At 53.8% G+C, this 243,793-nt stretch overlaps 7 protein-coding genes, 3 long non-coding RNA genes and 1 other non-coding gene across 21 annotated transcripts; 7 read left to right on the top strand and 4 right to left on the bottom strand.

The window, feature by feature from the left end:
* The first annotated feature begins 412 nt into the window (after positions 1 to 412).
* Positions 413 to 12,948, top strand: LOC112678099 (TAR DNA binding protein). Of its 5 annotated transcripts, none has more exons than XR_004813719.2 (7): positions 413 to 650; positions 2,990 to 3,153; positions 4,525 to 4,665; positions 5,393 to 5,563; positions 5,956 to 6,082; positions 7,025 to 7,164; positions 8,954 to 12,948. XR_004813719.2 is itself a non-coding variant. In XM_035713347.2 (6 exons), the coding sequence occupies exons 1-6, from the start codon at positions 413 to 415 to the stop codon at positions 7,078 to 7,080; spliced, it is 897 nt and encodes a 298-aa protein (XP_035569240.1). In that variant the 3' UTR covers positions 7,081 to 7,875. The 5 variants fall into 5 exon arrangements, 2 of the variants coding, with proteins under 2 accessions (XP_035569240.1, XP_048963281.1); XR_004813718.2 differs by having other exon boundaries at positions 7,896 to 12,948; XR_007409320.1 differs by having other exon boundaries at positions 5,956 to 7,164; positions 7,896 to 12,948.
* On the bottom strand, positions 9,264 to 21,856 carry MASP2 (MBL associated serine protease 2). 2 transcript variants are annotated; one of them, XM_025477149.3, is made up of 11 exons: positions 21,447 to 21,856; positions 21,145 to 21,373; positions 20,854 to 21,031; positions 20,409 to 20,540; positions 18,663 to 18,859; positions 18,442 to 18,589; positions 15,712 to 15,830; positions 14,546 to 14,624; positions 13,162 to 13,296; positions 12,595 to 12,669; positions 9,264 to 11,358 (listed from the first exon to the last, which is right to left on the bottom strand). In XM_025477149.3, exons 1-11 carry the CDS (start codon positions 21,449 to 21,451, stop codon positions 10,595 to 10,597), a joined length of 2,061 nt encoding a protein of 686 aa, XP_025332934.1. In that variant the 5' UTR covers positions 21,452 to 21,856; the 3' UTR covers positions 9,264 to 10,594. The 2 variants fall into 2 exon arrangements, with proteins under 2 accessions (XP_025332934.1, XP_035569239.1); XM_035713346.2 differs by lacking the exons at positions 9,264 to 11,358; positions 12,595 to 12,669; positions 13,162 to 13,296; ... (2 more) ...; positions 18,442 to 18,589; positions 18,663 to 18,859 and adding an exon at positions 19,742 to 19,858 and having other exon boundaries at positions 21,447 to 21,835.
* Positions 21,857 to 24,798: 2,942 nt separating this feature from the next.
* On the bottom strand, positions 24,799 to 28,204 carry SRM (spermidine synthase). The gene is made up of 8 exons (XM_025477151.3): positions 27,952 to 28,204; positions 27,496 to 27,616; positions 27,304 to 27,396; positions 26,498 to 26,651; positions 25,912 to 25,995; positions 25,392 to 25,537; positions 25,185 to 25,307; positions 24,799 to 25,080 (listed from the first exon to the last, which is right to left on the bottom strand). Exons 1-8 carry the CDS (start codon positions 28,122 to 28,124, stop codon positions 25,060 to 25,062), a joined length of 915 nt encoding a protein of 304 aa, XP_025332936.1. The 5' UTR covers positions 28,125 to 28,204; the 3' UTR covers positions 24,799 to 25,059.
* Positions 28,205 to 28,443: 239 nt separating this feature from the next.
* LOC118353991 (uncharacterized) lies at positions 28,444 to 30,806 on the top strand. Of its 2 annotated transcripts, XR_004813781.2 has the most exons (3): positions 28,444 to 28,772; positions 29,161 to 29,437; positions 29,739 to 30,806. It is a non-coding gene; the product is annotated as an uncharacterized LOC118353991 (long non-coding RNA). The 2 variants fall into 2 exon arrangements; XR_007409343.1 differs by lacking the exon at positions 28,444 to 28,772 and having other exon boundaries at positions 29,025 to 29,437.
* Positions 30,807 to 33,080: 2,274 nt separating this feature from the next.
* Positions 33,081 to 54,759, bottom strand: EXOSC10 (exosome component 10). Of its 2 annotated transcripts, XM_025477152.3 has the most exons (25): positions 54,600 to 54,759; positions 52,983 to 53,119; positions 50,766 to 50,889; positions 49,250 to 49,354; positions 48,816 to 48,981; positions 48,545 to 48,659; positions 47,390 to 47,465; positions 47,075 to 47,185; positions 46,733 to 46,876; positions 46,028 to 46,218; positions 44,935 to 45,091; positions 44,633 to 44,781; positions 44,404 to 44,454; positions 43,697 to 43,808; positions 41,532 to 41,582; positions 41,296 to 41,374; positions 41,100 to 41,209; positions 39,329 to 39,424; positions 38,943 to 39,017; positions 37,317 to 37,404; positions 36,276 to 36,349; positions 35,528 to 35,699; positions 34,777 to 34,838; positions 33,822 to 33,895; positions 33,081 to 33,221 (listed from the first exon to the last, which is right to left on the bottom strand). In XM_025477152.3, exons 1-25 carry the CDS (start codon positions 54,708 to 54,710, stop codon positions 33,191 to 33,193), a joined length of 2,661 nt encoding a protein of 886 aa, XP_025332937.1. In that variant the 5' UTR covers positions 54,711 to 54,759; the 3' UTR covers positions 33,081 to 33,190. The 2 variants fall into 2 exon arrangements, with proteins under 2 accessions (XP_025332937.1, XP_025332938.1); XM_025477153.3 differs by lacking the exon at positions 52,983 to 53,119 and having other exon boundaries at positions 54,600 to 54,740.
* LOC125754623 (uncharacterized) lies at positions 54,191 to 56,457 on the top strand. Its single transcript, XR_007409344.1, has 2 exons — positions 54,191 to 54,354; positions 55,140 to 56,457. It is a non-coding gene; the product is annotated as an uncharacterized LOC125754623 (long non-coding RNA).
* A 1,811-nt stretch (positions 56,458 to 58,268) lies between these two features.
* On the bottom strand, positions 58,269 to 178,355 carry MTOR (mechanistic target of rapamycin kinase). 2 transcript variants are annotated; one of them, XM_025477154.3, is made up of 58 exons: positions 178,213 to 178,355; positions 176,038 to 176,213; positions 175,299 to 175,407; positions 174,360 to 174,592; positions 172,462 to 172,662; positions 171,482 to 171,616; positions 163,838 to 164,113; positions 163,633 to 163,741; positions 160,542 to 160,728; positions 159,534 to 159,662; positions 158,373 to 158,617; positions 157,092 to 157,307; positions 156,546 to 156,751; positions 154,144 to 154,266; positions 153,451 to 153,540; positions 153,234 to 153,326; positions 152,397 to 152,531; positions 152,028 to 152,157; positions 150,450 to 150,700; positions 139,360 to 139,446; positions 136,712 to 136,879; positions 136,111 to 136,223; positions 135,417 to 135,579; positions 134,233 to 134,325; positions 133,223 to 133,369; positions 129,315 to 129,457; positions 126,618 to 126,780; positions 126,344 to 126,489; positions 98,570 to 98,645; positions 95,136 to 95,275; positions 89,382 to 89,482; positions 87,502 to 87,617; positions 86,224 to 86,301; positions 85,924 to 86,031; positions 82,457 to 82,582; positions 82,233 to 82,364; positions 78,790 to 78,905; positions 77,750 to 77,867; positions 75,327 to 75,578; positions 74,597 to 74,697; positions 73,600 to 73,696; positions 73,239 to 73,337; positions 72,814 to 72,936; positions 72,479 to 72,661; positions 71,966 to 72,100; positions 71,580 to 71,754; positions 70,021 to 70,156; positions 69,360 to 69,507; positions 68,603 to 68,725; positions 67,005 to 67,087; positions 65,838 to 65,910; positions 65,182 to 65,256; positions 64,664 to 64,799; positions 63,961 to 64,026; positions 61,970 to 62,050; positions 61,672 to 61,752; positions 59,738 to 59,843; positions 58,269 to 59,179 (listed from the first exon to the last, which is right to left on the bottom strand). In XM_025477154.3, exons 2-58 carry the CDS (start codon positions 176,197 to 176,199, stop codon positions 59,164 to 59,166), a joined length of 7,653 nt encoding a protein of 2,550 aa, XP_025332939.1. In that variant the 5' UTR covers positions 176,200 to 176,213; positions 178,213 to 178,355; the 3' UTR covers positions 58,269 to 59,163. The 2 variants fall into 2 exon arrangements, with proteins under 2 accessions (XP_025332939.1, XP_048963243.1); XM_049107286.1 differs by lacking the exon at positions 178,213 to 178,355 and adding an exon at positions 177,007 to 177,209.
* Positions 113,948 to 120,657, top strand: ANGPTL7 (angiopoietin like 7). The gene is made up of 5 exons (XM_025477157.3): positions 113,948 to 114,774; positions 117,193 to 117,293; positions 117,875 to 118,069; positions 118,710 to 118,908; positions 119,510 to 120,657. The coding sequence occupies exons 1-5, from the start codon at positions 114,405 to 114,407 to the stop codon at positions 119,677 to 119,679; spliced, it is 1,035 nt and encodes a 344-aa protein (XP_025332942.1). The 5' UTR covers positions 113,948 to 114,404; the 3' UTR covers positions 119,680 to 120,657.
* On the top strand, positions 128,976 to 129,082 carry LOC112678132 (U6 spliceosomal RNA). The gene has a single exon (XR_003147397.1). It is a non-coding gene; the product is annotated as a U6 spliceosomal RNA (small nuclear RNA).
* LOC118353921 (uncharacterized) lies at positions 130,199 to 140,013 on the top strand. Its single transcript, XR_007409345.1, has 2 exons — positions 130,199 to 131,777; positions 132,340 to 140,013. It is a non-coding gene; the product is annotated as an uncharacterized LOC118353921 (long non-coding RNA).
* Positions 178,356 to 184,155: 5,800 nt separating the features above from the next.
* On the top strand, positions 184,156 to 193,939 carry UBIAD1 (UbiA prenyltransferase domain containing 1). 3 transcript variants are annotated; one of them, XR_003147387.3, is made up of 3 exons: positions 184,156 to 184,751; positions 189,274 to 189,524; positions 190,767 to 190,906. XR_003147387.3 is itself a non-coding variant. In XM_025477160.3 (2 exons), exons 1-2 carry the CDS (start codon positions 184,226 to 184,228, stop codon positions 193,548 to 193,550), a joined length of 540 nt encoding a protein of 179 aa, XP_025332945.2. In that variant the 5' UTR covers positions 184,157 to 184,225; the 3' UTR covers positions 193,551 to 193,939. The 3 variants fall into 3 exon arrangements, 2 of the variants coding, with proteins under 2 accessions (XP_025332945.2, XP_025332944.2); XM_025477160.3 differs by lacking the exons at positions 189,274 to 189,524; positions 190,767 to 190,906 and adding an exon at positions 193,537 to 193,939 and having other exon boundaries at positions 184,157 to 184,751; XM_025477159.3 differs by lacking the exon at positions 189,274 to 189,524 and having other exon boundaries at positions 184,178 to 184,751; positions 190,767 to 193,273.
* Positions 193,940 to 243,793: the final 49,854 nt, after the last annotated feature.

The raw sequence follows: 243,793 nt of genomic DNA, 5'->3' as shown, positions 1-243,793 counted from the left end.
ACGCGGGGCCGGTGGGACAGGACGACGGCGGCGGGGGGAGGCGGCGGCCCTGGCGCCATTTTGTGGGAGCGAAGCGGTCGCGGGGCTGCTCGCGGGTCGGTCGCTGCTCCGGTTTCCGTGTCGGGCCTCCCAGCCGCGGGCTCGCGGGTGAGTCGCGGACGCCTGTCGCGGCGCCCGCCCGGGGAGGGAGCGGCGGGGCCGGGCCTGGGGGGGGGGCGGGGCGCCGGGGGGCGCCGGGCCGCGCGGGGGCTGCCGGGAGGAGGGCCCCGGCACGACCTGGAGCGCCGGGCGCGTTCCCCGGAGGCCCTGGAGCCCCGACGCGCGCGGTGAGCCGGGGGCGGGAAACGGTTGCTCGGACACGGGCGTGCGTCACGGGTGTTGATCTCCCCCGTTTCAGAGCCATAAAGAGAAGATGTCCGAGTACATTCGGGTGACGGAGGACGAGAACGACGAGCCCATCGAGATCCCGTCGGAGGATGACGGCACCGTGCTGCTGTCCACCGTCACCGCCCAGTTCCCCGGGGCGTGCGGGCTGCGCTACCGGAACCCGGTGTCCCAGTGCATGCGGGGCGTGCGGCTGGTGGAGGGGATCCTGCACGCCCCCGACGCCGGCTGGGGCAACCTGGTGTACGTGGTCAACTACCCCAAAGGTTCGCAGCCCTGGGCCCTGCGGCGCTGGGGGCACGGGGTCGGGCCCGGACGCGCAAGCGGCCCGGGTTCTTCTTCGTTCGTTATTATTTGTTTTTTCCTTCGGAGATCTTACTTATTCATTTATTCATGAGACGCAGAGAGAGAGGGGGGCAGAGACACAGGCGGAGGGAGGAGCAGGCTCCATGCGGGGAGCCCGACGCGGGACTCGATCCCGGGACCCCCCCCCCCCCCGGGGTCACGCCCTGAGCTGAAGGCGGCACGAAACCGCTGAGCGCCCCCCCCCCCACCCCGGGCTGCCTTCAAGTACTTCTTTAAACGCTGCTGTCAGACTGGTTTGGAATGCCGCTAAATTAATTGATGGAAATTGGAAATACAGAACAGTTTCTTATTTTTAAGACTTACTTATGATAAACACACAGAGAGAGAAGAGAGAGAGGGAGGCAGGCTCCATGCAGGGAGCCCGATGCGGGACTCGATCCCGGGTCTCCAGGATCACACCCTGGGCCTAAAGCAGGCGCTAAACCGCTGAGCTGCCCAGGAATCCCCACTTTCTTTTTTTTTTTTTTTTTTAATTTTTATTTATTTATGATAGTCACAGAGAGAGAGAGAGAGAGGCAGAGACACAGGCAGAGGGAGAAGCAGGCTCCATGCACCGGAGGCCCGACGTGGGATTTGATCCCGGGTCTCCAGGATCGTGCCCTGGGCCAAAGGCAGGCGCCAAATCACTGCGCCACCCAGGGATCCCTCTTTTTTTTTTTTTTTTTTTAGAGAAAAAACTGTGTCTTTGATTATCTGAGCAAGTGTCGCCCGGTAATGCCAAATTTAAGGAGCTACTAAGAATACTTTTGCCACGATCAGTCTGTAGTAGTGAGTAGGTTCTTTTGAAGTGCCCCGACATTTCTGGGTTTTGTCCCTGTAGGCTTCTACCATTCATTCGGTTAATCTGACTTTTCCCTCCTTAAGTGAATATCAGTTGCAATCACCCAGATCCTGAACTAGTGCAATTAAAATTTGGGGATTTGGTCTTATTTTCTCACTGCCTGTTGTCGCTGATGTTGTAAACCTTAAAAAAAAAAAAAGGAAACGTGAAGGTTGCCAAGGAAGTAAGCACATTTTAGCAGTAACAAGTTGCTTTAGTTGATCTATGTGTTACTTTTATTATAACTTGATGTTGCAACAAAGTGTATTACTTGCTTAGCGTTCAAGACCTTGACTTACACTTTGAGACTGACTTTCTTTTAACAGCATCAGCTTGGGTTTTTTTAGTATGCTCTTTCTTGAGCCATTGGCTGTAGATTAATACTTATCCAAATTTAAGACGTTTTTTAGATGATGTGTTAGTGTAGGTTCATCAGTTGTAACAAACTGTACTGTCCTGGATGGGGCGGATATGGATAATGGGGGAAGCTATGCACCTGCGGAGGTAAAGGGGCGTGTTGGGAAATCTCTCCTTTCCTTTCCATTTTGCTGTGGACCTAAAACTGCTTTAAAAAATAAAGTCCAGGGCAGCCCTGGTGGCTCAGCGGTTTAGGGCCACGTTCAGCCCAGGGCATGATCCTGGAGACCCAGGATTGAGTCCCACGTCAGGCTCACTGCGTGGAGCCTGCTTCTCCCTCTGCCTGTGTCTGTGCGTCTCTCTCTCAGGAATAAATAAATAAAATACTTAAAAAAATAAGTAAGCCCATTTTTAATTAATATACTTTAGAGATTTTATTTGCTTAGTTGAGAGTGCAGGGGAAAGCGCACAAATACGGTGAAGGGGGGCAGAGGGAGAGAGAGCAATGGACTCTGCTGAGCAGGGAACCCGGTACAAGGCTCTGTCCCAGGACCCTCGGATCATGACCTGAGCCAAAGGCAGATGTTTAATCAACTGAGCCACCCAGGCACCCTAAAGTCTATTTTTTTTTTAATGTCTATTTAGTGCTTCCTTTTCCTTTACAAATACAGGTTTTTTAAAATAACCCAAGATTTTTTTAACTACAAAATCAACATGAATTAAAAGGAAGAAAATTGAAATCACTCTTAAATCCACAGCAGGGGATAAAAGTTTGATCATTTTTGGTATGTGACTTTTATAAAGTCAAATGAAGTAGAATCATTTTTGTTGTGATGTACCTTTTGAGAGAGGAGAACAGATCATCATAACCTGGAGATATCACAAAACCCGAAGTGGGAGTCCCTTTCTTTGCACCAGCAAAGCCCCTCAGCCACTTCCTTAGTCCCTCTGTCGGTCTTTGAGAGCTCATCATCTTTTTGCTTATCGTTGTTAGGTGTAGGGGTTAATGTGTTCTTAGACCTGTTACATGAGGAGTTCTGAAAGGTTTCTCATTTTGTTTAGATAACAAAAGAAAAATGGATGAGACAGATGCTTCTTCAGCAGTGAAAGTGAAAAGAGCTGTCCAGAAAACTTCTGATTTAATAGTGTTGGGTCTTCCGTGGAAAACGACTGAACAGGATCTAAAAGAATATTTTAGTACCTTTGGAGAAGTTCTTATGGTTCAGGTAAACTTTGATTTTATATAATAATTTCTTCTGGTGAATGAACATCCAGAATTCTTATAGTTTGGTAACACTGCCCTTCATGCTCAGCAGACAGTAATTTGTTTTTAAAGACTTTATTTATTCATGAGAGCCACACAGAGAGGCAGACACACAGGCAGAGGGAGAAGCAGGCTCCCTGCAGGGAGCTCGATGCGGGGCTCCATCCTGAGACGTCCTGAGTTCAACCAGTGAGCCACCCAGGCTTTCCCAGCAGACAGTATTTTTAATATTTATTACATGCACATAGGGGATCCTGAAAAGAAATATGGGTTGGGGCCCCTAGCAGGCTCAGTGGGTAGAGCACATGACTCTTTTTTTTTTTTTTTTTTTAAGATTTATTTATTTATTCATTCAGAGAAAGCGAGAGAGAGGCAGAGACACAGGCAGAGGGAGAAGCAGGCTCCATGCAGGGAACCCGATGTGGAACTCAATCCGGGGACTCCAGGATCACACCCCGGGCTGCAGGCGGTGCTAAACTGCTGCGCCACCAGAGCTACCCAGCACATGACTCTTGATCTCAGAGTTATAGGAGTTCAAGCCCTGTATTGGTCCTAGAGCCTACCTAAACAAAAAAACAGACAAAATTTGGGTTATATTCTTTCTCTTTACACATATATCCTGTATTTTTGCCTTTATTGTTAATAAAACCGTACTGCATAAGGGCTTAAGGGAAGAAGGTGACATTAGCCTGTTTCTTTTTAACTTAAATTGCTGGGAGATTAAAAAACACTTACTATTAAAGTGGGGTGGGGAGGGTGCCTGGCTGGCTCAGTCCAGGAAGCATGTGACTCTTGATCTCAGGGTCAGGAGTTGGAGCCCCACACTGGGTGTAGGGATTACTAAAATAAATAACTTTAAGGGTGCCTGGATGGCTTAGTCAATTGGAACATTTGCCTTGGGCTTAGGTTGTGATCCTGGGGTCCTGGGATTGAGCCCCAAGTGGGGCTCTGCTCAGCAGGAAGCCTGCTTCTTCCTCCCCCTCTGCTCCTCCCCCCTACTCATGCTTTCTCTTTCAAATAAATAAAATCTTCTGATAAAAAAATAACTTTTTTAAAAATCCACTTATTTTCTGCCTTTCCCACTTAAGATTTGTAGACATTAGATCTAATTTATTTTAGGATTCTAAAACATTGTTAAAATTCTGTAACATGATTATTACATGATCTGGATTTGACGTTTATTACCCTCCTGTTGCTTTTACCTCAAGAATAATTTGGTTTAAGTTTTAATTAAGCAGCTCCATCAAAGTGAAGCCATTGAAATTCTCAAGAAACTGATTTGGTTGTGTGTGTGGTTCTAGTAAATTTCAGTGATTTTTTTTTCCCCCCCTAGGTCAAGAAAGATATTAAAACTGGTCATTCAAAGGGGTTTGGCTTTGTTCGTTTTACGGAGTATGAAACCCAGGTTAAAGTAATGTCACAGCGACATATGATAGATGGACGGTGGTGTGATTGTAAACTTCCTAATTCTAAGGTATTTTTGCTCTTTTCCCCATACTTTGGGAATTTTTGCTGACAAACTCCCTTAGAAGGAAGACACTGTAAAATGTTGCACAAAATGCCCTTGGAAAAGGTGGTGGCAGGATGTAGTCCTGAAGCCTTTTGCCTTGTTAATAAAACCGTATGATTGTGATGCATGCCGAATATCTTATGTTTGAAAGGTTTAGTTTATTCCCCCTTGAAACTAAAAGTTTGTTCATTTTATTGTTATTTCTAGTGAGCAAACAGATTCTTGGGTAGTTACGTGTTAAAATTCAAGGACAGCTAGAATCCGGTAATCTTGTCGGGATGGCCTGACTTGTTCCAGGCAGGCAAGCCTGATTTGGAGAGTGAGCATCTTTACCAGGGCATTTCTGTCATTGACTTTGCTTAATCCAAACACACGGTCTTGAACTTTAAACTTTAAAGCGTTGGGGGCACCTGACGGGCTCAGTCAGTAGAGCGAGTGACTCTTGATCTCGAGATTGTGGGTTCAAACCCCACACTGGGTGTAGAGATTACTTAAAAATAAGGTCTCTTGAAAAGTAAATATTATTCTTCCCTGAAGTCTTAAAGAGAAGTGCTAACGCAGAAAACTAAGAATGTACCTACTTTTTAATGATAGAAAAGGCAGGTAGCTTTTGTTATATCCTCTATCATATAATGCTCTTCATCACTCATAAAATACTTTTCATGTTCTTCTTTTCTTTCGATTTGACCAGCAAAGCCCAGATGAGCCTCTGAGAAGTAGGAAGGTGTTTGTTGGGCGCTGTACGGAGGACATGACCGCCGACGAGCTGCGGCAGTTCTTCTGCCAGTACGGAGAAGTGGTAGACGTCTTCATTCCCAAACCGTTCAGGGCCTTTGCCTTTGTTACATTTGCAGATGATCAGGTATTTTTCTCTTTAATAATTTTGTCCCAGCTATTTAGGTAATTTGTCTTGAATTTCTCCCACCCCGCTAATTGCCATCCTTAGCTGAGCTCTCTGGCCTTGTGAGCTGTGGGATATGTAGGTTTACATAGTTGTGATAGACACTTGAGATATTTCTTCAGTACCTGGCATTTAACTGGGAGTGTTGTTTTACATCTTTTGAAAATAAGGTGAAAAATCCCTGTTGTCTTACTAGAGCTAAAGGCGATTTTATGCATTTAAATTAAGTGAGCGTTTGTTGCTAATTTTTTCTCCAGCTTAGTCAATGGCTTGAAATCTTAAGTGTTATTGCTACTTTTGCTGTGTGAGTCAGTGGTTTAATCTCCTTTATTTACACCCCTTATTTCTTATAGGTTGCCCAGTCTCTTTGTGGAGAGGACTTGATCATTAAAGGAATCAGCGTACATATATCCAATGCTGAACCTAAGCACAATAGCAATAGACAGTTAGAAAGAAGTGGAAGATTTGGTGGTAATCCAGGTGGCTTTGGGAATCAGGGTGGATTTGGTAACAGTAGAGGGGGTGGAGCTGGTTTGGGAAACAATCAAGGTAGTAATATGGGTGGAGGGATGAACTTTGGTGCTTTTAGCATTAATCCAGCTATGATGGCTGCGGCCCAGGCAGCGCTGCAGAGCAGCTGGGGCATGATGGGCATGTTAGCCAGTCAGCAGAACCAGTCAGGCCCATCCGGTAACAACCAAAGCCAAGGCAACATGCAGAGGGAGCCAAATCAGGCCTTTGGTTCTGGAAATAATTCCTATAGCGGTTCTAATTCAGGTGCAGCGATTGGTTGGGGATCCGCATCAAATGCAGGGTCAGGCAGCGGTTTTAATGGAGGCTTTGGCTCAAGCATGGATTCTAAATCCTCTGGCTGGGGGATGTAGACAGTGGGGTTGGTAGAGACTGGTGGGAATTCAAATTTTTCTAAACACATGGTAAGTATATTGTAAAATACATATGTACTAAGAATTTTCAAAATTGGTTTGTTCAGTGTGGAGTATATTCAGCAGTATTTTTGACATTTTTCTTTAGAAAAAGAGGAAAAGCTAAAGGAATTTTATAAGTTTTGTTACATAAAGGGTTGAAATATTGAGTGTTTGAAAGTGAACTGCTGTTTGCCTGATGGGTAAAAACCAACACACTACAATTGATATCAAAAGGTTTCTCCTGTAATCTTTTATCCCTGGACTTGTCAAGTGAATTCTTTGCATGTTCAAATGGAAACCATTGATTAGAACTACATTCTTTTCTCCTTGTTTTAATTTGAACCCCACCATATGGATTTCTCCCTTAGGAAAATCTCCTTTTTGGAGATCATGGTGTCACAGTGTTTGGTTCTTTTGTTTTTGTTTTTGTTTTTTTAACACTTGTCTCCCTTCACATGCAAAAGTACAATATGAAGCCTTCATTTAATCTCTGCAGTTCATCTCATTTCAAATGTTTATGGAAGAAGCACTTCATTGAAAGTAGTGCTGTAAATGTTCTGCCATAGGAATACTTCTGTCTGCACGCTTTCTCATTCAAGAACTCGTCAGCACGCTGCACAGGCCGCGTCTTTGACGGTGGGTGTCCCATTTTTATCCGCTACTCTTTATTTCATGGAGTCGTATCAACGCTATGAACGCAAGGCTGTGATATGGAACCAGAAGGCTGTTTGAACTTTTGAAACCTTGTGTGGGATTGATGGTGGTGCCGAGGCATGAAAGGCGAGTATGAGCGAGAAAAGGCGAGAGCGCGTGCAGAGACTTGGTGGTGCATAATGGATATTTTTTAACTTGGCGAGATGTGTCTCTCAATCCTGTGGCTTTGGTGAGAGAGTGTGCAGAGAGCAATGATAGCAAATAATGTACGAATGTTTTTGCATTCAAAGGACATCCACATCTGTTGGAAGACTTTCAGTGAGTTTTGTTCCTAGGTAACCCACGTTAGTTGAATGTGTTAAGTGAAACGATACTTGTACTTCCCCACCCCTTTGTCAACGGCTGTGAATGCTGTATGGTGTGTGTTCTCCTCTGTTACTGATCTGTAAGTGTGCTCATGTGACCTGAAGCTGGTGGGTTGAGAACATGGACTGAGCTTGTGGTGTGCTTTGCAGGAGTACTTGGAAGCAGAGTTCACCAGTGAGCTCGGGGTGTCGCACAGAAGGGTGGAAGTCCTAATGTCTGTTAGCTCCCCTAAGAATGCTGTCTGAGGCAGTTCTGTGTCCTGTGCTTGGATGCTTTTTATAAGAGTTGTCAATGTTGGAAATTCTTAAATAAAACTGATTTAAATAATATGTGTCTTTGTTTTGCAGCCCTGAATGCAAAGAATTCATAGCAGTTAATTCCCCTTTTTTGACCCTTTTGAGATGGAACTTTCATAAAGTTTCTTGGCAATAGTTTATTTTGCTTCAAATAAACTTATTTGAAAAGTTGTCTCAAGTCAAATGGATTCATCACCTGTCATGCATTGACACCTGATACCCAGACTTAATTGCTATTTGTTCTTGCATTGTCCAAAGCGAAAAGTTTTTTTTTTTTTCTTTTTAAATCTAGTTTTTAATAAGTCTGGGTGACCACACCTAAAATGGTAAGCAGTACCCTCCAGCTTTTTATTAGTGCCTCTGTGCATTTGGGTGATGTTCTATCTACATGGCCTGTATAAACCTCCATTGGGAATCCTGCCTTCTAAAAATATTCTTATTTGGGGGAGTGAGAAAAAAACAATGTTAATTATTTTGAAATGCTTTGTAGCAAAGCATAGCAGTCGAAAAGAAGGGAATACCAGCACCTTTCGAGTTTGGGATTTGAAAAGTGGAATTAATTGCAGTAGGGATAAAGTAGAAGAAACCACAAATTATCTTGTGCCTGAAATCCATTACAAAGCCTGATAGCTTTAAGAACTAGCAGGGTGGGTCGTCTGTCTGGAAGTGTTAAGTGGAGTGGGCTCTGTCCTCCACAGGTGGGGGAATAGAGGAAGGAATGTTGGACAAAATCGTTTACAAACTCAGATTAGACTCTCACGACGCATTGTGAAGAATGTGAAAGCAATAATCTATTGATCCTCTGTTGTACTTTTTATGTAACTACTGTGAGAGTTGAGCTTGTTTTCTGATGGAAGAATGTTAACAGTTTTTGTGTTGGTAGTTTTACCTGATGCCCTTATCTGATTAGAGTATGATAAATAGGTTTGTCATTTTGCAAGTTACGTGTTTTAAACTTTTAGAAATGAAGTCGTCCTTTAGACTTGTGATCGCCACGTTGTTTCGTTATTCAGTTTCTTCTGTAAAAGGATCTTGCGTTGTTTTAATTTTTTTCTGCATCTAAGTTGCATGATTTCCAAACCCTGTACCATCTGAATTTTGCATTTTAGCACTTGCACTATTACTCAGCAGCAGTAACATGGTAACACTTAAAATGGTATTCGGGGACCTCCAAAGACTAAACTGACAAGCCTCCAAGGAGCCCAGGGGTAAGTTCACTTGTCAATGGCATGGTTTTAATCCCTTATTTACACTTGTTGTAAATCTAGTTACCAGTCTTAGAAGGCTTTCAATGTGGAGCAGCCTTCTGTTAACATGTTTGTGGTACCAGTAGCTGTGGGTATTTAATTCTACCCTAAAAACTTAAAAAAAAAAAAAAGAAAAGAAAAAGAAGTCTAAAAGTAAACTATTTGGCAAAGATTTGTTTTTAAAAGTCTATTTGGTCATCTCAATGCATTCATTCTCAAGATTTTTTTGAACCCGTTGAATAAAAAATTTGTTGCCACCACAGTTTAGTGTCTGGAGTCTTACTGGAAAAAAAAAAAAAAAAATTTCTTTTTTATATGTGACAAAGGTGATGGAAAGTTACCTTTAACGTGCACAACAGAAATTGGGCCAAAACTCACGATGAATTTTTACATGAGTGGTAATTATTTGGCTAGAATGAAACCCTTTGTTGAAGGTCACCTATTAAAACTTGTCCAGGGAACATCCACTGAAAGTGACATGAGATCTTAAAGGTTAAACCAGAACCTAAATTGTGTCCTTAGGAAAAAGGATGATGTATGTGATAATTAGAGTCCTTTGTTGTTGAGTACTAGGTGAGTAGCTCTTCGCTGTGTGAGTTCTCTACTCAGCTGTTGTATGATTTGTGCTGTTGTTGTTAAGCGTGCCCAAGTATTTCCATGTTTATCGTAAGAGGGGAGAAAAACCCACTAGATCTACCTATAATAATATCACCATTTAATTCTGATGTGTTTCTTCTTAAGGAAATGCCACATTTGATTCCGCTGTCTTCTGTATGTGAACATTATTTAGGTTATTTCCAAGCACCACGAACATCCTCCCAGCTAAATTAAATTATTAACATTGGAATTACTAGGTCAGAGACCATGCATGCTGTCAAGGCTTTTCAGATCTATTGCCAGATTGTCCTTTAGAAGATGTTCTTTAACAATGCGAAATAGTGCTGTTCCATGTTCTCTTCGTCTGCCAATTTGAGGAGTGAAAAATTGTATCTCACCAATTTGTGATACTGGTTTTTAAACCTGGGAGTCGATCAATACCTAAGCTTAAAGTATAGATGTTTCCAATTTAAAAAAAAAAAAAAATCACCATCCAAGGTTATTCCTGCGCCAATACTGCTATAATACACAAAGCCATGTTAGAGATCAGTGAGAAGCAGCCCCAAATGGTGGAGAAGTAGAGAACACAAACAGGCGGTTTATAGAAATGTAGATATCCGGTACAAAAGACTGGACTTTGTAAGTAAGTAAATGCAGATTTAACCAGTGAGTTTCTGTTGGATTGGGGAAGGTGATGCCACTTAATCGTTTGTATCCCCTTGGATCAAAGAGTGGGGGTGGGGTGGGAAAACTGGCAGGTGAGGAGCACCTGTGATGACCGTCTGGCCCGTAGGGTGGTCGGGGGTGTTCACGTCTCTCCGGTCACAGTGCTGCCAAGATCGTTTACGGGGATGTTTTAACTAAAGAATTGGTTGATTAAATCAATTGATTATGCAGACATACAAATTAAAAATTATTAATTATGTTCTCGATCCAGGGAATATAGTTAATGACTTTGGTATACACCCCATACTGATTGGCTTCCCCGCAATTAGTGGAACCCCAGGACACTATTCCTCCCACAAACCATCTCTGTGTCTCATTGTCTAGAAACACTAATGCCCCCCCACTGTCCCCTCTGCAGCTGTCCTTGCCCCCACCTTCTAAGCCAGCGCAAAGCATGTTCTCCGTGACCCTCCCCCCCGGGTAGGACAGCTTTTCATACGCAGCGGTACATTTCTGATGGTCGACAATTGGTATGTCAACAAACATTAGGTGTCTGGCAAGAAAACCCCTCTGGGTCAATCCCCATCCAGATGCGGTTCCAATGTCCTCTGACCTCATGAAGGATTCCGCTTCCTTTCTTGGCAGACAGATAGGCAGGACGTTGCTATTGATTACAACTCTGTTCTTCAACTTAATCAGTGCTATGTCGTTGTCAAAGCCAGCATCAGGAGTGTAGCCTTCGTGTATAAAGATGGCCTCGGCCCGGGCCTGGGTGTACTGAGCCGACAGTCTCTTCAGGGCACCCATCCTGATGTCCAAGGAGGAGGCAGCTGCCTTCTGTGTATACACCGCGTGGGCCGCGGTTAGGATCCAGTTGTCCCGCAGGAGGGCGCCCGCTGCCGTAGTCCGGCCCAGCAACAGGACTTGCCAGGGAAAGTCCCCCAGCTTGGCCTTCTGCCCTCCGTATATACGACCTTCTGTGGTGCGAGTGGATACTCCACAGACTGGGGAAAGAAGCAGATACACAGCCTTTGTAGCAACCCAGGGGCGTTACCTCCCCGCGATTAGTGCCATGTTGGATTTGGGTCTGACGTCACCCGGAGGTTGCAGGGGGTTATTAGGGCGTCCACCTAGACAGGCAAGTGAGGAGGCTCTAAGACCGTTCAAAGACCCGATAAAACCTCTTGGTATTAGCGCCTCATAAAATGAGGTGAGTGGAAATTAACTTTTAGAAACTAATTTGTTTTGCTAAAATAATTTGGTCTACACGATTGGGAAAATTACTTAATAGGGCAAACAGGAATTGTCTGAGCTGATGTACTGGGTGATGTGATTAGAGAGTAAAAGGAAGTGACCTTTTTCATTGCTTCTGTTTTCCTACTTGTAAAATTAAGTATTTACCTTGTAGTTCTGGGAAAGAGGAACTAAAGTCGCTATCCCAGGATTTGAAAATTCCTTGCACCTTTGAACATCTAAATGTTTTAAAAATCAGAATGTTGCACTTGTAGCCAGGAACGTCCAGGTCCAGGAATTCCTATTTTTGGTCTAGTTGATTCTTCCAGACTAAATTTTACTGTGTATCTGCTCATTAACGTAGCAACTGTGTTTCTCCTTGTGGCAGAGAACTTGGATAGGACCCGCGGATGTTGTGTCAGCTACGATGTAGGGTCTTTCTTTGAACTGAGCCAGATAACACAGGAGTAATGACTACGTTACTACCTTTCTGATTTTTTTAATCACTGAACTCAACTATATCTCCAGAGCCAATTCTAGTAAAAAAAAAAAAAAAAAAAAAAATTTAAGTACTATTAAAAGGCAAATTGCATTAATGTTTAAAGACTAGATGTCGTTGAAAACAATTGCTTAGGGAAATAATGAAGTTATTAGCTTTGGGTTTTAATAGCAGTTTTACAGAGAAGAAAAGCAGCTCCGCAGCAGAACTCGTGTTTATAAATGTATAAATGGTTCAAGATAATTTTTAAAATCATTTAATTTTTTATGCTTGCCTAGTTGTAAGGTCAGAAATAATCAAATGAATGACGCAGTCAGCACCTAGCAACCTCTCCGCCCAGAAGGGGGATAATGAGAACGTATTATTTGGAAATAACAACTTGGTCTAAGAGCCAAGTGCTGAAGTTCATTTCTGCCTACCGCAGCGAAAGCCCAGAAAGCTCCGCTATCGTCTCCCACCCGCTTCTACTTTCCATCAATTACGAATCTCGTACAAACGTGTCCATTACCGGGCTCACAGACTGGGGGCGATTTTTCTCCTTTGGAGCTCGTCCAGAATCCATCAGCCTCACACACATATTTACCTGCAAATCATTGGAAAAGCAGAAATGTTTAACTGCATGCGTAAGGTGGTTGTCATTTGCTTGAATACCCCCTTGAAAAATGTTGATTCTTGAGCATCAGTGGGAAATAGAGGTGTCTGAATAACCATTTTACATGATTTCATAAATAGGAGGTCTCTGCATTAACCATGTTTGCTTGCAAAGTGGAAACCTTTTAGACGTGTAACTTGAATATGTATCAAGATCTCAAGTGCTTAATGATAAGGTTTTGACTTGTTAAATTAAACCATTTGGAATATATTGTGTGTTTGTAGTAGTCATTTACTAGATAAGATCTGTTTTCAGATTCCTGCAAATTGACATTAAAGTCACTTCAGCTGTGATACTTCACTTAGCGGGTGGGAGAAGTGCCTTTTAATCTTTTGTGTGGCCTTGGCCGAAAATGCTCCCGTTTATCTTCAGATCGTGCGGGCCTGGGCCCGCGAGCGACCGCCGCCCACCAGGTGTGCTCACCGTCGCCCGCGGTCATGGCGTAGAAGCTTCCGTCACAGTGGTAGCGGATCCCCGCTCCGTACGTGGTCACCCCGGGGCCTGTGAGGAAGTCCACGCGGCCGGCGGGCAGGTCGTCAGGAGGGCCGCAGTCTACGGCTGGCACGGGAGGGCCGGTGAGCGGCGCGGCCCCCGCCGTCGGGCGTCTCCCCAAAGCGGGGAGTCGTTGCCCTGGCACGACTTTAAGGCCTGCCCCACCCCCCCACCCCCACCCCGTCGGGAAGCGCCTGGCTGCAGCGAGGCGGGGCCCCGGGGGTGCCCTTCAGAGCGGGAGGGGCTTGAGCCACTCGGGCTCCGTGTCGCCCTGGTCGGAGCCTCGAGGTGGCCGCGGAGCAGCCCTGCAGGGCCCTGGAAAGCGGTCCCGGCCTCAGTTGGGGCGGCCTGGGCGCGGCAGCACCAGCGAGGGCTTGGCCGCTGCTCGGGCTCCCCCCGGAGATACTTAGGACACCTCGCACCGCGTGGGAATGGGCGCTCGTGGGACGGAGCCACTGTGGGCACTGCCGGCGGGAGCACGGCAGCGGCCCAGACGCCCCGGCCGTCCCCGCGCACCGCTCTACAGACCCATGTGTTTCTCGGGGCGTTTTTAAGGGTCACGCTTAGTTTTCCGCAACTTCGGGGCTGTGCGGCTGGTCCGGTAGGTGAGCTGCTGCAGCCGCCCCGCTCCGGAGGCCGAGCCGGGGCGCGGACCTGGCCCTCGGCTCCCAGCTCTGCCGCCTTCGCACTAAGAACCGACTGTCTCCTGGTGAGTGTGAATTCACGATAGGAAGATACTCAGCTTCCCTAGCAGTGTGTAGAAGCCTTTGCACGAAGTGTGCGCAAACCAATAGTGAAATGGGTTCGTGTACACAGCCTCGGAATGGAGGGATGGGCCCCGAGTCCTCAGTGGTAGTTTGGGGATTTGGGCAAGAGGCTCTCACCATGTTTTTGTGAATTTGTTCCAACTTACATGTATTTTCTAAGAAAAAAAGATTGAAAAGATGTGATTCTTACAGAATGGGAATGTCCGCGCTCACCCCAGCTTGGTGAGCCCCGTCCCTGCAGCTGGTGCCTGTACGTGTTTACACGCGTGTGCGAGGCGTGTGTGAGGAGGGACGCGGTAACGGTGGCATTCTGGGCATTAGGGGGTCTGGCGTTCGGTTTCCCATCCTCAACGAATGTTTTACACTTGGAAAAATGTTTTTTAAAGGTCACACTTTTCCAAAGGCAACACTCTGCCTGGTTACGTGGTCCCATCCGAACCCGTAAGAGCACGAGAGGCCCGGAGCTGGGATTCGAGCCCTGGCGGCCCGTGGGAGAGAAGGCGGCGGCAGCGGGGGGAAGCGGGACGCGGGGGCGGCCGAGGCCTTACCGCTGCAGCGCGGCGGCGGCTGGTCCCAGGACCCGTCCCTCTGGCACACGGCGGTGAAGGATTCCAGGGCCGAGGAACCCTGGACAAGCGTTCAGAGGACATTACTTCCCTGGTTTCCACCACGACGCCCCCCTGTGCCCGGCGGCAGCTCCCTGGGCACCCGGCGCACCCCCGCTGCCTGGTGTCTGTGCTCGCTTGTCCCACGCCCCGAGGGTCTGTCCCCTGTGGCTAGAGCCGCCCTTTCAAGGTGCCGCTGGCCCCATGGGAACCGGATGTCGGCCTCTGCAGCGATTTAGGACCGTCCCCCGCTTTCCACCGAATCCAAGGACAATCAGGCCTCACGAGACCCTGCTGCATTTGCCACCATTTCTTCACAGAAGGTGCCGACGGTGGTGGCCGAGGTTTGGGGAAGGCCAACGCCCTCCAACAGGGAGCAGAAGTGCCAGGGTTTCTCTAGGCCCTGGCCGTTACCTGGAGGACAGTCACTAAAAATACGTTGGTGGCCTTCACAGGTGCGCCGTGTTTATTGCTGGCATCGCTCACGGGCACGGGCACGGGGACGCTTTGCTCTAAAGGCCGTGAAACATCGCCTTGGCGGAGGGGCCTTTCTGCCTCACAGGACAGGACAGCGGGCTGCGGGGCTTTCCCAGATCAGACACCGACGAGGTTTGCGGTCCCAGGGGCTACGGGAAGGAGCCTGCGCGAGACACTCTGCAAGGCCGGGAAAGTGCCTTTTTCTTTTTTTTTTTTTTTGTGGCTTGGCCCCTCCGCGGGCGGGCTGAGCGGCCGCTATCCAGCGCTTCCGTGTTATTACTTTTTGCCGCTGGGACTCGGTGACAATTTTGAAGAACATAAAGAGGACGCGTTAATCTCTCACCTGCGCCCCTAAAGCAACATGCTAAGCATTTTTCAAAATTGTCCTCCCCCTGCCGGAACAGAGGTCACTATTTATAACTTCACAGCCTGCAGTTGCCCGCGGCCCGCAGCAGGTGCACCCCGGCCTCGCCTCCCACGAGCTGCCGCGCGGCGTCCACAGGGAAGCGTCCGTGGTGATCAGCAGCTTCCACTTGGGCCTTTGGAAAGCTTTCGGATCAGGGCCCGAGCCCGGGAATGAAGGCCCTCGGCCGCCCGCGCTGCTCGGCGCCGGCCCAGAAGCCGCCACTTACCCGGAGCAGCTCGTACCCGGGGTCGCAGGACACGGCCACGCGGTCCTCCAGCACGTACTCGGCTTGCACGGGGGCGATGCGGCCGTTAGGCGGCGCCACGGGACTGGGGCAGGGCCGAGCTGCGGGGGACGCGGGCTCAGGGCCACCGGCACCGGCACCGTGTCCCCCGGAGGGGAGCGCCCGGCCCCCCAGCGCCCTGGGCCTCGGTGGCCGCCCCCCCGTAAGCTGGGGAGCCGAGACCAGCCCCTCCCGGGGTCGAGCCGACGGCCGAGGCCGCGCAGCAGAGCTGCTGTCTCGAGCGCCGGGCGGGAGCGGCCGCGGGCGGCCCCCACACAGCCCTTGGGCCGGGTCCACACGGCCGCCCGCAGAGGCCCGCGCTCCCCCTGACCCTGCGGCCTCCAGCCTTCTCCCTCCAGCAGCTGGTCCCCTGCAGGCACAGCCCCGGGCCGCCCGCGCCTCCCTCCTGCACCCCCCTGCCCCCACCGGCCTCAGGCCCGTCCTGGCCCTTCCCCCCGGCGAACCTGATGCCCCTGCGAGGGGCGCCGAAACCACACCTGAGCCGTGGAAGTCCTACTGCTCTGACCACGGGGAAAGCGAAAGACTTGCCAGAATGACCAGGAGACAGTGTTCTCCCTGCTGGACTCCCTCCTCCCGGCCAGTCCCGCCCCTTCCCACATTTCCAACAGGGGTGGCCCCACGGTTAATCTTTTTAAATCCAATTTTCTCACTTAAAAAAACTACTCCAATCCCTATAATCCAATTATCACTTCCCTGTGCCACACCCCGCACCCAGGGCTTTCCCCGCGGTAGCCCGTGCAAAACAGGTGTCCGCCTTTTGAAGGAGACATTTCCTCACTTAGAATAGTTGGGACATTAGGGCTCAGAGAAGTTATGTGAGAGGTTCGGTATCACACAGCTGGGACACAGGTGTGTGGCCGGACACCCAAACCTGAGCTCTGACCTTCCTGGGTGGATGGCTGGTTAGAGAGAAAGATGGAGGGAGGGAGGGAGGGATGGAAGGATGGATGGATGGAGGGATGGATGGATACAAGAAGGGAGGGAGCCAAAGAAAAAGAAAAAAGGAGAGGTGCTCTTTCCCTTAAGAGAAGGTGATCTTGCCCAGAACAATCCTTTCTTTTTAAAAAAATATTTTAGGGCAGCCCAGGTGGCTCAGCGGTTTATCGCTGCCTTCAGCCCAGGGCATGATTCTGGAGTCCTGGGATCGAGTCCCACGTCGGGCTCCCTCTGCCTGTGTCTCTCTCTCTGTCTCTGTCTCTCATGAATGAATAAATGAGAGACACAGAGAGAGAGAGGCAGAGAGAGAGACACAGGCAGAGGGAGAAGCAGGCTCCCTGTGGGGAGCCCGAATGCAGAACTTGATTCCGGGACCCCAGGATCATGCCCTGAGCTGAAGGCAGACATTCAGCAGCTGAGCCCCCCAGGAGTCCCCAGTCCTTTTTTTTTTTTTTTGCTTATAATTCCCTGCCCCACCTCCCTTCCTATGAAAACCCTCCATTGTGTACAACTCCCTTTGGAGCTCCTGGATGTACTCCCTTTGGAGTACATGGGATGCTGCCCAATTCACAGATTTTTGTTTTTTTTTTAAGATTTTATTTGTTCATGAGAGACACAGAGAGAGGGAGAGAGGCAGAGACACAGGCAGAAGGAGAAGCAGGCTCCATGCAGGGAGCCCGATGGGGGACTCGATCCCGGGTCCCCGGGGTCACGCCCTGGGCCGAAGGCAGGCGCTAAACTGCTGAGCCGCCCAGGGATCCCCACAGATCATTTAATAAAGCCCATCGGATCTTCAGATTTACTCAGTGGAATTTTGTTTCTTGTTTTTGATGAATGGACGTGAAGGGCAGCGGAACACACACTCCAAAATCCGCCTCTTCAGGGGCGCCCGGGGGCGTCGGTCAGCTAAGCATCTGCCTTCAGCTCGGGTCAGGATCTGGGGGGCCTGGGATCGAGCCCTGCATCTGGCTCCACACCTGGGGGGCCGTGGGGGGCCGTGGGGGGCGCCTGCTTCTCCCTCTCCCTCTGCCTGTCGACCCCCTCCCCCCCCCGCCTGGGCTTGCTCTCTCTATCAAATAAACAAAAATCTTTTAAAAAATAAACAGAAAGTGCCTCTTTGGCGCAAGGGTTATTTTGAGCTGATATTTTCAGAAATAGCAGATGCAGGAGAAGCTCTGAACACAGAGAAGTTCTCCTCTTGTAAAGGGACTTTCTATTCACAAAGGAAACGTCCGTGTCGCGAGATCGGCTCCGTCCCTGTAGCAGGGGGACCACTAGGCACAGCCACGACCCCCCGCGGGCGGCCGGGCGACCTTCCCTCCGTTCACCGCCCCCCCAGCCCTCCCCCAGGCCCTCCTCTCTGTTGTCTTTAGCTGAAGCCGGTCCTGACGCCCGAGTCCTGGGTCCCCGTGTCCCTGGGGGATCTCCCCCGTCTGCACGACACACGCACCTTAACAAACTGGTTCCCCGTTTACACCTGCCGTAACTTTCCTTTTTCCCGCAACTGTGTCCTCTGCAAACCCCACACACGAGTCCGCAGGCCTCACTCTCCCTTTGGGCCTTTAGCTCCCCGTGAGGCCCCCCGGGCCCTGCCACCCGGAGCGTCGTCGCTCTCCCGGCCTCCCGGTGACCCGCCCTCTCCGTGTACCTTTGAGACCGGCCCAGGACCCCAAGAGGCGGGAGAAGCCCTCCGTGCCCCGCGCCCCCGGCCCTCACCCGAGCTGCTGTAGCGGATCCTCCAGCCCGCGTGCTCCCCCGACTGATCGGTCACAAAGCTGATGGCCACGGCGCTGCTCTGGGTCTCAATCCTCCGGGGCAACGTCGTCCCGCAAAACGGCCCATATTCCTCTTTGTCTGTTCGGACCTGAAAGCGCAAAGGGCCGTGTCACCCGAGGACCCTCCAGGGCCGGATGAGGCCCGAGGTCCCGGAGGCCGACCTGGAGGGAGTCGTAGGGGCACAGGGCGTCGGGGTGCGACTCCACGTCGAAGGGCGCCACGAAGTCCAGGACGATGCTGAAGCCCTCCTCCAGGCGGATGCTGTAGGTGCAGCTGGAGAGTTTGGGGTACGGCTGCGGGTATTCAGGGCTGCTGAGCACCCCCGACCGGCCGGTGAAGACCTGACCTGCGCACAGGGCTGAGGGGACGGGCCGCCATGAGCGGGTTGGCTCGCGGCACCACATCACACCGGACCCCCCACCCCAGGGCCAAGGAACCATCTAGAGTGTCTGGGGCTTCCTGGCTTTGGCTGAAACGGGCGGCACTCCGAGGCACGCGCTCCGGGCCCGCTCACACCCCCGGGGGCTCTGGGGGTGAAGAAGTGAGCGACGTCGACTCCCCAAGGGGGCAGGACAGAGGGGCGCCCTCATCCCCCCCCCAGCAACTCCCAAATTCACCCTCCGCGGGGCTCCCCGCGCACCCGCACCCAGCTCGGGCCGGTCCACCTTTCCGGGGTGCCCGTGGGGAGCAGAGGGGCCCCCCTGGGTCCTTCCCCTCCCACCCTGCGCCCGGCCCGGGCCCTGGGGGTTCGTCGAGGGAATTTCAAGTTCATGCGGAGCAAAGCACATCCGACGCCCCTTCCCGGGCCACGGCTCGCACCACTGCCCGCCCCGCCCCAGGCTGCCGGCGTTTGAACTGAGCGGGGAAGCTTCCAGAAGGGAGGCGTGGCTGTCCTCCCCCTGGCTGCTGGGACGTGGGGACCCAGGCCGCGCCCCCGTGGCTGCCCCCGGGCTCTGTGCCGTGGGCCGGGCTCCAGAGTCCTCCCCTGCGTAGGAGCCCGTCCGAGGGTGCTCCCGGCTCCGGCCCCGGGACCGGGGAGCACTCGGGCCTCCCTGCGAGCTCGGCCCGTCTCCATAATGGACTGGGGGTGCTGGGCAAGCCTTTCTGGCAAATCGGCCTGTGGCCCCACGGAGGGGTCCCACCAACTAAGCCTCACGCCACGTGACGGGGGGAGGGGAGGGGCCAGGGCGCACCCCACTGCCCTCGCCCCACCGCGGCACCCGAGACACGAAGCAGCTGCTGGAGGCCGAGGCAGGTTTATTGTTAGGTCCGTGGAGGGGGCGGGGGGGGGGGCTGCAGGCGGCATCGATCTCGGCCCGACCCAGGCGGGAGCCGGCGTGAGGCTAGGGGCTCTGCTCTGGAAGAGAGAACAGAGACAGGGAGAGACACTGGGGGAGACGCGGAGGGGGCAGGCGGGGCTGCTCCGAGGCTGGGGGCCGCCGCCTCCCCAGGGCCCCCGGGCTGCCCATCGGGGCACCTGGCACCTGGCAGGAGCTTGCAGGGAACGGGGGGGGGGACGGGGGGGGGCGGGCGGGAGGGGCCGAGGGGGGCCCTTGGAGCACGGCCTGCGCCCCGGGGGTTTGTGCGGGAAGCTTGAGCCCAGCGCGTTCCCCAGTCCTCCACCTGGGAGCGCGAGGGGGCAGGGGGAGTACAGGGCCCAGAGCCGGACACAGGTACGGGGCAGCACGGGGACTCCACGAGCGCGCTGAGGGGCAAGGAGGGGGAGCCCAGGAGGGAAGGGGGGCGGGGGACTAGGGGCTGTGGAGATGGGCGGGCAGGAGGGGACAGAGGGGCGGGAGTGGTCCCTCCAGGCGCCCGGGCAGAGCGGTGGCCTTGAGGAGCTGCCTGGGGCCAAGGTGGGGGCTGGGCACCTTCCCAGCCGGGCTCCCCGAGCAGGTGCAGCTCACCTGAGCAGGTGCGCTTGTTCCTGTGGAGAACGTAGCCCTGGCGGCAGGAGCAGTAGAAGCCACCCAGGTGGTTGTGGCAGTGGTGGTCGCAGGGCGGGGCCTCTCCCGGGGACACCTGGCACTCGTCGATGTCTGGGCGGGGACAGGTCAGCCAGGCGGTCAGAGGCGGCGGGTGAGGCCGCCCTGGGGCCCGGGGGCAGGTGTCCGCTCGTGCCCGAAGGTGGCTGCCGTGCGGCCAAGCCTTTTACGGGCCCAGGTCGGCACATGGCCCCGAGGACACCCCCCGGGCGGTGGATGCAGGAGCCCAAGTGTCCCGCTCGTGGTCACCGCGCCAGTGGGCGGCAGGAGCCGCGGTCAGACGGCCGAGCGGGGCTGTGACCCGGTGCCAGCGGGTCCCGCGCGGCCTCCCGAGGTCTCACCCCTCCCGCCCCCTCCCCCGCCTCACCCTCTGCCGCATAGAAGGCCTCAAAGCCCGTGAAGGGCTGCTCGTTGGAGTAGTCGGAGCGGAAGGTGACGTCCAGGCTGGAGCCCGGCGAGCGGAAGGTGTCGTTGCCCGGGGCCCGCTCGGTGTCCGTGCTCTCCTGGCCGCACAGCGTGGCCAGCACCTCGGTCCCTGAGCTCAGCTGCGGGGGGTCGCGGGGGGCGGTGCTGGTGGTCTCCCCCTGACCTCCCCCCCCCGCCCCCCCGCTCCCAGGCCCCCGTCCCCGCCCACAGGGTCGCGGTCACCCGGCGGCACCTTGACAAAGTCGTACTCGCACAGGTAGGAGAGCTCCAGGTGGAAGTGGGTGAAGTAGAGGCGCAGGCGGTAGCCGGGGGGCGCCGTCAGGGCCCAGCGCCGCTCCTGGTGGTTGGCGTAGGCCCCGGGGAAGCCGGGGGACGCCAGGCGGCCGAACAGGGGCTGCGACCACGCAGGGCCCGGGGCGGCGGCCGCCCAGCCGCACAGCAAGCCCAGGAAGAGCAGCAGCCTGCGGGCGGGGCGCGTGAGGGCCGCGGGGGGCGCGGGGAGCCCCCACCCGCGGGGGACCCCGGGCCGCTCACCTCATGGTCCCGCGGCGCTCGGTGCCTCACCTTTGCCCTGTTTGCCCAGCGCCGGGCTGCCTGGGATTCCAGGAACTGGCCCCGTGACCCCGCAGGCCCGTGTCAGGCGTGGGGACAGGGGGCGCTGGGAGGCGGGGGCTGGACCCGGGCCACGAGCCCCCGGTGGGCCTCCCGAGGCCGCGGGGTGGGGGCCACGGTCAAGGCGGGCCGAGCTTCTGGGTGCAGGTGGGCACAGGCGCCTCTGCTCCCCCTCCTGCGTCGACTTCCCCCCCGGGACACGGACGGGGACACGGGGTGGGAGGCGGCGTCACCACTCGGAAACTGGGAAACGATGGACACGGAGGGGGGGGGGGACCGGCCTCGGGAAGCGACTCCAGGTCGGCAGGGGAATCGGGAACTGGCTCGGGAATCGCCAAGGCCCCAAGTCCTCCCCGGAGCGCCGGAAGCTGCCGCCCCCCGGTCCCGCCCCGACCCCCGCGGGAGCCCGGGCAGCTGGGACGAGGCCCCACCAAGGCGCAGGGACGCGTGATGAGCACAGGGCCGAGCGCGAAGGAACGAATGTCGAGGCCCAGCCTCCCCCCGATTCCAGTCCGAGAAGCCGGCAGCCCCTGTCCCTGGGCCGGCGTCCCCTGGCCTGGACCCCCCTGACCCTGGACCCCCCCTGGCCTGAAACCCCTGGCTCGGACCCTCAGCCTGGACCAGGGGGAAGGACGCCCCCTGGGAACCTTCTGGCAGCGAAGGGCTGGGCGGCCCCCGCGGTGAGGGCAGCGCCGGGCTCCCCCGCACGAGCAGAGCGTGAAGGGAGACCTCGGGGTGAGCGAGCCCGGAGCGGGGAGGAGGAAGCACCCCAAACCGAAGTGAGGCAAACATTACTATCTTCAGAGGGAAAAGGGAAACAAAAAGAGCAAACTATTTAAAAACAGCCTTCAGGGCGGTCCGGGGGGGCTCAGGGGCTTGGCGTCGCCTTCGGCCCAGGGCGTGATCCTGGGGTCCTGGGATCGAGTCCCGCGTCGGGCTCCCTGCGTGGAGCCTGCTTCTCCCTCTGCCTGTCTCTGCCTCTCTCTCTCTCTGTGTCTATCATAAATAAATAAATCTTTTTAAAAAAATCATGACAGAGAAACACACATTATGTATATTAATACTTCCTGTTAGTGAATATTCCATTAAGTGGGATAAAAATTAACTGTAAACTATAATGGGGTGAATACTAGGATCTCGTAACAAAAAAATTGATTAGCATTATGTGCAGATCCTCATGACGTGTATTGAGTCAAAAGATCTTTTTTTTTTTTAAGATTTTTATTTATTCATGAGAGACACAGAGAGAGAGAGAGAGAGAGAGGCAGAGACACAGGCAGAGGGAGAAGCAGGCTCCATGCAGGGAGCCCGACGCGGGACTCGATCCCAGGACTCCAGGATCACACCCCGAGTGGAAGGCAGATGTTCAACCGCTGAGCCCCCCACACGTCCCTGAGTCCAAAGATCTTAAAAAGAGTTTTTGAGATTTGGTAAAAAGTTCAGGGCTGAGCTGGTGATGAGTTTATTAAAAATGACGCAAATGTGAAGCTGCGCCTCCGGGGGAACAAGAAGCGGAGCAGGACGTGGGGTGTCTGGGTCCCCGGCCAGAGCCGAGGTGGGGTAGCCGCAGGCAGGGTGGGCTCAAGGATGGAGAGGACCGACCCCAGCCCCCTGCAGAGGGTCACCAGACTGGGGGGAAGAGGAGACCAACGTGGGGGAGGCCAGAGGCGTCAGCGGGCCGAGGGGCGCGGGCACCTTCCTTCCGACGACCCCCCCACTGCCGGGGCCCTGGAAGCGCGGGGCTCAGGAGCGCTCGGATCGGAGCTCGGGCTCCACGTGGGGCGCAGACCTTAGGGCAACAAACCCCGAGAAGCTGTAGGTGGGGCCGGTCTCGGCCTCGGGGTCCGGGATCCCTGGGACCTCGGGCCAGGGCCCTGCCTCGCTTCAGCCCGTGTCTACACCACGTCCGCGGGCTGTGGGGCGTCAGCCCCTGCTCGCTCCCTTCAGGGAGGCTGGCCTGAAAGCCGGGGCCGCAGGGAGACCTGCTGTGGGCACCTCTGGTGCCCGGCTTGGGCCCGACCCCCTGGGGGCCGCCGCTCCCCTCCCTCCACCGATGGGCGGTCCTGGCCCGGCCGCGTGACCTCCGCTGGGCTCCCGGAGCCCCTGGTGGCCCTGCTGGGCCCAGGGCGGCCGCTACTCCGCAGGGGCAGCTGTGGGCTCAAGGGAGGGCGGCTGCGTGGGGTCACGGCCCCACAGCGGCCGCCACGTCTTCCTTCCACGGACACCCGGGCGTGCGGCCCACGCAGGCCGAGCCTCTGCCTCACGCCCCTGGGCGGGGAGACCCGGGAGCAGCGTCTGGGGCGCGGAACGACTGAAGCTCGCCTGCCATGTGCCACGGGCCAGACGGGGCTCAGGTCGTGAGGGGGGCGTGGAGCCCAGGGAGGGCAGCGGCTCAGGACGTGGGCCGTGCAGCCTCGGCGCCGCCCACCCCCACGACGGCCACGGGCCCAGGCCCTGGATGCCGCCAGGTGTGCAGTGGTTCCCGGGGCAGGTGCGGGTGGATGGTGTCCCGGGCCCTGCCCCCTGCTGGGGCCACCCCCCCTTCCTGCCAAGTCTTCGGGGTCAAGCCGTCCAGGTGAAGGGCTGGGGAGGCCAGCTTTCCCCGAGAGTAGGGCCCCCTCCTGCAGACCCCAAGACACGTGTGGGCTGGGCCCTGTCACCCGCACCCCGAGGCGGCGGCGCCTGAACCAGGGCAGGTCTCGGGGTCAGGAGGGCGCGGGCGGGGCCCGGGGCGAGGCGCAGGTTCAGGACCTTGGAGAGGGCTCACCCCGCGGCGGCCGCACCCGCCCCATCCCTGGGGGCCACTGGATCTCGGGGAGCGCACAGGGGCAGGATCAGAGCCAAGTCAGGGCCGGCTGATGGGACCCCAGCCACGCAGCAGCGGCGGCCCCCCGTCACCTCCAGCGTCACCGCCACCCCCAGGATGGGCCCTGACAACCTTGCGAGTGACCCCAATTCCTCGGAGACAACACAGTCCCCGAGGGGCCCCACCGTGATCTCAAGCCCGCAGCCCGGGCCAGGCGGTCCCTCCATCCTCCGTGGGGCTGGGTAAAGGAACGGCCAGGGTCCGTCTGGTGACCGCTGTGGCCCCTGGCGCCACGAGAGGCCAGCCCAGGGATCCCCAAGGACCCCCAGGGAGGGCCGGGTCTGCCTGGGGACGCGGGGAGGACACCGAGAGGCCAGGCGGTGGCCGGCTCGGAGCCCCACACGCCGCGCCCGACAGAGGCCGATGTGCCACCTGCCCCGGCCCCACTCAAGGTCTGGGGACACACGATTCGAATTTGTTATAAATACACGTGTTTGGTGAGTGAGGGCGACAGAAGGTGGAGAAGGTGCTGTACACAGCTGGTCGAGGCTCGGAGGTGGACGCCACAGACAGACGGACAGTCCGCCCAGCAGGGCAGCCGGGGCAGCATCTGGGGCCTGTAACACTTGCTTGGTGGGCACGGCGGCGGGCGGGGGTCGCGTCCAGGGCTCGAGGCGCCCAGCACCCCGGAGGCTCCCGCGCAGCGCGGGCAGCGGCCGGCACCCGGGCTCAGCTCACGTCGTTCAGGGCCTGGGGGGACACAGGGCCTCATCAGAAGGACGCCGGGCCGCGTGAGGGCTCAGGTGGGCCCTCGGGGGGCCCCGGGTCCCCTGCCCCACACCCCCGCAGCCCACCTTGCGGGCGAACTCGGGCAGGACGAAGGCCGCCTGGTGCACGTCGGAGTTGTAGTACTTCAGCTGCATCTGTTCCACCTGCTTCTGTGTCAGCTGCTGCACAGGCTTCTGGAAGTCGGTGCTCTGGGGCGGGGCACGCGGGCATCAGGGGGGCGCTCCCGGCGCCCACCCAGTCCCCTCCCGGCCCCAGGAGGGCGCCCAGCTCACCGGGTTTTTGCTGCACAGCATGAAGCCTATCTGGCCGCTGGGGTAGGTGGGGATGGTGCAGTAGGCGTAGGCCACCACGGGGAAGAGCGACTTGCAGAACTGCCGCATCTGCTTGATGAGGTCCAGGTGCAGCCACTGACACTCGCCTGCGGGGAGCAGGGGCCTGAGCGCCAGCCACCCGTCCCTCCTCTCCCAGGCTGCAGGACCGCGCCCTCCAGCCCGCTCACCCCCAGCCTGTCCCCCCACCCTGCATCCCCCCCAGCTTGTCCCCCCGTCCCCCCAGCCTGTCCCTCCCACCCTGTGTCCCCCTAGCTCATCCCCAGCCCGTCCCATCCCCCCATCCTGCTCACCCCCAGTCGGCGCCCCCAGTCCCCCCGCCTGTGTCCCGCCAGCTCATCCCCCAGCCCGTCCCCACCCCTCACGCCCCCCAGCCCACTCATCCCCAGGCTGTCCCCTCAGCGCGTCCCCCATCTCATCTCCCTGGCCCGTCCCCCCCCTCACGGCCCCCCAGCCCACTCACCCTGGCAGCAGAGGACGCCGTTGTCCTTGAGGGCTGTCTTCATGAGCTGGTAATAGGACTCCTTGAAGAGACTTTCTGCAGGGCCTGTGGCGGCGGGGACAAGGGACAGTGAACATGCTGTTGCCCCACAACAGACCCACGCGGCTGCCACGGGGGCAGGGCCGGGATTTGCGTCCTGGTCTGTGGATTCAGAAACCGACCACCAAGGGGGTGCTTGGGAGGAGCGCAGGGGGGTCCACTGGCCACTGCCTGGGGGGCTCCACACTTCCATCCCATTCCCGGGATTTTCTCAGGTGTCAGGGACTGTCCACCCTGGGCCCTGGGTGGGGACTAGCTCCCACCCGCGCCCTGATGCTGCCTGTTAAGAGCAGAAAGGAAATCGGAGAGGAAGCTGGGGTCTCGGTGGGCCATGGCCAGAGCCCCCCTGTCCCCCATCAGCGTGTGACCTCGGGGCGGTGGTGTGCGCTCCCCCCTCGGCTGGGACACGTCTGGGGCTGGCCACACAGCAGGGGTGGGAAGGCACAGCCCTAGCTCTGGGCCGTCTGTCGTCCACTACGGGCGTGGAGGGAAGGCCGGCCCCGCTCACCCATGGGGTCTGACGAGTCCGTGATGATGACGTCAAAGGCGTCCTGGTTCTGCTTCATGAACTCAAAACCGTCACCCACGTGTAGGGTCAGCTTGGAGCTGGAGTAGCCCACGGCCATGCCCGGCAGGAACTTCTTAGAGACCTGGATGACGTCCTGGGGACGGAGGAGGGACCCGGCTGGGCCTGGGGGAACCCGCAGCTGCCCCCATGGCCCGCCCACTCGGGCAAGCCAACGGTTTGTGGCAACCGGCTCAGGAACAGGGGGCCGGCCCCTGCCTGCGCCTCGGCCCACATCCCACCGCCCACCTGTCCCTTCCCAGTGACTTTCTGGCTGTGTCAGAGGGAGGAGGACCTTCCGGCCGCCCATGGTCACCTGCTTCTCATCCAGGCCTCGCTGAGACCACCGGCCACCCCCTGAGCTGTGCACTGCCCCGCCTTCACCCCTGAGCCCGGGGTTGCCGTGCCTTCGCCCGGGCTCGCCCTCATGGGCCATCACCTCCGGGGACCGGCGCAGCGACTGGACCTGGCCGTCCACACCGTACCCCGCGCCCTGAGCACCGGCCGCCACGGAACAGACGCTCATTAAAAGCCCATGCGCGGCGCAGAGCGTGGGGGCACGGGCAGGCCTGGGGCCTCCCCGACCACCCCGTGGGGTCGCACCAGGGCCGGCCGGGCCACGCCGACTGCGCACCCCAGGCCCCTGCGAATCCTCCCAACGTGCTTCCCAGACGAACAAAGAGGCTGAGGGCTGGACCGGCGAGCGGCGGCCACCTCGGGGCAGGACGGCTTTGCCCGGCGGCGCTCACCTCGTCGATCTCGCACTGCACCACGGACTCCACGGACGAGTGCTTCAGCACCTCCCGCAGGACGCCCCCGTCGCCGCCCCCGATGATCAGCACCTAGGACGGGCTCGGTCAGTCGGGGGCTCCGGCGGCTCGGCGGCCGCAGCGGGCCCGGCTCGGGCGGCTCAGGCGGTTCAGGCGCGGGCCTCGGCGTACCTTGCGGGGGTCGGGGTGGCTGCACAGCGGCAGGTTCGCGATCATCTCCTGGTAGGAGAACTCGTCCCGCTCGGTGCACTGGATCACGCCGTCCAGCACCAGCACGTTGCCGTAGCTCTTGCTGGGGGCGAGTGACAGTCGGGCCGGGCCTGCCCCCCCCCCCCCCGCGGCCCGCGCCCAGGTCCCGGCGGACACGTGGCGGCGGGCGGGGCGGGTCCGACTGACGTGTCCGGGGCTGACACGTGGAGCGCGGCGCGTGGGGCCGGGGCTGTGCTGCCGCCCGGGGCCGCCCGAGCTCGGGGCCGCGGGGGGGGAGGGGGGGGGAGGGGAGGGGAGGGGAGGGGGGGAGGGGGCCCGGGCCCGACGGTGCTGCGGGGGGCGGGGCGGGGCGGGGGCCGCGGGGCTCGGGGCTCGGGCCGGGGCCGGGGCCGGGGCCGGGGCCGGGGCGGGCGGTACCTGCGGAAGACGAGGATGTCCTGGTACCGCGAGCGCTGGTGGTGCAGCAGCTGCTCCACCTGCAGCGACAGGGCCTGGCCGGGCCACAGGCTGCACGTCTCGCGGAACCAGCCCTCGTGGATGTCGGCGGGGCCGAGGCCGAGGCCGGCGGGGCCGTCGGGGCGGGGCTCCATGGCGGCGGCGGCGGCGGGCCCGGGTGCAGGCCGCGCGGAGCCGCAGCACAACGGGAGCAGCTCCGCCCGCCGCCGAGCCGCAACCTAACCCGGGCGCGCGGGGCGGGGCCTCGGCGGGGGCGGGGCCGGGCGCGCTCCGCCAATGGGCGCGCGGTGGCGGGCGCGCGGCGCCGCCGAGGCCCCGCCCCCCGGCGTCCGGCGCGCGCCCATTGGCCGGCGGGGCTCGGCGCGGTGCCCGGAGGCTGCGCGGGCGGCAGAGGCGGCAGCAGGCTAGTGCGGCTCCGGGGCCACGTGGGGCCGGGCCGGGCCGGGCCGGGCCGCGCCGCGCCGCCGCCGCCGCCAACGCCGCCAACGCCGCCGCCGCGCCCCGAGCGCCCCCCCCGTTTCTATATTTACCAGCGGCGCCCGGAAGGGGCCGGCGCAGGCACGTCCAGCCCCGGGGAAGCCGGGCACGCGGGCTTTTTTTTTGATTTTTTATTTTTTTACTCTAGAAACGGCGTTGCCCTTTGGAGGGTGGGCGGGAACGTGCTGCTTTCAGGAAAATGTCCAGCCGCTTCTCGGAACCCACGGAGCCCGCCGACGACCACTATCCGGCGCTCACGGCTCTGCACGCAGTTGCCCGCGCGCCGGGGGAGGGAGACGCCGGGCGTGAGCTGCGGGGCGGCGGGGACGCGACGGGGACGGGGACGGGACGGGGACGGGGATGGGGACGGGGACGGGGGACGGGATGAGGACGGGGACGGGACGGGGACGGGACGGGGATGGGGACGGGACGGGGACGGGGACGGGGGACGGGATGAGGACGGGGATGGGGACGGGACGGGGATGGGGACGGGACGGGGACGGGACGGGGATGGGGACGGGATGGGACGGGGACGGGTCGGGGATGGGGACGGGACGGGGACGGGACGGGGACGGGGGACGGGACGGGGACGGGTCGGGGGGTACAGACTCCACCTGGAGGCGGGAAGCCGTCCCCCGTGAGCCCCCACTACGCGCCGCCGGTGTGGGTGAGTGCGAACCCCCGGGCCCACAGCTACAGTGTATCCTGCTGGAGCTAAGCTACTGTTACGGGGAAGGGGAGCGAGTCCAATAAAAGAGCCACTAGTACAGGCCTCACGCAAGGCTGTTTTCGGAGCCGGGTCATTCAGGTAAGACACAGCCCCTCTGCCCAGTTCCCGCAGGCCTGTCTGGCTTCAGTCCTACACTTACTTGGCTCGGGGTGTTTGCATCACAGCCTGTACTTCCACCATCAAGACACTGACCCCTCTGAGCTGTGACGGCCTGTTCGCCGCTGCGTCCCCAGCCACACTGTAAGCTCCAGGAGGCTGGGATGGTGTCCGGGGCCGAGCGCCGGTGGACAGGCTGAGCTGGTGCTGGAGGCCCGGGTGCTGGTCCCGGCACCTTGTAGTCAGCTGTCTTGGCTTTCCTCCAGGGACTGCACAGCTGAGCCCAGACGGGCCCTGGCATTCCAGGGTGGCCCCACAGCAGGGTGGGGGTGGGGGACAGTGGGAGATCAAGTCCATCCCACTCCTCTTGCAAGCTGAACAAAGCTGCTCCAGCCTGTCTATGCTCAGGAGAGGACCATAAATGACACCTTACCCCCTCCTGCAGGAGGTGAAACCGCGGTTTGGGCCTCCACACCAACAGGGAATGGAGTCTCTAGGATGGTGTCAGCAGTAGCTCAGACCTTCCGAGTCCAAAGAAAACAAAGACCCTGAAGAAAAATACTGGCAGAAAGTCCCTAGATGTACGGGGCCACGATCCCGTAGATGTCACTCAGCTTCTGATCACAAGGAGCAGAAGCCTATGGTTGTGCCAGAAGTAACTGAGCCATCCCATCACAGCCCAGTCACATTCACGACGGATACGGAGGAAACCAAGGCAGAAGGTGAACGTTTCCCCGAATTCAGACCGATGCACAGCGAAGACTCAGTTGTGAGGCCGGGGGTCAGCACCCCAACCTGTCAGTGTGTGGGGACTTATCGTCGGGAAGGGGGGGGCGGGCAAATGGCCGAGGTCGGGGGCAGAGGCTGCGGTGGCTCCGCCACAGGGCAGGTGTGGGTGTCGGTCACGGGGAGACGTCAGCAGCTCACGCCCGAGCACCCTGTTCGGCCGGGCAGGCGGCCGGGGCTGCGAGAGCGCGTCAGCCGGGCCACTGCGCGGCGGGACTTGCTGAAAACGCTTGTGGCAGAGCCGAGGCACCCGACAGCGGCGCGCCCCGGTGGGCAGAGGCCCTTGCGGTCTCCGTCCGCCTCCAGCCCGCGGGCCCTGCCACATCCCTCCCCCAGGGCCTCGGGATCCAGGCGCTCTCCCGGGGCTTGGAACTCCCGTGAAGGCCCTACAGCTTGTCTCCAAACATCCCCAAGGCTCTTGTCTCCATCCCGTGGCTCAGCCGTCCTGGACTTCGGGTTTCAGGGGCCAGTAACATTTCAAAGACCCATCTGGGGACCGACATCAGTTTGCCAACTCTTCCTTTTATGGGGATCCCTGGGTGGCGCAGCGGTTTGGCGCCTGCCTTTGGCCCAGGGCACGATCCTGGAGTCCTGGGATCCAGTCCCCACGTCGGGCTCCCTGCATGGAGCCTGCTTCTCCCTCCTCCTGTGTCTCTGCCCTCTCTCTCCCTGTCTGTCTGTCATGGATAAATAAATAAATAAATCTTTAAAAAAAAAAAAAACAAAATTCTCCTTTAGAAAGGCCTCAACTAGCACTGTCTATGGCTCCCATCTTTTTATAAAACAAAAACACAAAACACTGCCACGGAGACAAAACGAGTAAGGGCAAATTCCAAACAAAGGACAAAGAATGGGGTGCCTGGTGGCTCAGCAGTTGAGCATCTGCCTTTGGCCCAGGGCGTGATCCTGGGGTCCCGGGATCGAGTCCCGCATCGGGCTCCCCGCAGGGAGCCTGCTCCTCTCTCTGCCTGGGTCTCTGCCTCTCTCTCTCTCTGTCTGCCGTGAATAAATAAAATCTTCAGGGAGAAGAAACCAACAACCAAGGACAGAGAATCCCCTTACCTCTGTAAGAAACTGAACACGCTGTGTCCTTGCGGTTGTGTCACCTCCGGCCAGGGCTAAGCCCACCTGGGCTGCTCAGCAGGGCCCGGGGCACATGGCCGGCCCCACTCCGGAGGCTCTCCGAGTTCTGCCAACGGCACAGCGTGCGCAGCCCGGTCCCGGGGCCCCGTGCCGCCATCCGCCTGGCAGGTGTGGGGTGGAGCCCGGGCTTCCGCCTTTTGAAGCAGCTCCTGCCAGGTCTCTGGCAGAGTCCACACTCTTGAGTGGCAGTAATGACAAGGTCCTCGGGATTTTCTCCCCTGCTCATCAAGGTCCAACCCAGACGGACCTTTCATGAAGCCTCCTCAGGCCATCCGCAGGAGAAAACCATTTTTCACCCTTAAAAATTCTCATCTGTCCTTTTTTTTTTAAATCTAGCAGAGACTCTGCCATTTTGGGGGCAGACGGCTTATTGTGCCTCCATGTCTCTTCTCTCCAAATTCTGTACCAGAACCCTGGACCCAGAGGGGCTCATGGACACTGAAATGACTTTCCCAGCAGCCTCTGCCTGGTATGTGACTATGCGCCGGCCCACGGAAGTGCAAATGGGCTGCATCCCTTTTTTTTTTTTTTTTTAATTTTCTTTATTTATTCATGAGCGACACAGAGAGAGAGGCAGAGACACAGGCAGAGGGAGAAGCAGGCTCCACGCAGGGAAGCCCGACGTGAGACTCGATCCCGGGACCCCAGGATCATGCCCTGGGCTGAAGGCGGCGCTAAACCGCTGAGCCACCCGGGCTGCCCGGGCTGCATCCTTTTAAAGGGACACCAGGTATGCATCTCCTCCTTCCTTCCTTCCAGCTGAATGGAATGTGGATGTGATGGACGGAGCTAGGCCAGCTACCTAGCCCATGAGGTGGGTGCCCCGGGTTCCAGGTGAGGACAGAAATGGAACAAGAGCCAGAGTGGAACTGCCAGCGGCCACACTAGCTCTGGACTGAGACTGAAGAGAGAAGAAAAACATCTGCTTTGCTAAGTCACCGAGAGTCTGGCTTTTCTGTCCGTTGCAACCATTCTAGTCCTAACTAGTCCAAACTTCAGCCCGTGTTGGGCCTGGGCTGCTGGCTGGCAGCAGGGCGACGTCGGGATCCATGCCCCCCAGGGTACTGCCCGCACAGCCTGCCCCTCTCACTCATCTGTGAGAAAAGCTTCTAAGAAAATACGTTAAGTGTCTGAAAACAAAACTAATGGCATCATTTTATGCTTTCTGGCTTCAATAGCCCATCCCAGGGTTAAAATCAAATGGAATTCTGAACAAGCTCCATGCCACGTTACTACGAAGGATACCAAAATGGAAACCTACGTGCTCAAAAATGGTGGTGGGGCTGGAGTGAATTTTGGGATGAGAAAAGACAGAACCTTGGAAAAGTGAAAACCTGTAGAAACATACACCCAAGTTCAGAAACGAAAATACACAGTGGTACAAAGCGCTGACACCTGGAGTGTGAACGCTGCCCTCGGTGTGGTGGGATTACAGAGGACGCGGTTCCTCTCTTTTCCTCATTTCCTACCGCGAATGTGCTATTACTTTTTTAATTGGGAGAAACAATGTTAAAAGCAAAAGGGAGCGAGACAGGAACGGGGAGGAGAGCCGGCCCTCTGGAGGCCACAGCCGGCTCTAGAGCTCCACCAGGAAATCCTCTGGGGCGTTTGTACCTTGTGGCTTCACTGGCAGGACCTGAAGGCACGTGACAGGCCGCCCTGACGTCCTGACAACGGAGAGTCCGTGCTCCCGCCTCGTGGACGCGCCCTTCTGAGACCCTGGATTTCTCCAGAGATCGCAGCGTCCTCAAGGGCACACTTACCCACAGGCAACTGAAGACGGTGACCTGAACAGGGTGGGGTCTGTCCTCTCCTGCCGGGACTGTGGTGGCAGCAAAGGAAAAGTCAGGAATCCCCCTTCTTCCAGTAAGAATTATTTTTAATGGCTTGAAAATGAGTCTGTACAAAACCAGCACCACCATTTGGTGCATCCGGTCCACTGGGGAATTCCAAGGGTCTCCTCCAACACTATCTCTTTGGCCAACTGTGCCTGAAACCCCTGCAGAGACGGTGGGAAAACAAGAGTTACGTCTTCCAGTTTGGCTGGAGGCTTATTCTCAGCTCGTTTGCAAAGTGCCGCAAACCCTACTAACCCACAACCGGCGGAGGCACGGTGTGTTCGGGGCTCCTGCAGAACGGGACTGCGCGGCCGCGTGACCCCCACGCCCGGGGACGGGACGGAGTGCACTGGGGAAGTGCCCTGGGGCCCCTGGAGCAGGGCTGCGCCAACAGATCTAAGGGCAGTTTCCCTCCTCCGCAGGCCACACCCTAGGGGTGAGTCGACTCTAGGCTTTGCCCCGAGGATGTGGGTTTCATGTTTTTAATGGAAATATTCTTAAATGACAACCCGCATTTACTTATGGGGTTTTCCCCTCATTCCCCAGAAACGGGCAGGGCTGGGAAAGCTCTGAGCCTACCTGCTTGGAGGCGACCCGGGAAGCCGTATGGGTATAGGCAGTGAGTGACGGGGTCTGCGTCCTGGGACGCGGCGACGGTCGGGGGTGGCACCCGGCAAGGCCCTCCCCTCCGCCTGCCTCAGCTTCCAGAGTGACAGAGGGGCATCTGGGATCGCGGGGCCGCGCTGGCCTCGACCACGTACCTGTCTGACTTTCCGGTTGGAAAGGACATGCTTTTGTTTCCCGACTGTTTAAGTTTTTTGGGTGCGGCGCATTTCTGAAAAAGATAAAAACCCATTTGGGCCCAGTGACAACCTGACCACAGGACACACAGGAAACACTCATGCGCCCAGCTGGCCCATCCAAGACTCCGGCGCCACCGGTGTGACTGGTTTTCTCGCAAACGGACGTTTCTGGGCGCTTCTGAAGGCTGGGCCGGCAGGAGGAGCTACTACTGGGAACAGGGCTCCACGCACGCCTCAGCCTCCGCAAGCCAAACCTGTGGCCACACTTGGCTCCGACCGGCACCAACGCCCACGGGGGCAGATGCAGGCTTGTGCGGGCGCCCGGACAAGGGTGTGTGGCCTGCAGCTGTAATTCCCATGGTAGCAAACAGAAAACAGCCCTGCAAACCCCACACCCGCCTTCGCAGCCTCTTCAGCTTTCTTTTTATTGCTGGGGTAGCTGATGGGTATTGCGTGTACTGGGGAGAGGTGGGGGGAGGGAAAGGACGTGCAGAGGGAGAGGGCTGCTGGCCGGGCCGCCGTCTTCGCGGCAGAGGAAGAGGGGAAAAGCACCGTGGGCACGCGAGCAGGTGGCAGTTCTCATGGACGGGTTTCTTTTCTCTCTCTTTTTTTTTTTAATTTTTAATTTTATTTTATTTATGATAGTCACAGAGAGAGAAGAAAGAGAGAGAGAGGCAGAGACACAGGCAGAGGGAGAAGCAGGCTCCATGCACCGGGAGCCCGACGTGGGATTCGATCCCGGGTCTCCAGGATCGCGCCCTGGGCCAAAGGCAGGCGCCAGACCGCTGCGCCACCCAGGGATCCCGTTTCTTTTCTCTTTAGTGGCAACTTGTATTTTGTTTCTGAATTTTTAGGCAACTCACAGCTGACATATATGACGTCCTTAATTGTACGTGTCGGGCGTATTTCTTACCTTGCCGGGCTGGGTCTGCTTATTTGGATCAAACTGGGAAGAAGGTTTGGATTTGCTGTTTCCTGGAAGGTAAGAGAGGCGATACCAGTGAGCGCAGCGAGGCCGACTGCTGGGCAGGCACACGCGCCCCCGCGAGGGACTTAGGCTGACACGGATCACGTGTCGTGTGCTCCGTCCCGAAGGCAGTCCCTACAGCAGGCTCGTCTGTCACGGGTCTATCTCCGCACAGGCAGGTGCTAAAGCGCCAGCTCCTCTCACTCCAAGGACATCCGTGCTGGTCCCTGCACGCCGGCCATTCCGTGCCACTGGCAGTCACGGGGCCCCGAGACACAGTCCTGCCCTGCCCTGTCTTCCAGACTGGGGCTCCTCCAAGGTGGGTGGACTCAGGGCTAAGGGGCCACGGAGCACCTCCCGGGCATCAGGTTTCTTCAGGTAACTCTGCCGTGTTTGTCTGAGAAAACGCGTTTCTGGGCACAAGCTACCGTGAAGACACATGGAGTCACTACTGGAAAGGACGGCACCTTGCTCGACTACCAGGGTGGCTACGGCGACTGAGCTCCAGCGCAGGGCGCCATGGGCGGTGCCTTCTGTCTGGCCCCGGCCCCGCTTTCCCTGGAGGGTGCGAGCCCTGCCTGCCCCAGGCTGCACGGGTGCCTATTCCTGCCTAATCCTGCCGTCTTCACTCCCAGCTCCCCCCCCCGCCGCCCCCCACGGCCCGACACTCCTTAAAGGGCACCAGTCCCGGCCTCACCAGCAAAAGCCTTGAAGTCCGACTTGCTGTAGTCGTAAGGGGTGAAATCTTTTTCTGGCGGATCTGGGTCTTTGGGCTTCTTAGCAGTTTTGAGTCGTTTCTTCTCTTGTTTCTGTTCTGTGGTCCTCGGGTCACTTGTGGTTCGCTCCCTCTTCTTGGCGGCACTTTCTAGCTGTAGGTGGGAACACACCGTGGGAAGGAAGCACGCGCGTGGAGGGGACAGGCCTAGCGAGCCCCCAGGCCTGCGCACCACTAGGGGGTCACCTGCCCACCGTGCCGGCACCTGTGGGCTTGCGGACAGGGAGAGGGTGCTGGCGGCCGAGAGCTGGGTGGGGCTGGTGCCAGGTGGGACAAGCTCCTCGCGGGAGGAGGACACCAGGTCAGTTGACAGGCAGGGGCTACGCAATCCGGGGGCTCGAGGGTGGTGGAGAACAGGAACACATGCGGGCAGAGCAGGACGCACAATGGGCTTGGCCACTAACGAGCTTCGGTCCCTTGTCTCCTACCAGAGTCGGGGGGACGGTCTGTTTACTATAAATCCAGCAAAACAAATCACCTAAGAGGAGTTCGGATGTAATCTTTTTTGAGGGGAATGAGGAGGCACCGACTGATAACCAAGAGAGCTAGAAAGACGAGTAAGCGTTATTTTGAAGTGCAGGGCAAGCCCTCCTGATGCGTGGGGAAAATCCTGACCGGGACCAGGGGCAACTCCTTTCTCAAAAGAAAAAGCAGAGGAGCCAGCACGTACGGCAGCCTGCTGTCGGACAGACACGGCCTGCTCCACGGTCGCTCTGTACTCTTCCTTGGCCTGGTCCCGGGCGGCTGCAAGAGAGCAGGGTCCATGGAGCTGCGGCCCCCAGCAGCCAAGCCTCCCCCCTCACCTGGCCGGGGCACCCCCCCCCCCGCCCCCACCCCGGGAACCCAAACCGGACACGGCCAGCCCGGTGGTGCCTCTCCGAGGACCTTCCAGAGGGACGGCAACCAAAACACACCAAGGACCAGAACAAAACCATTTCCCCAGCGGGCTCTTGTGCGCGCTCACTCTGCGGCCGGCCACCCCGTCTAGTGGCTCAGGACCAGCCCTCTGGCCCCCACGGCTGCCCCTTCCTCCCCTGGGCCACAGGCCAATCGGTCCTCACGCGCTGTCAGCGTCACCATGGGGCCCATCGGCTTCGGGCCACCGCTGACCACCTCTGCTACCACGCTGCCCAACAGAGGCCCTCACCTGGCCTCCCGCCCTCGCCCTCTTTGCTGGACCCTCCACGGTCCCCAAGGGGGCTTTCTGAAGCTCAGTGCCTGTCACTGCTCCGCTCAAACCCTCCACAGCTTCCCAACCCGCTCAGAGTACAGGCCTGCGTCCCGGCACCGGGTCCTGTGCCCCCCGCAGCCACACTGTGCCCCGGGGCACCCTCTGCGCACGCCCAGCGAGGAACCACCACAGGCCTTACACCCGGTGGGCCAACAGGACGGAGCACTCTTCCCCTGGAAGCTGCGGTCCTTGCGACTGTCACATTATCAGACCCGCTTCTGTAAACACCATGTGGAAGCAGCCACCGGGCCTCATGCCCACCCCGAGCACTTCCTACCCCGCTCCCTGCGGAAGCACCATCTGGGGGAACGTACATCACGGGTCCCTGACCCTATCCCCCAGGAAGAGGCCAGCGCACGGGGCGGGGGCTGTGCTTTGCCCCTGTCCCGCCGGCACTTTGTGGAACAAACAGAAGGATGTACGAGGCCCGTCCTCCAACAGACACTCCGATGGGCTCAGTCACAAGAAATCGAGTGCTACCTGTTTGCTCCGCTGCCTTCTCCTTGGCAGTTTCTTTAGGTTCTTTGTGTACCTGTACCTGGCTTGCCAGCTTCCAACGGTTGCTGATCTACAATGAAAACAAACAAAACAGGGATCCCTGGGTGGCGCAGCGGTTTGGCGCCTGCCTTTGGCCCAGGGCGCGATCCTGGAGACCTGGGATCGAATCCCACATTGGGCTCCCGGTGCATGGAGCCTGCTTCTCCCTCTGCCTGTGTCTCTGTGCCTCTCTCTCTCTCTGTGACTATCATAAATAAATAAAAATTAAAAAAAAAAATTAAAAAAAAAAAAAAAAAGAAAACAAACAAAACAAAAACACTCCAAAACTCAGCCACCCAGGAATGCTTTATTTTTTTAATGAGGCGATGCCGGGCGTGCTAACCTAGCAGCCACGCACACTCCAAGTCACAGATTCCAAGTCTGAGGACACAAAAAATAAAATCTCATGCTGGCTTTTATAAAATACTGATCAAGAGGACAAAGCACCACAGTATTCCCAGCACAGGGCCGGACACCTTCCTGCTCATCCTCTCATCCAATCCCTTCTATGATCCCGGGAACAAGGCATTATCGTCACCCCCACTTTGAGACGGAAACAGGCTCTGAGAAGCTACGTCTGACGGGACACGGTTAGCAGACGGTAGAGCTGGGCTCCAAGGCAGGACTTCTCAGGGCGAGAGTGCTGCCGGGATACCTCACTTGGCTGCGGTGTTAGAACGCATCTCAGATACGACAGCTGGCGTGGGAAGGTGTGCCTGGGAGCGGGCCACAGCCAGCGGGGGAGAAAGGAGGCAAAAAATCCACTGGACTCCCCACCGCTAAAGACAACAGGCAACAGGCTAACACTAGCGACAGGAGGCCCGTGCGGTTCCGCCTGCGCTTGCTGCCTAAGGAGAGAGCGCCGGGCAGCGGGGGCCAGGCCCACCCGACCCGAGCAGGCACTTCCCGCAGGAAGGCTAACGATTAACACGCGGGCTCCCAGGAACATCTCATGGGGCTCCAGGGAAGGGGTTTCCTTATTCTTGTTCATAATGCTGTTAAAAACAAACCAACAACGGAAGACAGAGTGTTTTAAAACGTAAGCTGTCACCTGTGAGAGCCCTACAGTAACACTCGAACGTCCAGCGGTACGCCCAACACAGAACGCCTACCGCACGTAGGCTAAACTTCAATTAAAAGCCAAACGCAAAAACCAAAGGCCCGTTCAGGTTCCCAAATGCTTCTGAAAATCAGAATAAGGTTCTGGCCCCCCTCTCTCAAAACATTATCGGGACACCCGGGTGGCTCAGCGGTTGAGCAACCACCTTTGGCCCAGGCCATGATCCTGGGGTCCCGGGATCGAGTCCCGCGTCGGGCTCCCTGCAGGGAGCCTGCTTCTCCCTCGACCTGTGTCTGTGCGTCTCCCTGTGTCTCTCATGAACGAATAAAATCTTTAAAGTAAAAAAAGAAACATTGCTTATATATGTCTCTCTATATTTATACATGAAGTGTCCTTTGTATTCCTTTTCAGGAGGTTCAGGATGGGCTTAACAGAGACCTGGTTCAGATAATTAAGGAGTCCCCCCGTCTTAGAAAGTCCCTCTCGGAAAGGGTGACAAATCCACTTACTTCATAGATTTTTGACGAAGGATCAAACTTTGCTGCCTGAGAAACGTGAGCACGGTGTTCGAGGGAAGGCAGGAACTGGAGGAATGGAAGGAAACAGTCACTGAAACGCGCGCAGGCCCCGGACGGGGTTTCCTGTGGGCTGCACGTGGGAGGCCTGGTCCGTGCGTCGGCCCGGCCACGGCTCCCGGGCACCCGAGAGGCGTCCTTGCAGCTTTCGTCTTAGAGGACCCCGACTCTGTCCCAACCCGGACACCAGGCGCAACCGACACGCCGGGCTCAGAAGCTCCCTCTCCAGGACCGCTGGCTTCCTTTCCGGGCAGGAGGCCCTACGAGCCGCAGAAGGCTGGGCCTACCGTCAGCCCCGGGCGTACACAGCGCTCCCTTACCATCTTAAACGGATTTTCGAAGGACTCCATTATGTTCTGGGCTTTCTTCTGTGCAACTGTTAATGGGCTCTTCCCGCTCTCTTCAGCACTGGGTTCCTGCAGGGACGGGCAGAAAAGGACCAACTTATCACCGCGACCGCTGTGTGGCTTCACGACGCAAGCCGCAGAATCCTCGTGGCGGCAGCAGAACAACCGCTACTCTTCGGGCCTCTCACACGTAGGGGGCCCTCTAGCAGCGTGGGCCAGCACGCAGGAGGGCGTCTTAACACATTTATTGAACCAGCGAATTCTCAGGGTGCCCTTATAACATATGAGGTATGTGGTATTATTCTCCCCACCTTACAGATGAGGAAACTGAGGCACAGTGTGGTTATGTCTTGCAGAGCCTGAGAGCTAACGGGGCAGGATGAAGACTGAAACCGGGTCTGGGTGGCTCTAGAACTTGAGGTTGTAAGCAGACACTTGCAAATTAAAAATCAGAAACCATTATGGGGAATCAGTAAAATCAGGCAACCGGGTGTTGCTTCCAACTGGGTTCAGAACGTGCTTTCCTTCTGCTTTCTCCGTGGCGACAGTCCTGCCACACAGCACAGGACACCCAAGCACAGCGCGCCCATGCTCACGCAGCCCAAAGCTCATGCTCGTATCTTTAGGGGCCGAGTCACCTCGTTGGCCCAGTTAAAGCTCGCGGACTGCTCTGCTCAGGAATAACCGAAGCAAGACCCAATCTAAATGTATGTGATTAAGTGGGGAAAAAAAGTTAACTCTCGGGTAGTACATTTTGCAGGTGGCATTTTGCCTTTCTGGCTTTGGCCCCGCGCTCTGGCACGATGGACCAGCTGTGACCTGTGATCCTGGAACCTACTGAACCACCAGCTGTTTCTCCCGTGAACACGTGCTAAGCTGGATACTCGTCTTTATCCATACAGATCGTATGCTTGCTTCTCTTTCTTTCCAGAAATTGTGATTTTTCCTTTAGCACATCTGTTGTTTGCACTATTCAGAGTTTTATCTGTGCATTTTCCTTTCAAGCTGGTCATTTTAGTATCCACCCATCTTGACCAACAACTGCACCCTGGTCCTCCTCTTGTAAGGAGCCCGTAGTTCAAGCCCTGGCAGAAACAAGACAGACACCCGCTGGGTAGGACAGACTGGGACGGCTCCGTCACCACCCGCTGCCGAGTGCAGGAGCACGGCTGGGCCCAGGTTGGCCACACGCGCTCCCGGACCAGACGGGGCCACTGTCTACCATGACGCAGCCCCTCTTTGGGATGGGAAACACATTTCTACCCACGTGCTGGCGCCTTCGTATCTTGCTCTTCACTGTCCCTACTCAGCCGCGCTGTACAGAAATGCTTTTCAAAGCCTCCTCTTTTTCAGCCTGAGCACGTGTAGGAGGCGCTGACTTGTGTCGTTAAGGGACGCGCAGCCCCGTTGAGCAGGGGCTGAGGATGGGCTGTGCCTTCCCTGCAGCTGGAAGGGAAGGTCCTGCCTCTATGTCACCGCAGCCCACGCCCTCCTCCCGACTAGGCATTAGCCGGCGTCCAGATGTCAACCCTTCTTCGGGGGTTTCTTCTCCTGAGAGAACCCTCCACCCGCCTCTCATGGACCACTGGCAGATCTGTCCCCATGGCTGTTCCCACTGCTGCTGGCTTTTACTTCTGGCGTTAATCTCAAATGCAGATGCAGCAGGCCGGGCAGACACCTGTTTGATAAACCCAGTAACTGCCTACGGGTCTGCGTCACCTCCCCACCATCTCCTAGCACTCACGTTAAATAGTGTGATGACGGCAGTGGCGATGAGGCATCCGGTATCTGGCAGGGCCTCCTCTTCTCTTCGCTCAGGGAAGAGGCTTGCCTGTTTCTGCGCTGGCACAGGCCCTAGAGGGATGGAAGTCAGTACAGTCAAAGCCTCGTGAAGAGTGCATGAGGCGGTTTCTGGGCCATTCCAGAGACCTCTACGTTACCGTTGCTTGGCATCATAGGGTAGCCGTCCGAAGAGGCGTGGGAGCAGTCGTGGGGTCCAAAGAGAACATTCTCCAATCTCTGCAGCAAAAAGAAACCCAAAGGCCTTGTGAAAGACTTGCAAGCATGCGGCAGCTCTGCTGCACGGCCGGGGGCTGGCTCTGACAGGGGGCTCATCCCGCCCTGGTGCCGACCAGTGTCCTCCCCCAGAACAGAGACGACAGACACAGCGCTCTACCTCGGGACCGGGCAGTGGGCCGCTCTTCTTCACGCCACTTGCGACTTCGGACTGGGGAAAAACAAAAGAGCATCTGAGGAAAGGTGCCTAGACGTGGCGACCACATTTCCCCAGCACAGACTGCGTCCCTCCACCGGACGCGCCTTACAAGAGCCCGCAGACGTTATGCTGCCCTTCATCCCTGACAGCAGTGCCTGGCACTATAACCACGTAGTGCTCAGCAATTATTTGTTGAATCGAAGAATGAATGAAAGAATGTCTCTATCACAAGACCCAATGCAGATTTCTGACAGCTTGAAAGAGAGTCTCCTCTAGAAACCAGGGCTTCTCTCTTTACTTGCCCAAACTGTAGACTGAATAAAAGAAATCTTTTTTTTTAAAGCAACGTTAACACAAAGACTGAAATGTGTATATCCTGACTTTCTTCTTTATCGCCCTAAAGGAACTGATTTAAGTCTTTCTGGATTCATAATCTCTCAAAAAATTGCTAATACAATTTATCATATACCAATATCACCACCGGGGCAACACAATAAAAAACTGTCCCCCCAAATTCAAATTGAAGCATGCAAATCTATCCAAGCACGTAGTCCCATCCCCAGAGGTGCGCGTGTGCACCCAGGCTGCTGTTCGCACCTGTGCACCGCGCGTGCGTGGAGACGCGTGTGTCTGGACTTTGAGCTGCACAGCCTGCCTTCACCCAAGTCTGCGGAAGTTTAGCATCTCCTTCATAAAATTAGTTCTTCCTGAATTCCCCATTTCTAGCCAAGGCTCTATCTTCCCAGCCACCTAGGCTTTATGTTGGGAGTGATTGTCTTTGACTCCACTTCAGAGAGAACGCTCTGGAGTACTTTGCAAAGTACTCAAAAAACCAGCAGCAACTTTCACGTCTGTTACTAAGTCACATTAACCCTTCTTCTGATAGTGCTTCTCATTTCTTTCTTTTCCTTTCAATTTCCATGACCACCAAACTCATGGGGCCTTATCATTTTACATCAGAGCATCCAAAACATGCTCCTGGTACTGAGACCCCACTCCACTCTTTTTCTGAAGGTTGTTTTTGTTTTGTTTTTTAACTATTTATTTTAGAGTGAGACAGAGTGGGAGCAGGAGGGGGTAAGGGGAGGGAGAGAGGGAGGGGGAGAGAGAGAGAGAGAGAGAGAGAGAGAGAGAGAGAAGCTGACTCCTTGCTGAGAGCAGAGCCCAACGTGGGGCTCAATCTCACGACCCTGAGATCATGACCTAAGCCAGAATCAAGAGTTGGACACTTATCTGACAGAGCCACACAGATGCCCCTCGAGTTTATTTAAATAACCTCTACACCCAGCGTGGAGCTCAGACTCCTCACCCCAAGACCAAGGGGCACAGCCTTTCTGTGTGAACCAGCCAGGCGCTGTGACCCCCAATCCATTTTATCCCCAATCCAGATTAACTGCCTCTAAAGGATAGCTAACCGGCCTAGTCGTTAGACTTTACTTGATGATGGATTATCGAAGATAAGATCATAAACAAACAAGCAGGAATGGGGCGCCTGGGTGGCTCAGTCAGTTAAGCAACCAGACTTGACTTCAGCTCAGATCATGACTTCCAGGTTGTGAGACTGAGCCCCATGTCAGGCTCCAGGCTCAGTGCAGTTTGCTTGAGATTCTCTTTCCCTTTCCCTCCGCCCATCCTCCTCGATGGTGTGCACCCGCGTACATTCTTTTCTAAAATAAGTAAATAAAAGAAATCTTTAAAAAAAAAACTAACAAGGAGTACATTTAGCTTTTGACCATCATGAAGAAGACAAGACATGTCAGGGTGCCTGGGTGGCTCAGTTGGCTAAGTATCTGCTTTCAGCTCAGGTCATAATCTCAGGGTCTTTGGATCAAGACCCGCATCAGGCTCCCTGCTCAGTGGAGAATCTGCTTCTCCCTCTCCCTCTGCTCCTCCCACTGCCTGTGCTCTCTCTCAAATGAATACATAAAATCTTTAAAGATTTTTATTTTTTATTTTTATCTTTAAAGATTAAAAAAGAAGACGACACGTCTACTGCCTTTCCTAACCCCTATGATTTTCTCGGGGTTTTTTAGAATGGAGACCAGATCGTGTATGGAGAAGACCACAGGTGCCAGCAGAGAGAACAGGCCTGTCGACCTGGAACCTTTAGCAGCAAAGCTTCTTACCTTGAGCAGGGGCATCTCTCGAGCCTGCTGGATTAAAAGATGCATCTCATTGATCTGCTGCCGCACAAGAGGTGGAACAGGGTTACAGCAAGCTATGATACCCTGAGGTTCCCTGAAGACAAGAAAGAACACATTCAACTCGTCATTTAGGGACATGGTCCCCTGAGGTTCCCAGACGAGAACAGAGAACGACAACTAAGATGAAGACCCGGGAAACACATTCTTATCAGGGCAGCCTGGGCGAGTGGCTTCTAGGTGAGCTTTACTGCGCCAAGCTTGGAGTAGACACCTCTTGCCGCTCGCCTCCGGCTAGCAGGGAGAGCTGGAGAGGAGCCCCATAGCTCTACATGGTGCTGCAACGGGGTCAACAGAAGATTACGAACTTAGATTCTTTGGTTATTGTTCCATTAACACCAAAAAGCATTCACGATCGTTAAGATGTCTTGGTTTGGAACAAATTACAGCTCAGAGACACACTGAACCCCATCTGAGGCATAACCACCGAAATGGCTGAAGCTCAGGTTTAGTTCCTACAGGGTAGCCAGAGGGCAGAAATTCTACATTCCTTGGACCTGCGAACTTCCTTAGAGCACTAATCTTCTCTGAGTCAATAGCCTTGAGGTAAGAACTATCAGAGAAACTGATTCTGAAGGATAAAATCTGTCCGCTGAGAAAGTCGGGACATAGCTACCAGTTCTCAGACTCACTTGGGCAGTTCTTCAGCTATCTTTAGCATCATGTGGTTTGGCAGTACGTATCTAGAACAAAACACACAGTGGGATCACGTTAAATTCTGCCAGAAAACCCCATTAAAGGCTACAACGCGAGGGAAAACGTAACCAACTTTCATGGCGAAAAGAAAAAAGGCCTTTATTTCCTTGTTACCCGAGCTGCTCGGTCTAGGAGCAGATATTAAAAGAATGTCTAATCCCTTACCCGTAACTTTCATCTTCCCTACGAGCTGTTTTATCCCTCCAGGCAAACAGCAGCTGAAAGGCCGTCAACTGCTGGGTGTTGAGATGCTTTTTCTGCTTCCTGTACAGTTCAAGGTAGGACTCATCCGTGAAGAGAGGTTTGACGAATTTCTGTAAAATATTACAGGACATTCAAGATCAATGGGCATCAGGATTGTGCCCTGGGCTCTTCAAAACACTTGGCTCTTTTCAGGAATGTAAAGACCAGAGCAAAGGACGAGGACCCTGTCAGAGACAGAGAGGCCGTGGCCGGCCAGGCTGTACCTTGAGGCAGATGTCCCTGCTGCGTTGCCACACCACCTGCAGCTGGACAGGCTGCTCGTTGCCTCGCTCCCACAGCTCCAGCCTCATTTTATCATAAATGTAAAGCAGGTAATGGGTGTCATCTCGGGCGTAGTTGAGCATTTCCTCAGGCAGAGGTCTAGAATTGCAACAAAGGAAATTATTTTGCTGTGAGGAGCAGCGACATAATGATCCCTTTGATATCACAGCCAATGGCACAGGTATATCAATATATCCTCCATCTAATGTGACAAGCCATTGTTTTCACAGCTGGGAAGAGAGGGCAGCAGGATAACAATGTGGCTGAAAAGGGAGGCCCTGCCACCCTGAGTTTGAACCTCAGCTCTGCACACCTGTCCTTGGACAAGTCACTTAAGCTCTCTGGGCTCAGCTGCCTCACCTGCGGAACGAAAGGCACCTCACAGGCTGCCGTGGGACCACCCAGCACAACAGCCCTGAAGCTCTTAGCTCAGTGCTTGGCACGTGACAATGGCTTGGTAACAGGGGCTGGCGTTTAGACTTCTGTCAATTTTCATTTTCTATTTCCGCTTTATCAGATTCTCTTTAGAAATTCTGGCATGCGGACCTGGAGGGAAGTTGAGTGGCTTCTTCACACAACAGCTGCAGCCTCGGGGAGGAAGCTAGCCACCTGACAGTGATCGAGTGGAGCCCAAACTCCAGAAAGTGTCACAGGAACACCACGCTCTTACGCACTCATCACAAGGTGCAATCACCTACGTACCTTAGAATTCTCTCGGACCTCTGGGAGATCACCACACACCACCCCCATCCGTCCACTAGGGATCCGAGTGTCAAACCAGAGACTAACAGGGACATAAATACTGACAAGGCACGCCTCTTCCAACCACTGTTTCCGCGAAGCACACACTCCACATGGCCACCCTAAAACTTCCAGCTGTGCTTATGTTGCTGAAAACAGCTGCAGGAAAGACTAGCGACATTCAACTCAAGATTCAGCTAAACGTCACAGCCTGCGCATAGGTCTGCGGGGCCGAGAGGCTGGTGAGCACCCACGCTTCCCGCTGCCGGCCACACTTCCCCATCAAGCACACACCGTATTCTCCAGTCGGCCAGCTGATACTGCTTGTTCGATTCCACACTGCAGTAGAGTTTGAGCAGATGGTCCAGGGAGTGCCGGCCCAGGTTAAGCAGGCGCGCTGCCTGATGGGTATCAAACATGTTCACTACGTACAATCCGAAGTCTTTCTGTAGCCATTCTATGTCTGAATCGGCACCATGGAAGACCTGAAGATAAAACAGGAGTCATGCGGCACAATGTGTATAAGGCCACTGTGCTCTGAAACAAACCCTGCCTCTAGGTTATTACAACATCGGAATTAGAAGCCAGAAGGAGAATTAAGATGGGTGCAGTTTTAAAAACTCCTTTTAATTTGGATCAGCGGCCTTCCGCACTCCTAACTGCACACTCGTAACGTCCGAAACTGCCAAGAGCCAGTGTTTCTAAGGAGGCAGCTCTACTAGCTATAAGGATAGTCATTAAGTCCAAAGGATCCTGATGGCTCGGGCTCGTTGCCGTAGTCATTAACATGATGTAACGTGTCGCCGGGTGGTAACGAGCTATAGCTTAAGCTGCTCTAATTGGGGCTTAGAAATAAAAGCAGTTTAGCGCGCGGGACCGGAAAGTAGGAAATTACAATTATTTCTCTCAACTTCACCAGGTCTGTGTTGAAATAATGATTCAGTAAACTGAGCAACACTTAAATCTCATGCACAAATGAGCTACAAAAGGCTGGCTGACCTTAACGATGGTGGGGTCTGTGAGGCTCTCGTTGAGGATGTACATGTCGCTTCGAAGCTCCAGGGTGTCGACAATGAAATCTTCTGTTCGGGTGGAGATTTGCATCAGGCAGGTCAGCCCCAGGAAGCTCCTGTATGAGTGGTGCTAAAACCCAGAAAGAGGGGAGGAGAGGGAAAAATGATTACACCAGGCTTTCCTTTACTGATTTCGGGAGGGCGGCTATAAAGGCAAAATTGTACGACTAATTTCTACCAAAACACGCATCTGCTAGTCTCAGTTTTATAATCCTCCAGTGGGAGAGAGCCCACAGAGAATGTAAAATTTCACTCAAGGTCAACGTACCTCTAAGTCTACCGCGAACTCTTGACAAGTCAAGAGCTTTTCATTAAGCTCCACCAGTTCGTCCAGGGAGGACACAAAATGGCAGGGCGTCTCTCCCACAGGCCTGTATAACTGGAGCATGAAAGCACAGGTAGAAAAAGAGAGGAACGTTATGAATCATCCTTCACTAAAGCACAAAATGAACTAGGAATTCAAGAAATGATCCGAAGTTGCAACCTTTTACTTTAAAGTTATTTAAGGAAAGCCAAAATTGCACTGATTTGATTCTTCCTGGACTACTTGGATATCATCCACAAGCCAAGTTTGGGTGCTAACCTGGGGTTGTGGCTTTTGAAGGACTGACTCTGGAGGAGTGAAGTGATCTAGTTCATACTGGTAAGGATGTGCAAACCTGAATAAAAAAGAAAAAAACCTTTTGATGAATTCTGTGATTCAAGGAGAAACGATGCTTTAATCCAATTTGTAAAAGCAAAGGAGGAGAGACCATTGTGAAAACATTTTCTTGCTATAAAAAGCACCATTATTTTAATAATTCAAGGGCATCAAAAAAAAGGTCATGCTGGTTCATGCTTATAATGTGATCATTAAAATTCTACTCATCTATAAAGATTTGAGCTCCTATTTCAAAACACTGCGTGGCTGCCATTGCGGATGATACGAAAACATGCAATGTGCAATTTCTTGTGGTCTGGAAAACACAACCCGTGGTGAGAGAGGGTGGGGCAGGTATCTCAGTTGGTCAGATGCTAAATGCTATTTTTTTTGTTGTTGTTGTTCCTCTATCATCTCTACTTGCAGAAAAATCCTAAGTCTGAGTTCCTTGAGGGCAGGGCTGCCTCTCATCACCTGTATTTCTTTAGCACTTGGCCTGTGGCCTCATGGTGCAGAGCTGTGCCCGAAGGAATGCTGCTCAGGCCCATTCTGGCTCCGCGTGAGGAAAAGACCAACACTAGCAAAGTTCTTACCGTCTTTTTCCCTCGTGCAAGGTCCATTTGTCTACTTTAAGCAAGTGTCTTTTTTTTTCTTTAAGATGCTTATGCTGCCAGTGAAAACTGCCTTTTCTTTGCTGAGTTTATGAGCGGGCCCCTACCTCACTGTAGGAGTCATACCCGGTAAGAAAGGCAGAGCGGCAGGGGAGGAAGGACGGTTTTAAGAACACTTGGGGTTTCAAGTTCTGGTTGGATGGGAAGTCAGCACCCTTTGTTTTGTTTCTGCCTCTATACAGTGGGGGAGTGTGGTGGCTGCTTCCCAGGGGTGCAGTGAGGGTTACCCAAGACACCGTTTGTGCAGGCCCTCCATGAACACAAGCCGGAGGTTTTACCAAAGAGATCCACATTAGGATAAGGATAGCAATCACCCATTCCTCAGATTCTTTGTTTCATTTATGTATTTCACAAAAATGAAACCAAGTGAGAATGTGGCATAAAGGTTCAGGAGCCACAGCACGAAGTTCCAGCAGCAAATACTTACATGTCCTGCTCCACCTGCTGGGTTCTCTGTTGATGGATGAAATCAGCCAGGGCAGGGGGGACATCCAGGTCCTCCGGACGATCCTGCGGGCGCTCTCTCCTTTCTTTCGAGAGTGCTGGAGACCCAAGCAGTGACAGCACCACCATCAAAAAAGAGGTGAAAACATTCACATCTTAACTCGTCACCGAGTGGCTAACTGGCTCTTTTAGAAGACAGAAAGGTGGGAGGGAGAGGTTTTCCTCTGTCCTTAGGCAGAGTTTGCATGCCTTACCCTGAGGGAGGGGTTTCTGAGCATTGGGCTTGATGAAGATCTTGGGAAGAAACGGAGTGTTGGAGTTGTCGATCTTTTCTCGGAATTTAAGCTGAGGCCGGACGATGTTTTTTGCATGAAGCAACCGAAAAGTTTCAGATTTTGTTTTTTTGCTATATTCTCCTGCCTGTGACAACAAGGAGTTTATAACATAGCAACTTGATGAATTAGAAAAGTAAATTCCCACTTATGCCTTCTGCAGGCATTCATTTAAGAAAGTATGTGTATGTGAGGTTGCGGGGTACAAAGGAGACAAGACGTAATTAGGTCATGTCTGTTTATGAGAACAAGTTGTGGAATGGCCAGTTCTGTGTCCAGTAAATCAGAACAGAAGAGGCAAAGGCCCTATTATAAAGATGACGTCTGAAGCTCCAGCCAATCTGAAAAGCCCTCACCTTACGGTTCCAGCTGGACACTATTGTTTTGGGAACCTGCAGTCCTGCCGGGAGGACAGGCTGTTGATTCTTATTCACACCTGATGCCTCATCCAGTAAAATACCCTAAGGGCAGAAGACATAATAGTTTAGCACCTTCCTTTCAGGGTTAACAAGTTAATTACCTAAGATGCTTAAGAAACAGATTCAGAAAATGACATGTAAAAATATTATATTATATTACACATTACATAATATATTAATTATATTTAATTAATAATTATATTTATATATTATATACATGTTTAGCAGATACACACACACACACACACACACACACACATACCTGAGAGAGTCATCCAAAGTAATTAAAGCATTATTTGCTCAAAGACGGGGCAGAAACTGGCCACTGCCCACCCCTGATCAACTCCCTTTACAGCTCTTGGTTGGGCTGACAAAGCAAAAGTGACTTACAGTGTGATGTGGCCCACCAAAAGAATGAAAAAGACCCTAGACTGTAGCTACTCAACACAAAAGGCTGGTACCCAGAGTGAGAATGAGGGTGCTCTGATCTACTCTGTCCCATCGAAGCGGACATGCAGTATCGGTTTGGGCGTCCAGGTCACAAGGAGTAACATGGCAGGACTTGAAACCATAAAATATGAGAAACCGCTGAAAGACCTGTGGGCATTTAGATTGTGGAAGAGATGACTTCACGGGACAGGAGAGCATGATTTAAACATCTGCAGGACCGACATGGTTGGGTGTTAGCTTTATTTTGGATGATCTCTACGTATTTCTGTAAATAATGTTCTGCTGTAGAGTTAGAGGAGGCAGAAGTCAGCTAGATCATATGATGCTCATTTCCTTCCAATCACACAAATCAGGCTGTTTAGCAGATTATAGATAACAGTTAAAAAAAAAAAAAAAAGAGTATATTTTGGTTGGCCTCTTCCCTTGCCATACAATAGGATTTGCATATCTGGAACACAGATTTATAAGAGGCCTCCACTGAGCGGTGATAGGTTGAGGTAATATATCTGAAGACAACTGTAGTTTTTTCTTTGGGGAAAAAGAAGCCAGCTGTCAGGAAGGGAATGTTGTTGGAACAAGAAATGCTAAACTTGTCATTTCCTCGGATGTTCTGGTTTCTTTTGTTTTTTTTTATTTTATTTTTATTTATTTATTTATTTTTTCATTTATTTATGATAGTCACACAGAGAGAGAGAGAGAGAGGCAGAGACACAGGCAGAGGGAGAAGCAGGCTCCATGCACTGGGAGCCCGATGTGGGATTTGATCCTGGGTCTCCAGGATCGCGCCCTGGGCCAAAGGCAGGCGCTAAACCGCTGCGCCCCCCAGGGTTCCCATGCGCCACCCAGGGTTCCCCTTTTTTAAGATTTTATTTTTAAGTAATCTCTATGCCCAATGTGGGGCTCAAACTCACAGCCCCGAGATCCAGTGTCACCTGTTCTTCTGACTGAGCCAGCCAGGAGCCCCTATTTATTAATTATCTCAAGAGTAAGATGAAACACTCACCACTCTTTCCAGAATGACATCATTGGTATCAACTAGTAAATCAAACTTATCCTCCAACTCTGTCACTTTACTTCGGTCCTTAATGTTGCTTCGACACCCGTGGTACTGCATTACCCTACTCATGCTAGGAAGGACAGAAAAACCAACGTTAGTTCATATACTTTATTCCATTTGTTCCCAATCTGAGAGAAGGCTTGAAAGGCTGGGCTCCGACTGTTCCCACTATTTTTTTTTTTTTTTTAAGATTTTATTTATTTGGGATCCCTGGGTGGCGCAGCGGTTTGGCGCCTGCCTTTGGCCCAGGGCGCGATCCTGGAGACCCGGGATCGAATCCCACGTCGGGCTCCCGGTGCATGGAGCCTGCTTCTCCCTCTGCCTGTGTCTCTGCCCCTCTCTCTCTCTCTCTCTGTGTGACTGTCATAAATAAATAAAAAAAAATTTAAAAAAAAAAAAAAAAAAAAAAAAAAAAAAAAGATTTTATTTATTTGTTTGAGAGAGAGCACATAAGAGAGATGAGGGGAGGAGCAGAGGAGGAGGGAGAGAGAATACCTGAAGCAGACTCCTCGCTGATCGTGAAGCCCAACGCAGGGCTTGATCTCACAACCATGAGATCATGACCTGAGCTAAATTCAAGAGGTGGAGGCTTAACGGACTGTGCACCTCCCCAAATACTTTTTTTTTTTTTTTATTTTTTTTATTTATTTATTTATTCATGATAGTCACACAGAGAGAGAGAGAGGCAGAGACACATGCAGAGGGAGAAGCAGGCTCCATGCAGGGAGCCCGATGTGGGACTCGATCCCGGGTCTCCAGGATCGCGCCCTGGGCCAAAGGCAGGCGCCAAACCGCTGCGCCACCCAGGGATCCCCCCAAATACTTTTTGATCAAACTAATAAAACCTGTACGGTCATAGCAGAAGCATTGCTAGTTGTGTGGTCTTGGACAATTCCCTAAATCTCACTCAGACTCCCTTTCTTCATCTGTTAATTGAAAGGGTGGAAGAAATTACCTCAAAGCTTCCTTCAAATTCTAAAAAATATATCATACTATGTAAATAATATACTTTGCATTCATTGCTTTATCATAAAATCTAAAATAGATGCTCTATTTTTTTTTTTTTAAGATTTTTATCTACTTATTCATGAGAGACACAGAGAGAGGCAGAGACACAGGCAGAAGGAGAAGCAGGCTCCATGCGGGGAGCCCGATGTGGGACTCGATCCCGGGACCCCGAGGGTCATGCCCTGGGCCTGAGGCAGATGCTCAACCACGGAGCCACTCAGGTGCCCCCAGATGCTCTAAATCTGTCATGCAAGTTAAACGAAATCACTATTTGTGTACTGTCCTCATACACTTATTAAAAAGCTAATACCCACGGCTCTGCAAGCTGTGTGAGAGAAATCTTGGCCTAGGCTTTCAAGTCCATCATTAACTCAAAGATTCACTGTCCAAAAATAGGTGCAAAAGTCAATATATTTATTATTTTTATTTTTTTAAAGATTTCATTTATTTACTTGAGAAAGAGAGAAAGAACACATGCAGGGGGAGTGGAAGAGGGAGAAGCAGGCTCCCCTCTGAGCAGGGAGCCCGAAGTGGGACTCAATCCCAGGACCCTGGGATCATGACCTGGGCTAGAGGCAGATGCTTGACTGTCTGTGCCACCCAGAGGCCCTGTCAATAATATATTTTTTAAAAGTTAAGCTCAAAATTTACCAAATAACATTCCCCTACTCAAAATAAAAAACATTTCCCAAATCAACATTGTGTAATTTATTTTTTAAAGATTTTACTTTTCTTAAGTACTCTCTGCACCCAAGAAGGGGCTTGAACTCAATCCTAAGAGTCGTATGCTGTACTAAGCCAGCCCGCTGTCTCGTTTTTATATCTTATAGCTCTTTTTTAAAAAAGATTTATTTGAGAGAGAGAGAGAGTACGTACAAGCATGTGTGATTGCAGGAGGAGGGGGGCAGAAGGAGAGGGAGAAAAGCAGATTCTGTGCCGAGTGTGGAGCCTGACAACGGGGTCAAATGCACAACCTTGAGTTCACGACCTGAGCCAAACTCAAGAGTCAGACTTAACCAACTGAGCCACCGAGGTGTCCCCATAGCTCTTCATAGCACAGAAAAATACAGTTAAGAGAAAACCAATTTCAGGGGAAATTACCTATTTTTCTGTATTTGTATCTGTTGATATGAGAAAATAATAGATAGGACTTACCAGTGAAGCAACCTGTCTCCCTGTGTTTCGCAAAATGCCTGGAAGCCGGGAAAACTTCGGTAGAAATCATACTCGTCACCAAACTGTGGTAGGCCCCCGGATGCCTTGGTCACTGCCACCACCGACCCAAGGGCAAACTGTCAAAACCCAGAGAAACGAGCGTGGTTTACACACCCCTCCCCGTTCACTCGGTAACTCACTCCTCTCGAGATCTGCTGCACACGGGCAGCCCGCGGGGCTCAGCGGTTGGGCGCCTGCCTTCAGCCCAGGGCCTGACCCTGGGTCCCGGGATCGAGTCCCACGTCGGGCTCCTGCAGGGAGCCTGCGTCTCCCTCTGCCTGGGTCTCTGCCTCTCTCTCTCTCTCTGTGTGTGTCTCTCTCTCTCTCTATGTCTATCATGAATGAATAAATAAAATCTTTAAAAAAAAATTAGAGTAGGGATCCCTGGGTGGCTCAGCGGTTGGGCGCCTGCCTTCAGCCCAGGGCCTGACCCCGGGTCCCGGGATCGAGTCCCACGTCGGGCTCCTGCACGGAGCCTGCTTCTCCCTCTGCCTGGGTCTCTGCCCCTCTCGCTCTCTGTGTGTCTCATGAATAAATAGATAAAATCTTTAAAAAAAAAAGATGGGCCGCACACGGTACATTGTGCTGGATGGTGAGTCCGCCTCACAGTCACAGTCATTTAGCGCCGGTTTCAGCTCAGGCTCCGGGGATGCGGCGGCGGGCGCTGAGCGCGGAACCAAGTCTTGGAGCTCGCGGGCTTGGGAGAGTCGGAGGGAAGGACAAGAGCATCTCGGACAGACGCTCCACGCGGCCCGGGTTTCGTCTGGGCTCCGTTAGTCTTAACTGCGGTTTTTTATATTTTTATTTATATATATTTTTATTTATTTATTTACTTATTCACTTATTTATTAAGAGACTTTGTCCTTCATTCGTGAGAGACACAGGCGGGGGGGGGCGGGGGGCAGGCTCCGGGGGCGCCCGACGCGGGACTCGATCCCGGACCCCGGGGGCGCGCCCTGGGCCCGAGGAGGACGCTCCGCCGCTGAGCCCCCGGTGTCCCTCGCTCCTATTTGTCGAAGATCTTCTTTACTTGTTTGTTCCCAAGAGACCGAGGGAGGCGGGGGGAGAAGCAGCGCCCGCGGGGAGACGGCGCGTGACGGCCGATGACGGCCGATGACGGCCGATGACGTCGGCGCAGAGCCGGGCGGGGTCCGCAGTGACGTCACCGCGCGCGGCCGCGGGCGCCGGCGGGGCTCCCGGGTAGCCGGAGCTCCCGGGAGGGGCCGGCGCCGGGGTCCGTCCGCCCGTATCTAGGGGGCAGCGCGCGGTTCAGACGGGGACGCGGTGACGGGAGTCGGGGCGGCTCCGACAGGTGGCGGGACCGGGAGGCGCGCGGGCGGGGCCGGAGCGGCGGGGGGCGGCGGCGGGGGCGGGGGGCGGGGGCGCGGGGCCCCGGGTCTGCAGCCTCCCCCCGGCGCCCCCCCGGGCTTGGCGCGGACGTGAGGACGGGCGGGCGCCCTGGGAAGCCGACCGCCCCGACCCGCGTGCGATCTGCGCCCGGAGAGGCCGCGGGGGCGCCGGCAGCCGCCCGTGGACCCCCGCGCGCCCGGAGCTCACCTTCACGAAGCTGTCCGCGTCCGGGAAGCCCGGCAGCACCATCTCCCCGTCGGGCTGCGCCGCGCTCGTGTCCGCCGGGGCCGCGGGCTCTCGCGGGCTGGGAGGCGCCATGTTTCCCGGCCTGGCGGGTCCTCTCGCGAGAGCGCCGAGGCCGCCGCGCCGGACGCCACTGCGCATGTGCGGGGCTGGCTCCCGGGGCCGAGCCGGCGGGGCGCGCGAGCCGCGTGTTGGCCCGGGTCCCCCCCCACGCGGGGCCTCAGGTCTCTGGTCCGACGCGGCGGGGCCCGGGACCGCGTTCCCGCCCTGCTAGGGCCGGCCGCCCCCACCTGTCCGCTCCCCGGCTCCTAGCGGCCACCTGCGGGGTCACCTGCGGGGCGCCCCACGTGCCCCAAGTGTCCCGCAGACGCCCTGGCGGCCCCACCGCGGGGAGCACGTGCCGCAGGTGGGGAAGCTCCGCGCCGGGCCCCTGGACTCCGGGGCTTCGAACGCGTGCCCTGAACGTCAGCCCGTCTCTTGTTCACGATCTTTTTTTTTTTTAAGGTTTTATCTATCTGTTGCGGAGAAACACAGAGAGAGGCAGAGGGAGAAGCAGGCTCCACGCGGGGGGCCCGACGCGGGACCCGAACCCAGGACCCCGGCGTCACGCCCTGGGCCGAAGGCTGACGCTCAGCCGCTGAGCCCCCGGCGCCCCAAGATGTCCTACTGCAGGAGACTTGCGTCCACCCCCCGCACCCAGCACGACAGAGACTAGCCCGGTCCATTTGAACAGCACGTGGTTTTGAGCTTATTCCACTTGGGTCAGCCCGACACCACCCGTCAGGCTTGCTCTGTGCCTCCCCTGGACTAGCTCAGCCTTAAAACCAGCTTTCGGGCTGCCTCATACCATTATCCGCAGGTTAAGGAACTTGTTCAGAGTCACACGCGGGTAGAATGGAGCACAGTTGAGATTTGAAAGTCGGGAATTTGAGGCCACAGCCTTAATTCTAGGTGCTTCCCAGAGTTCTGATGCCTTAGCCTGGAGAACCGTATCCCCCTGAGTGACTTATCTCACTTAGCATGATACTCCCTAGTTCCATCCATGTCATTGCAAATGGCAAGATTGTTTTTGATGGCCGAGTAATATTCCATTGTCTCTATGTATAGATCGCATCTTTTTTATCCATTCATCACCGGGTCCTGGGATCGAGTCCCACCTTGGGCTCCCCGCGTGGAGCCTGCTTCTTCCTCTGCCTGGGTCTCTGCCTCTCTATTTCTCCAGAATAAATAGATAAAACCTTAAAAAAAAAAAAGATACCATGATGGACGTCCGGGCTCTCTCCATAGTTCAGCTACTGTGGACATTGCTGCTGTGAACACTGGGGTGCAGGTGCCCCTACGGATCACCTTTGTATCTCTGGGGTAAATCCCTCGCAGTGCAATTGCTGGGTCTCAGGGTGATTGTATATTTGACTTTTTGAGGAACCTCCATCCTGTTTTCCAGAGTGGCTGCACCAGCTTGCATTCCCACCAGCAGAGTAAGAGGGTTCCTCTTTCTCTGCATCCTCATTGACATTTCTGTGGATTTTAAGAAACAAAACAGAGGAACACAGGGATGGGATGGGATGGGAAGGGACAGAAAAATAAAGCAAGACGAAGTCAGAGAGGGAAACAAACTGTAAGAGACTCTTAACCACAGGAAACACACTGAGGGTTGCTGCAGGGGGCCAGGGTAACCGGGTGTTGGGCACTAGGAGGGCACGTGACATAATGAGCACTGGGTGTTAAATCCAACTGATGAACCACTGAACTCTGCCTCTGAAACTAATAATACACTGTATGTTAATTGAATTTAAATAAAAAAAAGAATTGTACCAATGTGTGCAGGGATCCCGGAGGTCCTTCTTTGCCATATCCCTCCCTTCTCGCAGGGTTACGTGAAACCATCTGGATTGATAGGTTAATGACCCTGTCCTTCAAGGCTTCCATTAGCTCACGACCTTTGGTAATTCACCTCAACAAAGTTGGAAAGTTTTGTCTAGATGTAACTTGAAACCCTTTGGATTCACTAATGATCTTCATCCCAAGGACTCCCATCCTAAGGAGTAGGTCTTTCCAGTTGATGGCCACCATTCTCCGTAGTCCATTCATTCCCATACCCTTTATCTTTCACGAATGGTGACATCATCGGTCATTGATAGTTAGTTCTTGTAGATCCAAGAAAGTTACGGCGATCATATTTTCTGGAGCAAAAGAGTTGATGGTTTAGAATCATAGAAAATCTGAGGCCAGTATGAGACTTTCTCTCCGTGAAGGTTAGAACTTATCAGTATTACTATTGACATTTAAATTCATCTTTGGGGGACAGCCCAGGTGGCTCAGAGGTTTGGTGCAGCCTTCAGCCCAGGGCCTGATCTTGGAGACCCGGGATCGAGTCCCACATCGGGCTCCCCGCATGGAGCCTGCTTCTCCCTCTGCCTGTGTCTCTGCCTCTGTGTCTCTCATGAATGAATAAATAAAATCTTAAAAAAATTCATCTTTGGTTTTTGGGGCACCCGGGGTCATGATCCTGGGGGGGTCCTAGGATCGACCCTGTGTCTGGCTCCCTGCTCAGCGGCGTGTCTGCTTCTCCCCCTCCCTCCACCTTCTGCCCCCCCCCCCAACCCGTCCCAAAATAAATACCTAAAAAAAAAAAAATGAATTCATCTTTGGTTTTAATAGAGGAGTTCTCCACCAAATGTGTACAGAGCACCACTGTGGTCCGGGGCTCTGGGAGATACGGGGTTACGCCATGTAAGACATGGTTCCCGGCCTTGTAACTCCTGCTCTCCCTGATGCAAGTCCTTTGACACTATCTCATGATTCAGTGTTTCTCACCGGGTGGCTGCGGCCCACAGGAATTTAGAAACAAAATTTGCTTGGACTGAAAATGCTGTTCTTCGGAAGCACGGTAGGCACGCTCTGTACAGCGGGCCTCTGTGGAGTACCGGCCAGCTGCGCCTAGCGTCTTCCCTCCCCGCTACTGTATGGTCCTTCACGAGGTCCTGCGGCGGCTACTTCCCCTTTACCTGTTTGACACTGGTTATCTTTTTAAAAAATACTACTCAGATTCTGCTTCTCCGTTTTAGAACTTCACACATTCCCTGTTGTCCCTGCATCAGGCTCAAACTCCTTGTTGAACCGAGGCAGGCCACTGACCCCAAACTCTCCTCTCTGGCCCCCCTTCAGTTGCTACCCTTCCCTTCGCTCTCTTCTGACCCCTCAGCCAGCTACGCCGAACCATCAGGCCCTTCTGTGTTTTCAAAACGGCCTAAGACTTGTAGTCGAATACGGTTCAGTACGTGCCATTCCTGCCAATATTGTGCTTTTCTGCTGAATGTCTTCGCTTGCTTCATCTGATAAACTCCATGCGTCCTTTGAAGCCCACGGCAAATGTCCCCTTTCCGTGTAGCTTTCCTGGCTCGCCCAGTGGAATTTGTGCCTCCTCCCACTGAGGCTCGCACCCTGGATGTGTTCTTCTCCCCGCGGAGCTTGGGGGGTCACCAGTCCACCCCGCCGCGATGCTGACCCCGCCACGTGGCCCCCATGTCTTGCACAGTCCTTAGTGTCACATGCCTGGTGGCTGCTGGCTGCTGAAGGATACCTGCTTCCTTTATAAACTTGTGACTATAGTAAAGACACACATACACGTGGTTTTAAAATTCTGATGTCATTTATTGGCACAAAAATTATTCAGATACAACATGGTGTCTAGAATGGCTACACTTGATACTTTGTGCATTTAGTTTAATATTTCTCTTGCTCAGAGCTCCCAGCAGGTACCAGACCTTCCTCTCCGTCAGCGGCCGCGGGAGGGACGGCATTTCTGTTTCCAAGCCCTTGCTCTAAACAGAGCGTCCCGACTTCACCGAGAACACCCCAGGGCCGTGCTGGGGAAGGAAGGCCGCCGCGGGCTGCCCTACCACTCCGTGGTCTTCGTGCATCTGCTCCGCCGAGGCTGCCCAGCCATCGGAAGAAACTCCCCTCCCAGCATTCGGGTCTTGGGTTGAGGTGCCTAAGTCGCAGCGTCACAGGTGAGGCAGCGGACAGACACCTTCCCCCATTTGGGCGGCCAGTGAGGTAATGCGATGGGTGCGAGTGACCACGTCAGCTTCTGATTCCGAATACGTGTCCGCCATGGTCCGAGGCTTCTTGGCCGTGCAGTCTGCTGTATCCTTGTCGAGAGGAATGACGAGGCCACTCTTCTATCAGCAACGCTTATGGCGAGTTCTCTGATGAGTTAAGTCAAAACCCGTATTTCTAAGTTATGGATCTTCTGTTCCCCCGAATCAATGGCTTGATTTATGTCGTATCACCGTGTTGACTGTCCTGGGAACCAAATCAAGCCTTGTGTTTCTGACAATATATTCTTCAACAGCAGCTGGAGAGTTGGCTCAAACCAACCTTTACTATACAGTAGTACTTTTCATTTACATCTCAAGATATTTAACAAAGTCGAACTCTCTGACCGTGGTTTCAGTTTAGTGGAAGCGTATTCCAAAGCACGAAAGCCTCAGGAGAAACGCTGTGGGCATGTCTGGGCCTCGCGTTACCAGAAAGGACACCTAAGATGACGCAGAGAAAAGGATTATTTTAATAATTTGGGCTTTTTCAAAGCTTTTCAAACATACACTGACACTGGAGAGCCCAAGGTCTGACAACCCCGGGGACGACCCCTGAGATCTCCCTCGACTGTCGGACACACTCCTCACTTCTGGGGCTGAAGCCTGCTGCGGTCGCGGTCCCAGTCCCAGGAGGACGCTTCCCCGCCACCCTCCCTCTCTCCCTAGCTTCAGGCGCGCCCCAGAGTGGTCCTCGAGGCTACAATCCCACATCTTAGATCGGTCTTTGCATCTCTCCTCCTGTCGGCTCGGCGCTCTGTTCTCGGCCCTTCCCTCTTTCTCGGAATTGACGGCAAAAGTCCAAAGAGAATCCCTCTCCCTCCCAACAAAGGGGGACTCGCCTCTTTCCTAACCCATTTTTTAATGTAGATTTGGTGTTTCCCTCTGCACGTGCACCCACGTCTCTCAAGTTCCTCCCTTTTCAGGACCACGACCACCCCTCACGGTGCCCCCAGGCCCTTCCGGGCTCGCCAGGGCGGGGCACAGGTGGCGTCTGCTCACCAGCCGATGTAGCACTGACACAGGTTCTCGTGGGATGTGGCCTGTTTGATGAGCAGCTCGACTTGTGTCGGGACATCCAGGGTTTCATCGTGAGAAAAGTCCCGCCCTAGGAAGGAGAAACGCCGTTCTGCACCTGGCGTGGAACAAGGCCCTCGCCCGCTTCGCCGACCTGTGCCCGCCCTCGTCAGTCTGTCCTCGTCTGTGGGAATGAGCGCTGCGTGGCCGCTGGAGGTTAGATTCACCCCACGCGACGTGAATGCGCGCGTGTCCTGACAGACTTGGTTCAAGGAGGCCACGGGCGGGGTGGGCAGGGGGCGTCCGCGCTGCCCTCCCACCGCTGGGCCCCCTCCACCTGGGGGCTTGCGCCATCCTGAGCACGTCACCTCCTGCCCCGAGCGTGCTCCTGGAGCAGATGCCCCCGGGCTCCGTGCAGGCCGTGTCCGTCCCCCGCTGGCTCTCACTGTGGCACAGGCCCTCCCCCATCCTGCTCTGCTCGGGACCCACCTCCCCGCTCACTGTCTGGACTCGGGTGTCAGGCGGCGCTCCAGGCACTGCATCTGCTGGCGGGGGCACCCTCGGCCCTTCGCCTGTGACCCTGGGGACCCTCCGACCCCATGGCCTCCCGCCTCCCGGGGCTCCGCTGGGTTGCTGACCCCCTCGCACCACCCTTCAGACTTCCGCCCGCATCCTTGCGGCCCCCTGAGTGGCCAGGCCCCGTCCCACCTGGCGCCTCTCCGTCCTGAGACTCGTCCCTGCCGCGCTCGCCCTCCAGCCCCGCGGCCTGGCGCCCCGTCGTCGGCCCCTCGGGTTTTACCTCCCGAAGCCCTGGAGGCCACCTCCCTGGTCTAGTCAACTATCCAGCCGCAAATTTGGCAGCAGCCTCCCCCATCCACCCCCCCCACGCCGTCCCCCCATCCAGAGGAGGCAAGATGCGAACCCAGGGCCCAGGGCGAACCCAGGCCAGGGCGAACCCCTCACCCCCTCAAGCCCTCAGGGCCTACCCGCTGCCCTGAGGAGAAGGGAAGGAGAGGCTGTGTGTGACCCGCCCCAGCCCTCAGAGGGAAAGCACGGTGCCCTATGCTCCTCGCACCCCACTCTCGGGGCAGCCAGGCTCGTCTGCTTTCAGACCATTTTTCTGGCCAGGCCAGATCCCCTCCTACCACAGGGCCCTTGCACATGCTCGTTCCTTTATCTGCCCCTAATTATGTCCTCTTTCAGGTTTTAGCTCAAGGACTGTTTCTGGGGAAGCCTTCCTGTAACTCCGGCCCTTAAATTCCCTTGTGACCAGCATCACGGCTCAGGCCCTTTCTTGTAACTAAGTGTCCCCGTTAGATGCTGACCCCACGAGGGCAGGCAGTCTGTTGCTCTTACCAGCGTGCGCTTGTAGGTGCTCAGTAAATGCACCTCGACCACGACACTTCGGTGCCAGGCCCCAGTGCTGAGGCTTGGCATCCCACGTCTCATGGGAGCCACCTCCTGAGAGACAATCCTCCAGACGGACACACAGAGAGGCCCGGGGTCCCACAGGACGCGGGACAGCTGGGGTCTTCACCCCCCGACTCCCGTCTCCTGTCACACCCCTGGTCTACAGGACAGGTCTTGTTCTCACGAGTACACATTCCTGTCCCCCCACACGCTCGACTCCCTAACAGCCACCAAAGGGCAGGAGCGCCCGGGTTTGGTCAGGGTGGCTCCAGGATCAAGCCACGATAATGAGACGTTTCCCCGAATGTGGCTGACGTTGGACCCGAAAGAGCTTTACTCACCCCCGACTGCTAAAGTGAGAGGGGCAACATCACTCAAAGGAGTTCAGTGGCCGCGAGAATCCGAGCCCCCGGTGGCCGCAGGGCCAAGGCTTCGGGCCAGCAGCACTCCCTCACTCGGAGGGCAAGTCTCTCCAGGTTTATGTTCCTGTTCAGTGCACACACACTCACCAGTGAGCTTATCTCGAACCCTGTTAATTATCTGGATAGCTTTCTTATTTAGGGCCTCTGGCTTCACCAAACCGTCTCCAACTGGAAGACACAGAAGTAGAGACAACAGTCAGATCGGGGCGTCAGCACAGGTTCACCGGGTGCCCCTGCTCTTCTCCAATATTCACTTCTGAAACTGCCGAGTGAGTCTTCCCCCGCACCCGTCCGTGTTCGGGGCCGAGCGAGTCCACAGGCCGGCTTCTCGCCAAAGCCCCTCGCGGGCGCTCATCAGTGGTGCAGCTCCCCAGGGCGGACTTACTGAAAGAATGGATAGATTCCGGCACTGTGGTCCCTGTTTTCTTGTGGGCGGGTTCCCCAAGTTCCACACCATCCAAAATTTCTAGGAGAAAAAAGTCGATTGGCAGAACCGTCAGACAGCAAGAAGCCACGGCTGCTGCGAGCGTTTGCTCTGCTTCTTCCCACGCTGAAGTCCCTCCAACACCCGCCCTGCCTCAGAGGGGGAGGGAGAGAGAACGCTCACTATGTGTCTTGGAGATCTTACATCTCCAAGGCATGAATTCTCAAGCAAATTGCATTTTAAGTGTTCTGACAGAGAGAACAGGAGCATGAACGAATCCCTGGCGACAAAATCCATCAAAACCAAAACTGACGACAGTGTAAGGAGGACTGGCTTTCAGCAGGTCATGACCCAAGTGACACTCATGACCCAAGAGCTGTCCTTCGGAGGAATTTATACATCCTTTCTGCACAGAAAGTCCTGGGGCTTTAGGGTCACCCTCCACTGATTGTGGCCTCCAGGGGAGGAGTCCAGAAGCAGAGTATGAAGCTATTTACACACTGCCCTTCTATACCACAGGCCTTCAGAATGGACCCAGGGGCGAAAGACTTTCATGAATTACCACTGGGAACCTAACTTTGAAGCCACAGGAGAACCAGCCGGGGTAGCACTGTCTGGGGCCACCAGCACCAGCTGTCCTAGTCCCCCCGACACACCCCGATAGCACAGAGGAGTCCCCGATAATGTACTAACGAGGTGGGCCTGAGAGCTAAACCGACTAAGTCTCACATACTTTGGAGGAGACCAGCCACTTGCACAAGGTACCTGGACACCGGGAGTAGTTCAGGCAGTGTTCACAAACCCTGTCGGGGTGTCCAGGCTCGAGTCCACACCTGTTCCCACAAGCCGGGACCTCAATTTCCGGCCCAGGACACCCTCTTCCTTCTCCCCCATCCAGGAAGGCCAGCTTAAATCCCACCAGCCCAGGAGCTCCCTTCAACGACTGCTGTTCAGAGCGGTGCCCTCTTTCAGCCCCACGGCCTCTCCTGCCAGCCAAACTGCGAGCTGCTGGGTCACACGTGGACCTCACCGTTCTCTTACTAGTTCGTATACTATACAGTTTGGTCAATTCTATGATGTGACCCTGTGCTTCCCCATGGCAATCTCTGTGCGTCACTTTCCTTCTGCACTAACCTTACACATTATTTGGCTTAGCTAGGCAACTAGTTGCAAATGTTCCATAAATGTCTGTAGGGAATATTTACTTTTTTACACCTCAACAGTATTTCTCAACTTGTAGGACGTTGTTACAGGTTACGAGGGAGAAAGCAATGGGCTGGGGAGGGCGGTGCAGGGTGTGTGTGAGGGAAATAAAGTTAAACAGCTTTACTATGACACCTTTGAGAGGTTCCATACACAGACCTGCTCTGGCTCCTGGAGGGGCATTACCTTCTGGGACCCTATGCTGTGGACGCACTCTTGGGGAGTGTTTCCTATGGCTTCCCGGCCTCCTCCGCCAGCAGCGTGAATATACTCCTACTGCTTCCGCCATCCTATTCCCGAGCTGTTACCAATGCTCTAGGACCATTAATTATCTAATTAATTATCCTAGTCCCGACACCACTAAAGGGCATACTAAATACTGGCTAATATTCAGACATGCTTTTAATTGTGTTTTTATAGAGAGATCAGGCTCGGATAGTTTGATTAAAATTTCTGAGCCTTAGGTACCCACTCCATCCTGAAGGGGATGAAATAAAACATGCGCTCAGTAAATATTTCTAGACCGTCTTTCTGAAGTTAACTAAATGCTCATCAGATGCTATTTTGGCAGAATTGCTGCGGGACTGCAGCCCCGGTCAGAGCCTCTAGAAAACACGCTTCCTTCCTTCACGTTTGGCATCTGTTACCGTCTCCGCTATGCCTCCTAATAGCAATCACAAAGCTCGCCCTGTTCAAGACACTCTGGACAGAAGAGGACAGAACCTGCAGGCCCCAGGGGATGGACCCACCTACTGACTGGCCAGCAGAGTAGGAATCTGTCCTTGTTCGGGACCGCTTGTTGCCTTTGGTATTTGCTAGGGGAAGAAACAAAGAGAGGATAAACAGCACTTCAGACTTTGACTTGAAAGAAAGTTGGTTGATACGGTATTTTCTTACAGCCATAAAAATACAAGTTTACTAAAGGCCAAAGCCCCTAAGAGAGAACCCAGGATGGATCACTCAGGAGTCAGTGGGTGAGCACTGGCAGGGGCGTCCAATCCTATGGGACACTCTGTGTCGCTGAGCTGAGCTGAACTTGGACGCTGGGGACCAGACAGCCGAAGGCGAGAGTGGGACTGACTGGCAGTGGATGAGACATGGGGCTCGGTCCCCCTCTTCTGAGGAGGAGGAGCAAACGGGAGACGGGGATGCCTCTTCCCCAGCACACAACTGCTTGTGTGTCCTGTCGAGATTCCAGCTTGCTACTCTACGTGAAATCCAAACAAACACAAACCACCAGGGTTTATCCTGGAAGTACTGTAATTAATATCAATGGATGATTGGTGTGTTTTGTTCTAAGTAATAAGAAAAAATACTTGAAATTCATTTCTAGCCACTGGAACAGCTCTGTGAACACGTAACGCAACAGCCCAGTAATACAGCTCAGGTTCCAAGGTTCGTGAAATGTTCGGATATTTCCCGTTTGAGGCCCAGGCCCTCTCTGATACCCACTGTCCATCAGCCTCCAGTTCAGCAAGGGGTCGTAGACAAAGGCTTCCAGCACGGCCATGACGCTGTCCTTGTGTTCCCGAAGCACCTCCATCACCGTGTGGCACGTGATTCTGTAGTTGCCGTCCAGACCCGTAACCTGCAGGGCCCGAGCCAGTCACACAGAGGTCAGCCGCCCCCGCCCCGCCCCGCACGGCCTCAGGACCAGAAGCAAGTTGAGAGGGTCTGTCACCCGCACTAAGGAAGCAGACACAGGCCATTACTGATGTATCAGGCCAGGAATGTGGTCAGAGCCAGGGGTCAGGTCAGGCCTGGGATACGTAGGACACAAGGTCTGACGTGAAGGATGGTGAGACTCTCCAAGGTCGATCATTTCTAACACAATGAAAATACCAGGAAACAACCAGAGAACTAACCCAGGCGTTCGGGGGAACTGCTGAGACCCGGCAAGCCAGTCTGTGCAGAGCCGGTGCTGACCGTATTGGTCCCACTCCAAAGCCCTTATTCCCAGATCCACTCACCTCCATAGCATTGGTCAGCATTCTCGTTAGTCTAAATGGAATCTTCTCTGGGAATTTCTCTCTGGTCATAGCAACCTGTGGGGAAATGAAAGAGAAAAACCAAGGCCAATGGCTAGATGGTTTTCTTAACTTTCTTTTTTTTCCTTTGTTATTTTATTTTATTTATTTATTTTCCCCAGGCTAGATTGTTTTCTTTAACTAAAGCCAACAGAGGGCAGGTAGCTTTTCTTTGTATTGATTTCATTTGGGGCACAGAAATGAAGTAGCTTTAGTTTAGGGAGGGGACTTGTCACGGGGATTTAAAAACTAACTAAAAAAGAGAGAGAGACACACATACAAAGGGATAGAGGGAACAAAGAAAAAGGATAGATGTACATCACACCAGGGCTCTGGCCAGCGGGCCAATTCAGGGATGAAGATTCCTCCGCTCAGAAGGGGTGTGGACAGCGGCCCTCACCGTAAAAGGGGTTAGAGTCCAATGAGAGCAAGTATCAACGAGCATGAATTTCACTTCTGAGGTTGACTTTTTGTTGCTTTGGTAGGAGAGGCAGGGGTCAGGACAGTGCTTGTGGAACTCAAATTTGCCTGAAAGGTCAGACCACCAAAGTGTGACTGGAAAGGTGAGCTCTACATGGTGTTCTGGAACACGTGCTCACCTCAAAGCAGTCCCCAAAGTCGATGTGCAGGATCTTCCCACTCAGCCGGTCAAGCATCAGATTGGATGGGTGTCTGGGAAACAGAAGAGAGACCGTGGAGGGGTCACTAGAGCAGCACTGATGAATAAATCAACAAGGACATGATACTCCAGGCCCCATCCGCAGGCCAAAGCCAGCACCCCACCTGCGGGACACAGCCCTGCCTATTTGCCCCGTGTTGTCTTAGGCTGCTTTGGTGCTACAAGTGGACATGAGTAGCTGTGACACATCATATGGCCAGCAAAGCCTAAATTATTTCTTATCTGGCCCTTTACAGAGGAAGTTTGCTGATCCCCGCTCCAGGTCTGAAATAAAGTCTGGTGCCGGGGTCTCAGAGTGACAAGGCTCTATCTTTATCCCTCAGCACCCATCACAGGGTCCCATCTCCTGAGCCCCCAGACCCATGTAGGAAGGGTCACCTGGCTTTTGTCATTAGGAATTCTCCCGGCTCTTTTTAAAAACAAGGATTCATTGTTTTTGTGGGAAAAAATTATCTTTACTCTCAAATAACTGCACAAGACATGATCCCAGGAGAAAGGGTAGACATCAAGAAATTAATTTTTCAAAGACTTCTGGAGAGTCCATTTCTGAAATATTAACTATTTTTCTAGTCAGTACACGTGGATAAAATGTATTATGCAGAAATAATAGAAGGATCTACTTTGGTTGCTTTCAATTTCAGAAACAGAATTATTTATCTCAGCACAGTGATGACTGATAAATGTTTATTGACTCAGTAAAATCAATTGGATTCTTTAAAAAAAAATTAGATTCTTTTTTTAAAGTAAGCTCAGTGTGGCGCTTGAACTCACAACTCTGAGATCAAGAATTGTATGCTCCATCGACTGAGCCAGCCAGGAGCCCCTGACTGTGGTTTTTAACATATTAAACCAGCCTAGGGAGAAAACAGTGCCTTAGAACTAAGGTTTTTCTTCTCTTTAGTTTGCTGTGCTATTCTGTTGTGTGGATAATAAAAAAACACTAAAGCTGATGCTGAAAATAAGACCTGAAGGTATAAAATACAATTATTTTCCAAATGGTCATAAATCTTAGTAGGAAATAAAAGGAAATTGTTTAAGAAAAGTACAATGCAGAAAAAGACTTCGAAAACAAAATCAATTTACTCACCTATCTCCCAGGCCCAAAATATACCCAACCATGGACATGACCGCTAAAGAGCGGGTGTAGTTGGTTCTTCGGTCAAACCATACCTGGAACACAGGTGTGCACATGAACCGGGGCTCTGGACGCTAAGTAGCTTCAACATAATTACACCTCAATCAGTTGTTTCTTACGTTCCATCAGTAGCCAATTAATAACATATAGTGGAATAAAGATCTCATTTATAATTGGAACAACAATAAACTATGCTTGGAATAAACTTAGAGATGTACAGAACCTAGATGAATAAAAAAATTAACCTTTGCTTAGGAATATAAAAACCCAAGTAAATGAAAATATCGTAAAAATGTAAAAACCTTCCAAATTATTTGATACACTGAATGTAATTCCCCTTAAAATTCCGTAGTACTTTTTTGGGGGACCATGACAGAATGATCCCAAAATTTATTTGGAAGAAGAAAAAATTAAAATAGCCAATGAAAAGAGACTTTTTTTTTTTTTTTAAAGATTTTATTTATTTATTCATGAGAGACAGAGAGAGAGAGGCAGAGACACAGGCAGAGGGAGAAGCAGGCTCCATGCAGGGATCCTGGGTCCCCAGGATCGCGCCCTGGGCCAAAGGCAGGTGCTAAACTGCTGAGCCACCTGGGCTGCCCGAAAAGAGACTTTTCATTAATAGTTGTATTAATAGTATGGGACTCGAGGAAAAACAGGCTTAGAGAGATTAATGAAATAAAACAGAAGCTCCAGAAAGAATCCAATGGCATAAAAATATTTTTCGTATAAGAATAATGGACTCTCGAGCAGCCTGGGTGGCTCAGCAGTTTAGTGCCGCCTTCAGCTCGGGGTGTGATCCTGGGGTCCTGAGATCGAGTCCCACGTCAGGCTCCCTGCATGAAGCCGGATTCTCCCTCTGCCTGTGTCTCTGCTTCTCTCTCTCTCTCTCTCTGCCTCTCATGAATAAATAAATAAAATCTTAAAGAAAAAAAAAAAGAGTAATGGTCTCTCTTAAACAGCAGAGAAAGGGTGGATTATTTGGTGGATACTGTGGTGTTGGCTCAAAAAAATTTTTTTTAAATCTTAAATCCTGAATTGAGCCAAAGATTTAAATGGAAATACAGATTTTATAATAAGTACAAGAAAATGAATGTAAAAAGATATATAACCTTGAGGTGGGGAGGGCCTTTCCAAATATAAAGCCAAAGGCAGAAACTTCAAAGAAAATGATCAAAATTCAATAACTTCTAACTTTTAAAAATGCCCATATGCCAAAAACAAAACAAAAATCCCAAGCCAAGAAATATACCATAACAAAATTAAAAAGACAAATAAGCAGGAAATTTCTAACATATATGAAAAAGATTTAATATCCTTAGTATAAAAGCAGCTCAAATATTATTGTAAGAAACAGGAGAAACATGAATTTACTAAATCTGTATCTGCTAAACCGCATGGCTCACCCGCCTAATTTCTGTTAGAAAGGACTGCACATAACCTACAGCTAGTGGTCGCAAAGAAGAGTCCAGCAACAAACGCCCGTGAACAAACACAAAAGCCAGTCCCACTAGGAGCGAGGGGGCCCGAGGGCAGAGGGGTGCACGTACCTCGGAGCTAGGGCTTTTCAGCCACAGCAGCTTGGCCAGGTCGTCCCCGGCTGTGTTGTTGACGGCGTGCTCAAACACCTCCACCTTCTGCATCAGCGTCAGGTGATCGTAGTCTGGAGCCATCTGCATCAGGACACAGCATTCTGAGAGCAGCCCCAGCCTAGCAGCTTAACCCCAGGAAGAGGCGCCGCTCTGGGCCCGGGCAGAGCTGGGTTCTGATGGCACCACCCGAGTCCAAAGGAAAAGGAAGTAGGAATGGTGCGAAAGGAAAAACACGGGTGTGGCCCCTCGAACCTGCTGACCACGGGAAGTGCCAGGGGCTCCGGGTAAGTCAGCAGGCAGGGCCCACCCGAGCACAGGCCGGAGTACAGCCTGCTGGTATGAATGAGAGCCCTGGAGGCATCAGGGTTCTGAGTAACACACCAGTCTCTTTCTTAGGACCTGCCTACCTACTAACGTCATTTCCTCGTGTGACCAGTGCCCTGTATACATTAGGTGTTTGGTCCACACACGCTGCTTGATAAACACCGTCCAGTCTCCCCTCGAATGCTGAAAACCCAGTTTCTGGGCCTTAGGGTTCTGTGTCTCAGAGGTGATCTGCTTTAGGACTCACTTCATTGAATCTCCTTCAGTAGACAATTCTCCCAAACAGATTCTTCGGTGTTGTACACACAGAAGAACGACGAGCAGCTGCGTTCAGATTTCTCAACTTGGGAGTTGGGGTTAAGGCACTGGGTTTGGCAGCCTCATCACATACCCGCAACATGATGCGATGCTCGATGTTGAGAAGGATCTTCTTTTTCTCTCTGTAGTCCCGGATGAGGGCGTGCAGCGTGTCGCAGTGGGGGACCCAGCCAATGAGGCCCGAGTTGGTTGATAAGGGGATGACAGCGTACCTCTGGATGCTGGGGTTATGGGACAGGAAACGGGCCCACTCAGCACACACGGAAGCGGGTTGAAGGACGCACCCTGCACAGGGCTGAGCACCACCAGCCTCCTCAACCTGCCTGATGAACTCACAGCCCCGGGGGAGCAGCCTCGTGATGATTTCTAAGCCAAAACAACCTCCCAGCATAATACCCACGTTCTTAACAGGAAGAGGAGGAAGGGAGCAGGGCGGACGGGGAAAAGTGAAACACCCCAGATGCACAGCATCTCTAGTCTAGTGGCCATGGGCTGTTCCATTCCAGACCCTCTTTCTGGTGGCTGTTTCAGGCATTTCCCTAGAAAGTACGCTCAAAGTATGGATAATTCCTCTTGTTGTGTTTGACACCTTGGCTACTGACGACTTCCTGTCAGGTACGTTCGTCTATAGCTGATTTCGTGAAGGGACGTGAGCACATGGATGGGAAGTAAGGAAACCCTAGAAGACGGGTCAGATCGCTGCCCACCCCCACGCAGCACCGCGTCCTGGATACCTGAGGTTCTTGCGAAGAGACGTTGGGTCATTGGCCAGAAGGGTGTTCACCAGGCCGAAGAGCTGCATCACCCGCTCATCCTGCCGCAGGTCTTCGTGGCCCTTCAGGAGGAAAACAAACTCATGCCCGTTGCTGCCTGTGAGGAAGGTGGGAGCAGTTAGCACAACCAGCCCGGTACCCACAAGCTCCCAGAGACTACACGTTCCCTACCCAGCCCTATTTCCGCACAAATGCAAGAAAGTTCCCTAGAACTGATGCAAAGAATGGCCCTGCTCTTGATGTTCCCAATGAAATGTCGGTCAAATTAAAAACAAATACAATAAAAAACAGCCCTGTCCAGGGTCCCCGGGGGGCTGAGGCAGGTAAGCGCCTGCCGTCCGCTGAGGTCATGGTCCCGGGTCCCGGGTCCCAGGATGGAGCCCTGAGAGGGACTCCGAGCAGGGAGTCTGTTTCTCCGTCTCCCTCTGCTCCCCTGCCTGTGCGCTCTTTCTGTCTCAAGTAAATAAATACAATCTTCAAAAAGCAATGAAATAAAAACAGTTCTATGAAGATCAGGCGTGAGTGTGCACAGGGAGGCCATTCTGGATGCTCCCTCACAAGCCACTGTCTGCCCTTCTCGGTCTTGCTGGGGCCTGTGCAGCCTGAGCCCTAGAGACCGGGTCGCCCACCTTCCCAGCTGGGCCAACGGGGATACTGGCGGGAGGGAGGTCAGAGGGTGGGAGAGGGAGAAGCCAAGGGTTTGCCCCTGTCAGCCGGCCGGGCTCCCGTTCTAGAAGGTAGCAGAGTCCCCCCATCCGGGCTGTACTACTGGCGATGGCCTCTTTCCAGGTCGTGTGCTCTCAACAGGCTCCCCGGCCTTTCGGGCCAGGCGGGGGCGTGAGTCACAGCTTCCCACTGTGGGTTCTCTTGACTCTGTTCACAGCTTCCCTGGGAACAGGTCCTTCATCCGGGTCTCTGAGCAAATACCGTGGAGAGCCCGACTGACCCGTGTGTTCGTCCCAGGAGATGCCGGCCCACGGAGAGGCGGTCACTCGTGCCACGACGAACCGTGCTGAGTAACTACTGCATTTAAAACGCATGAGCCGTACGAGAGGAGAGAGCCCTCAAAGGGCCGCCAGGGCATCTGGATGTCCTGCAACTGCCCAGGTGCTCACGGAGCTCCCATGAGAACCCATTTCCACATCAGTTTGTTTCTCTTACAGAGTCATTTCCCACAGAGAGATACCCTGATGGTAAAAGAGAACATTCAAGAGCCCAGGAGCCCTTTCTTCAGCCCTGCTTGTCACCTGCCACACCTGCTGCACCATGTCAGTCCCCTGCAGTGCCTGCTGCCCCAGCTGCCCAGGCTGCACACCCTGCACGGCAGTGAGGCTTCCCATAAGCACGCACAATGGTCCGAGCACCAGGAGTCCGGAGGAGGATGCATGGACCTCTATTTCCCTCTCCACGGACACGGGAGAGGAGGGATACGAACGGCGAGCCGTGATTTCAGAAAAGTGGGGAGAGGTTCAGCCAGGGTGGGAGGGAGATGCAGGAGGCGGAAGCACACGTGTCCTTACCCATGAGCGTCAGCTTCCGGGGCCTCTGCTTGGAGGTGATGACCTGCAGGGACGGTGCTATGGACTGAATGCGAATGATGGGCTGGTTGGGGTCGTACGTTCCCGGCACGGCCAACTCAAGGTCCCGGCACATCAGAAGTTTGGGGGAAACATACTGCAGTTCCAGGGAGGTGAGCTGTGGATAATTACCACGGGGGTTAGCTTTCTGCCTCCAGGGAGGAGTGTAAATGCAGTCTAGGTCCTTCTCAATGGATTGCTAGTGGCAATGTCTTATCCCCACGTCTGCAGACAGCAGTGAGACCAGGTGCTTCGCAGTGAGGGCCAGGACGCTCTCAGCAAGAGAAGGGGCGATGACAGTTAATGCTGCTGGAACCGGACGTTCCTACCTGAGGCAGCTGCTTGGAGATCCGTCTGAACACGTGGTAATAGAGGTCCCAGGCCTGGGTGAGGTCCTTGACGTTCCCGGATTTCATGTACTTCCTGCACCACTCCTGGGCCTCCATTAAGTCTCGACCATATGCCTGCGGGAAGGCAGGGTGCAGACTCAGCCGCAGGTGAACCCCACGCACACAGCACAACTGCTCGGGCACGCGCTGCAGCGGCCGGACTCTGGCCCTCAGCCAGGCTCAGCAAGGGTGCAGCCCAGTCCTGGAGGCCCCCGCGTCAGGATGGCTCCCGGGCGCGGTAAGGAGAGGCAAGACGACCTCGGGAAGAACCTTGTGGTTTTCCGGGGAAAGCCTTGGAGGGTTCTCATAAGCTGGTGACAACGAAACTGCTGGGGTTTCTATGTTCTGCGACCTCCGTCAGAGTACGTTTTACTCAAGTCAGCACGAGGGCCGGGGGAAAGGGGTCTGGTACGGGCTTTGGGTCATGCCACGCCGTGCTTTCCTATCCCTTACCTGATTAAAAGATGTTTCCTTCAGAGTCTGGGGGCCCCGTTCCATCATAGCATGCAGGGGCTCCAGCACCTCAAACATGCCTTTCACGTTCCTCTCCCCAAAGTACAAACGTGACGCTTCTTCCAGGCCTTCGTGCCACATCTCGTGCCAGAGGATGGCCACGCGGATGAGCTCCTCACTCACCTGGACCAAAGTGGGGAGGGAGGGAAGGCGGACGATGAGCCCCCTCAGAAAGGCCCGTCTTGGAGACAGGAGCACCGTTGTGAGGAAGAGTCTCCCTGAAGACGTCGGCTAGGTGGTGGGTCGGCAAAGCCCCGCACTGCCCCCCGCCTCACCATCATGGCCTGCTGGACCAGGGTGTTGCTGTGCTCGCACATGTTCTTCAGAATCTTGTTGGCTGCGTTGTGGCGGGCCGTCGTGGTGGATTTAGAGGCCACGGTCAGGGGGTAGATGAGGGCCTGGGGCGGACACAGAAAGAACCCTCGCACACTCTCACTCTTGGGAGGACAAGAGAGGTGGAGAGGGTGCTGCTGACACTCATTTGAGGCCACCCGGCCGGGGCCACTCAACCTTGGGGTGGGTGGGGGCACCTTCTCTTGAGGGAAGCCCCGGGGCCGGGGCCTGGCAGCCGGACAGACGGGATGCCTGGCTCCTCGTTCCTGCACTGTGTCTCGAGAGCAGCTCTAGGGAAGGCTGCGATCCGGATCAAGAGGATCCGGATCCGCGGTTTGAGGAGAAACTGCCCCGGGGGCCCACATACCTGGGGGTGGTACCGGCCAATGTCTGTGAGAAGCTGGTGAATGAGGCGGCCCACCAAGGGCCGAGGCGTATCGATTCTCGCAATGAGCTGAGGTATAACCTGGCATTCGGAAAGACACGGTACGCAGCGCGTGAGATGCAGAAACAACTAGTTACGCTTCTGGGCAATGACCCGCTCTTGAAACTTGTTTGTGGGAGATGCTGTTAAGCTCTGAAACGGGTCACTCCCTTCAGTTCTCTGGGAGAAACTAAAGAAGATACGGGGTCTCGACCTTGGGACTGAGCCCCCTCTTCCCACTGTTCACCAAACACCGTGTGATGCGAGGGGGAGAGAGCAGGGGGGAGACCCGAGCCAGCCTCACCTGTAACCAGGTGTCGATCTGGATCGCTTTCACCCCCTCCACCAAGGCTTCGTTTACATCCGGCCAGTGACCATAGTCAAACCATAAGGTGAGGACTCTGGAGAAGAAAAATGAGAAAAATCACAGAAAATTTACTTTCTCACTTTTGTCTGTTTGGTTTTCTATCTTTAAGACTTGAAAAAAGACTAATCGGTGAAGGGGCATCTAGGTGGCTCAGCTGCTTGGGCGCCCAACCCTTGATTTTGGCTCAGGTCATGATCTTAGGGTCCTGGGATCAAACCCAGAGATGGGCTCCACACTCAGTGTGAGTTTACTTGAGCTTCTCTCCCCACCCCCACCTCTCCCTCCCCCCCTCACTCTCTCTCTCACTCTTTGTCTCAAATAAATAAATCTTTAAAAAAAAAAAAAGAAAAGGAATAACTGGCGGGGCCTCAAATCAGTGGTTTCCCCGCCCCAGACACGGTTCCCCTGTCTGGTGTCAGGACAGTGGTTGGCGATGGTCGTTAGTACTTGGCTCAACACAAGGAGGAGCATCCCAAGGGAAGGCTTACTTTATTCGAGATAATAGAGGGATCAGCGTGGCGTGAGCTCAGAAATCTCACAGATGAGCCCAGGGACGGTCCACGGACAATGTTTGCACATACAGAAAGCCATCTGTGGACCCGTGGCAACGGGGCAAACGTAGGACTTGGCTGTCCTAGTCACCCCGTCGTCTGCCGACCGGTCAGTCTGTGCCCTTTGTGTCGGCCTAAGTGGCCTCTAAAAGCTAAGGGGATCTCAGCACGACTGCCACAAACAGCTGCGCCGCCTCCTGCAGAGCCGAGCGCACTCCCACTCCCACTCTCAGGCCACGCCTCCCCCTCGGCCTTGGCAGGTGCAGGCTGCTCAGCGGCTACCCGGGGACGTGCTCATCGGGTGGGGAAGCAGAAGGGGACGTCGCGGTATTCTGTGTTCTGCTGCACGCATGGCCTGGCGGGGTCCCGCCCTCCTCTGATACCTCAGTGTGTCCTGGAGGTTGTTGCCTCGTGACAAGGAGATGGAACGGAAGAAGCCCTGGACGGCGGGGACCGTGTACATCAAGAGGGTCTTGGACAAATCCTGTTGGAACACACACGCCTGCCTTAGTGTTCTCAGCTGCCAAAGGGGCCTGACTGCACACTAACTGTCCCCGCCCTCAGAGATGCGACGAGGTTAAAGCAGTTACTGCGCCAGAAGCCTCTGGATTAGCAGCTGGCACGCAGCAGGCTCGCAGGAAATGCCAGCTGTGTCACGATCCCTATCATTGCAGGTTCGTGGTGGCTTCCTAAGCGGGCTGAGGCGGATCACGCGGCTCCCCGGGACTGCTGGCCACCCCGGGTCACTGGACGGACAACCGGAGGGGAGGGGGCCGCACGGGCAGAGGACGGATCCCGCGGGCCTCCGTTCTCAGGGGGAGCCGCACATGTGCACGGCCACCCACGCGCTCACAGGTGCAGGCTTTATGGGGATGACCTCATTCTTGTGGGAAGAAGGACCAGAAACTCAGTCTGCAGCTCGGGGGCTAGAGCCGCGCCTCAAACAAACACACGCGCGGAAGCTCCGTCTCCAACAGCGCCGGGTGGCAGAGAGGCCACACCGTCCGCCTGGTGGGGCCCCTCAGGGTGAAGCCCAGGCTCCTCCAGCGCCTTCCGCTCCTCGGAGCGCCTGCTGCCCCGCTCAGTCCTCGCTGGGGGAGGAGGGGAGGGTACCTCAGTGACCTTCTTCTGCAGAGGAGACGGGGTGGGGCTGTTCTCGGTGCTCTCGGCCTCACTCTCGCTGTTGCTGCCCTCGGTGCTGGTGGCCGTGGCCGTGGCCGTGGCTGCTGTGGTGGCGGCGGTGGTCGTGCTGGTGATGTTGGCCCCGCTGGCGTGACGCAGCTTCTTCTTCTCGTCCCGGGCTTGGTTCTGGTGTTTGTAGTGCAGCACAGCTTCAAAGTTCATCACCGCCCACGCATGCCAGGCCTGGTGGGGCGAGGGACGAGGAGGCTTGAGCGCCAAGGCCCTTAGGAGCACGAGGCTGAGGCCGAGGCCGAGGAAGGGCGCGGGGACTGCCCTTCTCAGTGGCCAGCAGAGCAGAGCCTCCCTCCACTGGAACCCTCGGGGGCGGGGCCCCTTCCTAGCTTCAGCCTGACTCGTTCACGAGGCCCTTAGGGCCTCAGGACTGCGGCGAGGGCTGCCGGGGAGGGCACCCGAGAGGAGCGAGCCAGGCACTTGCGTCGGGGACCTTGTGGTCTGCAGGGCAGGGGGCCTGCAACCCGAGGGCAGGCACATGTGAGGGGCAACGGGAGACGGACGCCGGGCAGCCCAGGGTCAGGGAAAGCTTCGTAGGAAGCAGGGATCTGGGGTAGGGACCGAGGACCAGCCTTCGATGGACAAAGTAGGGGACAAGAGGACAGCAGCAGGGACTTCCTGGCCTGGGGAGGTCAGGGATGAAGACGCAGGGTGGCCCGCACTGGGCGGCTCACAGGAAGCCAATCAACAGATCCGACTGGAGTGCGGTCCGTGCAGGAGGGAGGTGAGGGGGAGGGTTAGCAGAGTGGCAGGGTCGGATCGTGGACGGGCTAACATATTAGGCCGAGGATATTAGGCTGAGGAGGTCCCGTTTCGTTCTAGGTTTTAAAGATCCCTTTGGCAGCCGCATAGGATGCGCTATGCGAGAGAGCACAGGTGTAGGGGTGATGAACGTCGTAATCGGGTCCTAGGTCAGTGGGAAGGTAGTGGTCAAGAGCCTGCCACGGGGGAATGTGTGTCATCTGTCCAGCTCGCCCACCGGGTCCGTGGTGGCCTGTGCGAGAGCATGTCCACGCTCTGCAGTTGTGAGCTGCAGCGACACGAGGGCACAGCACGGCCTGGTGTAGACGGCATGGGGCACACTCTGGTTTGGGGCCCCGTGAGTTTGCAGCTGCGGCAGGACACTAAATGCTCCACTGAGTCGGGCTTTCTGGAAAACCGGGAGATTCCTTTGCATCCTTTGCTAAAACCTTTACCACAAATGTGTCCATTTTTCCACCCAAGCAGAGAAGGTTGGGTCAGATCGTGGATGAGTAACGACCCCGCAATGACCCAGCTCAGTCTCCCCTCAGCTTCACTTACTCAACAAGCAGCTCTTCTTCATCCACTACCTGCCGGGCACCGAGCCTGACACACCTGGGACCACACCACTGACAGCGACACAACATCAACCCCGAAGGGACCCGCACAGGGAAAACCTGAAATTCCCGGAGCCATTTTTTTCCCTCATAATCTGTTTCTTTTCTGAGATCTGAATGAAGGAAAGTAATCTGGTTGGAAGACACCTACTGACTGGTGAGGGGCCGGCTACTCCAGGGTTTACCGGATGTATTTTTGCAGCCTAGGGCGGAAGCTGTCCTAGATACAGTGGCTACTGCTGGTAGCACGGAATGGGCGTGTTTCAGATCAGAAGGAAGCACGCCTCCATCGGGAGAAGACTCTTACTGTAGAATGCTTCTGCGTCCTCAGATGCACGTTTTGATCTCAGAGGGTTTAATTCACAAAGTACTAGCAAGTTAAAGAAATACTGGAAAGAAACCCACGACGTCTGCTACAGCGAGCAGCTGTGACCGCAGGCAGGTCCCTCGGGAAGACCTCCCTCCTCCCCCAGTCAACCGCATCTCTGATACATTTTCTAATTCTGTTTACCTTCCTGGAAAGTTTCCTATGGCATAACAGGATGTTACCCTGAGCTTTCCAATAAAAATAGAGAAAGTGAAGTTCTTAGATGAGGAGCAGGCAGGGATGGAAATCAGGAAGAAGCCGGGAAGGAACAGATGACCCAAGGGAAGATAAAGTTCCAGAGATTAACCATGTGTCCAGATGCTCGCAGGAAAACAAGCAGCCGAGTCTAGAAGACAACAGCATTCCCCAGTGCCACACACAGAATGACGCTGTGATGCCGTGTTCTGCAAATCAAAGACCCCATCAAGCTTCCTGCATCCATCTAGCCTGTACAGGGCTCCGACACACTGGTTCCTGGCACACAGACAAGCAAATTCACCGCCTCGGCCGGCACCCGCCAGGCTGTGCCCTGGACCACAACAGCGCAGGCTGCTGGGCGCTGGGGTCCCCACCCGGAGGGGGGCACCGCTGGGGACCCCGGGCTGGTTCGGGCTTACCTTGTACCAGCTGCGGTCATGCTCCGTGGCAGCGCTGTAGTACTGCAGCACCTTGGGGATTGTGCTCTCGTTGATGCCCTGAAGGTTCAGCTGCCACTCCCCGAGTTTCAGGAAACACCTGAAGACACAGAGACCACCCCCAGGTTGCTACCCCCTCCCGCAGCCGCCCCCGGCCCCCAGGAGAACAGCCCATTATGTCTGAGGAGCGTGAACGCCTCCTTGGTATTATGCTGGCTCCCAGGAAGCAACCTGATGGAACTCCCAGGGTTCTCAACCACACGGAAGGAAAAAAATGGGCCTTAGGGATGCGTTTTTAACGTTTCACCTCTTCCCCTCGACCTTTCAATGCCAGCATAAGTCAGCACCTGGTACGGGGAGGTTGGTGTGGACCTACCCACACTGACATCACTTTTTGGTGGGTGTCGGCTGCTGAGTCACTTTTCCTATTGATCGCTACTGGCTTCCCCACTTAGCCCTTCTCCTCCGCTTACAATGATAACCGATAGACCACAGAGCAGCCTGTTACAGATGCGTTATCTCTAAGAGACCATATTTATGATGGTATTAACGCCAGCATTACTGACTGCTACTCTCTTCCAGACACGGCTCTAAATGGTTGAAGTGTTTGTTCCATTAACCCTCACACCGCCCTCTACCACCCTCACAACGAGGAGCTCTCATCATCCCCTCTGCCTAAGATGAGGAAACTGAGGCACAGAGCAGTTAAGTGACCCATTGAAAGTCACACCTCAAAGCAGCAGCACAGCTGGCATTTGCAGAAAGGAGTCTGGCTCTAAAGCCAGACGCCAGGAGGACAGCAGCACAGGGGTGCTCTAGGGCTGCCGAATCCTGGGAAAACAGCAGCAGAAGCTCTGGTGCAGCACGATTCTGTGGCTGCCTGGGGTCCCTACTGCAAAGGCCAGAGGGGGGTCAGCAAGCCACAGCCCAGGGAGCCTTGAGCATTCCTGCTGCGCTGTGGAGGCTGCTGCTGTTGGGGGGACAGGAGTATGACTGGCCCTGGGCACCAGCGGGGACCTCACCGGGCCATGAGTTTGTGCAGCTCTTGCTTGTGCTGCTGGTCCTCGGTCGCGATGGCATGCTGCGCTTGCTGCTGCATGGTCTGCACGAAGTGCTGCATGTGCTGGAAGGCATCGATCTGCACGGGATAAAAGCACGGGGTGCTGCTTGGCATTCGAGCTCGTCTCACAGGAAAGGACCCCCCTTCAGCTCACGAGCAAGTGAGCCAACCCCCTCCCGCAACCAGGAGAGCACCTTGGAGCACAGGGAAAGGGTCCCCTAGGACAGGCATGACGCTGGAAGACGGTTGGGCTTTTCAAGAAGACTCTCCTTGGCTAACTGTACCACTATTTAATAAGCCTTGGAAAAGCTACTGGCCTGGTTCCCTCGAAATAACGATTCATAGGAAGAAATGTGAAACAACTGCTTACTGCACCATCATCACGTTGCCCGCGGGGAAACCAGGCTCATGGGGGACTGTTTCGAGCCGGTAAAACTTTTAATATTTGTACCTTGGACACCCCAGCAGAGCCCAAACTATAGTTTTAAAAATCCAATAGAAGCCTCAGTACCCAAATAACACAGAGATGGGGTGAAGTCCCTCACCCATCCATCCAAGTGAAGCAGGGGGAAGACACTGGCTGAGCAGACATGTAGCTGACCGGGGAGGCTTGGGAGCAAAACCTTCACAGCCTCCTCAGGCAGTTTGATCTATTTACACTGCGGGACTCGATACAAAGGGAGCAGAGGCACTTGGGCTGGGAACAGGGGGCTGAACAGGGAAGAGCAGAGTCACAGAGCCAGAGATCTCGGAGCTACCAGCCATCGGTAGAAGCCCACACGTCCGCACATGCAAGCATCTTGATAAACGGGGTCTATGCTATTTTTAATGAACTTCACAGGTGGAAACAGAGCATATAGATGTGAAAAGCTCCCATGGGAAAAACGGTGGAATGTAAATCCACAACACAGGGAGGGGAAATGGTATGTGAGAGAAAGTGAAGAAAGAGGCGATGTGTTCTTTGCTGCAGAAGAAGAGGGGAAAAATCAATACTTCAAATAAGTAAGGTCAGAATGGTCTCCTTCCACTTTTTTAAAAACTAGAAACACGTCGGCAATGATGGTCTTGAAGGAAAACAAAACTACCTGGCTTGGGGGCCAGGGCTAACCTCAGATACTTTCCAACTGTAAGGAATTAATTGGCCTCAAGAGACAGGGCTCACCCCAGAGCCAGAGCGACGTGATGAACAATTTATCAGGCAGCTAATCCGAGCAAGGGGACGGGGCAGACACACAGATGCTCCGACAGCTAACAGGACACCTGTCCCCCTCAGACAGCTGCCGTTACAGGGTTCCATTACTCACCCTGGCTTTGAAAAATGAACTACATTAGCAGCCTGCACCTGGAAGTGATACATGCTCCTTTATTTTTTCCTCTACGAGAACTGCACTGACCGGACTTAAATTTGATTGGAAAGGGAAAAAAAAGAACCAAGAGGAAGCACCAGAAACATCAACCACGCAAAAGGGGACTGGTAGGTAAGTCGGTGCACTGAGCACCAAGCAGGAGCTCTGACACCGGGGCTGTCGGGGGCCTGCGAGCTCCATGTCGCTGGCAGTCCAGACAGTTTAGATCCTTTTCAGGAGACTCAACAGGGCACTGAACAAAAATTAAATTGCCCAAGCCGGGAGGGCTGCATAGTAGCTTGGATTTGAAGCTCAGTACTAATTTATCCAGCACAGAAGAATCCATATCCTTCCACTCCGTGGCATGGAGGCCGCTTATTTTCAAGGAATTCAAAGTGTTCTATTAAAATATTCTTTTCTCCACCTCCAGGAAGCAAGGAAGGGAAAAACTGATTTTTTTTTTCTGTCACGGATGAAGGAAAGGACTGGTCACTCAGAGGAAGGGGCTTCTCCGTGCCCAGAGTTCAGCTGCACGTTGTATTCCTGGTTTGGGGATAAGATCAGCGTCCTCAGCTTAGTGAAATTTCACAGAAGGACTGGCCTGTCTCTAGATTCCGGAAAACAGAGCACATACACCTACGGCCTGACACCTCATGCGGGGCAAAACACCACTGTTTACTGAACTGTCTGTGGTGGAGGAACGTAAAGCTCAGAGAAGGGCTTGTTCACTAGCACGACTGCTGCTACGTAGCTGGTCCTCTGAGTAACTGCCGCACTCCTGCGAAGACGTGGCACCTCTAGCTCTGGGCTCGGGGTTCAAGCACCTAACTTGAAAGAGGTTTCTAAATTTCTAATGCATGTCGTTTCATGGCCTCCCATCAGGAGGCCACAGCGTGGAGAGGTCGGGCTGTGGTCGTACGCTGGAAGAAGCCACTCCCTGGCTGACACATTAGCCAGGAGGCTCCTGCTGCCTGCCCTTCAGCAGGACGTTCAAAGACTTGGACGCTGTACATAGGAAGGAAACCAGACTACACTCAGATCCAGCACCTTCTGTTTTTCTCATTTGCCTGGAGGAAGGTCAGGCTTTAATCAGAACTGCTCTGGCCTGGGAAGTTTGCAGAAGACTTACAACCAAACCAAACCAAACCCCTAAAAACTACAAAAGAAAACAAAGCCCCCAAACGACACACGTGGAGAATGCGGGTCGTTACTACTGAAGTGAACCCACGTCGAAGATCCAGGGCTGCGGGGCAGGTTCCTGATCCCACTCTCAGTGGCTTTCCCAGGCACAGAGTCAGCCGCCCAAAAGAGGAGTCCAATTCTGGACACGGTCCTGGATTTCCTCGAGCAGGCCCTCCACAGCCACGGCCGCGGTGGTCGCTCTGTGCAGGCCCCACCACGGGGACCAGAGCTGGGACGCTCTCTCCGCCTGGTAAAGGGGATGAGGAGCCAAAGCAGGTGCTGATTTTGCCTCCAGGGCCAACTTTTCGTTAATCATCACCATCATCCAGGGAGACCATTTCAAAAAATAAAACCAAAACCCACACCAGGAACCACCTCTATTTCCCTGTCCAGGGAAGGACTCGTCTGTAAATAAAGTTAAGAGGAATTCTATGCTGGCTCCAAGAAGACGCTCCCTACTGGATTCAGCATCATACCCTGGGTGTTGCTGCCTCTGAATCCCAACTGATGATTGGAAAGGAGACGAGGAGTCTGAAAAACCAAGTTGGTCTTGTGAAATCTCTAGTCTATGTTTTCACAAATACGCTGCATTTTTGGTACCGAACGGCCCACCTTCTCTTGGCGGTATGTTCCAGCATCCTCTGTCTGCTAATGGGTATAACCGTGGCCACACCCTATAGTTGGATCAATGGTATACGTGCATGCCTTCGAATAGGATTCACTTTCGAAATCAGGGCAAACAGCTTCCTAACAGGAGCAAACTCCCTGGCACCCGGGTTTGGATGCTGTTTCCTTCTGGGCCCCAAGGCTGTGAGAAGCCGGTTAGCGAGCATTCTGGAGAGTTGTGGTCTACTGTTGGATGGATGGGGATACAGACCTTGCGAGTGCTCTTCCACATGTTTTTCATGTAGGCGTAGGTCACCTGAGGGTGCACTGTTGGCAGAGGATGGTCAAGCTGCCGAGATGGGTCGACTCCCAGGAGCAACACTAAGGTTTTATGAGCAAGGGCCTTAAGAAGGAGAGGGGCCGGTTATGAAGAGAAGGGGACCGGGAGCGCCGTCCCCCGCAGCCTCCCGCCCACCCTGCGTGGGGGCTACTCACCAGCCTACCGCTCTTCCCACACAGGCTGGCATACTTGAGCCAGGTCCTCATGTCCTCGTGAGGGCTGACCACCAGCGACCGCACCATGAGGATTTTCTGCCAGTCTTCCACGATGCGCTGGCAGCCCTGGTACATTCGAGAGGGAGAACTAGGTTTACCCTCCACTACAGCTCTGACCCCCAACAAGCAATAGCAAAACCTGCTTCGAATCAAAAAAGAAATTCATTTTTACAACCGCAACGTTCTCAAGTGAAGGGAACAGTGAAGAAAAACACGTCTCCGGAAGCTCTCAGGATGCAGGACCCGGAGAGCACAGGCTCTGGCGCTCGAATCCCGGCCCTGCCGCCTACCCTCCGTGTGAGCCGCACGAGCTGCCTCACCGCTAACACGGCGTGAACACGGTACCCCCTTCAGAGGGCTACAAGGAGGGCAGCATGAATTAGATTAATTTCTTTTCTGGATTGTAAATAATGCATGTTTAATTTTGATTTTTTTTTTTTTTTTTTTTTGCTTCAGATCTCTGGCTGAGGGAGACTATCACTGATAAATTCAATTTCAAATGTGTCATTCAGGGGCACCTGGCAGGCTCCATCGGTACGGTGTGACTCTTGATTTCAGGGTTGTGAGCTTGAGCCCCACGTTGGGTATAAAGATTACTCAAAAATAAAATTCAAAAAAATGTATCATTCAGAATTTGAAAGATGAAGTAAGTATAAAAGAAGTTTAAGTAATTAAAGATTTTATCTATTTTTTCATGAGAGACACACAGAGAGAGGCAGAGACACAGGCAGAGGGAGAAGCAGGCTCCACGCAGGGAGCCCGACGTGGGACTCGATCCCGGGTCTCCAGGATCACACCCTGGGCCGAAGGCGGCGCTGAAACACTGAGCCACGCAGGGATCCCAGAAGTTTAAATACTTAAATTTTCAAATGATGCTGCCTGTAAGTAGGGGCATCAACAGTCCTGAAGTTATTGATGCCTAAACCTCCATGAAGACTTGTCTAGATTCTTTCTGCTTCATTTTCATTTGCCTCAGATAAAAAAACTGCATATAGAAGGAAAAGCGTTCATTCATTCACACATATAAATATTTTTTTAATTAAAAAACAGGGTGAACGACTCATTATCAAAAGGGATAGGCTAGTATCATATCAAAAACTACTGAGGGTAAGGGAGCCTCTTCTCTTCTATCCTAGCTGTAAGAAGTCAGACTCAGGGGCACCTGGGGGGCTCCGCTGGTTCAGGTCATGATTCCAGGGTCCTGGGGTCAGGCCCCACATCGGGCTCCCTGCTTGGCAGGGAGTTTGCTTCTCCCTCTCCCTCGTGCCTCCCTCCCGCTTGTGCTCACTCATTCACTCTCTCAAATAAATACATGAAATCTTAAAAAAGAAAAAAAAAAAAACCAACAACAAAGACTCGGAGACAAACCACGGGGAGCAGGGCTTATGGCTCCAGCGACAGGTCTATTTGAAAGGTGGATGGGACCAAACGAGCAGTTTTCCATGGACGTGAGCCTGAGAGTCTAGCAACAATAGCTGCAGGCTTTTAAATGTGACAGGATCCAGCATGACCTAAATAGAGAACCCAAGGCAAGTGGGGCTGACCTCTCAAGCTGCCCCACGGGAGACTCTGGCAGGGGATTTCAACTTAAATGACTTGACCACAGAGTGGCAGCCATCCATCCAACCAAGGCGGCTCAGTGAGCACTTTGACAGCAAGCCATCCATGAGAGCCAGATTTCTACCACAAACTTAATGCTTTATTTTCAGGCCTTGGACCATATCTTCCCATCCCATTAAGTGTGACAACAGTGATTTGGAAAGTTATAAAAACAGGAAAAAGTACATTGGGTGACTTGGGAACTTCTCACCATCTGCTAGTTTCTTCCAGATGCTGAAATAATCTGGCCCCTGTAAGCCTAAAAGCATCTTGTTGTCTCAAGGTAGGAAAGTCACGAAGGCCTCAGATGATGACAGCATCTTGGACGTGGTAAAGTCAAACATGGGTTTCCCCTCCCCTACACTCGTTTACTCCACCCCGGTCTGGGTCTCTATTTGAATAAAGTCGCCCTTGTTAGGATGGCGGAAGACTCCCCACATCTCTGATGTGGAAACACTTCACCCCATTATGGGCACTTAAAAAAAAAAATGAGGCATGTACAAGTCAGGTGGGAAATGCTTGCTTTGTGGAATTCTTTTCTGGTGTCCAATAGACAATTTTCCATCAAAACATTCACTGGGCATTTCATAATTGCTAATAAAACATATGAAAGAACTGCATGTGCTCATTGCAGAGCATAAACGACTGTATTCACGAACACGATCCTTTGCCCGCTGCTCTTTCCTTGCCAGTGGAATGTGCCCTGAGCTTCCCAGACAGGAATGCAGCCTGGAGTGAAAAGGTTTTATCACGGCCTACTGAGGGGCCTGGAACCCCAGACCCTGACTGGCCTGGAGACAGAATTTGGAAATAGGTGTGGATGGGCCAAGAGAACAGTCTAAAGCCGAGGAGGCGGATTACAATGTGCAGGGGGATGAGCAGCTTCTGAACGTGTCCTCCTACCGACTCACAGAACGGGAGAGCTGTCGCTTCCAGGAACACTTAAGACCGCTGACTCCCAGATCTGGAACTGACCGCTCCTCACACTCAAGTGATCACGATGTACAATGAAAACACCGACGGAGGACCTGGAGAGGTTTCTCCATGAGAGGAACTTCAGTAGAAAAGAGTCTGAAGGGACGTCTGGGTGGCTCAGCGGTTTAGCGCCCGCCTTCAGCTCAGAGCGTGATCCCAGATTCCCGGGATCGAGTCCCCATCCAGCTCCCCGCAGGGAGCCTGCTTCTCCCTCTGCCTGTGTCTCTGCCTCTCTGTGTGTCTCATGAATGAATAAATAAAATCTTAAAAAAAAAAAAAAGTCTGAAGAGAGACAGAGGAGGACCCTGGCCTGAGGAACTGTAAACGGCAGGGGCTGCTTGGCTGAAACACGAGGCAGCCCCGTTTAAAAAGCCGGATGCCGGCGGCCAGTGAGTGGATTTAGAGCAGTGGTTCTGGTTGGCCACATATTGGAAGCATGTGGGGTGGCTGAAAAGATACTGATCCCGGGTCTATCCCCAAAAGTTTTCTTTTATTTGGTCTGGGAAGTGGCCTGGGAATCCAGATTTTAAAAACCTCTGCAGGTCATTCCATCGGGCAGCTGAGGCCAGGAACCACTGATCCCGAGGCTAAGATTCCCAACAGGCTGCCTGGAAGCGTCACTTACTAAGGACATTTCCTCGTGTTTCTAGAGAAGGGTCGGCGCAGGCTGGAGAGCTGGTCATCTGCTCACCCCTAAGGGCTTAGGTGCGCAGCCTTTGGGGGCTCTGCCTCGATTGCAACCCCAGCCTCCGTGGGGAGGCAGCGAGTGCGTGTTGAGCAAGCGCAGGGGAGCGAGAGGCGGCGGGCGGCCCGGGGCTTTCTAGCAGGCTCACCTGCAGTCTCTCCCACCAGATCTGGCGGATGATCTCCCGTCGCTCGGGGACAAGTTTGTACTGGATAACCTCCTCCAGCTCGGACAGCATGTGGCAAGAAACCATGGCCTGGTGGAAGCAAACCACATTCCGACTTAATACTGCATCAACAATCCAAAAGCCAGGATTCATTGCAATCATTCCTTCTGGTGACAGGGTATCTGCTGAGAATACACAGGCATGTTCCCAGCAGCCTGGGAGTGTGCTCTAGCCCAGGCTGAAAAAAGAACTGAAATGAGCCTCTAAACGTTCGACACTCACCCCATATGCCCGACTGTAGCTCTCTCCTGCCATAGCAGTTAACTCCGCATCCAGCAGGTCTCTGGCTTTGTCGATGCACTAGAAGGGAAACAAGAGAACCACAGAACTGAGCGCGGGCCTCGGGGTAGGGGTCGTGCTGTGTTTGCAGCCTGGCCAGTGAGCTGGAGGTTACTCACTGCTTAAAAATCAAGTGATGAAGAGAGAAGTTCGCTGAAGAAAGGAAGAAACCTTTTATCAGATCTGTAAGGCTAAAGAACATTATCCCATTTCTCAGAAAACACAAAACATGTAAGAACCGAAAGCTTCCCGTCCTGCATCCTGGGAACCGGGGAGGGAACGTGTAGGCTTAGAAACGGAATCACTGTGTTCTTGCACCTCCAGAGGCCAGTGTGGACCTGCCTGCTTCCATCTTCTCTGGAAGAAAAGCTGGACACACCTGTGAAACTCAACTGTGCGAACTCCCAGGGGCTCCACGTGGTCGTCACTGGCTCCTAAGCATCCTGCCCTCACGAGGGAGCCCTCTGCTACCAGCAGAGAACGCCCAATCCTGTCCATGTCACGGGGGCTTCTGTGCCCACGACTCGGACGGCGCAGGCCTCAGTTGGGGTCAGTCCGAGCTCGGAGCACGGCCACAGGACTGCGGGTGGGGACTTCTGTTTCATCAACTGAACACCTCACACGTGGAGCTTTTCTTTCTCGAATGTTTGAGATTAATGACCGCATCCTCATCCCTGAGGTGCTCAGGTCATTTACCCCAGCACTTCAGCCAAGACAGCCCAGCGCCTGTCAGGATGTGATGACCTCATTCTTTCATTCTGCGAGCCAGCACAGGATTTTCCCATACGTGCTATCTTTCCTGGAAGGTCATCGCCTAGAAGCTGGGACATAGCTGTACAGCCAGGAGAACCCAGTGGCCGGTCTCTGCTGCAGAGGGGACTGCTGCTGTCCAAAGCCTCCTTGGGGAAACAGCCAGTTTCTCTCCACTATGAGGATCGCTGGCAAAGTGACCACGGCATGCAGAGATGACCCGAGAAGCTAATTCCAGAACAGTGTAAACGGTGCCTTGTCCCTCTCAGAGCAGAAAGGGGCTCTGGCGGACGTGCCGGCAGTCCTCGTAGGAGTACTATGCTCCAAAGCCTAGAATCTAATGAGCTCACAGGGCCAAACACCAGAACTGAAGTACGTGAGCCCATTTCTAGGGGCACCGCGTGCCTAGGAACTGACGGGGTACACAGTTATCTTCTTTGTGAGATGCTCTGATTACACGTGAGTTTTTACCTGTTGAGCCAAGGAGAAGAGGTCCTGATGCAGCGCCAGCACGGCTCTATAAAATGCCCCATCGTGGGTGTCCCGAGGGATCATACAGGTGTACTCCTCCATGCTGTCCCACTGGCCTACAACACACAGAAGCATTAGGGCCGTCAGCTCGCTGCGCTAAGGCAGCAGCTCAAACAGGCCTTGTCACCGTTACTTGCATTTAGCTTGGGGCTCAGACAAGACAAACTTGTGCCCGATGTATCAAAACCCTACAGAGACTCTCTGTACTCCATGGGGTTGCGCGAGCCAATCTAACAAACAAAGCCACATCTGTCTTCCAAACACAGGCCTCCATTGCTGCCCCGGGGGCTTCCATGAAAGATGGGAGGATCCGCGTGAGTGCCAAGCCTACATGTCAAGAGGCTTTAATGTAGCACCTCATTAACCTAGAGAACTCTCCGGTTCCCCTAGGTGAGATGGAATGGCTTTCTTCCTACTCGCAAAGCAGCTCACACTTCAACGGTATGTTGGAAATGACATTATCCCCTAAGCAACTGAACACGGCCGTTACCCAGACAGGGGCAGGATTAGACAGATAGTTTGCCCGCCTCGCTCTGGCACTACCTGTGCCTCAGGAGGGAAGAGAGAAATATTTTAAGAGGCTGTGCTGTAACAGAAAGATGGGCTCGGTCATAGCACGGTGGGCTCTATCAGGGCAGACGGGGCAAACGGCTGCATCCGGGAAGAGAGATTCGCTTCCCCCGATGGGGTGAGCGGGTATCAAACGCCAACATTTCCAAGACCATCTGCAGAAAAGATATCAGCCTCATTAGCTGCAAACTGCAGGGCAGCTGATTTTACAAGGCATTTTACTGCCCTTCACTCCAGACCATCGGCTCATTCATTCTCTGTGCCTCTGGGCAAAAGCAAATGGCAAACGATGACTCCTCGGGAAGCAATTTGTTTTTGAAAAATGTTCTGGATCCAGCCCAGAGCTCATGAACGGGAAGGATATAAGCTCTGTGACTCCAGAGGGATGGAATGGAGGTAGGAGGTTACATAACCTTCCTCTGGGCTCCATAGGTGAACAGCCTGTGGATTCCTTCCCCTCCCGTTGAGAACATCTCTCGAATAGAGGGTAATCCTCTCAGCGGGCGCCTGCTGTCAGAAATCTACCCGTGCCTGCTGGACTAAATGGAAATCTCTGCCTTATAATACTCAGGGAGTTGGAATAAGGTGGGTGAGCGTTGGGCAAGGAGAACAGAAAATACAAAATTATCAAAATGTTTATGACTGTTGGAGAAGGTGAGGGCATATGGGGATGTATTGTACTATTTTCTTCACTTTTATATGTTTTAGGAAAGTTCTAGAATAACAGTTAAGAAATGAGAGAAGGCAGAAGGTTGTCTTCTCTCTTTATTCCTGCTCGGGTTACAGACACGATGGCTGGAGCTCCAGCAGCCACAACGTATCATGATGTAGATTCAAATATGGAGGCCTCATGCACAGCAGAAGATACGGAGAGAGGCTAATGACAGTGGAACCAGAACAGTAGGTAGGAAATTTCTACTTGTAGATTTTATTTATAACACAGAAAGATGGCCCAGTAATTTGTTTAACATAAATGATACCAAACAAACCCCATGATATATCTCGAGTTTGCTGCTTGCTCACCGGTTTCCTTGGGTTCACCAGGAAGGGCCATTTTTACCTGCGTCTCACGAGTTAGTCGTGGTCACCAGCTAGAAGGGACACCTGGGAGAGGTGCGTGTGCGTACAGAGCGCTGCACACTTCTGTGGACCTGACATCTCTACCTGGAGCCACAGCACCTTCCCTGTTGAACGTGAGCCCCCGGCCTCCCCCGACCTTGCCTGGGGTGCCGGCGAGGGAAGCCTCTCACCTAAGCCCCACGCAGCTGCAGCAGCCATGCGGGCCATCTTGGCTTGGGTCTCGTCATTAACCTGGGTCCACTTTTCACAGCACTGCTGGTGGAGCTGCCCCCTTGGAGGAGAAGAACCATAGAGTTGGGTTAGCTGAAATCACCTCCATAATCTGCTCCTCTTCCTCGCCACCTCTGGGTTAAGCTGGGCTCCACCGGGACTGGTTGACGAGGGCCTGCCCAAAACTGGGAGCCTTTAAATAAAAAGCACCCTTGACTGGGTCCTAAAATATAGGAGAAGTGGTCAGCGATTTGTTGTTTCTATGGCCTAGTGGCTTACGACTTGTCTGCGAGTTGACTTTATCAAAGAGAGGGACTGTGTCTAACTCTCTGTGATCTGAAATGTCCTGGCCCCCTTCATAAATATTAAACAGCTTCTGTCCTATGCCAAGAACTGCGGCTCTTCCCCCTCGCAGGCCTACAGAGAAAGCAATCTGAAGAGACACATCTGGACCCTCGTTTTGGGCTCAAAGCTGTAGGGGGAATGGGCTCCTAAAAGTGTGAGACAAATGGCTGCGGTCTGAGATGAGGCTCGAGCGAAAGCAGCCAGCACAGAAGGAAGAAGGCTCTACCACGGTCACACCCACCAAAAATCCAGATGCTCACTCAGATTTTGCACAACTCCCATGGCTGTTGAGATCTGAATGGTGCTCCACAGACCTGAAGCCACAGACAGCCAGGGACACAACATTCTAGCTCAATACACAGCTCAGATCAAAGAGAGGAAGGGGAAGTGGGCAGCCCTATGCACTGACTGAAGCTCAGGGACGGAGCAGGATGAAGGTGGATGTTGGCTTCCTGCCATCCACACCCAGAAACCTTCCCCTGCTGGGCCCCGTGAGGGCTGACCCGAGAGCAGCAGTGCTCACACTGCCTCTGCATCGCAACCCCGGGGTGCCGTCAAACTGACCGCTGGGTGTCACCCCTCGAGTTCTGACTCTGGAGCTCTGCACTGGGGCTAGCAATGCACACATCTAACAAGATTCTAGGTGATGCTGAGACTGTGGCCCAGGGGCCACAGTTTGAGAACCACTGGCTCAGCAGCAGGTTTTGCCCGGGGTCCTTCCTGGACGTAGGGGAGAAAGCTATCTCATCTCCGGATGGTCCCTCCAACCCTCGATTTGTAATGTGCACAGCTGGTGGCCGCAGGGGACTCACCGTCCTCTAGCCTTCTCTCCGGACCACCCAGTTCTGTGCCATGGGTCTGGGGTATAGCTTCACTTTCATCTGGAGGCAGGCAGTGAGTTCAGTATGAGACATCACAAACTGTTACCTCCAAAGACAAAACAGGGAGCAGTCCAGGAGCAGCATCCTGGAGCAGTGGCCCCTGATGTAACGGGCACCGCCTTCGGGCCACGGCTATGTCAACAGCTGCCAGCACACAGAGGTGGGTTCCCTTCTCATGAGCATTTGCTACAAATAAGAATACTGAACTCGAACTCTCAAAGGCAGGGGGAAACAAAATCTAATGAATAAAAAATATGAGACCATCTGTGGGGCAAACACCAGGATCTGTCTTCTGACCCCTCTGAGCACACCGGGAGAGAACCCTCCAGACTGTGACTCTCCCACCTGGCACCGTGCAGGAAGCTCAGAAAGCATCCGTTCGCGTGGACACCTGACTGGTTGGCTGCCTATCATCTCGCTCCCCAGCAGTCTGTTCTCCGGTACCCAGAGGCCGCCTTACGGAGCAGGGCGGGGAGCTGCTTACTTGCATTCACTGTGGCAGCAGGTAGGGCTGTGTGTGCGCCCTGGGGCGGGGCTGGGGGGCGAGCTCTTGTAGTTAGCTTCCTGGAGCCAGAGGAGCATGGGGGGCGGGGTGGGCTCTCAGCTCCCTGGGAACCCCCGATCACGGCTGATGGAACTGACCGAGCCAACCACACAAGCACACTGTAAGATGATCGGGAAAAGCATTCTGCTTCTTTCATCTTTTTAAAAATCCCTTTCAGTCTGCTGCATTTCTAAATCCCGTGGTCAGCATCACCAGCCACTTATACTTTATAGGTAATTATGAAACTGGAATGACTCCAAGAGAGTAGAGGTACTGGGGACCGAGTCCTGCCACGACAGGAGACCCGGATCACCTGCCCTCGGGACCCCTCAGGCAGGCTGTGTCGACCTCACACAGTCAACTTCCCTGAGTGTCACAGGGGATTAGATTGAGTCACATTGAAAGTCCCTTCCAGCAATGCCTGCGTGTCTCAGCGGTTGAGCATCTGACTTCAGCTCAGGGTGTGATCCCGGGTCTGGGATCGGGTCCCACACTGGGCTCCCCACAGGGAGCCTGCTTCTCCCTCTGCCTGTGTCTCTCACGGATAAATAAATAAAATCTTAAAAAAAAAAAAAAAAAAAAGTAAGAAAGTCCTTCCATACACCCAAGCTATCCCTACGTAACCTGTGGAAGGAAGTGCTTGTCATTAATTCCTAAAGTGCGGGAGGGGCTGGGAAGGGTCCCAAGGAGGGAGAAACAGGACAGGTGGTCTTTGAAAGGTGGGGAGAGTTTCAAAAAGTGGAAAAAGGAGCAGAGGAGGAGGTGGGCACTTCGGCAAAGTGAATGAACAAATGCAAACCAAACAAATTCTGTGGGGTTTGGACAAAAGTGAAGTTTGGCCAGAGTTCAGATGATGAGGTAAAGTTCACTGAGAAACGGGCTGGAGTCACAACACAAAGACTTGGATGCTCGGCTGTGACATTTACACGAAGCCCAAGGCCAACAGAGAGATACTAAAACATTTTAGGAACTGGTTAGACTTGAATTCTAGGAATGTTTACCCCTTGTGGTTTTTTTTTTTTTTTTTAATCTTTCTCTTAATAACATGGTTGCATGATAACCAATTTGATAGTGGAAGAAAATTATTTTTGAAATAATGTGGCTATTTCTCAACATACTATTCTTTTGCTTTAGATCAGTACTGTCCAAAAGAAGTTTGGAAAGTGATGGAAATGTTCTATGTTCTACATCTGCACCTCTGTGGTAGCTGCTAGCCATGTGTGGCTATGGAGTACTTGAAATGTGGCTAGTGTGACCTGAATGATTAATTTTATTTGTTTGTTTGTTTATTTATTTATTTTATTTATTTATTCATGAGAGACACACAGAGAGAGGCAGAGACCGGGGAGCCCGATGCAGGACTCGACCCCAGGACCCCGGGATCACACCCTGGGCCCACACAGACGCTCAACCGCTGAGCCACCCAGGGATCTCATTTTATTTATTTTAAATAGCTATACTTGGCTAGTGGCTAGTGCAGTTTCTAGATACCTGCTGGACATCAGAAAACAAAAACAAAACCCCCAATCCTTAGTTATACAAAGTAATGAGGCAGGTCTGATAGGATATGCTTCTTCACGGAGGTGAAGGAGTGTGAATGCTAATTACAGAAATAAGTACTTGAATCTCCCTGCTAATGGTTAAACCAGACAAACTAATTTCAAGTAATTTTAGAACGATTATCTGTATATGTGTGATCCAATGCCTAAGGCTAAAATCATTGACATTAAATTTTCATGCGGTACAATTACATCTCCTATCTTAAGAATACAGTAACAACCTTATATTAAAAAACAAAAATAGCAATCATTTATCGAAGAGTGTCTATAATTAGGCACAGAAGGAATGTGTAGTGGGAGGACATTCTTTTCAGAAGACTTCCTTTAATATTTTTTCCCAGTAACATTCTTAAATTGTCCAAGCTATAAAATGTCGAAACAAATCTACATTTGCCTATTTAGGTAGCCTGCCGTTTACTAACCTAGTGGAACATTACGCGGCCCTTCAGCACCTGTAGGCAGTGATGTGAAAGAGTGGCTCATACATGTTAAAAGTGGAAAAACAAGGTGCAAACGGTGCACAGGGCTCACCGTCCTAATGCACACAGGTGCACAGCTGTGGACCGTCGCTGAAACCTACAGGACAGGGTCGGTGCCCGGGGCACAGGGAGGCCGGGGGACAAGGAGAAGACTTGGTTTACACAATCCTGTCACTGTTTTGTACTAGTGAATTTTGTGCCATTATCCTTTCTAAAAAATTATGCTTTAAAAATAAAAGACGAATGTAAGAACGTAGATTAAAAAAACAAATCCTTCTGGGGCAGATCCACAGGGGGGGCGCAGGCCGTGGACGGCCCCTGAGGCCTGCTTGGTGGGGAGCCTCAGGCTTTGGGCTGATCTGGCCTCTGAGGAGCTCTGGGTGTTGGAAGGTCTTGCCTTTATTCCAGAAGCTAGAACTGTAACTCCTTCTGTCCTCACTTCCACATCGAATCAGCCTCCAAATCCTGTCAACACGCCTCCTAAACAGCCCCTTCCCTCTCCACCCCCACCATCTGTCCCCTTGGGCCTCTGAGCTGGTCCTGCCATCCCTTCTCTGGTCTCCCTTCAATTCACTCTCTTACTTTGCTCCGAGAGGGTTTTGTCCGAGTCCCTGGATGGCCTGTCAGTAGCCCTAACCCCTCACCTGGCATATAAGCCCCACAGCATCAGGGCCCTGGCTACCTCTCCTGCCTCACCTTGACCTTTCCACATCACCCCCGACCCTCCAAGCCATGCTGGACTTTCAGAATGCTGAACACACTGTGCTCACTCCTCACCGCACACATTCCAGTTAGGTATCACTTCCTCCTGGAAGCCTTCCGAAACCTTCTAAACCTGGATCGGGGCCCCTTCCTATCTCCCACGGCCCCCTGTGCTTCCTCTTGATGACCGTATTCGCTCTGTATCACGACAGCCCAGCTGTCTGGCCTGTGAGCTCTGGGAAGGCAGGGGCTGGGTCTGTCCTGCTCACCACTGCGTCCTTCAGGCCCGGTGCAGATAATGGCCACGAATAATTACTGGCTGAATGGATAAATGGGACCTTTGGTCTCATGTCTCAGAGAAAGTCTGGATCATCTACTCACGGGGAGTGGAATGGCATTTTAACGATTTAAAACCGTAAAATATCTCACTATGATACTAGGGCACTTTGTTTCAACTATTTTTAAAAACTGCACTTAGAGGCTGGCAAACAGAATAGGGGCCAGGTTTACTTCAACGTCCCCCGCAGGCTTCCCAGACCAAGATCTTGTCAAGTGTTCTCAGGTAAGCGTTACTGTTGCTTCTAGCTGGGGTACCCTCCCCACCCCCATCTCCTTCAGCTGCGCCTCAGTCTTACTCCTTCCTCCAGGGAGAACGGCGAGGCCACCTCGCTCCTCCCGCTGGCCTGCAAAGCTGTCTGCTCACACTGTTGTCACTGTCCTCCCCAGCTTTACTATCTGCAATGTGCTTGTCTCACGAGTCCCACGATGGGAGGAAGGCCTTTTTTTCTGTCTTTCTGGAGCCTGGTAGAGTGCTGGGCATGAAGCAAGCATTCTATAAAGATGAAGCATCTCAAGAGGGCAGGAATTTTTCTTCTTTTCCAAAATCATTAACAAGAGATAATAAAGAGAAAACTGAGGCTGCAGAGTAAGAACCTGAGGTCCTCCCAGTCAGAGTTCAAGAGGGAGCAGGTATAGATCCCAGGGGCTCACCTGAGCCTCTCCTGTCCTAGAGCACTACAGTTTAAGTTTGAAAAAAAAAAAACCCCAAAACACCCAGGTGGTAGATGATTCTCAGGAAGGTAGCAGGTGAAACAAACATAAGGGTCTAAGGTGAGAACTCTGCACGGGGGAAGCCCTTCCAGTCCTAAAACCCCAGCGAGGACATCGGTGGCAGCCACTTGGCTGCTGTGTGGACGCAGCTCACCATTCCCCCAAGGCCTCGAGGCAGCGCATGCGGCCCAGCATCAGCTCGGGGTCATCCTTGTTCGTGTCCATCTTCTTATCATAGGCCACCAGCGCATCCTCCCACTCATGCAGTTTCTCGTACCAGGTAGCCTGGATCTCCTGCCAAGTGGAAAAGAAAGAGGCTGTTGTGGGCGTGGAGAGCAAGCCACACACTGCCTTTCCTTTTTATTTTTTTATTTTTATTTTTTAAATCTTTTTTTTTTTAATTTTTATTTATTTATGATAGTCACAGAGAGAGAGAGAGAGAGGCAGAGACACAGGCAGAGGAAGAAGCAGGCTCCATGCACGGGGAGCCCGATGTGGGATTTGATCCCGGGTCTCCAGGATCGCGCCCTGGGCCAAAGGCAGGCGCCAAACCGCTGCGCCACCCAGGGATCCCCACACTGCCTTTCCTAAGGCGCTAGGTGCTTCACCCATCCCCATACGTCTTGGCTCTGGTTGAAAAGAACTTGAGAACGTCTGGAGCTATGTCTGGGGGTGGTGTGAATGCTGGTGACTTGGCACACGGACAGAACGATCCTGGGACGATCCAGGAGCAGATGGCAGGCTGTGTCCACGCCTCATCACTTCCTGCCCAGACGCCAGGGTCCGCAGAGCTCCGCATGTGGGGAGGCAACAACAGGGGAAATCGTTGGCGACGGCAGGAAGCCCCGACCAGGACTCCTGCAAGATGCCACGGCCTGGATCCGCTGGACTGCGGATGGCGGGCCACAGGACCGGGATGGCAGCCACTTTCCTGGCGGGGCCAGAAAGACCAAGCCTTTATGCATAGTTGTTAGAGGAAAATAACTCGCTTTTTAAAAGCTCCTGATGCTCTGCGTTTTTAAACTTTCAGGAAATAATGATTTAAAACACAATATAACACTGCCACTTAAAATTCTTTGGAAAACCTTTCCTCCTTCCACCCAATGTTCCCTCCTGCTCAGCGCTTGGCAGCTTCACCAGTGTCAGGGGCCAAAGGCTGGTTTCCATCACCCGGGCAGATGGTGTGCCATGCTGACACGTGGTGCTGGCCACGTGAGCACAGACTCCGGCTCTCTAAGTGGTCAGGGGATGGACTGTTTTGTGTCTCTTCCTGCCCCCCACCGGCCTCCCCCTCAGCCGGTCTTCTGGGCTTCTCTATCTCCAGCTCAGAAAGAGGATATTTCCCTACCAGGCCAGGGTAGTGGCTCTCCAGGGATCCTGCTAACAAGACGATTCTGCAGTGGAATCTGTATTCGATGCAGGCCCCACGTGAATTTCCCCCACCATCCTCCTCTCCTTTCTTTTTTTTTTTTTTTTAAAAGATTTATTTATTTATTTATGATAGACATAGAGAGAGAGAGAGAGAGAGGCAGAGACACAGGAGGAGGGAGAAGCAGGCTCCATGCCGGGAGCCCGACGCGGGAGTCGACCCCAGGACTCCAGGATCGCGCCCTGGGCCAAAGGCAGGCGCCAAACCGCTGAGCCACCCAGGGATCCCCCTTCCTCTCCTTTCTAAATAAAACCGGTATTTGCGTGGTACACGTGCTGACCGCTACTCTGCTGAGCTCGCTGAAAGGACCTTTCCTTCCTGAACCTCTGTAAGGAGGTCACTTCTACTTTCGGTTGTGAACTCATGCCGATGTCCCCTCGCTGGTCTCTGGCACGGCCAGTCCCCTCCGCGGGCCCTGCACGAGCCTCGCCCCAGCGTCCGTGAACGGCACGGCTCACCAACACAGGCACACCTGGCTCTGTGGCAGGTGAAACTACCTGAACTTCACTTTCTAAGCCTGTTGAGAAGAATATAAGAGAGAAAACAGAAGAGTCACTGTCCTTCAGAGGCGTCACTGTGAAGACAGCATCAAATGAAAAATGCTGAAACTGAAAAGGAACGCTGGTATTTTCCCATTTTGGGTTTCTGCCCGGGTGGGAAAGAGAAAGGGGCCCGTGACTGGCGGATGGCAGGCGCTCGGCAGGAACGGGCGGAAGGCAGAGGGAGCGGCATATGGAGCAGGTCAGGCAGGGGGCAGGATATTCTGAGTTGCAATAGATTGCAGAAACTATAAGGTTTAAGCAATGAATCACACAAGATCCTAATGGGATTGCTGTTACATAAATTGTGCTGAGAAAGCGCAGACTCTGCCAAGAAAAGGCAAATCGTTGTCGAGCCTAATGTGCTTCAGCTACCTAAATATAACAGAAAATCCACCCTGGGCTTAGCGATGATCCTGGCGCTCAGGGCCACGTTAAGGGCCTGGAGACGGAGGAGCTGGCCCCGAGGGCCGGTCCTCTGAGCCACGGGGGATAAGCTATCCGCTGGCAGACCACCTGAACGCCAGATGCTCGCGAATCCCTGCTTCTCGGGGCGCTTACTGTGGCCCACGCTCCAGGGTCACCCAAGGAGGGGCGTCTCTGCCTGGAGTTACGGGCCCCCTCCGCCGAGGATGGTGGCAAAGGTGGATGAGACACAGTCCCTTCTGCTGTCATCAGGAGAGTTGCCATCGTGGTCTAGTTACAGATCTGAACTCAGGACGGCAAAATGGTCCAACTTCCTAGCCCCCGTGTGAGGCAGAGCCTGTGAGGCAGCACCGATCTCTTCTCTCTCACACACCGGGCTCTGGACTCCAGCAAACCTGGGTAAGTGGCCTCCATGACTCACGAAAGGCTCATCGAATGGACCCAGAACTTAACATTCCGGGGAGTCAACGCTGAGTTGATGAGGTCAATGCTTTATATATGGTTAGGGAGTCACCAGAGCACCGCCAGGGCCACACAGGGTAATGGAGACGTTTACTAGTGATATAAGGCAGAGACGGCAGGAGAGAGGCAGCTATGCGAGCATGCACCAAGTGGAACAGCTCTTCAACGGCACGTGTCATCACGGTACGTGGCGTTCTGGAGAACTGGCCGTGCTTTCTTCTGAGATAGGTACTGAGCAGGAACCGTGGGCCAGCGGCGATGCTGGTGCCACAGACAGACACACAGTAACTCGGGCTGGGGTCATACAGGTGATGCCAGACGGCCTGGGTTCAGGTGCTGGCCCGGCCACGGATTCACTGCTCAGACAAGGCTGCTGTGCTGATGGGACCACAGGCTCCTCTCCTGTCGCACGGGGTAACGGTTGTACCTCTACTCACAGGGCCCTTGCGAGGACTGAGTGAGATGGAGAACAGAAAATACCGGAAGGGTCGGGCACACGCCAGGGGTTTGAAATCCACCAGCTATTACTATTCATCAGATCCTGTCCTCACGAGCTATATTCAGTGTGGACAGAATCCACACAGCCTTCATCCTCGCGATACAGGAAAGTCAGCATCGGACGTTGCCGACTGGGAGAAAGACAAAAGAAAGCAACTTTCTCAGGGGTGTGGCCGAGCGCCTCCCTAGCCATGTCTCTACCTCTTGCTTTTCCAAAAGGAACGAGGCACTTACCAGCTCTCCGAAGTGTTTCATGGCATATTCCAACACCCCGGCCGCTGCCTCTGGCTGCTGTAGCTTATTATTAATGCTGGGAAAACAAAAGGAAGAGGTGGTTACACTCACGTCAGGGGGGTGGGTGGGAGGCGTGGGGGTCAGCGCAGGCGGATGGCTCACCCGCACGTTGGGGACAGTGTCTTGCAGGTGCAGAGACAGCACCGACTTGTACGACCACCCAGCGAGCTCAGCCCGAATGACTTCAGCTAAGGAATGATTTCATCTTGATCCCACCCTCCTGGTTTGAGGGCGCAGCGTCTGGCAGACAGGAAGCCTCACTGGCTGTGGGGCCCCTTCTCCGCCAGCACAGACGGGCTTCCTCGCAGACACGGTCAGCCGGGCCGCATGCGTCTGTCCCCTAGAACCTAGAAGGCCTGCGTCCAAAATCGGCCCTGCGTCGAACACAACCAGATGAGGTCCCTCTGAACCTCTAGCTCTCGCCACCTCTCATCAGTTGCCCAGAGAATGAGACACGGCGGTGGCGCCGAGGCCAGCCTCCTGCGGTAGGGACAGGGCGCCCCGGCTACTGTGGCTGTGCAAGCATCTGACTGCTCCCCTGACAGAACCGGTCTCCTCCGCAGTCACACTCTTCCTTAGACCCTCCTCCAGGGCCAGCCCCCTGCTGCAGAGCCCACCCGGCCCGGGCGCCCCACGTCTGGCAGAGCGAGGTTTCTCACTGACGACACACTGTCGCCCGTGGGCAGCATGCGGCCACTGGGACCGACTGGGGGACTGTAATGTATGGGGACAAGCGGGCAGGAGCCGTGACGGTCTGGGCCTGGAGCCGGTTAACAGAGAGGCTGTGGAGAACGTCCTGGAAGCCGGACAGCAGCAGGGCTGACACCCTTGTTCCAACAGGAACGTACATATGAGGGCAAATGGCAACTAAGTGGCTGCTAATGTTCAGGAAGGAAACGGGGGATGGAGCGGGCCCGAGGAAGTCAGGGGCCAACGGTGACGTTCTCTGTTCAGGCGGGGAGCAAGCCGTCAGAGTCCAGCTTGGGAGTCCAGGCTGTTCTAACGAGTGAGGGATCCAGTTTACTGCCCTAAGTGCAAACTGTCTATCTGATTAGAATGAATTTTTAAGTGGTTTTGGGAAATTCCAGGATTGAGGTTTAACATGGTAATATGGCAACAGATTGCTGGTATAAATATTATTTTTCTGAAATTCAAATTCCACATTTATTCCAAGAAAACCACAAAGGAACTGCCCAAAATCTGTCAAACCAAAGACATTAACATTTGTGAAAGTAATAATCTAATGCCTCATGTTTACAAAGCACATTTCAAATAATCCTTCCAGCCTATCACTCCTTTGACCTCACGCATCCCCAAGACAGTGGGCAGGAAAGGTATTTTCAATTTTGTTTCACTCCTGGGGGAGACCCAGGCCTGAAAGTGCAGCAATTTTCCCTAAGGCCCACCATGAATGGCGGACAGTCTCTGTATGATCTGAAGCAACCTTGTGACTCTCCTTTGTTAAGGGGAGGTGCGGGGTGAAGCAGCTTTGGATCTGGAGTCAGAAAGCTTGGGTTTGCATTCCTGGAGGTCCAGTTCTGCTACGTATAAGCTCTACAACCATAAGCAAGACACCTTTTTTGAGTTTTACATTTCTCATCTATAAAATGTGGCTAATCCTACCTCTTCCACAGGCTTTTTCAGAGAACAAAATGGGATAAAGGGTATGAAATTGTGAAGCAGAGCCCGATAAACGCCTCTTCCTTCACCTGATTTTGTCTAAGAATTAAGGTTGCTACATACATGGCTATAGGCTTGTGTACAGAAAAAGTGCACACCTAAGGCCGAGACTCGAGCCAGCACTAGGGAATCATCAGTGCAGGTTCCAAACTCATCCTGGGCCCCTTACTCAGATTGTCAAGGGGCCCAGGCTCCAGGCTCTGCAACGGGAGGCCAGAGTCACCATACAGACGTCCTTCTCCTTTATTCATGGCAGGCAGGCGACTCTCGTGGGCTCCACTGGGCAGACCCACCTGTACTTCTGTGCAAAGCAATGAGCCAGAATGTTCCCTATAAGTCAGTCTGCTGCGGGGCTCAGAAATGTTCTTAGTTTCAAAGAGGAGCCATAACATCATGATTTCTTTCAGAAAGTCCTATATGAGGTTCTTTTAAAAATTTCTATCTATCATCTATCTATCTATCTACCTACCTACCTACCTACCTACCTACCTACCTACCTACCGTAAGCTCTATACCCAATGTGGGGCTCAAGGTCAAGAGTCACACTCTCCGCCAACTGAGCCAGCCAGGTGCCCCTTATGAGCCTTTCTAACAAGCTCACTCACCTGGGGGCTAGGTGAGCTGTATTAATAATCAATATTAGTAGGTACGAACTTGTGATTATCTAGTTCCTTGAACCCAATAAAAATTTAGAAGCGTAAAAAGGCAAGAAAGGGAGTCCATGTATATTTATATGCCACATGTAAATACATGTAATTATATCATCTATATATTCTTTTGGGTTTCAGAGGGGACGACTAGGATGGCCACGGCATAGGTATTGACTGCTCTGGGGAGGAAGGCAGTATGCTCCTTACCTAAAGCAAAATAAGTTAACTCCACAAATCAGACCTAAAAATCCAGGAGTTTCAATAAATGTCTTCAATCCTGTGTTCTGCAGCAAATGCGATTCTCGGGAACAAATTACAAACACTGGCAAAGCTTGCCTCACTTGGGACAAAAGCAACACAAAACAAGAAACAAGCAAAAGGCCCTCCCCACTCCGTTCTCCCACTCATGATACATGAAAAGGAGGGCTTTACAACAAACTGATCCAAATCAAGAAGTAGCGACTAGGAACCGCAGAGGAGACGCAGGAATTTCACCTTAACATTGCTCCAGCTTCGATCGCCCTCCTCTAAGGACAAACGCAGCTTTGCAAGTTAAAAACACACACACAAACAACCAAAAGTCATCATATGGCCCCACTCCTTTATGGGAAAGTCCAAGTAAGTCACCAGCACCATACGTCCCACCTAAACGCGGGTGGAGGGGAGCGAGGCCGCAGACAGAGCCCAGCGCGAAGGACAGAGGGGGCTGGGTTCCTTGGGGGAACCACCGACCAGGTCTTCAGCAACCGCCAGGAAAACGGGAGGCGCGGCCCGAGGCTCCCGATAGGGACAATCACTGCAAAATCACAACTTCGACTAGATGACTAAACACAGACACGGAAAGGGAGTGGGATCAGCCTGAGAAAGGGTCCCTTCCCAGTACGAGGTCCCCGGCCTGAATCGAGGGCCCGAAGGGGAGGAGCTGGTGCACACGTCCCTCGATGGCTCCGAGGAGAGACCTGTGCGTTAACCAGCTGCAGCCCCCTTCTATTCTCTCCTCCTCCCTGTCCCCACTTTATTTTCCTGCAGGACTTTGTCCCTCTGGCCTCCCCGGGTGGGCCACAAGGAGGCTGGAGAGCGCAGCTGTGTCCCCACCTCCCGGAGCCGGAAGCCGCCACCACCCGGGACGCAGAGCCTGTGCTCTTGCCTGGGCCCCTGACTTCTCTCCGTCCTCCACCCCTTCTGGCGGTCCATCAGGGGAGGCGATGCACCAGGACAGCCGCGAAGGGGTCCCCAGGTCACGGGCAGCTTACTGCTCACGTGGTCGTCCCACCTCGGCGAAGGCGGTGCTAATACCGACCTTTCCACGCCACACGCGACCCGGCTGCGGCCAAGATCACAGGCTGTCACACGGCCGTGGGGACCCAGTAACACGAAGAGTGTGCGGCGGGAGCACCTGGCCAACCCTGGATGCGCCGCGCGGACGAGCAGCCCTGCGGCCTTTCCTGGCCACGTCCCCAGGGACGCCGAGGCTGACGCCCTCCTCCGGCCCCAGGTTCTCCCCCCTTCATGAGCCGCCCATATGCCTTGTGAGACCCCCCACCCGCGCCAGCGGGCCGCCCCGGTGGGCTTTCCAAGGCCGCCTGCTTGGGGCTGGGGCCGCACAGCCAGTGCAGGCTGCACCGTCTTCCGGAAGCTGAGCGATTAGGTGACAGTAGGCGTAAGCTGCCTACTCGGGTGACAAGAGGCTGTCCTCTGAAACTCCCCTTGCAAACTCAGACGTGATTTTTAGGAGTCGAGGGAGAGGCTGGCTCATGGGAAGAAGTTGCCTTCACTCCCAGGCCCCTGGCGAGCTCCTGTTAATGGGGCAGCTGGGAGCCCCTGAGCGCGTTCTCTCAACGCTCCCTTGCGAGCCCGTCTCCTGTGACTGCTGTGGGCGTAACGAGGCCGGACATTCCGACGGCGGGAGTGCTTCCCATGCAAAGCAGACCCTGCCGACCCCGGCCGGGTGGGAAGATCTCGCCACAAACCAGCTGGGAGAGCTGGAGGCCGGGCAGCCCCGAGCCCCCAAGAGCACGGCGCTGTGGGGTCCAGCTGCGCTCTGCCCCGGCCTCCAGCGGGAGCAGCCACTGGAGAACTTAGTCGTGCGTGTACCGAGCAACCAGAAACGGCCTATCCACGTACTAAATCCCAGCACCCGCCACTGAACCTGCCGACACAAGGATGGTGGAGACAAGCAAACCCAGCGAGGGAGGTCAGCAAGGGGCGAAGGGGTGGTTGCACGGTGCGTCCACTTTCACTCGTTTTACTTATTTATTTTGGAGAGACACAGGCAGAGGGAGAAGCAGGCTCCCCGTAGGGAGCCTGACGTCGGACTCGACCCCAGGACCCTGAGCCAAAGGCAGACGCTCAACCCCTGAGGCCCCCAGGTGTCCCCCAAGATTTAGTTTTTATCAAGGGAGGCTGAGTTGAGAACTAGACACTGGGAAGATTCTTGGCAACTGAGGTAAATGCTCTCCGGAGCTGGGCTGGATTAACGAACTAGAACAAGACACTGCCGCGCTGCCTCCCACAGCAGAGGACACCAGGCGCCTCCCCTCCACACTCTCCCCAAATCCCTCTTCAGAAGCGGGGAGAGCCTGCAGGGTGAGCGGGTCACTCAGACGGGAAGGGGCTCCTCCGGTGGCCTCCGCAGGCGCCCCAGCAAGGGCGACGGCCGAGGGCCAGGGCTGGGCGGGCGGCCCGTGTACTCGGCCGTGGCTCTCCCCGTCGAGCTCTCCTGTGCAGGATGAGCTGACCGGAAGCGTCAGGCACTGCCAGCTCCAGGGCGTAATGCCGGCCCACAGCAGCGGGAGGGTCTCCGGCTTGCCACCCACATGCCATTCCTGCCACCCGAGGAATTCCGTGGTTTCCTGAAGGCGTTTGGAAGCCACTGCTCCACAGGTTTCTGGACTGATGTCAAATCCAGTCACGTGGCCTGAGAACGAATTACTTCTTTATGGCTCACTCGGTCATCGCCCTGGTCTCTCGGTGTCTCAGCCTTGGTGCCCCAGCGACCTTCAGGCTGTAAGAGCAGAGCCCGAGCCGGTCAGAAAGTCAGTCAAATAAGGAGCATCTACGGTCACATCTGGGGGACCGCTCAGGCTTTCCTAGTGCTCCCGACAGGAATTTATGAGAACGTTATGCACCCGCTTCCCAAATAGCTCTGGGCCTTCTCTCTCCTGTTTCTAGTGCAGACCACAGTCTGTGTTTTATTTGGTTCCCCGTCAAGGAAGGATTCTCTGAATTCCCTTAGCGCTAGGCTGGTGACACACGCAACCCAGCCGACAGGGGACCTGGGCAGGTCTGACCGAGGAGCCCCGCGGCAGCCAAGATGGGGCCAGGCTGGACCTGCCCCGGGTCACCACCAGCGCCATGGAGCAGTCTCTCTTGCTTCGCCTACAGGTGGGGTGACTGCTCCAGACCCCTCCCTGACCCCTCTCCTGGCCCCGAGACTGAGCTCTGTGCCCCAAGCATGATTCAAAACAGAACGGCTTGGTTCCTGCCGGGAAGATCCGGAGCAGGCTGGGCCCCGACGCCTTTCCCAGGCAGTCACCCCGGGGAACTCAAGGCGGTGACAGTCTCCTGAATAGATAGTGGAAAGCAAAGGGACGGGAGCGAAGACAGAAGGCAACCCGAGAGCACATGAAGTGGGACCCGGAGAAAGGCCATGAAGGACGATTTAAAGGCAGGCTGTAGGAAAGTGAGGCAGGCCAGCTGGCCTCAGTCGTCCACCGAAGGTCGGAGGGAGGTGGTGGGGGACCGCAGCGCCCCTGGCTCTGGTACGGTCAGATTTCTCTTGCTGCTTCAGGAACTCAGGAAAAATCACTTAACTTCTCTGCATGTTAACAAAGACGAGGCTGGCCTCATCGGGAGGCTTCGTAGCTGGGACACGGGGTGCCCCTGGTGCTCTAGGGCACCTGAGGCATCCAGAGAAGAGACGATGTGATGCAGAAGAGGTGGCCTGCCTTGGACAATCCAGTGGCCTCCTGACGTCTCAGTCCAGAGTGTCTTAAGGGCAAAGAGCTCTTGCCTGATCTTCCCCCTTTCCTTCGGCTGCAGCTTAAACAGCGCGTCTGCCTCAGCACCTCCAGGACACGCTAAATCTGTATGTCACAAGGAGGGAATTCTCGAGAATTAAAAAAGACAGAGTGCTAACAGCTGTGTGGGCACGTGGATTAGGTGCAGGGGAGACAAACAATCCTATCCTTCTAAGATTGGGAAAAGGTTTGCCTTTTTGTTAAATGTCACTCCCATTTAATCCCCTTTCCAGAACAGTGTTTTCACCCAGGCATGTTCTATACAAATAAGTAAGTACTTTAGACGTCAGCGGTGAGCAGGGCACTCATAGAACTTTGTATTTTGCTTCTGCACGTAACCGAGATGTTTCCCACCTGATCCCGTCTCAGTAACTACCTGGGAGAGCTCCAGGATTTCCTCCTGCCGCGGCTCCCACGCCGGTGACCCATCTCCCGGGTACACCTTCTTGGCTGGCGGTGGGCAGCGCGGCACCAGGCGAGGTGCTCGGGAGCACATCCAGCGCTCTCCCACGTACACTCAGCGATGTTCCAGCGGAAGTCTGCCATCAGACGGGGATCAGAGCGCCCACCCCGAGGATGAACACGGCGCTCAGCGAGAAGCCAGGCAAGCTGTTCCGCGTGACCCATCACCTCCAGGCACCCGCCCCCGGCTGCACGTAGGGCCCGGGTACCTAGCCCGATCTGGAGTAAGTCACTGAGAGGCCGCACGGCCCTGGAGTGGCAAAGCGCACGATCTGTGCTGGCCGGGTTTCCAAGCCGGGGGCCTGTCAGAGGCGTGCTGTAAAAATGATGAATGGCTGTCACAGTTCCAAGGCTCCGGCTGATTTAGGGAGCCATTGGCAGACACATCACTCCCAGCATGTCAGCCGGTTAATTACTTCCAACTTTATCTTTCTTGTCAACACTTCTTGACAAATTGGCCATTATCTTTTTATTCTACAACAATGAGCACTGCTCCTTTTAGGGTGATGCCTGGAGGTTTTTCTCTTCCTTACTGCTTCTTAGGATCCAGAGCGAAAAGAAGAGCTCCGAGGGACACGAGTAGAAAGAGGAGCTGTGAGGAACGGAACAACACTGGGCTGGGCTGCTCGGGTGAACCCAAAGCTCATTTTCAACTATCTGACTCACAAGCACAGTTGATATTTTGGCTAAAATCCTGATTTGCTGGCTTTCCCCCCGATGTCTAAGATTCAGGCTCTCGTGGGGATAAGCTGGGACACAGAAGGTACACGAGCTGGCGTCTAGTGATCTGGGAGTTGGGCTCCCCTCGTAACTGAGTAAGCAGATGTGACACGGCTTCCTGCTCCGTAAGGAGAGGCCACGCTGCAGAAATGCCAACGTTCATTCTGGAATTGGGGAGAAGAGAAAAGAAGCCTCCCTCAGGGTAAGGACAGGCTGACGGAAGATGACCAGGACACACTGACTGGGCTGCCAAGACTCCTGGCCTACGAGGTGATCCAAAGATCTGGAGACCAGCGGTGTCCCCACCAGTGATATGCCATCACCAGATAGACTGTCAGAGGGGACTGTGGGGCAGAACCCGGCGCCTGTCACGGTTCATCAGCTGTAAGCCATGCACTTTGACATCTCTGAATCAGGATTGGGCATAGGATTCGAGGTTTCGGAGCACTGCGACATGGTTTAACTGCCTGCAGCAACCCCCGGCCGCGCCGCCTCCACAGTACATAGAACTCAGAAGTGGCTTCTCGGACTCACCACAAGAGAGGCCCCATGACCTTCTGGGCATCCCGGAGGCTGAGCCAGATACAGTGGAGGGGCAGACGTTCACTAGTGAACTACTGCAAGCTTCCCCCTTTGGCCTCGGGCTGCAATGAAAGACCCTCTGTCCTTTGGGTCAGTTTAGGAGAAAGCCCAGGTCTCCTCCCTTTGTCCCGCTCCTCACTGGTGGCCAGCTTCCTGTGCTGGGCAGCTTTCCTCGGGGTTTTGAAGGTGTTCTAGAACGACAAGCTGTTGTACAGCGGACCTGTAGGAAGTCTTCAAAATAGCCAGAAATAAACTGATGTTCTACCAGCGACTGGTGAGAGACTGACCTCCTGGGTAGGGCTGGATGTAAAAGGGCATTAAAGAGAAAGACAGGGTTCGGAAGATCCAATCTGTGCTGGTGCTCTGGCCGCACAAGGGCGTCCTCTGTCCATCCACCCTCTGCTGCGTGGACCTGCCCACGAGGGGTGCAGAGTCCTAGAGGCACAGTGCACTTCTGAAGTCAGCATGAGCCCACAGATTTGGGATGTGTTTCTGTCAAGAAGTGAGGAACTTTGAGCAAATCCTCACCCCTCTGGTCTGCTTTTTCTTCCAGCAGAGGTAGGGGAAAAGAACAAGACTCTGTACCTTTTCTGGAAGCCAGGAAACAACTGAAAAAGCAAGACTCACACTTCCAAGCAACACAGTGGTGACACCTTGGGAACGTGTTTAGAATTAAGACAGAGCGTGGGTTTTATTCACCCGTCTAGCCCCTCGCCCGTGGACTGCAAAGCCCAATCACACTTGCCATTAACTGGTTGCTCTGGCACAACTGGCTCAATTTCTCTAACATTCTCAAAGCATCACAGTCCCCTTTTGCCCTCAGTGCTGCCTGTGTCAGCGTGGCAGAGGACTGGCCGGAAGGGAAGCTCTGCAGTCCCGGCTGGGTACGGACGTGTCACGTATCCTGCACCTTGGACACGAGATCTCGTCCCCGATGAAGAGGGACTTTCTGGGCATTTCATTCCCTTTTGGGGACAGCAAGATTTGTCAGTTTCTTGGATAAATTATGGGCAACGCAGCTGCCCAGAGACGCAGCTCTTTTTATGGGGCCACGTCACTTGCTCTGTCTTCAACATTAGCGGCCACCTGTGGCCCTCGGGCCATGATGAGGGCTAATGAACAGGCTGGTGCAGCTTGAAGTAATCAGCTACGGCAGTTACACGGGCCTCTGTCATATGGCAGAGCAGGACAAGACCCTGCCCCACACGCTCTGTGGTCCTCTTGCTGGTCATCTTCATATGTAAAGAAGAGGGGGTGAGACAGCAATCAATGGTTTCCAGGGAGACAAAGTGATTATTATATAGCAAGGACGCTGCCTCCATTATTGATTAAGATACAAGGTTGAACCAAATGATCTCAATGCTTCCAGTTCCCACTTCCTTTGGTTCTGTGACTGACACCTATAGAAGAAAAATGGACTTGGAGCAAGAGAGAATGTGGTGGCCAACGAGGAAGGCCTCAGCATGACAAGGTACTGCCAACGAGCACGGAGAGAGACTCTACGTCTCCAGGACAGGTGTTTACTCAAGGGAAGAGAACCTTCCGCCGGGAACTCGTTCTTTCACTTGACAGGTTGCAACGAAGGCCCTCTTTGGTCTCAGGCTCTGTGCTAAGGGCCAGGTGTTAGAGCTACTGCAGTAAATAGATACGGTCTTTGCTTTTGAAGAGCTTCCAGGTCAGTTAAGGAGATATTAAAAAATCAACCCCAAAGTAAGTGCTGTGAAGCTAAATACGACGAAGAAAGCAGAGCACTCAGATGGAGACTAATGTGGAGGGCTTTTCTGATGAGATGACAACTGTACACCTAAATAATACCTTTTTAAAAAAAAAATATTTATGAGAGAGAGAGAGAGAGAGAGAGAGAGCGCATGCAAGCATGAGCAGGAGGGACAGAGGGGGAGGGAGAGGGAATCTCAGACTCTGCGCTCAGTGTGGAGCTTGACGTGGTGGTGCTTGATCTCACAACCCTGAGATTACGACCTAAACCGAAACCAAGAGTCAGACGTGTAACCGACTGTGCCCCCCAGGAGCCCCTAAATACGACTCATTATTCGCTGGGCACTGACTACGTGTCTGCTGCTACTGTATCATGTGCCCTATCTTTTTTTTTTAAATCAATTTCCTAGTTGAAGGATATAAAAAAAAAGTATACATAGGGTACAGCTTGATAAATCACGACAAAGCAAAGACGCCCTAGTACCTGCCATGCAGACCGAGAAACAGAACCCAGTACACTGCCAGCACCCCAGAAGCACGGAGGCTCGTCCTGGCCAGGGCTCCCTTCCTCATCCCCGGAGGCAACAGCTATCTGACCTCTGTCACAACTGGTTTCACCAGGTCTCGAGCATCACCTCAACACTCAACACGACACTGGGACATGCATGCATGTTGCCACCTGCCCCGCGTCTCCCCTTCTACTGCTGAAGGTACTTCCATTGTGACTAACCACAACCTCCCCGTCCTGTGGCGGGTGGGCACTGAGGTGGCTCTCAGCTCTTGGCTACTACGAGCAGCGTTCCTACCAATGTTCTTGTACGTATCTTTTTTTTTTTTTTATTTTTTTTATTTATGATAGTCAGAGAGAGAGAGAGAGAGAGAGAGAGAGAGAGGCAGAGACACAGGCAGAGGGAGAAGCAGGCTCCATGCACCGGGAGCCCGACGTGGGATTCGATCCCGGGTCTCCAGGATCGCGCCCTGGGCCAAAGGCAGGTGCCAAACCGCTGCGCCACCCAGGGATCCCTTCTTGTACGTATCTTTGGTGCAGGTGTGCTCGTATTTCTGTTGGGACTGTACCTAGAGGAGTGCTGCTGGGCTACGGGTGTGTTCAGCTTTCAAGGACACTGGCAAATTGCTCTCCAAAGTGGTTCTCTCAATCTACATTTCCATGGGAAGTATATGAAAAGCCCAACTGCTGGGACACCTGGGGGGCTCAGTGGTTGAGCACCTGCCTTCAGCACAGGTCGTGACCCTGGTCTTGGGATCGAGTCCTGCACTGGGCTCCCTGCATGGAGCCTGCTTCTCCCTCTGCCTGTGTCTCTGCCTCTATGTCTCTCATGAATAAATAAAATCTTAAAAAAAAATAAAAAATCCTGGGCAGCAGGGCCCAGGGCGTGATCCTGGAGACCTGGGATTGAGTCCCATGTCAGGCTCCCTGCATGGAGCTTGCTTCTCCCTCTGCCTCTGCCTATGTCTCTGCCTCTCTCTCTCTCTCTCTCTCTCATGAATAAATAAAATCTTAAAAAAAAAAAAAAATTCCCAACTGCTCCACATCTTTGTCAACACTTGGTACTGTCAGTGTTTTCCACTGTAGCCATTTTAGTTGGTGTTTGGTGGTGGCATGTGATAGTTTGCATTTGAATTTCCGTCATGCCTAACGAGCGTTCACTGGCCTGGGGGAGACCCTCTTTCGTGAAGTAAGTGTCAACTGACATCTCTTGCCACTCTTTAAGTTGGCTACCCTCCCCCCCTTTTTTTAAGATTATTTATTTATTTATTCATGAGCGTCACAGAGAGACAGAGGCAGAGACAGAGACACAGGCAGAGGGAGAAGCAGGCTCCATGCAGGGAGCCCGACGTGGGACTGGATCCCGGGACCCCAGAGTCACGCCCTGAGCCGAAGGCAGGCGCTAAACTAAACCACTGAGCGACCCAGGTGCCCCTGTCTTAACTATTTTAATCCTTTACTTTATTTAACTAAAAGTCCCGTGAGGTAAAGTAGTTATGATTTTCATCTCCATGGCACAGATCTGTAAACCTCTGAGAAATAACTTGCCCAGGGTCACATAACTATCAAATGATGGGAAGGGATTAGAACCCAGATTTGGTGGATTCTAGACCCACCCAACTATTTCAAGTCCTTCACATACGGCCTCCCTAATCCTCAAACCAGATGATCCCTTCAGGGCATTTAATATGATTGCGTTACAATTTCAAGAAATTCTAATGTTCTAAGCCATTCATTTCCAGTTAAAAAATCTTGTTTGGCAACTACAAAAAGCCACTTTCCCAGTGAGAGTCAGGAAAACAGAGCACCAAGAGGTAAAGGCTGCTTAGATTCCTTCCAGAGCTCCCTCTGTCTCCAGAGCAGCAATCCCATCCCTCACGCCTGGCTCCCCCCCACCTCTCCGGCTTTACCTGTCCCCCCGGCCCCCGACTCCTAAGCCACGTCCAACGACTTGTGTCTTCCTACTTCCTACCAAGTCAAGGTCTTCCACAAAGCTGCACCTGCTCACCATGCCCCCTTCAGCTCGCATGCTCTGCTGGCTCACAGGACGGCTGTTTGCCACAAAGCCCGGGGAGGGCAGAGGAAGACTCCTGGGTAGGGGCTACAACGAACAGCGGACTCTAGGAGGAGGCCGGGGAGAAACCATTCCTAACTGTCCGTCTGGGGTGCGCTGTTTGGTAGAAGTGACGAGTGAGCAGCTTAGGGAAGAGATGGCCATACCTTCTGGGATGGATGTGGACCTTCCCTGGGACAGAACAGGACTGAGAGACGGAAGGGTCGGGTATGAGGTGGCCGCGGACAGTAGGGTAAGCTGCAACCCGTTACCAGGCTTCAGGAGAAGCAGAACATCCCCCCTCAGCACACAATTAATCTAACAGCAAGGTAGGTTCTTCTGAGATGAATTTGTTCAACAAACAGAGTCTGGTTCTGAGAGTAGCGGTTTCCCTCCCTCACCAATTTTGCAAGTAGTGGTTTAAGAGCAGGCAGGGACAGGAATATGCTAGAAAGGGAGGAGTCTCTCCAATGGGGACATTTTCAAGAAAATGAGACACGGCACTTCCACTTGGGTAGAAGGAGAGACCACCTCCAGGCCCTCCCCTGCTCTGTGCTCCTCGGGCCGCCCGAACGCCTCTAGTCCTTGGTGCCAGCCCAAGGCCGCGTGGCCCAGACTGTGGGGTTTCTGAGAACTTCCAGGCTAAGGGAAAGCTCACTGGCTTCTCTCATTAGGAATATGAGCTTGATTTTCATAAACATCTTTCCCAGGAACACCGAGCTGACCCTCTTTCACCACCAGCAAAATAGAGAAAAGGAAAAACTTCAAGGTGTCCAACACAGGCTTTCCAGATTTTCTCACTTAATTCCCATTTTCATGGTCACTTTATTCATGAAGGGCAGAGAAGGGAGTAAAAGCGTCCTGGAGAAGGAAAACCGGCCCAGTCCCCCACATCCTTCCTGGTTCTGTCTACTGGCTTAGCTGTACTCAAAACAAGGGTTTACTTTTCCTTCTTTCAGAGACTCAGAATCTAGGACATCGCAGCGTTATGGATGTTTGGAGGATGGATAATCTGGCAAGGGACCACTCTTAGTCTGCTAAATTTTTTAATTTGAGGGGGAACTTATTGACATTTGGGCAGCTTGGGTGATGTAAGAAAATGTTCGAATAAGGAAAGCCTCTGTCTCCACCTTAGGCCTCATGTTAGAAACTGGTTTTCAGAAAAACAAATGTCAGAGAGCAGGCATTCATGCTAACAGCTAGACGCTTCTGATCCAAACTCACGAACCCCCAGAAAGGATTGCTACATGGGCTGCAAATACAAATGACTGATTCACTTTCTGCCCAAATATGAGAATCTATTCATAACCGTTTCCTGTTTGGGCTGGGGAAGCGGCCACTGGGAAGAACAAACAGAAAGCTGGCTGGGACCCCGTAGAGGTCCACCGTTCCCTGGGACCGTGTACCGTGTTGCTGTGCGGCAGCGCTAAGACAGCGGCTCACACAGGACGTTCCGCACGCAGCTGCGGGACTCGGCACAAGCTGTCAGCTGTTGGCTATGAGGCTGACCCGAAGATCCCCCGCGGGTTCGGCAGGCCGTCGGATGCGGACGGCGGGGCCGGGTGCGCGTTAGTGACGTGAACTCCGCGGGGCAGACTAGAGAGGCCAGCCGGGGGCGGGGGCGGGGGGCATTTGCCAAAAGAGAGCAGGGACTAGCTGCTGCCTCTGGACGGGCTTCTGAGTGGAATGACAAGGCTGCCGTAGGGCGCCAGCCTCATCCTCACCCCTCCGAGGGCAAGGAGACCAGGGAGGGCGCAGACCATCCAGATCTACCCGAACCCTACTGCTTTTTGAGTCAGAGGGGAAAAAACTGCGCGGTAACTCCAGCCGCCTGGACAGACGTCTCATTTGGAAGAAGATTCCAGGGGATCCCGGCAGGGAAGGCAGGCGGTCAGGCATCGGGCTTGTGCGTGACGGACCCACACCGCACGGCACCAGCACAAGGACTGCCTCAGTGGCTCTGCATCAGGGAAATGGCGAGAGTGATGTTCCAAAGACAGAGTTAGTTACTGTCTGAGGACAGAGGGGCCTCTGCATACATTCTCAGTGAAAGGCTCATGTGAGGTATTTTAAGGTTTGCTAAAATCCCAGGTTTTTCTCATTTGTCTTCCAAGGAGTAGTGCCCTTCAAATACAGTGCATGAAAAGTGACAGTAACCCTGTTTTCAGGGATATATATCCTACAGAGAGAACAGCTGCAGATCTGCAGACTGTAAGACACAGGAAGAGGGCAATGAGACTGTAGATATGGATTATCAGGTGACGGGGATTCTTCTCCCGATGATTTAATGTACTTTCCAAGTTTCGAATCGAATCATAGGACGAGGATGGGCCTGTTCTCCGTTATGCCGACAGACTGATGAAGCGTGTGTCACGGTCCCAGAACCATGTCCAGCACTCCTGAGTTTTCGTCCCTGCTGCCCTCTCCAACACTTTCTTGCCAAATGCCAAGTGTGAGAAGCTAACGCTAGGCCACTGGTGACGGAGAAAGAATGTAAAGAGACGACTGAGTAAATCCTGTTGGACACGAACTACAAAGTCTTGTTCTGCCTCCTAAGAGGCTTACTCTATTTCTAGAGCTCTTCTAAATTGGAGATTTTCAAATGTGACACAGAGTTAGATCTAGGTACAATGGGGGTTTTGTAAAACACTGAATGATGATCAGAGAAAGGAATCACGAGCCTTGTTAACAGCACGCTCCGCAGGATGCCAAAATATACCAGATCCTCATATAAACAGCGTGGATTACATTAACAGGCCTCCCCGGGTGAGCGGGGAGTCTTATTCCCAACGCTCTCTGCCTACCTTACCCTCACCCCATGGTTATGTAACCTTGAGAATGGAATTTGGAAATTCTTCTGACCCTGCCCTGCTCGCTGATAGAGCTGAGCCAGTGGCTGGCAGGGGCATAATCTAATAGGCGAAATTGGAAACACACAAATTCACAGTCCTCTTGTCTCAGCCCCGAGACTAAGCAGGCAAGGAAAGAAAGACTCGCCCCTGTCTCCCTCCTCCCCTCTGGCCTAAGTTTACGCTGACTTCACCCAGCAGGCACCTGACCCTCCCAGATGAGCTGGGAGGGGCTAGAGCGCCATGCATGGGCCACAGTGGGGGTGGAGGTGCAGGCAGCAGACAATATTTAAGATGCTGAGTCTGTAGAGCGCTCAGGCTTGAGGAGGAAGGGTATAGGGAGTCCGATTAACCTGTACTTTTAAACTCAAGCTTTGAGCAAGGCTAAGAAAGAGACAGGGAAGAGAAAGCAACAGAGTAGTGAGCCCATCCAGAGAGAAAGTGCACAGCTGTAATTTGCTCCGGCTTTGCAGACCCCAGCTGGGCATACCCAGATCCCCCAAAGGAAGATCGTTCCTCACCCAGGCCCAAGAAAGATGCTGAAAAACACTCTCTCGGCTGTGACCTGGCTCTGCATTTTCATCATGGTGTTTGTCAGCCACCCGGCGTGGCCACAGAAGCCCCTGAAGCGCAAGACACCTGGGCAGCTCAAAGTGGCCACCTGCTGTGAGGAGGCCAAGGAGCTCAAGGCCCAGATCGCCAATCTAACCAGTCTGCTGAGTGAACTGAGCAAGAAGCAGGAGAGGGACTGGGTCAGCGTGGTCATGCAGGTGATGGAGCTGGAGAGCAGCACCAAGCGCATGGAGTCCCGGCTCACAGATGCGGAGAGCAAGTACTCAGAAATGAACAACCAGATCGACATCATGCAGCTGCAGGCAGCCCAGACTGTCACCCAGACCTCGGCAGGTAAGGAGAACATGTCCTCACGCTACCCATCATCTTCCTGCCCAAACCACTGAGCGTCTCTGCCTGCAGCATGGTTTCTAGATACCTTGGCCATCAGATCCATGACAGGGGGTTCCTTGGGGTATACTTTCCTGGGTACGTGTCACCAGCTCTAATGCTCTGTTTATTTCTTTAAATTTACCCAGTGTCTGCACCATCTCTTTTACTCACACCATATTTCAGCAGATGAAAGGTTTATATGCCATCCCGGGGCGCAGAGAGATGACCTAGATCGTCTGGAGTCACACTGCAGGTCTTAGAAACAGGGTTTAGGTTTCCCTCATTGACCTGCTTCCTTAGCCAGAGCTGACAGGCTGTATCCTCAGACCCAAGGACGCAGGCATGAACACCAGAACTGTAACATCTGTTGCTCCTGAAGCCAAGTTCTGCCAAAAACATTTCTCTCGTGTCCCTAAGATTTAGTGGAACAGGCACTAATGGATTTGTGTGTCCTGTCTGCAAACCTGACTCTTCCCACTGGCTCAGAATTAGGTGTAGATGCTGCCCAGGGCCAGATGAAGAATTACTTTGTGTTTAGGAGAGGACAGGCTCCTTGAGGTTCTTTGCTTCTGAGATTTCTATTTTTTCCCATGATCTCAAATAAAATTCTCCCACCACAGAAAATAAGAAAACACAAAGCTGAGATCTGGATTTTCAGGAGCCCCAAAATAAGATACACTTCATGTTTTCTTTTCTAAAACAAGTTTGTTTCTAGCTAGATGGCCTTAGACTGGCCCAGGTGAATTTACTGTTCAGAGAGAAGAGATCTTGGTTTCCACAATCATCAAGAAATTATTGCTCACAAGAAGAATATCCCGTAGCTATGTCACTTATTGCTGATATAAAAACTTTTGGTCACATCATAGATCAAGTCAGGACACAGAGTAAGTCACTGGTTACTCTCTGCTCAAAGGAAAGAAATTAGGCTTCGACATCCCATTACTAATAAACCACCAAGTATAAATTGCTTTCTAAGCATGACTTCCTGCCCCTCAGTGTGGGGCTAGAAAGGTATCCTTTGTAGTTACCTCTGAAACATTTTCCAGACAAGTGTGTCCTGATCTGGTCCGGGGAAATGAAACCAGCCCCGCGGGAGAGCGGGCCAGCCGGGGACCTGCCTGTGCCTGTGCCTGTGCCTGTGCCTGCACTGCCTCCTGCTCCTCCAGTGGGGATTTCCTGCCCTCCCAGCAGGAAGTTTCTTGGGGGGCCAAAGGCAGTTCCCCTGCTGTGCCTGCTCCCCGTCCTGCCCAGAAAATCATCCCTCAATTTTCTTCTCTATTACCAGCTGCTGGGGCACCTTCATACTGTGTAAAGCAGGTAGCCCAGCAGAGAAAGCAGTAAGCTGATTGATGCTTTCATCCTAACAGAAAGTGAAGTCTCTCCGCCCCCTCCTGAAACGTGCTCCACCTGGGAAGGCTCCTGGTGGACGTGCCGCCATCAGCATGTTCTTCTTGAAGGCTCAGGGCAGGAGCCACCAAGAAAAGAATCCCAGGCACAGAGGGTGGGAAGCATCTCCTGGCTAGCAAAAGTTCCTGCTCTTTGAATCCACCCTATCAGTTAAGGTGGTTTCTTCCACTGTGCTCTTGGAGATTTGCAAAATGGGGACAAAATCTGGCATAAAGCAGTAGCCCCCCAGGCAGCCAAGGAGGCATTTAAATCAACCCGAGTGAAAACCAGCCCGTCCAATGCTCTCGTTTACTTGTTTTAATAATGCTGCCAGGGAAGGCCTCCAAGCATTCCTCAGAGTGTTTGCATCTCCATTTGAGAATTGCGCAGTGTTAAGATGAGGGAGGGGAAAATCAGATGTGAAATCTAGCTCCCTTTATTAGGGTCCTAGTAGGCAGTCTAGATAAAAATAGCCATTCTCATAGGTAAAAACAGCCGTTACCTCTGAAAAACCATCATCACACAAACCAACCAACCAGGAGAACAACCGAACCAGACCCTATGAGATACTCATGACTTATGTGGTAAGAGAGACTGGCTGTCCCAGAAGCTGTATTTGTTAAACAGAGCATCTGTTATGCAGCCCTCACACATCGGAGTGTTTCCAGAATTCATGGCCTAGAACCTCAGCAGGATAATCTATTTCAGAGTTAACCTGAAACCACCTGTTTGATTGTCCACTGATGCTACCCAGATGGAGGGCTTCCCCACCCCTCTGCCCCACTACCAGTGAAGCCAAAATATACTCCTTTTTTAGTCTCCCAATGCCCACGCCGCTCCAAACTCTAGACACTGTAATGAACACTCATGGGAGTTTCATGGTAGAAATGAAATCTCAGTTGTAAACTTCCAATTGAGACATAGCACAAATGCCCACCACCGTGGAGCCCCTGGGTTTGGATGCTCACCCCGTGCGGTTTGCTCCTATTGCAGATGCCATCTATGACTGCTCGTCCCTCTACCAGAAGAACTACCGCATCTCTGGAGTGTACAAGCTTCCTCCCGATGACTTTCTGGGCAGCCCCGAGCTGGAGGTGAGGTCAGCAGAGCCCACTGCCCGTGCGCTCCCATCTGTCCTCCACCCCCTCCCAGAGCTGGGCCAAGGACTAGTCATAGTCTAAGCAAAGGGAAACTCAAGACAGAGAATCTAACATACCAAATACCAGAGAGCTATCCACACACTCCATTTTGTGGGGGGGGGGGAGGGAGGAACCCCACACATCTGTTTTGGCCCTTCAAATTATTATCAACCAAACACCAAATCTTCTAACATAGATTAGACAATTCTATAATCTCCACCCAACTAGTTGACTTCTCTTGCCACACCTAGAGCAGTTATTCTTTGGGGAAGGAGAAAAGGGAGAACATGTCGAGAGCACACATCAACTATATGTGCACTTGCCCCCAGCCCCGACTTTCCAAATTCCTCCTCAGCAAACCGTCACTCTGCTCCCACTCGCCAACACGGCAGACCAGTCGCCACTGGGAGCCAGCGTGACTGGAAGTGCACACATCCACTGGCTCTGCAGAAATGGGAGGAAGGTGGTGCGGCCCGCCCCCACGCTCCTCTGCCCGCCTCTGTGGGCCCCTGACCAGAGCAACCTCTCTGCCGCAGGTGTTCTGTGATATGGAGACGGCAGGTGGCGGCTGGACCATCATTCAGAGACGGAAGAGCAGCCTTGTCTCCTTCTACCGGGACTGGAAGCAGTACAAGCAGGGCTTTGGCAGCATCCGTGGGGACTTCTGGCTGGGGAACGAACACATCCACCGGCTGTCCAGACGGCCGACCCGGCTACGTGTGGAGATGGAGGTGAGCATGAGGCCTAGGCCCCTAGGACTGGAGCAGGCTGCCACAACTGTGCTCAACTCTGGGGGTGCCCTTCTGGCTCTTTGTTCACAATAGTCCTGTGTATTTATGACGGCTTTCCTGCAGACTGTAGTACGTCGAGGGACAAGGTTTTTTCTGTCCGTTCCCCGCACCCCACCCCACCCTGTCCCCCCAAGCAAGGCTGCAGATACATGAGAGGCTGGACCCGGGCCAGAGCAGGGGAATCCAGTCAGGGGTGCTGAAACCCAGCGGTCCTCCCTGGCCTGGGGCACACGCAGCCCCACGCGCACACCCCTCTCATGTCACTCTCTGACTTCTCCCTGTGGGATCTAGCAAAACACACACCGACACCTTCCAGATAGGCGCAGGGAGGGCTATGGGAAGAGGCTAGTCCAGGCCAGCGGGGGACTCAGGAGGGAGGTGTGATCTAGGACCCTGGTTTCTGACGCCCAGCGTAGTGTGCTCACCTAACCACCAACACGGCCAACCTGCAGTAAAGCCCCGCTAGGTCCCTGGGAGACCCGGATGTGCGTGCGGCTGTGAGCGGAGGGGGAGTGGCAGGATGGGGGGAAACGAAGGCCGCTGCAGGGCCCCTAAGGCTCTGCCCCTCTCCCCCCGACAGGACTGGGAGGGCAGCGTGCGCTATGCGGAGTACAGCCGCTTCGTCCTGGGCAACGAACTCAACAGCTACCGCCTCTTCCTGGGGAACTACAGTGGCAACGTGGGCAACGACGCCCTGCTCTACCACAACAACACGGCCTTCAGCACCAAGGACAAGGACAACGACAACTGCTTAGACAAGTGCGCACAACTCCGCAAAGGTGAGATCTGGGGGCCGGGGGGCAGTCCCATCTGAGAAGAATGGATTTTGAGGGATGCCCAGGAGGCTCAGCAGTGGAGCATCTGCCTTGGGACCAGGGCATGACCCCAGGATCCTGGGATCGAGTCCCCATCGGGCTCCCCACAAGGAGCCTGCTTCTTCTTCTCCCTCTGCCTGTGTCTCTCATGAATAAATAAAATCTTAGAGGGCAGCCCTGGTGGTGCAGCTGTTTAGCGCCGCCTGCAGCCCGGGGTGTGATCCTGGAGACCCTGGATCAAGTCCCACATCAGGCTCTCTGCATGGAGCCTGCTTCTCCTTTTAAGGCCTGTGTCTCTGCTTCTCTCTCTCTCTCTCTGTCTCTATGAATAAATGAATAAAATATTTTTAAAAATCTTAGAAAAATATTTTAAAAAGAGGATGGATTTTGAGCCGCACAGCTGGTATTCTGGCTTTGGTACTTTTTTCTTGGATACCGGCTCTAACTGCTTAGCCACTGTTCCAAGAGCAGCGTCACAGATCCCGAGGTCTAGTGTCAGCTCTTTCCGAGGGGAGGATGCACCCGGCCTACCGACCCAACAGCCCCGATCTGTTTCTCGTGCCAGGTGGCTACTGGTACAACTGCTGCACAGACTCTAACCTCAACGGAGTGTACTACCGCCTCGGTGAGCACAACAAGCACCTGGACGGCATCACGTGGTACGGCTGGCACGGGTCTAGCTACTCCCTCAGACGGGTCGAGATGAAAATCCGCCCAGAAGACTTCCAGCCCTAAGTGGAGGCCTGCTGTGCGGCAGGGCTGGAGATGGGGATGCATGGAGGCTGGGTGAGGGCGGAGGAGGGGGAGGTGGGGAGAGGGCAGGACGGACAGCAGGATGGAAAATGGCCTGTGGTCACTGGTGAGAGTCAGGCTCTCAGGAGCACAATAAAATTTAAGTACAAGGGTGTTACCTAATTGGGATGAATTATTTTAACACAGTGGGTCGCCACATGTACTTCTCAGGGGGCTGGCCTGAGTGGGCTCCCTTGGCTTCAGATCCCTGACATATTCACTAAAAGCTTCTTTCCATTGATGTTTCTGTGAAAGAAAGGTAATTATGACATCACTTCTGCTATTCAGTTGAAGGCCCAGGTCATGGGAGGGCAGAAAATAGATCCGCTGCCTAAAAAGAACCATGTGATTTTGATCCTCAAGGACGGGACTTGTGGGTGTTAGAGAAAAGGCATGGTAGAGTGGTGTAGGAGAGTTCTGATTTTTCAAATCCGATGAAATTACCTTCAGTCTACATTTTTTTTTAAAGACAAAAATTATTCCACTGGCTCAGCCCCAGTGGACCTAGGTGGACTGCCCGAGAGGGATCTCTGGGCCCGGGCCTGGTGGCGGACCTCTGGCACCTCCCTGCTCCACCTCAATCAGGGTAGAGCGCTGGAAGGCAGAACCAGGTCTAGTGGTGGCTGGAGAGTTCCAGCACGGGGTGGGGATAAGTCCCTCGTGGATGCTTGCACAAAACTGCCTTAAAATGTCAGTCAATACAGATATACCTATTTTTATTTTTTACTCTGTAAGAAAAGGGCTCAAAGAGCTTTCTCTTTTAACTTGTCTAAAAAATACTGGCTACAGAATGAAGGTAGATGACACTACGGTTAATAATTCATGCTGTATATAAGCATTTTGCTTTGTGAAAATAAAATACTGTAGTATGTTGTAAACACTCAAAGCTTTTTCCTTCTATAATAAATTCTTTTGAAACTTGCTGGTTTTTAAATTACTGCCATTTTCATTTAGAGCAAGGTAAAAAAACTTCAGTGAAAAATCAGAGGGTGAGCAGTGAGAAAGAGACTGATTTTGTTGCAGTCTTCAGGGAAACCAAGGGAGGAGCTACAAGCCAAAGAGCAAAAAGGTAGAGGGACAAAAAGGGCAGCAGCCCTGGGGAAAGGTCAGATCCAGCCTCCTACCCAATCCCAGTGGTGCCCGGTGCCACTGGCAGAGTCAGATCCAGCCTCCCACCCAATCCCAACGGAGCCCAGTGCCACCACTCGGCTTCAGAATCCTTTGCAAACCGACACTCTTACTTTCTACTTGAGCAAACTAACACATACAGAGAGGGAGCATATCTTTAGTCATAACAGATGCCAAATAAAATTTTGAGTGTTTGGAAGTCATTTTTCCCTCGTCAAAAAGAACCATTCCCTCGAACCAGTCAGTGGAAGGTAAGCCATTATTCTTATTCAGTGTTTCCTATTGTACCTAGAGTCCTTGGATTGCTGGGAACCTATTTAACCTTAAAAAACAAGAACTCGGGGATTTTAAAAGGCATAGAGTGAGTAGAGAAGAAGTGCACTGGAGCAGGGCATCCCACAGGACAGGCATTCAAACAGAAACTTCCCGAGGCAGGCAGGGAGTCTGATATGCTTAGTGGCCAGCACAATACTGCCTGGGAAGGGAGGATAAAAGGATCAGGGGGTTAAGGGAAGATGGAGAAAAGCACAAATGCCTCTGGCAGAAGTAGCTAATAATTCTCTCTCTTACCTCCTCTAACCCCACAACTAAAACACACCTGAAACTCTAGGCACCAAAGGCTAAAATAAACGAGTGGGACGGCCTCAAACTAAAAAGCTTCTGCAGAGCAAACAATAAATACACTGAAAAGGCAACCTACAGAATGGGAGAAAAGATCCGCTATCTATAGCCCCTCATGAGGAGTTAATATTCAAAACATATAAAGGATTCATATAACTCAATAGCAAAAAATTAAACACACCAATTAAAAAATGGGCAAAGGACCTGAATAGACATTTTTCCAAAAAACATATTCTTGGAATGGCAAATAGATACATGAAAATGCGCTCAGCATCAGGGAAATGTAAATCAAAGTCATCCAACGAGATACCTTCCCACACCGACAACGGCTGTTATCAGAAAGGCAAGAGACAGCAAGTGATGGCGAGGATGTGCTGACCAGGAAGCCCTTGTCATTGCTGGTGGGAATGTAGATGGGTACAGCTGCTATGCGACACCGCCTGGTAGTTCTTCAAAAATTAAAAATAAAACTCCCTTATGATCCAGCAATTCCACTTCTGGGTATATATCCAAAGGAAAAGAGATCAGTGTCTCGAAGAGATATCTGCGCACCCACGTTCACTGCATCACTATTCACAGTAGCCGGGATACGGAAGCAACCTGAGTCTCCGTGATGGAAGAATGGATAAAGAAAACGTCACACACAGAGTAGTGTTCAGCCGCCACTGGACTCTCACGGGCACACGCTGGTGAGAGCTTCGAAGGAGAAAGAGCGAGAGCGAGAGCGCTTCTGTCTTGAGAGAACACCTATGTAATCGCGAACACAAGGGTAGTAGGATACGGAGGGTAAAGGCCGTTCTGATGGGTTCTCAGACAGAAATGAGGAACGGTTTTCAGGTAATAGAGAGATGGCAACCCCTTGTTACAAAGTGGCCAACAATCTGAAGTGTGCGTGTTCCAGTGCCTTGTGGAAGGGAGACCCTGCACGCAATGACACCGGGTATTAGCTGAGGAGGTCGCTAAGCCAAGGGCGAGGGGAGGCTTGGTTCCTCCCCACTGCTCCGAGTAAAATGAGAGAAGAGAGAAACGACAAAAAGTGGATTAAACCAAAAGGAGCCAGAACTTAGAGACCTGGAAATTCTCGGCTGTCCATACTGTAGGAAATGAGCACGTGTTTGGAAGAGAACACGGAGGGTACGGCCACGTGAGGCCACATGAGGCCACGTGAGGCTTTGCTAAGGGGATTCGTGTGGTGGGAACCATGGACCTAATCAGCTACTCCAGCAGGATAAACCACAAAACTCAACAGAAGGGGAAAGACACAGGAAGGAATGAAGGGAGGCTGTCGAACTTCTGGATTTTACAGACAAAACTATGGAGTTATTTGGCTGTGAACATGCACTATTCTTCCAGACGAGAAAAGAATGATCCCGAAGGCCAGCGAGAGATCGTCAGGGCTGTCTGCTTGTTTTAAAAAAGGAGGACCATTGCCTTGCTTTGAACAGGCCCAGTGGACTCTGCCCAAAGCTGCGAGGATACAGCCACGGGCAGGGCTGTGCGCCAGGTGGAGCTGTGGGGGCAGGACCTCTGCCTCGTGGGTCCAGGGGGTGGACCGTGCCCCAGAGGGCAGAGGATCCGGCCGAGATGGATTACTCCCAGGCCTGGAGATCTCTCATGAAGTCTGCCTTGCTTGGTTTTGGACTTGCTTGGGGCCTGTCACCCTTTCCTTCTTGCCCACTTCTCTTGGAATGGGGGATGCCCCAGCAGCATATCCTGGAAGCATGTAATTTGTTTGTTTTCACAGGGTCGCCTCAGGATGAATTGAACCTAGAGTCTCATCCCTATCTGTGATTAAGATGGTATTTACACGAGACTTTAGGGCTGATCCTGGAACAGGTTAAGGCTTCAGGGCTGTTGTGACAGAATGAATTTTGCATTTGAGAAGGATATGCATTTTGGGGGACCAAGGAGGAATGCTGTGGACCAATGTTCATATCCCCCCAAATTCCTATGCTGAAGACTAACCCCCAATGTGATGGTAGTAGGGTCTTTGGGAGGTGATTAGGCCACAACGGTAGAGCCCAGCATCCCAACCTGTGAGAAGGGTCTGTAGTTTCAGCCCCCAGGCTATGGTGATTTGCCACAGCAGCCCCAGCGGTCTGAGTCAGCAGGCCACAGAACTTGACCTCATGCTGCAGGCTAACCAAGTAAACGCCAGGTGTACGTGTATGCACGTGTATGCTTACAGATAATTCAGTACCCACTTAATCCTCTGTTCCCTTAAGAAGCAATCATACTTGATATATACAGAGGCTTTGAGGAGATGGGAGTGGCTCAAATTGTCTCAATGTTAGGCTGGTTTGGGGATTACGTGTGGGATTTAATTTGTCCTGGAGCAGATCAGTAATTAAAAGGGTCACTAGGTAGGGTGTCAGACAGATTGAGCCAGTAGCCAGAGAACAGTACTATCAACAGAACATACTTTTTTAAAAACAAAAACAAAAGGTAAGAAATAGCTTTGCAAAGATGTTTTTGTGAACTTGATTATTTAAGCCGATTATTTCAAAGAGAATTTGAGGCAGGTGACTCAAATGTATATATTAGAATAAACTTAAGTAAAAGTAGAAAAGGTAAAATGAGGCTGGCTGGGGGCAGTAGACAAAAGGGGTCAGGGATCCGTAGTCTGTTAGAGGTGGGCCAGGACCTGAGCTGTGAGCTTCCCGGGGCCACTGTGAGGAAGGCAGCTCAATCTATCACCAAAGAACAAGGCCTCCAACATGGGGCCCAAGTAGTAACTTGGGGACATATGACCCCAGCGGTCTGACACCCTTCTCCCAACCCGCCCCCGGAGAGGATGGGGCGGTGCAGCTGAGTTCACATTCTCTACCAGCAGCTTTGCCTAAGGCTGTCTCTCTCTTAAAACTTTCTGCAGTGACAAAGATGGCAGGACATTGCCCCGGTGCTTAGGAAAAGCAGTTTTACAAAAGCAACTGGGAAAAGCAGCAAATGGAAAGAGAAAAGAACAATGGGAAGAGGGGAAGACAACCAGAGAGAGGGAGGCTGAAGCGCAAGCTGACCTGAATAAGGCTGGGATGAAACCACACGGCCAGGAGCACTGGCTTTGCTGGGAGCACAAGCTTCCGCTTGTTTGTGTGAAAAGTCAAGGTCCAGGCAGCCCGGGTGGCTCAGTGGTTTAGCGCCGCCTTCGGTCCAGGGCCTGATCCTGAAGACCCGGGATCGAGTCTCACGTCGTGTTCCCTGCGTGGAGCCTGCTTCTCCCTCTGCCTGTGTCTCTGCCCCTCTCTCTCTCTCTCTCTCTCTCTGTGTCTCATGGAAATAAATAAAATCTTTAAAAAAAAAAAAAGTCAAGGTCCACCTGCGGGGTATTCTGAGGACGTGTTTTCAGTTATATTGGCTTAAGAGGTTAACGGCCTTCTTGAACATTTTTCCAGACCTCTGAGTCTATCTTCCTGCTGCAAATCTGTACGCACATTAATGCTTCTATGATTGTCCCAAATATGGGGAAAGCCCTGGGGTGGGACGAGGGAGCTCTCAGAGAGGTGTCAAAGAGAAAAAGGTCAGCAAGGAGGCTGGCTTGCAAGGCTAGGTATTTGACACCGACGCTGTTAAAGCCCTTGCCAGGTTTTCTATCAGTTATCAAGGAAGATGGTGTTCCCTAAGCCAGAGATGGGAGGAGAAGGAACCCAGGTTTTCACACCTGCTGTACCTAATCAGAAATGGAAGCCTGGCTCCACAGGATGGCATGTTTATAACTGTGTTATCTGTGGCATTTTAGAAATCAACAGTCTCTCAAAGCTCCCTTTGGGCAAAAACGATTCTATTTCTATCTTTTTGGTCCCTTTTAAAGTGTTTAAAGGAATACTGTTTAGCGTTCACTCAAAAGCAGAGCTGGCAAAGAAGCTGGCTATCTGATGATTCTCTCAAATGAAGGCAGCGCCATACACAGCAGACTGTTTCAGCCACAGAGGAGGTACCTATTAGCTGGGTGATTTTCCCCTCAACTATCTGCAGTGAAATAATCAACCATGTTAGCATTTACATGAAGATAATTAGATCCCAGAGTTAATAGTCTCTGATAACCATTAGGGGAGGTGAACAGTTCTCTGGGAGCTGGAGCTAACATTTGAGGCTGCTTCTAATTTCATAACAGCAGAAAATTGATTATTTTTCCCATACCCAGAAGACTCAAAACCATCTTAGGAGAGAATGAAGCCAAACTCGAGATAAAGATCACTGAATCTCAGACTCAGCCCTGCCTGGTTTCACTCACAGAACACGGGAGGAGGGCAGCCCGGGGAGGGGGGCGGGGCTCAGTGGTTTAGCGCTGCCTTAGCCCAGGGCGTGACCCCGGGGATCCTGGGATCGAGTCCCGCATCGGGCTCCCTGCATGGAGCCTGCTTCTCCCTCTGCCTGTGTCTCTGCCTCTCTCTCTGTATCTCTCATGAATAAATAAAATCTTAAAAAAAAAAAAAAAAAAAAAAAAAAGGAACACTGGAGGAGGAGGACCCAGGCAGTAAAACCCCAGAGGCCTTTGAGACACCGGGGCAGGTACTACCTACTCCGACCTGAGAGTGTAATCAAACGCGGGTATCAACTTCTATCGCTCCTAGGCTGCTGCCTCAGAAGTGCTTCTGGACTGATTTCACCGGGACACGCCAGCACATGTTGGAAAACCACGGGAGCCCGTGTGCTGAGGGTCAACAGAAATGCCAATTACAGCTCCTAGAGTGGAGAGAACCATCTGCGACCACATCTCACTTAAACCTGTTGGCCGGACCCGACGGCAGATTTCACAGAGCAGAAGCCTCCACGTGACTGCAGTGATTTGGCAGCAGGCAGCAGGGGGAGAGAGGTCATTTCAGATGAAGGCAGCAATTAAAAAGGGTTTAGAGCCTACCTGATGAGAGACTCTAGGATGGCGGGGGTGGGACCTTTCTGGAACTCCAGTTCTTTGTAGTGCAGCGCTTTGGCATATGCTCGGCACTTGGCTGCCCTCTCACCCAGCAGGACAATGCCATTGTCGTCTCTCAATGGCAGGGGGCCCTAGGGCAGAGCAGAAGCCACAGCATAGGAAAACAGCGGCGGCGTGACCAAGGGGAGGCTGCCTGGGTGCCTCTCCCCTCCCACCTGTTTTCTGTCAGGCTCCATCTGGACAAGGGGTAAAATCTCACCTTGTCACTGTGTTCCATGAATTCAGCCAAGTTTAAGAGGGTCTGCGTGACTTCGGCAATGTCCTGTGAGGTGAGGGCCAACTCGATGCTTCTGATGAGTTCATCCTGCTGGTCTTCATTCAGTTCAGACCAGCAGGACACAAATGCAGCATTAAAGAGATCCCTGAAGGCAGAGAGGAGTGAAAAAGATGCTGGAAATGCCTCTCGTGCCTCTGCCTGGTACCACAAAGTCACTTATCAATCTACTCCAGCCATCACTGATTTTGCCCATCCAGACCAGAGCTGTCCAACAAAACTTGCTGGAAATGGTCTATCTTTGCTCTCCAAAACAGTAGCCATTAGCCACTGAGTATTTGAACCGTGTGCTAAGTGTAACCAAGGAATGGAGCTTTAAGTTGCATTAATTTTAATTACCTTAATGCAATCATGCTGTGGCTGGTGACTACTGTTTTATAGCGCAGGTATAGACACTGTGCTACACAGGAAGCCCTGAGGTGGGGGGCAGAGGAGAAAGAAGAGCAGAGCTAAATAACCTGTTTCCACAGGCATATTTCTTGGCAGGATTTCCATCTTTTCTCTTCCCTGGAGATGAACAGAAAGGGAACTTCTAACATAGAAGCTGGGATTAACAGATTCAGAATATAATAATCTTCAAATGATTCTTGGGATGCTTCTCAGGCAAGATTGGAAATGGCAAAGGCAGCACCTGTGACTGCTTTTCGGAATACAATCAGAACCCTTAGTTGAATGGTCATAAACAACACAACAGAACTTAAGAAACTAGAAGCATTAGAAAATGGAATCCCAACCCATAAATCCTGGAAAGGTCCTCTAAGCCAGTGTTATTTCTGAAGACTTACAGAGACCTGGAAGCAGAGGTGCCATTTCTAAGACCACTAGGACTATCTTAAATCATTCAAGCAGCACATGGATTGGCATATTTGCTCTGCCCGACATCTGAACTTTAATCCCATCCCTTCTTTTTCGGTGAATGCTAGGAGGAGGGAGCTGGAAACTGTAAGATATGCTTATAATGTTTTGGTTGAGCACCTGCTGCCTGCACACATACTCTGTATTACACATTAAAAAGTTAAGTCAGACCAATGTATGTAATTTTGGAATCTGCTGGAAGAAACAAAATTCGAAACACAAAAGGTGACGTGAAGACCAAAAGAAGTCCTGTGTAAATTAAGAAACAGATTTTCTGACCTACATCCAAGGCCACATTGGATCCCAAAGAAGCACACTTGGCGCTATGGGGATAAACACACAGATGTAGGTTTATCACAAGCCTCTTTCAGATGACATTGTGCTCAGGAGTGACTTGGAGCAGAAGAGAGGTACACACTACCGTCAGCTGAGCACATGAAATCTGTACACTGTGGAGTCAGGGGAATCCTAGGAACTATTTTTAGAGCATAAAAAAAAATACCATTTTATGACTCATTATAAATAATAGTTGTGTGTTGCAGATAAATTTGGAAAAGAATAACAAAGAAAATACTCCCTAGGCCTTCCAACTTCATCAGTGCTCTATTACTTTCCAGTCCTTTTCCATGTACGTTTGTTTTTAACAGTTGAAATCACACACTTCCATCGTTTAATATTCCATTTTTTATTCATTTACGTCATACTGTAAACCTTCTATATGCAAATATTATAAACCAAACCTTTAACGGCTTCTTAAGACCTTATTTAAAGCAGTATTTATTATTTCAGTATTTTATGGCAGATTCTATTTCGTGAAGATGGCTGCAACAGTATCTCCTGTTCCACATGCTCTTCTAGGATCTTCCTACTTCTCTATCGAGAGATGACGTCTGTCTCTCCCCCCCAGAATCTGAGTGGGCCTCTGTGACTGCCCTGAACAACACAGTGTGGCGGAGGGACACTGTGTGACTTCCAGGCCGGGTCATACAAACACCATATAATTCCGTCTCATTTCCTTGGGGAGGACGCTCACTCTTGAAAACCCACCAGTCTTCTGTGAGGAAGGCCAAGCAGCCCACAGAATGACCCACAGGAAGAGGAACCAAGCCCCTAGCCAGGGTTCCCATCTGAAGGCCCCAACCTGCCTCCCAGGTGAATAAGCCACCCTGAAAGCGGGTCCCCCAGCCCCTGGACAGAGACCCCTACTGACACTGACCCAGAGACAAGCTGTCCCCACAGGTCATGTCCAAATTCCAGATCCGTGAGCAAAACAAATGACTGCTGCTGTTTAAGACTTGTAAGTTTGGGGGTATGTGTGATACAGCAGTAAATAATTAGAGTTCATTGCTACTGGAAAGCAGTTATATTAAACCGTTCCGTAGTTGTTTTCAGAGCTGTAAATGACTTTGCAATTAAAATTTTGGACCCGTGCTCGCTTCGGCAGCACATATACTAAAATTGGAACGATACAGAGAAGATTAGCATGGCCCCTGGGCAAGGATGACACGCAAATTCGTGAAGCGTTCCATATTTAAAAAAAAAAAAAAAAAATTTTGGACCCAAGTCTACTAAGGAAAGGTCTGCTACCAAGGGTAAGATGGATGCTTTTCCTATAACATGAGCTTGTTCAACCTGCCTTTATTTTTTCCCTTCACAAGTTGGCAAAATTAAAAAATACAAGCCCTTTTTATAATTACTGCTGATAAGATAGATTTGTGCTATCTTTGTGCTAATCCTCTTGGTCCCATCCCGAAGCTGGGGACATACCTGGCCATCGGGTTGTAGGCCTGAGCCAGGGCCCAGCACGAGCGCAGGGAAGGCGACGAGGAGTCCTTCAGGAGCTCCAGACTCAGCCGCCTCAGCCATTCCAGCCAGTCGTCTTTGGAGACCCTTCTGGCAGCTCCCCAGGCCTGTAATCCCCAGGGAACAATGGAAAACCATCAGCTTCCAGGCCAACTGTAAAGAGCCCTCGTCTATTTAATGATTAAATCCTGCCGCTCCTGCCGCTCGTGACAAAATCCCCTCAGAGCACAAACACAAAAGAGTAATACTTAATTAGAAGCTACAAAACAAGAGCAGCAACCTCTGGAATAGCCTGCTGTACAACTCACTCGTGCTGGACTCTATCAGCGAGGCAGGAAGCTCACAGAGCCAGAGTGGACGGGGCCGTCACACGCAGGGTGCGTTCCACAGAGCCTAACGGCCCCCGCGGCGTGGGAGCGGCCCGGGCGCTCCGCAGGACACAGGCTCGTTGCACAGCAGCCACACAGGGAAAACGGCAGGCTCGCAGCACCGTGAGTCCCAGCACGCCCGGGCGAGCCCGAGCCCAGAGCACACGGCCCGGTGCAGAGGGAGACAAGGGGGCTGAACAGATTTAACTTTTACTTTCTGATTTATCCCTTCCGGCTTTCCTCAAAACTCTAAGCACTCCAGGCATCCAGAGTTATGACCAGGGAAGCTAGGGAGGCGGACGGGAAGACCCGGGCTCTGGACACGGGCAGTCAGTGTCGTGGGCACAGCTGCACTCTGGAGCTTGGCAGCTTGAGTTTCACACGGCTGTTATCTAACTGCCTGGCTGGCTGACCTTGGGCAAGTTACTTCTCTCTTGGGTCTGTCTCCTCACTTGTAAAATGAGGGTAACAGTTCCACCTCCCAGGGTGTTTTCAGGATTGAGTACGTGTCACAGATTTGTACCAGCGATGGGCCCAAACTTCATGCTCTTGTGAGTGCCTATTACTGTCTGCTCAGAAACACCGCTTGGAATCCTGGCTCCGCCAGGGCAGCTGGAGCACTCGGGCCAAATGACCCGTATGCTGCATCAGAGCCCCAGTCTTCTGCATCAAGGGATAACACATCTAAAGAGCTCTTGCTAAAGAGAGGAGCAAAAACAGTTGCTCATATTATCAAAACGCCATCTTCTTGAGCGGGCCTAGCCCTTTTAAAATACATTCTTAGATTTTTCCAGCAGAATAGACATGTGTCCTCCTTAAACTAGGGAAACTAAGCTGAGCAGAGGTTCTCCAGTGAAGCCATCCAGGGAGCGGCGGAGATCCCCATGTGCTATACACCTAACCATCAACGACACAATCCATCCCGTCCCTGGGATAAGCTGGAGATCTGCTATGGCTTCTGAGGAGTTACCCATGAGTGATATCATACAAGCTACTGTTTTACGTCAGAAGAAAGTGAGCTACAGATGTTAAGGGACAAACTGAAACGTGCGTGATTCTCACTGATGATACAATGGGTGCCCTGAGCCAGGAGGAAGAGTGACACCTGTTACTTGACTTTTTTTAACTTGTTCTACTGAACAAAATGGGAGCATCAAGCCCCTTCTCCCAGAGGCCTGCCCCACAGCACCCGGCATTTCAAAAGCTGAACATACACAAGGGAGAATCACGAATGCCTTTCCCTCTCGTGATGTGGGGCTGAGCCTGCATGAGGCAGATGCAGCTCAGCACTGTGGTTAAGAGACTGGGCTCTGCAGTCATGCTACCTTGGTCAAATCCTGGCTCCACCATTTACTAGCTGACTTTGGGCCAATCACTTAACCTTTCAGGGCCTCGACCTCCACATCTGCAGAAGGTCGACAGTAACGATAGCATCTAACTCACAGGGTGAAGGGTAGAGTAGTCGATAAGCGTAACGTGCTCATATCAGTGCTTGACACGCGGGAAGCACTCCACGAGCGCTGGCAGCTGTCAGGACTAACATTGTCGCCACTTGAGAAATGGTAGCAAAGAAGTCTCCAGAAACCTTAGCTTCATGGACAACTGCAGGACCTTTCCCTGCTGTTCTTTCATTTGAAGCCTGATCCATTCTCGCTCCTCCGGGTTCCGTGGTAACCGTGTCAACACCAGCCAGCTGCCTGCTGCCACCGCCCACAGGTGACTGCCTCCTGCGGTGACGCTGGCACATGCGGATAGATGGCAGGTTATTCACTTAGGAGGCGTCCGAAGAGCTTCTCCTAAGACTGGAAAGGTGCTCGAAGTCCTGGCAGGCACCCTGGAGGCACACACGAACGGTTTCTCCGCCTTCTCTCCGTGTGACTCCCGTTAGCATAGCTCGTAGAAGGATGACCGAGGTGGGCTCTGTTACTCTGAGCGGCTCACACCGGTCACTGCACCCAACCTGAGCTACCAGCACATGAGGACGTGGAAGCACAAACGGGGCCAAGAGCCAGAGCTGCACATTCTGCTTAGGGTTCTTGGGCTGGGTCTGTTCTCTCAGGTGAGATAAACTAGAGACTCTTTCTTTTTTCTGTTTGGCAAAGGTCACGCTTCTTTTACTGAGTCTTGGGCAGAAAGCAAACCTTCCTGGGAGCAACCCAGACCACCGGGGAGTTTCCTAAAATAGGCAGGACAGAGCTGTAAGAGGGTGGACAGCTGTCCGGTTGGAAGGACACTCTGAACCCGGGCAAGCAGAAAACATCTGGGTGGAAATGTACATCTGGCCTCTCTGCCTGGCCCCTCCCTGAAGTGTGAGGGGTCAGCGGGTGGCCTCAACAGCTACCCGGGGACGCTGGAGGACCGGTGGCCTTCTCCTCCTGCAGTCTTGGACGAGCAGTGGCCCGCCCCACGCAGAGAAAGCGCATGCGCTTGCCCCCGGGGTCTTTCACCACTTCCTTCTTAAATCCCCCAGCACTCCTCGGGAGCTGGCACTTCACAGCTGCTGGCATGGGGGGAAGGCTGGCTCCATAGTCAGCGATGAGCTCGTGTTCCCCAGCTGTGTGCACGTGGTGCACACACACACACAGCCACACACAGAGGGCTCTGTGTCCAAATCTTTACAGGCTTGGTCCAAAGAAGAGAACGAGCCAGCAGGGACCCAGCCCTGCCCAGCCCATCGCTCAGCCCATCGCTCGGTCCACGGCCATCCTGAAGTGTCACCGCTGTGGGTTAACTACTAACAAAGGAAGAATCCTACCACAGGGAGCTGCTCACAGTCGCCAGAAGCACGAACGCTAATGCAAAATGCGCAAACTAAGAGACCTGGTATATTTATTTAAAAGTCGGTGACATATCTCTGGTTACTCTGCTCAGATCTACCAGCAATGCTCTCAAACTGTTTTAAGGGGACGGCTGGTGGCACATACAGTGAGAGTTGGTTATATCCCGGGCTTTTGCCAGCACAGAGAACTTCCTATTTACCTGCAAAGATCTCAGAGCTCACCACTCAGAGTGTGGTCCCTGGACCAGTAGCACTGGTGTTACCTAGGGCTTCGGCAGAAAGGCAGAATGTAGGCCTGACCTCAGACCACCCAAGTCAGAACAAGCATTGTCACCAGCCCCCGGCAGTCCATAAGCCCATGAGTCACAGAGTCTGAGAGGCACCAGTCTCAGTGCTAACCAGGGGACTCGCTGGTTTTGCTCCATTCGCGTAAAAAAATGAGAACGTTATTTGCAACAAAGGATTCCACTATCAAAGCTCCCAGGAAGCTTCAAACTTTGTTCTACACTTACTCTTTATTTAAAAAATGTGTAATTTGGACACTTGGAAAAAGACCAAATGACCTACCCTAAGTTCATGGTATATATAATTTCAGAAAACTGCTTGGGCTGGTCTTTGGTTGTTTTAAGCTGATGGCAGTAAGAGCTAAGAGTTCTGAACAAGAGAGGGGCAGGGCTCTCCTCTCCAAGCGCCTCCCCTCATCCCCCCAGAAATCATGGACCTGCCTTTTGGAGGTTGATGGTGCTGACGTGCAGTTTCTTCATGGGTCCCGTTTCTACTGGCCCACTAGCCAACGCATCCCCTTGGCCGCTCCTCAGCATTCGATGCTGATAAATCAAAGGGTCCTCTTCCTCGTCAGCAAGGGTGTATCCCTGCAACCAGAGATTCACAGAAAAACCCTGCAACTCCACTAGGTCCTCCCAGTTTAGAAAACACCCTCACACCTTGGGAGGGTCTCAGCTTCTGGTAAAGTCAGGATGTCAACAAGAAGTAAAACAGTTGGGATCCCTGGGTGGCTCGGTGGTTTAGTGCCAGCCTTTGGCCCAGCGTGTGATCCTAGAGTCCCGGGATCGAGTCCCACAACAGGCTCCCTGCATAGAGCCTGCTTCTCCTGCCTGTGTCTCTGCCTCTCTCTTTCTCTGTCATGAATGAATAAATAAAATCTTAAAAAAAAAAAAAGTAAAACAGTTACATGCATGGACAAAATGAAGCACGGTGGGCATCATTCCCCCCTGTAGACCCGTCGTTGCTGGGCACTCTAGGTCACTGATGGCATTAACTCCGTAGGATGAGCATGTAGCTGGCGAAGCTAAAACTGTGGGCAATGACCAAAGGGCTACAAGAAGGAGGGCAAATGGCCCACTGCCTGGCTTTGTTTGGCCTGAGAGCCAAGAAGGGTTTATTTTCAAATTGTTGGGGGAAAAAAAAATCAAAGGAAAATTAATATTTTGTAACATGTGCAAGCTTTTAGAGAGGCACACCGTGGTGTCCCTAAGTAAAAGAGCGCTGGCAGGCGGCCAGGCTCACCATCTTCCAGGCACGTGCGGCTGCTTTAGGGCTACAGTGGGGTCCAATCACTGCCTCGGAGCCCACGCTGCCTACAGAGCTGAGAAAAACTCGCTATCTTTACAGAAACTGTTTGCCCATCGTTAGTTCAGAGCTAAAAAGCTAAACATGCTCCAATACTAACGGGGAGAGACAACGGGACTTTGGAACAGAAATCAGTGCAATTCACCTTGACGATTCTGCAGATGAGGACGTCGTAGCGCTGATGGTTGATTCGGTGTCGCACCAGGACTTTATTCACCATTGGAATGAAAATTTGGTACTGTTGAAGGAGTGGGAAGAGGACAGAAACGTTACGCTGCAACGTGGGAAGCAGAAAAAACAATACCGCCCCGCTATGTTCCAGCTAGTTCTCCTGGGTTTGGGTGGCTCTGTGTTATTAAGGAGAATCACCTCTCTCACACCTCCCCCGCTACAATACTAGTCCCCATCACCTTCGTCTAGGTTACCATGATGGCCTGTGATGGCTCTCTGCTCCCGCCCTTGGCCTAGTCTGTTCCTCACAGAGCACTGTGAGTCACCGGGTCAGACCACAGTACTCCTGTGATCAAGAGCCTCCAAAGGCTTCTAGTCCTGTTCAGAGAAAAAGCCCAAGCACTTGTAACAGCCCGTAACAGTGATGTGCACATTTCTGTGGGCGTCAGGATCACCCAGAGGGTTTATGAAACCAGAGACTGTTGGGCTCCACAGCTAGTTTCTGGTTCAGGTCTGGGCTCAGGCCTGAGAATATGCATTTCTAACAGGTTCCCAGCTATGTAGCTCCTGTCCGGGGACATTTGGGAACCACTGGTCTACAGCACCTCGTCTCTACACCCCACCCCAGCCCCAGCTTATCTCTTTGACCAGAACTCCAAGCCTTCCCCACCCCCAGTCTCCCCGCTGCCTCCTCTGAAGCCACACCGCGTTCCTGCTGTTCCCTGGACCCTTCAAGCATCCTCCTCACACCTTTGCATCTGCTACTCCTTCTGCCAGCATCCGACTCTCTGGGCTCAGACCTTTATTTAGGTCTCTGGTCAAATGTCAACTCATTAAGAGGTCTTTGCTGTCTACCCTAAATACACAGCATCTCTCCCCATTCATACTCTGTGCTCGACGAGACAGACTGTGTGTATGAGCCATACCTCACTGGAATGTAAGCTCCATGAGGACAACAAGGTTATGTTAACCCCAGAACAGCATTTAGCCCACAGAGGTGGCTCAAGAAATATTTGCTAAATAAATGAAGGAACAAAAAAAGCAAAGGTTCCTAGTTCTTTGACGATGGCTGGGAGCTACAAGTAGAGACATTCACAGACAGAGTCATCTTCCCCAAGCCAGGCGGAAGAGCATGTTTGGTTAGGACTCCTGCCTCACCTTCTTCCCCAGTTGGAAGACCAGTGAAGACAATGTGTCCATGGCTGTGGGACGCAGCTCCGGGCTCTGGTCTAGCGTCCGAACAATCGGATGAATGATACGGGAGGCATAGTCAGTGAAGTCCAGGGACTCTGTCAGGCGGTCTACGGTCTCTAGCGCTGCCCTACAAACAATCGCAGACACACGGTAATTGCTAATATACGGTCCCAAAAAATGAGAAATGGCTGAGGGTTATCTTAACAAGCAGTACCAAATGGAAAGGCAGGGATTGGAGGCATCCCAGGTGACACGGATCCAACCTATGTCCCAGTGGGATGGGGATGGTTAAGAGCTCAAGAAACCTGGGGCATATCTGGATTAAATAAAGAGAGCTGAAGCTGAGGTTAAAAAAAAAAACAAAAAAAAAAAGGAAAGATGGCCTGCAAACTTAAGAAAAGGACATCTTGGGACGCCTGGGTGGCTCAGCAGCTCAGTGTCTGCCTTCAGCCCAGGGCATGACCCCAGGATCGAGTCCTACATCGGACTCCCTGCAGGGGGCCTGCTTCTCCCTCTGCCTGTGTCTCTGCCTCTCTCTGTGTCTCTCATGAATAAATAAATAAAATTCTTAAAAAAAAAAAAAAAAGAAAGAAAAGGACATCTTCAACAAAACATGAAAAGCTTGCTGGCTACTTAGTCCCAAAGCGCAGGTACTTACTTCCGAGACGGCAGGGGAACTTCCGGGGCGTCAAACAGCTTCACGATAGGAGGCAACAACAAATGCAGATAGTCATCCAGGTTGGCACCAAACAGCTGGATGGCAGCCAACAGCTGCAAGAGGGAGCAAAGGCCCAGTGATGAACAAATACAGGCAGGTACCAAGGACCCAGGCAGGTACCAAGTACCCAGGCACATGGAGTGGGGCAAGTGTGTGGGTAACTCCGAATTCTGTGGAGACTCTGAAAAGTGGTCTTGAGCTACATTTTTTTTGGTAGCACTCTCCCCATTTTATTTTGCTTTCTCTGAGCTTCTTTCAATGGATAAAGAATCAGTTGCTAGATAACAGAGAGAATGGGTCAAGGATAAAACAGTTACCAAGAATAATCCACTAAAGGAGATAAAACATACGGCCAATCAAGAGAGGACTGGCTGTAAACATCCTGTTAACTGCACGCATCGGGTATTAGCAGTCTTTGGATTCGACCTTGTGGTTCGAGCACCATTGTGTCACTCAAAATAGGGGCTTGCCTCTTAGCTGATCACCCCTGGACTCTTACAGCTGCTGGAAACGTCTCTAGAGGACGCCTTTCTGGACTCACCTTGATGGAGACGATGCGGCCTGGGCTGTTATCATGCATGAAGACGCGGAGCATGTGTGGGATCAGCTGGGGCAGGTAGAGCTTAAATTCACCCCCAAGAGCTACCACAATTTGCTCAATGAGAAGAATGATTGTGCTCTGGATCGAGGTGTTCATGACCCAGAATTCCTATGAAGAGGGAAAAGAGTGAGAAGCGAAGCCAAGTGCCTTTCTGCTGAACTAAGAAGTAAGGAACGGAGATGGCCCCAAAGAAGCAAAACTGTAGTGAGCAGTTGGCCCCGGGAGGGAGTCCTTCCCCGGCCTCCTCTCCCCAGGGCTCTTCGTATCCTAGCTCATAGTCACAGTGCACAAATTAAACTGCATTTTACCAAAAGCACCAGGCTCCTCCACTCCTCTGTGCTTTGCTTGTGCTGTTCTCTGCCTAGAGCTCCTCCTCTTGCTCAGCTAAAGCCCCACCTGTGTTTCTAGACCCGGCTCAAGCCTCACTTCTATGGGGGCTTTCCCGTTCTGTTACATACTCTGGGTCCCCTTGCCCCCTCTTTTCTAGCACCTGCAAGAACTTCACTTTGCCCCCTTCTCTCTACTAGACTGTAAACTAGTTAAGGGCAGGAAGCCCCTCTGAGCCACCTCTGTCTCCCCAGAATCTCACACAGCACCTGGCATAGTCCAGCCACCCAAACACACGTTTACAGAGTGAGTGAATGGTTTACTTCACTCGAGGGGCTCTCAGGTTGCCTCCGGTAGATTCTTTACTTTGGGTACCATCCAGTATCCAGCAGAGGGTGATCCCAGTGTTAAGTTTCCTGCCCTTTCTGGATTTAGACTTTGCGAGATATAGGTAGCGCCTGACATTTGTCCCAAATCATTTTCAGGCCTGGATAATGCCACAAAAGGAGTACTTTTTCTATACCCACGAAGTTATGTTCCACGTAAGTTACCAAAATAAAAACTGGGCCAAATGGCCACAGGATCTGGCTCGGTACCTAAACTGGTCTGAGTTTCTGACTCTAGGAAAAGCTGTCACTTCAAATCAACTCAAAAAGAAACTTGCCTACTGCCTTGTTTGAAACCTCCAGAGAAGGAGACTTGATGATGATAGAAGCCCTAATGATGATGGCAACACATGCATATTCATACTTTGGGGCCCTCAACTAAAAAAAGAAAGACAGAACTCCTCAGAAGTAAGGCTTTACAGAAGCTTGAAGTATTTTTATTTAAAAAGTGTCTTAAAAATCCTAACAGTTTAGAAAGTAAAAACCATATTAAAAGATGCTGGTAAAACATTCCCTCTGCTTGGAGGGAGAAGTATTCTCTCTGAAAAAGGCTATTTTCTCTAGATAAAAACCTTTGCCAAAGAAACACTTGAGATGTTACACCCCCACAGTTTGTCTGATGTGCAGTCGCTTAGCCCGCACTCTGCCTTCTTTGGACAGAGTCCGCTTGCCGTCTCCACTGTATTACTATTGGCTGCTTACAGGGGCTTCTCTACCTCAAAGAAGCCAGGCAGCCTGCCCAGGGATCGCTGTTCTCATCCCAGGCTCAGGGGTGCTCATTAAAATGCCCAGGATGGGCAGTCAGAGGAAGAGCCCCTGGTGCACCTCAGCCACCTTGGAGGAAATGAAAGCTGCGTTTTGCAGGTATGAAGCTCCCTGTCTCAAACTCCCACGTTTTGGTCCGAAGCCTTTTCTGGGGTCTAAGTCTCTGATTGGTGCTGCTTGGCTACCCCTGGCCCCTCGCCCACGCGGCCCGCAGCCCTCCAGCACTGCGCTCGACAGAGGCCTCCGTGGCAGGAGTCTGAGAGCCGCACGGTTTTAATTATTTGTACAGACAGGAGTTTTTCAGTTCTGAGACCCAGTTTCAGGGAAGTTCCAGTTTTGAAGTGAGCCACTTTGATTTTAGTCCTGCGGCTTCCTCCAGCTGACTACAAAGGGCTGGCAGAGAAGAGCAGAAATCAGGGAAGAATTGTCTTCCAATTCTTTGAGGGCACAGCCATCTCTGCAAAGCAAGCTTCCCAACAGAGACATTTAAATGATACAGAACAGCAGGAAGCAGGCCTCCTCCTCAGACAGAAAAACGATATTGCCACCGACGACCGGGGAATCTTCCGCACCTGCTTAAAGCAGGTTATAAAATCTGGGACGGGAGCCTTTCCTCTTTCCTCGGGTGCTGCTGCAGTCGGAAGGTGGCATTTACGCTCTGGAAGGCGGTGGGGTAAAGCCTCGCCTTCCTCCTCAGTGCCTGACAGGAGTTCATCATATTTAATAGTGCTAATCCCCAAACCTCTCTTAAGGCCACGGTTTTATGGGCCGTACGAAGGAAGGCTTTCATGGGAACAGTAAAGCACTGTTGTGATATTAAAGTGAAATTGCTTTGTTGTGTGCGAGGCAAAGAACTCGAGAGTCTATTTCTGGCAAAACAATAACTTCAGGACTTTTCCTCCGACTTCACACCTCAGGTGCTGGAGCCTGTGGCAGCTGCCCCCCGCCCTTGTCATCACCCACCGGGGACCCTTGTCCCACATTTTACACTCCGGATGTCACAGCTTTACGAAGACCCAGGACAAAAATGTCCATGCTCTCCCAACCTGCCTCTGCAGGTGCCTTGACCCAAACACTGAAGGACCGGCCAAAGCACTAACTTGTACTCACTCTCATGAGGGTGACTATTTCATCCATGTAAGGTCTGATGTGGCTCTTCACAAAGGACACCAACATTCCCAGCTGCTGGAACAGGAACTGCAGCGGAGAAGAGGGCAGAGAGCTGGCATCAGGAATGACGGAGAACTCCCAGGGTTACCCGAAGTCCGTGGGAACAAACACAGCTATGCAATCCGTTTCCACCACATCCATTTTCTGAGATCAAGTCTTAAAAAAACCAGACTGAAACCCTTTGGCGGTGATCGCAGTGGGGACTAGAAACAACTCTCAGTGGTTTTACACCCCGCCCCCAGCCTGACCGCACCGCAAGGGCTGCAAGGGCTGCAAGGCCACACTGGCCGTCGAGAGCCATGATGCCACCTCGGCTCTGTGACCTTCATTTAACCTCTCTGCCCTGGGCCTGTTCAGGGGCAAGAGGCAGATAACAGTACCTGTCTCCGGGCTCCCTTGAAATTAAGTGGAGAACCCCTGGGAAGCACCAGCAGCGGGATGTGAGGCCTCTCAAGTGCTACCACCGAAGGATTTGCCGGGTGACTCAGACTTCACAATGGACACGAGACTTTTCATCAACTATAAATGTATCTTTTGTCTCTTCAGTTCTAATTTACTACCACTTACTTTCTAAATAAATACAGTGACATATGACGGGTATTGTGGTTCACTTATAGTAATTAACTCAATTAATCAGATCTTAGTTCATTAGGTAAATTGTTGGTCTCTAAGAAACCGTGAGCCAAGACAGTAAGCAAACTGGGGGAGGGATGGGATAAGGAGATTCTATTCAGGTTGATTTGGTATAGGCATAAGAAGACATGCCTTCTGCTAAAACAGGCTCAGAATAAAAAGGCTTGAGTAAAGGTGATCCAGCTACTTTCTTGGCTAAAGAGGTCTTTATGGTATAGTCTTTATTTTATTATATGCAGTAGCAAATCATATTCTAAACCCCCCTCCTGGAAAGATTTTTATAGCTCTCTATGCCTCTGCCTCCCCTCATTAATAAGGACAATTTAGCAGTGAACATACATATTTCTACTCTTACCTGCATTTTGAAACGTGGGCAAGTTAGGGATAAGTAAAAAGTGTTGTTCCAAATAGCAAGTAACAGACTTACTACCTGGAGAGGTGAGACTCACATGACATACAGGGTTGGGCTCCAAGGAGTGTGGATACATTCTCTAAAGACAGGGAGGCCAGTGAATTATAAGGTGGTCAGAACCTGCCTATCCCATGGCACAGGTCTGACTCAACTCAGGACAGCCATCCCTACCTACCTCTTGGGAGCCACCTCATCAAATCATGCTGTTTTTGCGAAATAGTCTTTATAAGGGGACATTCCAGAAGTCAAGGGATGTGAGACTAAGTATAATGGATTTTAGCTACATTCTTGTTATGCAAAACCTGAAAGAAGGTAGAAAACCGAAGCTGGAGGAAAAGCAGGGCATTAGGGATGGCAGGGAGGTCAGGAAAACCACGAGACAGAAAGGACAGAGCCTTTTGACCCCTGCTGTCATTTCGCACTAGGTGTAATGGGGAAGCTCATCGGTGCTAAGCCACCTGCAGCGGCCACAGGATAGATGCCCACAGCAAGGGCCTTCTGCACAGCAAAGAGTCCAGCGGCCCCCTCATTTCTTCTCCCTTAGATTCTTCCACAAGCTTTTCTCCTCTTTCCCCCCCCTGAACATTAGTATTTTAAAAGGACAACACAGAGTTTTGATCTTGAAAATACGGTGGGTTAGATGTCTCTGCCATGAAAAGCCTAAAGATAACGCATAAACAATAAAAAATAACTGTATTGTTATCAGAATGGAAACCTTTCGCAGAAAACCAGACCTTCAGAGGGCTATGTGTTAAGAGAAATAGTGACCTCATCCCCCCCACCACCCCCAAATCTGTCCACTGGCAAAAGGAGACAAAGACATTTGTCAGGCTTGATGTGGAGTCTAGTAGGTAGGAAAAACGGCATCGCCAATAGCCTGTAATTTTAGGTCATTCCCGTATGAGTTTAGAGCGTTATTTGACTATGTGGACTGAGAAACTTTAAGTCAAGAAATTAACTTAAAGTTCTCTTTTAAGAGTCATGTGGCAGAAGCAAGTGCAAGTCTTCTCTGGAGAGATGCAACTTGAGAGCACATTTTCTAGTACTGCTCCAGGAAATGCCCAGCTGCATAGGCTACATGATCCAAAATTATAAGACACATAAGGACAGACCACTGCCCATGTGACTCAGCAGAAACAATAAATAGCAGGATCAGACCCACCAAGGATTTAATATATATTGGAATTACTGGATAAAAAATATAAAATAGATCTGTTTAAAATGCTTAAATCGGGACACCTGGGAGGCTCAGCGTCTGCCTTTGGCTTAGGGCGTGATCCCAGAGTCCCGGGATCGAGTCCCACATCGCACTTCCCACAGGGAGCCTGCTTCTCCCTCTGCGTATGTCTCTGCCTCTCTCTCTGTGTCTCTCATGAATAAATAAATAAAATTAAAAAATAAAATAAAATAAAGTGCTTAAATAAATAAATGTGAGAATTAAAATAACGAGTAAAGAATAGGATACCACCAAAAAATACTAAGCATATATGAAAGAACCTAGTATAACTTTAGATATTTTTAAAAATGTAGTTGAAACTAAAAACTCAAGGACAGGTCATCAACTGAGACACAATTGAGGATTCATGAACAAAAAGGGGTGTGAAGAAATATCCAGACTGGATCTCCAAGAGATCGATCAAGAGGAAAAATACAAAGAGGAAACTAATAGACATTAAGGACAAAGTGAGCTCTACATGTGAATCAAATTCTGGAAGGAAAAAACAGAGGGTGGAATTCTCATATTCAGGAAGTCCACAAATCCCAGAGAGGATGTGAGAAAGAATCTCTATCTAGATACACAATAATTGCAACTTTGGGGCAACAAATATAATGAGAGGACCTGAAATAGCCACTGAGAAAAGTGAATGAAATGGTTATGAAATGAAAAGGTTAATCGTGATTTCTCAATGACAACAACAACAAAAAAAAAATCAGAAAATGTGGGATCTTATCTACAGTTGTAGGAGAACCCAGAATCGTATCCTTTAGCTAAATCAAGATTTTAAATGATGGTGAAATAAACATTTTTTTATTTTAAAAATATTTAATTTATTTATTCATGAGAGACAGAGACAGAGAGAGAGAGAGAGGCAGAGACACAGGCAGAGGGAGAAGCAGGCTCCATGCAGGGAGCCTGGGTCTCCAGGATCGCCCCCTGGGCTGAAGGCAGTGCTAAACCGCTGAGCCACCCGAGCTGCCCACATTTTTTTTTAGATACACAGAAACAGAGAGTTTACTTTGATGGATGCTCACAAATGTTCCTCATTCTAAAGAAGAATAAAGATCCTAGGAAAAAGCCCTGAAGGGGGAAACAGAACACAGAGAATTGAGACAGGAAGCATGTCTGTGCATAAAATAGCAATGATGTTTAGTTTGATCTAAAACTAGGGGAAAAAAGGTAGGAAAAAAAAGTGATACCACAAAGAGAGAAGCAGACAGCCTGAGCAATCATTCTAAGTTTTGTATGTCATTCAGGAGAAGGATGAAGATATGGATTGATTTTTAAAATTAGGCATTAAAGTTAGGGATGGGAGACTAAATCTAAGGGTGAAAAAGACAAAATGAATCCATCCCTCATCCTGTACAGAGGCACATATTCCAAAGAGCTCAAAGATCTGAGTGTAAAAAAATCAGGGGGCACCTGGCTTAGTCGGAGGAGCGTGCGACTCATGACCTCCAGGTTGTGAGCTGAAGTCCCACACAGGGTATACAGATTCCAAAAAAATAAATAAAATAAAATAAAATAAATGTAAAAAGCAAGGCCAGTCAAGTACAGAAAAAGGTAAAAATGATGTACATACAAAGCTTTTTTTACAGGATCATTTTAAGTACCAAAAGAATGGAAAAAATGCAAACATTCATCCAAAGGGACAGGTCACATGGCTGTCCACACAGTGGAGTGCCATCACCTCTCAAGGAATGCAGGCATCCTGGTGCTGCCATGGCACAAACTCCAGGACACGCTGCTGTCACAGGGAAAAAAAGGTGGGGCGCCCAACATTGTTTACATTAAGTTCTCTTCTGAGGAAGGAAGGCAAGGGAAGATGGATTTCTTTACATTTTCAAAAACAAAGAATGAAAAGATAAAATAGAAAAATGATCAAATGGTTACCTTACGGGGAAGTGAGATATAGGCAAAATAAAGGTAGGCCAAAGAAGTCTATGTCCTAAACCTTAGATCCCACAAATAAATGACCCTGTACAACAAAGGGGACTCCTCAAGACATGATCTAGGTTTAGGACTTTGACATATGGAGATTGTCCCTTAAAAGCAGAGAACCTTTGATGACAGTGCGCAGAGAGCTGGATCTGGCAGTAAAAGAAGGATCAGAGAGGCACTATTGCTGACTCTGAAGGCAGAGAAAGAGGGCCAAGGAATGTGGGCAACCACTAGAAGCCAGAAATAGCAAGGAGATGGACTCCCTTAGAGCCTCCAGGAAAGACTGTGCCTCAATGGCACCCTGACTTTGTTTAGTTTGACCTCTGTCAGACTTATGACCTATGGAGCTGTGAGATAATAAACTTGTGCTGTTTGAAGCCATGACATTGGTGGGGATTTGTTATAGTAGCAATAGGAAATGCTACAGGAAGAAACAGGGTATATGGATGGGGAGACAAACTATACATCACTGAACATATTTTATAGTTTTGGCTCTGAAACTATGTTAATGTCTTACATAACTAGAATAAAGTTATATTAGAAAAACCTCAAAGAAATTTCTAAAAACTGAAAATAAACAGAAACTAATTTAACTATAAATCAAGTTGGTTGCACAATCGCTCAAAGATGAATTTCAAGAGACTTTAAACAGAATATTTTGGTGTGGGGATCCCTGGGTGGCGCAGCAGTTTAGCGCCTGCCTTTGGCCCAGGGCGCAATCCTGGAGACCCTGGATCGAATCCCACGTCGGGCTCCCGGTGCATGGAGCCTGCTTCTCCCTCTGCCTGTGTCTCTGCCTCTCTCTCTCTCTCTCTCTCTGTGTGACTATCATAAATAAATTTAAAAAAATAAATAAATAAAAATTAAAAAAAAATAAAAAAAGAATATTTTGGTGTGTATCTCCAAAGGACACAGACTAAGAACCACAAAAAAAAAAAAAAAAAAAAAAAATCAAAAACCCTTGAACTACATTCAGAAATCTTACTGTTACTACTAATACCATTTATATGTATACAAGATACATGCAGGGACGTATTCTGCAAGATACTGCAACTACATCATGACTTATTTTTCCTCTTTCTAAAAATTACCTATTTCTAGTTCTGTTCACTGAATGGCTGAGAAACAGTGATACACCAGTAGCAATGAGCACCCAACACACCAACTCAGTCTCTAGCTACTATCTCTCACTTCAAGACACTACAGCTCCTTGGAAGTGGCCATGCCCAGCCTTCAGTGAAATGTACCTGACAGCTCAGAATAGCTTTTTTTTTTTTTTTGCCAGAAAGCAAAAAAGCGATCAAAGATTAAGACCACTGGCCAATATAAAAAGAACCCAACAGTCAGGCTGACTGGGATAATTAGATCATGAGAAAGAATAGTGCCTTCAATGAACAGAAATACTATATATAGCTCCATGAGTTGATGAGGATACTCCCTAAACAGCAGGGGTTGTGCCTGAGTCACCTTTGAGGAGTTGCAAGGGAGTTGATTCATTACGCTGAAAACACTGATAAACACAAGGAAAGAATCACGTACTTATTCTGCCCTTCTTGCATGAACTATACTTCAGATTAACTGAATAGCTGACAACATAAAGTTTTTATAGGTGATCGCTAGCTAATAAATCCAGGAAATAGAATTAGAAAATCACAGCTTTCCAGTCATTAATGAAATAATCATTTTAGAATTACAATCTAAAATCATTAAATCATTTTAGAATAACAATCTTCAATGAACACTAAATGAGTAGGAGAAAGGCTGATGGGGAACACAGGATCATAGTCCCTGAGCCCACTGATTAACCTTTACATCACTCAAAGTGGATCATTTACAAAAGTCTTGCTGACTAACTGTTGAAATAGGAAGTATTCAGTACCACCTATAAAGTATTTCTCTCCAAAAGAAGGGATCTTAATTTAATCAACTAAATCTAATTTGTTTACAAGAAGTTAAGATACCTTGAAGATACAATCAACCAAATCCAGAATGGGAAATTCTGTAAGACAAATGATCTGTTTTCTTCCACAAATAAGTGGCATGAAAAAAAGTGGGGGAAAAAGGAGGATAGAAGAAATGGATATATCAACTGAATGCCATGTACAAACCTTACCTGGATTCTGATTCAAATAAATCAAATATAAAAAGACATTTTAAAGACAAACAAGGACACCTGAAGAAGGCTTAGTATTAGAAGATATTAAGCAATTATTTTTACTTTTGTAGATACTTTTATTTCTAATACTTAGTATTAGAAGATATTAAGCAATTATTTTTACTTTTGTAATTTTGGTTATATGGGGGGAAAAGTATTGGTGAAAAAGTATGATATCTGTTATTTGCTTTAAAATACCCCAGAAAGGGGATCCCTGGGTGGCTCAGCAGTTTAGCGCCTGCCTTTGGCCCAGGGCACGATCCTGGAGTCCTGGGATTGAGTCCTGCATCGGGCTCCTGGCATAGGGCCTGCTTCTCCCTCTGCCTGTGTCTCTGCCTCTCTTTCTCTGTGCGTCTATCATGAATGAATGAATGAATGAATGAATGAATAAATAAATAAATATTAAAATAAAATAAAGTAAAATAAAATAAAATAAAATAAAATAAAAATAAAAATAAAAATAAAAATAAAATACCTCAGAAAAATGGGCAGTCCACGTGGCTCAGTTTAGCGCCGCCTTTGGCCCGGGGTGTGATCCTGGAGACCCGGGATCAAGTCCCACATTGGCTCCCTGCATGGAGCCTGCTTCTCCCTCTGCCTGTGTCTCTCATGAATAAATAAATAAAATCTTTTTTTTTTTTTTTTTAAAGATTTTATTTATTTATTCATGATAGTCACACAGAGAGAGACAGAGAGGCAGAGACACAGGTAGAGGGAGAAGCAGGCTCCATGCAGGGAGCCTGACGTGGGATTCGATCCCGGGTCTCCAGGATCACGCCCCGGGCCAAAGGCAGGCGCCAAACCGCTGCGCCACCCAGGGATCCCCAAATAAATAAAATCTTAAAAAAAAAAACAAAAACACCCCAGAAAAAAATGTTTGTGTATGTGTGTGGGGAGAGATGGGGGGGAAAGGTAATAAGATGAAACCAAATTGATAAAATGCTAATAATTACTTATGAATATGGGAATTTAATATAAATTGTCTACTTTAAAAAAAAGATTTATTCATTTTAGAGAGCTTGAACACACATACAAGTCGGGGAAAGGGCAGAGGGAAAAAATCTTCAAACAGACTCCCCTCTAAGCAGAGACCAATGTGGGTCTCGTCTCATGACCATGACCTAGTGATCTGAGCTGAAACCAAGAGTTGGATGCTCAACTGACTAACCCAGGCGCCCCAGTTGTCTACTTTTGTTTACAACTGAAATATCCCATTACAAAACATTTATTAAAATTAAAGGTGGCCAACAAGTAGAGGGCAAAGGTAAGAAAATTAAAGCTCAACCAAGCCCAAAAAAGAAAGAAAAAAAGAAAATAAATAGATAAAGCAGGTCAAAAATAGGGGATCCCTGGCTGGCGCAGCGGTTTAGCGCCTGCCTTTGGCCCGGGGCACGATCCTGGAGACCCGGGATCGAATCCCACGTCAGGCTCCCAGTGCACGGAGTCTGCTTCTCCCTCTGCCTGTGTCTCTGCCTCTCTCTCTCTCTCTGTGACTATCATAAATTAAAAAAAAAAAAAAAATTTAAAAATAAATAAATAAATAAATAAAGCACTACATCAGATGGTGAAAATAAACCTTAATATATCAACAATCATGATAAATATAACTGGACTGAATGCACTGATTAATAAAGATTTTCAGACTACGTTAAAGGGATAATCTAGCTATCTTATTATACATATTATCACGAGAGACCCATCTAAAGCAAAAAGTCACAAAATAATTAAAGTAAAAGGATAATAAAAGAGATACACCCTCCAAAAAAAGGTTGGTGTAGCTATCCTAAAATTAAGCAAAATAAATTTAAGGTATTATTAATGATAAAAAGAGTCCTTTCAAAATGATAAAAGATTCGACTTACCAGGAGGATACCATGATTTTAAATTTGAACATACCTAATTAACATATCCCCTCAAATATATAAAACAGAACTGACTTAACTATGAGAAATTAATAAACCCACCATTGTAAAGGAAGATTTTTATCTCATTTCTCTCAGTAATGGGCATATAAGAAAATAAGATGAAAGAGAATGCAAAAAAAAAAAAAAAAAAGGAACACAGTAGTAAGTTCAAATCTAATGACATATATGGAACATTGTATCTCACACATCAGTAAATACCCGCTATTCTCAAGCACACCGGAAACATCAAAACAGATCAGGCATTCGACTATTAAGGCCGTTTCAGCAAGCTTTAAAGAATCATAAACCCAGTGCAGTTAAGTTAGAAAACAGAGATCCAAAAATGAAATTCAAAATCCCATAAATCTGCAAACTAAAATATCTACTTCTAAATAACTCAGTGGTGAAAAAAGAAATCATAGGAAACATTAAAAATACTTATCTCTGAGTAATAATGACACTAAATTATTATTCAGCTATGAAGAAGGAATGAACTGCTGATTCATAATGAACCCCAAAACTACTATGTTAAGTGAAAGACGCTAGACACAAACCCACGTGATTCCAATTCTATGGGATATCAAAAAAAAAAAAAGGGCAAATCTATAGTCATGACATAAAATGAATAATTTCTTAGGAGTGGCTCTGTCAGTTAAGCATCTGCCTTCTGCTCAGGTCATGATCCTGGGGTTCTGGGATCGAAACTGCGTTGGGCTCCCTGCTCAGCGGGAAGTCTCCCTCTCCCTCTCCCTCTGCTTATGTGTGCTTTCTCTCTCTCTCTCAGATAAATAAAAAAATAAAATCATTTTTAAACAATGAATAATTTCTTCGAGAAATGTGACCTAAACTGTTTTTTTTTTAAAATTTTTTATTTATTATTTATGATAGTCACAGAGAGAGAGAGAGAGAGAGAGAGAGGCAGAGACATAGGCAGAGGGAGAAGCAGGCTCCACGCAGGGAGCGCGATGTGGGATTCGATCCCAGGTCTCCAGGATCGCGCCCTGGGCCAAAGGCAGGCGCTAAACCGCTGCACCACCCAGGGATCCCCTAAACTGTTTTTGAAGAAATAAAAAAGCTAAACCGATCTTTGAGCTTATAGTTAAAAAAATTTACAGGCCAATTCCACTCAGGAATGTTGATGTAAAAAATTTAAATTAAGTATTAGATATAAACTCAATGTGTCAAGAAATACATCATAATCATGATGGTTTTAAAACAAGAATTCAAAAAATTTTCAACATGTATCAGTGTAATTCAACATATTGACATGCTAAAAGAGAAAAAAATATGTAATTGTTACACCAGACAAATCAAAGACATTTGATAAATCCAATACCCATTCATGATAAAAACTCTAACAAATTAAGACCATAAGAGAACATTTATAACCCTTAAAAAGCTACCTGCCAAAACCTACAGCAAACATTTTACTTAGTGGGGAAATCTTAACAGCAGTCCCACTGAAGTCAGGAACAAGATTAAAGATTTCTAGTCTCATAGAGTCTAATCAACATTGCAGTGGAGGTCCCAGAAATGTAAATGAGAAAAAGTAGCAACTGGTTTACAGATTAAAACAAAAAACTAGAACTGCCTTTCTCTTTTTGCAGACTATAGGATTATCTAGAGGGAAAAGCCAGGGAAATTTATTTAAATTATCAGAATTTGTAAGAATTTGATAAAGGTCGAGTACATAAACTACGCTCCTGTACTCCAGGCACAGTGTAAGAGAATATACTTTCTAAAAAGGTATTATTTCCTCTATATGCACATCACATTGAATACATAATCACAGAGGGAAAAATGGATTTAAAAAATTAATTGAAGGGATGGCTGGGTGGTTCAGTCATTTGAGCATCCAACTCTGGATTTCGGCTCAGGTCATGATCTTAGAGTCTTGGGATCGAGCCCTGCATTGGGTCTCCATGCTCAGTGGGGGTCTGCTTGGGATTCTCCCCACAGCTGCCCCTTCCCCCACCCCCAGCCCTCGCGCGCACACACACATGTGCGCATGCGCTCTCTCTCTCTCTAAAATAAATAAATCAGTATTAAAAAAAAAGGCCCCTTGAACTGTATTTAGTAGGTTTGCTGCCAGTAGTGGCCTAAGTAGAGAATCACAGAACCACTCTGCATATTTTGCAGTTTAAAGAAAGGAAAGCAAAAGGGAGAGACAGACGGAAAGTGGCAAGTTCTACCTTACAACAAAGTGCCCACTGCTAGAAGTAGAAGAAATGGTAAAACTAGAAGTCCGTACTTTGCAACCAGTGTGACCAGGGATTCAGGCAGGGATTCTCCACAGATGCTCGGTCATTGGGTCAAGGGTGTCGGGGAAGAGGATGGTCACACACCCCAGATGACCTTACCACGGGCAGATCTAACAGAGACCGATTTAACCGTGTGCTCAAACTCTGGTTCAGCGCTAACGGGAGACGCTGACGTTAGATCTGCTAAGAGGTATGCATGTCACCCTGTAGCAGTCTCACTACAAATGATGGGCTTCAATCTAATGATGAGGAGGCCACACGTCTACGTGGTGAGACATCCTACCCGACAACCACACTCACCTCTGGATATGCACACACCCATCCACCTAGCCAGTCATGGTTTATCCATCCCAAGGGGATAACCCTGGACACTAGGCAGCCGACTGACCCTGTACCCTTAGGGGTCAGGAGTTAGGGGGAGGCGAGGTACTCGGCCCAACAGCCAAAGGAGGGCACGGGTAGGAAGCAGGGCGTGGGGAGCCGGGGTGGGGTTTTAGCTACTTACTTCCCGGATGGCCCCATCGCAGACCCGAATGACATTGAGGAATGTGGGCATGACCTGCGGCAGAAACTGCACACACTTGAGGCCCAGGGACTTGAAGATGAAGGTGATGGCCTGGACAACCATGGTGTGATGGTGCGAGAGGGACTGGTCTCGGAAGATCCGCATCAGCGCCACCATGGACACGGCGGGGTAGAACTCGTCCAGGGGCAGGTTGCCCATGTTGACCAGCATCTCACTGGTGCTGTAGTCGGCTAGGACAAAGTGATGGCGAGAATCATGAGCTATCCAGGACATGTCGCTGGCTTTAAGCAGAACCTGGCTCACAACAAACAGCTGTCGTTCAGCATTCACGGGGAGTACGGGGTCTATTAGGAACCCACAAACAGGCTCTCAGCATTAGGATTCAAGACTTTTTGGCTTTTCTATTACCCTGACCACAACAGTACATGACCGGTGCTCATTAAATTGCAATGTTTAACTTCGTTTATCATTACAGTTGACAACTTTGTGGTTGAAACCATCAATAAAAATCATTACTCCCCCAAAAGAAAGTAAAGGGAATCAAATTAGGCTAACATCTGTTCAGCAGCTGCTTGGTCCCCCTAGGGACTTCAGATGAGGGAGCGGCAAATGCTAGCTGACCTGAACAGCAAGGATCTCAAAGACTGGGTGAGAGGAGGATAAACAGTGCACTGAAGAGTCCAAGAACGAGACCAGCCAAGAGACTGGGTGACACCTGCAGGGGCCGGGCTGACTCTCCTCCTGACAGCCATGGGTCCCACAGGGTAACATCACAGCTAGGCTTCTCTACTATACAGAAGAACAAACCAGAAGCGATAGGATTCTATCTGTAGAATTTAGAAGTAAATTATTGAGGTGTAGACTCCACAGCTCAGGGGTGAGAGCACTGTTCTTATAGAAACAAATTATTTTGGGAAAACAACATTTTGCTGGAATAGTTGGGAGAGCCACCGCTTTATTTACTCTCTTTCGGAAATAAGCCTGCCCTGATGAACGATGGGTTAAGTCTAGGAAAATCTGCCAGAGCCCCATACCCTACCCAATCTCTTAGGCCACTTGTCAAAAGTAGAGGCGCTCCAAGGCTAGACCAGCTGATGAAAAAGAGAGCCCTGGATTCTGATTGCTTCCAGTTTGACCATCCCCTGAGCCTGGCCTCGGGTTTCCCTAGCAATTACAACAGGGAGAATAAATTCTACCCTCTTCTCCTTGGGTGCCGTGAGGATAGAAAACATCAAAGAAGTGCTAACAAAGAATGAGAGATGAACAGAGGTGACAGGGTGATAATTCGCATCTCTCTCACCAGCACCAAAAAGTCGGTACAGGCTTAGCCTATTGACCCTGGACAAAGAATCTGGACAGATGTAAGGACTCTGGACACACCGGGGAGCAGCATCCCTATTGTGATTCAAGAGGAAACTTGACTTTCCATTCAAAAGTCACGAAGTGAGCCAATATGCTATAATTTGTTATCCAGCCCAAGGCTCTTTCTAAGCAGAGCCAGCAAGGGCTTTGTGAGGCAGGAACTTGGCAAGTCTCTCACGGTTCCCCTCAACTTACAGGAATCCTGACTTGACTTGGATTCAGACAGGCTGACAGCAGAAGCGTCGCGGGACTGGTCAATCATGCCGATGTTCACTTTGTGCTTGTAGGGATCCAGGGCCCCCAAAAGCCCTAACACACGGATAGCCTGGGTGGGGAAGGGGACGGGAAAAAGAAAGCATTCACCACAACATCTGATGACAACGGGTTTCATGAATATTCCTCTCGTGTCCTGTGACACCCAGTTCATACCTGAACGACCGGCTGTATGAACAAAACGGAGGACAGGACACCTAATCAACACGCCGTCAGAGCATGTTAATGCCACAATCTCTCTCCATTCTTCCAGCAAAGTCTTTAAAGAACCAAGTCTGCCACGTTCCCTACCTCTCTCCGTGTACCCTGGTTCTGCTCAGTCTTCAGAAAATTCAGCAGGACCTCAAGCAAAGTGGGGTACTTCCGGTAGGGCTCCACCACGTAGCCAGTGCTGGCCACCAACTGTCCCAGGGTCCACAGAGCCACCTGGACAAGCAACAGATCATGTGGTTTGTTGAACCAGCAAGAGGGAAGAGAAAGCATGGTTTATACTCTCTGTTTAACTATTCCAATGAAGTGTTAGAGACTTTTACAAGAAAAGAAGTTTCCAGTAGAGGCACTAACCATGAACCTTGAGAGTCTGGGCATAAAAACAAGGCCACAAATCAGTGCAACAATCACTGGATAAGAAGACAAAAGAAGAGCCCCAGTGTTCTCAAAGGAAATACACAATCCTTCACATCCTGAATGATTAATGGGAGAAATCCGACTTAAAAGGAAATTAAGATTGTTCTTAATTTTAGCCTGGTCTCCTAATGACCTTGGTGACCAAACGAAAAGTAGCCAGGGCTGGGGCAGGGAGTGCTGAAGCTCTGCTTGCCTCCACAGCCACAGGCCCGGGCTTTCTTTTTCCCTCTAGGGGCTGGGGTTCTGACAGATGATCTGGATTTTCTGTTATCTGGAGGAAATGGCAGGGTCAGCCCTGAAACTTACTGAGCGACTCCCGGTCAGGATGACAGCTAATTCTGACTCCAGGTCTTTCTTCATTTTCCATAACACATACTTCTGAGTACCCACTAGGTGTCAAGCTCTGGGTCAGGCACTGGCTGGGGACACTAAGTGACGAAGAGAGGCAAGGGCCCAGGCCTCGCAGGGGACTGCTCTGCTCAGTCTGGAAGGAGTACTCACCTGCCTTTTGGCCAACAGAGAGGAGTCCTGGAGCATGTCCATGATGATAATAAAGAGTTCATCCACCCACTTCCTCATCTCTAGGCCACTAACCTGCAAAACGAAAAAGAAGGTGGGAGGTAAGATGAGAAATGATGGAATGAAGAAGTACTTTGATTTCCTTGGAGGCTAAACAGTACTCTTTCCATCCTATGGAAAAAAGCTGCTGTCCCCTTACCTGAGCCAATTCTCCAATTGTAGCCAAGACATTGTTGATCACACCTGGGTTTGGATCAGGGTCTGGATCTTTCAGTTTCAAAATTAAAGCCTATGAAAAGAAGGTATGATAAAATGAATGCAGAACAGGATCTACTAGAAACCTTTTACGTAAGTAAAATTCCCGAAAGACCATTTCAACTGTAGCTTAATTACTGTTATTTATGAATCCAGGATTTCTACAGAATGTGGATTCTAAAACTTTTCTCCATAGTGAGCCCACGTAGACACATGAGAGAGCTGAGAAACACCATGATTTAAAAACATTTCTTGTGCCTCCTCAAATGGTATCTCTGATCATTTGCCCAGATTCACCTACGTTTTGAAAGATTTCACATGCCTCTAACACATTCAGACTTTAAAGCTCATTTTTTCTTCCCTTTGAGGGAACTATTTTATCCCATTATCTACCTACTTCTTTCCAAGCGCATCTGATCATGTGCCCGAAGCACTGCATCTTATCTCTCATAAGGGGAGCCCTTCCGTCAACTGGTGAGATTTTTGCTGATTTTCCACTGAGAGTGCTTCATGTGGCCCTTGACCCTGAGCCTGGGGCCGAAGATGCTACCTATCGAAACACTTCCATTGTCCCAAAGGAGGTGACACAGGGTGACCTGGAGAGAAAGTGCCAGTGTCTCCAGCTGCCATGAGTTACCTTCAGGATGGGCTCCATGTAGGGGCGGATGAGCCGGGGGGCATTGGAGACCAGGTGCCCCAGCATGCGGGCACTCTGCTCTTTGATTCTTCCAATACCGCTGTGCTCCAGCTCTGTCAGAATCTGTAGGGAAGAAAGCCCAGGCGGTAGAGGGAGCTCTAGAGAGGAACGGTGTGTTGAAGAAGAAGCTAGAGGGAGGAACCAGAACTGGACCGCGGATCAAGTAGCCGTTGAATACTCCACGGAGGCAAACAGTCGGGGACACAGCAAAAGTGGGAAGGACTGTGGGAAACCAGTCCCCGCCCCCACAGTCCCATAGTCGTCCCGGAGCATGGCTTTCACAGTGCGGCACAGGGAACTAAGAAAACCAACAGGGACAGTGAGAGCAGGAGTCTGCAGAAACAAGGAATGAAAATCTTTGGGCAGCAAATCACTAAGAGCCTATAAATAATGACAAAAGGACCAGAGAACAGTTAGAACAGCTACGCTGTTGAAAGAAATATTAATACTCAGTATTGGTTTCAGGGACATCTAGATAAACCCAAATAGGAGGGATTCTATCAATCAAATCCCCTTGGACCTTAATGAAAAGGAATAACATGTTTGTTCTGACATCCTTAAAATACCAGCAAATCAACATGTCCTACTCATAGTGACACAGATATAAACAACCTAATATAGACAGATTTCTGGCGAGCTGAAGTTGCCAGAAGGAAATCTCTGGACCGTGAGAAAAGTAGATGCTAACTCTCTACCCAGAGGAGTCTATGATTTAATAATATATTTTGTCTTAGGTTATTCATTTAATAATCCTAACTTTCTGGATCCCCTGGCAGTCTGTTTTCCTCCGTCACAGAAGACAGCAGTGAGAGAGAGGGATGCTGAGAATGGACCCACAAGAGCCAGGAGATGGCTGGCAGGGAGGAAACAGGATTTGCGAGGAGAGCACAGATCTCTGGAGCACCAAGGGCCAAATCAAAGATCCCCAAATTCACTTCCAGAGCCGAGAGCATCACTGTGCCCTCACAATACCCAATGCCCACTCTGATGATCCAGGCATCAGAAAAGGCCACTTAAAGCACATTTGGGCAATGTCCCTTACCAAGGCATGAAAATGTGCAAGGTGACTTGGGAAGGTGTGTATCCACATTTGAAAACAAGGAAAATTAAAAACTTCGGAGTTTCAAGGGCTAAGCTCAGTACACGGTAAATTCATTTAACGGTGCTTCACATTCTCCAAAATCAGAACAATGAGATGGCCTGATAGCCCAACAGTTTATTGTAACCTTCTTGAGGACACAGGCCACGGCTGGCTTGTTCACGGATGTTCCCAGGGCCCGGCAGCACCTAGAACGTGGTAGATGTCCAAACATCTATTGATTGAACGAACATGCTAATATTCTCATTAGGAGATATTTCTATATCATGCTTTAAAGCAGGATTTGGCCAATACTTGAAGAAACAGATTCCAACATAATTTAATCCTCTAATTTATTGACTAATAATATGACTTAATAGTCACTTTACCTTCGATGGATTGTGAATACACAATGTTTCTCTAGGATGAAAGTTACATGTGTTAATCATTTTTCTGTGTTTATGTTCTTTATGTGGGTGGGTCAGGAAGCAGAGGAGGAGGTAGAGACAGGGTGGAGTCGGGACAGGAAAGGACTGGGTGAGCCACAGTGAGACCCAGAAGAGCTGGGTGGAAATAACTCGAGGCAGGAAGGATTGGACCATGCACCAATCACAAGGAGGCCAGACAATTTATGGGGTAGGTGGAGACAAAAACTGGGGAGCCAGGTTTTAGCTCAGATCCTGGGGCGCCTGGCTGGCTCAGTCGGTAGAGCATACAGCTCTTGATCTTGGGGTTGCGAGCTCGAGCCCCACGTTCAGTGTGGAGCCTACTTAAAAAAAAATTCCTAATAGACAGAGCAGCAAGGTCAATCTCAATCTTTGACTCTAGTCCAGCAGCTTAGTTTGGCCTCTGACGTGATTTATGAACCAAAGCCAGGGACCACAGACCAGGGCAATGACTACAAGAAGCAGTGCTGGAACTGTTCCCAAACCTGGCCTCTGTGCCTGACCTGGACTCAGCAAGAGCAGGAGAGTGGAAGGACAGAGAGGTGCTAGGAAAACTGACACCATGTGCAGCAGACCGAGTGGAGAGGGCCAAGGAGTGGGACCTCTGGTGACTTGCCAGGAACAAGAAAAGAGCTGCAGAAGACGTTCGCCTGGGATAAGAGGCCCCCTGGGGTCATGCTGCCAAGAAGCTGGGAAAACATGGACCCTTGGAGCCAAACAGGGCTTTTGTCAGGTATCTCGATCTTTCTCCCCTTCCTTGTCCTCATCTGTCTTTCCCCAAACGGCTCTTCCCCATTGCCTCTAGGTCACACCATTACCTGGATGAGCATCTTGCGCAGGAAAGGCATGACGAAGGCCGGGTTCATGCTACTGAGCCGGCCCACGGTGCAGATGGCCAGCTCCCGGATCTCAAACACCTGGTCGTTCAGGGCCACAAACAGGGCCTGCAAATTCTCTGCCTGGGCCAGGTGTGCATCAAAGCGCTCATCCAGGGACGCCAAGACACAGTAGCGGATGTCAGGGTCTGCAAGAGCAATTTCGCCTTTGAACGCCTCTTCAATGCCATCATCCCTCTGGTCATTTCCCAGTTTCTGACCCACTGCCTCTGGCCTAGTGAGAGGATGCCATGTACCTTTCTCTCATCTAACCTGTCAGCTTTTCCTCTACTCATAGGAGCAAAGACAACAGAACTAAAGACAGATCCTTTTACACCAGTAGGGTAGAGTAGCCAAGCCTAATGCTCTGGCAGAGACATCAGCTGGACATCGGCTTGCTGAGGCTGAGTCTCTAGAGAGCCATGCAATGAAACTGGCTAATTCCAACTGCCCCAGGCGCACGGACTGCTCCTGTCTCATAAACCGTACCAGGATCTGTTATCCCAACCACAAGCAGTTTGCTGAGCACGTCTGCCACCACTTGCACTGCAGTCTGGCTGACCACATGAGCGTGGCCACTGATGAGGTGGACGGAGGGCGTGAGCAGGCGGGAGCAGGTGCGGGCAGCTTCCATGCGGATCTCCTTGTGCTCGCTGTTTAGGAAATGATCCGCACAGTGGCGGACAAACTGGGTCAGAGAGTGGCCTGGATACAGAGGCAGAGAGAAAACAAAATAAACGCTGCGGCTTTGGTTGGTAGGTCTACAACTTGCTAGCTGCATTTTTCATTTCATGGTTACGAATTCAATTTTCCACAAGATATTGACCCAGAATTCTTCTCTTTAAAAAAAGGCAACAAATGGGTTTCCAGTCAGCACAGAGGCGGAAGGGAGGCGGAGGAGCTGAGAGACAGAAAAAAGGCATCCTCCCACCCCCCCATCTTAATCCTTTCTTTATTTCCTTCAAAGAATGAATGATTCTGTTTTATTTTGACCCAAACTTTTATATTCCCAGAGAGTAAGAACAATTCTTGACCAAATTTACCTTGTCTATTTTAGTCCCCAGATTTGAATACCAAAAGAGAGTCTGATGTAGGCTGGGTTTAAATATAGCTACTTTCTATTCATTAGACATAAATTATCCTGGGTGCTGATCAATGCAAGGGACGAACTACAAGAGGGAAACCACAGACGGCTGTAAGCATTCAGATGGCACGTTCAGACTTTTTGTACTTGCTTGTTTCCCCGCAGTCTTGAGCAATACCACCTACATGATCTTAAATTTCAAAAGTACCCATTTTTTCTCTCCTGAATAAATCTCCCTAGGGCACTGATGTGGGTTTATCTGCAGCTTAGAACTCCAAACAGAACTACACAGTACAGCACTCTTGAAAATCACATTGCCATAGGAATGAAACACCTAAAAGTCTCCAGCTTAAACATTTTAAAGCATTAAATACCATCTCAGCTTCATGGACAAGGGGAGGGATTCGGGGGGCTCCATCTCTGACCTTCTCATCTCTGAAGCATTAATTCCTTGATCAATGCATAATTTCCCTGAACACCATCTGCCCTCAAACTCAGGATGGAAGAAAGAAACGAAGAGGCATCAACAATACATGCAAAGAGCTTGGAGGCTGAGCCACTACAGGATCAGCTCCCGGTGTCTCCAGGATCCCCAGCAAGACACCGGAATTCTAGGAGCCCTCATTCTTTTCTTGGGGTTCCCGGGAACACTCGCTATCTTGGCAAGAATGGCTGTGATTCCTTACCTTCAAACTCAAAGCTGCCAAGAGTTCGCAGGGCAAGAGTAATGCTGCCCACATCGCTGGCCTCGGGGAGGGCTGTGAGGCCGGGGGAAGCTAGCTGGTGGGCCAGGCCCTTGGGCATGCCCGGGTGCCGGAGGGGTTTGTGCATCAGGACCAGGGACAGCATCTTCAGGAGCCCATCCTGGATGTCCTTCTTCAGCTGCGGAATCTGACGGCTCAGGTCGTAGAGCACAGCAGTGAGGGCAGGGCTAAGGGGAAGGAAATCAGGTACCTACGGCGCTGCACAAGACGTTTGTCTGTTCTTGAGAAGAAATAACCCTCCTTGTCAGAGAGGGGATTGGGCCCATACTGCGTGGTTTGTTTTTTTTTTTTTTAAAGATTTATTTATTTATGATAGACGTAGAGAGAGAGAGAGAGAGAGGCAGAGACACAGGAGGAGGGAGAAGCAGGCTCCATGCTGGGAGCCCGACGTGGGACTCGATCCCGGGACTCCAGGATTGCGCCCTGGGCCAAAGGCAGGCGCTAAACCGCTGCACCACCCAGGGATCCCCTGCGTGGTCTTTAAAGTACAAAGGATACTATAAAATAGAAATGTCCTGAATTCTCTTGGCCTAGTCAGAGATTTCCAAACAATGTACAGATTTCTAGTCTTTGCCAGGACTTACTAAATATAATCTAGACACTGCAGAAGACCAAGGCTCAATAAACAATCTGGGAAGCAAACTGAGAACATTATTCTTACTTTATAGCTTAAGAGAATGCAAGTGAGAAAAGCTAGGCAGTTTCCCAATGGTAACATAAACACCTGCAAATATCGCTCGAGGACTTCTTATGTGCAAGACCCAGAGACCAGAGTGACTGTTCCATCAATTCTTTCACTTAACCCCCTCGACAACCCCGGGCAATGGGAGCTGAGATTGTGGCCGCTCTTCAGGTGAGAAAACTGAGGCTCAGAGAAGTCAAATAACTTGGTCAGGATCACACAGCTAACTAGAGATGGAACCAGGATTCAAAAACCAGCCTGTGTGTTTAGCGTGAGCTCGCCTGCCCATCCAGTTTACCATGCAGACACCCATGCACAGCTCTCTCTCAGTGCCGTCCTGATGCTGCGGGTCAAGGCTCACACTACCTAAGATGGGAGAAGCTCGAGTTTCTGACACCCACCTCAGTCCCACTGCCAGCATGGGCTCCAGCAGCTCCTTGATATCTTGTTGGATGCCCGGCCCCATTGCCCGGGCCAGCATGCTGATGCAGGTGAACACTGTGGCATCCACCTGCATGGCCTTCTGTCTCCTGCAGAGGACCAAAAACGTGGCTACTTCAGACACAATGACATGGTGTGATGCCCCACCTCAAAATCGCCTTGGGGCAAGGAGGGCAGGTGATCCAGGCAGGGAACTGACAGCACAACTCTAGGGGCCCACGACACTGGAGACACTGGAGACTTGAATTTAACAACAATCCAGCAGATGGCAGTCGTGTGTCTTAAGGGGCCCCTTTCCGGAATTTGCACACAAGGCACCAATTAGTGCGGTGCTGGCCAAAGAACCTATTTAGGAAGCAAACCGATGTGTGTATCAAGGGCCAGGGTGTAGGGTGCATCCATCTTATGGGAAGAAATCCTTCTCCCCACCGTGAGAAGGCTGGGCTTTAGAATGCGGAGGCTTATGCTGTCACCAGAACGATCCTTGCTACTAACACAGCTCTGATCAACACTGAGCTGCGCACTGAGGGTTTTTCTTGTATTTTATTCACCTAAAGGTTCTGAAGGGTGGAATATTGCACCCAACTTCAGCAATCAGGAAAAAGGGACCATTAGTTCCCTTCAGTTCCAGTCCAGAGGCTCTCTTTTTAGGTCTTACATCAAAAGACCTCTGAAAGCCAGAGAAAACAGCAAAACTAGGAGATTCCCAGTTAATAACAATATTGAAAACAGCACTGGCACCTAACGTGTCCACAGGGTATCCAATTTCCCCAAATGTTTATATATCCATCACTTCATTTGAAAAAGGTTGGCACCCAACCAAGGAAGGGCTGGGCGGTGAATGATATGCTACCCCCTGAAGGTTAATGATGCAGAGAATGGGCTTAAGCTCCATGGAAACTGGGCTGGAGCATCCCTTCTCTCCGACCAAATGGGGCAGACGGTGAAATCATAATAGGGATGCTTACTTATGGGCAAAGTCCTTAGGGGGTAGGGCTGCACGGATGATGTCCAGCACACGAGGTAAATAGACCTTAAACTCAGATCTCACAGCCACGGAAAGCAGCCCCAGGGCTTGGAAGGCTGCTGTACGTTCCTTCTCCTTCTTGACGCAGCTTAACACATGGTTCATGGTATCTTGGAGGTACTGGGTATCTGATCACAAGAAAGACAAAGCATATGGGTCAGGGTTAAGGTTGGTGTATATATTAAAGGTCAGAGTTCCTGTGAAACACTTAAATTTAATAAATTAAAAGCGCAACGCCTGGGTGGCTCAGTCAGTTAAGCATCTGCCTTCAGCTCAGGCCAAGATCTCAGGGTCCTGAGATGGAGCCCTGTGTCGGCCTCCTTGCTCAGGGGGGAGCCTGCTTCTCGCTCTCCCTCTGTCTGCCCCCTGCCTGTGCTCTCTCTCTCTCTCTCTCAAATAAATAAGTAAAATCTTTCAAAAAAAAATTAAGATAGCTTGTTGGAAAAAGATAAAGAATTTCGAGGATGTATTAACCAAAATCTTATGCTTGATAATCACTCATCGGATATATCTTTTGGAAATATTAGAAATAGAAAAATTTTCCCCCCTTAATTAAAATACACACACACAAGATCTTAAAGGATCTCCAAAACAATAATATTGCATAATTGTCCCCGTTAGTGCTATACTTTGAGGGAAACACTATATGCTCTTATTTAAGAAACCTATATTAAATCTTGCTTAAAAACAAAGAGACAATCATCTAAACGATTTTATGTTACATTGAAATTTAAAGCAATATTGAATACTGTTTGCAATAAACAGGCCATTCTACCCAGCTTAGGCTGGGAAATCACTTTGCTATTACCCAGAGATTTCTGTTAGAGTTATATTCAATAGAACAAGATTTAGTCTGTAATTTGGGAGGCCACAAGTGTACTTTCATTAAGTTTACATCAGCCAATGTGCACGGGTAGGCGATTCTTGGGCAATTTAAGCCAAAGCGTTATTATTCCTCTGAAGGCTGGAATTTCCTGATTTTTGCCTCGCCTCTATTTCTTCCCCCTCCATCTTGCCGGCCTCAAGTCTGTGCACCAGCAGAACATACGTAGCAGTAGGGAAGGCAAGACCACACATCCACTAGAAAGTGAGGGGTGCGCAAGGCCCCCCAGAAGCACATTTAGGAGGCAGTGGAGTCCCAGACAGCATAGACGCCTCCCTGCATTTACTCTAATAAGAAAGGTCTTGTCTCGTGGCTCTCGTGATCAAGTGACGCTGTGGCACTCTGTGGCTTGAAAACAGAAGAGCAAGTGACGTAACCTTAAAATCAGAGCATGCTCACGAGGGAAAAGGGACCTCTGCACGGGGACAGCATTTCAGCAGGAAAGGAGCTTAACCCAGGAGGGTGATGTCCTTTGCCCGACTCAGCATCCTCAGACACTAGGAATCTGACACTGTTCTCAGGGTGCTTGAAAGGCCCACAGCCTGCATCGTTGGAAGTTCAAGCAATGACTTCCAAACTGCAGGTCTTTAAAAAGTGGCACTTTCCCAATGGGGCGTGTGCATGGAGGCTGTCCAGGCTGAATTTCCATGACACATTTTAGTGTATTATTTAATAAAACAACAAAAACCCACATCAAATGCCTAAACCTAGGGGACCTCTGAGCCTTGGTATCCTTGCTCCTAGGCGGTCCTTTGAACTTACTGGGGTAACTTTGATCAAATTCATGCCAGACTTTGATCAAATTCGGCCTAGTTATTACTTTCTTTTGAACCACAGACGTTCAAACCATGGTTATTTAAAGCTCTACTGAACAGGGGCATGTCTGGTCAGTAAAAAGGAGAACAGCTGCTGGGCACCAGGTAGGAAGAATGGAAAACTGGAAAGATGCAGCTGATTTCCATGATATCATTTCTCTCTGCTTCACTGATTTTATGTGGCTAATTGTCTCATCCTTACTTAACACATTCTAGTCTCACTACAGCACACTGGACACCAACGATGTATTTTTCTCGTTTCATCTGGGTGGTGTGCACTGGGAATGGCATCTGCTGAAGGTCAGGCTGACCTTGCCCTTCCACTCCTGGCTCTCATTTGCTCCTGAATCCTTCTGAAGCACAGGCAAGGTGCACCCCAGTGAGGTGCAAAGAGAAGCTCAAGACAGGGTCTCTCCACTCAGCAAGCAGGGAGGTAAGATAAGGATATTAAGTACAAACAGGCAACTGGAGTATTATTATCATTCTTGCCCTTGACCTTACTTCTAAAATGAATCTGAAGGAGGTAGAGGAGGCAGTAAAAACATAATAATGGTTCCCATCCACTGGGGCTTACTCCGGCCCTGGGACTAGGTGTGCAGCCATTAACGCAGTTCATCTTGCAAGGCAAGGACTGTCATTCTCATTTTAGGAGTCAGGAAGCAGAGGCCCAGGAAGGTCAACCTGTCTGGAACCTACAGTTAAGGACAGAAGCAGGATTCATCCCAGTTCTGATGCCAAACTTTCCACAGCTGGGGGCTATAAAGAAAGGTTGGGGCGGGGGAGAGTGCTTCCAGCTGGAGTCACCCAGGAAGGCCGTAGGCAGCAGCCAGCGTCTGAGCTGGGGCAGCTCCACGGCCAGGATTCCCACTGCCCAGGGAAACCAGGGCAGGAATATGGGAAGCCGCAGTCCCTCATCCCTCAAACCTGCCTCCAGCACCTCCAGTCCTTCCTCCCTGAGAGTGCGGAGGCAACCACGTCAGGGGCAGAGGCAGGACGGTCACCAAATCCCCCCGTCCCACAGAGAGGCTGCTGCAGGTATGTAAACCCACACTGCCCCTCCTTTGGTCTCTCATGACAGGTAGGCCTGTCATGAACTTGTCTTCCATACATGCAAGCTGCTTGGTTCCAGAACTGCCTCTGTCTCCACATTGTGATTTCTGCCTGTGTCTGCTGCCTGAACGTGGCGCGGCCGAAACCAGACGGGAGGCCAAGGCACCCAGACCAGCCCCGCAGTCAACGTCACTTCAAATGAGAGCAAGCGTGACTCTCTGACATCGCTTCCGTTTGGTTTCCCTTAAACGGGTAATGACAGGACACGTCCGCGACATCCTCACCTGTGAAGGCAGAAGGTCGGAACGCGGCCAGGCGGGGCAACAAATTAAGGATTGTCATTTGGATCAGCGAGTTCTTGCTGTTCCTGCACTTCAGCACCCACTGGCACACCTGAGAGAGGAGGACGCAGGGTCGGTGAGGGAAAGGGACCGCGGAGCCTGGGGACAGGGACGGGGCTTGGGGGGCAGCTGGCCTCTCGCTACTCACCTGATCGAACTTCTCCTCCATCAGGTCTCGGCAACACCGACTCTCCACCAGGGTGGACTTGGCTGGGCTGGGGGAAGCCCCGAACCCCATGAGGCCTTGGTGAGAGCTGTACCCCAGCAGTCCCACCAAGGCGTTGGACTGCGGGGGCTGGACAGCCTGGAAACTGGTGAAGGGCGTGATGTGGCGAGGTTTCGTCCCGAAGCCCATGAGGTCCTTGCAGTACTTGTCGTGCACCAGCTGCTGCTGCGTGATCTCCTCCATTTCTTCTCTCAGGCGCTGTACGGGGGGAGGGGGGGTCACCTTTACTCACAAGTGCCATGTGCTGAGCCACCGTGGGGTCTACCGGGCGACGCGTCTGCCCCACCCTGAAGAGGGACTATTTTCAAAGTGGGGGGTGCCCACCCCTATCTCTGTGGATTCCCCAGAACCCCGCAGGGGGCCTGGCTCTGTTCTAATTCAGGCGGAAGAGCACCACCTACCGAATGAGGAAGCAGTAGCAGGGGGCTGGCCGCCAAGGGTCCCTCCCCGAGTTGGGGCAAGCGGAGGAGTTGCACAGGGCCGTGACCAGACCGCAGGCTGCGGCCAGGAAGCCTCTGGCGAGGGCGATGCACAGCCCCACGCCGGGGTCCTGGCGAGGACATTCTCTGTTTCCAGGCAGAAACAACTTGGGCAAGTAATTTTCCGGGGATCTGAGACGCCGTGGCAGGAGGGGGCTAACCTGACTGCCTGAGAACTCACATCTATGTCCTTCGCAAAGCTGCTCAGTCACTGTCCAAACTGAGGAGGACATGAAAACGCTCGTTTCTCTCGACACAGATACTCTCGCTTTTCAGAGATCTTCCGCACTATCACGATCAAGATCACCCAGGACTACGAAGCTGCTACGTCGGCTGGTCAATTCTCAGTCTTCGTCTAATCTGACTTACTTCTGCAGCATTTGATCCAGCCTCGTGTATCCTCCTCTTTGAAACTCTTTCTTCCCTTGGCTTCTTGGATCCCCTGCTTTCCCGGCCTCTCCTCCCCTCCCAGAACCACGGTGCTCCTCCTCTCCCGACCTTAGCTTACCAGGCCCCACCTCTTCTCCAAGGACACCAGTGCTCTGCTGGTGGACATCCGGTCTCTGGACTTGGAAGTCTCTTGAGTCACGACTGTGCTGGTGACTCCCAAGTCAGTGTCTCTGCCCAGATCCCCCCGGAATGACTCACTTCTCTGCTCAGATGCCCAACAGGTATCTCAAACTTAACATGTTCAGAAGCAAACTCCTGACCTACCTCAAACCTGCTCCTTCCATCTCACTCCTCCCGTCTCAGCAAATGCCACATTATCCCCCCAGTGGCTCAGGCCAAAACCCTGGACTCCTCTCTCTCTCTCCCATCGACCCCCAAGTCCCAAATTCAGAACCCTGCCACCCCTTGGAATCCAACGTAGATGCTAAAAGTCATGCTTCCATAACACTTAAAAGCAAGCCAGTGGGTATATAAATTTGTTTAAAGAAAGCTATTTACCTTTTGAATACTCTGCATACAGAAAACCAACCTGAGTGATGCATACCAAAATGTAAACAACAGTGGTCAACGTTGAGCATTGATTTTAATTTTTAAAAACTCTACCAGTACTAGATACTGACTAGAGGAGAGCTTTGGGAAATAGAAATGAGCAGCCTGCACATCTCCCACTAGGGTGCAAGCCACAAAAGTCCTCACTAAGTCCTTCCTTACTGGACTCCTGGCATCCGCACGTGCCCTGTCGACAATCCACCCAACATGGTAGCCACAGCAATCCTTCTGAAACACGAGTCACAGGTCACTCCAATGCTCAAAACCCACTAACAGCTTCCCACTTCACACACACAGTCTGTATGGTCGCTCCTGAGACCCTACACAATGTGCCCCTTTCCTTACTCTAGGTATTCTTCCGACTCCATCTCCTGCCTCCCCTCTCCCGTCACGCAGCTCAGTCCAATGAGCTTGTTCCCCTCCAAAGGCAGCACGCTGTCGTCCTGAGGCCTCCGTGCCTGCAGAACCAGCTGTCTGGGTCTCTTCCCAGGTATTTATTTGTACGGCTTCTTTCTTACCCCCTTCACAACTGTGCTCAGAGGTCACGTTTTACAATGAAATCTTTGATCCATGCTGGCACTCCTGGTCCCTGTCCCTGCCCTAATTTTCTCCAGAACGTTCATCACCATATGATATACTACAGCTGACCCTTGAACAACAGGAATGTGAACTGCACTGATCCACTTACATGTGGATTTTTTTCTTCTGTAAATACAGGACTGTAAACGTATTTCTCTTTCTTAAGAGTTTAACAGTATTTTCTTTCCTCTAGCTTACTTTATTGTAGGGACACCGTATATTATACACATAACGTATAGAATATGTATTGATTGTTTATGTTACCAGTAAGGCTTCTGATGAATAGTAGGCTACTACTAGTTAAGTTCTGGGGAGTCAAAAGTTACATGAGGATTTTCAACTGCATGGCGGCGAGGGGGGGGGGGTGGGTGTTGATGCCCCAATCCCCACATTGTTCAAGGATCAACTGTATATTTTTTTGTGTATTATCTCCTCCTTCTAGAATGTTTTATTCACTGTTGCATTGTTCTAGTTCTTAGGACTTGGTATAGCTGGCTCACAGTAGGTACTCAGTATTTGTTAAATGAATGGATAAGTTATGGAATCATACCTGACATCCAGATAGTTCTTCAGAATTTACAAAATTTACAAAGTACCATTTCATTTAAATCTATTTAGGTGATGGGGCCTCTGGGTGGCTCAGTGATTGAGCACCTGCCTTCGGCTCAGGGTGTGATCCCAGGGTCCTGGGATCGAGTCCTGCATTGGGCTCCCCGCGGAGAGCCTGCTTCTCCTTCTGCCTGTGTCTCTGCCTCTCTCGGTCTCTCGTGAATAAATAAAATCTTAGAAATAAATAAATAAATCTATTAGGTGACACTGTGCTGTTTTCCTAGAAAAAAACAAAGATCTCATGGCTGTGTGGGCTATGGTGGAAAGCCCACGGATACTTGGGTGGGGAATCTGTGAGGGCTACCACTTAGGGAATACCAACTCCACTGGGTGCTGTGCTAGGCCTTGGGCCCTTCATGTATACAGTCGACCCTTGAACAATGTGGAGGCTAGGGGCACAGACATGCTGTATGGTTGAAAATCCATGTGTAACTTCTGACTCCCCCAAAACTTAACTACTAACTGTTGACCGGAAGTCTTACCGATAATAAACAATTGGTTAGCACATATTTTGTGTATGTATTATATACTGAATTCTTATAGTGAAAAAGCTGGAGAAAAGAAAATGTTGTCAAAAAAACCATAAAGAAGAGAAAATATATTTACGGTACCATACTGTACCTTTCAATATCATAAGTGTATGTCATCTATGGATAAGATGAATCGTCTGTCAGTACCTACACGAATACTGTCCTATTTGGAGCAAAACAACATAGACGTTTGAGGTGTTACTAACACCAGACAGCAAAAATGAAAAGATAGTGTGAAAAAGAAATTAGTATTTATTTACAGATACAACGATTCAGGCACCAATAATGAAAAAGCAGCAGTAAGATTGTTTTAGACGGTTGCTTCGTGGTAACCTAGTTTATACCCTAATGAATGAGTCCTTATCACATTTTTATCACGTGTAGCACCACAGTCATATTTCATAACTTTATTGGGAACACCGATACATTTTTTTAAAACCCACTTACCTGTGATGATAGGTTGATATGCAGTTTCTCCAATTATGAGGGAGACATACTGTACGGCAACGAAATTCTTTGAAAGCTAAGTTACAAAACAGTAAGAAAACCAACACATTACTGACTTTAACTTTATAGCAGACATCGCTCACCTTACGCCCACACAGGGATAGGCTGTCTACTTCCACACGAGGTCTCACGTGATCAATTCGCAGGCAATGACACAAAAACATCTCTCAGTCTTGCCGTCCGGTCAATAGATTTCCACACAAAGACTCACAAACACACAGCAAGTTTATTAACCGTCTGGCACAATGACTGTTTACGACCCCCTAGCTGGCAGAGGCTCACGGCGAGGGTCTGCACCTCGTGGGTCTCACGGTGAGTAGGCTGAGGCAGAGGCGGGCCGGCGTGCTGGGTGGCAGCCGCGGAAGACGTGGGAGGGGCAGCAGGAGACTCGCACGCCCTGTGCAACGTTACAGAAATGCATCCTAGCTCGTTTGACTTTTTTGCTTTTTCACTTCTCCAGGAATGTCTTTGTACTGCACTGATCCTTCTTCCACGGTCTGCTTCACTTTTAGTGCCTGTATCATAGAAGGATCCCTGTCATAAAGGAAGTCAAAGCAGTCCTGAACAGTCAGCTGCCTTCTGCGTCCTGGCACTGCGGCTTCCAGGTCTTGCTCCTCCTCATCCGGCACCGGCTCGGAAACACTCAGCCCCGACAAGTCGTCTTCTGTTCATTCCTCTGGTGTGGCGTCTACTAGCTCCTGAAATTCTACAGAATCCATATCGCCCTTCAGCCCCCCACCTTTTTTGCCACATGCACTTTCTTCCAATCCTTTTCACGGTTTCCTTGACTGGATCTGCCGTTAAGTCCTGTGAAGTCATGCGCGATATCTGGCCAGTTTTCTCCAGCAGGAATTTCGTGTTTCAGGCTTGAAGGCATTTGGCTTTTTCTACAACAACGATGGCATTTTCAGCGGTGTAATCCTTCCACTTTCCATCAGGGTCCTCTTCCACAGTGTTGACAATCCTTTTCATACAGTACCATGTGTAATGAGCCTTAAAGGTCACGACCCAGACCTAGAGGCTGAGTTAGAGATGCTGGGTTTGGGGGCAGGTAGACCACTTCGAGGACTTTGGCGTTAAACTCATGAGCTTCAGGGCGGCCAGGGGCATTGTCCAATACCAACATTGTCCAGTATCAAAAGAACTTTAAAAGGCGATCCCTTATGGGCAAGGTGGTGCTTGGATTGAGACAAAGCGTTAAGGGAACAAATCCTGAAAGAGAATTTTTGTGGTGCTTGTAGCTTCCCTCAAAGCTCGAGGGTTAGCAGCTTTCTAGATCAGGGCCGTCCTGATCATCTGCTCCACTGTGTAGCACAGTGAGAGAATGAGCCTGCCCCTGCCTGCCTCAAATCCCGGTGCCTGTTTTGCCTCCTAATAAATGTCCTTTGTGGCATTTTCTTTTCCAGAGTGGAGCATTTTCGTCTGCATTAAAGCCCGTTCAGGCACATATCATTTCCCCTCAGTGATCTTCTTTATGGCACCTGGGTCAGCAGAAGCGGCTTCTCCTGTTATCTTGACTTTTTTTTAAGTCGAACCTCTTTCCAAACTTATCAAACCATCTTCTGCTGGCATTCAGTACTCTAGCTTTCAATACCTCGCCTTCCTTTTGCTCTAAGTTGTCATATAATGGTCTCGCTTTTTCTAGAATCGTATTAGGGGGTTCAAGTATGCCTTTCTTACAGCAATCCTGTACCCACATAAAAGCTGCCTGTTCAACATGAGATAAAACAGATTTCTCAAAAAGTACAAGATTTTTGTGCCTGTTGGCAAAGCTGAAGCAACAGCTTCACGGATTTCCCTTTTCTTTTTTTGCAAGGGTCCTTATGCTGGATTCATTTATCTTGAAATGGTGGGCAGCCACAGCTGCAGAGCTCAATCTGCAGTGCCTATCAAGCCATTCAATTTCTTCTTATAATGTCATGACTCTGCTCCTTGGGAGAACTTCACTAATGGCACTCGTTACGGGTTCCACAGTATTATTCAAGGTCTACGGTACTGCACTAAACACGATGAAAAATACATGAGAAGTGCGACAGAGCCCTTTTTACTGCAATGCGCAATTTACTGGAGGGGCCAACTGTGCACACAGATCAGCCGTGCACAGCGGTTTAACCAGATTCTCGCAACACGAGCTCACCGCGACGGAACAGAAGGTGGCTGCGGAATTACTACAGTGGGACAGCGTGCGCCACAATTAATCTTAGGCAGTTAGGATTTAATGTTGTACCTTCCTATTTGCTCACATTTCTCTCGACTGCAAACGGCGCCATGTATAGTCTGTAAATGCTGGTGTGCATAAGTTTGGGTAAATTTTTAATTTCAGTAATAGATTTGTATATATTTTGTGGTAGTAAATAATGTAACAGCCTACTATCTACTTGTATTTTATGCATTCATGACATATCGAACTTTTTAACATTTTCAGTATTTCTAGGCTACATGGGTCATCTGTGAGTTTTCAAATTGTCACGGACCTCCAAAAAATTTACCAATATATTTACTGAAAAAAAAAAAAAAAACCCACATGTACATGCACCCGTGCAGTTCAAACCTGTGTTCATCAAGGGTCAATTGTATTTAGAAACCTCACAGGAGCCTAGTAAGGTGGATGAGATCCCCGTCAAAAGCAAGGAAATATGATGCATAAAAAAATAAAATAATGTACCCAAGTCCACGGTATTGAGAGGGGTGGGGATTCAAAGCTAGACCCCCGTGTTCTACAGATAGAGCAGCAGGTGCTGCCCCGTATTTACAGCACTGCCGTTACCAAATGCCCCCCCCCCCCCACTGGGTGTATTAAAGCAAGAAGCCCTGCGGCAAAATTTCACACCAACTCACTCCCATGCAGGAAGACACGATGGAGCTCTTCACCAAACATATCCATCCTGAAGCCAGTGGACTCACGCTGAATCTACTCTGCGTCCGCACTGCCAACACCAGTGGAGGCCACCACCATCACCCGCCCAGACTACTTCAGTAGCCTCCCAGGGCAGCCGGGAGAATGGGCCCCAACCACAAGGACTGCAGCTGACCAAGGGCCCCACTGTGACTCTGACGATGTCACCATGTTTGTGCCACAGCCACGCCTGCCGCGGTCGGCTCTAGCCAATGACAGCACGCATGAGGAATGCTGGGCGGGCCTCCCCCAGAGCCAACTGTGGCCTGAGGCCCCCACGGGGCGCTGCACGGTGGCCCAGCATGCTTCCAGCCCACTTTGCTTCACTGTCTTGCTCACTCAGAGCCAGCGCTGCCCTGCTCGCCAGGCCCTCCCTGATCCCTCCCCATGTTTTTTCCCTAACAAAAATGCTTACACTCTTAACCATACCCCCTTAACTAGTCTCCTGCTTCCTACCTGCCACGATGCAAGCTTTGCCCCACAAGCCGTCAATGATTATTAAAAATGGAGGCCCCCACAGCACTGCCCTGTGTACACACCTCCAATGTTTGCAAGGAGAATCAAAGCCAGTGTTCACCACGAACCCGAGAGGCCTCTGAATGTGTCCCCTCCCCTCTCCCCTGCTCTCCTGCACTGACCACATTCCCCTTCTTTCTGTTCCCTGAACTTATCAAACTCTCTCCCACCACAGAGCCTCACCCAGAACACAACCTCCCTGCCCACTGCAAGGCTCACCCCTCCACGTCATGCGGGTCTCAGCGCCAATGGCACCACCCAGACAGGAAGCCACGCCCTCCCCCTGCTGCCCTCCATCTCATTACTTCATAGGACTTTCTGAAGTGACCCTGTTTACTTGCTTATTGCTTGTTTCCCTTACAAAACATCCTCTGTAAGGACAAGGATCTCGCCTGTCTTGTTCACAGAACGGCATGTGGACGCCAGACTCCCTTCTGGCATGGCTTCTCACCTCTCCCTCCATGCTGCTGATTCGGACCAACTCGTTGAGGATCAGCAAGGCTCCATGGATGCGATCATCCCGATTCATGCCCTTCTCCTTGGCCAATGTCTCATCAAACCCTTTCTCTGCTTCTTCAAACGTGTGCTATTAGAGATACAGAATGTGTTCATCAGCCAATGTCCAAAGGTAGACAGAACATAGGCCCACCCCCCTACACAGGGGGTTCTGCGGCTCACTGGCTTGTGCCAGCAAATCAATGACATGAATTTACCAAGCTCTCTTGTCCAGTTTACCTTCAACCCAAACGATACCATGACTGTCCTATTTAACAGATGAAAAACAGAGGCTCAAGGAAATTAAATGACTTGTCCAAGGTCACACAGCCAAGCCAAGCCTAGAACGCCGGTCTCCAATGCCACAGTCAGAGCTGTCTTTGTGGGACAAGCTTCTTGGTTAGGTTTTCTTGGCAGCAGCAATTGGCACAGGGCTTATGACACTGAAGGAGAGAGAACCAGCCCTTTCTAAATCAGTATCACTATGTTGCTGCTTCTCCGATACCCACTTTTCTATATTTTAATATCTCTGCGAACTCTTACAATTGTTCATAAGAAAGCAGTAAGTTATAGCTTAACTGTATCATATTTTCATTTTTTTTTTAAAGATTTTATTTATTTGGGCAGCCCCAGTGGCGCAGCAGTTTAGCGCCGCCTGCAGCCCAGGGCGTGATCCTGGAGACCCTGGATCAAGTCCCACGTCAGGCTCCCTGCATGGAGCCTGCCTCTCCCTCTGCCTGTGTCTCTGCCTCTCTCTCTCTCTCTCTCTCTGCCTATCATAAATAAATAAATCTTTAAAAAAAGAAAAAAGAAAGAAATCACTGGAGACCAATGCGACTGTGACACTCGCTCTGTGGCAAGGGCCCCCACTTCAGCCAGGTAATTCTGTCTGTGAATGTGCTTTTGCAGGTGGATGGGATCGCGGCATGTGCTCACCCGATACCACTGAGGCTTCTGCATCTCCTTCGGCTCACGCTGGGTGGTGAGGATCAAACAGGCACGAAGGGCAGCCACAGCTCCCTCACGGATGGCCTGTTTGGGGTCCCATACAGCCACAAAAATGTTGTCAAAGAAGGGTTGCACTTGCTGGAAGAAGAAGGTGGGGACGCTGACAGCCAGCTCACGGAGAACTAGAACCTGGGAGGAAAAAGCACACGGAGGACCCTCATCTGTATCAGAGAGTTTAGCTCTATCCCAATATGGCCTCTTGTTGTCCCGGGGCGTGTATATGTATCAGGAAAAGAGCACACTTGTCCACCCTTCCAGCTAGGAATCTCTGAGGACCTAGGAGTAAAGCAAAATTGATCAAACATCTGTGTTCGTTACACTGGAGTATTTATAAACACGGGATGCTTGTCATCTTAGGACATAAGCTCTGGAAGGCAGATGTGTTTTAGACTTTGTATGCTGCCCTGCTGACAGCCGAAAAGCATCGCCAGAACACGGCAGTATCCAACAAACATTTATTGAATGAATGTTCAATATTTAATCTTGCTTTCGTGTTCATCTGACAGTGGAAGAAACTAGAGGTCAGAGGTTGTTTCAAGCTTCAGACTTAGGAAGGACAAAGCTGACTTGAAGCAGACTTCAGGTGTCTATCGCTCCCCCAGTACTGGGACCCCTCCTTGTGGGGCTGGCTCCTAAAGAGGGGGCCCACAGCAAAGATCCAAATGACGCTCTGATCCTCAGCACACACATTCCCAGATCCTTTCCCTTAAGGACAGACTCTCCCTCATCTTGCAGCCTGAAAGTCTGTCCCTCAAACCAGCCTTTTCCAGGGATGAACCTCAAAAAGCAGTGGGGATATTGGGGTTCCTGGGTGGCTCGGGTGACTAAGTCTCTCTTGATCTCATCTCAGGTCTTGATCTCAGGGTCGTGGGTTCAAGCCTACAATGGGCTCCATATTGGGTGTGGAGCCTACTTAAAAACAAAACAAAAAAACCAAAGCAGTAGAGATGCACTACAAGAAGAGGATAAGAGGCTCCTACATCCCCAAGTGAAAAACAGCCAATGGGGAAAAAGGAAGTTTGGGTTAGGTACCAACCAATCAACAAATGCCTAAAAAACAGACAAAAAGGGCGCCTGGGTGGTGCAGTTGATTAAGCATCAGGCTCTTGGTTTCGGCTCAGGTGCTGATCTCAGGGTCCTACGGCTGAGCCCTGCCACTGGCTCCACACTCAGCACAGAGTTGACTTAAGCCTTTTCTCATTCTCCCTCCAGCAAGCCTCCTACGCTCACACATATTCTCTCTCTCTCTCTCTCAAATCAATAAATAAATTTAAACAAATAAGTAAAAAAATAAATAAGGAAGGCCTGAAAGGAGGCAGGCCACTGCTTCCACTGGAGGAACTGAAGGCCCTGCTGCCCCGCGCCTCCCCTCCTCCTCGTCCTTCTGTATTCCTTCAGTACCGTACAGAGACCTTGACGAAGACACTGATGGGAAAGTACAGAGCGGACAGTTGTCTGGGGCTTTGGAAGCCTTTTGGCTCGCGGCTCTTTCCCTTGCCTATGGCTGAGGTGTGCCTTCTGTTTAGGAGGCAATTTTGATTCTAGAAAATTAGACATCAAGGTAAGCGCTGCACTTAGGGCTGCCTCTCAAGCAACAAAAGAGAACTTAAAGTTTGCCCTTCAGGTTCGGAGCTCAGGGCAAAAAGAGAAAGGGATTCAGGACGAAACCAAAGGCCCCTGAGAAGCACAGTGCCTTTGCCTGGAGTGTCCCCTCCTTTGTCTGCCTTTCAGCGACCTGAGCCATTGTGTGGAGGACCCCGACACGGCGCCACGGCTCCCCAGCCAGCTGTGCCCCCCACACCCTCACCCCCGCCACAGGCACTCACAGCTGCGTGTCTCCGGCCCTCGTTGCGGTCGGCGCCCAGCCACTCCAAGGCTCGCTTCACCTCAAACTCCACATACTCAGCCGTAAAAGTGTCCCCTGCCATGGCAAGGCGGCCAATGGCCTTGGATGCCATCTCCATTACAACTGGGTCATTAGAGGGGAGGAGGTTCCGAAGATAGTTAGCGAATCTGCCAATCCGAGTGGCATTCCCACCTTCCACTCCTATGAGGCTGGCTGGTTAAGAGAGGAAGGCAAAAGGTGAGGATAGGCACATCCTGTCTAGGAGCGTGCCCTGCCCTGAAAGGAAGGCTGGCAAATGACCCCTTCCTTCTACCCTGAGCACAGAAGGCAACTCCCAGATGGGAAGGATGCAGATAATTTTCACTTAAAAGCAACAGATTTGATATTTGTGCCAGAACTACTTACGTAAAGCAAAATAACCTCATTTTGGTACTTAAAATTTGTTTTCCCAAGAAGAAAAAGGAAGCAAACTAAGAATGAATAAGAATTCACCAGACCAGTCCCTGGGACTTGAAAACCACATGCTTTTTATCACTGTTCCCACCTCTCCCTTTCCATTGGTGAGCCCGGCTGGCTATACCAGACTGCTCTACAGAGACACCAGAGCCTGCAACAAGCAACACAGGGTAGCAGAAAGAAAGCTGGCTTTGAGTCTCAGCGCAGCCACTCTGTGGCCCTAGAAAAGCTGTGTCACAGTTCTGAGACTCTGTATCTGAAAATACCAGCTTTGCCCACATCCCAGGACTGTTGTTAGAATTAATATCTGAATAAGCACGCTGAAAGCCACAAGCCTCCTTAAGAAATTCCTTAAATAGGCAAGAATGAAGCATCGGTATGCAGCAGACACAGGTGCAGTGGACACAAAGGTGACCCACCCTTTATTCTCAGCTGTAACTGTCAGCAGAGACTCTGTCCTTACCTATGGCCAAGATGCCACCTTTCCTTTCATTGGCATCTGAGCTGGAAACCAGTTCAAAAATGTGATGGTTCAGCTGGTCATAGAAGCGAGTAGACTCCTCTTGACTCATCTGCAAAGGAAGATGTACTCAGAACAGCTTCCGAGATGTCCCTGATGCTGGCGGTGGGGGTAGGGAGTGGGGGGGAAGGGTGGCTTCCAAACGGGAGGCCTGAGAGGTGGCCTGCGGATACGGTTCAAACCAAAGAGGCCAAAGCTGCTGCCACTCTTATAGTTGTAAACTGTTGAGCAACTGAACTCGCAGTTCAGTTTACAGAATAAATGCTCATTTGAGCATCTACCCCAGGTAGGCCGCATCCTGAGGTTACAAGGATGAATGAGACACTGTCCTGACATCACGTGGGCTCCCTATCTAGAAAGCCCCAGGCTACCAACTCTTCAAACGCATCCCAACCACTGTTATCAGATGGAAAGAACTGAAGGTCTGGAACACGGTGGCAAAAAGAAAAAAAAAAAAAACGAAAAGCGACAGCTGAACTCTACACTGACTCCTAAAATGCCATCACAACACAGAAAATGCCACAGAGCCGTGTAGCCACTGCAAAGGCACCTGTGCATTTTATGGACAGGAGACACTGGGGGCCTTCGTGTTCCAAACCCTCACTGAGCTGTCCAAAGGAATCTCAACCAGTGCTGGTACATTTAGGCCTAATGCTCCCCAACGAATCCCGGAAGCCCCAACCTCTCGGAGCTCCATGGTGACATAGTGTTGGAGCTCCTTGGCAGCCTTGGCCCTGGTCTCCTCATTCCGGCTCTTCAGGCCGCTGGCGAACTGCTGTAGGACGCTCACGTTACTCGACGTGGTGGTGGCTGCGGTGGCGGCAGCAGGTCCGGTTCCAAGCATCTTGACCTGAGGTTCTTTGGAGAGAAACTTCCTTTAATAGAATATTAACTGGATGACAAACTATCGTGATGAATTTATTTACGGCCGCAGTGCCTCAACACAGGTCTCCACCCTGCCCACGTCTGGGAGGGGATCCCAAAAGGTTGGGAGACCTCACCGAGGAACATACAGAAAGCCTTGATTCAGTCGCCAATGACTGGCATTGAAGACAGGCGGCCGAGCAGACAGGGTCAGGGTCAGGGTCACAGCATGGGCTGTGGAGCCAGACTACCTGGGTTCGGACCTGGTCTGAAACTGTATACTTAGTATGTCCCAGTTTCCTCACCTGCAGGAGGAAGATACTAGCACCTAACTCATAGTGTTGATGTGAGAATTAACTGAGTTAATAAATATTAAAAAGTGCTTAGAACGGGGCCAGGCACACAGTGAGTTCTTAGTAATTGTTAGCTATTTTTATCATTATGACAGCCACATATGGGGCACAGTGCCAGGCACTAGAGATGGGGAATAAAACAAGCCTAATACTGCCCCTTTCCTCAAGGTGTTCAATTTAAAGAGGGACTTTGATTTTTATTCTATGCCAGCACCATGCAGTAAAAATGCAAGCCCTAACTGTAATTTCACATTTCCTGGTAGCCGTAACTAAAATGGTTAAAAAAAAAAAAAAAAAAGAAAAAGAAAACAGGAGATATTAATCATTTTTAAAAAAATCCCATACGTCCAAAATATCGTCTCAACACGTCACGAATGTAAAAAAGTATTGATGGATCTCCCATGCTCTTTTTGTACTAAGTCTCCAAAACGTACTGTGCGCTTCTCCGTTCACGGCAATCTCAGGGTGGACCTGTCACATTCCAAGCGCCCGGGGCCACCTGGGGCCGCTGGTCACTGTACGGGGAGCGCGGTCCTCCGACCTGTGAGGACTCGGAATGTGAGCGGAGACTGCGAGGTTCCTGGGGCCGCTCACTCCTTCAGTCAAGTGCTGTTCCTTCCCTGGGCACGTTCGCACCACGGGCTGGGCCCAGGCTGCTCGGGGAGCAGCGTGGATACGTATTCTGGGGATGCCCGGGATTCCATCACAAAATCAAGTTTTCAAGATCCTTATTTTGGAAAATATCCATGAGATGCGGGGGGGGGGGGGGGGGGAGACACACAAACAAAACGCCACCCCAGGGAATAGTCGGTTTTGTAAAGCTTTTGGATGCTCCAGGGCAGGAACAGGCCTGCAGGGGACCGGCACCCTTCGGGGGAGAGGCGGCCAAGGGTCCCCGCGGGGCGGGGGCGGTTCTCAGGAAGGAGCGACTTCCAGGGTCTGAGGCCCACGGCCCGCGTGCTCCGGACACAGTGCAGGCACCGAGGGGAGGCGAGCCTGGCACCCTCTCGGGCGGGGTCGCGGAGTGACGGCTGCGGCGGTCGGGGGGGAGCGCAGAGGGGCTGACCCCGTGGGACCTCGGCGGACCTGGGCGCAAGGGTGGTGCGGAGGCGGGGCGCGGAGGGTGCGCGGGGTGGTGCGTGGAGGCGGGCACGGAGAGGAGAGCGCGTGGAAGGGGCGTCGAGGGGGCACCGGATGGGGGCGCGGAGGGTGCGCGGAAGGAGCGCCGGGACCGCGCGGAGGGGCGCAGGGTGGTGCGCGGAGCGGGGCGCGGAAGGGGCGCGGAGGGGGTCGGGGAGGGGCCGCGGAGGGCGCGCGGAGGGGGGTGGGGGGCGCGGAGGGGGCGGGGAGGGGGCGCGGCGGGGGCGGGGAGGGCGCGCCGGGAGCGGGGCGCGGCGGGGCCGCGCTGACGCCGCTCCTCCCGGGGACGCCGCGGGGGGCTCGGGTGCGGGCGGGCGGCGGGGGCTCCGGGCGGCGCCTGGGACTCGCGGGGGGCAGGGGCTCCGAGGGCGCCCGGGGCGCGGGGCCGGCACCGAGGGGACCCGCGTCCCACACGCGCGACCTCCCGCCCCCACGGAGCAGGCTGGCGCTCGGCCCGGACAGCCCCGCCCTGGAGGCGCCGTGCCAGGCCCCAGACTCACCGCGCGGCTCCGGCCACGGCCTCGGCTGCCGCCACCAGCGCGGGCACCGCCGCCGCAGGCCCCCGGCCCCACCGCCCGCCTTCCCCGCTGTCCTCTAAGCCGGGCGGGAAGTGGGGCGGGCTCTCGGCCCCGAGGACCAATCGCCAGGCGCAAGGAGGAGACGGACCGGAGCACAGGCCAATAGGAACGAAGGAGCCGTGAGGCCTCAGGACCGGCTTCTCCGGGGGGCGGGGACTGTTCAAACAGACAAACCAGGCGGCCAGTGGCGGGCGACGGGAGCCCCACGTCCATTCGGGGGAGCCAATGGGTCGCGAGCTGATGTCCGCGCACTTCCGGCGCGTCGCGGCTGTGGCTCCCCCCGCAGCGGGGTCGGCGGCGCCTGCGGGCGGTGCGCGGGCTGCGTCGGGGGCTGTGCGTGCGCCCGCCTCAGCCCGAGCGGGAGCGACGCCAAGGTCCTGTGGTCACCGGGGCGCACACCTCGGCAGCCTTCCGCCCGGCGCTCCTTCCGCGCCCCCCGCTTTCCCTGTCGTCACGTGCGATGTGCCCTTCGGAGCGTTTTTAGTTAGAATCTCCCAGTTTTCCAAAAATTCTCGAGCTCGCCAGATCATTCGCGGGAAACCATAACCAAGTTTTTAACCCAACGGCCTACTCCTGAGTCAGTCATTTCCGAAGGGCGTCACGTGACAGCCCCGTCCCAGGGGGCACCGGGCGGGCTCCGTCGGCGGCGAGTTCGAGCCCCGGGCTGGGCGCAGAGCTGACTTAATAAATGAAGTAAAAACGCCCTTTCGAACAATCAGTGGCACAACGGAATTAGACTACCTGTCCATTTTTTTTTTGAATTACGGTTATTACGATAAAAAATTCCTCAATATCTTACAATAGGAGTCTGATTAAAATACGATGCATTCAAATTAAGAAAAACGTGCAGAGCCATTGATAATGGTAACGTGGGTGAATATTTGCTAAGAAGGAAGAGGGTTCAAGATTCCTTTAAAAAATGCAAGTCATCAAAAAAAATAAAAAATAAAAATTGCAAGTTATCTATTGAAGGGATTTAAGTTTCCGTAAATTCTAAACTGCCGAATTAAAGAGGGTTGGCAATGTCCTGTGGCTAACGACATGCTTTGGCAGATTCCTTTTTTTTTTTTTTTTTTTTCCAATTTAATTTATGACTACTGCTTTGGGTTGAGAATCTTTGCATTGCATTGCTTCTTCTCCGAAATAATTGTCCCCCTAAATTTCACATTTCCCACGTGTGCTCAATATCTCTATATGTCACCATTAAACATTCAAAAATGTCTAATCACTGTTCAGATCCCAAAATAAATAAAAAATTGTATTCATCGTGAAAAGTCTCACTCCACCCCTGCCCTTTCTTTTTCTTTTTCTTTTTCTTTTTCTTTTTCTTTTTCTTTTCTTTTTTTTTTTTTTTTTTTTTTTTTTTTGGGCAGATGCTCAACCACTGAGCCATCCAGGTGCCCCACCCCCACTCCTGCCCTTTCACTATTTCCTTGGTTCTTATGTACCCCTAGAGTTTCTTTACGCAAATATAAATGCACATTCTTATTTTCCCCTTTTGTTACTATCTATGCTGCGCACTTTATAACTTTTTAGTAGATCGTGGGGTGCCTCTGGGGCTCAGTTGGTTGAGTCCAACCCTTGATTTCAGCCTGGGTCGTGGTCTCAGGGTCGTGGAATCAAGCCCCTCGTGAGGCTCAGTGCTCAGCTTAGAGTCAGCTTGAACCTCTCCCTCTACTCATCCCCTTGCTCACACACTCTCTCTAAAATGAATAAATAAATAAAATCTTTATTTAAAAAATTTAGTAGATCTTGGAGATCTTTCTTAATATATAGGAAGCTTCCTTGTTCTTTTGTTGTTGTTATAGCTGCGTAGAATTCCGTCACATGGATGTACTGTAATTTATTTTTCCTGTCCTCTGTTGATGGACATTTGTGTTGTTTCCAAATTCTTGCTATTACTAATGACGTGGCAATGAATGCCTCTGTATATATGTAGTTTTTCCCCCCTGGCAGCCATACCAAATAGACACCCAGAAATGGAATTACAGGGTCAAGGTCAACGCATATATGGCTGATGGACAACCTCAAATTGATCTCTATACCAATTTTCGTTTCCACCAGCAATATATGATATTTCAGCCCCCCTCAAGATGTGATAAAGCCCTGGTTTCTAATTTAAAAAGATATATATATTTTTAGCAACAGTAATCAATGCATTTGTAGGTCTCTTTTCAGTTTACAAAGAACTTTCTTATGTTAAATAATATTTATTGAGCACAACAGCATCAGGCATTTTGGTAGACATTATAAAGTAGGGGTTGAGGGCAAATCAGAATCAATCTGAAACTTTTCTCCAACACTTACTAGCTCTATGACCAGGCACTTAATCTCTTGGTACCTATTTTTTTGTTTTAATTATAAAAACGAGGGGAATCCCTGGGTGGCGCAGCGGTTTGGCGCCTGCCTTTGGCCCAGGGCGTGATCCTGGAGACCCGGGATCGAATCCCACATCGGGCTCCCGGTGCATGGAGCCTGCTTCTCCCTCTGCCTGTGTCTCTGCCTCTCTCTCTTTCTCTCTGTGTGACTATCATAAACAAATAAAAATTTAAAAAAATATATATATATAAAAAAAAACCGAAAGGATTATAATGTGCCTACCTCCGTAGGCTGTGTTGTGGGGTTAAATGCTAATACATGGAAAATACCTAAAATATTCTATGACAGAGGTGAGCAGTCAATACATTCTATCACTTATTCCTTAACATTTCTATGAGGTGGGTTGTATTGTTCCCACTTTACACCTGAGTAGACTGACATAGAGTGGGATTGGGTCATAGAATTGCTAAGTGAGGGATCCCTGGGTGGCGCAGCGGTTTGGCACCTGCCTTTGGCCCAGGGCGCGATCCTGGAGACCCGGGATCGAATCCCACGTCGGGCTCCCGGTGCATGGAGCCTGCTTCTCCCTCTGCCTGTGTCTCTGCCTCTCTTTCTCTCTCTGTGACTATCATAAAAAAAAAATTAAAAAAAAAGAATTGCTAAGTGATAAAGCCGGGATTTTGAAATATCTGCTTCTTCCTTTTGTCCAACTTGATAGCATAGGACACTTGGGTTTGGCCAGTTTCACAAGTATGTGCTGGGTGGGAGGGTTGTAAATGCTTAACTGCCGGCTAGCCAATAAGGGAAAGGGGCATGCATGTATGTACGGGGCTGGCTTCACGGCTGTGTGAGGTCATGTTGCTCTGTCTTGAAATTTTTAATGATTTTTGAACAAGGGGCTGCACATTTTTATTTTGCACCGGGCACCAAAATTATGTAGTCTGTCCCATGTACATATATGTGTATATATATAACTTTCACCACATAAAGGATGCATTGCATAAAACTCATAAATGATAATAAATACATAATGCTTTTTTTAAAACAGATTTTATTTATTTATTCATGAGAGACACAAAGAGAGAGGCAGAGACAGGCAGAGGGAGAAGCAGGCTCCATGCCAGGAGCCCGACGTCGGACTCGATCCCAGGATCTGGCGGTCACGCCCTGAGCCAAAGGCAGAGGCTCAACCCCTGAGCTAACCAGGTTCAATGCTTTTTATTGCAAATTCCACATGGCAGATCAATTCTTTTTTTTTTTTTTTTGGCAGATCAATTCTAACGGTGTGCTTTTTTTGGATATTCATGGCCTCTCTGTGGTTGCCACTGACCGATGAGTGCAGTCATGATATGAATGTTGATTGAAATTTTCTTTCATGTTAATGTGAAAGAGGAAAGTGAACTAATGAAGAGATACTTTGAAACTTCACAAGTTTGTCTATGACACGAGGGCTTCTCTGCTGCATTGGATAATGACTTTCCAATACCGGAAGAGTATTTCCTCAAATTTCTGCTGCTATTCACAGCATAACGCTACAGAGTTGACACACTTTTAAGTTTAATCTGCATTATTAACTTCTCTCTGTCACTTCTTAAGTCTGGATGATCAACAAAATAATCATCAAGCATCCTCTGATCTGTGTGGTATAAATACTCCCACTATGGCAGACTTCAAACTACCAACGGATGTCACTGGATGAAAAGCCGGGAAGAGACGAGCATATCATATTTCCACAAAAGAAGATACAACAGACATAAACAATCTGAAGAACGTAAACAGTAAAATGGAGTGAAATAATTAGGAGGTAACGAGGTTTGCTACCTTGGTTTCTAATATAATTCATCTCATTGTAAGTTTGTATAAATTTTTAATAATGGCTGTGCTTAATGACCAGCTCTGAAAATCACTAAACATTTAACACTTGGCTCCCTCCAGCCAGAACAAGCTACAGATACACACCATAAGCTTCCATAAGCTTCCAGAAATCGGGCAATGAAGACACAGAGCTGGCCATATGGTTGCGTGGGGAGGAGGGTGGTTATTTGCACGAGCAAGTGAGTATCCTAGACTACGGGTAAAGATGCAGGCAGGACTGGGTATGGCAAATGGTAATTGCACAATAAAGAGTGGAAACTATTGCTGTGGTGATTATTACTAGATTTTATAATTTCTTGGATATCCTCTCCCATTTCGGAGCTTCATTTCCTATTTAAAACGTGGTAAGTAGGGAATCCCTGGGTGGCTCAGTGGTTTGGCGCCTGCCTTTGGCCCAGGGCACGGTCCTGGGGTCCTGGGATCGAGTCTCACGTTGGGCCCCCTGTGTGGGGCCTGCTTCTCCCTCTGCCTGTGTCTCTGCCTCTCTCTCTCTCTCTATGTCTATTATGAATAAATAAAATAAATTAATGAATTAAAAAGTGGGAGGTAAGGGCGCCTGGGTGGCTCAGCCGTTGAGCGTCTGCCTGTGGCTCAGGGCCTGACCCTGGAGTCCTGGGATCGAGTCCCGCATCGGGCTCCCCGCATGGAGCCTGCTTCTCCCTCTGCCTGTGTCTCTGCCCCTCTCTCTCTGTGTCTCTCATGAATAAATAAATAATCCCTCTCTCTCTTTTTTTTTTTTAAAGTGGGACGTAAATCTACGTTTCTCATCGCCCTCAACGGGCTCCCTGATTTTTGCCCATTTTGTTCCGCGCTGCCTGTGATACAGTAAGTGCTCAATAAATGCTTGCTGAATGATGAGTCCTATTTTGGTGAGTGGAAGCTCTAGGTAAGTCGGGAAGCGACAGGCAACGGGGATCATCCTTGTGTTACTAAGTGAGGCTGTTTCCAGCTGCGGTCGGGGATGCTCGGCGGGAGGAGGGCTGGACGGCTGGGGTCGCCGCTGCCCCGCCCCCAGCCCCGCCCCCAGCCCCGCCCCCAGCGCAGGGCCCCGCCTCCAGGCCCGGGGCCCGCCCTCATCCCCCGCCTCAGGCCAGGGCCCCGCCCCCAGCTCAGGACCCCGCCCCCAGCGCCGGGCCCCGCCCCCAGGCCCGCCTCCAGCAAGGCCCCGCCCCTAGCCAGCCCCAGCGCTGGCCCCGCCCCCAGGCCCGCCCTCATCCCCCGCCTCAGGCCCGGGCCCCGCCCCCAGCTCAGGCCCCGCCCCCAGCGCAGGGCCCCGCCCCCAGGCCCCGCCTTCACCCCCACGCCTCAGGCCCGGGCCCCGCCTTCAGCCCCGCCCCCGCGTCGGGCCCCGCCCCCGCGTCGGGCCCCGCCCCCGCCGCGTCGTCGGCCCCGCTTCCGGGCGGCCTCCGGAGGCGGGCGCGCAAGATGGCGGCGCCGGTGCCCCGGGGCGGGCGGCCGCAGCTCCGCCGTGGGCTCTAGCCCGGGACTCGGGGCCCAGACACGGCCTTCGCCCGGGCGACAGGCGGTGTGGGCGGCGCCGCCGGGCCGCGTGGGCTGCAGGCGCGTTCGCTGCTGCCTCGGGGGCCGCCGCCTCCCCGGCCCTGCCCGGGGCGGACCCGAAGGAAGGTTAGGCCCGCCCCCGCCGCCCCCGCCCCCGCCCCCGCCGCCGCCCCCGCCCCCGCCGCCCCCGGCCCCGGGCTCCGGCTCTGAGCTCCGACTGCGGGCGGGCACGTGGAGCTCCATGGCGGCGTCGCAGGCCGCGGGGGACGTCAACATCCCGGCGGGCGACGCGGGCAGGCCCGGGGACCGCGAGCCGCCGGGGCCCGACTGTCCGGAGGCGGACCGGCCCACGCGCCGCTCCTGGAGGCACAAGTGCGCCTCGTACGTGCTGGCGCTGCGGCCCTGGAGCTTCAGCGCGTCGCTGACCCCCGTGGCCCTGGGCAGCGCCTTGGCCTACCGGGCGCAGGGCGGGCTGGACCCGCGGCTGCTGGCGGGCTGCGCCGTGGCCGTCCTGGCCGTGCACGGCGCCGGCAACCTGGTCAACACCTACTACGACTTCTCCAAGGGCATCGACCACAAGAAGAGCGACGACAGGACGCTGGTGGACCGCATCCTGGAGCCGCAGGACGTGGTGCGGTTCGGCGTCCTGCTCTACACCCTGGGCTGCGTGTGCGCCGCCGGCCTCTACTCCCTGTCGCCCCTGAGGCTGGAGCACTTGGCCCTCATCTACTTCGGAGGCCTGTCGGGCTCCTTCCTCTACACGGGAGGTAAGACCTGGCCCGCTCCCGGCTGCAGGGGCTGGAGACCACGTAGGATCCAGCGGCGCAGAGGAGGCGGCCAGGAGCTGCTGGGCTAGGCCGCCGCGGGCCATCGCCAGGTGTGGGGCACGTGGATGGACAGTATTGTTTGAGAGCAGCAGCCAGCAGAGAAGATGCTGGCTTGCTGTAGGGACGTTCGCTATCCTACACAAGGAAATGCTTCTATCTGCTTCCTTTTCGTTGTTTACATAACACCGCCGTTTCACATCTTCATGCAGTTACATTCAAAGAGCTCAAAGTCCTACGGCTCGTTACGCCCAGCTAGTTCGCTGCCTGACTCCTTGCAGCAGCTCATTAAGGTCGCGGTGGGCAGGTAGCTGGTCACGCGTTACCGAGCACCTGTTGCGAGCCCGGCAGTCACAGATGTTGGGCAGGGGCGCACGTTGTTGTATATGTAGACCTTGGGGACAGATCGTTTGTATGTATAAATCTCGAGGGCAGGTAGATAATAGTAAAGTCATGTTCAGGACGACCCGCCTGCTGGTTTGCTGAGGACTTAGGACTTAGGGCAGTTCCCGGGATGCCGGGACTTCCGGTTTGGAAATCGGGAAAGTTCCTGGTAAGCCCGGAGGATGGGCTGATAGCCCGATTATTGAATATAAAAACACGACCGGCGCTGTAGGGAAGACATAAGGAGAGCGAGGGAGGAGGACACGGGTGTCTGACGTAGTTCCATCAGGGTGGGCCTCCTCCAAAAGGTAATGTGAGCAAAGCCAGAAGGAAGTCAGCCAGGCAGGTACCGCAGAGGAAGGATGTTCCAAGTCTCGGGATGGTCTGGAGGCAGGCGTGTGTCCAGTATGTAAGTGAGGGAGAGAGTAAAAGGAGGTAGAGCGAGGGGAGTGGGTCTGGGGAGGCAGGGAGGTGCAAGGCTGGTGCGGGCCCAAGGTTTTACAGGAATCGGTCTGGCTGCGGTGTTGACAGTGGGCGAGGGTGAGTGGGCCAGGACAGACGCAGGAGACGGGGCTGCCGAGCAGTGGGAACGAGAGGGGTTTGGACCGGGCAGTCGTGGTAGAGAAGGGAGGGGGTGGCCAGATCCTGAACATATCCTGAAGGTAGACTGGTTTGCTGCTGGATGGGGTGCAAGGCAGGAGAGAAACGGGAATTCCACATAACTCAGAGGCTTTGGGCGGAGCACCGCCTGGAAGGACGGAGCGAATGTCCAGTCAGATGGAGGAGTCCAAAGGCAGGGTTTGGGGGAGAAAATGGGGAGACTGACTTTGGACATCTTAATGTGTTAGATCTCTAAGTGGGGATGTCAGGTGGATGCCTGGCTGTAAGCCTCGGAGTTCCCGGGAGAGGCCCGAGCTGGAGCTGCAGATCTCTGGGGGTCTCTGGCATAGTGAGCTTGTGTGACTGGGTGAGATCTCCAGAGGTGGGAGTGGTGATAGGGACACGGGGGGACCAGGACCGAGCCCTGGAGCACCCCGACGATAAGAGGGGGAGAAAAGAAGGAACAGCGAGGAGAAGGTGATGGAGCTACCAGTGTGAACAGCTCAGTAAAGGAACTGGGCAGGGTGCTGTGGGCGACGCGCATGGAGCAGGGCAGAGGGAAGGGGCCTCTCTGTGAAAGTGACTCAGACGTGGAGGGTCAGGAGCCAGCCCCGGGGCAGAACTGGGTCTGATTTGGGTGCCAAGCCCTTCGGGGCTGGAGGAACAGCACGTGCAAATGTCCTGGGGTGGGGAGAGCTTGGCATATTCTAGATCTACAAAGGGCCAGTGTGATCGAGAGGGACAGGGAGATACTGCTGGGGAGGCTGGCCAGGATTGGATGTTCTGGTCTCACGGGGCCTCTGTCTCAGGCTCCAGCCCTTGGCCAGCTTTCCTCTAACTCTGTCCACTCCCTGGGTGGTTTTAGCCGGTCTCACGGCTTCATACGCCAACTGTTAACCTGGTGACTCTCAAGTGTTCAGCTCTGGCCCAGGTCTCGGCACTCAGCTCCAGACTTGTCCAGCTGCTTCCTCAGTGGCTTCTCTGCCAGCCCAGCGTGTCCCAAATGAAGTCCTGGTCTCTCCTAAGAAACCCGCCCTACGCTCGGCGTCCCCCAGCTCGCTCCACGGCAACTTCCCCCTGAAGTCACGGGCATCCTCCCTAACTCCTCCCGTAAGTCCATCAGCAAATCCTGTGGACTCTCCTTCGAGCGTGCACATGGGATCTGCGCGTGTTCCCCCACCGCCCACCCCACCCCCGTGTCCTGGATTGTGGCGGCAGGCTCCCTGTCCCTCTCTGCATCGGCCGGGGCCCGTGCCGGGGCCCGTGCGGCACTTCCAAGGGAGCGGCCGCAGTGTCCTGCTAAGACAAGGCCGCTACCTCAGGAGGTCCCTGCTCAGAGTTCTCCAGTGGCTCCCACCTTGTTCAGAGGAAAGGCCTGAGCGTCACCTGCGCGGCCTGTCCCGTCCCCGCAGCTCTCCCACCTACCCCCTTTCCCCTGCTGCTCTGCTGCGGCCGCACTGCCCTGCTGGCGGTTTCTGGTCCAGGCAGCGCGTGCTGCTGCCTCAGGTCCTTTGTAGGGGCTTTTCCTTGGCTTGGGACACGCGCCTGATTCACTGTCTAACCTCCACCCGTTTGCCCGCATAGCAGCTGTCTAGTGAGGCATTGCTTCCTACCCTACTAAAATGACCAATAAAGGGTTTTTTGCAGCAGCTGGAAATAAAATAAGTGCGCGCACACACACACACACACACACACACACCCCGCCTGTGTTTTCCCCCACAATGTCTTCCCTGTTGTCCTTTCCTGCTTTGTTTTCCCTCACAGCACTTAGCGCTTCTAACACGCGGTCTGAAGTACTGACTTTGTTGTCTTCCCCTTAGACGCTCAGCTCCCCGGGAATAGGACTTTGCTCCCTGTGCTTTGCTGAACCCCTGGTGCCCAGAGCACCGCTGGATGTAGTTAGTACTTAATTCTCATTGAATGAACAAATGGGGAGACACAGAAACGTATATCGAGCAGAGTGACGACAATCTGATTCATGTTTTTGTGTTTTTTTTTAAACATCGACCTTTATTGATAAAACTGTCTTACCGTGAAGCGCACAGATCTTAAGTGTTCCAGTTTGATGAGTCTCGACAGATGCGTACGGTGTGACCTGCGCCCTGCCGCGGTACAGGACGTTTCCGTCACGCTCAGAAGCTTCCTTCCCTCTCAGTTCCCACTCCCTCCGCCCCCCCCCCCCCCCCCCCGGGTCCAGAGGCCACCACTGTTGGGTTTCTCTCACGTCGCTGGTTTTGCCCGGCCTCGAACGTTGTGCGCGTGCAGCTGTTCAGTCTGGACCCTCGTGCCTGCTTGCTTCGCTCAGCACGCTGGGTTTGAGATTTGTGGTGTTGCGATGTGCACCCGTGGTGCCTCTTGCTGAGCGGGGGTCCTTGTGTGGGCGAACCACGATCTGTTTACGCTCCATTCCGTCCAGTGCCATCTGGATCGTGTCCGTGTTTTGGCTGTTAGGCCCGAGCACTCGTGTGGAAGTCTTTCTGTGGCGACTTGTTTTCATTTTTCTGGCGTAGATGCCCCAGAGTAGACTGGCTGGGCCTTCGGTGGATGAACACGTAGCCTCCGGAGGTCTTCTAAAGTGATTGTGCCAGTTTTACGTTCCCGCCGTCCGTGCGTGAGGGTTGCTCCACGTCCTGGCTGATGTTCTGATTTAGGTTCTAAGGGTTTGCTGTGGCTGCTGTGTGAACTCGCCCAGTCTTGCGCTGGGTTGGCTCACTTGGAGTGTTGGGACGGGTGGGAAGGCCTCGTAGGAGAGCGGGCCGCCTTCTGCAGCAGGCGAGCGTGTGAGCCCTGGGCTGCACGCGGGAGGCAGCCTTCTGCCCAGGGCACTACCATGTTCTCATGTCACATGACCTCCAGAAGGCTCCAGACCTCTCGGCCCCTGAGGGGGTGTGTGGCTGGTATCCAAGGAGGGGGTTATCCCTGGAGGCACAGGTTCCTGCTCACCGTTGCTCACGTCGCTCTTTGCCGGGTGTCTAAGGAGACCCAGCCAGTTGGGTGGTCTGGCCAGCGCCCACGGCTGTAGAGCTGTGGTGGGCTCTTCCGAGGCTGCAGAAGACACCTGCGTGGAGAGCTGCGAACGGGAGCGAAAGAAGAGCAGGCGGCTGGTGGAGAGGGCCGCGGGATCCCCGCCGGGACGGCTGGTGGCCTGGCGCTTCCCTGGGGGTGGCTCTCGCTGTGAGGTCCTGCAGGAGCCATCGGCCTGCTGATTTCTAGCGGGCGCCTGTTCTGCTTGAGGACCTCCTCCTGGAGGCCGTGTCCTCACCCAGAACGCCGCGTGGGGGTACTCGGGTACCGGCCGCGGCTGTGACGCTTCCCTGGGGACGCTTGCTCCAAAGAACCCAGGCTGGTCGCTTAGCACCCGAGCACCGACTAGAGGAGGTATCCGCTCGCGCTGCGTGGGGTCATCCTGTGGCACACGAGCGTACCAGGCCACACGCCGTCTGCCTTAACCCGGTGTCGTGTGTCGGTTCTCTTTCAATAGAGGTGGAAGAGAAACAGCGCAGAGCCCCAGCTACCAGTGTGAAGGCGACCTGGAGCTGAATCCCATCTTCGGCTGCCCCGGCTTCGGTCCCCTGCAGACCGTCGTCCCTTCTCACGTTAGGCGGTGGAAGGGCACCTGATGAGCCAGTACTGAGGCCTGGAGCCGGGAGCTTGGTTAGCCCGGGAGGGCCCCGGCCCCCTAGCGGTCTGTGTGGCCCACCCGTCGGACATTTAACCTCGGCCGGACTCCAGGTGCTTGTTACTGTAGCTCTGTGTTGGCTTCAGCCTTTGTGCCACGCACTGGGCAGCCTTTGTGCCACGCACTGGACCCAGGCCCTGCCCTCACACGACTTAAGGGATTTTCCAGAGGTGGAAATCTGGGTGCCCTGGGTGCATAGTTATGCAGGGGGACAGGATGTGGCCCAGGGGTTGAGGGGAGGCTGCCTTGGGGAGTGTCTTTGGTGTCCTGAAGGGTGAGTAGGAGTTAGCCAGGCGGAGGCAGGGTGGGGAGAACCCCACAGGCAGGCCCCGAGAACCAGCAGAAGCATGAGAGGAGGAGAGGGGAGCCCAAGGTGAGGTGGGAGGCGGCAGGGCAGGCCCACAGGTGAGCTGCTGAAAGGTCCGCGGGCTTTCAGGGTTTTCAGGTGCATGTTGGCAGAGGGCTGTCGGATGAGGCTGCCCGCAGAGATTAGGTTGGGGGCCGGTCCTCGGAACAGGTGTCACAATGTCTCCCGCGTTGGGTGACCGTGACTCAGAGCTGGGGACGGACAGTGGTCCTCTGGAGTGGCATCGCTGGAGAGAACTGGGCAGGTTTGAACCAGGTGGTTTGGCCGGGATTTGAAGTGGGTTGGCAGTGCAGGAAGAGGAGTTGGGGGGGACGTCGTCGTGAGTTCAGGGGAGCCAGAGGGGAAGCAGCACTGGAACTTCGTCGTCTTAGCTGTTTTACTCGTCATCGTGGTTGGAAGTTGCTTTATGTGGAGTTTGGGCACCCTGAGATGTCACCGAGATTCCCTGGGGGTTTTCAAAACCAGACCCCCCTGGAGGTTGTGGAAGACGGAGGCAGAAAAGTACGAGACCCGGCGGGGACTCTGTGAGGGATTGACGGACAGAAGCCTGTCCTGCAGGGGGTGGTGGAGGAGAAAGAAGCCAGGGGACGGGATTGTCAGACCTTCTAGATCCTTTGCTGGCTCTCGGGTCAGACCCCGTGTGTAGAGGGAACCCACTGCTCTGTGTTGCAGGACTTTGCTGGGGGGAGCGGGAAGGGACACTGGGGGTGACTCTGAAGCCTAAGTAAGCGGGTGCTGAAGCCCAGAGCTGTGTCCCTGGAGCCAGGGTCGGGTTTGCTCTGGAGGGCACAGAGCTCACGGACTGGCCTGCTCTCCACCCGAGAACTCAGCGCTCCCGGCCAGGGGTAGCCTGCCTCGGGACTGAGGAACGGCCCCTCCGTTTCCAGGCCTTGATCTCACACCAACTCTCTGGCTTTTCTGGCCGTAGGAATTGGATTCAAGTATGTGGCTCTGGGAGACCTCGTCATCCTCATCACGTTTGGCCCGCTGGCTGTGATGTTCGCCTACGCCGTGCAGGTGGGGTCCCTGGCGGTCTTCCCACTGGTCTACGCCATCCCTCTCGCCCTGAGCACCGAGGCCATTCTCCATTCCAACAACACCCGGGACATGGAGTCGGACAGGGAGGCCGGCATCGTCACGCTCGCCATCCTCATCGGCCCCACCCTCTCCTACATGCTCTACAACACGCTGCTCTTCCTGCCATACCTGATCTTCAGCATCCTGGCCACACGCTGCAGCATCAGCCTGGCCCTCCCGCTGCTCACCATTCCCATGGCCTTCTCCCTGGAGAGACAGTTCCGCAGCCAGACTTTCAACAAGCTGCCCCAGAGGACTGCCAAACTGAACCTCCTGCTGGGGCTCTTCTATGTCTTTGGCATCATTCTGGCCCCAGCGGGCAGTCTGCCCAAACTGTAAGGGGACAGGGGACGCCCCCCTGCCCCCTGCTGTCCCCTGGCCTTAGAATGTGTTTCTGGAAGGCAGAGAATCCTGAGGAGGGAGGGTAGGCAGGATTTGGCAGGCAGGGGCCTAAGGGTGGCTTCTAACCTCTTGCCTTTCTTATTATTATATTTCTAAAGATAAGGTTTTGCTTCTGTATCACTCCATTTTATGGTGAATGTTGAAACCACTCTTATCAGAAGTTGAACTGGATGCCTGGCCCTTGTTTTATTTATAATTGCCACTAGGGGGTGTTGTTAGGTCACTTTAAAGTATATTTATTAGAAGGCCCTAAGCCTTGGTGAAGGAGCCTCCAGGTTGGCCCCGCGTGGGAAGGCCCAGTGACTGGGCTCCTGCTGCCCCCCCCCACCGCGGTAGGTGTCCTCCTGGAGGCGTGGTCCTGCAGGATGCGCTGGGATCGGAGCCAGGCCCCAGGGACACGGCGCATCTGTCTCAAACCCTGAGCACTTGGGCCTGAATTATGCTGCTCGAGAGAGAAAGTCCCTCATTAACAGCCTGACGTGGCTCCGGCTTTTTGCCTCGGGTGTGATTCGGACACTGTTGTCCTTCTCTCTCCTTTTGCTTGCTGCCACAGTGGAAGGAAGTGTCAGGTCAACGGCAGCAAGGTCAGCAAGGTCGTCAAGCTGAGGGCTGGGGAGGGAACAGCTGCCCGCCCTGGAGGCAGCTGAGAAAATCACTCTGCTTGTGGACAGAAACTGGTAGGGCTGCTGTTTTTCCCTTTGTAGACTCTACTGGAATGACAGGAAGGGCTCCAGCCCTTTTGGTAACTATTAGGAGCCCTGGAATCCTAGAGCACTGCTGTCCTTGTGGACTGCTCAGCGCCCCTGGGCAGCCTCTTCCCCACCCATCACCTTTCCTCGTGCTCCCGTGGGCCCCCCCATATCTGTCGGGTTCCCATCTGTGCGTCTCCCATCCGTGGAGCCTATTTGGGTAGCGGCTTAGCAGCTGAGTTGGGGACAGTTGTCATCTCCCACAGAACCACAGGACGAGCAGACCAGGGAGGTCCACTCATCCGTGAACGAATAAGCCGATAGACACAGGCCTGACCCCGTTCAGCCAGAGTGACAGGCCCTGCCAGGGAAGGCACCGTGTCTTCCTCTTTGGAGACAGATGCGCAGTATTGACCCTGCTTCTCCCCAGGGCACAAGCTGCCTTGTGCAAAGGTCTTTTGCTCCCAGAATGGGGGAATTCCAACGCTGCTCGTAGCTGCTTTTCACTTCACTGCCTGCAAAGTAGGATTTCTGGGCCAGAGTCGCTCCGTTGTGTTTGGTCCAAGCCTGAAATACGTTGAGACCATCATCATTATCCTTTTCTTTTTTTTTTTTTTTTCATTATCCTTCTCTGTTGTGATTATTGCCTTTCTGATTGGCGTTTCAGGGTCTCGGCCACCGAAAAGACAAGAACTGGTTCTTACCCCTTAAAATCAGGCTAATTATGATTTGGGTCCTGGAGTTAGAATTAGTTTCTCGGAAAAAACACACTTGGAAATTATAAGCGTTCCTCCAAAGATAAAGGTGGTTTGTCTGCAGAGACCCAGAGTCCTCGAGTGGTGGTCAGAGCCCAGTAACAAGGAAGGAAGGACAGCCCTCCTCTCCTGCCATTCCTCCCAGCACCATTTTTCTTATAGTCCAGGCCCGTGGCGTCGTGGTGTTCATAGGGGTCCTGCCTTCAAAGAGGGGCTCTCGTGTCTCCCCTGAGAGCAGGCCATTGTCACACTGGGCTCCGTCCTGCGGCCCTAGGACCAGAGGTCCCTGCATCCCCAGACCAGACCCACCTTTGTGAGCTCTCACGTCGGGAGGTGTCGGCCTCTGCACTGCGTTGTGGTACAGATTTTAATGCATATTTTTATATATAAATGTTTCTAAAAGGCCAAGTTTAGTGCCAGGTTTTATATGCAGGTCACCATACTTTATATGACACCCCCTGATTCAATGAAGTTCTCTTTAGACTTGTTAATAAAAACAATGTTTATCTGTTGTCTTTGTTTTCCTCTTACTTCTTGTCTTATCGTGAACTCGGATCCATAAATCTCCTGGAGACCAGCCCAGGAGCACTGGGGACATAGGGTTGGGGTGGGGTGGGGGTGCGGCCCTTGATCTCCGGTGATGAATCTGGGTAGGGTTTGACCAGATTTGATGAGCCTTTAGGAAAGGCAGGAGGGACTGCTCAGAGCCAGCCAGGCCAGATTAACCTCACTCCCTCTGTCCTGAGCTCCTTTAATTTTTCTTTCTTCTTAATAGGGTCGCCGTGCTGATGGATGGAGGACACATAGTAGAGTATGTTTGGGTTTCGGCTAGGCATCTGACAACATGTCCTGGGAATGGATAGCCGTCCAGCCAGAGGAATTTGCAGGAGACCACACGCTGTGGGAGAGAGCTGGCTGGTCAGGGTGTCGTGCCGACGGGCCAGGAGGCCCACAGTACCCGTGGGAGCCTGCCCTCCGCCCTTCGCTGGCTGGGCCCAATGCCTGTGGTCAACGACTGGAACTAGCCCAAATCACGGGGCTTGTAAACCCTGGAGGAAGAGCTTAATAAATGGCCCCATTAGGATCCTCAGAAATCAAAAGCCTACTTTGATGGGTCAAAGGAGAGATTCAGCATGGGTGCATATAAATATACTTGGGTCCCCAAAGTCAGCCGTATGACATCAGAAGGGGGGAGCCATGGCATGGCAGCAGCAGATGTGGTCGGTATGAATTTTATCAACGAGCCTGGGGTATGGTATCAGGTGCCTTCATTTCTGATTTATTCTGCTCTCCAGTATGTGGCTGGAGATTCAGCTTCAGTCACCTTTGGGGCCACTCCCATCCCTCTGGGCTCCTGGGTCTCCAGGGGGCGGGAGCCAGGGGTGTTGGCTGGGCCCTGGCTCTACTTGCTCACTTCCCTTCTGCTTCATGCTGGAGTTCAGCCCTGGGATCCACCCTCGACTCTGAGGCATTGTTCTGGAAGCTCCCAAATGCCCCTGCCAGCAGGTGCTCCCTGCTGGAGTCCCGTGTGCCTGGAGGGCCCTCATTCCTGCCACCCAATCCCCGTTTTGCCTGGTCCCGGGGGAAGCGCCTGTTCCCTCCACGATCTACCTCGTCCACCTCCCCTGTTCAAAGCATTTCCCTGCTTCCCCCTCCCCGCCCTGTTGGACCTTTGCACAAAATCTCAGTGGGGTGGAGGGTCAGGGGCCCATTGCTGGCAACTATTAACGCCTCTGTTAATCTTGTATCCAAACACACTCCCCAAAGCCCGAGCCTGTTAACCTGGCCCGAAGGTCAGTGTGAATCAGTAACGAGGTCTGACTCCCATGAAGGTTAATGCGATCGAGGCCGAATTAGCAGGCGACCAACGTCCAGAACAAGGAAGGCGCAGGTCCCGCCTGTCCCTGTTAGCTGGGTCACACCTGGCGGGCTGGCTCCCTTTCCGAGCTCCGCTCCTGTCTTAGGTTTTCTTGTCAATATGCGGATGGGCCGAGAACGAGCCGGGGATGTAGTACGCTCGGGCTTCCGCAGAGCATTTGACGGTGTGGCGTGAAATGAGAGACGGACGAAAATGCAGTCAGAGGGGCTTTATTTCTGCGTGCCCTTGTGCAGGTGCGCACGCGTGTGTTTTCACACTGGTAACAGCTGCAGCAGAGATTTTTACGTGGCTCAGGACGGGAGCTGCATCTTGAAGATGTGATTCACAGACCAGGTCTTGCCAAAGAGCAGCGGGCACGCTGGGGAGGGCCCCTAAGCCCTGTTGGCTTGGCAAGGCCGCTGCGTGTGTGTGTGTGTGTGTGTGTGTGTGTGTGTGTGTGTGACTTTCCACAGCAAACCTAGGACCAATGGGTAGAAGTCATGTGGCCCCAAGGTTAAGCTCTCAGGCAGGAAGAACTTTCTAGCCATTAGGAGAATCGGCAGGAGGGATGGTGGAGGCCTCGCGGGGGCAGTGAGCTCCTTGTGACGAGAGGCATTCAAGTGAAAGGACAGCTTGTCAGAGACGCGGAGGCAAAGTGCTGCGCGTCAGAGACGGGGGGACCAGAAGGGCCTAAGCGCCTCCCAGTCCTGTATGATTCTTCCGTTTTCCGGGGCCCCAGGGGTCAGGAGGACAGAGGACAAGAGCTATGTCACCGTTTCCTCTCTGTGATGTCAGATTGTTGTCTGTGCCAATTTTAACCGGCACAGCTGTGATTAATATCCCTTTTTTTAGAGACTTGCACACCCATGCGCGCGCACGCACACACAGTTGATGCTGCCCTTGAAGTGAGGTGGATGGCAGGTCGCCCCCGTCCCCCGAGCCCCGCGGAGCTAATGGAGCTAATGGACTGTCAGCCTCCTCATTACGGGCCCCAGGCCTGCCGGGATGCCAACGGTGGCCGCATAACCCACGTGGGGTCCCCGCCTGCAGAGGGGGCGGGGCTGAGCCCAGGCCCCCCCCTCCCGGGGCACCTGCTCGGGGCTCCCTGGGGGGAGCCTATCATCGCAGGGCGGGGACCCCTTCAGCGCCCTGACCCTCCGGACGCCCCCGGGGCTCTGGGAGGGTCTCGACCACACGCTCTCAAACAGGTTTGGGCGGAAAGGGAGGCTGGTGCGGGTGTACCAGGGGGCTCGTGCGTCCAGAGGCGCCCCGCGTCCACGGCCTCACCCCTGCACATCCCTGCCCCGCGCCCCCAGCCCGCCTCACGGTGCGGCTCAGCAGGGAAGGCGGGGCGCCCTGTGCGCGTGTGCACGAGTGTGAGTGCGTGAGCGTGCACGAGTGTCAGTGGTCCCCGCGTATCAGTTTGCCGACATGCCTGCGGTCCGTGTCCCCCAGGAGGCGGCAGGCCTGGCCCAGCACCATACGTGCTCCAGGTCAGCAGGTGCTGGCCCCGGTGGTCCCTGCGGGCGGGGGGCCCTCCAGGGCGGCCCCCTGGGTGACAGTTTGCGCCGCTGCACCTCCCGGCTGGCCCTGAGCAGGGAGGACAGCTGGTGGCCCTCGGGGCGGGGACCGGAAGGGACGGAGGGCCGGGACTCCCGCCTGTCTTCTCCGCACGCGGAAGCCTGCACGTGAGTGAGCGTTTGCCGAGTGACTGAGCGATGCCACAGCGAAGCCCCCGTGTGAGGCGGCGGCGGCCCCGCAAAACCCCGTTCACGGAACAGCCCGCGGCCGAGGCATTCAGGCCTCTTGCAGGAGGGAGGAACCGGGCTCAGGGACTTTATGGCGCTTCCCCGGGGTCCCCGGAGAGGAAGCCACGGAGGCGCCGTGCAGACCTGGGCCCTTTCATCTCCGTCGTGTGCCTGCAGCCCCTGGTACGTTGGGGACTCCTTTCGGGGAGGGGACGTCGGGGAAGCGGACATGGACACAGGCTGATGGGGGGGGACAGGCTGATGGGGGGGGACAGGCTGACGGGGGGGGCGGGTCAGCAGGGCTTGCAGCAGGGAGAGGAGGCCCGCGCTGGGCGGCTGCCCTATGGGCTTCAAGCAGCGTCCCTTCCCGTGCCCCCCGCCCTTGCCCTCCCCTTCCCCTGCCCTCCCCCTCCTGTGCCTCTGCCCCCACCCCTGCCTTCCCCATGCCTCCTGTGCCCCACACCCCTGCCCTCCCCTTCCCATGCCCCCTGCCCCTGCCCCCGCCCCCGTCCTCCACCCCTGCCCTCCCCCTCCTGTGCCCCTGCCCCCCCCCGTCCCTTCCTGTGCCCCCTGCTCCTGCCCCCCACCTCCGGGGCTGGCTCCAGGGGACAGTAGTCCAGCAGCTTGCCTCACCTGCCCTGCTCAGTCTCTCAGCCCCGGGTCGCGGCCACACGGGGAGGCCCGGCCGGGTGGGGGTGGGTTTCTACTCCTGCGCCCACTGGCCGTGCTCATTCCCGCGTTCCTCACAGGTCCCACCCAGCCACTGGCTAAGGGTGCCGAGATCGGGAACCGGGGGGTGACTCCTCCCCCAGAACGTGGCTGGGGGCACCTGGGGCCAGTGGTCACCCAGCATTCAGGCCTCAGGAGACTCAGAGAGACGGGGCTGATGCGTGTCCCCTGAAGAATAAACACTGGCAGCCACGGTGCTCTGGGGGCAGAGAAGGGGGTGCTCACTGGAGCCAGTCAGCAAGGCTTCCAGGAGGGCCTCCCGGAGGAGGCGCTGAAGATCTGATCGGGCTTCTAGGAAGAGGTGGGCACGAGGGTGAGTAGCTGCCTGGAAGCTGAGGTGCGGGCGGCCCCCAGCGCCCTGACTGCCGCCTGGAGTTGGGGTGAAGCCTCCCTAGCTGGGGGGGCAGCACTGAGACACACCCGGCCCTTCCCCGGGGGGAGGACAGGCAGGCAGGCGTCCTCCCGTCACCCTGGAGCCTGACAGCTCTGAGTGAGGTCAAGTCCGGGCCGTGTCGCTGGCAAGCTGGGTGACCGACCCTCTAAGCGGGTCCCTCCCCCACGTGCCCCGCGCAGAGGCAACGCCACCTCCTTGGGCCCCCCAGACTTCTCCATGGAAGGACGTTCAGGAAAGGTCTGAAGTCAGCCTCATCAGGTCGTCAGCATATTAAAAAACGTGCCCACGTGTGCGCTCTGTGGGGCGGCGGGGGGGGGGGGGGCGCCCTCTGCCCCTTCTCCAGCAGGGTGATTGTTATTCTGGGTGTTCAGGAAGAGCCGAGAGTTAATGGAACCCAAGGCAACGAGCGACACCTTGTTAAACAATCTCAATTACCAGATACCCAGTCTCCGTGCAGTTCCGGGGAGGAGGGAGGAGGCCGCGGGGTCTGAGCACCTGAGAGCAGGGCTGAGGGCGGGCGGGCGGGGGCCGGAGCTTAGATCAGGGGGGGGGCCCAGTGGGGCCTCTGTACTGAGAGCCATTCCTTCTCCAAGGGGTGGGGGGTGAGGGGGGATGGAGAAGAGCAGAGACCCGAGTTGGTCAACTGGGAAAGCGCTGTGACGCGTGGCCCTCCGGCACCCCTGCCAGGGTCGGTGGCTGCCCAGAGCTGGGCCACCCGTTTGGGATGGTCCCCTGGAAACCCCGTGGCTGCCCGGGTGACGCAGGGGTGGGGGGTGGCCGTGGCCCACCTGCAGCTGCTCAGCAAACCGGCAGCGCAGGCTCCGAGGTGACAGCCGAGCTCAGGGCCCCGGGGCCGGGGCTGCAGAGCTGGACGGGCGCTCGTTTGGTTAAAAAATCTCATTTCCAACACTTCTCCTTTCTAGTGAAGGGGAGAAAGCATGATGGGTTGTTGTTATTTTATAAATCTCATGTTGAATTTGAATCTCTTTAAAAATGTCGAAGGAACCACAGCTGGCTGGCTGCCACTGTGTCCCATGGTCCTCGTCCCGCTCCCCCCTCCCCTCGGCGCTGCCCCGAGCTCCCCCTGCACTGCTGGCCCAGCTGCCAGAGGAGGACACAGAAGGGGTTGGGTCGGGGGGGGCCCCACACAGGGTCTCGGGGCCCCCACGGCTCGGGAAGGCCTGGGTGACCCGCGCTGTGTGTGCGAGTGACCCAGGGCTCAGCCCAGCCATCCCTCCCTCCCTAGGCCGGAGCCTGTCCCCGCCCTGCTGCCGTGGGATCTGGAAGGGGCCCCCACATGTGTTGACGCAGCGGTGCTGCAACGCGGTTACAATGTCCCCATTTCAGAGCCGAGCAGACTGGGGCTCGGGCAGCAGGGTCAGTGCCTTGCTCTCCATGGCCCCGGGCGGATACGGCCACTCACGGTTGCCGAGCTGCGGCCCCACCGGGGAAGGCAGGTCCCGTGACTCTTCCCAGCGAGCCCTACAGCGGGCCAGCCCTGACCCGGGGTCGGGAGGACTGGTGGCTCCCAGCTGCTCCCGAAACAGGGCCCGGCCACGCAGGAGGCAGAGGGGGTGGCGGAGGAGCCTGACAGGGGTGGGGGTGGGCGCGGGGGGTACCTTGGCAGAAACCGTCAAGTGCCAGGTGCTTCCACAGCTGCAGGGCTCCACCCCTGGGTCCGCATTGTCCCCGCCTGTTGGAGAAACAGATGTTCTTGTCCTCAGTTCCGTCCCTTTGTCCCCAACAAGCACTTAAGCGCAGAAAGGGGGTGGAGAACTGGGGACGGAATCAGGCATCTATTCTGGGCTGTTGCCGTGGCTGCTGTGGGGGGCGGGGAGTGGGGGGAAGTGGGGCAGGAGGGCCTCCCCGGCCGGCGGGCTCCAGGGCTGGCGGGTGCCACGGGCTGGCTCCGGGAGGAGGGTGCTCGTCTCCTGGGCTGATGTCGGGGGCGCCCCTGGCCTTTTGCCTCCGCTTCCAGGATTTGGAAGGCTGAGTGAGGTCAAGGGCTGATGGGACCGAGGTCCTGAGTCCTATTCTTGTTTGGGATTCATCCATCCATCCATCCGTCCGTCCACCATCCGTCCACCCATCCATCCGTCTGCTGAGCACGTTCTTAAAGGCTTAGCCGAGCTCTGGGAGCAGCACGGTGGTTTGCCGGCAGGAACTTCTCTCGGAGGAGCAGAACATCCTCTTACCTCAGGTCACCGCGGCTCTGACTTGATGGGAGCCCAGAGGCTCTCCTGCACAGAAATAGCTCTGCAGCGACCTGCCCGCCCGTCGGCATCCCCGCCTGCCATCAGTCGGGCCTCCGGATGCAGGCATCTACTTCCCAGAGGCCCCCGCCAAAATACAAGTGTGAAACTGAGGAGGGCTGGGGGGGGACCTGCCCGTCACAGGGAGAGCAGACGACGGGGCCCAAAATGAATGCCACACACGGTGGATAAGCTTTGGCTGGAGACAGACGAGAAGAGAGACGTCCAGCCCCTGGGCTGCTGCCCCGGGAGGGAGGCCCGAGGGGCTGTGTGAGAAAATCGGGGGTGCAGGAGAGCAGATCCTAGAGGGACCTGGCCCTGAGCATCGCTGGTGGCCCCGCTCCGCTGAGACCTGCAGGGTAGGACGGAAGAACTGGTCCGGCCCTTCTGCTCCCCGCTGGAGTGCGAGGAAACTTATGCCCTGTTGACCCTCAAACCCCAGAAGCCCAGAGACGGGCCCCCTCTGTCCCCACGGGTGCCTCCCCCATAGCTCAGCGGGGTCGAAGGGGCAGAGATGGGGTGGAGATGGACCCACGCCCCCGAGTCCCCGCTGCCTTGGCTCCTGCCACCGCCTGCCGGGGCTGGGGGCCGATCCCAGGTGCGCTCGGGCCCCCAGCCACCCACTTCCAGGGGCAGGGAGTGCCCGGGGCCGCCCTGAAGAGTTGAAGGAGGAAGGCGGGACGGGAGCGCTGACGTGCCACCCTCCTTACCTGGTGGGCATTAGGCAGCTCGTGAACTGGGGAGGCGCCCACCAGGCAGAGGCGCCCTCCGTCACCTCTTACTGCTTAATATTCAAAACCTACTTCACCTCCCTGTAGCAGAACTTCTAAAAGAGTCACCTAATTAGAGCACATTAGAATTCGTTTGAAATGGTTTCCGTAAAGACAATTATTATCCAGGGGTGATTCTGGGTGAGCGCACGGGCTTACCCACTACCGGAGCCGGGGGAGGGGAGGCCCACACGCTCTCTTCTGCTTCTGCTCCTGCTCCGAGAAGCACTGGGGAGGGTCCGAGGAATAGTTCCCAAGGCGCTAATGCCCCCCCACCGCCTTCCACACCAGCGTGAGTGCGCCCCCGACACTTGCCCCGAGCCCCCACGCGCCCAGGACACGTGGACAAGGAACATCATCCAGGGGAAACGGAAGGAATCCAGCCAGAGCCCCAAAGGCTTGCTCACCTCCCGTGGCTCTTTACTCCCTCCCCAGACCCTTCCGCGCCCCTCCACGCTCACCCCCACCCACCCCTGCTCCCGTGCTCAGGCCTGTCGTGGCCCAACAGGTGCTCTCCCGGGCAAAGGGTTTTGCCCTAAGGATGACACTCAAAAGGCTTAGGATGGGCAGGAGGCCTGGGAAGTTGGAAAGTCATCTCCTCGCCCCCGAGCAGGGGCTCCCGATCCAACAGCCCTGAAGGCAGGGACCGAGCCTCCCCACGTCCGGGCACGTCGGCCTCTTTAAAGCACATTCCCTCGGAATATGTCTTTTTTTTTTTTTTTTTTTTTTAAGATTTTACTTATTTGAGAGACGAGAGCGACAGCGAATGAGCACTGGCGGGGTGAGGAGCCGAGGGAGAAGCAGGCTCCCCCGCTGAGCAGGAAGCCGCTCCTGGGGCTGGACCCCAGGACCCCAGGATCGCGCCCTGAGCCGAAGGCAGACGTTTAACGGGCTGAGCCCCCCGGGGGCCCCTCCGGATAGACTTTTAAAAGCCAATCCGCGGTGTCAGAGGTCAGGAGAGCAGTTGGAGGGGCCTCGGGGCTCACACGGAGCAGGTGCGTTCCCTCGGGAGGGCCCAGGCAGCGCACACGCGAGAGCCCGGCGCCGCTCAGTGTGCCTCGCGCCTCGAGGAACCTTTGCCCCAAAAGCCCTTTGTCAGGTAGCAACAAGTGCTGCCCCGTTACATCCCTGGACCTAAATGACCCCTCACAGGGAGAGCCGGTGCAGGCAGGAGGGAGCGGAGGGTGGCACGCCCCGGCTTCCGACCCGCGTTTGGAATGAACGGGTTACAGGTTATGCTAAGGGGCAGCTCCTGAAGACGCAGTTCTCCGCGTTGGAGTGACAGCGGTCCGGAAGCTTCCGGGTGGCAGAGAAGTCAGACTGAGGCAGCGGTGGGAATGTGACCCGGGTCACCTCCTCCCTCGCCCCTCGTCCCTCGGCTCCACATCGGCCGCCTGCCGTCAGGTGGTCAGGTGCCGGGGTGCACACTCCGCCGCCGCTTTGCCGGGAACCGCTCAGGTCCAGAAGGGGAGCCGCCTCCTCTGGGTCTGCAGGGCCAGGAGGGAGCCGCCCCCCAGGGGAGGGCCCGGGGCGATTCCAGGTTGGCGACCGCGGCCCCAGGGTGCGACACCCCTGCCGTCTGCGTGCTCTCCAGCATCCTTGTCAGCAGGCACGGTCCCTTTCCTGTCCCCGCAGATCTGATCCATCCCCGCTTCCCTCGCCGACGATCCGGTGGAAGCAGCGCTCGCAGGCCCGGCCCTCGCCCCTCCGCCCTCCTCCCCGGGCCCGGCCAGAGCCCCACTGGGTGTCCTGAGGGGCCAGAAGCTGCGCGACGCGGAGACGGGCTGTCACAGCTCAGGGCCCGGCCCGGCCAGCAGGACGCCCAGCGCCATCCACCACACGCGTGCACGAGGCCTGTGTTAGGTCCTCTGGCCGCCAGCTGACACTCGTGAGCGCGTCCGAGGCCCAGCCCGAGACCCCCGCCCCCCGCAGGACCCTGGGCAAGCAGCCGGGGTTCTCAGCCACGAGGTGTTGGGGGCGTGCGCCACTCGGGGGTTCAGAACCCGCACAGCTCCCGCCGCCCCTGCCTGGGCACCACAGGCCAGCGCCCCGGGGGACGGGACTGTGCCCTCGAGTGCCGGGCCCACTCTTCCCACCTAGTAGCCCCGGGAGCAACTGTTCTCGTCCAAGATCTGTTTCCTTGCCCATCCCCACCTGTTTCCGGGGCTGACACGGCGGTGCCCATTGCTCTTTATTAGTTTAATATATGTTGAAGCCTCCAAATAGACGCTGGGGCCCAGGTGGAGCAGATGAAATGTGACTAAGTTCTGGGGGGATGATTGATAATGAGCGGGGACTGGAAAATCAATTGTGTTAATTCCTAGTCTGTCACTGGGTCCGAGAATTAATGAGAGAATCTGTCTAACTTAATGGTATTTACACATTATACGGAGTGTGGTAAAATCGTCGGCAGGTGCGGCCTGGCATTCAATTCCAGAGGGGCCTGCAGCCTGAGGGGCAGGGGGTCCGAGCCCTGGGGCCCGGCTGGGCACACGCACACTGGCCCCAGCAGCCCACTGAGCCCCAGGAGGTCCCGGGACCCTGCGTGGAGCCGGGCGGCCCTGCTGGTCCCTGCCGTGTGTGGGGACGGGGGCCCGCCGGCGGCGCCTCTGGGGTTCGCCGGGGGCACACTTAGGGGCCTGTCCCCAAAGCCACGTGGCAAGGTGGGTCCCGTCTCCGGTGCTGGGATGACCGGAAGGACACAGACGGCCGGCCTGACCCGCGCGACCCCTTCCCCGAGGAAGGTCGGCACCAGCCCACCCGGCGGTCACTGTTGGGAGACCCCTCGGAAAGCCTCGTGGACACCGATGAACGAGGCTCGGCTTTGGGATCTGGGTGTTTGCTTTCCTGGACTTCTGCAGACCCAGGCTGGTCCGGAGCAGCGACACGGAGGCGCCCGTGCGGGTGGCCCCAGGAACGCTCGGCCCCGGCGGTGTCCTGCCTACGGAACAGGGCTGATCCGAGGGTCCCGTGAGGTCCGCAGCCGGACGGCAGGTACAGGTGGGGGGAGATGGGCGGGGCGTCCCCTGCAGGTGGGCGCTGTGGGGAACCCCCACGTATCAGCCCTTCACTCCCACCCAGAGCTGTGTTCCAGCGCAGCCTGCTGGGGGTTCGCGGCTCCCCAGCTCGCCCTGCCTTTCCCACCCCCTTGCCTTGAATACGCAGCGTCCTGGGTGACCCGAGGCCAGGCTGGGGGGCGGGCGGCCGCCCCATGGAGCCATCGCAGCAGCGCTTGGGGGACGCTCCTCACGGCACAGGGAGCCCTGCAGGTTTCGATCCCTGCGCTGTGTCCTCTCTCGCTTCCTGGTCCACGGGGGTCCACGTGCTCTGCGTGTCTCCCAAGATAAGCCCCGGACGGGAGGTGGCGAAGCAGCGCTCTGCCTCCCACGGAGTGGGATCCGGCCAGGCGGGGAACCACGGACCCCGGGTTGGCTTCTGGGGGCTCCTGGCTCCCCCGCGGAGCCCGGGCCCCTCCACCCCAGGCGCTCACGCCCCGCGGCCTCCGTCTGGGGCCTGCGCCGATGCCCCCAGAGCCGGGTGCACTGGGAGCTGGGGGCCTGCGTAGCCCTGACGCCGCCGGGCCTCGCGTGGAGAGCAGGGTCTCCGAGGTCACACCGGCCTGGGAGCGAATCAGAGCTGTGCCCCTTCCCGCCGCGGGAGCTGGGCCCCACTGACCTCTCTGGGAGGCGGCCTTGCTGGGTGCGCCGCGAGGACGGCGGCTGCGGGGCTCAGGGTGCGGGGCCTGCTCTCTGCGCCCTCGGCCGTCCTGCGCTCAGCGGGCACCCAAGGCGGCTGTCACCTCCCGGGACCCGCGCGGCCTGAGGACAGGCAGCCGCCCGTCAGGCCAGAGAGCGCCCACGTAACACGTTCATTCTGAGCCGTAGAGAACTCGGGGCACCCGCCGGGGCGCTGGGGTCACGGGGTCAAAGTGCACATGCCGCCAACGTGCACAACAGCGGCCAGCGCCAGCAGCTCGCGTCCTAGGGGCGCCCCCCGCACCCCCTTGTCCCCGCCCTCGTGTCCCCCTGTGGGTGTGCGGGCGGGGGTCCTGGGTGTGCAGGGGGGTGTCTGGAGACTGTCGCTGTCCCCTGCCCCCCACCGCTGCCCCCGTGGAAACGTGTTCCCGCCGTGACCCGGGGCAGGGAAGTCAGGGACCCTGTGCCGGAGGTGAATCCGGGGGGGCCGAGCCGCAGCGGGTCCCGTTCTGACGACTCGGTCCCTCGCGGGGCTCAAAGGAGCTGTTCATCCTTTTGTTTCAACGGGATCGTAGATGCGGAAGCTGCAGCGCAAAGGGTGGAGAGGCCCCGCCTGCTCTGCCTCGGTTTCTCCCCCGGGAGCGTGTTTCGGCGGCGCAGCCCCAGGCACCCACGTCAGTACATCCGGCGGTTTGCAGGCACCGATTTGCGTGTGTGTTGGTGCAACGTTATCACACCTGGGGGTTTTCATGCCCAGTCCCGTCGGATGCAGAGCGGCTCCGCGGGCACAGGGATCCCCGTGTGGCCCTTGTAGGACGGCCTGGACCCACAGCCCCACCCGCACCCCTGACCCCTGGCGGCCTCGGGTCTCTTCTCCTAGATGATGTTGTTTCGAGAACGTTGCATAAGCGGACCCCTAGGGTGTGCGACCTTTGGGATCGGCTTTCCTTTGTTTTTCCAGCAGGCACACGTCTCTGGAAGCCTCTGGAAGCGCGGCTGCCGCAGGCCGGCTCGTCGCTGGTCGCTCGTGGCTCCAGGGCACCGTCTGGGGCTCCGGCCGGGCTCCTGCGCACCAGCCGCTCTCAGGGCCCCGGGGTCCGGGGTCGAGCCTCCGCCCAGGGACCCGCAGGCTGGCCCAGGGGACACGAGTGTGGGCAGCCCGAGTGGCCCCCGATGCCGCGGGCGGATGTGTGCTGCGGGGGCACAGTCCTGTGTCCCTAGGGTCCTCGGCGCGCCGCCCGAGTGTGAGACAGACATTTGCGTCAACATATAAACAGCAGTGCTGCAGGAGCAGCTCCGGGCTTCCCTCTGGGGTCACGTGTTTGTCCTTTGCTGGGTGGCGGGAAAGGCCGGGAGCGTCCCCGGAGCCGTGGGTCCCTGCGCTGCCCGGCGGCGGGAACTGCTCGGATGCCAGCCTGTCACCTGCAGCTCAGGCCCCAGCGGCCCTCTGTCCTCGACAGACGACGACCTCCCCCTCCCGATGAACCAATGAGGCCCGAATGCACAGCCCGCTCCTCCCCCATCCCTCCCTGCCCCGGGCCCCTCCCAGGAAGGGAAGTCGGACCCTCTCCTCTGCACCCCCTGGATTGTCCCCAAGGCCGTGCAGGTGTGAGCGGCCTGCAGCCCAGCTGCTGAGGGGGGCCTGCGTCCTGCCCTCCCACGGCCCCCCCAGAGAGAAGGGAGATGAACTACTGTCGTTGCTCCTTATGGTTCGTGTCAGGGGGGGCAGGAGCCTCAATTCGTCCCAGAGTCGTTTACACTGCGTTACTCATCTGGCCTGGACGCCTTCGGTGGGAGGGGAGCCGCCCTCCTCTCTGCCCTCCCCCAGCTGGGGGGTCCCCTGGGCAGGCTCCGGAGCTCAGTGGCCCGGTGGGGGGGGGGGGTTGGCGGGGGGAGCGCCGGGGGAGGGGGTCTGAGCAGGAACTCACTTGCCTAACCTATTTCTGGAAGATTCCTCTGGGGTCCAGAAGCATCTCACTGCTCGGAGGGGACCATGGGTGCTTGCTGGCGTCACTCCCGCCGCCCTCTTCCCTCCATCCCTCCATCCCCTTCCCCTTGTTCGTGTCCATCCGTAGAGGTCTGAGGCCACGCGGGGCTGGGCCCTGATGCAGTAATTTCGGGGACGTCACATCACGGGACTGAGTTCCCACCCAGGTTGCTCGGCATCGCAGGCCACTGGGGTTCTGCTCTGTGTCCTCCCGGTGGGGCAGCCGCTGTCTTGGACGTTGCTGCACATGCACCTGCTCCCAAAGCTGCTGCTCAGGAGCGACGCGCGTCCCTTCCGCGCCCAGTCCACGGGCCCAAAGCAGTCACGGCCGTGTCTGGCCTCAGGTGGTGGGAACGTGACGCTTCAGTGTGTTCCCTGCAGGGGACAGGAAGGGACGTCTGTGAGTGCCCTGGTGGCTCCCACAGGGCCCCCGTCAGCCGGTCTTTCCTCCCCGGGAGCTCGGGGTCTCGGCAGGAGGCAGCCGGCTGGGCCGGGGTGACCGGGGCGCCCCGTGCAGGACCGGGCCTCGGGGCTCTGAGCCCTCGGGACTCTGGTTTTGAGCAAGGAAACTCACTCCTGAGCCTCAGTTCTTCCCTCGGGCACGACGATGGTGCCGCAGACGCAGCCCTACATGCAGGGCGTGTGGGAGAAGCGCGCGACGTAACGTCTGCAAAAACCTTTGGAAGGTGAGGCACCCGCACGGGCTGCTCTGAATTCACTTTTTCTCGGAATAATGAGAACAACAAGGCCGCGTAGTTTCACGTGGGCACACCCGGCTCCTGCACGGGCCACCCTCGGCACCCCCGGGTCAGGCCGGGAGCCCTCTCCAAGGGGAGCCCCCGCTCCGTGAAGTCGGTGATCACGCCCCACCCCGAAGACCCGCGTGGCTGGGGCTGGGGGCTGCAGAGTGACCCGAGGATGCTGACCTGGGGCTCACCCCGTGGGCCCGTAAGCCCCGGAGCCTGGAATGTTCGTTGCGTGTTGAATGCGTGCTTACCGGGCGCCAGCAGGTGCGAGCTCTGTGCTGAGGCTGGAAACGGGGCCTGTGACAAGACACGGCGGCTCTGGGTCCTCGGGGTGCTTACCTTGGGGGGCAGCTCACTTTCGCGGTGGCCGCTGTTGGTTGGCCGGATGCCCGGTGCCCCTGTGGCCGCCTCTGCGTGCAGCCCGCACCTTCCTGGGCGTCGCTCCTCACGCCAGCCCGGCCCGTGACCCCCCTCGGACACCTGCCCCCGGGCTGCCGGAGCGGCTGTGCCCACTGTGCAGAGCACCGCGCGTGCCCCGAGGTCACCTTTCCCTAGAGGCACCCTCAGCCGGTGACTGATGAGCGTGGACGGCCGAAGCCCCACGCCCCGTGTCGAGCTCGGACACCCCCCGGGACGCAGTCTCTGTTCCAGAGCTTTCCCACACAGGTTCTCTGTCCCTCTTTCCCGTTCCCTTGCCAGACCCCGTAAGGACGTTCAGCCTTCATTTCAAGGCTTGTTTCCGGGGGCCTCGCTGACACCGATCTGTCCTCGGTGGGCGGGTGGTCAGCTCTGTTCTGGGGTCCCTTCCGCCGCACCCCATCCCCGTGTGAGTCGGCGTGAATACCACTCACTGTGACCAAACTCCCTCCCGTCCCCGTTGGCCTCGGTTGGGTCAACAGGAAGCAGGTGACCAGATGTGGACCCGGGACGCGAGATGGGGTGTCCGCTGGGGGCTCCCTGGGAACCGCAGATGAACCCACTCTCCCTGCTGGGTACACTGTGTGTGATGGCGGGAGCCCCGATGGCCGCGCCGAGGAGGCTAAACGGACACGGTGACTGTGGTGCAGCTTCGGGGTGAAAGGCACCAGGGGCCCGGGTGAGGCCAGCAAAGCTCGGGGTTCGTCCTGCCGCAGAGGGTCTTGTTCTCCTCCCGGTGCAGCCGATGCAGGGTGGGCCTGGTGTCACCTGCTGCCGAAAACCCGCAGCGGCTCTCACTCCAGCCGGTGTTCAGGTGCTGTGCGACGTGCACCGTCGGCAGGGCGGCGCCCCCGTCACACGGGTCCCCTCTGGTTTCCATCACGCACCGGGTTGGGGTGAGTCGCACACCGTCACGCGGCACGGCTTACGGAGTAGGCTCGCCGGGAAGAGGAGCAGACTAACGGGGCAGGGCCAACAAGCAGGCGCCAGCGGAGGCTTGGGGAACGCAAGGCCAGCTCCCCCCTCCTCTCTCTTCCACTAAGGACCACGAGTCTTGTTGCCTCCTTTGCCGTGGCCACCAGGCAGCCCAGAGCGCAGTGTGTGGCACCCGTCACGCATCGTTAGGACCTTGGGGCCTGCGCGTTCGTGATGTCCCCTCGGCCTGGCGTTCTCCTCCGTCCCGTGGGTCCCTCTGTACGTGTCTGTAATCGGCGTCCGTTAGTCTTTAGAGTGAAGCAGGGGATGCCTCAGTCTACCCTTCCATCCCCTGAAGCCGCCCTTAGAACCTCCGTCAGGGTGGTGGCTGCTGAGTGGCTCTCGGATCCTCCTCAGGCGTCGGCAGATGCAGGAAGAACCCAGGAAGGCCCTGGCCTCCGGCTGCCAGGGCGTCAGGCCCACCCTTCGGCCGCGTCTCAGCCGTCAATCCCTTGACACTACTCTCGTCTGCCAGGGCCTGGGGAGAGGGAGGGTTCCATCGCCGTGTCCCGAATACCAGAAAATCCTTTGAAATTCCCAATAAATAAATAAAAATAACTTTGAGGGCCTGTCGCCAGGGAGACCAAAGGCTTGGTTAGTTGTCATGGCGACCCCCGGGGAGGCTCTGCCTGAACCCGTCAGCATCGCTGACAGAGAAGGGCCAAGAGACGGAGAGACAGGACCACATGGCACGGAGGGGAGCTGGGCACCCGCAGATTTCTAGAGGCAGGCGAAGAGCAGGGCAGAGAGTGCGTGTGTGCGTGTGTACGGAGAAGCAGGGGGGAGAGCGCACCGTCTTCTGGAACTTTCTTTCCTGGCACACTGCCTGCTCTGACACCCACATTATCCCAGGAGGCTCCTGATCCCTTCTGCCGGCCCCGTACCCCAACCGCGGCCCGGGCGATGCTGCCGCTGCCCCGGAGTCTCCATGACAACACCAGCCCCCACCTGTGGGAGCCGAGCCCTCGGCTGGGACCTTCAGGGAGTTGCCCGGGCAACCAGGCTCCAGTCGCCCCACTTCCCCGCCAACCGAACCTCCTCAGCCTCCCCCCACCCCGCCCGAGCTGGGAGGGCGAGCGGACAGGGTCACGTGGAGACCCAGCCCCTCCCCAGAGCACCTGCCTCACGCTGGCCATCGAGAGGGGATCTCTGGGGGCGATCCCGGTCTGGCTGAGAACACGGGGGCACGAGGTGCCCAAAGTCCAGAGACGACACAAATAAAGCCAATGACCCACAGAAGTAGTAATTACTAGAAGCCGAATGTGCGTCCGCCGGGAGTTTGCAAATCCGGGGCACTCGGGCCCCAGCGCGGAGCCCGGTGCGGGCAGCGAGGCTGCTGGCTCTGTGCGGCCCTTGGCTCTGACGCCGGAATCTTCCGGAACGCTAGGAAGCGGCGGCCACAACCTCGTATCAATCTGGGGAAACAGTTTAAGCTCTGCGTATGGTTTTCAGAGGCATAAGCAGGAAACGACGCGGGTCGAGGTCGTCTGGCAAAACAAGCCAAGCTGAGCTCCGTTTGCCAGACCGCGCTGGTTCCGTCCGTTCAGAGAGTGTTCGGGGCTGGTCTCCCTTTGTCCTTTGTGTTTTGACCCCCCCCCCGCCCCCCGATCCTTTCCTCGGCAGGCTCAGCGTATGACCGGCCCGTGTCGCACGATGCTGGGCTACGACCGTGGACGGGGGCAGGCTGAAGAATCCCACACGCGTTCTCACCCACTTGGGTCATGGGGCGGGGCCGTCCCCAGCTTCGCCATGCGCGTGGCTGCCGCTGCTTTCGTCCACTCGTCGATGCTGAGGGCTGGCATTTGGCGAGTGAGGGGCTGCAACAGGCGCTTAGAGCCTGGGTGTATCCGACGTGCTGCAGCGGGGGTGCGATGACCACAAGGAAACCGCAGCCGAGCATCTAAAGGTCCCGCAGAGCAGGGACTCCCAGGGGCCCAGCTCTGGCCGATTAGGTGGGTCATGGGGCGACACGATGCCTTCGCAAGAGGAACTCGGCGACGCTGCGTCTCAGGAGGTGGTGTTGCTGGGGCGGTTCGCCTAGATGGGAACCAGGTGACTTCACGAGAGGCATTTCTATGGAAACAGAAGAGAAACAGAGGTTAATAGTTCAAGCAATTAGAAATTCAGTTTCTGAGTTTGGAGAAGAGCCGGTTGGGGTTTGCGGATGTTGGGCTCTGAGCATCTTGAGCTGCAGCAAGGCCGGCAGCGGCCGTCGGACGCGGGCCCCTGGGTGCGGCTTGGACATCTCTGGTGACCTCTGGGCGGCCGCGTCGCACAGGCACGGAGCACGTCCGCGCACGGCTGCCCTGTGGCCTCCCTGACGCCGCTATCGGGGTGCCCGCGTGTACCTTCCACGGCTTTGGGAGGAGGGCAGTTTAATCTCGTGGTGATTCTGAGTCAGAAGAGTGGGAGGCAGTCGGAGATGTTGATTTGGAAAGTTCTAGCCAAATATTGGCGGGAACTAGGAGAATTCAGGATCCGCCCCAATTTATAGGGTAGAGGGCAAAACCTCAAAGACCACGAAGGGCACTAGAATCCGATGCCCACACAGCTATGTTACTGGGACGTACTTTTCCCCTTTCGCATCATCTCCATTTCTATTAAAGGCGAAGACGAAGGTAGCAGGTCCCATTTGTTTGCAAATGAAGCCCAGTTTCAACAAACTGTGGCCTGATTATTTGCATAAGTGCAGCAAGAATCCTGATTGACTATATAGGTTCCTTCTTTTTTTTATTTTAAGATTTATTTATTTATCGGGCTCCCTGCATGGAGCCTGCTTCTCCCTCTGCCTGTGTCTCTGCCTCTCTCTCACACATCTCTGTTTCTCATGAATAAATAAATAAAATCTTTAAAAAAATTTTATTTATTTATTTGAGGGAGCGAGTGGCAGGGGCAGAGGGAGAAGCAGACTTCCCGCTGAGCCTGGAGTCTGGAGCCTGAAGTGGGGCTCTGTGCGGGGTTCGGCATGGGGGCTCCGATGCGGGCCCTGAGATCATGACCTGAGCTAACTGGGCCACCCTCGCGCCCCGCTGTCGGCGCTGAACTCTCCCCTGCTGGAACCCCGGACTGGACCTTCCGAAGCCTCCCGAGCTGGGGAGCCAAGCTAAACAGCTGGTCTAACTACATCCTGCTACAAGAACAGGTTTTTCTTGCACTTATGCAAATACATACATTGTCATATAAAAAAATAAGACTATTTAATAAGAGTTTCCAAAATCTGGAGGGAGCAGTTTAAGGAGAAGAAAGATACATGTTTTGGCCTTGGTTGCATTTTACCAAATTGCTGTAAGTTACGGTCGCTTAAAAGAAGGAAAAGCGGTCCTTTAAGGAGAACAAAATATTAAAGAACCAGCAATGTTTTATTTATTTTAAAAAATATTTTACTGAAATTCGATTTGCCAACGTACAGCATCACGCCCAGTGCCCATCCCGTCACGTGCCCCCCTCAGTGCCCGTCACCCAGTCACCCCAACCCCTGCCTACCTCCTCTTCCACTGCCCCTTGGTCGCTCCCCAGAGTCAGGAGTCTCCCGTGGTGTGTCTCCCCCTCTGATGTTTCCCCCTCAGCTCCCCTCCCTCCCCTACGATCCCTTCCACTATGTCATATTCCCCGTGTGAGTGAGACCATACGCTCACTGTCCTTCTCCGACTGACTGACTCCACGCAGCATCACACCCTCCAGCTGCAGCCACGTCGAAGCTAATGGTGGGTGGTCGTCGTTTCTGGCGACTGAGTGATACCCCCTGTGCACAGGCCGCGGCTTCTCATCCATCATGTCAAGGACCCCGAGGCTCCTCCCAGTCTGGCTGTGGTGGACACTGCTGCTGGGCACACTGGGGGGCAGGTGTCCCGGCGTCCCCCGCATCCGTATCTTTGCGGTAAATTCCCAGCAGTGCAGTTGGCTGGGTCACACGGTAGAGAACCAGCAATGTTTTAAATGAAATAATAAAAATCACAATCATCTTCATCAGTTCATTCCGTTTTATGCAATTCCTTCCTGCTTCGCTGCATCTTGGGTTAGCATTAGTTTTGCATTAGCATTTCAGAAATTGTTACCCTCAGTTTAGAAATTTCTTAAAATTTCTATTTAACTGATTTTAAAGTTATCGGAAGCCTGCCTTTTAGAGCACTTGTCAGGGTCTTTTCCACGAACCTCTCTGAAGATGAAACACTTATGTTTGTTGTTGATTATTAATATTTTCAGAGAAGAATCAAGAGTAAAACAACGACTGTGAGTGAGGAGAATAAAAAATGATCATGGCTAACGGTCTGATAGGAGTTCACACGTGAGTGTGCGCACCAACACATGCACACTCGTGTGTACACACGTGCACGCGCACGCACAGTGATGCAATTGACAAGTACATTTGGTTAGTTTTGTGATTATATAATATTTTAAGATGCCTGGAATTATGACCGATAACCTTGTATCAGGATATATGAGATATTTAGGGATTTCATATAATTTCGGAATCACTTATTTTAACGGTATATACATCCTGTATAAATAGGATCTAAGAAGGCTACATATCACTTTTTATTTGACAATGTTTCCCATGCGACTTAATCTAAATAATCACTAAATAAGCCTAAACAAGTGAACATTTCTCTTTCTACTTCACTCAGAATTTGATTTGGGAAAGTTTGTTAAAATTGTCAGAAGAGGGATCCCTGGGTGGCGCAGCGGTTTGGCGCCTGCCTTTGGCCCAGGGCGCGATCCTGGAGACCTGGGATCGAGTCCCGCGTCGGGCTCCCGGTGCATGGAGCCTGCTTCTCCCTCCTCCTGTGTCTCTGCCTCTCTCTCTCTCTGTGTCTATAATAAATAAATATATTTTTAAAAATTGTCAGAAGATTTAAAACACGATCAAATGAGATCACAGGTCACTGTGAAACAATACCGAGTTACCCATTCAACTAAAGTGACAAAAGATTTCAAAAGCAAATACAGAAAGTTACACGTTGTAAAAAACTTTAGGTCTTTTAATAACAGAGGAGACCCCAGGTTTGTTTTTCTAACTTGTCCACTTGTCAAAGACCTGCCAAGACCCTGTTCTGGAGCACAGGAAATTACCTTCACAAGATGTAGAGTCTTTGTTTCCTAGGCAGGTTACATTAAAGGTACCTTGTGTGCAATTTTTAAAATTAAGAGCAGACCCGTAATCTAAAAGCGCTGTGGCTCGGGGGCTCCCGGCTGGCCCCGTTGCTAGAGCGTGCGGGTGGCTCTGGATCTCGGGGTCGAGGTTTCGAGCCCCACGTTGGGTACAGAGATTACTTAAAAATGTTTTTGTGTGTGAGTTTAACAGAAGACCAAATCCTAATTTTGTACCAATATACTTTTGATATTAGAATTATCTCGTTTAAAAATTTAAGTCCACGGGATCCCTGGGTGGCGCAGCGGTTTGGCGCCTGCCTTTGGCCCAGGGCGTGATCCTGGAGACCCGGGATCGAATCCCACGTCGGGCTCCCGGTGCATGGAGCCTGCTTCTCCCTCTGCCTGTGTCTCTGCCTCTCTCTCTCTCTCTCTGTGTGACTATCATAGATAAATTAAAAAATAAAAATAAAAATTTAAGTCCATTTCAATCTAAGTCCACTTGACCACATGTTAAATTTCTTCTTCGAAATTCCTGTTCCGCGGACTTTCTGCAATTTCCTCTATCCATTTAGGTGTTGTCCTTTTTCTTTTCTTATTCTGGAATAATCATTGTACTTTAGGACAAAATTACTTTCTTTTTTTCCCTTACCAAAACAGACAAAACAACCCCATGTCCCTCATACCTCTCCTTATCTAAAAAACATTCTATATTTCTTACCTGCTGTTCAGATATAGTCTTTCATCCTTGTTATTTCTGTTAGTTTTATTTTTACATGTTGATTATAAATTTAAATACCAGTAATTTTTGCTTTTCAGTGAAAACTAGGAAGCAGGTACTTCTGAATGATCACATATTAGCATCCTGTAGTAGGTTAATAATTTGAAAAGACATTTCATAATTTCTAGAAATGTACCCTTCCTCATAGTAGATTTTTCAGTGTGGCACAAAACATGTTTATTAATAGACCCAAATATCTTTTGTCTGTCTGTAAAAAAATCTAAAAGCCAAAAGTAGATAAACTTATGTTTAGCACTTAATTATTATTTGGAAAAGATTTAGATACTCAATGAACATCCATTATTTAGTTTCACTTAGTATGAACTTTTATTTATATTTATTTGAATTACTTGGTTTTAACAATTACACTTGGATTAGACACTGAACAGCTAATTACCACCTAAAGTTATTTTTTTCATTGACAAATTTCGAAGACATGCCTGCTTTTATTAAACCAACACGCTTAAAGCAGCTTTTATTTATCAAAGATTATCCCAGGTCATGTGAATTTGAAAAATATTTGGATTAGTTCCTATATTCCTGAGTGTACTTGATTTATATAAACACCTCATTTTCTTTAAGCCATTTCAATAGAGCCCTTTTCAACTTAATTTTGGCAATATCATCCAAGGTTAGAAAAAGATCACATATCTTTACCATATGTACATGCTTAGTTGTACACAAACATGCAGGGAGACACACACAGACACAATAGGGATCTTAGAGCTTTTGTTTTAAGAATTTTAGCCACGTTTCAGGGCGCCTGGGTGGCTCAGCTGGTTAAGCGTCTGCCTTCGGCTCAGGTCATGCCCTCAGGGCCCCGGGATCAAGGCCCACATCGGGCTCCCTGCTCAGCGTGGAGCCTGCTTCTCCCTTTCTCACTCCCTCTCCCTCTATGTGCTGAGTCTCTCTCTCCAATAAATAAAAATTTTAAAAAATCTTAAATTTTTTTTTTAGCCCTGTCTCAGGTACAAAACTCAAAAGAATAGTTGGATCCAAACTGCCTTTCCGGCAGTGGATTGAGGTTATCTGCACAGATGGGCAAAGTTATTTACTAAAGATTTTTTATTTGCATGCTCCAAGCATGTACCTTTTGGAGCTGTGTGTTTGGTCCTACAGAAGCTTCTGTATACCAATCAAAGAATTCATTCCATTGCCTTTGCGAGGCTTTGAACCCCTTCCTTTTAAGGGTGCTCCTTGACGTCGACTTATATAAGCTACAGTTTCCCTAAAGTGGCCACTACAATTCCAGAAGTTCTCACCTTTCCAAAAAGGCCCAGGAGCCAGGTGCACAGACCACATGGGGTCCACCTTTGTCGTTAGGCTTCCCAAGGTGTCTAAGCTGTCAGGGGCCTTGTTTTCTGTCACTGTTCCAAAACACAAGGCATCCCGTGTCCCCCTCCCTGCCCCTTTTGAACAGAAGAGTGTGACAAACCGAGAAGCTTCGGCAAACAAAACACAGACACGCACGAGAAGGTCTGAGAGCTCGGAATGCAAAGAGAGCAGAGCTCAGGTCCGGGAGGTGCTCCCCTCAAAGTCGAGGGTCATCGAGAAAGCGGCTCAGTGGGCTCCGTGGGGCCCAGCACCTGTCCGCTCGCCAGCCTCTGGGTCCTTGGCAGTGGTGTTTGGATTCCACTTCTGACACCGTGAAATGTCAAAAGGTCAGAAATCACACAAATAAAGCCAGTGGATCACAGAAGCAGCAACCGGGAAGAGCGTATTGCGCACGCGTCACAGGGACAGCGTGTAAACGAGGGGCGCTCGAGCCCACGTGCGGAACGAGGCGGCGGGGGCGGGTTATGAAGCAGCCCCACGCGGGCCTGCGGCGACTCGACTCCGCAGGATCGGGACTACCGGAGTTTCCTTCAGGGGCACGAACTGGCCAGCGGTGCTCTCCCGTCAGCCTCGGGGAACCAAGGTTGTGCTGAGGGTTCTCCGACGTGCGCGCGCGAAGGGACCTGGTCAGGTCGTGCTGCAAAACGAGCTAAAGTTTACGAGCTGCCATTTACGAGCTCTACTGTGTGCAAAGCGCCCTAAGCACGACCGCTGTGTCTGGATGAGCACGCGGATCGGCTGCTCAGCGAATTGTCCCGGCCCGGCTCCGGTTCGGGTTCCCACAGGCCAAGGAGGGAGGTGGACCTGCGGGGGCCGCCCCGGCTTGGTCCTTCAAGGAGTGCCTGCGGGCGTGGGGGCCCTTCTCCCAGCCCAGGCCTCGTCTCCCTGCCCCCAGGCAGGTGCTAAGTGAGCGTCCGCCCCCCCCCCCCGCCACCCCCCCCACCCCGGAGTCCTGGGCCCTGGGGTGTTTGCCTGGGATAGGCGGAGGGCAGGCTGGCCGGGTGACCTTCCTGCCCCCGCAGCCTGTGACCCGCTGAGCTCGGGGCAGGGCTGCGGCTCCACCGACCGCGGCCAAGAACACTCAAGTGCTTAACGAGCATTTATTTTCCAGACAGAGGACACTTATATGATTAGTTGTTATTTTATCTTGCTAATAAAAATACATAAAAAACAAAATGGCCAATTAGCAAGGCCATTTATTCCCCAGGTCTTGGCCGTTTTAGAAAGCACCGCTCTCGCTCTCCGGCCCGCGCTGGCTACGCCATCCACCAGCTGCCGCCGACCTGACACCGCCGCCCTGTGATTCCCGCTGCGTGTGGCCGGCACCTCGGGGACCCCCGGCAGCCTCCGCCGCAGCTCACTGGACCACCTCGTTTCTCTCCTCCTTCTCTCACTTCCAACAGAACACCCCACTTTCACTACTTCTCCCCCGAGCAGACTACCTCCCCGTCCCCACCCTAATTTCAACGTTGCTTTAAATCCCTCCTCTTCCAAGAAGCCCACCCGGATCGAAATGGGTTCGGCCAGCTAAGGATTGTCACCTGCTGTCGGTTCAGCCAACAAGCTACCTTCTCAACCCTTGTCCAGAAAACCTGGACGCATCTACGTATACCCCTGAACAGTCAGAAATACGGAATGGGAGCTGCAGTGCCGGTGGCTTTGGGGTCTGCCCTGAGCCGGAATCTTGCACAACCTGACAGCGCCCAGGCCGCTGAGAGCAATCACGTGGATTTCCACGGTGGGAGATTTGTTGCTCCGAACAGAAAAATGAGATGGAACATGTGCCACGTTCATGACCTCTTGAACTGAAAGGAAGCAGGTGCAGCGGAGAGAAGAGGCAGCTGGGGAGGGAGGTGTGCTGAGGGCCCCCAACTGCCCCTGGCCAACCTGGGGACCAGTGAGCCCAACCAAGCATTGTAGTTTGGCTCTTGCCATGCAGGGGAGCTTCCTCCCGCGGGTGGGGGGGGGAGTGGGGAGGTAGCCCACGGGCATGAGCCAGGGGACCCAGAAAGACATGCTCTTGGGAACCTGGAGGCCCCAACAGCCCCAGCTCGACCCTGACACATGCAACCTGCAGAGTCATCCGCTGTCATCCCCATTTCATGGATGGACCAACCAAGGTGCAGAGAGAAGGCAGTGTGTCCACACGGAGGCTGTAAGCCACGGTGGCCGAGGGTATGCCCCCCGGGGGCGCTCACTCTGCTGAGAGTGTCCGCCTGATGGTTTCTGGCTGTGTGACATCGAGCACACAGTCTCGGCCTCGGGCTTCTTTATCTTCTCATCGCCAATGGGCTTATTATTTAACTCATAAGGTCACCGTAAGAGGTAAATGACAAAAATGCACGTCTGAAGGACTTAGGGCGCTTTGCACACAGTAGAGCTCGTAAATGGCAGCTTTTATCCTAGTGCGTCTCCTGGACACATCTCATCCCACCGGTCCCTCCATCCATCCCTCCACCCATGTACCCACCCATCCACGTCCATCCACGTCCATCCACGTCCACCCACGTCCATCCATCCATCCATCCATCCATCCATCCATCCATCCATCCCTCCATCCATGTACCCACTCATCCACACCCATCCACGTCCATCCACATCCATCCTCATCCATCTACATCCAACCATGTCCATCCACATCCATCCTCGTCCATCCACACCCATCCACATCCATCCACGTCCATCCTCATCCATCCTTCCATCCATCTTTGATCACTAAACACCTGATAAGAAGTGACTATGCGTGCAACAAGGGGCTTTGCAAATACACAGACACATAATCAAATACGTGTGAACCACGACAGAGGTTTGAACAGAGGCTGTGGCCGGGGCTGGGGGTGGGCCCCAAGAGGATAGTCAAGTCAGCTCACAGAGGCCTCAGAGGATGGAGGGAGGGATGAGGGAGTCCCCCGAGCTGGGAAGCCTTTTCCCCTGGAGGTGTGTGGCCAGGCCTACCTTACGTCCTTGGCCTTCCTCACCTACCTGTTCCCAAAGTCCCTTGGGTATAGAAAGTGGCTCATGGGTCCTGTAAGTAGGAAGAGATAAGGCTGAGAAGAGGGAAGGAAAGGAAACGTGGCCACAGAGCACCCAGATTGTGTTAGAGCTGACCGCCGACACCCAGGTGATGAAACCAGAGTATCTCATCCCTCCTTATTTGAGGGCGTTTATCCTGAGGTCCCGTCAGCGGGCTGGTTGAGCGGGGTCTGGGTCTTCTATTTCTTCTGCTTTTATTAAAATGGGTTTTGAGGCTCCGCATGTTGGCACCGCTTCATACGTGATGACTTTTGCTGAAATGCGGGGCTCTGGTTGGGTTCCCAGGAAGTTTGCCTCCGGCATTTGTAATTCCTGTACCTTCCTGGAAGACAGGTGTTCTCACGGGAGTCTGGGGTCTCGGGTCCTCACCACGGGAGCTTGGGCGAGTCCAAGGACCTTTCTGGCTCATCCGTGAGCCGCGGTGGGGCTTTTCAGGACTTCTGAGGCTCTTGGAAGTGGGATGCTCTGTAGCAGCCTCCTCCCCTCCTGTTCTTCCTTTGCCTTGACCAACAACCATATCCTCAGAAATTGTAACTTGGGGTCAACCGTTGGATCAGTGACAGGTTCTTTCAACGAGGTTATCAAGTCGCGGGAAGGCAACCCCGTCTGCCTGTGCGTGGCCAGGTGCTGCCCTCCCTCTCTGTTCCGGAAGCTCTGCCCACCGGTCGGCCCAGCGCGGCCACCCACCGCGGGGAGGAGGCGGGCGTGCATGCTGTGGCGCATAGAGCGGGAAGGAAGAGGGGAGGGGAAGACGAGCAAGAGGGTATGTAGTCAGGGGAGCACGGAAGCAAATGTCTCAGTCGAGGAAGTGGGCTTATGCCGCATAACGCATCAGTCACCAAGCCAGAGGGCCCGGTGTGGCCCCGGGGGGCCAGGAGATGCTCCGCCCACACACCTGCGCGGGATTCAGGCTGATGGAGGCTGTGTCATCATCCATCTGCCACCTGCGACATCTGGAAATGAGCTCCCATGGTTGTCACAGAGCCGGTGGGGAACGTGGAGTCTGCACACGGGCTTGGAGCGTTTCAGCCCCGAAGGGCTCACGTGACTCGCACTCACAACCTTTCCACCAGAACAAGTCACAGGGCCCTTTGTGCCCGCAAGGGGTCTGGGTGACGTGGAGACGGTGGATTTTGGCGAGCGGCACGGGCACCTCGGTCACAGAGAGCCACCGCGGAAGGAGGGAGGGACTAACCACCCGAGTCGAGAAGCGAGTGCGGGAGGAGGAAGGGCCAGGGGGCGAGGGGCGCCAGTGAAGGCTCCAGCCGCCAGCCCCCTCACGCCGCCGAGAGCCCAGGGCCTGGCGGGGCGCAGAGCAGCCACCCTCGGGGGCTGTGCCAGCCGCAGTCTGCCTGTCACCCCCGGATTCCATTTCAGAAACTCATTTTGAGAAAGACAAGCTGGGCCCAGGGGGGCCATGTCTCTGCGTCCTTGTCCTTGGGAGGCGGAGAAAGGAGAAGAGGAGGAGGAGGAGGGCAGCGGGCGGGATGGGCCAGGCTCCGGGGAGCAGTAGCGGAGACTGGGATCGCAGCTGGGCCGCCCCAGCTCCCCGGGGACTTCAGCAGGGCTGCGCTCGGCCGGGCAGGTGCGCCTTGGCCCGGGCATCACTGGGGGGTGGATGCTGGGCTCTCCCCGGAGGTCCCGTGAACGGCGGCATGGGGTCCTCCTGCCGCTTGTCACACTCAGCGGCACCAAGAGCAGGGGCCACCCCACTCCGTCTCTGCATCTCTGTGGGCCCACGAGTCCTGGATGTCTTCCTGGGGCCGGCCTGTCCCCGAAGCGGGACTCAGAACGAGGACCTCAGCGTCAGCAGCTGAAGTGGGTACAGGCGGGAGGACAAGCAGGCGAGGCTGCGGGCGCAGGCCCCATGCCTCCCGCGCCTGAGGGCCGGCCCCACCAGCCGAGGGTCGCCCTGGCAGTGCCTGCGCCTCCGACTCTGGGCAGCACCCACCTAGCAGGTCTTGGGGCTGCGGGCATCCGGGGGGGGCTGGGTCCTCGCCGCGCATCCTCTGAGGCTGCTGCTAACGTTAGAGGTGCGCCCTGGGGACACAGCACCCGTACCCAGGCAGGTGCCACCGCAGCTGTCCCGGACACGGCCTCCTGGACTCCTGGGCCCCCAGGGTCTGCCCCAGAGCCCGACATGCAGCTCAGGAAACTCACCCCCGGGTCCCCCTGCTGCTCACCCCTGGGGGGATGTGGCTCCTGCCTTCGGCTTCTGGCTCCACTGTGAGGACCTCTCCAGGGCCAAGGCTCAGTGTGCCTGACACGCGGGAGAGCAGCCCAGCTGGCCCTGGGGGAGGGGGGAGCTCCGGGGCATTGGGGGGGTGGGGCTCGGGGGTGCTGGGGGGGTCCTGGGTCCTTGGGGGCACTGGGGGTGTCCTCTGGGGCGCTGGGGGTCCTCGGGGGCGCTGGGGGGGTCCTCGGGGGCGCTGGGGGTGTCCTCGGGGGCGCTGGGGGGGTCGTTGGGGCACTGGGGGTCCTCGGGGGCACTGGGGGTCCTCGGGGGCACTGGGGGGGTCGTCGGGGCACTGAGGGTCCTCGGGGGCACGGGGGGTGTCCTCAGGGGCGCTGGGGGGGTCCTCGGGGTCGCTGGGGGTCCTCGGGGGCACTGGGGGTGTCCTCGGGGGCATTGGGGGTCCTCGGGGGCGCTGGGGGTCCTCCGGGGCACTGGGGGGTGTCCTCGGGGGCGCTGTGGGGTCCTCGGGGGCACCTGCCTGCACCGCCCGCCCCGCTCGCCTTCTACCAACGAGGCCGCTCCCGCCGGCGCCGAGCGCTCCTCCCCCTGCCCCCTCCCTCCGCGCTCTGCGGCAGCCAATCACGTTTCGCCGCGACCCCGTGACGCAGGCCCAGCGCCAGTGATTGGCTCAGGGGCAGACACACGACTCAAGCTGGGCCAATCAGAATCCTTCCCTGGGATTGCGCACGGGCGGGAAGGGGAAGCCGTGTCTTGGTTCCCCGGGAACCTGGGGCTGGACGAGGCTCCTCCGAGCCGGGCGGTGACCTCCTGGGCGAAGGGGCGGAGGACAGAGGGGGTGAGGGGAACACCCTGCTGCACCGCGTGGACCGGGGGGCTCCTGTGCCTCTGGGGGGACCCCCATGGCGGCCTCCATCCCCGGGTGCTGCCGGCGCCTCGGGACCCTCTGGTCTTTTCCATTTGCAGCTGTGATGGGCCCTGCTGTAGGGTGGGCGGCCGCGCCCCAACACAGGTCTGACGGCCCTGCAGGTGGGAAGGTTAGATGTGCACGCAGGGGCCGTCTGTGCTGATCCCGCCGGTGTTCCGTTACCTGTGCGCCTCCACCGCCTCCAGGTGGGGCCTGGTTGAAACACGGGGTGTCCAGCTGCCTGAACTTCTCGCCTCCTTTGGGGTCAAGCTGCTCCCACCCTGCGCTCCAGACTTCAGGGCAGGGCCCTCCTGCGCTCCTGCAGCACCTCCCTCGCTTCAGACCCACGCTGGCCAGTAGTAATGTAATTTGTGCCACGTAGGCCGTTCAAAATGTTCTAGAAGAGACATTAAAAAAAAAAGGAAAAAGCAACAGAGGAAGTCAATTTTAATATCCAACACGTTATTGTGTCAATGTATAATCGATTTAAAAAATCACTAAAAAAAAAATCACTAATGAGCTATTTTACATCCTATTTTTCCTGCTGAGTTTTTATCCTCATAGGGCCCATCCGTGTGGACCAGCTGCACTCCACGTGCTGAGCAGCCACATGCAGCTGGTGGTGACACGCTGGACCGTGCAGCTCCAAGCCACCACCTGGTGCCTGGGAGAGTTTGCGTGTCTTTGGCCTTTTCCTGCCAGCTCAGCTTCTCATCTGCTCGAAGATGTATGTTGGCTTCTTGGGATCTGTGGTCAGATCTTGGCAGTTCGCCTGCAAACCAGATGCAATAAGGCGAGGCCTCGTAGCCAGAAATTCCTCATCCCTGCGGTAGGCAGAAGGGAGCCATGAGGGTGTTGTTTGTTTTTAACTTTTTAGGAGAATAACTTTAGATTTACAGAGAAGTTGCAAAGATGGTACACAGAGCTCCTGGACACCCTTCACTAGGTTCCCCGTAATAGTAACATCTTATATAATTACAGTACGTTTATCAAAACTGAGAAATTAGCATTGGTACAATCTGTTCAGTAAACTTCAGACTTGGATCGTATTTCATCAGTTTTTCTACTCATGTCCTTTTTCTGTTTCAGCATCCAATTCGGGATGCCACATTGCATTGAGGGGCCTCGAGTTTTAAGAAATAAGTACATCCATCTATCGGTCTGTCTATCTAGGTGGTTAGTGGTTATTTATGAAACAGCTTTATTGAGGCATGATTGACGTACAATGAATCGCACATGTGCACAAAATACACATTTTGCTAAGTCGGACGTACGTATGCACCGTGACACCCCCCGCTGTCTGCAAGCCCATCAGGAGCAACGCGAACTAGGGGCGCCTGGTGCTCAGTCAGTTAAGCAACCCACACTTGATCTCAGCTCAGGTGTCGATCTGAGTCATGAGTTCAAGCCCCATGTTGGGCTCTGCGCTGGGCATGGAACCTACCGAGAAAAAAAAAAGCAACCGTGGAATCATCACACAGTAGGGATTTTAGCTGAACCTACAGCAACAAATAGCCAAACTCATTTAGAGTTTACTAAATGCCAAAACTATCTTAGACGTTTTACATGAATGTGTATATTTAGGCCTCATCCCAACCTGTGCTAGATAGGATCACTGCTGTCGTCGCTCCGCGCCCTCCTACTCCGTGGTGCTCCTACGCCCTCTGTCCAGTGACTTGGCAGGAGCGCCGGCGCCAGCGGGAGTTGATTTTTCCATCTGCTATGGACCGAATCGTGCTCCTCCCCGAATCCATATGTTGAAGCCTTAATCCCAACGTGACTGTATTTGGAGATACAGCCTTTAAGGAAGTAATTAAGGTTGAATGAGGTCATAAGGCTGGAGCCCTGGCCCGACAGGACTGGGGAAGGGAAGGGGCGTGTGTGCACAGAGGAAAGGCCTCATGAGGACACGGTGAGAAGGTGACCGGCTGCCAGCCGCCCCAAAGCAGTGCCGCTGGCGCCTCAATCTGGGGCCCCCAGCCTCCGGGACTGCGCAGCGATCAGTGTGTGTTGTTGAAGCTCCCCCAGCCCCCCGCCCCCAGGCTGTGGTGCTCTGTTGGAGCGGCCTAGGCAGACGGACACCCCACCCTGCTGACACGGGGCTTGGCCGGGTGACTTGCAGGGATGTGTCTGCCGTGCACTCCCGCAAAGGTTTCCACCCCTCGATGGATTTGGCTGGTCTTTCCATGCTCATGTGAGACAGATGGAACCTGGGCCACGGAGAACGAGGACACGCGTGGAACTGACCTGAACCCCTTCAGGGCCCTGGACCCAAGAATGGCTGACCCTGAGTAAGTGCCTCCGAGGACCCCCAGCGCCCCCGAGGACCCCCTAGTGCCCCCGAGGACCCCCAGTGCCCCTGAGTAAGCCCAGCCAAGCTGCAGCTGCCCGGCAAACCTGTGCGAGGGAGGATGAGTGTAGAGCTGTCAGGCACCGAGCCTTTGGGGTCGCTCGTTACGCAGCCAAGACAGACCAATAACCAGTGAACCGAAATCCTCCTGTTATCCCGCGTGTTACCGGTGAGCTGAGGCACAGAGAGGTCAGTAAGTCGCCCAGCGTCACACGGCTACTCCGTGGCCCTTCGAGGATATGGACCCGGGGCCTGGTTCCCGAGTCCGAGTCCGTAACCACTCCATGATGACAGGTCGCCGCGTGCTCACAGCTCATCCTCGGGTCGGGCGATGTATTCATCCTTTGACCTGTTAATTCATCAGTTTTGCAGCGAAGGCTCCGCGGTAGCTTCTCACTCGGCGTCTGTTTGCTCAGGGCCCGATCCGGGGTATGTCTAGGCTGCTCTTTGCCTCCTGCGGGCCGGGAAGGCCTGGGAGAGCAGGCCCCGGTCCTTTGTTTCTACTGGACATTCATCAATAAGAGTCGCTAACTGCTCCCTAGAGAAACACGAGCCACGTGTTAAACGCTGGCGCCGGCGACATCTTGGGAGTTCCCGGGGAACCTCGGGGAGTTCCCGACACCCAGACACCCAGACACCCAGACAGGGGCGCGAAGATGGATCCTCTATTCTGCGGCCGGGGAGGCTGCGTCCCTGAAGGCTTCACAGAGAAGATAAATAACTGGGATTTGAAGACTAAGGAAGAAATGCTCTGACTCACGAGGAAGGGAATCCCTAGCAGGACGGCCGGGGGAAAGGCTTGGGGGCCCAAGTGGGTGCCAGGTGCTGGACCCTGCGGGTCGCTGAGGCCCGGCCGGATGGCAGGTGACGCGGAGGAGCCGTCTGAAGGCCACTGGAGGAGCGGCTGGGGTCGGATCTCCAGAGGCCGGGCTGGGGAGCTCGGAGCCTCCCGGCGGCCCCGGGGAAGCGAGCTGCCCGTCCCCGGAGGCGTTCCCGCCGCTACAGCCGCTCTGCTGGATTGTGTGCGGGCCTTTACGCGGCAGACGGCGCGCTCGGAGGTTTGCTGGGTGGTGTGATCAGGGTGCCCAGAGCGGGGAGCACACGGGGGTGCAGAGGCAACCGGGTGCTTGGAGCAGAAGTTAGGTGAGCTGGGGTGCGGGCTGGCAGGTACTGTAAAGAAAGGGGACAGGAGCCTCGCAGCCTGCCCAAGGAGCGGAGGGGGCAGGAGGAAGGGGGCCGAGTTGGAGGGTGTTCCGAGTTGGAGCAGCGGGGTGACGCGATGCCCTTGGAATGGAGGCCGGGAGGAGCTCGACCTGCGGGGCGCAGGGCTGCTCGGGACGCAGGGGTGGCGGTGCAGCTGCTGGGGACCGGCCCGCGACAGTTCAGACGCGCTGCGGCCGCGGAAGAGGTGAGCCAGGGTCTACTAACGGCACAGCAGCAACTGCCTGCGGGTCCCGGAATGATGTCGTCAAGAAAAAAAATATATTCTTTTTTATTATGGTAAAATACAGCCATACAGGGCAGCCCCGGTGGCACAGCAGTTAAGCGCCCGCCTTCAGCCCAGGTGTGATCCTGGAGACCTGGGATCGAGTCCCTCGTCGGGCTCCCAGCCTGGAGCCTGCTGCTCCCTCTGCCTGTCTCTGCCTCTCTCTCTCTCTCTCTCTCTCTCATGAATAAATAAAATCTTTTTAAAAAAGAGAGAGAAACATTTAAATACAGCCATACAGCCAACATACAATGTCCACGTCGTAACCGATCTTAGGTTCAGCGGCGGCCAGTACCTTCACGTCGTGGTGCCGCCACCGCCACCATCCATCTCCAGAACTTTCTCCCCACGTCCGACAAACGTGTCTACTAAGCAGCGATAGGCTTGTTCCCTCCTCCCAGCCCCTGGCAACGTCCGCTGCCGGGCTCTGTGGATCCAGCTGTTTCCAGTAAGTAGAGCCCCGCGGTATTTGTCCTTTTGTGATCTGGGTGTGATCTGCGTGTCCGGCTTAGTTCACTCAGCTCACGTTGTCCAGGTTCATCCGTGCAGCCCCACACGCAGCAGGACTCCGCGTCCACGGCCGGCTGACATCCACCCACCTGTGCGTGGACACCCGCTGGTGGAAAACCCCCCTTTGGCTCTTGTGAACGACGCAGCTACGAACATCCAGGTCCAAGCACCTCTGTGAGTCCCTGTGTTCGATTCTTTTGGGGGCCTCCCCAGGAGAGAAATCGCCGGGTAACTACGTTTGGCCACAGCAATTTTCTATTTGCCTTTGGTTAAGTCACTTCTGCTCTTTGGAGCTATTTATTTCCTCATATCTTTAAAATGGAGCTTCCTCCTAGGGCGCCTGGGTGGGGGGCTCAGTGAGTTCAGCATCCGACTCTTGATTTCGGGTCAGGTCCTGACTTCAGGGTCCTGCGGCCGAGCCCCACGTTGGGCTCCCTGCTCGGCGGGGCGTCTGCCAGACAGTCCCTCCCCCGCTCGTGCTCGCTCCCTAAACTCATAAATAAATAAAATCTTTAAAATGTAGGTTCCTCTTGATTTTGCTCAGCTTTTCAAGTCAGGGGACTGGCTGGCTTGCTGGGAGACAAGAAGGGATGGTGGGTGGGGAGGGCTGAGGCCCGGCCTCGGAGGGGAGCCCCAGCTCGGGGGGAGGACTGGTGACCAAGAGGAGGCGGCAAAGGAAACAGAGGAGGAGTGTTGGCGGCGGGAGGGAGGAGGCACGGCTCGGCTAGGTGGAGGCCGAGGGACAAGAGGCGGAGAGAAGTCTTAGCGTCACCCAAAGGAGCACTCGAAACGAGCTGCTAATCTGGTTTGATGAGTTGAAGTTGGGCTCAGCATGAAACCCAGGTGACAGTCAGCGGCCTCAGCCTCTGGGAAGCGGGACTGGGCCACGGGAGGGGGTCACCGGCTGCCGGTGTGGGGGGGTGGCTGGGGTCTGGGGGAGACGCTGAGCAGCCGCGTGGCCCGGGGCCGGGTCCGAGAAGCACCGAACTCCTGCTAAAGGACTGTATTTCCAAAGGGAGATCAGCATTCGTGCTGGAGGCGCGTATTTACTTGGTTCCATATAAACTTCATTTTTTAAACCTTTATTTATTTATTCATGAGAGACACAGAGGCAGAGACACAGGCCGAGGGAGAAGCAGGCTCTCTCTGTGGGGAGCCTGAGGCGGGACTCGATCCCGGGACCCCGGGGTCACACCCTGAGCCGAAGGGGGACGCTCCACCCCGAGCCCCCCACCCAGGCATCCTGGTTCCATATAAAATGTGAAGAGGATGGATGGGGGCATCAGATGACAAATGCCATATTTTGGGGGGTTTGGCAAAAGATTGTCAGTAGGGAGAAGGTGAGAAGCCCCTCTCGTTAATGTCTAATAATAACCTATTTACTGAGCGGCAGATGAGCCCGCGTTGTCCCCACTGGTCTTCACACCAACCTGCAAAGACTTGGTTACCTTTCCCGGGCGAGCATCTTACGGGATACCGCCTTGTGCAGGTGGGGAAACCGAGGCTTGGGAGGAAGTGACGTCGCCCCCAAGGACGAAGGGAGAGGACATCTGAACTTAGGGTGCCCGGCTCTGAAGTCCGTGCTCCGAACCTCTGGGCTTTGGAATCTGGGTCTTTACCCCTCGTCTCCCCCCACCCCCCGCTCCTCTGCCCGGTGTCCTCCCCCAGCCTGACCCCCCACGGGAGCCTCCCGGCCTGTGCGGAACACACGGCTTTAGGGAGCACTGGCTTTAGGGGACGGAGGCAGTGGAGCCGGGCGGCCCCGAGCAGGCTGCTCGCTCTTTCCGAGCATCCCCAGCGCCCTGCGGGGCTGTCCCCAGGGCCAGCGTGTGACGTCGGAGCAGCAGGGCTGCGGCAGGTGAGGGAGCGTCCTGCCCGCACTGCCCCGGGACCCGGACCACCGCCAGCCTGCTCGCTCCCTGCGGCGCTTCTAGGGCGCGGGGCCTCTAGCCTCCTAGAGACCCTGGGGGGGCGGGGATTAGGAAAGGTCGCGGAGGGCTCTGGATAAGGGGGTGCAAGGGGGCGGACCCTGGACCGGGCACCCCTTCCCGTGCGTGCGTGTGTCTGGGTGTGCCCGGCGCCCCCACCGCCCTGCCTTGACCCAGCCTGGCCGCTGCAGGCAGCACCTGGCTGGCATGAGTTGTGCCCACGGCAGCCCCACGGCAGCCCGGCCCCTGCTCCCCAGTCCTCCTGTCCCCGGGTGCCGGCCCTAGGCCCCCTCGGGCTGGGCCCCGTCCTCCAGGGTGCTCTGGGGGTGCTCGCCGCCCCCGCTCACAGGCTCCTGGTCCCCAGCACAGTACCTGTGCCCCCGGGGCAGCGTGCGGCAGGGAGGTCTCCTAGCTGCCCGCGTCGGGGTGCAGGCTGCAGTGGGGGGCTGAGGCCCACACGCCCTGCAGGCCCCGCCCCGAGCGAGGCAAGTGCGCTCTCCCTTCCCGGATTCCAGGCTTAGGGCCCCAGCAGCGGGCTGGGCGGACCGAGTTCCCAGACACCTGGCTGCTCCCTGAAGCCGCCCCCTGTCACTCCCGCCCGTGGGCACTTTGTGGCCCCCCCAAACCCACTGGCGGGTCTGCTGCTGGTGCTTGGTGCTGCTCGTTGTCCAAGAGCGGGACCCCGCTTCCTTTCCGTGGCCCAGACCGTCCTAGGCGGCCCCTCCTGTGCTGCCGGCACACGGCCACCCGACATGTCGCGGGCTCCCGGGTCGTCGGGGTGGGGGCGGGGTGCTGGGCCCTCCGGGGAACTCTGGCTCCCGGGCATGGGAGAGGCGACGAGTCCACACGCCTGGCCGTGGAAGCTCCCCTGCAATCGCTCCCCCCGGGAGAAGCAGAGGGTCCCCAGACACCCCACCCTGGAGGCGGCACAGGACATGCTGGAGGAGCGTTCAAGGCCGAGCGCTCTGGGTGGCCATCCCGACCCAGCCACTGCCCCTCCGTGACCTTGAGCAGACACGTGTCGTGCTCACACCTGGGTAGCAGTGGTGACAGCGCCTTCCTCGGGGGTTGTGGGCGCTTCCTTGATTTGGGGGGACCCTGAGGGGCCATCTGAGCCCAGAGCTCCCTGCACTACCGGCCGTGGCCCCTGCATCACGGTGCACGGCTCTGCCTACTTCCGCTTTGTCCTCCCTTACAAAGTCTCTACCTCTAGGTTCTTTTTTTTCTTTTTCAAGCCATACCCCTGAGTTCTGATTGAAGGCACTTAATATTGGAGCCGGTTGTAGGAAATGGACTTTAAAATGGGATTTTTCGAGTTGCATCACTTGCCGGTCAGCTGGTAACCAGAACCCCGTCCCTGGAGGCGGGTGGGGAACCCATAGGACCTGCCAAGCGGTAGCTGCGGGGTAACCAAGCCTGTGCCTGGGGGGACCGGGCCGGAGCAGCCATGGCCGGCCGGGGAGCGCTGGGCATGAGACCCCGGGGACCTGAGGGCTTGGAGGACGGAATAACTACAGGACTGTGGAGTCAGGCTGTCGCTGGGGGCGCGGGAAGGGGGGCGGCCGAGGGGCGAATCACCCGGGTAAGTGGAGAGTGACATCGGAGAGCCTGCTTGGCGGCAGGAGGCGCTCATCTCCTACGGCTCGGGGACAGCAGCTGGGGACCCGGCCAGACTGCACCACAGTGGAGCTGCAGGGAAGGACCTGCCGCTGCGAGGTCAGAGCCCGATTGGCAGGAGCGGGACGCTGATGTACGACGTGGGATGGGGACATCTGGGCGGATGCATTGGAAGGTCTGGAGCCACCACATTGTCCCGGGTCACCGCGCCCCACCCGGTCGGCGAGCGGAAGCCGCCTGCCCACTCCTCTCTTGAAGACAGGTGCTCGCCCCGGCTGGACGATGGTGCAGAGACCTCTGGCTTTGGAGATGAGTGCCTCCACTTCCCCTTCTGGCCACCGAACCTGAGTGGAGTCAAGTTACGATACAACCCGGGAAGGAAGGGAAGGGATCCGGCCCAGACCTGGGGGTCGGCGAGGTCCCGGGGAGGAGATCCCGTGGTACCGCAGCGCGAGTGCGCGGTCACCGTGCCCCGTCCTCCCGCAAGGGGCCCTGCCCTCATTACCCGGTAACCACTCCTGGGGAAGGCGGAATGACCAGACACTGGAGACACCGTGGGAGGCGGGATCCGAGGGGCGGGGAACGGGAGGGGTCCTGCTGGGGGGGGAGGCGGATGGGAAGCCCGGCCCGCTGAGCGAGTTCACTGAGCCCAAGAACACTCCCAGCTCCGATTCCTGGAAGTGGGACCCCACGGACACACGGGGTCACAGGACTCCCGCGGGCTCCAGGGCCGAAGCTCTGCCGGGGGCGCAGGCCCCACGCGGGGAAGCCTGTGAGGCGGGCCCCAACCTGGCCAAGTGAAAAGCAAACCAAACAAACACCCCCGGGGGGGCGGCGTGTAGAGTCACCTCGAGAGACCCAAGCTGCCGGCTGATGCGCTCCTGCTCACGCGCGCACTAGTGTGGGGCGTCCACCTGAGCCGGGAGGATTCTAGAAGGTGAGCTGGGCTCCCATCAGCGCAGGTGCCGGTGGTTCTCCGTCCGCTCAGGCAGATCTCGGGCCTCGGGTACGCAGCGTGCGCTGCTGACCTGGCAAAGCCCCCCCCCCCCCCCCGTTTTTATTAGAGAAAGAGAGAGAAGGCGAGCGCGTCCTCTAAGGAGCCGGGGGCGAGGGGGGAGCAGACGCCCCGCGAGCGGAAGCCCGAGCCCAGCCGAGGTCCTGACCGCAGCCGAAGGCGCCCCTGCCTCCCGCTGGCAGGACGGGAGCTCCGGCGGCTTGGTCACAGCCTACAGGACGGTCCTGCTGACGCGCGCGACCCCTGACCCCCGCTGTCACAAAACAGCGTAAAACAGTGGGTTTGAGCAAAAACACTTGCGAAGTCGAGAGATGGTTCTGGTTAGGACACCGAAGGGGGTGGAGTTAGGGGAGCTGCTACCTGTCCGCAGCACAGGCCCCACCACTGGGGTCGGAAGTGGGCCCAGTGCTGCACTGGGGAGGCCGGGACGCTCCGGAGCACCCCATCACTCCGTAGAGCACCCCATCATCCTGTGGAGCACCCCATCACTCTGTAGAGCACCCCATCATCATCCCAGGGAGCACCCCATCACCCTGTGGAGCACCCCATCACTCTGTGGGGCACCCCATCATCATCCCAGAGAGCACCCCATCATCCCAGGGAGCACCCCATCATCATCCCAGGGAGCACCCCATCATCCTGTGGAGTACCCCATCACTCCGTGGAGCACCCCGTCATCCCGTGGAGCACCCCATCACTCTGTGGGGCACCCCATCATCATCCCAGAGAGCACCCCATCATCCCAGGGAGCACCCCATCATCCTGTGGAGCACCCCATCACTCTGTGGGGCACCCCATCATCATCCCAGAGAGCAACCCATCATCCCAGGGAGCACCCCATCATCATCCCAGGGAGCACCCCATCATCCTGTGGAGTACCCCATCACTCCGTGGAGCACCCCATCATCCCGTGGAGCACCCCATCACTCTGTGGGGCACCCCGTCATCCCGTGGAGCACCCCATCATCATCCCAGAGAGCACCCCATCATCCCAGGGAGCACCCCATCATCCTGTGGAGCACCCCATCACTCTGTGGGGCACCCCATCATCCCAGGGAGCACCCCATCACTCTGTGGGGCACCCCGTCATCCCGTGGAGCGCCCCATCATCATCCCAGGGAGCACCCCATCATCCTGTGGAGCACCCCATCACTCTGTGGGGCACCCCATCATCATCCCAGAGAGCACCCCATCATCCCAGGGAGCACCCCATCATCCTGTGGAGCACCTCATCATCCCAGGGAGCACCCCATCACTCTGTGGGGCACCCCGTCATCCCGTGGAGCACCCCATCATCATCCCAGAGAGCACCCCATCATCCCAGGGAGCACCCCATCATCCTGTGGAGCACCCCATCACTCTGTGGGGCACCCCATCATCCCAGGGAGCACCCCATCACTCTGTGGGGCACCCCGTCATCCCGTGGAGCACCCCATCATCATCCCAGGGAGCACCCCATCATCCTGTGGAGCACCCCATCACTCTGTGGGGCACCCCATCATCCCAGGGAGCACCCCATCATCATCCCAGGGAGCACCCCATCACTCCGTGGAGCACCCCGCCATCCCGTGGAGCACAACTCCGCCTTTTATATCAGCTACATCGTCATGATGGGTCTGGGTGAGCAAGCCGTGACAAGTACTTTGGAGGCCCAGTGAGACAGACATGCTTCAGAAGGTGGGGATGGTATATCAGTGAAGTTTTTGCGGGTACAGCCAGGACGTAGCCTCCAAAGGAAAGGAGAAATTATTGCATCTTGCATCTCCCAGCTCAGAAGGGAACACAGCATGTGATGCGCGTCTTTAGGTTCTTTAAGCAACACATTCCACACTCGACACATACTGCTGCAGCCCGCTTCGCCAGCTGTGGGAGGGGCCCACGGCAGGGAGGGTTTGCGGCAGCTCGGGGCTGCCTTGCGAGCACGTGACCCAGCAGACTGATAACAGACGTGTCTGTGGTGGGAAAAGACACAATGCGGAGTTTATGGCGAGCCCCGATAGCAGAATGACAACAGAGATCCCTAGAGCTCTGCACCAAGGCTGTGCCATCTGCAGTGGAAAACTATACGCTGTTTGAAAAATAGCTTTCATGAGCTTCTGGGGCTCGGTAGAGCCGGAGCCCCCCATCAGCCGGATAGAGGCGGCTTACACGTGACGCCCTCTGAGGACGGAGAGCGATCCTCCAGAGCACGAGACAGCCCCAATTCCCGGCCACCGTCGGGTGCCATGTGCCCAGTAGGCAGCGTGGGGGAGTCTGGGACCCGAGGGGTGCAGGAAGGAGCGGCCTTGCTTACCCGTCGCTCCCAGGGACTCCCTTAGCAAAGCGCTGCGTGTCGGGGGGTGTGTTCTGGTTCCCAGATGGGGAGTGCTTTCAGCAGGGTACGGAGTAAGGGTTCCGTTAAACTTGAGCTATTTCCGCCAATTGGTCATTTCAGAGTCCCCGTACCGAGGCCAGCAGGCAAGGGAAGGAGCCACCCACCCGGCCGGAGAGGGTGACCCTCATCAACGGGCGGGAGAAGGTGGGGATGCCCTTCCACGACGCCGGCAGAGAGAAGATCCATTTTGTTACTTGAGGGATCCTAACCCCTCCCCAGGGACCCAGGAGCGCCTCCTCCCCTGGGGGCCACGGGTCTGAGCTGGCCTCCCCCCCCCAGCCAGGCCTCCCAGACTCGCCTCTGCTGCTGTTCACAACCGCCTGCAACTCCGTTGCCTCCTGGTTTGCAGCCACACTTCATTGTTGCCACTTTTGATTAAATTTCCAGTCTCTTTTCACATTTATTTCCCCTGGGGCCCCTGGCTTGCTTGGAGCCGGGCGGGAGCAGAGGAGCCGAATCTCTGGAGATGGCCAGGGAGTCAGGGGGTGAAGGGGGGCAGGGAGGAGCGGCCGTTCCCACTTGAGGGAGACACCCCCGTGACCCCCCGATGCCTGGGATCCACATTCTGGACGGGGGGACTTGAGCCGACCCACATCCCGGACCTTCTTTCTTTAACTAAGTCTGTCCATCCCCACCAGCTCCATCCGCTTGCTCTGCCCAAGGCCTGGGACCCAAGGGCGCTTCTTGCAGCAGGAGGCTTGGCTGGCCCAGGCCCGCCCGCTGTCTCCCTCGACCCGCCTGGAGCGCTGGAGCGGATGCCTGGCCACTTGCTAGTCTCCGCCCCGGGCTCCCCAGACTCGGGCCTGTCCAGCCTCTCTGAGGCCTGAGCTTCTCCCCAGCTATCCCCGGCAGGAGCACGCCTTGTCCTTCTGCAGGAGGGATGGTGCTTACTTGGGACCAGCAGGTGAGGACATAAGCCGGGGGGAAGCCCCCTGCGTCCCAGACGCGCCTCGGTTTATCTGAGCAGTCACGTGACTTCTGGCGGGCCGTGCACCCTGGGCCTACGGGATACGCACTGACCTAGTTGGAAAGCATCCGAAGAGGCCCAGAGGGGGAAGCATCTGTCCATTTGGTGGCTGGTTCATCCACCATCCTGAGTCTCAGATTCCTTAGTGCCCTCCTCGCCCCCCACGTGGGGCTGTGGGGGATGTTAGGGGTGATGTCTCCAGAATGCCTGGCTCAGTGGCTGGCAGGTGGTCTGTGCTCAAAGACGGGCAGCTGTTATTTTTTTTACATTGATTGATGATTGATTGATTTATGAGAAAGCGAGAGCGCGTGCATGTGTGAGTGCGTGAGGAGGGGGTGGAGGGGCAGGAGGAGAGAGTCTCAAGCAGACTCCTCGCCGAGTACAGTGAGGGCTCGATCCCACGGCCTTGAGATCATGACCTGAGTTGAAATCAAGAATCGGATTCTCAACTGACTGAGCACCCTGGGCAGCCCTTGGGTTTCCTTAAAGGGTTGAGTTTAGGGTATGGAAGATTAACTTGGCTTCCCCGGATTTGGGGGGAGGGCTATGGGGGAGCCTCCGCTGTTCACCCAGCTTGGGCTGGTCCCTGGCTCTCAGGCCCGCAGGAGTCCTTTGAAGCGATCACGGGTAGCGAAGGCCCAGGACAGAAGAGAGGAATAAGGCAAAGAGGAAAAAGCCAGGAGGAGAGACGGAGGGAGTGGAGAGGACAGCCAAGCCGCCTGCTGGGGGCTGCAGGGGAGGGAGTGGCGAGCAGCTCATCGGTTTAAGAAAAGGCGGCGGGTCCTAGCTCTCCTGCCCTGGCCACGTCCTCCAGCCCAGACCTTCGGCTCGGTGGCCGCTCACCGTCAAGCTCCCGGGGAGGGGGAGTCCAGGCAGGGGACCTGGCGCAGGCCGGGGAGAGCCGCGGGGGATCGCAAGACTGTCCACGAACAGCTAATGTGGGGGAAGCTAGAGCTCAGAGCCCGAGTGACCGGGACGAGATGGAAGAGGCCCCCCATCCCTCGGCACAGAAACGCCCAGAAAAATTGGGGAGGATATGGAGTCATTTGACTCCTTCCAAAAGAGTCTTTTCCCCCCTGAGTGTTTACTTCTAGATTTTGAACATTTCAAACCGACAGAAGAGTTGAAAGTGCAGGCAACCCACCCGGTGTGCCCTTCCCCCGGCCTCACCGATTCTTGGCATTGGTGCTTTCCCGCGCTCTGTCTTCTTCCGATCGTGCGAAAGTAGGTTACGGCCGCATCGGCTCCTGGCCCCGCGCTCATCGGCATCTGCGGACGAGGCCCTCGGGCCGTTCCCGCCTTGACGAGGTCACCACGGCCCAGGACTTTAGCCCCGGCCCAATAACGTTAGCTCGCGTTCAGACACCCCCCCCCCCCCCCCCGCCGACTGTCCCGAGAACGCCGGCTGTCGCCGAGTCCCCCTCTAAGGATCGTGCACGGCGTTCCGTGGTCGCGTCCCTCGGGTCCCCTTCCATGTGGTCTTTTGGCGTTTCTTGGAACTGGCGTTTTGAAGAGCCCGTGGCCCATGTCCTGTAAAGCGCCCCGGGTGTGACCATGCCCGCTGGTCTCCTCCACGGACCGGCTTCCGCGAGCAGACGGCGGGACGCGCGCCCTGAACCCGCTGGTGCAGCACCCGGAAAGGCACGCTTGTTAGCTTGTCCTTTTATGAGGGACCTTCCGTTGGGTCACCAGATTTCTCCATTGCAGACGTGCCTTTCCCCTTCGTGCTGAGCGCGTCGTCTGCGGAGATGCCGCAGGACTGAATACGCCACCGCGGCCACCGACGGTCCTGGCCGGGAGCAGAGGTGACGCTGGAATCCCGAAGCCCGTCCGCCCTGGTGTGAGGCCCCTGTGTGCACCGGCCCGAGCGGGTGGCCCCACGGGTATGACGGCCGAGGGTCGCCCTCAGTGGCCCGTCTCAGCTCCTCTTCGTCAGCCTCGCCCTTTGCTGTCCTTTGCCACCGGGCCTGGCTTCTCTGGCCGGAGAGCTGGTGTCACCGGCTGGAGAGTTTTGGGCCTTTGGGACAGGCCGGGTGGCGAGTGCGTGTGCGGCCGCGGGCGCTGGCTGGGAGGGCTGTCTGGGGACTTGGCACCCGAGGCAGCTCGTGAGCAATGTGCCCGGGAATTGCAGGGGGCTGGCTCTGGCCTTGGTTTCCACGGCAACGACAGCCTCATTCTGCGGGCTGCTCTTGTCTGAACCGGCCGACGGTCTTGGGGTCCGGGGTGGGGGGCGGGGGGGGCTTTGGGCCAGACCCCGGGGATGCGATGGGGAGGAGGAGGCACCCTCAGACTCTCAGAGGAGGGAACCACGAGGCCCTGCCTCCGTTCTTGGGGATGAGGACTCAGGCGACTGCTCCCGCCACTGAGCTGCGGAGCAGACTTTGCAGGGGGCTCGCTGCCCCCGCCCCGTAGGACGACTCTGCCGTCAGCAGGTCTGTGACAGCACCTACGTGGCAGCAGGACCCAGGCCCTTTCTTGTGACTTCAACTCAAGACTAAGCAGATTCAGATCCCCGGCTTCTTGGTCTGATACGTCCGTGACCTTGGCCTTTGCTCACAGGCCTTACCTGTCCTGCTCTGCAAGCCTCGGTGGGAGGCCATTGATTCGACTCCTGTTGTAGAGGCACAGAAATCGGGGCCCGGGGACCAGGGCCACATGGCGCTGGGGGGCGAAGCTGGGCTGGGACTCAGGGAAACGGTGTGTCGGCGAAGAGCGTGAGCTACGATGGCGGGCGGAGGGCTCTCATCTCGACTATTTCGCTTTCTGGCGGGGTGATTGGGGCACAGGAGGGGCTCGCTGGGGCCCCGGACCTGCTCCCACACTTACAAATGCAGATATTCCATGTCCTCAGTTCCCCCAAGGCTCTTGAGGGAGTCCCCAGAGATGGGTGCGTCCGTGTGACTAAGTCCTGGCCAGTCGGCGGGGAGCGTACGTGATAGGCTGGACTTCCAGGGCATCTCTTTGCAGGAGAGGAGCCGTCCCTTTGGTCGCTTTTCTCTCTTCCTACTTCCTGCTGCCAGAATGCAGCTGTGATGGGTGGGGTGCAAGCAGCCAACTTGGACTATGGGGCACCTGCCCTGAGAATCCCCCAGGGAGCACAGCTAAGTGTGGACCTGCAGAGTGTGCCCTGGGAGGTGTCCGATTCTGGACGGGGTGGGGGGGGGTGGTGTGCACTCCCCGCCCGCAGCAGGGCCCGCCTCGCTCCTAAGCAACTAGGATGCTCAAGGTCAGACTCGGTGCCCCCCCCCACCCGCGGGTGGCAGAGGAGGAATGCTCTTTGCATACAGTCGGCAGGTGGGTCCCACGTGACTCTCCAACCCCGTGGAGAAAGCAGGGGCATCCGGGCCTGGGGGCCGCTCTGCCCTCGTGCGGACCCAGGACACGCCGGCCTCCTCCCTCCTCTCGTCCCGCGCCTCTGACCCGCCGTCTCTGATGGCGCATCCGGCCTTCCTGTTGCTGATGTCAGTGCTGCTGAGCTCGGCGGGCCAGGCCCGTGAACCGTGGTGGGCAGGGGACAGCTGCCTTCCAGAACCTGCTGCCGTTGGGCCCTGCCTGGGCGGACCCAGGCTGCATCGCATGGTTCCCTTTCCTGCTCTGGTCGCTCCTTCTTGCAGCTCAAGGCGCTGGGTTGCGACTCGCTAAGTCCCAGCCCCCAAGTGTCAGTCCTCCCTCTGCCTCCGGAGGGGCCCGGGGGAGGAGGATGCGCGTCATATTCTGGTGTCGTCCTCTAGGGCGTCGTCCGGGTGCTGGGGGGATGCCATCAGCACCAGTGGAAAAGCAGATTTCCCACAGTGCGAAGCTCATTGCCCAGATTCATGGCCCATCCATCCGGCCACCCGAGACCCCTCCACCCGCCGAGCCGACACTTATGGGGCCTCCATGTTCCCGGCTCCTTTGGTCCAGGAGCCCACAGGCCGTTATCAGACGAGTTCTGCGTGCGAGGAGAGGGGAGCGGGCAGGTCCCCAGGAGCACAGGGGCGCAGCCACCCCAGCTGGGACGTCTCCGGGTCCTGGAAAGCTTCTGTCTCCAGGTGGTGTTTCAGCTGAAACCCAGAGGAGGAGCGGGAGCTGGTGGGGGGGCGGGGGCCCCCAAGCCTGGCGTGATCAGTGCACGGCCGGCCGTCGGTGTGGCAGGTGCTCAAGGCCCCAGGTCGTGAGGGAGCCCGGGGGGCGGGGGGCGGCAGGACGTGGCCTCTCCGCAGCTCCGCGAGTGTCCGGTTTGCTCGGGGAGGCAGGAGGGAAGAAACAGTTCCCGGGGTGAGTGTCCCAACCCCACAGCCCTTCTCGGGCAGGTGTGTCATTTCTGGCCCCGCACTGGGGGAGCTCCCTCTTCGTCCCCTGTCCTCCCAGAGGGAGCCTGTGGCTCGGCTCAGCCCTGCCCCCTCTGCCGGGCCTTTGACAGCATCACCCCCCGAGCTTCTGGTCCTTTCAGCCAGCAGGTCTCACTGTGCTCCCGCCTCTGGGCAGCGCTCTGGTCCTGGGGGGCCCGGGCGTGGCCCGACCTGGTCAGGGGGTCCCGACGGCTGGAGGGGCCGCTCCCTCCCCGGCCCCTTCTCCAGGGTGAGGCCGCCCCTGGGGTTCTGGTCACCTCGGGTGCCCTGGGGTGGCCCCACTGCAGGGTTGGCTGTTATGGTCAGTTTGGCTGAAAGGGGCTCCCGAGGATGAGGACGAGGGCGGGCAGCTCAGGAGTCACCTGGCCCAGGCCTGGCCGCACCCGACGGGGTCCTGCCGGCTGCTCTGCCTCGGTCGGAAGCAATCCCGGGGCAGAGTGTCCTCGTCCTGTCCACGACCGTAAACCCCCACGTCGCGACACACACGTCCCCCCAAACCACGCGCACCACACCCCCGTGACTCGCACTCTGCAGCGCCCGCGCCCCCCGCGGCCGGACCTCAGCGTCCCGCCCACGGCAGGTGAGGTCAGCAGGTAAGGTCAGCGTCCCCGAGCTTGGCATAAACAAGCCAATGGAATCCTTGCAGCCGCTCCGCGCAGGGTTTACTGCATCCCCGAGCTGCGAGGTCTCGCGGGAGACGGCCACGCCCTTGCCCCCCGTGTGCGTGTGTCCCCGTGGCCTGGACAGGGTGATGACCCGCGGGCCCCCTCCGTCCCCCTCCCTCCACCACCTCCGCCTCCAGGGATGGGGCAGCGACAGGCGACGGGGCCTCAGCCAGGCCCCTTCTCTCCAGCAGACAGTGCGGTTGCCACAGTGACGATCGTGGGTTCCCAGCTCCCCAAGGACACAGCCCACCTGCCAGGACCCTGCTGCCCCCCCTCCCCCCGCAGGGCTGCGGCTGCTCAGCCTGTGTAGGTGGAGAAAACCCCAGATCCAGCAGCCCAGGCTCAGGCCGCGCTCACCTGCCCCCCCCCGCCCCCCATGCCCTCTCCCCAGGCCGGAGGGTCCTGTCCACAGGGCGCCCCCGTGTCCTAAGGGGCCTCAGTAGCCGACTGGGCCCCTGGCCCTCAGCCGCTCTCCCTCTGCTACCCGCTTCTGTCTGGGGACGGCCTGGGGTGTGTGCGGGGGTCCCCCAGGGGCAGCAGCCACATGGCAGCAGAGCTCTGCGCTCGGCGGGGAGCCTCAGGGAGCTCTGGGGCTTATGCTCCCTGGAGGGGACCTGCCTGGCCCTGGCCCTGCCCGGGGGAGCTGGTGACAGGCCGCGGTGAGACCTGGGGGCTGGGCTGCCCAGTGGCCGGGAGGTGTCCTGGTGGCTCAATCCTGTCGGTCCTCCAGGACTGCGTCGTCCCCTTGGCCCAGAGCGTGGGCCACGCAGGTCCGCCTGGGGGCCTCCGGGCGAGGGGGCACCTCCCTAAACCCCCTGTGTCCAGGCAGGAGGTGTGGAGGTGGATGCCCCTCCGCCCCCACGTCGTACGTAGAATGTAGCACTTGGGCCTCTTGAGGTGCGAGGGGCGGTGGTCGGTTGGCACAGTCGAGCCGGGGGGCGGCAAGCGGGGCGCCGAGGGGCCACGACTCCGGGACGGTGCTCCGGGTGCTCGGCCTTGGGTGCCAGGTCTCCCGGTGGGAGGGGGGCCCTGGGGCAGCCGAGGCAGAGGCGACCTGCCCTGGGCAGTGGGCAAGGGCCTCGCGAAGCCTCCTTCCCAGACGGCGGGTCATGGGTGCAGGAGGCGCGGGAGCAGCAGGTAGGAGGGGGCGGGGCAGGGAGGGGGCGCGGGGAGGCGGGGGCGGGGGGCACCCGGGCAGGAGCCTCCCTTGCTCCCGAGGGAGCTCTGAGCTCACCCCTTACTGAGGGATCCAGGGCAGCCCGCCCCCAAATAACGCCCCTGTGGCCTATTGATCATTTCGAATTAAAGTTATTTAAGGAACAGCTGGTCTAAGGAGGACACTGCGCTCCTCCCCGTCCGCGGGAAAGCAGGAAATAGTCTCCCGTGTGACAGGTGCCCTCCCTGCAGCAGGAGAAAGACGGACATCGGACATCGTATCCCCAGGGACCGGGATTCTGGCCTGAGAAGGCCCTAGAAACAAACCTGCTGACTTCCTCTCCGACTGCTACCCCAAGCCCCAAACCCCTTTTGTCAACTCTTCACAGATGGATTGTTTCCTTGTCAAAAAAGTCATAAAAGTGGGGCCCCCGGGGGTGCTCAGCGGTTGAGCGTCTACCTTCTGCTCGGGGCGTGACCCCAGGGTCCTGGGATCGAGTCCTGCACCGGGCTCCCTGCGTGGAGCCTGCTTCTCCCTCTGCCTGTGTCTCTGCCTCTCTCCGTGTTTCTCATGAATAAATATCTTTTTTAAAAAAAAAGGCATAAAAGCTGCCTGCTTTGGTCACTTCTTTGAGTCTCCTATTTTTATTCATAACAGATTTTATATATATACATATAAAAGCTCCACGCCCAGTGTGGGGCTTGAACTCACAACCCTGAGATCAAGACTCACGCGCTCCACAGGCCGAGCCAGCCGAGTGCCTCTCATATTATTATTTATTTTAAATTGATTTTTCTCCTGTTAATCCGTCTCGTGTCAATGTAATTATTAGACCGGCCTCAGGATCTAGAAGGGAAGAGAGAAGCTGTGCCCCCACCGCAGCTTGGTCCCCCCACGCCGGGGACCCCCCTGTCTGGACACCGCTCACTCGGGGGCTGCAGCTGAGAGCCCCTGGTACCTGTGACAAGGTGACATTTCCTGCCAGCCTGGCTCTAGGATCTCTGCCTGCAGGGATCTTTCCTTTTCTAAAAGTAGATTCATGGGGGAAATACCTGCAGAATTAGCGCCTGGGGTGCAGCGACTCCGGAGAGACTGGGTGAGGGGTACGGTTTACTATGGATCCTTTTTCCTGCCACAGATGGTCATTGTTCTCTTTTGTCTACTTTACGACCAGTGGGAATATTCTCTCCGGTTTCTCCCAGCCCGAGGATGGATGCGTACCTGAAAAAAAACTGGGAGGGAGATGAACTTTTGGCTTGGAAGGGCACCTGGTCCTGTGCTAAAGGGCGGTGGGCACGGAGGGCAATGTGATCCCTGTGCATTGGAATAGCCCTTGGGGCGCCCGGGGGGCTCGGCGGCCGAGCCTCTGCCTCGGGGTCAGGGCGTGACCCCGGGGTTCTGGGATCAAGTCCCGCGTCGGGCTCCCCGCACGGAGCCTGCTCCTCCCTCTGCCTCTCTGTGTCCCTCATGAATAAATAAATAAAATATTTTAAAATTTAAAAATAAAATAAAAACCGAGCACTTGGCAGGGGGGCGGGGAAAATAAAATAAATAAAATAAAATAAAATAAAATAAAATAAAATAAAATAAAATAAAAATAAATAAAATAAAATAAATAAAAATAATAAAATAAAATAAAATAAAATAAAATAAAATAACAAAACACAGGGCATCCCTGGGTGGCTCAGTGGTTTAGCACCACCTTTGGCCCAGGGCTGATCCTGGAGTCCTGGGATCGAGTCCCACGTCGGGCTCCCTGCATGGAGCCTGCTTCTCCCTCTGCCTGTGTCTTTGCCTCTCTCTGTGTCTCTCATGAAGAAATAAATAAAATCTTTATTTTTTTTTTATTTTTTTTGTTTTTTAATTTTCATTCATTTATGATAGTCACAGAGAGAGAGAGAGAGAGGCAGAGACACAGGCAGAGGGAGAAGCAGGCTCCATGCACCGGGAGCCCGACGTGGGATTCGATCCCGGGTTTCCAGGATCGCGCCCCGGGCCAAAGGCAGGCGCCAAACCACTGCGCCACCCAGGGATCCCAAATAAAATCTTTAAAAAAATAAAATAAAATACAAAACAGAGCTGCTCTCCCACCAGGGAAGGCAGGGCCCTACAAAGCTGGGGCTTAGAGCTCAGGAGGGTGGGGTGGGGTCACTCTCTCCTTCTCCCGGTGCCCAGAGCTGCGCTGTCGTGGGACCCAGAGGACGAAGAGGTGCTGATGCCGGCGGCGGAAGCAGGACTGGACCGAGCCAACAAGCTTCCAGAGCTGTCTCGGGGGCCGAATGCATTGGACTTCACTTGGGACTTTCCATCTGGCTGCTGCTGCTAACTGTCCCTAAAGATAGAGGAACAAAACCACCCATCCTGTTGTTGATAAAAATAAAAGTTACTTACAAAGAGAAAAAAATAAAAATAAACACCGAGCCCCTCACAGTCGCTGCCTTTCCTCTTTTGGGCGAGCTCTAGGATGAACTTCCTGGATCTTGGGAGGGCCGCACCTTCTGCACCATCTTGTGGGACACCGCTCAGTGCTTTGAGTTGTTACTGAGATGAATATAAGATCTTATTCATCAATGGCCAGAGGATCAATGGGTCCTCTGAATTGGCTGTATTTGAAAGAAATTTTTATTTTTTTTTAGAGAGCTCTCATCCTAAACAATCATCTTATTGGTACCTTTGGAAAGATCAAATTAAAAATTAGACACAAAGAAATCTAACAACTAGCCTTAGGGACTCCCTTTCAACAAGATGAAAGAACAGAAATGAGAATGAAAATTGAAGTCCCCATCCGACATAACTTCCCCGTCTTAGAATTCGGTCCTGTTTTCTCAGCATATTCCTCTAGCCTCCAGACTCCTCCACGTTCCCCAGGAAATCCCTTAAATATCAGCTGCTTATTTCAGCTTCCTTTTTCCTACAAGATTTACAGAGAACAACCCAGCCTAATCTCTAGGCCCAGGATACACTCATGCAAATGCGAAAACCCAGGAAATAAATTTAACAGAAGCATCCGGGATGGACAATAAGGCTTGTTTTGCTGGACTTTATAATCAGGCTTTGCCAGATTCAGGCCTTCCTAGGCAGGGTCCTTCGTGGGTATATTCTAAACCCCCACCCAAAGAATTCACGTCCGCTGGACAGCAAGACATAGAAATCTGTCGGTTTCCGTCTTAGTTGGAAATTTTGTCCCTCATATAAAAAGGTCAATTCAAAATAGTGTGGCTCAGAGGACACATCTATGCCTAAGCCTAATGATGGAAAAGGTACCCAGTTCTTTGAAGACGTCTTGCAGGAATGAAGACCAAAAAAAAAAAAAAAAAAAGAGTGAAGATCAACATTTTTTTTTTTAAGATTTTATTTATTTATTCATGAAAGACAGAGAGAGGCAGAGGCAGAAGCAGGCTCCGTGCAGGGAGCCCGACGTGGGACTCAATCCCGGGTCTCCAGGATCACGCCCTGGACTGAAGGCGGCGCTAAACCCCTGAGCCCCCCGGGCTGCCCCAACATTTCTTTTTTTTTCCTTTTTTTTTAATAATAAATTTATTTTTTATTGGTGTTCAATTTACCAACATACAGAATAACACCCAGTGCTCATCCCGTCAAGTGCCCCCCTCAGTGCCCGTCACCCATTCACCCCCACCCCTTGCCCTCCTCCCCTTCCATCACCCCAACATTTCTTTTTTCTTTTTTTCCCCAACATTTCTTAATTTACAACTTGACTCTTCAG

The sequence above is a fragment of the Canis lupus genome, chromosome 2, assembly GCF_003254725.2.
Source record: "Canis lupus dingo isolate Sandy chromosome 2, ASM325472v2, whole genome shotgun sequence".
Taxonomy (NCBI): domain Eukaryota; kingdom Metazoa; phylum Chordata; class Mammalia; order Carnivora; family Canidae; genus Canis; species Canis lupus.
This window is presented reverse-complemented; position numbering and strand designations above follow the sequence as displayed.

Bases quoted from the DNA above. Each gene is read 5' to 3' on its own strand.
- MASP2 (XM_025477149.3), bottom strand. The intron at 18,590-18,662 runs GTCGGCCTCCGG...TTGCGCTTTCAG, and splicing joins GCCCCTACGACTCCCTCCAG to GTCCGAACAGACAAAGAGGA. The intron at 14,625-15,711 runs GTAAGTGGCGGC...ACGCTTGTCCAG, and splicing joins CCGGGTACGAGCTGCTCCGG to GGTTCCTCGGCCCTGGAATC.
- ANGPTL7 (XM_025477157.3), top strand. From the start codon at position 114,405: ATGCTGAAAAACACTCTCTCGGCTGTGACCTGGCTCTGCATTTTCATC. The intron at 117,294-117,874 runs GTGAGGTCAGCA...TCTCTGCCGCAG, and splicing joins TGGGCAGCCCCGAGCTGGAG to GTGTTCTGTGATATGGAGAC. The intron at 118,070-118,709 runs GTGAGCATGAGG...TCCCCCCGACAG, and splicing joins GGCTACGTGTGGAGATGGAG to GACTGGGAGGGCAGCGTGCG.
- UBIAD1 (XM_025477159.3), top strand. From the start codon at position 184,226: ATGGCGGCGTCGCAGGCCGCGGGGGACGTCAACATCCCGGCGGGCGAC. The intron at 184,752-190,766 runs GTAAGACCTGGC...TTCTGGCCGTAG, and splicing joins CTCCTTCCTCTACACGGGAG to GAATTGGATTCAAGTATGTG.
- LOC112678099 (XM_049107324.1), top strand. From the start codon at position 413: ATGTCCGAGTACATTCGGGTGACGGAGGACGAGAACGACGAGCCCATC. The intron at 3,154-4,524 runs GTAAACTTTGAT...TTCCCCCCCTAG, and splicing joins GAGAAGTTCTTATGGTTCAG to GTCAAGAAAGATATTAAAAC. The intron at 4,666-5,392 runs GTATTTTTGCTC...CGATTTGACCAG, and splicing joins GTAAACTTCCTAATTCTAAG to CAAAGCCCAGATGAGCCTCT.
- SRM (XM_025477151.3), bottom strand. From the start codon at position 28,124: ATGGAGCCCCGCCCCGACGGCCCCGCCGGCCTCGGCCTCGGCCCCGCC. The intron at 26,652-27,303 runs GTGAGCGCCGCC...CTCCGTCCCCAG, and splicing joins TGCAGTGCGAGATCGACGAG to GACGTCATCCAGGTCTCTAA. The intron at 25,308-25,391 runs GTGAGCTGGGCG...GCCCCGCCCCAG, and splicing joins TGCTGTGCAGCAAAAACCCG to AGCACCGACTTCCAGAAGCC.
- EXOSC10 (XM_025477152.3), bottom strand. From the start codon at position 54,710: ATGGCGCCTCCCAGCCCGCGAGAGCCCGCGGCCCCGGCGGACACGAGC. The intron at 44,782-44,934 runs GTACAGCCTGGC...AATATTTTACAG, and splicing joins GCAGGGACATCTGCCTCAAG to AAATTCGTCAAACCTCTCTT. The intron at 34,839-35,527 runs GTGAGGCCGGGA...CTTACCTTCCAG, and splicing joins GGACTTCAAGGCTTTTGCTG to GAAACAGCAAATCCAAACCT.
- MTOR (XM_025477154.3), bottom strand. From the start codon at position 176,199: ATGCTTGGAACCGGACCTGCTGCCGCCACCGCAGCCACCACCACGTCG. The intron at 82,583-85,923 runs GTGAGCCTGCTA...CGAATGTACCAG, and splicing joins TCTGGTGGGAGAGACTGCAG to GGCTGCCAGCGCATCGTGGA. The intron at 69,508-70,020 runs GTATCCAGGACG...CCATAACCCCAG, and splicing joins TCTCTTCGCAAGAACCTCAG to CATCCAGAGGTACGCTGTCA.